The following is a 288,358-nucleotide window of genomic DNA, read 5'->3' as shown; positions in this document are numbered from 1 at the left end:
AGGCTGCAAAGAGCTATAAGCACACCACTGCACTCCAGCTTGAGCAACAAAGCAAGACTCTGTCTCTAAACAAATAAATACATAAACAAACACTATTAGCTTCACTGCTTCCTTATATGGTTGTAACAAGAAAATGTAATAATAAATTAAAAGACAAAGCATTTAGTACAGTGCCTGGTGCACAGAAATTTCTCACAAAAATCAACAAAAGAAAAAACAAAGTTTGAAACCTGATTTTTTTAATGGCACCAAATATTTCTTTTCGGTCTGTTTATCTTTGTTTCTCTAATTTCTTCTTTTCTTGGACTCTCTTCCATTAAAATGTTTGTTAGGGCCCTTCCATCACTCTGACTTGTTGATATATTATCTTTTCCTTGTCCCTCATCCCCAGTTGCCTTCTCCAACTTCTCCCATTGCTTCCTTTCAAATCTCATTTTTCTCAATTTCACAACCATTGACAGATCAGCATGAGAAACATCAGAGATAGTTTATTTTCATGACATTTGCTTCAGAATCTCACTAGAATAAATGTTTTTGTGGTATTTATGACAAAGCACCCCAACCTACCTGCACAAACACAATCAGAGTTTATCAGATCTCTCAATATGTAAATGGAGGCTCTCCAGGGATCAAAAGGGACCAACAAAAAAGACCTCCTCCATGCTGTTCTGTGTCTTTGTGGCAGTGTGTGTGCTGGCTACAGTCTGAGGTACAGGGCAAAAACATCAAGTTAATTAGATAAACCCTTTCTTTGATTCATTGGCAAGATCTTCTCTTTCTTTTTAATCAATAGTCTAAATGCTAACTCATTCGCCTTAACCTTTCCTCCCAAATGATAACCACTGATCATAATTTGCATATGCAAAGTAGTCACAAGGAGACCTTCAATTAAGGTGCCTGACAACTACTCTGATTACTACGTTTTTCACAACTGCCAAGAAATGTCTAACTGCAGACTGGAATTCTTTCCCAGTGTAGAAGAATATTGCTTATAGAAATGTGAATGATTCTGGTGATTACTAGTAAACGTCAGCAGATGGCACAGAGATGGTTCCACAATGGATGCACTTTGTCTCCTTAGGCAACCTTGAATTATCCTAAATTACAGAAAAGTTACATCAATGCTGACTTTACACTTTTTGGAACTAAACAGAGTATGAATTAATTTAATTTACTTTAAGTTAGGTATTTTCCAATGAAGAAACATTCCCAGGTGTGGTAAGTAAACCTGCAATTTAATATCTTCCATTGAACAATCTTCTCAAGGTGGCCACATTTCCAGAATTTGCAGTAGTTCTATTTTTGTAGCAAGCAGCTGTTTGCTATGATTTGTGGACAGTGGTTAATTAATAAAAAATTAATCTACACATCAAGAGACTTTAATGTACCCATCTTACACTGAAATATAACCCCAAATTAAGAGTTTATACCTTATTTGCTCCTTCAGACATAACTTGTTTCAAGTTTCAAATAAGTAACTTTTTTGTTGTTGTTGCTGCTGTTTGTTTGTTTGTTTGTTTGTCTTTGTTTTCCAAGTTAAGCACCCTATCTCCTTTATTAGGAATTTCTGGTTCATGAAGACTTGCTTGAGGCCTCCTACTCTAGAGCCCTCAGAATCCTCCATTAACAGAGAATCCTAGTTTCCCCCCAGCCCTTTTGTTCAGAACCACCAGAGAAATGTTAGCTAGTGGGCACAGCTGTCAGCTGCCTTTAATAGAGCAAGCATGTGTGGGATGCCATTTGTGGGAACAGGTACAGGGGAAGAGGATTTTCCTAGGAAGGGAAGTGAGAGTGAGGAAAGTCAGGGGACAGAGAAGCCCCTGAGAATAAGTCTACAGGAAGGACAACCATGTAAACCACAAAATAGAGGAAGTAGAATGTATTTCCTTTCATCGTAAAGCAGTGCTCCCAAACTTTCCATAGCATGGCACACCCCAAGGGTGGAGAACTAACATCCAAGCACACCTGGATGGTGGATGGGACCCACTTCTGGGTAACCTGATGAGGAAACTATAGTGTAGAAATTCAGGATGCGGTCTTCAGAGCAGAGTGGGCCTGGTTCAAGTCCCTGTTCTGCCACTTACTAACTGCATGACCTTGTGCAAGCTACTTAATTTCTCGGCTCCTTCTCTGTGACATGGGTACAATGTGGTCAGGAATAAAGGGACTAATGCATATGCAGTGCTCAGCACAAAGCCTGACACACAGCAGGCTCTCACCAGGTGCTATCCTCAGCATGACTGCTTGGTTGAGCTACTGTGGCAGTGGCAGGTTGTGCCCCAAGGGGGTGGGCTCAGGAGCCCGTGCAGCAAGGGGCAGTGACCAAGGAGGCAGGGAGTAGTAGCCTTATCTTTTCAGCCTCTCTGCCTTGGACTTTGCTTCTATTGGGTCCCAAGTTAGGAAAACTAAGGACGAAGCCAGTGACTGACAGCCTCCATTTGAAATGGAATCCTCTGCATCTCCGAGTGGCCCTATACCTGACAATATCATTGTTAGTGAAAGCCCAGTGACAAATGCACTCCCCCACCCCAAGTTCTTCCACATCTCCCATGGAGGACAGCACAGCCAATAGGACAGAGTGTATTTATGGGCAGGGCTGGCTAAACAGGCTGGGTACGAGTCCGGAACAGGGTCAGGAGGATCTGGCTTCCCATTGGCCGACACGACAGAATCCTTCTTGCTTTGCTGTCTGATGTACTGGTCCAATAGGGTGGTCAACTTCAGGGGCTGGTGCTGGAGCAGGGAGTGGGTCTGGGCCATGAGTGGGGTGAGGCCTCCCACAAGCTCCCCCTGTGCCAGGGGCAGGCTAGGAAGGCTGGAGTAGTTGATAAAGCCCTGCCTGCTGAGGATGCCATCTACGTCATTGATGCAGCCACCTAGCAGCAGCAGGAATGGCACAGTCCTTAAGATCCTTACCATCTCCTTGACCTTGGGCTCTTCACTGACCAGCAGCATATTGTGCCCCACAAAAAGGGGCAGCAGATTTTGGTACTTGGAGTCCTCCAGGAAGGGCTTCAGGACCTGGTTGTGGAAGACCTTCATCAGGATCTTGTGTTTCCGCAGCTGGTGTCGCATAAGAAGCTTATCTTCTACGCTCAGAGCCACGCTCTGGCAGATAGCTATCATTCGGTTGTCCTGGAAAACTGCTGCTATCTCCCGGCAGAGAAGCCTGATGAGGACCGTCTCCTGAAATTGGAAAGCAATAACCAAGGGTACATCAGCCGTCACTGCTCCTGGCAACCTTGCTCCCTCTGGGTAAGTTCTAGGGCTTCCAGTGATGCCTCCTGTGGGGGGCCAGGAGGAGATGGCAGGCATGTTGGGTTGACGGCTGGTGTCGGGGGGATATATTCAGTCACAGCCATCAGCTTCTGTCGCTGAAAGTGCATCACACGATGGTGGTGGGTAACAGCCTTGGAGCCATAGCGGACAGTCTGGAGGGCTGGCAGCCGGCCTGCCTGGGGCAGGAGACCCCCTCGCAGCAGCCCCGCCACAGCCGCAGCCATCTCCACCTCAAGAATGGACAGAACAGTAACTTTTTAAAAAGCAAATATTTAAGGGCCAGTAGAATCCACATATCTTCTATACGGATTTATCTAATGTCAATAATCTACATTTCTTTGCATCTTAGGAAGTAGTATTCTCACGCTGAATCGCAATAAGCCTCCGTGGTAATCACATCAGTTATCAATAATTTCAATTCTGTGGGGATTTTTTTTAGCTTAGTTAACTCAAATGTAAATCCCCATATTAAATATTCTCAAACACTATGTTCTCTGGCTTTATCACTTGAAGAAGTTGTACCATGCTTTAAAATATAATGACATACAATTTTTTAAGAGTGGCATTTTTAGCACCACTTTTATAGAGCACTTGGTGCAGGAATCAAAATTATTAGCAGTGCCTTTTTTGCTTGTTTTAAGAGACTTCTCACTTTTGGCTGATGGCTGCATCTCTAAATAGATTTTACACTCCCTGCTCAGAGATGGAAAAGCACATACAGCTCTCTTCACATTCAAATAACAATCTCTTCACTCATCACCACCGAAGTCCAATACCCATCCCAGAAACTATCAAATTAATTACCAAAGCTTTCCTGCTCTCAGGTTCTCACAGATAAAGCATGCCTGTGAGGGCATTTTACACGTTTTATCCCACTATTCCACAGGATAGTCTTACATTCCAGAATGTACCTAAATGGACTTAAAAGTTCCTCTCCTGTGATCCTGTGAATTAATCATAATGACTGCCCTGGGGAAAAAAGAGAGTCCTCGATAGGAGAGATCCAAAAAGAACTGCTGCTTGGTAAAAGCTCCAGGTTAGGGATATGTCTTCATTTAGCCATGGGGAGTTTAATTTACTAGAGTTCAAAACAAGAAAGGGGTTATCCGCAAAACCCCATTCAAGATAGCAACAATTTAAGAGGAAAGTCAGATCAAGGGACACACTGGCACCAAAGTTAAGCAGACTCTTAGAAAGTAGCCAATATCTGAGGTCAGTAACCAGGTCGTAAAGCAAGGGTATAAACAATGGGCACAGTGGAAAATCAGCTCAGCGAACACCTGCTTGCCAGGTGTGATTCATTCCCACAGGTTCTTAGAGACCTACCGTGGCCACAGTGTCTGGCAGGGAATATTCAGAGACTATTAACAAAGTAGGCAGAAAATACAATTTTATTGTTTCTGAAGAATATAAGTATTTACATATATGAGTTAATGGCACATATTAAAGAGAATAGCAAAAGAAAGCTGAGGAAAATTTAAAAGTAAGGACAAACCCATGAGCAAATTCACGAATAATAATCGGAGTTGAGAAAACCGTCTGCACCAAAGCTGAGGTAAAGGAAAACAATACTTAAAACATGTTCTTTATTGTTTAGTAGGCAAAAAGTAGACTCGTTTCAGAAGAGGTAGAGAAGAAAAAAAAAGTGTATTATTGGGAAGATGTGAAGGCACCGAATGAAAATGTAAAATACTATTTTTGTTGCTAAAACTAGTTGAAAGCAATTCATATGACTACTCAGAATATTAAAACCTAACACACTGTAAAAGCCTTGATTTTTAAAATTTGTTAAGTATGTAAGATTTGTTAGGTATGTAAAGGTAAATATATATATAAAATAGAAGTCACTGAGCATTGAAAGAATATATAGTATATGTAAGATTTGTTAGGTATGTGAGATTTGTTAGGCATGTAAAGGTAAACATACATATAAAATAGAAGCCATTGAGCACTGAAAGAATATATAGTCATTGCACCTAGTTATAAAATCCTAAAGTGAAAAACTGATTTTCACATATACATATCTAAATGTACTTGTTTTTAAACCTGAACTTGCTTTTAAATTATACAAGTGAACACTTTGCTACAAAAAGTCACTTGAAAGTACACAAAATACAGCCCTTTTGTCAGGATTTTTACAACTCATAGCATCGTTACAGGATGAATGTGGATGGATACCATGAAAATAATTTCTATCTTCAATTATTATACCCAGCTATGATTTTTATAAAAATGACAGGAATTTGTGCAATAGCTGATTAACTCTACTAAATTAGATAACTTGCTTAATTTGCAATAATTTTAAGTCTCTGTGCATGTCATAATTTGAATAGTTAACACCAAATCCCAAGATAATAGTCCATTTTCTGTAAATAATTACACTAAATAAAATTACAAATTTTAGTAATGGTACTTCTTCTTAATCCTAAACTATCTCCCTCATTTCCAGTTAATTCTATATTTCATTTAGTTATAAAACATATTAAAGGACTTTAAAAGACAGTCTGTTGTGAAGTGCAATGATTATAGAATGTTTCAATAATGCAAAAAATAGAGGCTGAAACAAGTTTTAAACAACACTAAAATAAGGAAGAAACTGTTTGACACAATTTTGTAAAAGTGCTAAAGATACCTGGCTAGCTTCCATATAAATCTGTACTGGATAAGTCTTGAAGCATTCTACAGCTTATCCACAATACCTCTCCCTTTTATCTTTGTGAAAAAATTAGCCCTGCCAACTTGGCTATAAAAGACTAACTGGACTTTAAAGATGCGTTAGAACTCAAATATATTTCTAGTTCTTATAATACGTAGTCTTAAAATAAATTCCACTTTCTTACACTTGTATAAGAGAATCTCTGGTCTTTTGTTTCAGAAGGCCTTTGAGCTAGCTAGAAGAAATCCTTTATCTGGGGGAAAAAAGGATGATAATTACCATAAGGAAAACAAGTGAAGGTATAAAACTCACTGCTATAGCAGATACACAAATGAGAAAAAGAAAAGAATCAAACTTTATCAATACAGAAACACACCAAACCACAAAAATAAATAATAAAAAAGGAATAAAGGAACAAAGAATATTCACAACAACCAGAAAAAAAAAAAAAAAACTAAAGAAATACTGCCTGCAAAAACATACACCTGGAACGTCACACATAGGCTTAAAGTAAAGGGATGGGAAAAGATATTCTATGCAAATGTATACCAAAACCAAAGAGAAGCAGCTATATTTATATGAGATACAATAGAGTTTAAGTCAGAAACTGTAAAAAAGAGACAAAGAAGATCATTATATAATGATAAAAGGATGAATTCATCAAGACACTATGATAATTATAAATATATATGCCCCCAACAATGAAGCACCCAGACACATGAAGCAAATATTGATAGATCTAAATGGGGAGATAGGCCCTAATATAATAATACTAAGGAACTTCAACATTGCACTTTTCAGTATTAGGAAGACCATCTAGACAGAAAATCAACAAAGAAACCCTAGATTTGAACTCCTCTATAAAACAAATGGACCTAATAGACATTTATAGAATATTTCATTCACTTTGGGCAGAATACACACTCTTCTCATCAGCATAAAACATTCTCCAGGATAGACTATATGCTAGGCCAAAAGTCACAACAAGTTTACAAAAATATAAATCATGTTAAGTATTTTTTCTGGCCTTAATGGAATAAAACCAAAAATCAATAACAAGAAGACCTTTAGAAACTACAAATACACGGAAATTAAACAACATGCTCCTGAATAGCCAATGTGCCATTTAAACTTTTTGAAACAAATAAAAATATAAATACAACATAGTAAAACATATGGGATATAGGAAAAGCAGATAAGAGGAAAGTTTATAACACTAAATTCCTGCATCAAAAAAGTAGAAAACTTTTAAAGAAACACCTTAATAATGTATCTCAAGGAATTAGAAAAGCAAGAACAAAACAAACCCAAAACTACCAGAATGATACAAATAATAAAGATAAGAGGAGAAATAAATGAAATTGAAATTAAATATATAATACAAAAGATCAACAAAATTAAAATTAGTTTTTTGAAAAGATAAAAAATAGAGACTAAAAGATACTAAATAAGAAATGCAAAGTTAGTTTTGTTTTTAAAATCATTATTAACAATTTTTTGTGTATCCCTCCATAAAGTATGCATATACAAGCATACATAAGCAATATTTCCTTTCTTGTCTTCATTTTTTTGTAAACAAATGATATTATACTGAACATGTTATTCTATAACTTCCTTTCTTCACTCAATGATATATCCTGAATGTTGCAACATAGCATCACAAAAATATATACCTAATTATCTTGAATACCTGCATGGTACTACATTACATGGACATTTTGAAATTGATTTTTACCAGAGTAAAGTTAATTTTTTGAAAAATTAAGCAATATTGACAAATCATTATCTAGACTAAAAAACAAGAGAAGAACAAAATAAATAAAATTAGAAACAAAAAAGACATTACAACTGATAACACAATAATACAAAGGATTGTCAGAGACTATTATGAACAACTATACACCAAAAAATTGGAAAATCTAGAGAAAATGGATAAATTCCTGGACACACGCAATACATCAAAATTAAATCAGAAAGAAAGAGATTTCTGAACAGATCAATAACAAGTAATGAGATTAAAGCAGTATTAAAAAGTCTTCCAACAAAGAAAGACCACGACTGGATGGTTTCGCTGTTGCTGAATTGTAGCAAATATTTTTTAAAGAACTAACGCTAATTCTCAAACTATTCCAAAAAATTGGAAGGAAGAGAATTCTTTCAAACTCATTTTAAAATGTCAGTTTTACCCTGATACCAAGGCCAGACAAGGAACTTCAAGGAAATAAAATTACAGGACTATATCTTTGATGAACATAGATGCAAAAATCCTCAAAAAAATCCTCAGGGATCTAGAACTATAAATACTATTTGACCCAGCCATCCCATTACTGGGTATATACCCAAAGGATTGTAAATCATGCTGCTATAAAGACACATGCCCACGTGTGTTTATTGCAGCACTATTCACAATAGCAAAGACTTGGAATCAACCCAAATGTCCAACAATGATAGACTGGATTAAGAAAATGTGGCACATATACACCACGGAATACTATGCAGCCATAAAAAATGATGAGTTCATGTCCTTTGTAGGGACATGGATGAAGCTGGAAACCATCATTCTGAGCAAACTATCGCAAGGACACAAAACCAAACACCACATGTTCTCACTCATAGATGGGAATTGAACAATGAGAACACTTGGACACAGGGTGGGGAACATCACACACCGGGGCCTGTTGTGGGGTGGGGGCAGGGGGGAGGGATAGCGTTAGGAGATATACCTAATGTAAATGACGAGTTAATAGGTGCAGCACACCAAAATGGCACATGTATACATATGTAACAAACTTGCACGTTGTGAACATGTACCCTAGAAATTAAAGTATAATAAAAATATATAAATATATAAAGAAAAATCCCATTTACTATGGCACCCAAAAGCATAAAATACATAAGAATAAATTTAACTAAGAAGGTGTAAAACAGACACCAAAAACTACAAAATATTGCTTAAAGAAAATACACACAAATAGGCATCTCATGCTCATGGATTGGAAGGCTTAATATTGTTAAAATGTCCATATTACCCAAAGTGATCTACAAATTTAATGCAATTCCTATCAAAATTGCCATAGCATATTTTACAGATGTATTACAGAAAAAAAATTCTAAAATTCATATGGAATCTCAAGGAAACCCAAATAACCAAAACAATCCTGAAAAAGAAAACAAGATTGGAGGCCTCACACTTCCTGATTTCAAAATTTATTACAAAGCGACAGTAAGCAAAACAGTATGTTATGGCCATAAGACAGACATATAGACCAATGAAACAGAGGAGAGTCCAGAATAAACCCACATGTATATGATCAAGTCGTCTTTGACAAGGGTGCCAAGAATATACAATGGAAAAAGGATAATCTCTGCAACAAATGGTATTGAAACAATAGGATAGCCACATGCAAATGAATGAAGTTGGACACTTACCTTACAGCATATATAAAAATTAACTCAAAATGAATTAAAGACCTAAACACAAGACTTAACACTGTAAAACGCCTAAAAGATATCATAGGGGAAATGCTACAGGATATTGAATTTGGCAATGATTTCTTAGATATGACATCAAAGCACAGACCAAAAAGCAAAACAGACAAATAGGACTATGTCACAATTTAAAACAATTTCTCATCAAAAGAATAATCAACAGATAGAAAAGGAAAGTTAGGGAACAGGAGAAAATATTCACAAATTGTTTTCTGAAAAGGGGTTAATAACCAGAATATATAAAGAACTTCTACAACTCAACAACAACAAAAAACAAATAACCTGATTTAAAAATTGATAAATAACTTGAATAGATAATTCTCCAAAGAAAATATACAAATGGCCAACTAGCGCATGAAAAGATCAATAATCACAAGAGAAATGCACATTAAAACCACAGTGAAATACCCTCACCCCCTGTTAAGATGGCTATTATCAAAATAATGAAAAAAAAAAGTCTTGGTGAGGATGTGGAGAAATGCAACACCTTTGCAATTTGGCTGGGATTGTAAAACAATGCAGCCACTGTGGCAAGAAGTGTAAAGGTTCCTTAAAAAATTAAAAATAATTACCATATGATACAGCAATCCCACTTTTGGGTATATATCTAAAAGAATTCAAGGCAGGATCTCAAAGAGATCTCTGCACACTTATGTTCATAGCAGCATTTTTTACAATAGCTAAGAGGTGGAAGCAATCCAAATGTCCATTAAAAGATGAATGGATGGGCCGGACGCAGTGGCTCCCGCCTGTAATCCCAGCACTTTGAGAGGCTGAGGTGGGCAGATCACAGGGTCAGGAGATCTAGACCATCCTGGCTAACATGGTGAAACCCCGTCTCTACTAAAAATACAAAAAAATTAGCCGGGCATGGTGGTGGGCGCCTGTAGTCCCAGCTACTCAGGGGGCTGAGGCAGGAGAATGGCGTGAACCCGGGAGGCGGAGATTGCAGTGAGTCAAGATCACGCCACTGTACTCCAGCCTGGGTGACAGAGCGAGACTCCGTCTCAAAAAAAAAGAAAGAAAAAAGATGAATGGATAAAGATAAAGTGGTATATACAATGGACTATTATGCCATTTTTAATAATTTCAGCTTTTAGGTTCAGGAGGTATATGTGCAGGTTTGTTACATGAGTATGTTGGGCGATGCTGAGATTTGCGGTATGAATAATTCCAACACCCAGGTAGTAAGCATAGTACAAAATCATTTTTCAACTCTTATCCCCTCCCTCCTCTAACAGTTCCCAGTGTCTATTGTGGCCATCTTTATGTCCGTGAGTACCCAATGTTTTGCTCCACTTATAAGTGAGAAAACCAAATGTAGTATTTGGTTTTGTGTTCCTGAGTTAATTCACTTAGGATGATGGTCTCCAGTTGCATCCATGTTGCTGCAAAGACATGATTGCATTCTTTTTTATGGCTTCATAGTAGTCAATGGTGTATTTGTACCAATTTTTCTTTAAACAATCCGCCACTGATACGCACCTGAGCTGATTTTGTGTCTTTGCTACTGTGAGTAGTGCTTCAGGAACACACAAGTGCATGTGTCTTTTTGGTAGAATAATTTATATTCCTTTGGTATATACCCAGTAATGGGATTTCTGGGTTCAATGGTTATTCTGTTTTAAGTGCTTTGAAAAATCTCCAAACTGCTTTCCACAGTGGTTGAACTAATTTACCTTCCCACCAACAGTATATAAGCATTCCCTTTTCTCTACAACCTCACTGGCATCTGTTATTTTATGACTTTTTAATAATAGCCATACTGACTGGTGTGAGATGGTATCTCATTGTGGCTTTGATTTGCATTTCTCTGATGATTAGTGATGTTGAGCATTTTACATATTTCTTGGCCACATGTACATCTTCTTTTGAGAAGTGTCCATTCATATCTTTTTCTCCATTTTTTAATGGGGTTATTTGTTTTTTTGCTTGCTCAATTGCTTAAGTTCTTTATATATTATCTGAAATGCCTTTGAAGCCTCTTCCCCATTGTCTTAACTACTTGACTCCTTTTTACTTATGCAAACTTTTACATAAGTAATACTTGCTTGAATTCCTTCCATGAAAATGGGCTTTTCTACCACAAGGTCAGGCTGCACATTTTTTACACTTTTACATCCTGTGCCCCTTTTAAGTATCAGTTCAACTTTAGGTCATTTCTTTACTAACACATATAAGAACAGGATTTTAGAAGCAACCAGGCCACTTCTGGAATGCTTTGTTGCTTACAAATTTCTGCTACCAGATATCCTAAATCACCACTATCAAGTTCAGAGTTCCAGATCCCTAGGACGGGGGCAAAATGCAGCCAAGTTTTTGCTAAGACATAACAAAAGTAACCTTATTCTAGTTCCCAATAAGTTCCTCATTTCTATCTGAGACCTCATCAGCCTGGACTTCATTGTACATATCACTATCAGCATTTTGATTATGACCATTCAGTTAGTCCCTAGGAAGTGTCAAACTTTCCCTCATCTGTCCTCTTCTGAGCCCCACACATTCTTCCAACCGCTGCCCAATACCCAGTTCCAAAGTCACTTTCACATTTTCAGGTATATCTACAGCAATGCCCCACTTCTCAGTACCAATTTTCTGTATTAGTCTGATCTCAAGTGGCTATAAAAATTGCTATAAAATTTTTCTGTATTAGTCTGTGTTCACATTGTTTCCTGAGACTGGGTAATTTATAAAGAAAATAGGTTTAATTGGCTCACAATTATGCAGCCTGTACATGAAGCATGATGCTGGCATTTGCTTGCCCTCTAGGAAGGCCTCAAGAAACTTACAATCATGGTGCAAGATAAAATGGAGCAGACCCTTCACATGGCTGGAGCAGAAGGAAGAGAGACTGGGGAGGGAGTTGCTGCACAGTTTTATAGAACCAGATCTCATGAGAACTCACTATCATGGGAACAGCATCAAGGGGATGGTGCTAAACTATTCATGAGAAATCCACCCCCATGATCGAACCACCTCCCACCAGACCCCACCCCCAACATTGGAGCCTACAATTCAACATGAGATTTGGTGGGGACACACATCCAAACCATCAGGAACATCCACTTGAAATTTGCTTTTTTTGTTGGGTCTTTGCCAGATTTTTCTTTTTTTTGTTGTATCTTTGCCAGATTTTGATATCAGAATGATACTGGTTTTATAGAATGAGTTAGAGAGGAGTCCTTCCTGCTTGATTTTTGGGAATAGTAAGTAGGATTCATATGAGCTCATCTTTGTATGTTTGGTAGAATTGGTCTATGAATACATCTTGTCCAGGGCTTTATTTGGTTGGTAGAATTTTTATTACTGATTTAATTTCTTTACTCATTGTTGACCTATTCAGGATTTCTGTTTCTTCATGGTATAGTCTTAGGAAGTTGTGTGTTTCCAGGAATTTTCTATTTCTGTGGGATCAGTTGTAATATCACCTTTGCCATTTCTGATCATGCCTATTTGGATCTTCTCTTTTTTTCTTTGTTAATGTAGCTAGCAGTCTATCAATCTTGTTTATCCTCTCAAAAACCAACTTTTGGTTTATTGATTGTTTGTATAGATTTTGGGGTCTCAATTTCATTCAGTTCTCTAATTTTAGTTGTTTTTCTCCTGCTAGCTTTGTGGTTAGTTTGTTCCTTTTTTCTATTTCATTAGGTGTGGTGTTAGATTCTTAATTTGAGATCTTTCCAAGTTTTTGGGGTAGGCATTTAGTGCAAAAAACTTTTCTCTTAACACTTCCTTTGCAGCATCCAAGAGATTTTAGTATGTTGGGTCTTTATTTTCATTTATCTCAAAGACTTTTTTAAATTTCTGTCTTAATTACATTGTTTACCCAAAATTAATTCAGGAGCAAGTTGTTTAATTTCCATGCGATTGTGTGGTTTTGAGGGATCTTCTTGGTATTTATTTCTATTTTTATTCCATTGTGATTGGAGACTACAGTTGGAATTATTTCATTTTTATAAATTTATTGAGACTTGCTTTTGGCCAGCATGTTGTAATCTTGGAGTATTTACCACATACAGATGAGAAGAATGTATATTCTGTGGTTGATGAGTGGAGTATTCTATTAGGTCTTTTAAGTCCAATTGGTCAAACATCAAATTTAAGTCTAGAATTTATTTGTTAGTTTTCTGCCTTGATGATCTGTTCAGTACTGTCAGTAGGGTGTTGAAGTCTCCTATTATTATTGAGTGGCAGTGTAAGTCTTTTTTAGGTCTAGAAGTACTTGTTTTATTAATCTGGGTGCTCCAATGTTGGTTGCATACATATTTAAGATAGTTGTTTTCTTGTTGAATTAAACCCTGCATCATTATGTAATGTCCTTCTTTGTCTTTTTTACTGTTGTTGGTTTAAAGTATGATTTATCCGATACAAGAATAGCAACCTCGTCTCTTTTTTTGTTTTGTGTTTGAACGATAGATCTTTCTCCAGCTTTACTTTGAGCCTATGAATGTTGTCAGTGAGATGGGTCTCTTGAAGATAGCAGACAGATGGGTCCTGGTTTTTAATCTAAATTGCCACTTTGAGCCTTTTAAGTAGAGCATTTAGACGATTTACATTCAAGGTTTATATTGATATGTGAGGTTTGATCCTATTGCAAACTTGTTAGGTGGTTGCTTTATATTTTCTATTGGGTGGTTGCTTTATAGGATCTATGGACTATTTACTTAAGCACATTTCTGCAGTAACAGGTATTATACTTTTGATTCCATGTTTAGAACTCCCTTAAAGATCTCTTGTAATGCTGGTGTACTGGTAACAAATTCCCTTAACACGTGCTTGTCTGGAAAAGATTTTATTTCTCCTTCACTGATGAAGCTTAGTTTGGCAAGATATAAAATTATTGGTTGAAATCTTTTCTTTAATATTGTTGAAAGTAGGCCTCCACTTTTGACAAAATTCAACAACCCTTCATGCTAAAAACTCTCAATAAATTAGGTATTGATGGGACGTATCTCAAAATAATAAGAGCTATCTATGACAAACCCACGGCCAATATCATACTGAATGGGAAAAAACTGGAAGCTTTCCCTTTGAAAACTGGCACAAGACAGGGATGCCCTCTCTCACCACTCCTATTCAACATAGTGTTGGAAGTTCTGGCCAGGGCAATGAGGCAGGAGAAGGAAATAAAGGGTATTCAATTAGGAAAAGAGGAAGTCAAATTGTCCCTGTTTGCAGATGACATGATTGTATATCTAGAAAACCCCATTGTCTCAGCCCAAAATCTCCTTAAGCTGATAAGCAACTTCAGCAAAGTCTCAGGATACAAAATCAATGTACAAAAATCACAAGCATTCTTATACACCCATAACAGACAAACAGAGAGCCAAATCATGAGTGAACTCCCATTCACAATTGCTTCAAAGAGAATAAAATACTTAGGAATCCAACTTACAAGGGACGTGAAGGACCTCTTCAAGGAGAACTACAAACCACTGCTCAATGAAATAAGAGGATACAAAGAAATGGAAGAACATTCAAAGCTCATGGGTAGGAAGAATCAATATCATGAAAATGGCCACACTGCCCAACTTAGTTTATAGATTCAATGCCATCCCCATCAAGCTACCAATGACTTTCTTCACAGAATTGGAAAAAACTACTTTAAAGTTCACATGGAACCAAAAAAGAGCCCGCATCACGAAATCAATCCTAAGCCAAAAGAACAAAGCTGGAGGCATCATGCTACCTGACTTCAAACTATACTACAAGGCTACAGTAACCAAAACAGCATGGTACTGGTACCAAAACAGATATATAGATCAATGGAACAGAACAGAGCCCTCAGAAATAACGCTGCATATCTACAACTATCTGATCTTTGACAAACCTGACAAAAACAAGCAATGGGGAAAGGATTCCCTATTTAATAAATGGTGCTGGGAAAACTGGCTAGCCCTATGTAGAAAGCTGAAACTGGATCCCTTCCTTACACCTTATACAAAAATCAATTCAAGATGGATTAAAGACTTAAACGTTAGACCTAAAACCATAAAAACCCTAGAAGAAAACCTAGGCATTACCATTTAGGACATAGGCATGGGCAAGGACTTCATGTCTAAAACACCAAAAGCAATGGCAACAAAAGCCAAAATTGACAAATGGGATCTAATTAAAGTAAAGAGCTTCTGCGCAGCAAAAGAAACTACCATCAGAGTGAACAGGCAACCTACAGAATGGGAGAAAATTTTCACAACCTACTCATCTGACAAAGGGCTAATATCCAGAATCTGCAATGAACTCAAACAAATTTACAAGAAAAAAACAACAAACATCAAAAACAAAACATCAAAAACAAAACATCAAAAAGTGGGCAAAGGATATGAACAGACATTTCTCAAAAGAAGACATTTATGCAGCCAAAAGACACATGAAAAAATGCTCATCATCACTGGCCATCAGAGAAATGCAAATCAAAACCACAATGAGATATCATCTCACACCACTTAGAATGGCAATCATTAAAAAGTCAGGAAACAACAGGTGCTGGAGAGGATGTGGAGAAACAGGAACACTTTTACACTGTTGGTGGGACTGTAAACTAGTTCAACCATTGTGGAAGTCAGTGTGGCGATTCCTCAGGGATCTAGAACTAGAAATACCATTTGACCCAGCCATCCCATTACTGGATATATACCCAAAGGACTATAAATCATGCTGCTATAAAGACACATGCACACGTATGTTTATTGCGGCACTATTCACAATAGCAAAGACTTGGAACAAACCCAAATGTCCAACAATGGTAGACCAGATTAAGAAAATGTGGCACATATACACCACGGAATACTATGCAGCCATAAAAAATGATGAGTTCATATCCTTTGTAGGGACATGGATGAAATTGGAAATCATCATTCTCAGTAAACTATCTCAAGGACAAAAAACCAAACACCGCATGTTCTCACTCATAGATGGGAATTGAACAATGAGAACACATGGACACAGGAAGGGGAACATCACACTCTGGGGACTGTTGTGGGGTGAGGGGAGAGGGGAGGGATAGCATTAGGAGATATACCTAATGCTAAATGAGGAGTTAATGGGTGCAGCACACCAGCATGGCACATGTATACATATGTAACTAACCTGCACATTGTGCACATGTACCCTAAAACTTAAAGTATAATAATAATAATAAAAATTAAAAATAATTAAAAAAAAAAAAAGAAATAAAGTAGGCCTCCAATCTCCCCTGGCTTGTAAGGCTTCTGCTGAGAAATCTGCTGTTAGTCTGATGGGGTTCCTATTGTATGTGATCTGACCTATTTATCTAGCTGCTTTTAAGATTTTTTTCTTTAGCATTGACCTTGGATAGTCTGGTGACTGTATACTTTGATGATGTTCATACTGCAAATATTACACCATTTTTAAAAAGAAGGAAATTTGATCACATGCTATAACATGGATGAATCTCAAGGGTATTATGTTAAGCACAAAAAGTTTATGGCAGATGATAGAAGAACCTGACAGTGATAACTTAAGCCTATTCTGAGAATGCCCAAGTATGACAGATGTATAGGTGGGCATTGTGAGTTCAGACTTTTGAGCATCACCAACCTGGAGATTCATTCCTTATCTATAAGAAACATCTGAGGCCCTTGCCCATCCCATGGAACACAGGCCATACAGGCAATCAAGGCCCTCTGTTTTGGATTAACAAAGATGGTCAGGTGGAGGTAGTTGAGGGAAGGATGATAAGTGAAATTGCTATATAATCTGTATGATTTCTGCAAGCTGTGGCAGTTCTGTCCGGCCCCCTCCCACTGGACCAACCCTGTAGGTTTCAAAAAGCCCTATGTCTAATTTCTGATTTTTTTAATGCTGTTGACTAATTTTTTAAATGCTATGTATACCAACACATCATTTGCAGCTTCTGGGCTAGGTGATCTCTGAGTTCCCTTCCAGTTTACAATTTCTATAATCAAAACTAAGAGTTCTGTGTCTTAGTAACTGGTCTCTTTGCCAGGTGACCCTCCTCTGAGTTTTGAATCTTCCCTGTGTGAGCTATTCACCTGGGTTAGTACCCACATTGGGGTGTCATAGAGCTGTATCATGGTTACAAGTCCTCAGCTCTATATGGATTGACGTTTTGGCCTGTGAACTAGATTGGAGGTCTTTGAACAGCTATTTCACATGGAGAATCCGGTTGTTTAAGTTGAACGTTACATGGACTTCTAAACCCGTTTAACATATGAAAGCAGAATTGCTTTGATGTAAGTAGGGCTGGGAAAGAAGGAGTGAATGACTGTGTTCCATTTCCTACCTTATCAGCGGGTCTTTCTCTTCTGAGTAGACTCCATAAAGCCTCTATCGAAGTTCAGAAGAAAAGCTTCAGGAACTGGAGGAGGGAAAGCAGGAGTCTGAACTTCTTTATCCCTTGCCCCAAACAGAGCAGCTGCTGCTCTTATCAGCTGTACTGAGTTTTCACTTAAGCTTCTGTTAGAAAAAGTGGGTTTAGCTGCTTTAAAATATATATATTTAAAAAAAAAAAACCTGGCCTTACAGCCCCTATGCTCAGGCCCACTCCCACACTGTGGAGTGTACTCTCATTTTCAATAAATCCTTTCATTCCTTCCTTGCTTTGTTTGTGCGTTTTGTCTAATTCTTTGTTCAAGATGCCAAGAACCTGGACACCCTCCACCGTTAACATATTTTGGCGAGCCAGCCCAGAGAAAGAGTCTTACAGTGGCTGTTTCCTATTCTTATAAACCTCATAATATGCTTTGGAGGGGAAACCTGCATGTGGCACCCAGCTAAGGTCAGAGATGTCTGGAACTCTAAGATTGAACCCCACAGGAGGATGCTCCGTGGGTTCTGTGGACCTCAAACTCTCAAAAGGAGATGCTCTTGGGAGAGGTTCTGAGGCCTAGTATTAAACCCTCCTTAGAATTTTCTCTTGCAGTTGCAATACTGCTTGGCCCCAAATTTGTTTAAAATCTGAAGTTTCCTGTCTAATGGGAAAGTGGGATGGCATTGCATGTGCTTTTGTGCTCCTGTTGTAAGCAGGAAGCCTGGTTAATGTGTGATGCCCTCCTTTTGTACAGTTTGGCCCTCGTGTTCCTGGAGTCTGGGGAGGTTTTAGCCTTTAAAAATCAAACGGCCATGGAGACTGCTTTACCCAAAATTTTGGTTCACAGCCTTCTTTGGATTATCTATTAGGGCAAAGTAAAACCAGCAAGCTTATATTGCTATCTCATGGCTAAGGTGTCAAGCTATTGGATCTTTGTGTGTATACATGTCTAGATGTGTTTATTTGTATGTACACTTATTGTTATATGTTATGTCTACCAAATTGGCTTATAAGTAAAAGAACACTTATAAATTAAGTAAGTCTAAGCAACTTTCAAGTTAACGTGACTTAAAGTAAAACTTTACTAAACAAGCTAGCCTTAAAATTATTGATGGAATAAAAATAGAAATGCCTTCAGAATTTTCAGCATACATTTTGTCTGAATTTTATGTTTGTCTTTGCTAAATATTTTAAAATATCAGTATTAATGCAAGTTAGGAGCTGCTTAGGGTAAGTCTGCCTCCCATTCTATTCAAAGTCTCACTGAGATAAATTCATGTCTGATTGCTTCCTTTGGAAAGGCTAATTGGAAACTCAAAAGAATGCAACCATTTGTCTCCAACCTGTGATCTGAAAGCCCCCAAGACTCCTCACCTCAAGTTGTCCCACCTTTCCAGACCAAACCAATGATTATTTTACATACGTTAGTTGATGTCTCATGTCTTGTTTGTTAAAAGTAATAAGTACAGTGAATGGGATAAATGTCTTCGGTAAACTTTTTGCATAAATTAAAATCTTAAAGTTATTTTTAATGCTCATTTAATATCTGGGTCATTTCCAATTAAGAAGAGTTGTAATATGGGGAAAATATGTTTCTAAAATTGTGAATTGTTCTTACCTATAAATGCCCACTATTATTCAGGATTTCTTCCTTTTTAGGGTTCCACTAAAGTTTTAGGTTACTAAGGATAAAAATTTTAGTTAACACGTAATTCTGTGCACAAAGTGTGCCAGAAAGGGTTATAAGTGAGAAAAAAAAAGAATAATTTTTTCTAATTCAGAAGTTATCTAAGAGTTAGTTCAAATTACAGATTTGAAAAGCTTATTTATGAAACAACGTGGTAAGAAATCATTAAGTAGGGGAGAAAGATGTGGAAAAAGTTTAAATAATAAAATATTCAAAAAAAAACCAAACCTGACCTAGATGACAGTATCAGGTATGATCATTAATTTTTCAGATGGCACAAATAGGGATTAAACAAACTGCACAAATTGAAATTATAAGCACCAGGGAACGGTGAATAAATAGATATAAAAGATGGTGGAATCCTGAGGCTATCAAGCCAACCAAATAAAGTGTTGCCGTTTAGAATAGAACTCCAATTTTGAAGAGAACATAAATAGAAGTCAACTTGGCCTGTAAGGTCCCTTGGCCCCATTGCCTGCTTGCTGGCACTCCATAAGGAGCTACAATTCAGGCTGGACGTCAAAATCTACAGGAATGAAAAGCATCTCAGGCAGCGAGGTTAATTAAAGGTCTGTAACATAAAGCTTAAGAAAACAGCAAAGTAACCAAAATTTTTCCATCAGGATAAAAACACTATGAAGACAGTCAACATTCATAAAAAATGATGAGTTCATGTCTTTTGTAGGGACATGGATGAAATTGGAAATCATCATTCTCAGTAAACTATCGCACGGACAAAAAACCAAACACCGCATGTTCTCATTCATAGACGGGAATCGAACAATGAGAACACATGGACACAGGAAGGGGAACATCACACTCTGGGAACTGTTGTGGGGTGGGGGGACGGGGGAGGGATAGCATTAGGAGATATACCTAATGCTAAATGACAAGTTAATGGGTGCAGCACACCAACATGGCACATGTATACATATGTAACTAACCTGCACATTGTGCACATGTACCCTAAAACTTGAAGTATAATAATAATAATAATAATAATAAAGGCTGCAAAGGCAAAAAAGGGAAATAGATAAATTGGATTACATCAAAATCTAAAACTGTTATGTACCAAGGACACTATCAATAGAGTGAGAAGGTAACCCATGGAAAGGAAAAAAATATATATCTGAGGCTAGGATGGTGTGTCATGCCTGTAATCTCGGCACTTTGGGAGGCCAGAGTGGGAAGATTGCTTGAGGTCAGGAGTTGAAGTTTGCAGGGAGCTGTGATCACACAACTGGACTCGAAGCTTGGAGAACAGGGCAAGATCCTGTCTCAAAAATAAAATAAATATATATATATGTACATAATATTATATATATATGATAAGGGGTTTTATATATATATATGAGAAGGGGTTAATATTCAGATAATACAAAGAACTCACTCCTACAACTCAACTCAACAACAAGAAAAACAAATTAAAAATGGGCACAGGAGTTGAATAGACATTTTTCTAAAGAAGACATGCAAATGGCCAATAAGCACATGAAAAAGTGCTCAACATCACTAATCATTAAAGAAATACAAATTAAAAACCACAATGAAATAACATTTCACATCCGTTCAAATGGCTATTATCAAAAAAAGAAACAGAAATAAATGTTAGCATGGATGTAGAGAAACTGGAACACTTGTGCACTTTTGGTGGGAACGTAAAATAGTGAAGGCACTGTGAAAAACAGCACAGCAGTTCCTCAAAAGCTAAAAATAGAATCACCATATAATCCAGCAATTCCAATTCTGGGTATATAACTAAAGGGATTGGAAACAAGAACTTGAGCAGATATTTGTATACCCATGTTCATAGCAGAATTATTCACAATAGCCAAAAGGTAGAAGCAAGTAAAGTGTCCATCAACAGATGATGAATTAACAAAATGTAGTACATACATAAAATAGAATATTATTTAGCCTTAAAAAGGAAGGAAATTCTGATACGTGTTACAACGTGAGCGAATCTTGAAGACATTATGCCATGTAAAATAACCTGGTCACAAAATGACAAAAGCCACATGATTCCACTTATATGAGGTATATCGAGCAGTCAAATTCATAAAGATAGTAAAATAGTGGTTTCCAGGGGTTAGGGGAAGGGAGGGATGTGGAGTTCTTATATAATGGGTACACAGTTTCAGTTTTGCAAGATAAGAAATGCTTTGGAGATGGTTGGTGGTGATGGATGCAGAACAATGTGAATGTTCTAAATGTGAATGTCGCTAAACTGTATAGTTTTAAAAAATAGATAAAATGGTAACTTTTATGTTATGTATTAGTTTTTCCACAACTTAAAACTGTTTTTTCTAAAGACAAAGACTATGAGAATCTTAAAAGCATATTGGCCAATATGCCAAGAGAGTCTCATGAGATGCCAGCCAGAAGAACTTGATACATTCTCTTTTCACAGTATATTCCCACTGTGTCTGGTAGACATGGGAATCTATGATCCATCAGGGTGAATGAACTTTGAGTGTACCTGCTTTGGCAGTACTGGTTATAGGGACTCCGACTTGGAGGGAAATCCGTGGAAACAAGTAAGGAAGCTTAGACAGGCTAAGTTGAGCACAATGAGGTGAGTAGGATCAATGAATACATTCCAGGCCAAAAAGATTTTAGTGGACCTGATAATTCCAGAACATTATTTGCAAGGCTACTTATAACAGGCACCAAACTACTTATTATAACAGCATAAACAAAAATCCTTATTATAACAGCATAAACAAAAGTCAGCCTGTATAATCTGTGAGAATAAAGTCCTTAAACTCCTAACAGGATGAATGTACAGGCACGGGGGATTATTTATCAGACACTGTATGTAATACAGAGAAACTAAATGATGTCCTTCTGAAACAAACAAAACTGCACTATAGATGCTTAAACAGTCTTGTGGTTTTAAACAGCAATTATTTTACACATTCTAGAATACTGGAAGGTCTGGTCCCACTTCCTCTAGAAAAGTGAAGATTCTTATTTTTTTCCATCTTCCCTGTTTTGGATGGCTCTAAGAACTTCAAAATTGTTTGTAATGGCCACTACCACCATGAAACATGCTTAAAGAAGTTTAAATATCCATAGATACTGAGTTACATAAAATTAATGACAAATAAAGGGCACATCAATTTTGGCACTTGTGTGAATGGAGAATTAATAGAAAATTCATAAAACAATAATAGAAAATGCCAACAAAATAAGCTGGTTAAACCTTTAAAAAAATTAGTTGTCAAATGTTAAGAATAAGTTTTAAGAAAATGTTGTGCCCATTTAGCTTCTGGCAAGGTTTAAGTGTACAAATATTAAATGCTTGACACAATCAGCTTCAAGGACAGATGCCATGCTCCCAGGTTCACGGTGGTGCCAGGGGATAAAGCACCTGCTGTGCCTGAGGTGAGCAGTAGAAGATGATGAAGGCATGACACCTCCTGGAGGGTAAGAACAGTAAGAAGATGCACAAGGAGCTGCCAGTGAGCTCCATCAGCAAGCAGTCCCCCTAATCCACTGGCAGCATCGCAGTAACGAAACACCTGCCCACAATGGCTAAAGTACATGACAGAAGGATGCACTGTGTCCAAAGACATGCCGAGCTTCAGAGGCAAACACCTGTCCAGATGAGCAAAATGTAATTGACCTATGTGCTTTTCCTCTTTTTATTGAAACTCCTCTTGACCTCAAGTTGCTGAACATTCCCATCATAAAAGCCATGTTGCATGTGGTAAGACAACCATTTCAGTGTTTGGGATCTTAAACAAATCCCTGCCTGCCTAACAAAGATCTATTTCACAACAACCATCCATAGGGCCATCATTTCTCAGCATTCAACCTTCCTAAGCCCTCCAAGACAACTACCACATTTGATCCCAAAGACATCTGTCAATCCACAGGAACAGTGCTTCTTGGGTGAGCAATTGCTGGCACTGCCTGTGACTCTCCAGCCACATTTCTCTGGAGTAGACGTCACTGCTGCTGAATGCACTTTCTGTCTAGAATACTGAGAAGAATAAAATTACATTCTGTAATTAGATCTATATTTGCCCTTAATACATAGCAATGGTGAAGAATCAAACATTCACTGACTGTCAAGTCTCAAAAGATGTCTTTACATTCTTCAGCTTCAGGGCTTAGGGGTCTTTTTTTATTGAGTCATCATCAATTCATATTTGATGAAATAGGCACAATGCTATGGGAATAGTAACTATTCCAATCCCTGAGAATGCCTTCCCTTCTTCATATTGTTTCTTATTTCATTAACTTAAAGGTATTTTGAGATTCAGATTTATGGAATTCCTTTTTAACTCAAGTCAAAGACTTGGTCTCTTTTTCTCTAAATTTTTTTAAAGAAAACATTGATTTAAAGTTGATGCGTATCAATCAGGTGAGAGTAAAAGGCTTTTGCAGTGAGACATGGATTTGAACCTCAGCTGTATCACTTACTAGTTACAGAAACTTGCATGAGTTTCTTCACTCTCTTAGCCTCAGTTTCCTTTCTGTAAAATGGTGCCAATAATGCTTACCTCTGTTGTGTGTTGGGGGCATTAAGTGAGGTGATTAAGACTATATGCTTAGCAGAGGGCCAGGCACATGGTAAATATTAAAGATAAAAGGAGTTTAGAAAATTTCTGCCTTCTTCTGTATGTTCTAAGGAGAAGGAGGAGAATGGGGAGAGAATAAAAGGAGAGAAGTATCACAGCACAGTGCACTGTAATATTGTAAATCCCCTTTGACATGTAACTACTATCTTAATGTTCTTTCTAATACAGTAACTCAGGCTAGATAAAAAGACCCAATGTATGTAGCCATCTTATAAAGTAAGTATAGGACTCCCACCGTATAATCAAGAGTCCAACAAGTTCCATGTGTTTAACATTCAGACTCAAGGATAAAATCATTTCTTAAGAAACTTAAAGGAATTTTTAATATGTCACTTTACTCCCAGCTTCTAGTGTAAGGGCTAACCAAGTTTCATATTTTTGTCGCTTTTCTACTCACTCTAGACATGCCCTGCTCCAGAATAGGATGTATTTATCCTATTTGTGTCACTTTCATCTGTGTTTGGGTGAAAATAATAATCCATTCATATGATAATCTAGTCTTTTGGGCCATTTTTAATGTTTTTTTCATATAGCACCACAGAATGGTAACTTCAGGCAAGTCTTTAAGACTAAGCTAGAGCTGACTAGCAGATGACCAGTGATTAAAGTCAGCAGTCACTATTGAGACCAGAGTTTATTACTTGGACGTTAGAAATGTTTGTCATTAAAATGAAAAGCAGGGTTAGTCAGTTAATGAATCTGGCACAACAGCATCTGGAATGCAGGAAGGACAAAATACTGAATAAGTTCAGAAATCAAGGAGACATTATGAGCCAACAAGATCATTGCCTACATGTTCCCTTTTCTCTCTATAAGATTTGAACTTCCTATAAATCCTATCATTTAAGATGGCAGCCTGTTCCAGCTCTGGAAAGCTTGAATGCCTGTGAAATGCCAACATAAATGAAAATTTAATAGCTTTCCAACTGCAGCACCTGTGCAGATAAATTGTACCAGGCTCCAAACAAGTTGAAGAGCCTCAATATGTTATATATGGAGCAGCTGGTTCAGTCAATGTTCATTTGCTGAATGGTTTCTGTAATCCCAGCTTGAGCTGGAAAGGAATCTCTATAAAAGCAGTTAACTCAGAGCGTCCATGCAAGAAGCACCTGTCATCTAAACAACTTTGTGGGAGATGCCTGCCTTCTCAGCTGTGGCGAATGATGAGAAAGACTGCCATTAGAAAGAGCAACAATGTTCGTCAACACATGCTTTCCAAAGTGACACAGCAAGTCTCTTTTGCCACTAGGTCAGGTTGTTAACACCTGGCCCTAAATCAGAGTCATTTACCCAACATCCTCCCTGGAATAAAATGAACATTTGGTTATTCATGATACTTTTTGGCCCTATCCAATCAAAAGGTACTTTAATAACCTGTTTATCTACTAAGAATATATATTCTGTCATTGTTTCTACTCTGCCAAGTCTGTAAGTATTCTGGTCAAAAAGAAGAATGAAGAAAGAAAGTCATGTTTGGGAGCAGAACATTTGAACCTCTGCAACAACCCAACAAACTGCATTACACTGCCTTACTCCCAGAATTATCCCACTGGGTACAAATACATATTATAGGGATAGTATATTTTTGATATAAAATGTTTCCTTTGGAATATAAATCATTCTATTGTAAAGATACATGCACGCCTATGTTCATTGCAGCACTATTCACAATAGCAGAGACATGGAACCAGCCCAAATGCCCATCAATGATATAATAGATAAAGAAAATGTGGTACATATATACCATGGAATACTATGCAGCCATAAAAAGGAACAAGATCATGTCCTTTGCAGGGGCATGGATGGAGCTGGAAGCCATTATCCTCAGCAAACTAACACAGGTACAGAAAACCAAACACCACATGTTCTCATTTACAAGTGGGAGCTGAACAGCGAGAACACATGGACACAGGGAGGGGCACAACACACACTGGGGCCTGTTGGGAGGGTGGGGGAAGGGAGAGCATCAAGATAAAGAGATAATGCATGCAGGGCATAATACCTAGGCAATGGGTTAATAGGTGCAGCAAACCACCATGGCACACATTTACTTATGTAACAAACCTGCACATCCTGCACATGTATTCTGGAACTTAAAATTTTTTAAAATGTATCCTCTGTTTGTATGCAATGGCCTAAACATGCCCTATCTTCTCATGTGATTATTAGTTATTAATGTTCTTTAACTGAACTGGTTTATAAGATCTGTTCCTTTGTTGATTTATACCCACTAACTATCACTGACCCTAATCCCTACATTATATCAAGGACTCTCAGTAAAAGGAAAAGAATGATTGCACATACATAAACATATGTTTATACCTACCTTCCAAAACTAATAAAATCACATGCTTGAAAATCAATAAAGGTACGAGACCCTTTTATGCTCCGTGTCCACCTGCTTTCACATTGTCTCAATTCTACTATTGGCTTTGTTTTCCATTTCTAGATCCTTTTTCATCCTTTCAACTTATCTTTTGAGTGAGCAAACTAAATGGCTTTAATGAATACTCACCCCATGCCTTCCTCCACTACTGAAACCTTGTCATGCATTTCCAAGGTGAGCACCTTGCCTGAGCCACCCCTTAAATCCCCATGATAGGGAGAGGGGGTGGCTCAAAACTTCCCATGAGAATGAGATTAGATGCAAATAACCACCCAAACCTTCAGTCTACAGTAGACTGTTCTAAATTTTACTTTGAGGAAAAGGATTTCTTTAAATGCTGGTCATGTAAAATGATCATCTATTGGGAATGTACTTTAGCATTTGTTAAGGAAAAGCAAATGACACTTGGTTTTTTACAAACCCTTTATAATCTATCTGATGGCTCAAAAACTATTAAGAAGATTATTATGGATGATTTTATAGCCAAAGACAGTGGCTTACAATTTCTACCAGTACTGGTTCTGTCTTCATAGCCTAATGATTATTTCTACACATAGCTTTACATTTCAATTGTTTATCATTCCCAAGCCATCAGACATGGATTAGGAAAAAAGTCAAAGTAATAGGAAATTATATCTTAGTATTATTTTTAAACAATTAATAGTTCCCAGTTGAGTGAAATGAATTTTGTTTTACACCAAATTACAATAATGCAGCTCTAATCTGTAACTTCTGTGCTAGGCTCTACTTACTGGAAGTTTAGTTCATTTGATTCCTGGACTTCAGCACAGAAGACCTCAGTTCCACTTTTCATTTCTGCCACTGAGTTCCTGAGTAATCATGCCTGTGTCAACTGAAATTCCTTTGACTTTTTTTTTTTAGGGGGAGATGTTTGTTTTTTCTTTCTTCATTTGTAAAATGGCAATAATCCAAATTCAATCTGCAAACAGCCACCCAAAGTCAGGGACCTCATTTTAGGATATATTTTCAAGCTATGTTTCTAGAAGCTCTAAAATTCTGCATAGTTCAACATGTTTCATACAAATAATTTCACTCAAATTTTTTATTTTAATATATTTTAACACTTTGGGAATATACCAGAAATTACTAACTCACATGTATTATAGACATTTTAACACATTTTGGGGAACATCCTTTCAAGGTATTGCCTTGTTAACCCATTCTTGTGTGCAAATCTCAGTATACTAAGCTTCTATAGGCCAGGCATGGTGGCTCACACCTGAAATCCCAACACTTTGGGAGGCTGAGGAGGGCAGATTGCTTGATTTGAGCTTAGGAGTTCAAGACCAGCCTGACCAACATGGTGAAACCCATCTCTACTAAAAATACAAAAATTAGCCAGGCATGGTAGTGGGCGCCTGTAGTCCCAGCTACTCAGGAGGCTGGTGCACAAGAATCGTTTGAACCCAAGAGGTGGAGGTAGTAGTGAGCCTAGATCATGCCACTGTACTCTAGCCTGGAGGACAGGATGAGACTCCATCTCAAAAAAAAAAAAAAAAGCTTCTGTAAAAATCTGTATGTATAGATGACCTTCTGTTAAGTATTTCTTAGTAAAAATATAGATTAGCCCTGGTCTTTTTCTTTTTTCAAAGTCAGTGCCTGATTTACTCTCATTCTTCAGATGTACAAGCAAGTGCCCACATATGTGAATGGCTTTACTGAGGCCTATATGCTAGGCCAGCCCATAGTGGGCATGCACAACACCTGGCCATTATTACATAATCTGTGGCAGTGTAGCAAGATGATGCTAGTGGTGAAGTAAAAAAAAACAATGTGACTAAGTTACTACAAGGGTTGGTTAATGGGATTTTGCAATCATGTTAGGAAATCATGCTGGAGTTTCAGGGTGACAAATTTGAATTATAAAGGGTTAGAAGAGGCCCTATTCTGGGTTTTTGGCAATCAGATAGAATTTTGTACAGGGAGAACCAAGGAGAATAGAGAATCCATGATTCTTGAATATCCCCCAGCCTGATCTGATATCTGTTGGTATGATTTGCTAAGTGCACATCCTTTGAGCTTATCACAGTAAACTGTATTTCTATAAGATTTATATGATAACTCATTTTTCCCATATCAGTAACCCAGTCATGCAATAACATGACCCTCCCATGTTTACACCAAATGAGATTCAGACTCATCTGCTTGGAACATAGTCTTATCATGTAATAGTCGATTTTTCAATAAGAATTTAATTTCTAGCAGGTCATGTCTCAATTTTGTTGAATTATAAATTTTAGTACGTATTACAAGTTTTATGTGCTACCTGTCTGACTTTGATGTTTATAATAAGAAATACAAGCAGCAGTTAGATATTGTTGGTGATTAAATTTTGAAATGAAAATTTCTTACCATCTCTTTCATGTTTCTGGATAAATAATGAATGCAGTGAGAGTATATAGCAGGCTGTTACCATTTTCAGCTACCTATCTGTTGAATCAGTGTTTTCATATATAATTATGTTTTGGAGTTCTACAGAATATTATATCTGAAAAAATTATTCAATTGCTGGGAAAATAAGAGTTTGAAAACTGCTATTTTGAAGGTACAACCACTGATATCATTTGCAAACCATCCTGATAGGCAAACACAAAACACTGAATGTATGGTCCCAGGTGTATTTGGAAGGCAGAACCATCCTGTGTGTAGGCAACACTAGTGAGAGACTTTTTACCTCTTGCCAACCTGACACACAGATGGAACAGCTCCCCAGAATCAAATGTGCAGTCAATGCATGAAACTAGAAAAGTAAACCTGGGAAGACATGAAACCTCAGAAAGAATGAAAAATAGGTGCCATGATGATAATATGTTATCAACATGTACTATAAATGTGGGATGCTTCTGGCCTCGCTTTTATATTTACGATAAGGAAGCAGTTGTAAGATAATGATCTGTGATTATATATGGTTTCCAGCTGAGCCCTTAACCTTCCTGTCCCCTTCAGTCCCTTCCTATTGGTCTCTATTCATTTGCCTCCTAGAGATGGGCTCCAAATTCAAAATCAAGCTACTCCAATAAGTTATGCAGGTATAACCTTCTAATTAAAGTTGTATTGAGAATATAATCTGCTTTTTACTAAGAAAGAACTTATACTTTGCTTCCATTTTCACTCCTTTTATTCCTCAAATAAGAGAACAAAGTGAGAAATGTAGAGTCGCACTTTTTACTTTGCTTTTTAAATAATAAAGTAGTAAAAGAATATGAACTGACAGCCAATTCCCCTCCCATATCCATTCTTCTAAACTTTGTTAATAGCTATCAATTTAATCTAGTGTTCCTATGTTACCGATCACTACTGTGTGCAGACAATTGAATTCAGCAAGACTCCATGACTGTAGATGATATTGGAATTAAATGACATTGGACCTGTTTATCTTAGATTATTTACCCCTTAGCATTTCACATAAGTGATGCCTACTGTATTAGTCCATTTTTACACTGCTGGAAAGAACTACCCAAGGCTGGTAATTTATAAAGGAAGGAGGTTTAATTGACCCTCAGTTCCACGTGGCTGGGGACGCCTCAGGAAACTTACACAATCATGGTGGGGAAAGGGGAAGCAAAGGCACATCTCCCCACGGTGGTAGGAGAGAGAGGGAGCAGGGGAAATGGCCACTTTTAAAACCATCAGATCTCATAAGAACTCACTCACTATCATAGGACAGCATGGGGGAAACTATCCCTGGGATCCCATCACTTCCTACCAGGGCTCTCCCTTGACATGTGAAGATTATAATTTTGAGATGAGATTTGAGTGGGGACACAGAGCCAAACCATATCACCTACTCTTATATGCTTAAAGTGAATGCATTTAATTATAAATTTAATAGAGCCATTATGCTTTTTATATCGCCTTTACGCTGTATAATTATTTAAACAATACTGTAAGTTAATAACGTGTATAGGGAAATGTAAGTTAACCATAAAGGTAACTTTAGCAAGATCACCAGTGCTTGCTTTGAGCCAGCCATCCAGGTAATGAAATGTGACCCTCACCATGGTAAATACATGGCTTGCTGTCTGTCGTACCATGGTGACATGGTTCCCAAAGATGTCAATGCTGCCATTGCCACCATCAAGACCAAGTGTACTATCCAGTTTGTGGATTAGTGCCCCATTGACTTCAGGGTTGGTATTAACTACCAGCCTCCCACTGTGGTGCCTAGTGGAGACCTAGCCAAAGTACAGAAAGTTGTGTGCATGTTGAACAACACCACAGCTGTCGCTGAGGCCTGGGCTCACCTGGACCAAAACTTTGACCTGATGTATGCAAAGCATGCCTTTGTTCACTGGTACGTGGGTGAGGGGATGGAGGAAGAAGAGTTTTATGAAGCCCGTGAGGACATGGCTGCCCTTGAAAAGGATGATGAGGAGGTTGGAGCAGATAGTGCTGAGGGAAAGGATGAGGGTGAAGAGTATTAACCTGTGTGCTATACTTTTATACTCCATTGTCTTGGGACTGTCTCATTTTTGTTCTGTGAAAATGTCCATTATATCCCTAAATTGTCAATAAAAGTAATAATTCCATTTTAAGTGTCAAAAAAAACCTCACTAAGCATGTTACTCTTAGTGAAATCAATGCATGGTCTAGCCTCTCATATAAGAAACAGAAAAACAAAAAACATTCTATTAAAAGATTATTTAACAGATATTAATAGATTAATAGAAAGCAACTTGACAACTTTGTTTCCTCAAGAAAATGTCTCCATATGGTTTTTCCCAGATTCAAACCCAGTAATTAGCATCCTAGTTCAAGTAGTTAAATGTGAGAAATGGGGTAGGGGGAATCCAACATGGGAGTAAGATGGTGAGAAAGAGAAGAGAAAAAAAAATCATTAAAGGGTCTGTTATTCACTGGGTAATATTATAGGCAACTGGAGCTAATCCGCAGAGAAACTCTGGGAATCAGAAAACTCCACATGAAGGAGAAGGGTGCTAGGGCACTTGTGTATCCCTCCCATCAATCCCTGGCTGAGGGCTGTTCCTGGAGGGTTCTTAGCTCCCATCCCTTCCTCCCTGCCATCTACACAGACAGAGCAGACGTCAATAGCTTATGGAAGCTCTTGGGCTGGAAGATGGCAGACACCATCTGCCAGTTGGAAGTCTGCCAGAGTGCACCAAAGAGGTAAGATCTAAGAGATACTGGAGGGACACTGAAAGAATTGCCAATAAAAGACAAATGCCAAGTGTAAATTCAGAGGGGTTCACAAGTCATCTAAGCAATTGAGCAAAGATAATAAGTCTCTTTTGACAAAAGCCTAAGATGAATTACTCTCTATGATTTTAATAATAATTGCTGGTTACCATTTATTAAGCAGCTCCTATGTGCCAGGTATTGCTCTGAGCAACCAATATCCATGATCTCATTTAAAATTCATAGCAACCCTATTATAATCATCACCAATTTACAAATGAGGAAGTTAGGATTAGAGGGATCAAGAAATTTCCTGAAGTAACAAACCAGAGTAAGTTCTCTTTCTGCCTCCCATTGCTTTCTTAGGTCCTCAGATTGAGAGAGAAATATTTTCCTTAGAATGAGTATACACTAAGCTCTAGAAATTGTATCTAAAGAATATGACCATCCACAACCTTCAGAGAAAGACCTGTGTCTTCACATCTTTGAAATGCCAGCCTGTGTACCAAAAATGAAGAAATTTCCCACCCTGGTGGCCCTGCCAGAATGGTAGACTTTTATGAGAAGTCTCTCATTTCACGCTCTGTACCTGCTTCTTTCAAGTTAGCACTTTTTCTTTTTCCTGTTTTTTTTTTTTTTTGAGACAGAGTCTGACTGTCTCACCCAGGCTGGAGTGCACTGGTGCGATCTCAGCTCTCTGCAACATCCACCTCTCGAGTTCAAGCGATTCTCCTGCCTCAGCCTCCCAAGTAGCTGGGATAACAGGCGTGTGCCACTACGCCCAGCTAATTTTTATTGTATTGTTAGTAGAGATGGGGTTTCACCATCTTGGCCAGGCTGGTCTTGAACTCCTGACCTCAAGTGATCTGCCCACCTCAGCCTCCCAAAGTGCTGGGATTACAGGCATGAGCCACCACGCCCAGCCAAGTTTAACATTTTTAAAGAGCTGCAAGCTCCATTAATTACAAGACCATCTCTGCATCTGTTTCCTTTCCCATCTGACTTCCATTCACACTGCCTGGTCATTGATGGGGAAGTTTATTTTTTGTAGCATCTTCCAATCTGACTTTTCTTTTACCTCTTCACATTCTGGCAATTTTATTCTAAAATCTCCAGTTAGAACTTTAAAATAGATTTTTAAAGAACACCTGGATGTTAGAACTTCAAAGACCTAACGTGTAACCATCTTCTGTAATAAACCTAAATTCAAATCCATTTTAAGTAGCATTTTGGGCAAAATAATATTTCATACTCACGTGCATTTGTTCTCTTTTACTCCTGATTCTCCAAATCTTTCTTAAAACTTTCAAACTTTAAGTCCTTTTATGCTATCATACCCAATTTTCAATTATTTGTATCAAAGGAAAAGGATATCATAGGAGAAAACCCTTCTATATTATTTTACCAGTCTAATTTCTAGACAAAAGCTTTGAAGTGGTAACAGAAGAAATGTACGTCCAAATAAGCCATAAGCTAGGAAGACAGACCAACAATTAACAATGAAGGTCAAATCCGAGTACAACAAAAGCCATGGAGAATACTGATATCCTTTGTTGGAGTGACATTTCACAGACATTTGTACCTTGTTAAAGATTACATTTCCAAGATCAAAATGGACAACGATGAAACACGCTCAGGAATAGAAAGCAAGAGGGTTTTACTAACAGTAGCCCTCTAGAATTTATAAATGGTACTGAATGACTGACAGGAAGATAAGTAGCATATTACCATTCAGGGAATTTTGTTACTTTCAAACCACGTGCGGTAGCAGGGAGGCAGTGGGGGTGTCTGCCACGATTAGTCTTCCTTCTTACAGCTTGGTTGTGAAACACAATTCAGTGTTAATCTAAATATAGACATAGGTGTGTGTGCATAGGTGTGTGTGCACGTACACACACACACACACACATACGCATACATATGGAGAAAGGGAAACCTTTCACACAGTCTGTGCTTGACAGAACTGAAGGTCTTTTATCAATGTGACTGGAGGCTTCCTTTCCACCCTGGAATTCATTCCACAGGAATATTTAACCTTCCTCAAAAGTGAAGCTAAACAGTCTTCCAGGAGTGGCTTCCTCCCCTGAGGTAGGCCTAAGTTTTCTTCTCTTAAAATAAAAACAAGGTAAATATTTTAGAAAGCCAAGAGACTTAGACCAGTCTATACACTAAAATGTATTGAAATTCATTCATATACAGAATTCATTTCTTATTTAACATTACTTCTGAACTGTTTGAGTAGATCTGGATCTCACACACACACACACACACACACACACACACACACACACAGCCTTTGGTGGAGAAGAGAGGTATTAAATAAGTGATGTATTCAGCAACTAGTTTTAAGAGGAGAGATGTTTTCTGGCTTTTTGATAACTTCTTCTGAAGCAAAAAATGGTTACCTGTGGTGAGGTCCAATCAAAACTCCATTGCCTCCTTTGAGGTGAGCCCACAAGGCCTGTCCCGCTCTGTTCTAGGGGAGCAGCACTGCATGCTGAGCTGGTGCAGATTTGGACCAGAGAGACTTCTTTGAAGAAATTTACAACTACTCCACATTCGCCACTGCTTACAACGTGTGGCATACATTGCCTCAGGCGGTGCAACTCATTTTATCATCACGATCATTAATTTAATCTTTTTCTCATAACAAAGAAAGAAGCTATTGAATGTGTAGGAAGGGCCCATAAAAAGGAATATGATCAAAGGTCACTAAAATACCCTTTCATCCTCACAAGCTTGTGGGGATAGAAAGAAAAGAAGGTAAAGAGGACCAGGAGTCATAAAGCTAGAAATTCTGCAAGTGTCTTGGCCCTTACTGTTATATACTTCTAGGTCCCTGCCCCAGAATTCCTTAAATTTCATTTTTTTTCCATCAGTTGTTATTTTCACTTGGCTACTGTTGGGAAAAAGCCGAGTGTTGGGAAAAAAGCTGAGGCAGGACTTGTGGGTCTGACATAATGCCCAGGACTTGGGGCATAAAACCCCTCATGGGCCCTGGAACGAGTCCAGACTTGCAGGCTCCTTGCTTCTAGCTTAAACTAGAAGAACATGCTCCCCATCATCTCAAGTAGCAGAATATGTTCCACATGCTTCAAAGGAAATGCTAAACCATCACAACTGTAGATCATGTGCTTGCCCTTTCGACCCCCACATTCTCATCACCTGTTTCTTTATCACCAATAAATAGTCTGGGCTTCCAGAGCTCGGGGCCTTCACAGCCTCCATTCTCGCTTTGGCCACCTGGACCCACTTGCTCTCTCAAACTGTCTTTCCTCATTCCTTTGACTTTGCCAGACTTTGTCACCCCCACGACCTGGTGTTGGGACCTGATCACCCTAACAGGCTACTACATGTACCAGACCCTTTTTCATTTTTCTTTTTTTTTTTTTTTTTTTTGAGATAGAGTCTCACTCTGTCACCCAGGCTGGAGTGCAATGATGCAATCTCAGCTCACTGCAACCTCTGTCTCCCAGGTTCAAGCAATTCTCCTGCCTCAGCCTCCCAAGTAGCTGGAATTACAGGTGCCCACCACCATGCCTGGCTAACTTTTGTATTTTTAGTAGAGACAGGGTTTCACCATGTTGGCCAGGCTGGTCTCAAACTCCTGACCTCCTGATCCACCTGCCTCAGCCTCCCAAAGTGATGGAATTACAGGCATGAGCCACTGCACCCAGCCACCAGACCCTTTTTCTACAGTGATGGCCCTTTTGGATCCTAAGGTAATTTAGAATAATACAAAGAAAGATCTGCCTTGCAGAATCAGGAAATTTACTGGCATGTTACTCTTAGTGGAATCAATGTGGTGGTGTAGCCTCCTGTAAGAAACCGAAAAACAAAAAACAAAACTCACTGCCCCCTACCCTCCACCTTAGCTCCAGCGACCTACCTAGTCCCATATGGGACACTGGTCCACACACAGAAGAATTTGAGCTTACTCCATGTTGGCTGATGCTCAGTTAAATCCACTCCATACCCAGGTACCTTAGTGACTTCTCTAAAACACACATCTGATGATGTCCCTTTTCCGCTTATTAGCCCACAGAACAAGTCCAAGCTTGTTAACACAGTCAACAGAGCTCTGTCTTCCTTCCCAGCCACTCTCTCCCTTGGATTTTATGCCCAGCCATACTGAAGAATGTGCACATTGTCTTCATCTTAGAGATTCTGTACAGACTTTCCCTCTGTCCAAAACTTTTCCATTTCTCCATCTTTGCCTGAGAAAGTCCTTGAAAATTCTTAGTCACCCTGCAGAACTCCAATGTCACTTCCGCTGAGAGCCTTTCCTGGGTCCCCCATTCCCTACCCTAACAACTAGACTTAATTAGCTGACGCTCCTGTTTGCCTCCACAGTTTACACTTACCTCTTCTATCTCCTATATTGTCATTGCCTATTTATCAGTCTCTCTGACTGAACTATAAGCTCCTTAAAGCCTAATAATTCGTTTTCTTCACTGTTGTATCTCAAAACCCAGAATACTACCTAACACATGACAGTTACTCAGTAAATACCTAGGAACAGATGAATGAATGACAAGCTGGCCAATCCCTAATGCTATTCCTCACTCCCTGGCCTACAACCCAAATCACAGCCCACTACCATCCCTCTTCATGTGCCATTTGTGAATTTCCAGCAACATTCTTCCCATTCCACACATCCCTATTTCACATTGTTCCCAGAACTCCTCAAGCAACTTGTGACTATTCAAAAACCAGTTTTTACCTTCCCTTAGCTGCCTCTACTATGGTCCAAATTATCCCTAATAATTTGCTCTCCTTGGCTCCTGTAATACCAGTGTTACATAAATATCGGCTATTTGTGCCATGAAAGGGAACAAAACAGATGAAAATTCTTTTGCACTGTGCAGGGAGCAGCACCACATCTTCAGGGTCTGGGCAGTGCCATTGTCAGCCCAGAAAATTCATGTCTTTTCTATAGCCTCAGCCCTTCTTTTTCTCAGAAAGTGAGAGAGTCCAAAGAGTATATCAGAGAATTTCCTGGAACTCCAGAGTTGTAAACAAACTCCGTCTTTGAAATACCATCTAGACAGAACCAAATATAAGAGCCTACATGTGATGAAGCCAAGATCTGCTCTGTGATTTCCCTTCTGGAAACTGTGTAGTTCATTGTTGTTTCCACAGGCCATAAAAGGTGATCTTCAAACTCAAGTCTGTACCTGGTCCCATCTTGAAACTTGGGTCTGTACCTGATCCTTATAAACATCTAAGTTTGCATCTGTCTGTGCACTCTGACCCACTAGAGTCTGATCATGCATCTAGATGTATAACAGGACTTTTTCTGTCTATCTGGGAACCTGGAATCTTTCACATCAATCCCATTAAATCTCCCAAGACAGAAAAACCACATAGGCATCAAAGCTGTGTTCATCCAGTTTCACAAGCCTCATCATCTCTTGTTGGCCACATGCAGCTATTTTTAGGAAGATTCCATTTTGAACTGGAAACAAAGTCATGAGGGTGACAGTCACTTTGAGGGTCCCCCTTAGATATGGGCTTCCAGACTTACTAGAAAGCTCGCAAGAGGAAGGTCAGGAAAGGTCACCTTAACTCAGGGAAGCACAAGGAAGTACTTGCAGTCAAGATTTCACATTGTTCCCCGAACTCCTCAAGCAACTTGTGACTATTTGTACCTTCCCTTAGCTGCCTCTGCTGTGGTCCATCAGTAGGTTGCCAGATTTGGCCAATAAAAATATGATACCCAGTTAAATTTGAATTTCAGATAAACAACAGATAATTATTTTAATATAAGTATATCCTATGTAATACTTAGGCATACTTAGACTAAAAATGGACTCACTATTTTTTTGACCCTCAAATTTAACTAAACAGCCTGTATTTTATGTGTCAACCCTACTCATTGGAAATGGTGGAGGCTCACCAGGATCAGTAATAAGGACCCCAAAGATGCCCCAAATAATCCTTGACTTTTATTTATAGACTCTGAATTAGTAAGCATGAGCTTTTCATTCCAATTAACAGGCTGTAATGAATATCTTCAGTTTTAGGGCTTTATATACTTATCATAATCTTTCTTATTTTAAAGAGATGGTTATTTTTTCCAACCTTAATATCTCATCAAAAAGTATTCAAAAGTTCACTAGACAAATGAAAAACATGTATCTGAAAAATGAAGGCAAAACCCCTGGTGTTTAGCAAAAAAACAAAAACTACCAGGAAGACGGAAGAAAACTAACTTAATAAGCAAATCTCTCCAGGGATATTTCCATAGTTTGATGTTCTCCCACACTCTGAAAATATTATTGCATCAAGAATGTAGAACTGCTAACCAAATTTAAGGCGTCCTTACGATTCTATCAAATTGAGGATACTACTGTATCAACAAATGGGCCGAGTAGCTGACCCAGGGACCATGGCAGTTGGTGGAGCATATCCAAAGGCCTGAAATGGAACCAGGCAAGCTTCTTCTGTGCGTTTCCACCTGGGCCCCAATAATACTAAGCTCCTAGTACTTGCCAACTTTAAGTACTTTTCTATGTATCTCCATTTTTCCCTGATTATTTGGACTACATCCTAGACTTGACATTACGTGAACTGCATACAAGAAGCTATTTTCTATAAAAAGGGAGTAGGGGTAGTGGGAACCCTGAATCTGTAGCTGTTTTCCTTCATCCAGCTACATGGAGTTTTATAAAATAAAGGGTCAGTTTAGTTAACCTCTTCCATATAACAGTACCATGCTTGTCTTAAGAGATGTAAAAATCTAACATGATTTTTAACAGTTTTTGTGGCAAAACCATCGTCTCCCAGATGGTGGCAATAGAGCAAAGTAATTAAAGGCATGGATTTTGACTTGCTCTTATGTCTTGGAGGAGTCACTTGACATCTGTGTATTGTCTGTACTTATCTGCACTTATCTGTCACATGGGGTCAATAATTATACCTATTTTATAAGGATGTTGTGAAAATTACATGTGATAATATGTAATATTATCAAATATAAAGTATATATAATATATATAGTATATATAAAGTAGCTAGAGGAGTGCCTGACACACAGTAAGCACTCGGCAGATATTAACTATTAGCTATTGGAATTATTTCTCCATGAAAAGGACTATATTATCAGTGGATGACTCAGAGAGAGAGAGTGAATCACAGAATCACAGCATTTTGGAGGTGACCTAGTTCATACTCTATGTGAAAAAAGAAAATTATATGTGTGCATAGGAAAATGTCTGAAAGTTAGAATAGTAAATGGTTAATGAGGTCAACTTTGAGGACTAAAATAAATTGGGGAAGGAGTATGGAAAAAAATTAAATTTTACTCAATTTTTAAATCGTTTGAGTTTTTACAGTGAGACTTTCAATATATTGGTTGTGTGATTTTTTTTAAATGTGGCAGGATAAATGTTTTGAAGTTTTCCTGGTATGTCTGTGTTTTTTTTTTTTCTTTTTTTTTGGAATGGCTGGTATTTCTTTCATCTTTGGATAGAAAGAAATACCCCACTGAGTTAGCAGGCTGCAGGAAAGAGATGACAGAACAAAAATGAATGGAGAGAAAGGAGTCTAGGAAATGGGAAAAACTCACAATGACAGTATTTTGGAGAAAGGATATGATGAGGGAAAATGAGGCAAATGTCCTACCTTTATGAAGATAGGGACTCCCTGGGCTGAGGATGGAGGAAGGTCACAGGTGGCTGAACAAGGGAGCCGGGCAGAAAAGGACACACAAATAAGTGCAGAGCAATCATCCTGAGACACTCTGCTTGCCCCCATGCAAGGATGCATTTCCAGCAGCCAGCACTTCACCCGTGACTCCCCAGCAAGAATGACACTCAGGGGTGTCCCACCCAACTTATTCTGCATCCACTATGTCAGGACACTTATAAGCCCAGAGTTGTGGATGGCTCCAACACCTATAGGGGTGATAATGGTATGAAGGGGGATCGCCTGAACCCAAACTTCATGGGAAGAAACAGAACAACCTCAGAACTCCCCCAGGCCAGAGGTTTTCTGCACATGATTTCTGTCTGAAATCATGTGCCTTATCTGGAACAGGTGCACCTCACTGATCTTAGAATTTTTTCTTAGTAGCTGATGTGACTACAGTGTACAGTAACCTCATGACTACAGTGTACAGTAACCTCATGACTACAGTGTACAGTAACCTCAGGCATGAACAAACTCTTCCTCCACCTTTTGTATGCTTCAGACTAGTGTGGTCTGGTCTCAGATGAATTCAAGTCTGCAGAAAAAGAACAAAGTTCCCAGATGGTTCCAGGAGTTGTGCCCACATTTCCTTAGACCACTAAGGTGCTCATCCTAAGATGAAAATAGCATCTGCCTCCTAGAGTCATTCTTCAGACTGATTGCATGAGTCAAACAAAGCTTAGAAGAGTGCTTGGCTCATGATCAGTTCTCAGTAATATCTAGCTAAATTTATTATTATATGTCCCTCCTTATCAGAGAGGTTTGAAGATCAAACTCCCATGACCTCTAAAAAAAGATAAACTAGTTTACCTATTGACAGTGATTTTAGCCCTAGGTTTAATGAGCCATCAAAACTACTGTTGAAAAATAGGGGACTTTACAGTTTTGAAGAAGAAGTAGAATGCCTTGGAGAGGAAGAGCTTGGCCAAGAGACTTGGACAAATATTCCCCAGGAATGAGAAGAGAAGGGTCTGGGGACCCAGAAGCATGATCATCAAATTATAAATTCCCTGCAGTGGCATTTTAGGGGAACACTGGAAAGGGACAATAAATGCTCATAAGACTAGAATAACAAGTAGAAAGTGGTTTCAGGAGAAGATCACTTTTGTAGAGTGTGTATCAAAAGCAGAGAAGCTGGCAAAAGGACAAGTATGAGCAAGGAATGAAATAAAGGGGGTACCTGGTTCCTTCATTGAGTGAACCCAGCCCCATGGCCAGCAGGCCTCCAGGAAACACTTGCAGCCCTGGAGCTATCGATCATTCATCAACTTTTGAGAAAATACACCCAGCTCTGAGATCATCTCTTCAACACCATCTTTCCTTCTTGAGTTTAGTTTGACCTCCTCCCTCACCTTCAAGCTATGGACTAATGCTGCCTAGCAAGAAGAGTCATTCGTGTCCCTGGTCCTCTAGCTATCATGATTCACATTAGTGAAGTACAAAAGGCAGTGACCAAATAATGAGAAACAAGAGTGTATGAATAAGAAGAGATACGCATAAAGCAGCAGATTTTTGTGACAATATGGTCCATGTCAGCTGTATGTGTCTGGCACCACCTTAATTACTAGCATTCCTGGGAAAGAAGTTCTCAGAAGGCAGAGCCAGGCCATCTGGTTGCACAGTGCCCTCACACTCCACTCAGAGATCTCAATAACAGCTTCAGCCCCCAAGATCACTCCCTTTGTCTACTCACGGTTTTTGGATTCTCCTTTTCTCCACATTTGTTTTGAGGAGAGGCAGAAGGATGGAGGCCCAGGCCAGCCCAGATTCTCCCGAGGGCCCAACAGGATGCCTAAAATTAACCTGTTACCTTCTGGGCAGTGGCTTAGATCTCCCCATGTGGGTGAATTTTCCTTTCATCTGTGCTTCAAATTCCTGACAAACGTCATCCATGCTTCAAGTGTCTGACTGGAGGAAGCCTGTGGAAGGGGGCTAAAGGCAAGCAGCAATCCTTCAAACAGCCTGACACTTTCTGAGTCTCAGGAGAAGTCTACACAGTGTTCTATTAAATCCTGTTTGTTCCAGAGAAGTAATGGAAACAATTCAATTGTTCGATAATATTTTAATGGAAAATAAATTAGTCTACATGCATATGATGGAACAGTATCAAATTGTTAAATGGATCTTGATCCATGATTGACATAGATAAATCTTGAAAACATGTTGATTGAAGTAAAATATGTTTCATAATGTTATAACAATCATGTAAATAGTCACATGAATTCTAAATATTGCTATGGATATATACATGCAAGAAAATAATTAAAACATGGACTGGATATATGCAGATCTTTTATATTAGTTACCTCTGTGTGGGGGTGGGGGGGTAGTCCTAAAAATGTATGAAAAACAGTTATCATGAGTTTTAAAAGTATATAAGATGCATTATAATGAACTAAATTTCTTCATGGAATACATTATTTACATTTGATATCATCATTTATCTAGGAAATCCAAAATAATCCACAGGTAAAATAGTAAAAACTAATAATATAGTTCACCAAGGCACATGGTTACAAGATCAAAAATTTAAAAATCAATCAAGTCCCTCTACAATAGAAATAGCAAATTAGAAAATGTAAGAGAAAATACAATGCTATTTAAAATAGTACCAAGGGCTATATAAAGTATTTAGAGCTAAAAATATATGTAACATAACGTATAACTAAAAAGCTGTGTATGATTAAATTCTGCCCAATTCAAGGTTAAACACAACAATAAATGTTAACTATTATGATGCTCATGCTTCATGAGAAAACACTCTCTTCTCAAATAGCAGACAATTAAATGAGGGGGATTCAAAGACACACAGCATTCTAAATGTGAGCTAGCTCAAACCTTTTGATAACACATAAAGCCGAGGCCAGAGAAGTTAAGTTCCTTGATCCAAGGGCCCAATGTCCTGACTGCAAGACTAGCATTTTTCAGTAATTCACAAGACATAGTCAAAATTAGTACCCTGGAGGGAGAAAGTAATTATATGAATCATGTAATTACTCAAACTTAAGTGAAGAAATAGCTAACAAAATTCTAGATATTGAGAGAGAATTGAAGTGCAGAGTTTAAAATTTTACTAATCCGTAGGGAAACTGCAGACCATTTAAAGTATTTTATTAGACAATGGTGATAACCATTGAATACTTAGGAGAAATGCAATCTGGTTAACAAAGTCGAGAGACAACGGCAGGAGAAAGGAACACCTTTCTCAAAATGGCCATCAATTAGGGGATAGTTAATTATATTATGATTTCTCACTGGAAGTAAATAAATTACACTTGCTTAAAAAAATGGGATGAATCTATATTAAAGATCCATGTTAAATATCTATATTAAAGGCATTAAAAGATCTTCAACAAAAATGTTGATTTAGATTACACATAGTATGATACAATTTATGAATCAAAAATCTCTATAAAGCTACATATATCATATAAAACAGCTATGTATGTAAATACATGGACCTAAGATCTTGAAACCAAACAACTAACAATCAAAATCTCTGCAAAAGGAAGTAGGCTTGGGAGGAGAGTAGGGATAATTTGAAGGGGACTTTAATTTTATTTTTATACATTGATTACTTTAATATCATTTGCATTTTTATGATGACAATATTTCTATATTGCTCCTAAAATTTAAAAATATGTAGCTGGATGCTACTTTGAAAAATTAACTGAAATATTTTTTATCACTTCTCTTTGCTGCTGGATTTTTCCCCATCCAGTCAGCTAAGCACTTCAAGTTCATTGCATTAGGAAGATAAAGACCCAGCAGAAACAAAGGAGAAAAAAAGGAAAATTCTTGGCTATGGAATGTCAAAAGCAGAAACCACAGGAGAACAGAAAAGACTTCTGTGAACAAACAATAAATCTCACCTCAATTGTAGAAAGATTTCCCTGTACTAGAAGGTCAGAGACAGGGAGAAAAGTGTTGAGGGAGAAAGGTTAGCATGGCCAGGGACAAGGAAAACTACTTTAAAGACTATACATACGAGAAGAGAATCAGTATCTACAGACTAGCCAGCCTGCACTTGACCTGTACTCCAGCCACCACTCGCAATCACAGACACTTGGAGAAACTTAGAGAACTCTGCCTGCAGCTCGTTTGGAACCCATTCCATTAAGCATTTTATGCCTGCAGAACAAGCAAGAACTATATTAGACCCTTCTGTTGAACTCTCCATCTTTTAGAAACCTAAATCCTCCACATACTTCAGCAAAAAGGAGAAGAGAGAAGACTTAGATCATGTGGAAGATTTGGGGGGTCGGGGGGGCATGCCTGGAAGTGTGGCATTTATCTCTTCTACCATATTCTATCAGAAAGTTCTGCCACATGGCCCCACCTAACTGTAACAGAGGATAGGAAATATACTTTATGTAAATGCTCAGGAGGAAAAGAAATACAGATTTTATGAGCATATAGCAGTGTGACAGCCACAGATGGCATATCAGTATGGTGTGCCCAACTAAAAGCATCTTCAACAGTAATGACATTACTGTTTCATAAAGTTCAGATTTGAGAGGTAGGTGACTCAATGACTATGGGTCCCAGAGTTGGATTTTCTGTAATTCTTTTGGCTATCCCCTCATGTTTAAAAGACAGTTGTCATACCTGTAGGCATTACACCTTCCAAATCCACCTTCAAAAACAAGAAGGAGGGGGTCAGGGTTTTTCACCGTGAGCCACTCCCTTTTTATCAAAGAGGAAAATCTCTGCCAGAAGTTCCCCAGCAAACTTCCCCTTACTACTTATTTGGTAAAAATCACTCACTAAAAAAGTGGAATGAAGCAATATGACCAGCTTCAGTAAATCAAGATTCATCTCCTGAGGCTGTGCCCAGTAAAGCTCAAAACCTGAACAAAATCAGAGTTCAGCTAGCAGGAAGCAGAGAGTGATATTAGGACATGATCTACCAAAGATGGTAAGTGAAAAACACAGATGGGGATGTAGAAATCATTCCAAACCTCTCAGTCTTTGAAATAAGTATAATCAGCTAAACTCACCTACTAAAAAGCAGATTGAATATTGTAAATACAGCAAAACAGTTCTTAGACAAAAAGCATATTAAAGCAGACTAAATGGAATTTAAAGCAAGAAAGGAATTAATAGAGAAAAAGTGGGGGGAAATATTTGACAATAAGAAAACCCACCAAAAAAAGTACAAAACATAAATTTTCACATGACTTGTAATATAATTTCAAAATATATTAGCTAAATCTGTACAAATATAAGGAGAAATTGACAAGTTCACAATCATTGTAAAATACTTCAGGCTATACCAGAAACTGGAAGATCAGACTTAAAAATAGAAAGGATAAAAAATATTTGAATAAAATAAAGGAGACTGATTAACAGATATGCATATGAACTTGAATCCAATAGAGAATACACATTCTTTTCAAGTACATATGAAACACTTTTTAAATTGATTACGCACCAGGTTACAATAAAACTTTGGCAACTTTAAAATGTATTCCTATGTGATCACAGATTAAAAAGAATATCAGAATAGAAATTATAAAACATTTAGAAATAAATAACAATGAAAGTATAACACAAAACTTGTGGAATACTACTAAAATGGCATTTCAGAAAATTTGCATAGCTTCATATGCATTTATTTAAAAATAAGAATGATTAAAAATCAATAAGTTAATTGTTCAATAGATGCTGGAAAAAGAAAACATTGAGTAAACCTATAAAAGAAGGAAAGAAATAATAAAGGTATGATTAGAAAATCAAAAAAAGGAAATAATACAAAATATCAACACTACTAAAAGATTTCATTTTCAATTATTAAAATAACAAATCTCTGGCAACACTAATCAGTTGAACTAGGTGAGTAAATGTGCAAATAAAAAATTAGAAAAAAATGCAAACATAAGTACAATAGAAGATTTTTAAATCACAGACTACCATGATAAAACTATGAACTACTTTGTGTTATTAAATGTAATTTGTAAAAAATATAAATTTGTTTCCGGAAAAACTGAAAACTTTAAACAACAAATTGAAATAATAAGAAAAATTATTCTCAACCCTCTCTCTACCCAAGAAAAGAAAAATCCTACGTAAGGCTTTTAAAGAAAAACTTTACCTAAACTTCAAGCATTAAATGGGAGGGGAGGGGCCAAGATGGCCAACTACAAACAGCTGCAAGTCGGTGGCTCCCACCAAAAAGAATCAACACAGCGTGTGAATCCTGCACTGACTGGATAAAGAAAATGTGGTACATACACACCATAGAATACTATGCAGCCATAAAGAGGAACAAGATCATGTCATTTTCAGGGACATGGATGGAGCTGGAAGCCATTATTCCCAGCAAACTAACACAGGAACAGAAAACCAAACACTGTATGTTCTCAATTGTATGTGGGAGCTGAGCAATGAGAACACATGGACACAGGGATGGGAAAAACACACACTGGGGCCTGTTAGGAGGGAAGAAGGGAGAGCATCAGGATAAATAGCTAATGCATGCAGGGCTTAACACCTAGGTGATAGGTTGACAGGTGCAGCAAACCACCATGGCACATGTTTAGCTATGTAACAAACCTGCACAGCCTGCACATGTATCCTGGAACTTAAAATAAAATTAAATTAAAAAAAAAAAGGACTAAGTGAACTCCCATTCCACAGAAGCTCTTTCAGGGATGAGAGGAAAAAAATCATGGCATAGGAGATAGCTAATTTTGGTTTAAAAAAAAAATGGACAAGGGTAATGTAAGAAAAAAAATTATACTCTGATTTTATTTGTGAATAGTCATAGAAATCCTAAATTTCTTAATAGCAAAGTGAATTCAAAAGCTTAGTAAAAGAAAACAATAATGGTAAAATGAGGTTTATTTCAGGGAGGCCAGGATGGTTCATTATCCAAAAACCTATGATGCATTACACAAAATTAACAACTAAAGGAATTAAATCATCTGAATAGATGCATCAAACCCACATAAAATTCAACAATCATTCTCACCTTTTTTTAAAAATTAGGTTATTTTTATGGTCACTATTATTTTATATTGTACCAGAGGTCCTAGCCTGTTCAGTAACAGAAGAAAAATAAAAGTGCCATCTAGAAATAAAAAGGAAAAAACTAATTCTTTTTATTTGTATTAATATGATTGAATATAGAAAAATACAGAATACTATATAGAAATACTTACACCTGAAAAATTTCCAAAAGGTTGCTAGATGTGAAATGAAAATTTAAAATATGCATCAGTAATAACCAATTCTAAGATATAATAGAAAAAACATACCATTTACAAGGAGAATGAAAAGAAAAGATATCGTGGACTGCATCGAATAAAAATTGTATATAACATTTGTGCAGAAAAGCATTAATCATTATTGAAGAAAAAAGAAAGAAAAAAAATGCTTGAACAAAGAAAGAAATACACCACGGCAGTAACTACTAAACTGAAATATCTATATAATTCAGCACAGCAATGGATGTCTGGGTATACATTCTAGAGAGAGACTCACATTCTGTGGTAATAGAGGAAATTTGGATGCAACTAAAATTTCATCAAAAAGACAATAAATAAAAAGTTGGCATATTCATAGAATGAACTATAATACAGTAGTAAAAATTAGTTAACTACAGATATGTGTATGACAATGGATAATCTTAAAAACCTGTTTTTTAATAAAAACATGTTGAAAACTAATAATGAAGTACAATAGTATGTGAAACTTTCAAGATATTCAAAACATTTTATATATTTATATAATAGTATTAAACATGCACAGAAGTATTAAAAATACTCAAAATCCATATGTAAGGCAATGGAACAGGGGACTATGGCTGTATTGGTAATCATTTTTACTTCAAAGCCATCTGAAGCAAACGTAGAAAAATGCTAAGCTTAATAAAGCGGGATGATGGAAACATAGGTATGTAGTGGAGTTTGTCATGGTCTCATATGAAATGTGGTATCCAGCCTTGAAAAAATTGTCACACGGAAGTCTACTCAAACCCAGGAGCTTGGCTATTGCTGCCTCTGGAAAAGGCTGGTAGATATCTTTAGTGCTGATGTAAAACTTCGTTCACAAACCACTGGAGAGATAGATGAAAATAATGAAAAGGGCTGGGCGCCGTGGCTCACGCCTGCAAACCCAGCACTTTGGGAGGCCCAGGCGGGTAGATCACTTGAGCCCAGGAGTTCGAGACCAGCCTGACCAACATGGTGAAACCTCATCTCTACTAAAAAAAATACAAAATTAGCTGTGTGTGCTGGCACATGCCTGTAATCCCAGCTACTTGGGAGGCTGAGGCAGGAGAATCACTTTAATTCAGGAGGCAGAGGTTGCAGTGAGCCGAGATCATGCCATCGCACTCCAGCCTGGGCAACAAAAATGAAACTCCATCTCAAAAAAAAAAAGAAGAAGAAGAAGAAAAAGGAAAAGGAAAAAAAAAGAAAATGATGAATAGATAGGTAGATTAATTTGTTAATTAAATAATATATCCAGGGAAGGTTTGAAACACAACCTTTATTACGTATGATGTTTACATGTTAGACTGAGTGCTGGTCCCTCATCTGCTTCATACCTTGGGCAGTCTGTCTGCTACTATCTCCATGGCTCTTTCTTCTCCCTGGAAGTGAAGAAAACAATTGAGGCAGAAGAGGAAGAGGCAAGAAACAATACAAGCATTGCTAGTCAGTTACCCTTCACCTTTGTTTTGAAGCTCAGAGTCATGCAACCCACAGTGAGTTCATTTCCAGATCAAATGCAGCAAAATGAAGGTTCTGAAACATTTCCAGTTCTCTTGGTGTCTCATCAGGATGATGTTGTTACCTCTCCAAATTCCCCTTTTCCCCAAGGGCTATATCCATGGGCTCAGGTGGGATCCCAGCTCAGGCCAAAGGCTCTCAGACTCCACACCTCTGATCTTGCTGGCATCCTGTCCTTTCAGGCCAATCCTGGCCCTTGAGGTTACACTGAGCTTCCGCTGCCTAGAAGAGCTGCAGCACTTCCTCTTAGAATTGAGGACAATGATGGAGACATTGAGAAAGTTCCCAGTCAATGCTCTTCACCTTGTCATCTAAGCAAATGGAGGACAATTCCCCCAGAAGCACCAGGTGCACAATAAGTTGATGTGGCTGCAGAGCCACCAGGTGACCCAGTGCATCCCTGCAGCTCCTTCCCTTGGATTCCTCTGGGCCCTCACAACACAGCCTCAGAAAACTGCAAGTCTCACTCCTTACCTCTTGCAAGAGAAGGCCACACCATCTTCCAGTATCTTCTGGCCCATAAGTCTCAGCTGCTGTGTGAAAATCAAACCAAAGAAAGACACTTCTTAGTTAATGCGACTTTTGAAATTCTCAGAATTTCCTGCAGGAGCTGGAAAGGTCAAGACAAATCCTGACTTACAATCGAGACTTTATTAGATGCCTAGGCAAGAAGCAGGGATCCCAGTTATGTCCCCCTCCATTGTTCCCTCAGCCAATAAAGCCCCCAAATCTTCCTTAGAGAGACCTAAGCCTGAACTGGGGAGACAGTACTGGCTCGGGGAAGCCATTGCTCCCTCAGCAGACCCACAACCCAGGCTTTGCTCACTTCCTGTCCTTTGGAGAATGAAACACACAGCCTGGACATTGGCTCCAGGATCTCCTCAGGCCAAGGTCTTCTTCTGTGGGCTGCCCCTCCTCCTCCTTTGCTTCTGGTTTCTCTTCCTCCTCCTTCTCATTTCCATTTTCCTCCTCCTGCTCGTCTTGGGTGCTCTCTGATTCCATGTTGCCTGTCAGCTGAGCCATGGTGAGATGAAAGACGTGGCAGCTGAAGCCCTCTCTGATCCCAAACTGCACATGCTCCTGGAGGGCTTCCATGGTGGTGAACACCCGGCAGCAGGCCATGCACCTGAAGCCGTTCTCCATGGTCACCAGCCAGTCAGGAGTCTTGGCCCTGGGTGTGTCCTCAACGGTGGGTGAGCCTGGCAGGCTGTCTGATTCTGTCCTTTCCTCATGCTCTTTCTCCTCCCCACTGGGCTCACTGTCAGACAGGAGGTTTCTGGTGGACACATCAGAGGGGGGAGTACCTACCCTCACAACCTCAGAAAGGGTGACTTCTTCCATCCTTGGCTGCTTTTCTAAGGACTCCGAAGTTTCCTCTGTCTCCCAGGAGACAGCCACACCTTTGTTCATTTGTACCTGCATGTAGTATATTTTCATGCCCCTTTCCTCTTTGTTTACACACAGAGAGGACACACAAGTCTTATAGGATGAATGGAACGACAAGGAGACATGTTGTGAGCGGGGAGGAGTCTCTCCTCGTTCCTGAACCTGGGCCAGGGGTGATTGAGGCTGGGGGCTGTCTCGATGTATTCTCTGGATTCCTGGGAAAGGAAATTAGAAACATGAGCAGATGCATGGGCCATGCTAGGAGCTGAGGGAATGTAAGTTAAATATGTGTGGTGCAGGAGACAGGGACTGTGGTGAGATGCAGCTGTGTGGTGAGCTTGGTATTTGTTGTTCATATTGTGGGGTAGTGATTCTAGTGTCATTTGCGTGTAGGGATGTTGGTGGGGTGTCCATATATAGGGGTGTGGAGTATGGTGGTGAGGACCGCAGCATATGTGGAATGTCGGCAGCATGTGTGTGCTATGAGGATGTGAGTTGGTGCAATCATTGATGTGTTATTTGTGGAATGTGGGAGGTAGTGTGGGAGAATGGCACTGCAGGTCATGCATTTGGGTGGTGTGTGTGCAGAAAGTGTACCTGTGGAGCGTGTGGCTGTATGTGTGAGGTGTGTGGGCCTGAGCTACAGTCCTGCTGCAGTGCTGGAGGCCTGGGCTGAGGAACTCTGTCTTTCTCTGGAAGGCAAAGGCAGAGCCCAAATAGTTCCGATGAAAGTGCTTAATCTGGTCCTGTGGCCCTACACCCCAACAGCAGACTTTTCCGTCCTCTGCTCCCTGATTGCCTGACTGCACACCAGGGCTCATGCTCTCCTACACTGAGCTTATATCCATGCTCTTCTAACAGCTCTGTCATCTTGCCCAGACACCTCTGCAGAGCTCTGATCATATCCAACTGCCCTGGGTTTCTTCTTAGCCTCATCCTTGGATCTATGGGCCTCCTGCCCCCTACCCAAGAAGCCCTGCACCCAATCCCATGCCTAAGGAGTCCAGCACCCAAAAAGTCTCATACCCATAGCACCCTGCATCCAGAGTCTCATGCTCAAGGAACCTCACACCCAGAGAATCTCACATCCAAGGAGCCCCACACCCAAAGAGTGTCACACCGAAGGAGCCCCAAACACAAAAAGCCCCACTCCCAAAGAGTCTTACACCCAAGCAGCACTGCAACCAAAGAGTCTCATGCCCACAGAGCCCCACACTCAAATATTTTCATGCCCAATGAACCCCACAGCCAAGGAGCCACGTGCCCAAGGAACCCTGCACCCTTACCACTGTGGATGAGCTTGCGTGAAGAAGAAACGCAGGAGAAGTATTCGGAGGTAGAAGTAACTTCTCCCACCCCTTGGCTCCAGCCTTTGGCCACTCTAGTGGATCCAGGCTGCAGGGCATCCTCTTGGGACTTTGACATTCCTGAGAAAGGTATGAAGGGGCACAGAGATATGATGGATGGGGAATGTTTGTGCATCATTTACCATCCAACAAATACTTACTGAGTGGCTGACATATGTCAGGTGTAGTGAACACACATGGTTTGTGAGACAGGCTTCTGGTGGATACTCCAGTATTTAATTACAGTCAACAGGTATTTTGATAGTGTATCAATAGGAACATAGGCCTGTGTGGTGACTATGAATACGTCTGAAGTGTAAGTGTGATACATACCAGATAGCCTTTGATATGTGTAGATTTGTGTGGGTATATTGTAGAAATATGTGTCTGTGTCTGTGGAGTTTGTGTGCATAGTTTTGTGTTTACAACCCTGAAATTATGCAATATGTAACTTTTCCTGATTATTTGGTGTGGCTTGTATTTATAATGTACATTAATTCATTCATCTGGCAATATTTTCATGAACAGCTACCATGAATCAGACACCAGTCCACTCTTCTAGGCTCTAGAAATACTGAACAAAACAGTCCTTCTTCTAAGTGGACTTTCCATTCTAGACAAGGAAGACAGACATTAAGCAGAAATATATAAGTATATCATAGGTCAGCTCATTATGAATATATAAGGGTCATCAGATTTAGCAAACAAAAATAGCTGATGCCAAGTTAAATTTGAATTTTAGATAAATTACAAATAATTTTTTTAGTGTAAGTATGTCCCATGCAATATTTGTCATACTTATTTTTAGTGTCAGTATGTTCCATACCATATTTGGGACACACTTATACTAAAAAATCATTGGTGGTTTATCTGATATTCAAGTTTAACTGAACATCCTGTATTATATCCGGCAACCCTAATAAGGGGATGGTGGTGAATCTTTGTTTCATTGTGGTCTATGCAAAGCAGGCCTGGCTCTGCTACACAATGTGTTGCAGATACGGCATGTATGATGTGTGACTGGCTCTTAAAGAGGTATTTAGAGATAGTTTAACATAGCTGTGTTTGTGTGAGAGTTGAGGGGACACACACACACACTCCCCACACACAAGAAATCTCTGCAGGAAGAAAAGACTGTCACACACATGGGTTGTGTGAGTATGTAATAGAGGAATGGCATGTGTATATAACTATATCCACTGTGTGTGGAGGTGTGTGACTCTTTTTCTGTATCAGAGTATATATGGGCATATGAGTGACTGTCTCCTGGAATACCCTTAACAAAAATTCGGTATACACTGTTATGTGTATTGAGTGTTGCCCAGGCCCAGGCATGGTGATAGGAAGTTCACCCCGCAGACGCCACCACTGTGCTCCCATTATCTCCAGTCCTCCCCCTCCCAACACACACACACACGTGCACACACAGACACACACACACACACAGGCAGACAAAACATTCTGAAATGTAAGGGTAGATGAAGGAGAGGAAAACCATTGCCTTCCCCTTCCTGTCCCAGCCCCCTGCTCTCCATGCCTACTCTCCAGGCCTCCATTCCCAGGGCTCAACCTACAGGTCTTTACGACCTTCGGCCTCATAGGCGCTGCTGAGCTCTAATCGGGGCAGAAGCCTCCAGGGCCATCTCTGGGGCAGGCTCCTTTCTGCCCTGTCTCCTGCATGTGAGCATCCCCCTTTCAGGATAAGTGGCTTGTTTACATTTAATACATGCCATTATCATGCAGCCTGGGAAGTAAATTGACAGCGATCTGAGGCCCTTACCCTGTGCTTCATTTCCTCTGGGAAGTCCCACACCGTGGATTCACAAACTCTATTGGATTAATTGGTTAATTCTTCCCGCTGAAGCAATCAAACCTCCGTGGTTTCACTATGACGCCATCCCTAAACAAGTGTTTAATCTACTTTCTAACAAGCATTTCACTTCTCAAGATATTTTTCAACAAGGCCTTTAACTCATTTGGCTACTCTCGTTTCTGCTAAAAGGTGTAGTGCAAATCATAGATTTCTACCAGCACCCTTCACACCTTCCACCTCAGTCACCCCAGAGAAAGAGCAAATAAAGAGAACACGAGAGAAAGACGAGACTCAGGCTGCATCACTGGGTCTTTGTAAGTGGGTCTCCCGCCTGCCTGAGACTGGCATAGTTCCAGGTACCAGCAGCCCCAGAACAAAAGTTCTCAGCCCAGCAGGGTTGGCTTTCTGTGTGCCAGTGGCATATGAACTTCCTGTCCGTCTCACATCTGGGTACCCTCAAGATGGATGTGCGGGCATCAGCCAACAGCCAGGTCTTCCCCTCCCTACTGCATAGGTGGTATATTCTCCTCAGTTTCTCCTCCCTAAAGAAGGCTCAGGCTGGCCGGGAGCGATGGCTCACGCCTGTAATCCCAGCACTTTGGGAGGCCGAGGCAGGTGGATCATGAGGTCAGGAAATCGAAACCATCCTGGCTAACACGGTGAAACCCTGTCTCTACTAAAAATACAAAAAAAAAAAAAAAAAATTAGCCGGGCGTGGTGGTGGGCGCCTGTAGTCCCAGCTACTCGGGAGGCTGAGGCAGGCGAATGGCGTGAACCTGGGAGGCGGAGCTTGCAGTGAGCCGAGCTCACACCACTGCACTCCAGCCTGGGCAACAGAGCAAGACTCTGTCTCAGAAACGAAAAAAAAAAAAAAAAAGGAGGCCGAGGCAGGTGGATCAGGAGGTCAGGAGATCGAGACCATCCTGGCTAACACGGTGAAACCCCGTCTCTACTAAAAATACAAAAAATTAGCCGGGCGTGGTGGTGGGCACCTGTAGTCCCAGCTACTCGGGAGGCTGAGGCAGGAGAATGGCGTGAACCCGGAGGCGGAGCTTTCAGTGAGCCAAGATCGCGCCACTGCACTCCAGCCTGGGCGACAGAGCGAGACTCCGTCTCAAAAAAGAAAAAGAAGAAGGCTCAGGCTGGCCAGTGACGCTTGTGCCCCAGAAAGTTTGCCCCGCACATACCTCCTCCCTTCTCAGCGGTTTCCTGGGACTCTTCATTTTCCAAATGTTTCCTCTTTTGTCGTCGTTTCATGATATCAGCTAGAAGAGTTTCTAGAAGATGCTTAATGTCCACCTCCCACTTTTTCCTGTAGATTGGCCCTTCTTGGCTCTCAGGAAATTCATTAAAAAGATTCAGTACGAATAAACGTAGTTGAATCTCCGAGATAGCTAAAGAACTCAGACCTCTTAGTGAAGGAGCAGCACTGCCCAGTGCCCACTACACTGCAGGACTGTTAAGGTTCAAAGGTCACCAGGCCCACCGCAGATTCTCTGACCTCAATGATGACATCACGGCGTTCTACGGACCTAGGTCCAACACAGTCTGTGCAACTGCAGAGACGTCGTTTTCAAAAACAATTCCTTTTTTCCAATAGAAGTCCTCTAATGAATTCAACTCTCCCGTATTTCAAATGTGGCAGAATATTTTGAGATGTTAACATGTTCTGTTTAATTTTTTTCTTTTCTCCTTTTTTTTCACCCTTTCCCTTCTGGACTCAAGCAGGTAGCAGGCTTTGTGTTCATTGCTCAGAGGAGGGGTGTGGCAGGGCTGAAAGCAGCAATAGCATGTTAATCATCTTGACTTTTCTTTCTTTTTTTTTTTTTTGTTGTTGTTTTTATTTTGTTTTGTTTGTTCAGAGACAGGGTCTCTCTCTGTTGCCCAGGCTGGATTGCAGTGGTGTGATCATAGGGTCACTTCAGCCCCTAGGCTCAAGTGATCATCACACTTCAGCCTCCCGAGTAGCTGGGACAACAGGCACCAGACACGAGGCACCACACCCGGCTAATTTTTTTTTTTTTTTTTTTTTTTTGAGAAACAGGGTCTCAGTATGTTGCCCAGGTTGGTCTTGAACTTCTAGCCTCAAGCTATCCTCCTGCCTCAGGCTCCCAAAGTGCTAGGATTGTAGGCATGAGCCACCACACCCCACCTGACTTTTATTTCTAAAATCTCAAACTCTGTAGGAAAGAGGAAAGTTAGCAGAAACATAACGGAAGCAGGATTTTTTTTAATTAGGCATGCCCGCTTCTTGCTCTACTATAGTGTTGAGAGGTACTGATTAGGTCAGAGAGAGAGAGGGATCTTCAAACTATGGAGGAGAGGAGCCCTCTAAAATGTGGCTGAAGAGGTACATGTGGCAAAAACTTCAAGAAGGGCTGCCTGTATTATGCGTACAGGCAGAATCATGGCGACCTATCTCACACATGGCATAGGAGCCACACCACCTAAAGACTCCCTGGCAGCTGAGCTGATGGGCATCTAAACTTCAGCTGTATGCTCCAATAACCAGAGACTATGCTCTCACCCCACCCTCAAAACCTCAGCCCTGTATGAATTCCAAATAGGGAGGGGTGGAAATCCAAACAGGACATCAACAGAACCAAGGCTTAAATTACAAATTAAATGGAGTTACATAAGAAAATTGCATACTATTTCCTGCACATCTCTGCTCATGGGCTGAAATGTGTACCAGTTATAAGTGGCAACCCATCTGGAACTTCCTGATACCAATCTAAAATTAGAGACACCTTATTTGGGGCAGTGGCCCCAGTCCAGTGGGACTATTAGTTGACAAGTATGAGGGGGACTCCCAGAAATCACTGCATTAAAAAAGCAGTAGAAATACCCAGAGGACCAAGATGGGCCCAAATTTGAAAGGGCACTGCAGACTGTCCCCAGGCAGAAGGAGAATGAAGATAGGGCAAATGTAGCCTTGTAAAAAATTGCCGATGAGATTAAATCTCCAGTTTCTTAAAGAATCCCTAAAAAAGAGGGGCCAAAGAGCATTTTTTTGGGTGGTAGAAATTTTCAAACTAAAGTAGAGAGAATTGTGTAATAGGAATGCAGCTTCATGTACACATAATCCAGTTTCAACAGTTATCAGTATTCTGCCATTCTTGTTCCAACCACCATACACGCAGACTTTTAGTCTTTTGTTCATTTCTTTTTATTCAGGTGTTTGAGATAGAGGAGTGGGGGACTTGCTGTATTTTAAAGCAAATTCCAGACATTATGTCATTTCTCCTTGAATGCAGCAGTATGTACCTACAAAGATATGAACTTTTAAAAAGCATAACAGAAATATCATTATCTCACCAAATGAACTTAATCATAATTCTTTTATATAATTTCATAACCAAGCCATACTCAATTTCCTCCAAATATGCTAAAATATCTTTGTATAACTGTATTGTTGAGATCAAGATCCAAACAAAGTCCACACATTGTGATTGGTTGATACATCTTTTAGTCTATAACAGTTCTCCCTCCCTTTTTAAGGCATTCACCTGTTGGAAAAAACTAAGTAATTTATCTTCTAGAATTTTCCACAGTTTGGAAATGGTTAATTGTATTCTTGTGATGTTATCTAGATGTTCCCCTATGAGCTGAATTGCCTTATAAACAGGTAGTTAGGTCTAGATAATTGATTAGTTTTAGATTCAGTGACATGGGAAGCTTGCAGAGTTTTGCAGGAGAAATTACATTTGAAAAGATCACTCTGGTAACTATGTTGAGAATAGACTTTTAGAAGGCAAAGGCTGAATCAGAGAGAACAGTGGGCCTATTGCAATAATCCAGGAGAGAGATGAGACTGGTTTGGATCACAATGTTAGATGTGAAAATAATGGATAGTGGTCATCTTCTGGATGTATTTTGTAGGAAGAGACAACAGAATTTGCTGAAAGATCAGATATTTTCCAGAAGCTAGGCTTGTGGACTCCTTCATCTGGTACCCCACCAAAAGAGGCCATTCTACATCTGCCCCTGAAGTCATAACCTTCATGTGGGGAACATGTGGGGACACTAGATCAAAGGAGCCTCCTCTTGTAGCCGACAAAGATGGCTGTTTGCTCCTCCCTCTGACCTCCCACTCTGGCTTTCCTCTGTTCCTCTTTGACTTCCCCCACCACCAGTTTCATCATCAAAACTCCTTCTGATCCTTGAAGAGTCAGGGAAAAAATGTCCACCAGGTGACCAAATATTACTTAGGGGTAGGAGTCACAGTCCTGGAAGACATACCCCAAACTGTTCACTTTCCTTACCTCTGAGTCAAGAAGGAGGATGAGAGGAACAGGTGCAGAAGATAATGAAAGAGAACTCTACTCCTTATATTTCATACTCTGGATGGTTAGAATTCTATAACAAAAATGTACCAACATATAACTTGTGTAACTAAAAATATACACATATTAAGAACAAACCAGCGAGCCTGCCACTCCTAGAAAATTGACAATATTAAGAATAAAGCAGAAGATATAATTACAGACCCTGCAGACATCAAAAAAATAGCAAGGAAACCCCACAAACAAAGCTATGGACATGAATTTGACAACTTAGATGAAATGGACAAATTTCTCAAAAAACACAAACTGCTACAACTCGCTCAATATGAAATAAGTAAATTTCATGCCCTATAACTATAAAGGAAATTGAATTTGTAATTGTTAAACTCCCAAAAAAGAAATCTCCATGACTACATGGTTTCACTGGGAAATTCTGTCAAACGTTTAAAGAAGAATTAACATTAATTCTACACAATCTCTTCCAGAAAAAGAGGAAGAGAGATGATTTCTCAATTCATTTTATGAAGTTAGTAATACCCTGATACCAAATCAGACAAAGATAGCAACAAAAAAGAAAACTAATACCAATATTCCTAATAAATATAGATGCAAAAATTCTTAATAAAATATTAGAAAACAGAATTCAGCAATATGTATAAAGAATTACATACCATGACCAAGTGGGGTCTATTCCAAGGATGCAAGACTGATCTATTCCAAGGATGCAAGACTGATTAACCTTCAAAATTCAATCCATATAATCCACTGTATTTATAGGCTAAAAAAGAAAAATCGCATAGGCTGAAGAAGAAAAGAAAATCAACTGATGCAAAACTTTTTAAAGCATTTTAAAATATTCATTCTAGCTGGGTTGGTTTGGTACTCCTATAGTCCAAGCTACTGGGGGGCTGAGGTGAGAAGATCACTTGAGCCCAGGAGTTTGAGGCCATCCTGACAACACAGCAAGACCACATATCTTTTTTTTTTTAAAGTTGTTCTTATAAAAATAGGAATAGAGAGGAAATTTCACAACTCAGTAAAGAGAATCTACATAAAGCCTACCACTAACATTGATGGTAAAACTGAATGTTTTTCTCCTAAGAACAGGAACATGGCAAAGCTGTCTACTCTCAATGTTCTTAATAATAATGCTCTTAGCATAAAACTGGATGTTCAAGCCAGTGCAAAGGGCAAAAAAAGGAAAACAAAAGTGACACAAGAGAGAATGAAAGAAATAAAACTTCCTATTTCCAGGTGACATGATTGTGTAGAAAATCCCAGAAAATCTACAGAAAGAAGAGGAGAAGGAGGGGGAGGAGAAGGAGGAGGAGGAGGAGGAAGAGGAGGAACAAAGGTAGAGAAGGAAGAAAAAAGAAAAAAGAAAGAGAGAGAGAGAACTTCTATAAATGAATGCAGCAAAGTTACAGGGCAGAAGATAAAATTACATCAATTGTATTTCTATATATTAGCAACAGACACGTGAACACCAAAATTAAAACAATACCACTGGCCATGCAGAGTGGCTCATGCCTGTAATTACAGCATTTTGAGAGGTGGAGGCGAGAGAATCCCTTGAGCCCAGGAGTTCCAGACCAACCTGGACAACACAGCAAGAACCCTTCTCTACAAAAGAAATTTTTAAAAATTAGCTGGGGGTGGTAGCACATGGCTCTGGTCCTAGGTACTCGGGAGGCTAAGCACATGAAATGATATTCAATATCATTATCCATTGGGAAAATGCAAAGTAAAACCACAGTGTATCACTACACAACTATTGGAATGACTACAATAAAAAAGTGACAACATCAAATATTGATGAGGATGTTGCATCATTCATACATTGCTGCTAGAAATGTAAAATGTTATAGCCAAAAGTATGGCAGCTGAAACATATAACTACCTTATTACCCAGCAATTACATTATTGGGCATTTATCCCAAAGAAATGAAAAACCTGCATACAAAAACCTACATAACAGCTTGTTCATAATAGCCAAAAACTAGAAACAACTCAGATGCCCTTCAAGGGGTGAATTATTAAACAAACTGTGGTACTTTCTTACTTTGAATACTACTTAGCAATAAAATGGATCAAACTTGGATGAATCTTCAGAGAATTACGCAGAGAGGGGGGAAAAAAAGTCAATGACAAAATGTTATATACTGTGTAATTCCACTTATAAAACATTCCTGGAATAAGGAAAGTATAAAAATGAAAAATCAATTAATGGTTGCCAGTGGTGAAAGAGGGGGTGAGAGTGAGAGAAAAGCAAATGTGGCTATAAAAGAGCAACATGCAATATGGCTATGAAAGAGCATCCCACTGCCACTCACACCATGGGGTGTGGCTCCTCTTCCTTTGGAAAGGGGAGAGAAGAGTGGGAAAGACTGCATCTTGTGGTTTGAGTGCCAGCTCAGCTGCACAACAATAGGACACCAGGTAAACTTCTAAGGTTTTTGACTCTAGTCCCTGACTTCTGGACAGCATCTCTGAAAATGCATAGGGCCTCAGGGAACTCGCCACCCTGAAGGGAAGGACACAAGCCTCTCTGGCTTTACCACCTGCTGACAGTAGAGTCCCAGGGCCTTAAGTGAACATAAGTGGTAGCCAGGGAGTGGTTACAGTATGCCTTCAGTGAGACCCAGTGCTGTGCTGCCTTCAGGTCTGACCCAGTACAATCATAGTGGTGGTGGCCTCATGGGAGTTTGTGTCACTTCATCCCCAGCTCTAGGTGGCTCAGAATAGACAGACTGTGTTTGTTTGGGAGAAAGTAAGGGAAGAGAACAAAAGTATCTGCCTGATAATACAGAGAATTTTTCCAGATCTTGTCCAAGACCATCAAGGTGGTACCTCTAGGAGTCTGCAAGGACCACAGCGTTACTGGGCTGGGGTGCCCCCTAAAGCAGATACAGCTTAGATCACAACACCAAAGTCCTTTCAAAAAAAGTATTCTCAAGAAGGACAAGTACTAAGTCCAGACTGAGAAGACAACAGTAAATACCTATCTCTTCAATGCCCACACAGACGAACATCTACAAGTATCAAGACCATCCGAGAAAACATAACCTCATCAAATGAACTAAATAAGGCATCAGGAATCAATCCTGGAGAAACAGAAATATGTGATCTTTCAGAAAAGGAATTCAAAGTAACTGTTTTGAGGAAATTCAAATAAATTCAAGACAGCATGCAGAAGGAACTCAGAATTCTATACGTCAAATTTAACAAAGAGATTGAAATAATTAAAAATAATTAAGCAGAAATTGAAGACAAGAAAAACACAACTGGCATACTGAAGAATACACCAGAGTCCTTTAATAGAAGAATTGATCAAGAAGAAGAAAGAATTCATTGAGCTTAAAGACAGGCTATTTGAAAATATACAGTCAGAGGAGACAAAAGAAAAAAGATTTTAAAGAAACAATGAAGCACACTTGCAGGATCTAGAAAATAGTCTCAAAAGGGCAAAACTAAAAGTTGTTGGCCTTAAAGAGGAGGGAGAGAATGAGATAGGAGTTAAAAGTTTATTCAAATGAATAATAACAGAAAGCTTTCCAAACCTAGAGAAAGATATCAATATCCAAGTATAAGAAGGTTATAGAACACCAAGCAGATTTAACCCAAAGAAGACAAGCTCAAGGCATTTAATCATCAAACACCCAAAGGTCAAGAATAAAAAAAGGATCTTAAAAGCAGCAAGCAAAAAAGAAAAAAACAAATAACATACAATGGAGGTCCAATACATCTGGCACCAGACTTTTCAGTGGAAACCTTACAAACCAGGAGAGAGTGGCATGACATATTTAAAGTCCTGAAGGAAAAAAGTTTACCCTAGAATAATATATCCATGAAAATATCCTTCAAACATGAAGGAAAAATAAAGACTTTTTCAGACAAACAAAAGTTGAGGGATTTAATCAACACCACACCTGTTCTACAAGAAATGCTAAAGGGAGTGCTTCAGTCAGAAAGAAAGGATGTTAATGAGCAATAAGAAATCATCTGAAGGTAAAAAAAAAAAAAACTCACTGGTAATAGTAAGTACACAGAATATTAAAAAACTGTGGCTGCAGAGTATAAACTATCTTAAGTAGAAAGACTAAATGATGGACAAATCAAACGTAATTACTACAACAACTTTTCAAGACATAGAAAGTACAATAAGATATAAATAGAAATAACAAAAAGTTAAAAATCAGGAGACAAAATTAAGGCATAACATCTTTATTAACTTTCCTTTGGCTTGCTTGTTTATGCAAACAGTTGTTATCAACTTAAAATAATGGGTTATAAGATACTATTTGCAAGCCACATAGTAACCTCAAGCCAAAAAACATACAATGAATACAGAAAAAATGAAAAGCAAGAAACTAAATCATATCACCAAAGAAAAGTACCTTCACTAAAAGGAAAACAGAAAGAGAAGAAAGAAGGGAGAGAAGACCAGAAAACAAATAAAAAAATTGTAGGAGTAAGTCCTTACTTATCAATATTAGCAATGAATAGAAATGGACTAAATTAGTCTATCAAAAGACATGGAATGGCTGTGTGGATTTTAAAAAAAAACAGGACCTAGTGATCTGCTGCATACAGGAAATACAATTCACCTATGGAGACACACATAGAAATAAAAGAAAGGGGAGAAATAAGATAATCCATGCCAATGGAAACTGAAAAGGAGCAGGAGTAGCTATACTTACATCAGACAAAATAGATTTTAAGACAAAAACTATGCAAGGAGATGAAAAAGGCCACCATACAATAATAAAGGGGTCAATTCAGCAAGATTTAACAATCTTAAATATATATGCACGCAACACTGGAGCACATAGATATATAAAGGAAATATTATTAGATCTGAAGAGAGAGATAGACATCAATATAATAATAGCTGATGACTTCAACACCCCACATTCAGCATTGGAAAGATCTTGCAGACGAATAAACAAAGAAACATCAAACTTAGTCTGCACTACAGACCAAATTGACCTAATAGATATTTACAGATCATTTCATCCAGTAGCTACAGAACACAAATTTTTTTCCTCAGCACATGGATTATTCCCAAGGACAGATCATATGTTAAGTCACCAAGGACGTCTAAAAACATTCAAAAGGATGAAATCATATCAAGCATCTTCTCTGATCACAATGAAATAAAACCAGAAATCAATAACAAGAGGAATTTTGGAAGCTATACAAATACGTGGAAATTAAATATATGCTCCTGAATGACCAGTGGGTCAATGAAGACATTAAGAAGGAAATTGAAAAAATTTTTGAAGCAAATGATAATGGAAACACAACATACCAAAACCTATGAGGCACAGCAAAAGCAGCTCTAAGAGAGAAGTTTATACCTACAAGTGCCTACAACATCAAAAAGGAAGAAAAACTTCAAACAAGCTAACAATGCACCTTAAAGAACTAGAAAAGCAAGAGCATGCCAAATGCAAAATTAACCAAATAAACAATAAAAATCAGAGCAGAAATAAGTGAAAGTGAATGAAAACAATACAAAATATCAATGAAACAAAAAGTTGGGTTTTTGAAAAGTTAAACAAAATTGACAAACCTTTGGCCAGAGTAAGAAAATAAGAGAAAAGATCCAAATAAATCAGAGATGAAAAAGGAGACATTACAACTTATACTGCAGAAAGTCAGACGATCATTAGTGGCTAGTATGAACAGCTATATGCCAATAAATTGGAAAACCTAGAAGAAATAGACAAATTCCGAGATACATACAACCTACAAGATTGAACCATGAAGAAATCCAAAACCTGAACAGACCAATAACAAGAAACAAGATGAAACCATAATAAAATTTCTCCCAGTAAAGAAAAGGCCAGGACTCAATGACTTTACTGCGGAATTCTACCAAACATTTAAAGAAAAACTAATATCAATCCTACTTAAACTATTCCAAAAAATAGAGAAGGGACTACCTACAAACTCATTCTATGAGGCCAGTGTTACCCCGTTACCAAAACTGACAAAGACACATCAAAAAAGAAAACTGCAGGCCAATATCTCTGATGAATATTGATGCAAAAATCCTCAACAAAATACTAGCAAACCAAATTCGATATGTTAAAAAGATCATTCACCATGACCAAGTGGGATTTATCCCAGGGATGCAAGCATGGTTCAACATATGCAAATAAATCAATGTGATACATCATAGCAACAGAATGAAGGACAAAAACTATATGATCCTTTTAATTGACATCGGAAAAGCATTTGATAAAATTCAACATCCCTTCATGATAAAACCCCTAGAAAAACTAGGTATAGAAGGAACATACCTCAATATAATAAAAGCCATATGCAACAGACCCACAGGTAATATCATACTGAATGGGGAAAAACTGAAAGCCTTTCCTCTAAGATTTGGAATATGAGGATGCCCACTTTCAACCTTGTTATTCAACATAGTACAGGAAGTACTAGCTAGAGCAATGAGACAAGACAAAAAATAATGGGCATCCAAATCAGAGAGAAAGAAGTCAAATTATCCTTATTTGCAGATGATATGCTCTTATATTTGGAAAAACCTAAAAACTCTACCGAAAAACTATTACAACTGATAAACAAATTCAGTAAAGTTGCAGGATACAAAATCAACATACAAAAATCAGCAGCATTTTTATATACCAATAGTGAACAATCTGAAAAAAAATTTAAGTAATCTCATTTACAACAGCCACAAATGAAATTAAATACCTAGGAATTAACCAAAGAAGTGAAATAGCTCTATAATGAAAACTATAAAACATTGATTAAAGAATTTGAAGAGGATACAAAAAAATGGAAAGTTATTCCATGTTAACGGATTGTAAAATCAGTATTATTAAAATGTCAATACTACCCAAAGCAATCTATTGATTCAGTGCTATTCCTATATAAATACTAATGACATTCTTCACAGAAATAGAAAAAACAATCTTAAAATTTATATGAAACCATAAAAGACACAGAATAGCCAAAGCTTCCCTGAGCAAAAAGAACAAAACTAGAGGAATCACATTACCTGATTTCAAATTATACTATTGAGATACAGTAACAAAAACAGCATGGTACTAGCATAAAACAGACACATTGACCAATGGAACAGAATAAAGAACCCAGAAACAAATCTACACAACCACAGTGAACTCATTTTTGACAACAGTGCTAAAAACATACACTGGGGAAAAGACAATCTCCTCAGTAAGTAGTGCTGGGGAAACTGGATATCCAAATTCAGAAGAATGAAACTAGACTCCTATCTCTCACCATATACAAAAATCAAATTGAAATTGATTAAAGAGTTAAATCTAAGACCTCAAACTATAAGACTACTAGAAGAAAACATAGGGGAAACTCTCGAGGCCATTGGTCTGGACAAAAATTTCTTGAGGCAAACACAGTCAATCAAAGCAAAAATGGACAAATGGGATTACATCAAGTTAAAAAGCTTCTGTACAGCAAAGGAAACAGTCAACAAAGTAAAGAGACAACCACAGAATGTGAGAAAATATTTGCAAACTACCGATCTGACAAGGGATTAATAACCAGAATATATAGGGAGCTCAAAAACTCTAAGGGAAAAATCTAATAATCTGATTTTACAGTGGGCCAAATATTTGAATAGACATTTATGAAAAGAAAACATACAAATGACAAACAGGCATAGGAAAAGGTGGTCAACATCACATCGTTGATCATCAGAGAAATACAAATCAGAACTATAATGAGATATTATCTCTCCCTAGTTAAAATGGCTTAAATCCGAAAGACAGGCAATAAAAAATGCTAGTGAGGATGTAAAGCAAAGGGGACCTTTGTACACTGTTGGTAGGAAGGTAAATTAGTACAACCACTATGGAGAACGGTGTGATCATTCCTCAAAAAATTAAAAATAGAGCTACCATATGATCCAGCAGTCCCATTACCGAGTATATACCCAAAAGAAAGGAAATCAGTATATTGAAGAGATAGCTGCACTCCTATGTTTGTTGCAGCACTGCTCACAATAGCCATAATTTGGAGGCAACCTAAGTGTCCATCAACAGATGAATAGATAAAGAAAATGTGGCACATATACACAATGGAGTACTATTCAGCCATAAAAAAAAAGAATGATCCTGTTATTTGCAACAACATGATGGAACTGGAGGTCATTATGCTAATTGGAATAAGCCAGGCAGGGAAAGACAAATATCGCATATTCTCACTTATTTGGGGGATTTTAAAATCAAAACAATTGAACTCACACAGATAGAGAGTAGGAGGATAATTACCAGAGGCTGGGAGGGGTCGTGGGAGGTTGAGGGGATGGTGGAGATAGTTAATGTGTACAAAAAAAAAAATAGCTAGGAAGAACAAATAAGACCTAGTACTTGATAGCACAACAGGTTGACTATAGTCAATAATAATTTATTTGCACATTTTTAAATAACTAATAGAATGTAATTGGATTGTTTGTAACACAGGGATAATGCTTGAGGGGATGGATATTTCATTTTCCATGATGTGATTATTCCACATTGTATGCCTACAGCAAAACATCTCATGTACCCCATAAATATATATACCTACTATATACTCACAAAAATTTTTAAAAAATTTTTTTAAAAGGTTGAGGTTCGTCACTATGGGATTCAGGTAAAGAATTATCTTGCTTCTCCTACAAAATACATTTTTCTTAACACCTCTGCAAGTCTCTATGGAAGGCACAGTAGATAAAATTTCTTGCTATTCACAGGAGAGCAAATAAGTTAACACTGGAGAAAGCAATTTATAAACTATACCTGCTGCAAAAATGTGCAAGAGTTACCCTCAGGAATTGCAAATCTAAATACCTTTAAACTAGAATGAACTTTGAAATTCTCTAACCACCATTTATTCTTCAATTTCTATAGCAACCTCCATCAAGAGGTTGCCCAGTCCATATTTCAATATTCCCACTGATAGGAAGCTTGCTTCCCCTAAAAGTAGTTTTAACATCTATCTATAGAAAGGTCTGTACAATTTTAATTTAAGAAAAAAGAAGATCTTCTGTAAGTATGAAACTTTCCCTCATTCATCACCATTACACTCTTTAGAGACTATGTCAATCAAGAATAAGCTTGCTTATTCTATTGTTAACAAATAACCCATAAAAATCTCAGTGGCTTAAAACAACCAAGGTTTCCTGCTCCTAGTGCATGCTCTCTGTGGGTCAGCTGGGAGCTTGCTCCTCATTGTCCTCACCCTTGCACCCAGGCTTATAAAACCACCACTTTCTGGAAAATTTCCAGGCATTACAGAAGGAAAGAGAATTCTGGAAAGTCTCACTTGGGCATTAAATGTTCTGACCTAGAAGTCATACAGATCACTTCCACTCAAAATCATTGACCAGGAAATATAATCTTATCATGTGCCACTCCATATTCTAGAGTCCTGAGTCAAAAATACTTGTGACCAGGCACAGAAGCTCATGCCTAGAATCCCAGCACTTTGGAGGCAGAGGTGGGAAAGTCACTTGAAACCAGGAGTTCAAGATCAGCCTGGGCAACATAGCAAGCCCCTGTCTCTACAAAACATAAAATAAAAAATTAGCCAGATGTGGTGGTGCACACCTGTAGAATCCATTACTTGAAAGGAAGCAGGAGGATCACTTGAGCCCAGGAGTTCAAGGCTGCAGTGAGCTAAACTATGATTGCACCACTGCACGGAAGCCTGGGCAACAGAGCAAGACCCTGTCTCTATTTTTTTAAATGCTTGTGAACAGTACTGCTGAATAGCACAGACACCGGATAAAAAAATCCTAATTCCTTATCATTAAATACAAAATTTGACAAACCCATCAAGCTATATTTTCACAAAACTAGGGCTGGAACTCAGATCTCTGAGATCACAATTTGGAACTTTTTCCATCATGCTGTGTTAGGATGTTTACATGAGGACAATGTAGCTGGGATTATATGGCATTTACTTAGTTTTTTGTTTTGTTTTTCTTATTCATAAATAGGAGGAAGATTGGAAGTTCCTAAAGCACATGCCTTAAACTGAAAAGCGACTGCAAAATAATTTTACTCCCTTTTGAAATGTTTGACCTAGTAAAGATTGGATTTCTGAGAGGCTTTTATATTCTGAATATAGGGAATACAAAGGAAACAATCTTTCTAAGACTTCAAGAAACAACGGAAAAACTCTTGACTCTCACTTTGCTATTTCGATTATTTTTTTGACACATTGGGTCTTTGAGTAATTGTGGCAGCAGCAGCCACAGAGTTTTACCCAAGATAAAAGTGTATATAATAGCATGGCAGCCTCTGCAGAACCACACAATATGGTAAATGCCTTAGCTCAATCCTATTTGCTCATAGTTCTGTGCAAAATAACAAATGGTTCTGAAACAATTATTCCAAATATGTTTTGCTCTTATTACTTTAAAGACTTGGCTGCCAAATATTTGCTCCAAGATAAAAAAGGAACACATATATGGGACGAAGATTATGCATTAAGATATGCTGCTTATTTTGCTTCTGTAGATACAATGCACATCTTATGAATTAGAGGCAGTCTTCCACCGTTCCCCAAATGGTGGACAAATGAGCATATCATTCCATCACTTTAATCCATCCTGGCTGGAGACACTTTTTTAAAGAATATTACTTTCCTGCTCAAATCTTAAATGCCTTCCTAATATGAGGAGAATAAAGTCTAAAATATTCAACCAAACATTCAAAGCCCTGCAGGGGTGGAATCCTTACTGAATTTTCTAGCCTACAGCACAACACTCCCCTTTAGCTTCTATTCAAGCAAGCCAAGTTTCCCTCTTGAAATAGAGTGCAGGTCCTTGCTCAAGTTGTTTCTTTCAATAGCACAAATGTTCAAAGTACAATTTGTTTTAAAGTTCCACTTTCTATAAGAAGCCTTTTCAGATATCCCATTGGGAATGGACTACACATTTTTGGTTTTTTGGTTTGTTTTGGTTTTTGTTTTGTTTTGATTTGTTATGTTTTGTTTGAGACAGAGTCTTACTCTGTTGCCCAGGCTAGAGTGCAGTGGCGCAATCTCAGCTCACTGCAACCTCCACCTTCCGGATTCAAGCAATTCTCCTGCCTCAGCCTCCCAAGTAGCTGGGATTACAGGCACCAGCCACCACACCCAGCTAAGTTTTGTATTTTTAGTAGAGACAAGGTTTCACCATGTTGGCCAGGCTGGTCTTGAACTCCTGACCACAGGCCTGCCTTGGCCTCCCGAAGTGCTGTGATTACAGGCATGAGCCCCCACGCCCAGCCTGGACTACACATATTTATAGCATGTTAGTTGTTCTTCTATGATAGCCCTTTTCATATTCTGCCTTCAGGTCAGTCTATTAATGAACGTATCTGATTTCCCCACAACACAGGATATAAATCCTTGGAAAGTAGAGGCTATAATTTCTCATCTCTGGATTCTCCACAGCTCCTTGAACTTAGTTTAAGCTCCCCTACTCGCCACCTCCCCCTCAAAATAAAAACGAAAGCCTAAATAAATTGCTAAAGTACTGGATCTTGTTTCTCCCTGGCCCAAACAATGTCCCAACTGGTTTCTCTTTTACTTTTCTTCACACAAGCACAGAAGTGTAATCTCTGCATTTATCTGTAAAAGGAGGGATTTGTCAGGCCTGTCACCATACCCACGTATCTGAAGCAAAGTGAGAATGCTGCTTGTCTTGCGTAATAAACCCAACTCCCTTTATCTTTACCAAAAACTATTTTTTCCACTGCCTAAAATTTAACCATGGAGAGTCAGCACTTTGAATATTTAACTTTCAAATTTTCTTATTAAAATACAAGTACTTTTGTGAGAAGTGATACCTTAATTTAAACCATTATCAACCAATGTTTTAGCAATGATTAGAGGAAAACAAGTCAGGAATTAAACCATTTCTTAATGGAATAAAGGACATGGAAACAGGGAAGAGAGGGAATAGTATCTGGTTAGCAGGTAGATGACGGTGGTGGTGAGAAAACAACAAAAATATTCAACTTCTGCATAAATTTGCAACAGACTAGATCTTCCTGAGATAGTGTGCCTGTATGAAGCAATGTATTAAGAACATAAGGAACATATTTTATATATATACCCATAGCCAAATTAATAATGTTAGCAGACATTATTACTGTTCAGTAGAACAGAGATTCACAGAAGTTCAAATAACTACACAGCAATCAAAATTTAATTATAGAAGAGCCCAGAGATTTGGATAAAATGCACAATTCTAAAGGAAACCTTCCCATCAGACACTTTGTTGCTGTGTATAAATGAGAAGCAAGAGAAGCAACCCTTACAAAGCAGGCTCAGATGATTGCTGGTGCCTAGGAAAACTCCTGGCCCAAAAGGATAACTCTGAACTGAGCCACATCTTCCACTGAACCTGTTTTGTAGAGTTTGAAAATCTCCATGGACCTGATACCCTTGACATCAATCCATGAAAGTAAATGGGATTAACAGGCTTTGGCCAAGGTTTCAGTGTCCCTTCCAAGAGATGGGCAGTGTATCCACAGTGAGAGGGGGGAATATGAATTGCTGGCAAATCCCATGCTTACAATGCCTCTTGGTCTATAAATCATGCCTTCCTGCTGTTTATAGTTCTATAAATGATTAGAGAGAAACTTTTTCCTAGATGCAATAATTGAGGTCACTGAAGATTACATGCTGCATGAGCTCACAATATCTGCCCTGAGAAAAACAATAAAGTGGTCAACCTCCTACTCCTTTTGCTGGAATACTTACTGTTTGTCACTAAAGGAGTTTAGCTGTAACCTATGAGCAAAAACCTTCTGTCATTCACATTCAGTTCTTTAGTGGGTAGAAAGGGGTCAGAGAAGCTTAAGAGTATCTGAACAGTTGAAGATTCCAACCTGACAGAGAGCTGGAAGCAGTGCATCTACCATGTGGGTAATTTTTAAGACTGCTTGGATATGTGGAACCTTTTTATTGGTTCTCTGTCTTTCAGGTGTCCCAAAATTTCTATCTCATTGCAATTTTGGAAATGACTCAAGTTCTGTCTTCCTCCAGAGAAAGGAAGCAGCCACAAGTTTTATAAACCTAAAATTGGAGTAGCCAAGTTAGACTGTCATACCATTGAAGCCTGAAAATATTTAATACCTGATAACATCATTGTCAAATAACATTTCTAAGAACCCAATTGCATGACATATTGAAGTTCTAAGTTGAAGATCACAAATTAGATTGTTGTAGTCTCTGGGCCTCCTAGTTCCCACAGTCTAAAGCAGGTGTGTGCAGTGTATAGAAAAGTCAAAATAAAAAATGGCAGACCAGAATTATAATGGACAAAGCAACTGCTCTATCACTGTGGATTCTTTCCATCTCCTACCATCCATCATTCTTCCCCCAAAACTATATCCCAACCCTGGTGACCAGTCCCACCTCCTTGATGTGGAGGCAAAGCCTGGAAAGATAATCCAGCAGTTGCTGAGATGCTCAGGATTGGGAAGGACTCTGGTGTTTGTGAAATCCAGTCCCCATGCTACCCTTGAATTTCCTCTACAATGGCTCCACCAAGTAGTCACCTGGCAAAGTTTCAGGGGCTGGTAACTCACCACTTTCTAAAGAAAACTATATCTCTGGGCAAGTATGATAGAAAACTTTTCTTCGTAAGGCCAAATCTACTTCCCAGAGTCTGTTGTTTCTAGTTGCTTCCTTTGGGGCCACAGAGAACAAGTCTGCATTCCTCTTCCATAAGACAGCCCTCCTAAAATCTCAAGACTATTATCTCAGCCCTTTAAGTCTTTTCATAAGCTACACAGTCCTATCCTCCAAGCATTCAGATTTTATTAGCCTGTTGCCATCCAAGTTTCCCCTAATGTGTCCTAGTTGCTTTATATTTGTCTTAATGTACATTTCCCACAACTGCACACGATATTCCAACTAAGCCCTGACCAAAACAAAATAAGAGTTGTGTTCTTACTTTCTCCATCGTAAATACTTCATCTAAGACTAGTTCTTTGGTATACACATCACATTAACTCTTGCTGACCTGATCCAGGCATTCTGAAGTAGCCAAGTCAAAATTCAAAACCATTATTTATTCCCAAGTAATCTAGCCAAATGATAACTAGGACTCTTCTATCCCCAACCTGAAGACCATCCATAAGCCTTAGCCCAGAAACATAAAGGCACAATAAATGGGTGAAAGGTTTTGTTGTGTACTTTCCTTTTATTTTTTATAGGTAGAAAAGTCTTTTAAAAATCAGCAAAATAAAACATTCATTTATTCAACATTTATTGAGGACCCACTATGTACAGCTCTCAAAATTACTGGGGCCACAAAGATAAATATTTGCAATCAGTGCTGTAGAAACTCTTACCACCTGGTTTCATGGTTATTTCTTTACCCTACTCTTGAGTAGGTGATAGAGTATACTCTTGTGTTTAATGTAATTGTTCCATGCACTGAACAGATTCTAATGTTTTATGCCAGCCTAATCTTAATGCAACATTGACAACAATAATAATACCTAATATTTGTTAAATGTTTATTACATATTTGCTTTGATTTCTAGATTTGATTTGCTCAAGATTCTTCCAAATCTCCTCAGGTCAAAAATAATTGTCTCAAAATGTCATGCAACTTGGTGAGCTACCTACATAAACCTTTAACTCCTGTGAAGGCATGCCTAATAAGTTAAACCATTAATTGCCAAATGATATTCTGTTTGGTTGATAGCAAAATGTAGGAGAAAGAGCACAAGTCTGGCATTAGAACCACCTGGGTTTGAATTTCAGCTGCACTAATAAACAAGCCATCAGCCCAGTACAAGTTTCCCTCCTCCCTGGAAATGGGGATAATACCCTTTACCTTGCCATGTTCCTGTATAAAGCACTTGACACAATACTTGTAAATAGGCAGTAAATGGCATGCTTCCCTCACAGCACAGATTATTACAGCTTACATCTCATTTCCCTTAAAAAGATTACTCGCTCATAAAGAAGGGACTGAGACTTGCTTTTCTTCATATCCCTCATATTCCCGACACCTAGCATAAGTAGACACCCACATTCTTCTTGAATATAAATGTGAGCATCTGGCTTCAAGTTCAGTTGCATATCATCTAGAAATAATCACATTTCTGTTCTGGTCTCTCATTTTCACAAGGGATGTTTGAAGATTTTCAGGGATTATCTAAGATCAACTATTATTTAAAAAAAAAAAAAAAAATGCCCTCCTCAAGTCCCAGGCAGTCGTGTTGAAGCTCTAGTTCCAATCTATTTGACAAACAGGTTGGCATTGACATTTATTATATTTTTAATGTTGAGCCTACTTTAAGCTCAACTTCTCTCCTAAATTAATGGTGTTCCAAGACATGGCTAAAGCAAGAGGAACAAGAAGTGGTTGATGGGGAAAGCCAACACCTGATATGTCCCATTTCTGACCTGTACCTCAGCAAGCTAAAGGAAAATGTTGTTGGTCTCCAGTGTCTACCCTGAGCAATAAAATTAAGAGGTTCACTCCCACACTGCCTTAACCAGGCTGAGGTAATTGTTATTGTTATGGCTTTAGCAGGTTGAGTGGGAGAAGATGAGAATTCTGAAACAGACTTATTTACTGCAAAGCATCCCAAATATCTCATTAATCTGCTTTTCATTTGGCAAACTTTTATTTCATCAAAAGTGACATGCTGTGTGGTTTAAAACAAAGCAAAAATGCCTCTGGGAAGACAAAGCAGCAAAGTGGAAAGAGCTTGGGATCTGAAATGATTTTGATATGAGTTTGATTTCCAGGTGCGCTACTTACTTGCTCTGTGACCACAGGCAGTTTTCCATAGTTAGTTAGAACCCCAATTTCCTCATCTATAAACATAGGACAACTGTTATGTTGTTTGTGAATACTGAGGCCAGCTCTAGGACCTTGGGCTCTCTTTTGTTTATCTGTTTATTTCTTCATTTGCAAAATGAAGATCATAATCGTACCAACTCCATAGAGTTTGTGATGAGGATTTAGACAGGTGAATATATGTAAACTGATTAGAACAGTGTCTAGCACAGAATATGGGCAGTGTGTTTGTCATCATCATCATCATCATCATCGCCATCACTACTAAGTGACACATGTAAAGTGTGCCTTGCACAATACCTGATACCTAGGAGGTGCTCTATAAATGTAAGAGAAAACATCTCCCCTCACAACTAGAAACTTTCCATTGGGGTCTGAAGAAACTCACTGGGTAGGAAGGCCTATTCCACAATTGTAGACTCTGCATTTTGGAGAAGGTGGGATCATGTAGATGAAGCCTATTTACAAAAGAAAAGACCAAGGGAGGTAGAGAAGGGAGTTAACCCTGAAAAGGTGTCATAGTTAATAAAAAAGAGAAATTCCAGGCCTCCTGCACCCAGATTACTGCATTGTTCTGCCTTCTAAAAGTGTTATTTGGTTGAGTGATCCTCTTGTAGCTCATGAGCATGATGACTGGGTGTTCAAGCACGTGTGAGAGATGTGCCACCCTTGAACCTTGTTATGACATTGGCACATTACCTGTCTGACCTGAAAACAAAATAAAAATAAAAATAAAAGTATTACTTGGTTGAGAAACACCTTCCAACAAATAATTTGCAAACTGTCAGATGGCATCTGATCCTCTGCGATTTTCGTGAGCTTGAGGTAGCTTGAAGAGATGCCAGGAATATAAAGGGAGAGGGCGGCTCCTCAGCAATTTTCTTAGCAGTTCCAATTCAGAAAGGGGACATTCACCTCTCTCCAGACAGTAAAACAAGAACAGGGCCTCTAGATACTTGCCACCCACAAATGCAAATTCAGCAAGCTCTGCCTTCCTGGGTTAATTTTAAACACTGCTTTTTAATCCAAGTTTAGATTTGTTTTGTTGTATATGTACAACATCACTGAGTTTCAGAGTTCTTACTTCTTATCCCTAGGTAATGATATCCTTTTTTAGCTGATTTGATGTCACTCACCACTAGAAGGAAATAGAATGTCCCTCTTCTAATTGGAAATACATAACTGCTTCAGTGGGTTTTCCTTCATTCCTTCCCTTTTGTCAGTGAGATAGACCTGACCTAAGGAGTTTTGGCTTTCAAAGCAGCTTTCACAAACCAAGGATAAAAGAAATTCAATTAACCAAAGAATCAGAAGTCAAGAATACAAGAAAGAGAACAGAAAATAGAAGGGGAAAAAAGTCAGCCCTGGGTTGAGCACAAAATACTGACATTTTTGGATGCCCAAGCTTGAGTCTAGGTTCTATTTAGTGCTGGGATTCTGAGCCACTCTGGCAAACTAATGGATCAAGTAAAGCTAAAGTCTGTTTTCATGAGGAGCCAAACGGAGGACCAGGTGATGGTCTTAACACAGCATTTAAGCTTTTTTCCAGCTTTGTCCATACCATACCTGCCCTCATGGCCTCAGATCTCAGTACTAAAAAGAGAGAAGGCTGTACATCTAAAAATAAATATATATATATACTAAAAACCTTGCTTTGAGATCCGCGTGTATCCCCAAAGGGAGAAGAAGGCATTATCCCACTTCCACCCAGCTTACATCAAGAACTCCAAGAAAGAAATCAGAGGCATAGGCAAAAATGGTACCAGGAGAGGGCACTGACTGAGAGCAAAGGCTATCCCCCCCTCCGAAGGCAGCCCACCTATCAACATGAGGCCAGAAGCAGGGCGGGGGGAAAATAACATCAGAAATTCCTGGGTGGTTGATAGAACTAGCCAGCACAGACAGACCACCCCTGGGGACTCCACTGTGGGTGGGTAGAAAGGACATAGAGGTTTGTAATAGCCGGAAGGATCAAAAGCCAAAAAATATGGGTTATTACCATTTATATGACCCCTTTTAAAACTCCAAGTTCATGCAGCCTGAGAAAATGAGCTTATATTCGTAATATCACCTCCTTTCCTTTTCCTACAATTTAAACTGCATACAGTGTTATAATGAGGATCCCTACTGAGCTGTGCTCATACAAACTAACTCTTCTGCTGCAGGTGTTCTCTGTCAAAGATATACAATTTTTGATGCTTAGAATTTAATTAGGTGCTGCTCTTTATATATTAAAGTAATTCAAACTATTGTACCGCCGGGTTATATGATTTCTGTTACTTTTCTTGTAAGTATGATGGGCTGGTACTGAATTATCCATTTTCTCATTCGGGTTCCCTTGAAACTAATCACATGTGTTTGAAAAAGAGTAGGTCAGGGTTAGGGACCATCTATGACCGTGAGAGCATTTCTCTATAAAGAAGCAATATAATATGGAAAATTAAGCAGCATTCCTTCAGAGGATAACAAAAAACTCATTGTTATTGTTATCTAGAGCCTCAGTCTGGGCTTCAGTTTCTTCATTAGTGTAAACACATTTTTTGCAGATAATATCTCCTATGCTTCCCCCTAGGAGTTCTTGAGAGTCAGAGGAGATCATCTGAAAGCTTTATTAACCTATAAGGGATCATGAAAAATAAAGAGCTGCTTAGTCCATTGGAGAAATAGAAACTTGTTTTCAGGTGAGTTAAGATACCTGCTTCCCTAACTATTGGTATTAAAATTTAGTAATTTATAAAATTTAGCACTCCAGCTCACAATTCTCATGTAATTACATGAAATTCAGAGGGAAAGAAAATAAAGACCAATCCCCTCCCATCACAGTTTCTGGGCAATTTTCGCTCATATTAGGCATCTTTAAGCAATGCTGCATTCTAACATCCAACGCTAGGAATTCTTTTGGAGAACAAAGAAAATATGTACCAATACAAAGCTGCTTTTGCCATTGTTATCCTAAATGCACATGGATGTCTTCTTAAGGCACTTTGCAAATCAATATGCCACCAACTTAGTGAAATCTGGCACCATACGGTAAACGTATGACTAAAGAGAAGCATCTTTTCCATGAAAAAACTAGTGGCTTTTAGTGGCCAGAATAAAAACAAAATTAAATTGGAGTCTGGGGATGGTGATAGCAGGAGAAATAGGTCATCCTTATAAACCCCACTCCTTTCAAAAGTTTGTGTTAATAGAAGCCCAATCTCCAAAATATGAGTTTCTATATTACCTAGGGGAAAATGACGTCAAAGTAATTTGAATATTTTTCAAATAACTTTCCTTAATACTTTATGCAAATGTGAAATCCCACAGGCCTGTAAATCTTAGCAAAGCCACTGTTTCCAGCTCAAAACCCTGCCTTTGGGTCTGCCTTTCTCTCTTCTTTTCTGGATGAGTAACATTTTCAATCAAGTCATTTTTCTTGTTACTCTGGGAAACAGGCTCTTTCTGAATAAACATAATCCCCCATTTCAGGCTCACTGGTATTACCTTCTTCTCTTTCTCATATCAGCTAGAACATGAGGATTTACATCCTAGCAACTGTGTGGGTAGAGAAGAGATGCTGTAGGGTGGGACAATTCACTTCAGCAATCTTAAGAGTAGGGTCACCTCAGAAAAAAAATGCTTTACTTCTCTGAGTTGGATCCCTCAACTGCCAACTGCAGACAACAGTAACATTAGTAAGAATCAAATAGGACTTCACTCTATATGTTTCTAATAAGAACAGCCCCCACTGCCTGCCTTGTGACCCCACTGTGGTGTATACAGACTTCAATCACAACATTTTAGTCCACTTACTTGTTTATATTTCTGTCTCCCCTCACTCAACTGAAAGCCTTTGGAGAACAAGACCTTTCCCTTATTTATTTTAGGAATCGCCAAATCAAGCTTGTTGATATTCATTATGTAATGGTTTTAAAGGAATTTCGGTTAAAAGATTAATTTGCTAATTGACTAGTTGATTGGTTGAATGAATTCTGCAGATGAACGCACTTTGTAAACATCTGAGCACTAGACAAATGTAAAGCATTATTACATGGAATTCCGTAATTAGCTTTGAACTTAAGGTAATTAGATAGTTGCTCAAAGTCAAAATGTAATGAGCCTTATAAGTGGTCTTATTTCATAGCATTCTTAGTTTTTGTTTGTTTAATCCAGACAGTTGCCAAAAATTTACACACCCCAAAATAATACACTAAAAAAGCAGTTCATGCAATCAAAATAGTGGAAAGTATTTTGCTAGTTAAATTAGCATTGCCTCATAAAAACACAATGATGGAATGACATATTTTAAATTTTTCCTTGGGTATAAAGTGGTGTCCTGCAGAGACCATTAATGCTAACACCAACATAACACAAAACACTCAGGGGACTGTCCTCAGATGCCCATTTTGTTTTTACAAATTGTCTTCTATATGAGAGTATTTAAATAAACCAATTAGGTTTGGGATTTTTCCCCCTATTTGATTCAATACCACAAATATTAGATGCCAACTTCATGTTGGCTAAGTACAACAGGACAAATAAGGATTTTAGGATGGGACGTAGGTTGCAAGAGGGAGTCTTGACAAGAACACAAATACCATAACCAAGGCAGAATGTAAATGCCATAAGACAAATACATAACTCTCTAGTGCTATGAATCTAGAGACAGAGAAGTAACAGGCAGCTGGGGAAGATCAGAAAAGGCATCATGGCAGAGGAGGTATCTGTAATAAAAGTTAAGCTTTGAGCAATATTGCAAGCCACACAGATAGGGAGGACAGTATGGTAGGGCTAGAGGAGTAGGTATTCCAGAAAGGCGGAAGACCAACTCCTCCAGCTATCTTTAGTCTGCATTTCCAGAAGTATCTACTTCATCGGTTCCTGGAATATCAGCTTGACTTTGCTAATAACTAGTCTAAGAGTACTCACATTTGATGAAAAATAACACTGATGTGATTACTGCCAACATTACTCCCTTTTAACAACAGCAGCAAATATTATTTTTCAAAAATGGAACAACTGCATTTTTCTAATACCCCTGAGAAAGAATTAAAAATGTGAAATACATTCTAGGTGATTTTTTTATATTATACTTTAAGTTTTAGGGTACATGAGCACAACGTGTAGGTTTGTTACATATGTATACATGTGCCGTGTTGGTGTGCTGCACCCATTAACTCATCATTTAACATTAGGTATATCTCCTAATGCTATCCCTCCCCCCTGCCCCCACCCCACAACAGGCCCCGGTGTGTGATGTTCCCCTTCCTGTGTCCATGTGTTCTAATTATTCAATTCCCATCTATGAGTGAGAACATGCGGTGTTTGGTTTTTTGTCCTTGTGATAATTTACTGAGAATGATGGTTTCCAGCTTCATCCATGTCCCTACAAAGGACATGAACTCATCATTTTTTATGGCTGCATAGTATTCCATGGTGTATATGTGCCACATTTTCTTAATCCAGTCTATCATTGTTGGACATTTAGGTTGGCTCCAAATCTTTGCTATTGTGAATAGTGCCACAATAAATATACATGTGCATGTGTCTTTATAGCAGCATGATTTATAATCCTTTGAGTATATACCCAGTAATGGGATGGCTGGGTCAAATGGTATTTCCAGTTCTAGATCCCTGAGGAATCGCCACACTGACTTCCACAATGGTTGAACTAGTTTACAGTCCCACCAACAGTGTAAAAGTGTTCCTATTTCTCCACATCCTCTCCAGCACCTGTTGTTTCCTGACTTTTTAATGATAGCCATTCTAACTGGTGTGAGATGGTATCTCATTGTGGTTTTGATTTGCATTTCTCTGATGGCCAGTGATGATGAGCATTTTTTCATGTGTCTTTTGGCTGCATAAATGTCTTCTTTTGAGAAGTGTCTGTTCATATCCTTTGCCCACTTTTTGATGGGGTTGTTTGTTTTTTTCCCATAAATTTGGTTGAGTTCATTGTACATTCTGGATATTAGCTGTTTGTCAGATGAGTAGATTGCAAAAATTTTCTCCCATTTTGTAGGTTGCCTGTTCACTCTGATGGTAGTTTCTTTTGCTGTGCAGAAGCTCTTTAGTTTAATTAGATCCCATTTGTCAATTTTGTCTTTTGTTGCCATTGCTTTTGGTGTTTTAGACATGAAGTCCTTCCCATGCCTATGTCCTGAATGGTATTGCCTAGGTTTTCTTCTAGGATTTTATGGTTTTAGGTCTAACATTTAAGTCTTTAATCCATCTTGAATTAATTTTTGTATAAGGTGTAAGGAAGGGATCCAGTTTCAGCTTTCTACATAGGGCTAGCCAGTTTTCCCAGCACCATTTATTAAATAGGGAATCCTTTCCCCATTTCTTGTGTTTGTCAGGTTTGTCAAAGTTCAGATAGTTGTAGATATGCAGCATTATTTCTGAGGGCTCTGTTCTGTTCCATTGGTCTATATCTCTGTTTTGGTACCAGTATCATGCTGTTTTGGTTACTGTAGCCTTCTAGTATAGTTTGAAGTCAGGTAGCATGATGCCTCCAGCTTTGTTCTTTTGGCTTAGGATTGACTTGGCGATGCGGACTCTTTTTTGGTTCCATATGAACTTTAAAGTAGTTTTTTCCAATTCTGTGAAGAAAGTCATTTGTAGCTTGATGGGGATGGCATTGAATCTATAAACTACCTTGGGCAGTATGGCCATTTTCACGATATTGATTCTTCCTACCCATGAGCATGGAACATTCTTCCATTTGTTTGTATCCTCTTTTATTTCATTGAGCAATGGTTTGTAGTTCTCCTTGAAGAGGTCCTTCACGTCCCTTGTAAGTTGGATTCTTAGGTATTTTATTCTCTTTGAAGCAATTGTGAATGGGAGTTCACTCATGATTTGGCTCTCTGTTTGTCTGTTATTGGTGTATAAGAATGCTTGTCATTTTTGCACATTGATTTTGTATCCTGAGACTTTGCTGAAGTTGCCTATCAGCTTAAGGAGATTTTGGGCTGAGATGATGTGGTTTTCTAGATATACAATCATGTCATCTGCAAACAGGGACAATTTGACTTCCTCTTTTCCTGATTGAATACCATTTATTTCCTTCTCCTGCCTGATGGCCCTGGCCAGAACTTCCAACCCTATCTTGAATAGGAGTGGTGAGAGAGGGCATCCCTGTCTTGTGCCAGTTTTCAAAGGGAATACTTCCAGTTTTTGCCCATTCAGTATGATACTGGCTGTGGGTTTGTCATAGACAGCTCTTATTTTTTTGAGATATGTCCCACCAATACCTAATTTCTTGAGAGTTTTTAGCATGAAGTGTTGTTGAATTTTGTCAAAGGCCTTTTCTGAAACTATTGAGATAATCATGTGTTTTTTGTCATTGGTTCTGTTTATATGCTGGATTACGTTTATTGATTTGCATACATTGAACCAGCCTTGCATCCCAGGGATGAAGCCCACTTGATCACGGTGGATAAGCTTTTTGATGTGCTGCTGGATTCAGTTTGCCAGTATTTTATTGAGGATTTTTGCATCAATGTTCATCAGGGATATTGGTCTAAAATTATCTTTTTTTGTTGTGTCTCTGCCCAGCTTTGGTATCAGGATGTTGCTGGCCTCATAAAATGAGTTAGGGAGGATTCCCTCTTTTTCTATTGCTTGGAATAGTTTCAGAAGGAATGGTACCATCTGCTCCTTGTACCTATGGTAGAATTCGGCTGTTAATCCATCTGGTCCTGGACTTTTTTTGGTGGGTAAGCTATTAATTATTGCCTCAATTTCAGAGCCTGTTATTGGTCTGTACAGAGATTCAAATTCTTCCTGGTTTAGTCTTGGGAGGGTGTATGTGTCAAGGAATTTATCCATTTCCTCTAGATTTTCTAGTTTATTTGTGGAGAGGCATTTATAGTATTCTCTGATGGTAGTTTATATTTCTGTGGGATCAGTGGTGATATCTCCTTTATCATTTTTTATTGCATCTATTTGATTCTTCTCTCTTTTCTTCTTTATTCGTCTTGCTAGCAGTCTATCAATTTTGTTGATCTTTTCAAAAAACCAGCTCCTGGATTCATTGATTTTTTGAAGGGTTTTTTGTTCCTCTATTTCCATCAGTTCTGCTCTGATCTTACTTATTTCTTGCCTTCTGCTAGCTTTTGAATGTGTTTGCTCTTGCTTTTCAAGTTCTTTTAATTGTGACGTCAGGGTGTCAATTTTGGATCTTACCTGCTTTCTCTTGTGGGCATTTAGTGCTATAAATTTCCCTCTACACACTGCTTTGAATGTGTCCCAGGGATTCTGGTATGTTGTGTCTCTGCTCTCATTGGTTTCAAAGAACATCTTTATTTCTGCCTTCATTTTGTTATGTACCCAGTAGTCATTCAGGAGCAGGTTGTTCAGTTTCCATGTAGTTGAGCGGTTTTGAGTGAGTTTCTTAATCCTGAGTTCTAGTTTGATTGCACTGTGGTCTGAGAGACAGTTTGTTATAATTTCTGTTCTTTTACATTTGCTGAGGAGAGCTTTACTTCCAACTATGTGGTCAATTTTGGAATAGGTGTGGTGCTGAAAAGAATGTCTATTCTGTTGATTTGGGATGGAGAGTTCCGTAGATGTCTATTAGGTCCGCCTGGTGCAGAGCTAAATTCAATTCCTGGATATCCTTGTTAATTTTCTGTTTCGTTGATCTGTCTAATGTTGACAGTGGGGTGTTAAAGTCTCCCACTATTATTGTGTGGGAGTCTAAGTCTCTTTGTAGGTCTCTAAGGACTTGCTTTATGAATCTGGGTGCTTCTGTATTGGGTGCATATATATTTAGGATAGTTAGCTCTTCTTGTTGAATTGATCCCTTTACCATTGTGTAATGGCCTTCTTTGTCTCTTTTGATCTTTGTTGGTTTAAAGGCTGTTTTATCAGAGACTAGGATTGTAACTCGTGCCTTTTTTTGTTTTCCATTGGCTTGGTAGATCTTCCTCCATCCCTTTATTTTGAGCCTATGTGTGTCTCTGCACGTGAGATGGGTTTCCTGAATACAGCACACTGATGGGTCTTGACTCTTTATCCAATTTGCCAGTCTGTGTCTTTTAATTGGAGCATTTAGCCCATTTACATTTAAGGTTAATATTGTTATGTGTGAATTTGATCCTGTCATTATGATGTTAGCTGGTTATTTTGCTCATTAGTTGATGCAGTTTCTTCCTAGCCTGGATGGTCTTTACAATTTGGCATGTTTTTGCATTGGCTGCTACTGGTTGTTCCTTTCCATGTTTAGTGCTTCCTTCAGGAGCTCTTTTAGGGCAGTCCTGGTGGTGACAAATCTCAGCATTTGCTTGTCTGTAAAGGATTTTATTTCTCCTTCACTTATGAAGCTTAGTTTGGCTGGATATGAAATTCTGGGTTGAAAATTCTTTTCTTTAAGAATGTTGAATATTGTCCCCAGCTGTCTTCTGGCTTGTAGAGTTTCTGCCAAGAGATCAGCTGTTAGTCTGATGGGCTTCCCTTTGTGGGTAACCCGACCTTTCTCTCTGGCTGCCCTTAACATTTTTTCCTTCATTTCAACTTTGGTGAATCTGACAATTATGTGTCTTGGAGTTGCTCTTCTCGAGGAGTATCTTTGTGGTGTTCTCTGTATTTCCTGAATCTGAATGTTGGCCTGCCTTTCTAGATTGGGGAAGTTCTCCTGGATAATATCCCAAAAAGTGTTTTCCAACTTGGTTCCATTCTCCCCGTCACTTTCAGGTACACCAATCAGACGTAGATTTGGTCTTTTCACATAGTCCCATATTTCTTGGAGGCTTTGTTCGTTTCTTTTTATTCTTTTTTCTCTAAACTTCTCTTCTTGCTTTATTTCATTCATTTGATCTTCCATCACTGATACCCTTTCTTCCAGTTGATTGAATCGGCTACTGAGGCTTGTGCATTCGTCACGTAGTTCTCGTGCCATGGTTTTCAGCTGCATCAGGTCCTTTGAGGACTTCTCTGCATTGGTTATTCTAGTTAGCCATTCGTCTAATTTTTTCTCAAGGTTTTTAACTTCTTTGCCATGGGTTGAAACTTCCTCCTTTAGCTCAGAATAGTTTGATCGTCTGAAGCCTTCTTCTCTCAACTCGTCAAAGTCATTCTCCATCCAGCTTTGTTCCATTGCTGGGGAGGAGCTGCAATCCTTTGGAGGAGGAGAGGCACTCTGATTTTTAGAGTTTCCTGTTTTTCTGCTCTGTTTTTTCCCCATCTTTGGGTTTTACCTACCTTTGGTCTTTGACGATGGTGATGTACAGATGGGATTTTGGTGTCGATGTCCTTTCTGTTTGTTAGTTTTCTTTCTAATAGTCAGGACCCTCAGCTGCAGGTCTGTTGGAGTTTGCTGGAGGTCCACTCCAGACCCTGTTTGCCTGGGTATCAGCAGTGGAGGCTGCAGAACAGCGGATATTGGTGAACAGCAAATGTTGCTGCCTGATCGTTCCTCTGGAAGTTTTGTCTCAGAGGAGTACCCGGCTGTGTGAGGTGTCAGTCTGCCCCTACTGGGGGGTATCTCCCAGTTAGGCTACTCAGGGGTCTGGGACCCACTTGAGGAGGCAATCTGTCCATTTTCAGATCTCCAGCTGCATGCTGGGAGAACCACTACTCTCTTCAAAGCTGTCAGACAGGGACATTTAAGTCTGCAGAGGTTTCTGCTGCCTTTTGTTTGACTATGCCCTGCCCCCAGAGGTGGAGTCTACAGAGGCAGGCAGGCCTCCTTGAGCTGCAGTGGGCTCCACCCAGTTCGAGCTTCCCGGCTTCTTTGTTTACCTACTCAAGCCTCGGCAATGGTGGGCACCCCTCCCCCAGCCTCGCTGCCACCTTGCAGTTTGATCTCAGACTGCTGTGCTAGCAATCAGCAAGACTCCGTGGGCATAGGACCCTCCGAGCCATGCGCAGGATATAATCTCCTGGTGTGCCATTTGCTAAGACCAGTGGAAAAGTGCAGTATTAGCGTGGGAGTGACCCGATTTTCCAGGTGCCATCTGTCACTCCTTTCTTTGACTAAGAAAGGGAATTCCCTGACCCCTTGCACTTCCTGAGTGAGGCGATGCTTCGCCCTGCTTCAGCTCATGCTCGGTGCACTGCACCCACTGTCCTGCACCCACTTTCCAACACTCCCCAGTGAGATGAACCTGGTACCTCAGTTGGAAATGCAGAAATCACTCATCTTCTGCGTCCCTCACGCTGGGAGCTGTAGACTGGAGCTGTTCCTATTCAGCCATCTTGGCTCCCGGTGATTTTTAATAATTGTATTTTCTTCCATTTTTATTAGAATTCAGAACATATACTTCTTGGTCTTTTCCAAAAATGATCTGTGCCTAACGTTAAAGGACAGCAGAGTCTGCCTCCCCAAAATATACCACTTTGATGTAGGGATTATTTTGAGTGGAAAGCAATTGAGAAGAAACAGATACAAAAACAAAATATCTGCCCTCTTCCTAATTGCCTAAAAGCAAGGCATTAAGGAAACAAAGGTGTCCCTTCCTCCCCATTTCTACCAGGTATAACAAAGTTTGATCACCAGAGATGATCTTTATCAGCCTAGAGATGGCACCAAAGGAATCCATGTTAAAAAATTTACTGACAAGGGGCTAGGCACGGTGGCTCATGCCTGTAATCCCAGCACTTTGGGAGGCCAAAGTGAGTGGATCACCTGGGGTTGGCAGTTCGAGACCAGCCTGACCAACATGGAGAAACCCCATCTCTTTTAAAAATACAAAATTAGTCTGGTGTGGTGGTGGGTGCCTGTAATCCCAGCTACTTGGGAGGCTGAGGCAGGAGAATCCCTTGAACCGGGGAGGTGGAAGTTGCAGTGTGCCAAGATTGCGCCATTGCACTCTAACCTGGGCAGCAAGACCAAAACTCCATCTCAAAAACAAACAAAAAAAATTACTGACTAGCCTCTATCTACCATCAGTTTCCCACATATTTGCCACCTCACAATTTTCTGCCCCTAGAGAGTCAAGGTCCTTCTGCTTTATGTTGCCAGTTCTCTAAAAATGTTTTGTTCTTTGTTGAAGACAATGCATAAGCCACCATTCTAAGCTACCTCTTTAAGAGTTAGTCTTTCCCTGAGTTTTCTCTCAGGTGTATACGAAATATACATGTTAGTAAACCTCTGTTTGTTTTTCTCTTGTATTAAAAGAAAAACTTTAGACAAATTAAATTTAACAGAGTTTAAGTGAGCAAGAAAAAATACAAAAATGACTTGTGAATCAGGTGGTCACTGGGGCTGCCACATGGTGGGATAAGATTTATGAAGAGAAAAAGGAAAGTGACATACAGAAAACAGAAGTGAGGTTCAGAAACAGCTGGATTGGTTGCAGCTTGGTGTTTGCCTTATTTGAACACCATTTAAATCACTGACTGACTGTGAGTGGCAGAAGTATGACTGCCATGATTGGCTGAAAGTCAGCTACTATTACAGACACATTCTCCTAAGTGAGGTTTTCAGTTTGTATATGTGCTAGGTTAGGTTGTGATTCATACATAAGAACTCAAGTATGCAAATATGGAGGCTTTCTCAAGCCAGACTTTGGTTTGATTTAACAATTTCCCTCCTTTTGGTCAGCCTCTCAACTTTAGATATTAACCAAAACCTCAGACAGTGGTGCCACTCTCTGTCACCATCATAAATAACTTATTTGGTCTCAGTATGAAATTCACACATCTTCTTTGGTCTCATTGTGGAATTCACACGTCACAGTGTCACACCAGTTGAATAATTCTTTATGTTCTTGCTGATCTAGTCAAAGTAAAATCATAAGACCATTCAATACTCAATGGATGGCTAAATACAAAACATTTAAGACTTGAGAGGATACAGTGTTACCAGGGGGACTATTAAAATTACTATCAAGAGTGTAATATCAAAAAACCAAAGTGTACTTCTTAAACAGATTTCTTATGAAATTAACCAAGTCAAATCAAACAAGTCAAAGTTCAGCAATATAGGCAGTTCAACAGTATTTGAGTCTAATTGGTCATAGTCTTTGTTCAGGGTGTCATGGTAATTAAGGACCATCATTCACTGTAAAATGTTCTGATTTAAAGAGGTACCCATTTTTGTTGTTATCCTGCTCACACAAGTTATAATAACCTGGAGACCTAACAGAAGAAATATAAAGATAAGAAAGCTTTGGAAAACACCAGCTTGCTATCCACCATTTAGGATATCTGCAAACCAACTGTTAGTTTTTCCCGTGAACACATTCTATGTTCTTTTCTCTTGAAAGATTTCCTTAATTTATTTGGTGGCAGTGTCTAAGGAAAGAACAGTATCTACCATATTTTTAATTAAGCCTTCTGTAGTAATAAAATTAGGGGAAAGATAGTTCCAACATTCAGTTTTGTTCAATAGCAAACATAAGGCCCCACTTGAGCTAAAAGGAAATATAAAGCTGCATGATGTGTTTTTGTTGAACACTTATGGTACCATTTACCTTTCAGAGAGTGGCTCCTACCCACCTCAAACCGTGGGAAGTCTGATTGGCTATAAACTTCAAGATTTCTCTCAATTTATGAATTAGCTTTAAATTCCATACAACTACTACCCCACTACCACCAAGAGTGAGTCCCCAGGAACCACGATGGAAAGTCTCCTCAGTAGAATCTAATTTATCTTTCATCTATTTCAAGATTGGTGCTAATTTCAGTTATTGACTGCTTTGGTTTCTGATCATAGGAGCTATCACAGGAACTCTCACGAGAAGCTATTTAAAAGGCAGGAGTGAGCCAGACCAAATAGCAAGATCCAAACCAGCAAGGAGGTAGAATGAAATTCTGTGCAGACCAAATATAGTCCCTAAGGGATTGGAAAAGAGGGCCATCTAGTTGTATTTGAGCAAGGGTTAGTTAAATTTTTCACCCTTGTTCTGCCTAGCTCCTGAACAAAGTCCAGTGGAAAATTTACTTTTTTTGGCCCTTTCATAAAATGTTGTAAGGACGTATAACCATATTTAGTTAAAAAAAAAAAACAGGGGGATGGGGCAGGGGGACCTACTGGATCTAATCTAGTGACTTTCTATGAGCGATTACTTGTACCCACATGGATAATTCCCAGGCCTTGAGTGTGTGATGCCAGGAAGCACGAAATACATTTTGCAGACATTACTTGGATAGGTTTCCTATATTTGGTAATGATCAGGTTATTAAATATAAAAGATGGAATGTTGTTTCTAGTGAGTACTGGAAAGCAAGTAGCAGTGATATTTAGAACACCAAAGATAGCTTTCCACTCTTCTTCTGGCATCTCATAGTGATTGTCATTGAGAATGCAGAGAGGCATTGGCATCAGTGGGACTGTTTCCTGATTTTTTGGCATTAGCCCACAAACCCAACAATTGTTCTAGTTTTATGCTAGAATACAAGCTTGAACTACAGCCATCCACTGATTATGGCCTCATGAATCTTCCTGTAGGAAAAAAGCATTAGGGCAGCAGAAAATGAGGGAAAAAGACAAAAGTATAACGTTTTCATGATGGTACAGAAGTCTTGATCTGTGAATTTGAGAAAGCTGTTAACATTTAAGATGCCATTTACTTCTAGGGAGAAATTTCCATGGTCAGTTTTACCTTAAAGTCCCAACAGGAGTACTGTTCCAAGAATCTGAAAGGGCTCTTTTGAATTGCAACGTGGACCTAGGATTTAAGGCCTTCATTGCAGTGTGAGTGGTGAGAAAAACTTGATATGGTCCCTTCCAATAGGGGTCAGGGGCAGTCTTACTCTGATGTTATTTCCAAAACACCCGATCTCCAAGTTCTAGACCACGAAGTATTTGATTGACCTCAGATGGTGGATCATGTAAAGCTTTTTTTACCTGGTGAAAATACACTTTGGCATAATGCTTAAAGCCTTGCATCATTTAATCATATCAGAGTTTAAGAGAGCAAGGAATGTGTGAGCTTTTATTATTAGGGACATAGGTTTTCCAGTGACTGTTTCCTAAGAGCTCAACTTACGATTTCTAGTCAGAGTGAATCTGATTACCATTAAAGCCAACAGCGGTGTCTTAGGCCAAGAAAATGCAATTGACTTAGTTAGCATTGCCAATTTCAGTTCTAATATGCCATTTGTTCTTTCAACCTTTCCAGAAGACTGAGGATGATAGAAACAATGATAATGCCATTATGTTCACAAAACATTCTTTAATTGCTTTATAAATTGCCCAGTAAAATGAGTTCCCCTACTGCTAGAGATTTCTCTAGGAATGCCCCTTAAGGAAACACATTTTCCAATAATTTCTTAGCTGCTGTTACAGCACCAGCTTTCCTACATAGGAAAGCCTCTACCAACCAGGAAACACACAGATTATTACAAGAACATACTAATACCCCACTGAGAGTGGCAACTGAATAAAATCCATCTTTAAGTGTTCAAATAGCCCATCTTATGGTAGGAATATGCTACCTGAAGTTTTGATTGTTTTCCCAGGATTATAAGTTTGACAAACCAAAATATTGGTTATGAACCATTTTAGAAATGTTAGCACAGTAACCCCAACAATATTTTTTCATAACTTGTATCACTTTGTCTTTTCCATGTTGAGTTGTGAAGTGCATAGCTTTTAACAATAGAAGCTTCAAAGACTCCGGAAGGACCAGGTGGCCATCTGGGCCCTCTGTGAGTCCTTGCTTAACAATGAATTTGGATCCTTTTTTAACAATGAATTTGTGTCCTTTCAGAGATCACTTTTGTTTTTCCAAATCAAGTGCATTATACTGTTTTCTAAATAGGTCATCATAAGGAAGTTGACTTGGATCGATCTTAGGAGGTTGATTCAGAAAGCATACCCTAACCGTTCCAGCACTAAATGATTGAGCATAAAAACCTACTAGAGAATTCTGTTTTATGTTCAGGTTCAGTTTTATATGCATGAGAGTCAATCTTAATAATGACAATCTGTGATGGTAACAGGATAGTAGAAAGGAGTTCATCCGCGTGGAGTCTATTTTTGATGGAGGTCCCACTAGAAATGAGAAACCTTTGGTGTTTCTATAACATACCAAAATTGTGTGCTAAGCCAAAGGTATATCAGCCATCTGCATAAATATTTACTGACTTGCCCTCAGCTATATGACAAGCTCAGGTGGGAGCAAAAAGCTCCATGTCCTGAGCTGACTTAAATTGAGGAAGAGCTCCCTTCTCTCTCAACTTATTTTGGGTGGCAATGGCATACCCTGCCCAATATTTTCCTTCTGAGTTTTTGGCACAGGGCTCATTGACAAAAACTTATGATTATCCAATGGTGTCTCTCATAAATCAACACAAGAGGCAACTATTTCTGATATTATCCTTACAAAATTGTAGTCTTCACCATCATCAGACAGGAGTAATGGAATAGCAGAGTTAAGTATGTTGCAGAATTTTAAATGGAGATTAGAAGGAGATTAATTTAACAAGATGTTGGTCTACTTTCTGAAAAATACTGAGTTTGGTTGGCATGTAAAGGACTTCCCACAGTATGTGGGACTTGCAAATTAAGTTTATTCCCTAAAATCAGCTCAGATGAAGCTTCTATCAACTTGGCTGCAACTGCTTTTAAACAATTAGCATGTACATTCACTACTAGGTCTAATTGAGGGCTATAATATGCAATGGGCCTATGTTTTCCTCTACGTTCTTGGATAAGAGCTCCTAATTCCTGATTGTTACATTCATGGACAAACAAGGTAAAAGGTTTAGTGTAATTTGGAAGTCCCAAAGCTGGAGGCTGTTGTAAGGCAAAATTCATTTGGTTAAAAGCCTGCTCATGGCTGTCTTCCCAAGGTAAAGGCTCTGGTACTGTGTTTCTAGCAAGCTCTTACAATGGTGAGGCCATTCAGAAAAAATGCAAGACACAGAATTGGCAATATCCTGCAAGTCCAAGAAAACTTCTTAATTGTCTTCTGGTTACAAGCTGAGGAAAACTTTAAATAGTTTTATTCTTTCAGGCAAGAGGGAAATCCCTTTAGCAGTCAAGTCATAATGGACTTGCTCTTTTGAAAACTGAAGTTTTTTCATCGAAGCCTTGTGACCCTTATGTGTGAGTTGCTGTAAAAGGTAAATTTAGTCCATTTCATAGCACTCTTAATGGGAGAGCCTAAGAACAGATCATCTATATACTAAGTAACAGCAGAATTTTGAAGAAACTATAGGGGTATTAAGTCCTGATGCAATATTGGGGAAAAATACAAAGGGCCTTCAGTAAACCCTTGTGACATTACAGTCAAGGTGTACTGCTGGTTTTTCTAAGTAAAAGCAAACAAGTATTGACTCTATTTATGGATTGAAGTGCTAAGGAAGGCTGAGCAGAGGTCTCTGACCTTCCTGTACCTGATGTTCCGCTAGGCCTTAAAAGGTTTCTATTATCATTTTTTTGAATAAGCTTTCTACTTCTTCCTTTTTCACAACTTTCTTGAATTCCAGTGACTCTTAGATTTGTTTTCATTTTGTTTTGTTTGAGGTTATTATCTATATCTTGTAGGTATTCTTAATTCCTTTCATTATTTTTCTTTTTTCTCCTCTGTGTATTTTCAAACAGCATGTCTTTGAGGTTACTGATTCTTCATTCTGCTTGATTCATTCTGTTTTTGAGAATCTCTAATGTATTTTACAGTTCAGCAAATGTATTTCTTGTTTCCAGGATTTCTGTTTGATTTTTTATTATTATTTTGATCTCTTTCTTAAATTTCTTTGATAAATTTCTGAATTGCTTTTCTGTGTTATCTTGGAGTTCCCTGAGTTTCCTTAGAATTGCTATTTTGAATTATTGATCTGAGAGCTCACACATCACCATCTCATTAGGAACAGTCACTGGCTCCTTGTTTTGTCTCTTTGGGAAGTCATTGTTCCTTGTTTGCTGTTGTTTCTTGTGGACATACAGCTATAGCGTCATATTGCAGGATTAGTTATTTTTTTCCAGTTTTCACTGTACAGTTTGTTTTGCTCTTAGAGGGTATATTTACTTAGGGTATGTTTATCAGAGTATGTTTACTTAGAGGTTCTTTGCAGTTTCCTATTGAGTCTCCTTAATCCTAGACCACTGCTTCCTTTATGGGACTACATGGCACCTTAAGCTTAGGTTTGCCTCAGCTCTCCCAAATGTTCAGAGCACTGCCTGTCCCATATGGGAAGGGGGTCCCAAATGGGATACACCTGTTCTATGTAAGAAGGTTGGCTGGAGGTTTGTGCCCAGAAGACCTATGGAGGGTGCCTCCTACAGCATGGTGCTGCAGAACAGCTACTCTGATTGGAAATCTCCTGTGGCTGAGATAAAGAGCAGAATTCACAGGCTGAGATTGCTAGACTCACCTCCCTATTTTGTCTCTAACTGCTCTTTGGGATTTTTCTCCCTACAGGCACTTGCAATGCTTCCTATGGGTTGAGGCAGGAACAGTTTTCTTGTAAGCGTACCCAAGATGGTGCAGAAGCTGGCTGTCTGCCTCAATCTCACTTTTTCCAGAGTAGAAACCATAAGTCTGAGATGAATTTTCCATGTATAATCCCTGGCAGATTGGGAGAGGGGTGTCACGGATAGAGACATCACTTTCTCTTACTCTCTGCTTGGAGTTTTGCACTTCTTTGTGGCCCTGGGGATCATCTCAGCCTCATATTTGAGTTCTGGGATATTGCTGGTGATAATCTGGATGCTGGATATTTAGTTTTTTGATGGGAAGAGTGGAGCCAGAATGCTTCTACTCCATTACTTTTGTGACATTACTCCTCCTGAGTAGAGGTCTACTACAGTGAACCACTTCAAATAAGCAGGAACATTAGACAATAAAGTATTGGGATTTGCAATTACAGGAAACCTTGGTATTATAATTGTATTAATTAACTGTAAATCTTGAATAAATCTCCAGCCTCATTCATTTGGCTTTTTTTTTTTTTTTAATGGAGTTTCACTCATGTTGCCCAGGCTGGAGTGGAATAGCATGATCTCAGCTCACTGCAACCTCCGCCTCCCAGGTTCAAGCAATTCTCCTGCCTCAGCCTCCCAAGTAGCTGGGATTACAGGCACGCACCACCATGCCTGGCTATCTTTTTGTATTTTTAGTAGAGACGGGGTTTCACTGTGGCCAGGCTGGTCTTGAACTCCTGACCTCAGGTGATCCACCTGCCTCGGCCTCCCAGAGTGCTGGGATTATAGGCATAAGCCACCGCACCCGGCCTCATTTGGCTTTTTAACTGGTAAAATTGGAGCATTACAAGAACTGGTACACAGAATTATGTCTTTTTAAAAGTAAATCTTTTACAGTTGGTGATGGCCCCTGAATTGCTTCAAGTTTTAGTGGATATTACAGTAATTTAGGCAAAGGTTTAGAATGATCTACTTGAATTTGTATAGGTTCCGTACTTTTAATCCTTCCTATATCAGTTGAGGAAGGGGCCCATAACATTCAGGTGTTTTAGAAAGCTTAGGTATATAACAGACCTGAGTTTCAATCTTATCCATTTCTGCCTGTAGAGAGCATAACTCTCCTGGTTCAGGAGAATCTGGAAACTCTGTCTCCCTCTGAGTAGAATCATATATGTTCTTTTAGTTTTGAAAGTGAAGCTCGCCCTAGCAAGTTTATTGGACTAGTATCATATGGTGAAAAGGTATAATTTTCTGAAAATGGCCCAAAAGTAAGTTGAATGAGTTGATATATGAAAATCTCATGAATTTGATTTGAAACCCCCACCAGAGAAATGACTTTTTTGCGTCAAGGGATCTGATGGCTTAATAAAGTGGAGTTTATGGTACATAAGGTGGCTACAGTATCCACCAGGATGTACAAGATTCCTTATTTATTTTAACTTGTTTCTCCATGTTTATGTAACGGTATTATGTCAGGGGCAATTTAACAGAGAATCCTTGGAGCCTAATAAATGTTGATTATCATCATTAATGTTAAAATCTCTTGGGCTCATTCTAGGGGTAAAATGATCTAGCCTAAAGAAAGGAGGCTTATTGCAGACTAATATAAAACCAAGAAACCTCTTTCCACATGTCCTTGTTGTTTGCAATGAAGGCAAACATCTCAGGATAAAGAATTTCTTGTTCTAGGACCTGTTTGTTGTGATTTAAAATAAAAATGAGAAGATCCCTTTAGCCTCAGCCCCTGTAACTGTTGTAATTGAAGAGTCATAATTGTTTGCATTTTGGATATATATATATATTTTTTTTTGCTCCAGAGTCCTCTCAAAACGTTCAGCTGAGGCCACCAGTTCATACCTGTAACTCTCCATCCAGGTTTGTGTTTCTTAATTAAACAGGTAAGTTCAGGATGAAGTCCATTTACAAATAGAGGAGTTAATATCATTTCAGTCCCTGCAGGAAATACTTCTTGCTGTATTTTGAGTCCAGAATATTTTACAAACAGCATTTCTAAGTAAGTTCTGTAATCAGAAAATGATTCATCCTTTTTTTTGTCTGCAAGACTGTATGATGAACCAATCAACCTTTGGTGGGAAAATCTTAGGAATTAAATATAAATGGTTTTCAGCAACTTTTCTAGCTCCTTTTGGCCTTTCTCATGAGGAAGTTTTGGAGAAGTCTAATACACGCCTCAGATTTGTCTCATCGCACTCCTGCCATCCATTTTTAAGCTTCACCAAACGTCAATATTGTATGAATATATTAGTAAAGGTCAGGGAGTCATGGATTATAGACTCCTATGAGGATTCTAAATTCTTCAGTAAATGATTGAGGATTTTTCCCTTGGGTTAGGGAAGTCCTTTACAATGTCTCTAAGATGAGTTTTAGACCATGAAGTAAAAATGGTTACAGCAGGAAAAACCTGGCTGATCAGAAGGTTTTACTAACTCCTCTTTTTTCATCACCTTCAGGATGAAAGGATAATGTTGCAAAAAGGTTAGCAGATTCAGAGTATTGAGGTAGAGATGGATAAAGAGAAGGAACAGCTGAAGTTAGTTCAGTAAGACAACAGTCCTCTTTTATCATGTCCTTAAGCTGTTGCTTAAGCTTTTCATTGGCTTTTGCAAAGAATCTTTGAAGGAAGCAATTTTGATTTGTTTAGCCTGTTAGATGCTTCTGTATCCCATTGTTTTGTGTGAGTTTTTGATCTCCTTCTTTCTAATATGCCTCACAATAAACAATTTTATCCAACTTGAAATGTTACTGGTGTCATCACAATTCTAAGTTGTCTCTTGTAAAATTAACTCATTTTTCTGAAAATGCACACATTCAGGGCCCATAAGTTTTATAGAAAACATTAGCTGCAGTACCAGAAGGTAGAGTCTTAGTCTCCCTGGATTGAGATAAACCCATTATCCAAAAGGTATCTACCCAAACCCTTAGGCCTCTCACTGAATCCAATCTTGTTAAATATTTAATTCAATTAAATCCTGCACCCAGTCCAGTCTAAATATTGTTCAAATAAATTCAGAGAGTTCAAATCACAAATTAGTGGAGCTCAGAATTCAAAAGAAAATTCACTCATGATCTCCAGTTACAAACAAGAGAATAGTGAACACAGCTGGCTTCATGGGTAGTTTGCCTGGTTGCCTAGTGTTCCTAGGGGTCACTGGTGTTTTACTTCACATCCTCACTTCTGACATCAAATCTGTTAAAAGAAGGGCTTTAAACAAATTAAATTTAACAGAGTTTAATTGAGCAAGAAAAAAGACAAAATGATTTGCAAACTGGGTAGCCCTCAGAATCAGAAGAGATTCAAAGAGACTCGGGCTGCAACATGGTGTGATAAGATTTATGGACAGAAAAAGAAAAGTGACATACTTAAAACAAGAGTGAGGTACAAAAACAGCTGGATTGGTTACAGTTTGGTGGTTGCCTTATTTGAAACAGTTTGAACAGTTGGCCACCTTTGAGTAGTCAAGGTATGGCTGCTGTGATTGGCTGAGACTCAACTGTTGTTACAGAAGCATTCTCTTAAGATAGATTTTCAGCAGAATTCATATAAGAGTACGGAGGCTTTCTAAGGCCAGATTTTAATTTGATTTAACACTGGTTAATGTGTCTTCTTGTTATAGGGGTCCCAGTCAAGAATTAAGAAGGATGGAAAGGAAAATTATTTTTTCCACTTCTATATTGAAAAAACTCATTTAATATTTATAGCATTACATCTTGCCAACTTCTTTGTTATTCCATCCTTGCCAAATTCTGATGTCTAGTGTTAGAATTAACTTCCTCAGAATATTTTTAAGAGCTGGAAAATGAAAATGTTTAACTGTATTATATTTCTTAACTTCCTCAAACTCTAGAGCAATCTCTTCAATCTGTGATTGAAATAAAGAATTGGTTTAATAGAACGTCTCCCAAACTGGCATTTGCAGGATATTAATAGGTGTTTCATTAGGAAATGGGAAATGTAAATTGACCAAAGCTAATAAGCAAGTTTTCATTTTATCTATAAGACTTCTCAGTCTCTTTAATATTTTCTCATAAGTTGTGACTCACCAGAGAAAGGACATATGTCTCCATATTTATTTTACAATGAAACATTTCTTAGCTACACCTATTAATTCCCAGAATGTTGTTTCAGGAAATACCATTCTGAGAAACACTTAGCTAATGAATTACTCCAGCTTAAAGATAGTTCCACAAGTCAGCTTTAGGAGTTTAGTTGAGCCCACGGAAATTTTTCCTTCATCCAACAAAGAGCATACTTAGCCAAAAAACAAATAGCAATTTAAAAAAAGAATTATATGTATCATGTAGCAAACATCACTATAGGTAATTCTTTCAAGATGCCAAAAAAGAATATTTAATCACTACTTTCGAAGAAAGACAGCCACTTTATACGGGTTTCTTCACTTGTTGAATACTTACCATTGGAATATCTACTCTAACAACTTAAAAAAGTGTTCACTCAAAATTTACTATCCAAGTGAAAAATTACTTCAATGAATCTGCATATGCATGCCAGAAAAAACATTTTAGTGTCTCGAAAAAGTCTTAGTGAAAAGTGAAAAGCCTTAGTCTCAACTGTTCTCCAGACAGGTTTGCGACTTACGCATTTTTTGATTAAAAGTTTTGTGCATTATCACTTTCAACTCCCCTACATCATTAAAAGAAAAAGTTTATTGAAATAATAGAAAAGTGTAAATGTCTTTGAATAAAGCAGGTAAGTCTAAGAGATGTGGGAAAGCCCATATATTAGAAGAAAGAGGTGAATAATGAGGCACGTGAAGAATAAACATGTAAAAGACATATGCTTGGCATGCATTTGTTTTCATCTGCCAAATCTATGATTTTTTGTAAGCATGAAAAATTTTAAAAGACATTTGCAATTGTGGTTGGTCCCAGAAAGCTTTACTGTTTTTCACATGTACAAAGAATGATTTTGTCATTGTTTGTGTGTTTTGGGGTGAGCTAGAAATACTTTATAATTTCCCCCATTTAAAATAATGAGATATAGGCTACCACTATACAAAAATTGTATATCCAAAATATTTGCTTAGATTTGGATAAAGATGACTGAATATGTATTTCAACTATTCATGGAATAAGCAGATCAATATATGCCAAAAGAAAGGGTTATACATTTTCCAAGTAGATGCCTGGGGAATCTGTGACCTTAGTCTAACAATCCTGACATTACTCAAAATATTTTGAACACCTTTTAAAAAATGACCTTTAGTTTCTGACATAGACTTTTAAATCTTCTAAGTGGTGAGAAATTTTCATCATCAATAGTTTGATTTTATTTGGAAAATAGACAAAGACATTCAGAGCCAGATCTGGCAAATAAGGTAAATGATCTTTCCAAGAAATGGTATTTTGATCAACTGTAGTTTCCCTATAAAGTAAAGTCACCAAATTTCATGTAAGTCTTATAAACTGCTTTGAAATCAGTAGGACAGAAGGAATTCCAAAGTGTTTTAATTAATGGCAGCATCATAAGAAAAGATACATCTTTTTCCAAAATGAATGTGAACAATAAAACTTTTTTTTGTTATGAACATTTAAATTTGGATGTTCAAAACTGTTCTCATTACTTTTTTTTTGCATTTTGTTCAAAAATAACTTGTCAATGTCAGTAATTTGTCAATGGCAACTTAAGGCATACTTCTAAACAACTGGCTACCTACCTATTTTCATCCAAATGGATTATTTTCTATTCCAGTATTATTTGGGAGGAGAGATGAGGACTTACTCTGTCTGCTCTGGCTCTCTTCTATTTAAACAGCAAAGAAAAACCCTATACACCATAGAATATTATGCAGCCATAAAAAAGAATGAGTTCACGTCCTTTGCAGGGACACGGATGAAGCTAGAAGCCATCGTTCTCAGCAAACTAACACAGGAACAGAAAAGCAAAAACCATATGTTCTCACTCATAAGTGGGAGTTGAACAATGAGAACACATGTACACAGGGAGGGGAACATCACACACCATGGCCTGTCGGAGGGGTGGCGGGGAAGGGGAGGGAGAGCATTAAGACAAATATCTAATGCAAGCAGGGCTTAAAACCTACAAGACAGTTGACAGGTGCAGCAAACCACCATGGCACATGTATACCTATGTAAGAAACCTGCACATTCTGAACTTGTATCCCAGAACTAAAAGTAAAATTTTAAAAAAAGAAAGAAAAACCCAAGAATTGTTGAAGAGAAGACAGGGTTGGGGGAAAGGGAGGTGGCCAGCAGGTATTATTGAACTGTCATTTGATGTAGAGTTTGGTCAGATTCTTAAGACAAAGATTGTTCCAGAATCTCCCAATACCTCCCAAAGGAGACAAAACACTAATGTCTTTCAATCATAATATTTACCTCATTTGAATTCCAAGCAACCTTAAAGTTACAGTCCTTTTGACCCCAACAATATAGCAATGGCATTTAAGACACCTGGCTTCCAGTTTCAATCCTGCCCCTGTGGGTGAGGCCTTAAGCCCCTTGGGGTGGAAATTTTTAACTGTTTTGTTTACTATTAATCCCAAGCATTTAGAATGTGTACTTTGTAGGCATACTTGTAAAAGAATGCTTAATCTCCCTTATCTGTTATTTGATAATAGTTTCCTTATCTGTTAAATGCAAATACTAGCTTAGACTAGAGATTCCAACCATACGGATGTGCTTAATGATAAGCCTCATCTTTTTTTTCTCTCCTCCCCTTTCCAGAGGCAGAAATCCCTCCCCAAATTATACCAAAAGGCAGATGGTCAGCTGTCTCTTCATGCCTGGTTACCATCTGTATTATCAACAAGCACATAAACTCAAGATTTTCCATAAATGAAAATAAAGTGGGTAGAAACTACCAATTGCCCACTGACTATTCTTTTCTTCTCTCTTAGTAACAGAATTCCATTTCATAGGGACCACAATATGTTCAGCTGAAACAACCCAACAAAAAATATTTTCCAGTCCCACTTGTGGATGCTGGAGTTATGCAACGCAGCTCTGACTAAGAAATGAAAGCAGGAAGAATCCCTACAAGAAGAGCAGAATTAGCTGATAGTACCACTGTTTGCTGGAAACATGGGTACAGTGCTGAGATGCTGGAGGTGGGACAGCCATTTGCAACCTCAAGTAGACCAGTAAGAAAGGGCCAAGAGAAGAACTGCCAGTGGGAACCCCCAGGAAGCAAACACTGAGTCAGAAGTAAGACTGGGAGAGCTTTATTGTGAGTGTAGAGGCAAAAAGCAAGGTGGGAGTAGGGATGTGGAATAGGATTGGGTGAGAAAAGTCTTTAGATTACAACGCTGATTTGACGCTTTGACATGCTGGACCCCTATGACTTCAGCAGAAACCGCACCATGTTTAAGAGGCCCAAGAAGAGACCTAGAGCCAGTGAAGAATACATAGGGTTTGTTGAGGAAACTTACATGCAGGGGTGGTCCAGTGGCTGTGGGCTGGAGAGGAGAACTGCAACCACTTATTAAAAGCATGCAATTTAGACAGCATTTTCACTTAGCAACCTCCACTTGGAAATCTTCATTTAATCTAAAACAATGGGCCTTGGTCCCCTGTATCACCTGCATTCCACAGGATGGGCTAAAGGCTCAGATGTCCCTCACAGACAAGGAATGAATCTCCAGGTTGGCCACACCCAGATTCTGTAGCTCCCAACTCTGAACGTGCATTCTTCTTAGACCATATGGTCATTCTCAGGGTATGCTTAACTTATTGCTGTCAGGTTCATCTGCCATACAGTGTCATTCTTGGGATACACTTAAGTTATTGCTGTCAGGTTCATCTGCCATACAGTGTCATTCTTGGGATACACTTAAGTTATTGCTGTCAGGTTCATCTGCCATACACCTTTATGAAAAGAAAAGCGGAAGGAGACAATATTGAGCAGGAGGAGCCTTGAACAATGATGCACATCTAACAAAATTTCAGCAAGCCCAATAGGAACCTCCAGAGCAAAGGTTGCCCATTAGAGGAGGTCTGCATTGGGCAGAAATGGCCATGGCCATGCCCAAGTGTCCCCTGCATGCTCTGTCATTGCTTGGGAGCTAACTGAAAAAAAGTGTAGCCTTGGATCAAAAGCTGAGGCAGATTCTGAAGGCACTGAATTTGGGGGCTCTCAAGATGGCAAATTCTTCCTTGAAGGAAGATCCAAACAGCACACCTCCATAGCCAGGGCTACCACCACCATGAAGGTCTCAGCCCTGAGCTGATTTCCATCCTTGAGCTGAAATTACTGCCAGCAACCCCCATCTCTGGCTTCCTATTGTGCAAGAAAAAATAAACCCCTAATTTGTTTAGTTCTAGGTATTGGGGTTTCAGTTCTCTGTGCTTCTACGAATTATTGACCCAGATTCTTTCCACTGAGTCTCTAGTTAATAGTAAATTAGGTGTCTGGGGAGATGCATCCATCATTCCGGGCTATGAAGGCTGTATGCAGTGAATAATAGCATGTGAGTAATGCTGCAACTAGGCAAATATGAACACCAGTTTCCCAGGAGAACTTAGTTGTGACAGCAACTTAAATAATTTCTTGCAAAAACAGAAATAACAGGCTGAATGAAGGTCGGCTTACAGGGGTTGATGAATTAGTATTAGTGCAAGAATTTTTGCTAGCTACTCCCATTAAAGATATTACAGTTTTCTTACTCCTGGGTGTTTAAATGTGTTGTCAGTGATTGAAATTGCTAGAAATCTGACTTCCAGATAGCTTTAGGAGGCATACTTTAATTGCTCTGATCTTCATATTTTTTCTTTATAAAATGAGGAGGTTGGATTATGTACCACTGAAAGTATTTATAACAGGGAATTTAATGCACAGAATGAGTTACACAGGTTACAGAAAAGCTGAGAGCCAAATGGGATGATGCAGCAACTCAGACATTACCTACAAAAGGAAGCCACTACAACCACTAGGCTGGAGAACAAAGAGGGAAGGTGGTATTGCTGGAGTTCAGGAGATTCAATCATCCAACAAAGGCTCGACCCATGCTGGGCCTGTACAATGGGAGTTGGAGCCATGGGATTAATGTGCCTGCTGCCAGAGAATCAGCCCAAGGCAGAAAGGAAGAAGGAGAAATACCCTGGCTTCTCTCTTCTGCTGTATCCCAGCCTCCCTCCAATCTCTAACCAGTGCCTACTACTGGCTACACTAAGTGAGAAGCCAGCTAACACAGGAATTTGATAAACAACAGCCTTCATGGCTCAGCCCCTTTGTGAAAAAACACAGCAGGGAGAAAACAAGAAAAGTATCTGAGGACAAGCAGGTCCTAGACAACCATAGTCTAGATCAGAGGCACTGACAATTTTGTAAGTAGCAGGTCTTATGAAAATAAAAACACAAGTAGGAGGGCTGCTTGAACTGATGATAATCATAGTTAGAGAAGATCAGTGATTGGCATATAAATATGGAATTTTACTCAAATATAAGACAAATGCATACCAAAGCTTATTCATATTCACAATCTATTCATCAAATGGGTCTGGTATAATTTTAGCTGAATTAAATAGTTCAAAATTATGTAATTAACAAAACTCATTTCCATCCCATCTGTAACATGAATCCTGGCAGCAGCCAGCTATACAACAGGAGCTAGTTTATATGCATGCTCTTATTTGGTCATTTTTTAATTGAACCAAAATTTTCAGGCAGCCAGGACCCAAAGATCAGGTGGCTGTGCTGGTCTGAGAGCCTCTTACTGGCCAAGACACCAAGATTCCTTCTAGTTGCAATGGTCTCCATTCCTCCAGGCTAAGTAATGGTGCCTGGACCATACACTGAGGGAAGGCTTCCAGGAGATTGAAGGGAGGTGGTCACACCTGGTCATGTCAACATTGTCAACCTCCACCAGGCCACAGAGCACTGACTCTTGGTTGGGAAATTCTTTAAGCCCGGTTCCTACAATCATGCAAACAATTCAAAAGGGTCCCGGAAGAGTTAGAAGAACTTCCTGGAGCAGTGAGCACTTACCTATCCCTAGCCCTTTTGGGGGTCAGACTTCTAAAGTGAAATCTTTGGGTGTCAAGAAGAGCTAAGCCAAAACTAAAATTCCTCACCGATTCTGTTCATTGTTGTGTTTTTTTTTCTCGAGAAGCCTGCTTGACACTACACATCAGCCAACGTTCTGAAAGCATGCAGTTGAGGCATGGTACTTCTTTTTGTTTTATATATGCATCATTTTTTATGTTCCCAAAAAAGCATATGAATTAAAAATTATCTGCATAAACATGAACTTACGATTTTTTCTATATGTCCAAGGAGAGCATATAATTTTATGAATAAATGAATGCCCCGTCCCCATCCTTCAGGTTCTACCCCAAAAAACTCCTCCTCTTCATCCAGAATTCCAGCCTTGAGATGACACAGCAACTGTGGCTCCAATGTGGGCAATAAGCACCCATTAGTGAGATCACAGGCAAACAAATTTTCTTTGTGCCTTAAAAAATATACCCTCATGCATCCCAGTGCGCTGAACACAAGAATTTAGAAACAGTATTTAGGAGTAAATGCTGTTTGGCCAATTGTCAGGTTAAGGAGAGAAATCTATGAATCTGGGAAAATTAATTTGAGAAAGAGTTGTTTTTGTTTTTGTTTTTTAAGGAAGGCATTTATTTAAGGCAACATAACAGTCTGTTTACATTTAACATTTTAATAGTTGGAAGGTTAAGATTTTGAATCAAGTATTATTGCTATTCAACCAGAAGCAACAGATTCTGTTTTAGTGAACTTTACCCTTTCACAGGTATTTAAGGAGCCTGTTATAATGTCAAGCAATGAACATTTTCCTGAAAGGAAGCAAAAGACATAAGAATTAACTCTAAAAAATGGCACTGTGTCACAGGAGAGCAGCCTGCCCATCTACCCTCGGGGGAGTTAAAAAGGCAGAAAGAGCAGATAGTGAGTCTGAAAGGACAAAGAGGCACCTGAGGACTCAAATTTCATGAAAAGTTCACTCTGCAGAAAAGCAAGAAGCCAATGCTGATGAGAGGACTTCAGGTTGGAGTTCTGCAGCTGATTTCTCTCTGTTCTTTTTTCCCTGTTCTTTGTTCCCTTTTCCTCCCAACTTCATTCTCTTCCCTGCAGGATGCAGATAATTAACAAGTGCCTATAGATGGAAGGTCTTGTAATCATCCCTTAATGGCTTTTCCAATTGTCAAAGTTAACAAGAATCTGGAGTTTTCTAAACCAGTTCAACATATAGAACCAAAAAAAAAAAACCCACCTTATTCTTAAGACTACTGAGGATGACCTTTTCACAGTTAAATGTGTTGTCTTCAATCTTGTGCTGCTATTTAAATAGCTTCTTCTACAGAAAATTGTCCCTTTGGAGAAAGTGCTGCGATTTCCCGTTTGAGGGGTTAACAGAGCACTTTAAGGCAATTGATCTCAAAGCGAGAACAGTATTTCAGCACCCAAAAGTAAAAGCACGCACTACCTTTGACAAAGACAGCTCCGGTGTGGACACAGGGGAGAAAGCTTGGTTTGAAGAAAACACAAGGAGGAAAGGTCAGCATAAAAAGGCACTAAGCACCCATCTTTCTACCAGACAGGAAGTTAAAATACATAATCTCATAAGGCAAAAGGAAAAACTTTAGGTTGTCAGACCCAACTTTCCCAACCTAGGCGTCAACGGTACTTTTTACAACAGATGTTCTCAGCAATGGGGCCATATTGTATTCACCTGGGAGCTTTAAAAAAGAAATCTGATGTCTGGTTCCATGCCAGATCAATGAAATAAAAATATCTTAGGCTAAGGGGCAAGCCTTGGGAAGTTTTTTAAAAACTAGCAATATAGGGGAGGGAGGGATAAGATCCACTGGACTCCAATGCCTGCCTTAATCCAGCAGCTACATCATGGGCACTTCTGGTGACAAGGAATTGACTACCTTCCTAAAAATTAATTCCTTTTAAAGACCATTCTAAAATCATTCTCATTACTAAAGGTTTTACTTATGTTGTGGCTAAACCTGCTTTTCTGTAACTTTCGCCAATTTTTTCCTAGCTCGGCCCAAGAAATCTACATGATACATTTATCAAATTTGGAAATGATACAAACCTGGAGGAAATTTTTTGATAACACAATGAACAGTCTGAGGGCAAATCTGAGGTCAAATTTAATAAAAATCTAACAGATATCTACATCCTATATTTTACTTAGGGCTAAGAAACAACTCACCAAGAGAGGATAGGAGAGAAAGGGCTTTAGCAGCAGAGTTACACGATAGATTTCCAGGGTAGGGATGGAGGCTGGGTGGGTGGTGATGTGGCTGCTGAAACCACCCATGTTTTCCCAGCCTGCATTCACAGATGTGCCATATCCAGAAGAGGGATGCATCAGAAACATACTTTCAGTAGGGTACTAAGGTGACCATACTTCAAAAGAGAAAGAAAAAAACAGAGGAGAATGAACACATTGGTGAAGGGTTTTGAAAGATTTCAAATAAAGAACTACTAGGTGAAAGGCAGATGCAAAAGAAAATATTAAAATGAGGAAGAGGAAACCAGTATTTGAGTATATACTCAGTGACAGATGTCTTTTATACATTAATTCAGGTAATCATCAGAACAGCCTCTGGGGTTACCTAATTATCTAACAAGGAGATGTTTAAATGGCCTAAAGAGATAAAACTAGGAAGAGGTGGGTGGGCCTGAAGCTTAAAAGAGACATATACAGCTTCATCTCTTCTTTTGTTTTTGTGTCTCCACTGGAGAAGGGTAAGGCAATTATACTCCTCAATTAGTGGGACTCAGTTCTTTGGTTCATGCAGAACCCCTTTCTTATTTATTCATTACTTCCTTTGTTTTTTCACATGCGTATTTGTTAAATCTCTATGCCCCACTAGCATATTCTTTCCTTTTCATAGGTAACAATGTATATTATTTGTATTAGTCTGTGTTGCTATAGAGGAATACATGAGGCTGGATAATTTATTTTTTAAAAAGAAGTTTATTTGGCTCACAGTTCTGCAGGCTACACAAGAAGCAGGTGCCAGCTTCTGCTTCTGGTGAGGGCTTCAGGCTGCTTCCACTAGTGGTGGAAAAGGAGAGTTGGTGCATGCAGAAATCACATGGTGAACAAGGAGAGGTGCCATGCTCTTTTTAACTACCAGCTCTCAGGAGAACAGTGAGAACTCAGTCACCCTGCCCCCTGGAGGTCATTAATCTATTTATAAAGCATCTGCCCTCATAACCCAGACACCTCCCACTAGGCCCCACCTCCAACACTGGATAACAAATTTCAACATGAGATTTAGAGGGGTCAAACAAACCAAACCCTAGCATTCTTTTATTTGCATACGTTCTTGTAGAAATTTTGTACGTAGTATGTAAATTTTCTTTTCATATACTTTGCCATTTTCCACTAGGATTTCTACCTTTTTCTTGTTATTTTAGTTATCTGTGTGTTCTAGGTATTAGTCCTTTGTTGGCATTAGAAACTTTACTTACAGACTACTGACATTCTAATCTTTGTAATAACATTGCCCAGATATAATCAAAATCAACTTTTCTTTCTTATGGATTTTACATTTGAATTATTATTTACTAAATCTTTCCCCATCTTAAAGTCACAAAGATATTATCCTACATTTTTCTTTAATTAACTGTATGGTTTTAAGTTTTACATTTAGATCTTTAATTCATCTAGAATCCACTTTTATAATGTGGTGTTATGATAAGATCAATCTTTTTTACTCCATTTAATGAACCTGTTTTTCTATTAGCATTTACTACAAAATCCTTCCTCTCACTGTTGACTTATGGTGCCACCTTCCTATTATATAAATTTCCAATCAATATGAATTCATTGTTGAGCTCTCTATTCAGTTTCAGTGACCTATTTGACTGTCCTTGCACCAATATCACACTGTTTTTATTGTGTACCATGGCTGCTTTGTAGTATGTCTTAATATCTTCAAGGGAAAGTTACCCCATATACTCTTCTTTTTTCAAAACTGGCTTACTACGAAAAAACTCTAGAGATCTGCTGTACAACATTGTGCTTAGGTTAGCAACATTGTACTGGACACTTACAATTTTGATAAGAAGGTAGATCTCTTGTTCACCACAATAGAAAAAAAGATTGGTTTGCTATTTTTTGACTTTCATTATTCTGTAAAATTTTATAATAAATGCCATCAAGATCATCAAAAAAGTCCAACTGGAATTTTTATTGGGGTTAAACTAAAGATTATAGAAGAATAACCCTTACTGCATAAGTCATCTTATCCAAGAGCATGAAATGTCTATTTATTCAGATTATCTACTATGTCCTTTATTTATATTTTAAACTTTTCTTCACAGAGAGTATGTATATTCTTGGATAAATTAATTGCTAGATTAAATCTGTCTTGGAGGACTTCCCATACATGGGCTGATATAGAAATGACATCAGTATAACAGCCTCTGGTTTGTGTGGATATTTTTCCCAGCACATTAATATCATGTGCTACCCAGCAACAGCCACTGTATGTGAAAAAGCTAGCCCAGCTGCCCTTTGACCCCTCCAGTCAAGACCCCTTACTGTCTTGGTCGTCCTCCATCTGCTTCAAGTACCTGTTGTGTAGCAGCCAGCACCTTCTTGGCACTTGGTGGGTAACCTATGCCCTCAAATTCTGAAGTCCCTGTTTCTTCCCAGCCAGTTGATGTTCGCCTTCCCATAGTAGCTCAATCTGTTCATGTTCTCAGGGAACACCCCCAGGGAAGTAGATTTCAACTCAGTCAAAGAAGGACTTTCTGACCCAGCTATCTTGGGAGGGAGCAGCTCCCAAGTAGTAGTGACCTCACCCCAGGGAAGAGGACATTCACTCAGCCTGGTCAGAGAGAAGCAACACCTGCAGTGGCCCAGAAACCGACATGGTGATCTCTGCAGTCACTTCCAACTCAGACATTTGGTAAATAATCAGGCTCCAGGTGTCTCTTTTCATCTCCAAGCCTCACATGCAAAGATGCACTCTTCTTCTATGTGCCTCAGTTTCTTCTAATCAGGAGGTTCCTGTTTGATATTCAGTCCCCACCCACCACACTCAACCACACTCAGATACCTGTATGATATAGATGCAATCTCAGAAGCCTAAATCTCCAATTCTGAACACATAGAGCTCTCATCTGCTGGGCAATGGCGAGTGACAGGGGAGAAGGGAAGGACCTGGCACCTTGTGACACATCTCTGGTCACAGTGAGCATCAGCATCATGAAGGCTCCAAGGACCAGCTGGTGCTGAGGGAGCCACACATCTTGGCAGAGGGGCACACCCACACACATTGAGAATCATATTTATTACTCTAGATCCCTAAAATGAGCTAGGCAGTTTTTATTATCTTCCATTTTTTGGCATATCTGAGTTAGAAATGAACTGTTCCTTGAATGTCTGTTAGAACTTACCTGTAGAAAAATCTGATGCTGGGGTTCCACGGAGGGGAATCCCATGGGGGTTCAATTTGTTTAAATAAATTGAAATACCATTTTAATGTATTACTGTTTATGGTTTTATTAGTTCTCTATATTTGTTCTAGAAAATCAGTCATGTGTAATTGTGAAACGTTTAGAATTAGCCTCATAGACCATAAAACTCACTATTTTCAACTGTGCAATTCAGTGGGTTTTAGTATATTCATAAGATTGTTTAACTATTACCACTGTCTAATTCCAGAATATTTTCATCGTCCCAAAAAAGAGATCCTATATGCATTGGTCATCAATTCCCATTCCCTTCTTTCCACCAGCCCCTGGCAACCACTAATCTACTTTCTGGCCCTGTGGATTTTCCTGTTCTGGATAGTTCACATAAATTGAGTCATACAATAAGTGGCCTTTTATATCTGGCTTCTTTCACTGACATAATGCTTTCAAGGTTTGTCCATATTGTAGCCTATTTCAGTGCTTCTTCCTTTTTATGGTAGGAAACAATTTCATTGCATGGATATACCATATTTTGTTTACCTATTTATTGTCAATGGACATTTGGGTTGTTTCCCCTTTGTGGCTGTTATGAATAGTATTCTATGATCATGCATCTTTGAGATTTTATGGGGACATATGTTCTTAATTCTCTTAAATATATACCTAGGAGTCAAATGGCTGAATCATATGGTAAATCTATATTTTTTAACTATCAGTCTTTTCCACAGTGGCTGCATCATTTTACATTTCCACCAGTAAGATGAATAAGGGTTCCAATTTTTCCACATTCTAGTGGGTATGAAGTGGCATCTCATTATGGCTTTGATTTGCATTTATCTAATAACTAAAGATGTTGAGCAGCTTTGCACATGCTTATTGGCATTTGTATATCTTCTCTGGAGAAATGTCTATTCCAACTTGTGTCCGTTTGTGTTTTTATTGTTGAGTTATAAGAGTTATTTATGTATTCTGAACACCAGACTTCTATCAAATATGGGATTTGCAAATATTTTCTCCCATTTTCTCAGTTTTTTACTTTCTTAATAGTTTCTTTTGAAGCACAATTTTTTTAAAAAAATTATGAAGTCCAATTTATCTATTTTTTATTTTGCTGCCTGTGCTTTAGATATCGTATCTAAGAAATCATTGCCTAATCGTAGGTTATATTGATTTATGCCTATGTTTTCTTTTTCTTTTTTTTTTTTTTTTTTTGAGACAAAATCTGGAGTGCAGCGCCGGGATCTTGGCTCACTGCAACCTCCGCCTCCCAGGTTCAAGCGATTCTCCTGCCTCAGCCTCCCAAGTAGCTGGGACTACAGGTGCCCACCACCACGCCCGGCTAATTTTTTGTATTTTTAGTAAAGGCTGGGTTTCACCATGTTAACCAGGATGGTCTCGATCTCCTGACCTTGTTATCTGCCTGCCTCGGTCTCCCAAAGTGCTGGGATTACAGGTGTGAGCCACCGCGCCCAGCGCCTATGTTTTCTTTTAAGTGATTTATAGTTTCAGCTCTTACATTTAGGTCTTTAATCCATCTTGTTTTTAATTTTTGTGTATGGTGTGAAGTAGGGGTCCTACTTCATTCTTTCGCACATGGATAAACAGTTGTCCCAGCATCACCTGTGAAAGAGACTATTCTTTTCCCATTGATTGTACTTAGTACCCTTGCCAAAAATCAACTGGTTTCCACAAAAACTAAAAATAAAAACTGCTTATGAAAAATCAGTTATAAATGTATGGGTTTATTTCTGGACTCTCAATTCTATTCCATTGATCTATATGTATATCCTTATGCTAGTGTCACACAGTTTTGAATTCTGTAGTTTTGTAGTAAATTGTGAAATCAGGAAGTGTGAGTCCTACAACTTTATTCTTTTTTTTTGTTTTGGTTATTCTGGCTGTCTTACATTTCCATATGAATTTAAGGATCACTTCTCCATTTCTGCAAAAACAGTAGCTGAGATTTTGATAGGAGTTGCATTGAATCTGTAGACCAGTTTGAGAAATATTGTCATCTTAATAATATTATCCTTCAGTCTATGAACATAGGATGACTTTTCATTTACTTAGGTCCACTTTAATTTATTTGAATGAGGTTTACTAGTTTGCACTGTACAAGGCTAGAAATTGTTTAGTTAAATTTACTTCTAAGTATTTTATTCTTTTGTCGGCAGATTTTAAATGAATTTTTATTGATTTTTTAATTGATATAAAATAGTTGGACATATTTTGAGGACACATACATTTTGATACCTGTACATAATATGAAATGGTCAATGAAATTGTTTTCTTAATTTCATTTTTGGTTTGCTCATTCCTACTGTATAGATACAATTAACTTCTGTATACTGATCTTCTATCCTGTAACCCTGCTAAACTCATTTATTAGTACAAATAGTTGAAATGAAATGAAAGAACCTGTTGCAGAGAGGTGTGTTAAAATCTACAGCTACAAGACCTGACTCATGATTTCTGCCTGAAATTCTGTCAATTTTTGCTTTTATAGCTATGTTATTGAGAGTATATGTTTGTGGTCATTACAGCTTCTTTTCTCATCATTGGTTTACCAGAATATAACAACCCCCTCTGCCTTTAGTTTTTATTTTGTCAAATATGAACATTGTGACTCTCTTTCATTGTACGTCTTTTTCCATTCTTTTATTTTCAAGCTTTGTATTTTTTAAGTGACAGGGTTTTGGTTTTATTTAAATCAAATTTGAATCTACTGTCTTGTAGATGGTTAGCTTCAACCATTTACATTTACTCTAATTACTTATACATTATGATGTTTCTTTCATCTAATCTAATAGTTACTCTTTATCATACCTTCCTTTATTTCTCTTTTCCAGCTGTCTTTTAAGCATTAAGTTTTTTCTGCTGATAAAAAATTAAATATCTACCTTTGGTTTTCTGTTTTTGTTTTTGTTTAAGCCGGAGTCTCACTTTGTTGCCCAGGCTGGAGTGCAGTGGTGCGATCTCAGCTCACTGCAACCTCCGCCTCCCGGGTTCAAGCAATTCTCCCGGCCTCAGCCTCCTGAGTAACTGGGATTACAGGTGTCCACCATCATGCCTGGCTAATTTTTGTACTTTTAGTAGAGATAGGGTTTTGCCATGTTGGCCAGGCTGGTCTCAAACTCTTGACCTCAGGCAATCCACCCGCCTTGGCCTCCCAAAGTGCAGGGATTACAGGCTACAGGTGTGAGCCACCACACCCAGCCCTACCATTGTTCTTATAGTGAATGCACTTAACCTAAGATTCATCATTCACACATTATTTAAACCTACCAATTTATTAAAGTTATCAAAAGCTACACCATCCCCTTCACAAGACAAGTACTTGTCTCCTTTTGTTTTCTAATGCCCACCATTTATTACATTGTTATTGCCTAGAATTTTAATCTGGATTGTTACAAATATGCTTTTTCTCTTTCTCCCATATCTTTTTTAAGACATATACATTTTACCAAGCTGTTTTATTACTTTCTTCTTGATCTCTTGCACCATATTCTGAATGTGTTTTTCTTCTCACTTGAATATTTCCTCCCCAAATGTTTGCAATATACATGTTCACAATGGCAAACCATCTGAGGACTTGTGTGCCTGAAAATATCTTTATCCCACTTTTGCATTTGGATAACAATGAATTTAAAGAGAGGTAATTTGATGAGGTCCAGAGAAGAATCCCAGGCCTCATAGAAACACAACTGAGCAACTCCTCCAGAAAAGATTGTAATGTGAAAACTCTTAGGGAAGCACAGCACATCAGGAGGAGGCAGTCTCCTGAGATCATATTCATCAGCCCTGTGAGTCTGGAGGGTCAGAAATCTGAGCGATACATGACCAAAGGCACAGGTCAGCACTGAATTACTTTTATCAACTATTCACCCCATTAGTGCTCTGGCATTCCCTGGATTTTGCTGTCCCAATGCTGCCAAAGACGTGCCTTTGCTACAGATTTCTTCAATAAATCCCTATTTTTAGTCCATGATCTTGAGGCTATTCTTGATCCCTCTGTACTTCATCTATAAAATGGAGATATTATCCCTAAAGCATTGCCTTGAAGATCATATAATATATAGAAACACTTGGCTTATTGTTGAAATATTAGACCCTCCTCCCTTCAATTTTTATCCCACTTCCTGCCTTCCAATGTCTAAATCTTTTATATTCTCATTGCTTAAATATAATGAAGGTTTTGATCCCATACTGTAAAGCACAAATATTTTGGCCTGCTATGGGAAAAGGTAAAGGTATCTTTACCTAGTTGGATAACTATATATGTGTGTGTGCATGTGTGTGTGTCTGTGTGTGTGTATAACTATATATGTATGTGTGCATATATATATAACTATATATGTATGTGTGTGTATTATATATAGAGAGAGAGGGATATGGATATGGATAGATAGATATAGATATAACCATACATGGCAAATATATATGTGTGTGTTTATGTTCTACAAGGTTAAAAACCAGCTCTCAGTTAAGAGCTAGCCTTGTTTTTTGACTACATTTCTAATTATGGTTTGTTGCTTGTCATTTATTTCCTATTGGTGTTGCTGAATGGACTTTTACCCTGAAGCTTCATTTGTTAAAAAGAACATTAACATAAAAGAATCTTTACTAGAGCTCCAAGGAAGAAACATTACTCCATTTTTTTTCTAGACATCTAGTAGCAGAAAGCATGTATTTTATTTAAAAAGATTCAAAAGACTATTGTTTATAAAAATGACATGAAAATCTGATTTATGTTTCATTTCTAAAGCACATGATGAGAAGAGTAAGTCACAAAGTGGACATATGAAGAATTGAGGAAGCCTTTCTTAGTCCGTGTCTGATATTATATCCAGCCTTCTAAAAAACAATTTGTGTGTTCACTATTTCAGAGCAGTCATGATAGGGAATCAATTCAGCCTAAAAGGATGCTCCAGAAGGAATAATTAGTTCAGCATTTAATATACATAGAAAGAAAAAAGTCATTTTAGAAAATTAAGTGCCCCATATCCCAAAGGCAAAGCATCTACAAAGTGATATTTTTAGTTTTAGATATGGTTTCTCTTTTATACAAAAAGGCTCTCATTTTCAAAAGCTTAGAGTTTGGCTTGAAGTCAGGTTTTCTTGTTTATTTGCCTTTACTTTTGTATCCTTTTTATTCTGATGTTAACCTGTAGTCAAATAGCTTACTATTGTTCACATGAATTTTTCCTTGGAGAAAGGGAGAGAACATTCTTACCCATTACCCACATTACAGCCACTTAATAAGTGCTGGTTTCACTGATGAAGAAAAACATTCATAAAAGTCCATATTCCAGTTGGAATTCCTTACATTACCAAATGAATCAACCTGAATGTGAAGAACAATATTACGTGTATAATGATATGCAAGAGGAGTTTCATATTTAATCCTTATGCCATCAGATTCCCAACCATGGACCTGTAATATAACTGATTCAAGGGTGAATGACTAAAAACCCCATTACTCTTTTCTACCATTAATGTTGTCTTTGAGCTGGTACGGCGATAAAAATGTGATTTCTACTAATGGAAACTGCCTCTACTGAAATTCAACAATTTGATGGTAATCATCCATCCGTATTTAATTTTATATGCTTCATTTTGATACAAAATTTTATTTACTCTCATCGAATAAATTCCCTTTTCATGTTATCAACTTGATTACCATTAGTCAGGTCTGTGTCTTGGTGTTTCCCAGAATCACTCTTTTCCCCTTTCTTTCTTAAGCCAGTACTTTCTTTCTTAGGTTCAGAAGTATATTATTATTATTATTATTATTATTATTATTATTGTAAAATTTCTGACTCAGATGAAAGCCTAATGAGGAAAAATATAATCATGCTTTCTAAAGGCAGATAAAACTGCTCACCAGGTCATGATTCCTCTGTAGCGCAAGCTTTTTAAGAGTTCAACACTAATTAGCAATTCAGTAAGTCCCTGCACATCTTAAAACATCTCCAAAATCATAGGGAGGTGAAGTATCTGATATTAGCTTTCACCACTGCAAATACTTTAATAGCTTGTGAACAATTCAGAGAGGCTACAACGTGTCCTCAATGAGCTCATGCCTGAAATGGGGACTGCAGAACGACAGGAGTAAGGATAAGGCTAAGACTGAGAGAAGATAAGGCTGAGACTCATGTCCCCTTTATAGCCAACTTAATTTATCCCTTCTCATTTCAAGCCACTTACAAGTACACTTAAAATATAACTTAGGCTCTGTTACAGTCCTTGGCACAAAGGACATTTTGTATGAGGCACTGTTATTTTGGTCATGAATCAAAATTATGTATTGATTACCTTGTGTCTGTCTAATCCTGTATGTAAGATAGCTCAGGTAGTAGTCATGGGTACTCTTTATTTAAAAAAAAAAATCCTTTCTGGAACTAAAAGTAGATCTGCCATTCACCCCAGCAATCCCACTACTGGGGGTATCTACCCAAAGGAAAAGAAGTCATTATGTTAAAAAGACACATGTACACTCATGTTTATAGCAGCACAATTTGCAATGGCAAAGATATGAAAACAACTTAAGTGCCCAGCAGCCAAGGTATGGATAAAGAAAATGTGGTATATAACACCACAGAATACTATTCAGCCATGAAAAGGAATGAATTAATGTCTTTTGCAGCAACTTGGATGGAGTTGGAGGCCATTATTCTAAGTGAAGTAACACAGGAATGGAAAACCAAGTACCTTATCTTCTCACTTCTAAGTGCGAGCTAAGCTATAAGGAAGCAAAGACATACAGAGTAATATAACGGACTTTGGGGACTCAGCATGGGGATGTTGGGAGGGTGCTGAGGGATAAAAGACTACGTATTGGGTACAGCATACATTGCTTGGGTGCTGGGTGCACTAAAATCTCAGAATTCACCACTATAGAACTCATCCATGTAACCAAAAACCACTTGTATCCCCAAAGATATAGAAATTTTAAAAATTCTTTCTGAATTATCTTCTCACAACAAACACAGCTTAAGACAGTATCAAAGCACATTAACAATTAGAGTTAATTTATAGCAAAGAGCAAGGATTTAAAAACACCAGCACCCATATTAGGAATCATAGCTCGGCTGTTTTATGTATGCAACCCCAGTCTCTATATAACACAACCAGAGATAAAAACTCAATTGTTACAATATCCAAATGAGGTGACCATCCTAGCACCTAAGTACAAAGAGAACATGTGCCGGCCTTCCTAATTTACACTCGCCTTCTCCGAAGCTCTGAGACCCCCTCCCCAGTCGCATTTGGAGAAAGGAAAACTTCATACTCCAAAGCCATAACATTTATTTCCATAGGCCAAATACAGCAAGGATCCTCTGTGCTTCAAAAGCACACCTCGGGCTTCCCCTCAGGTTTTCCTTGCCTTAGGCAAAAAGGGCCAGAGAAGTGAGAACCGTCTTTGTGAGTCCACAGAGGAGAGTCAGAGCAGCCTCTTCTGCTTTCTAGAAGAAAATCCATGCACCATCCCCACCACCTTCTTTCCCTATCATTAGGAGAAGCTCTGATATCGCCACTAAATACTTGAGGACTGATTAGCCTTCGGGGCAAAGGAATTCCAGTGCTTCGTTTCAACCACTGTTTGCTTTTATATATTTCATCAATGATTGCTGATTAAAATGTATTCTCTCCTTACAGGCATTTTGCCCATCAGCAAGTAGATGAAGGGAAAATGTGTAGGGAGCACTTAATGATTTTCTGGAGATGGAGGGGGAAATGGTGGGTGGAAGGCATGAGCCAGGGGCAAGTGGCATGCCATAAACACAGCTTGAGGGACTGGAACCCTTCCTTCCCCAGCATGAGGAGCCCAGCTTTCACGCAGTCTCAGTCTGAGTGCAGAGACTGCTCCTTCTTTCCCATCCTCTCAGCCCTACCCACCGTAGAACTAGCTACCCACATGCCAGGGGCCTGGGCCAATTTGGACATCTGGGGGTCGTTCTGGTTGTCACAAAAACTGGGAAGTAGCGCTGGCATTTCTCAGGCTTCCCTAGGTCACTCTGTCAACGGCCTTTGCTAGGTGACACAAATGCCAAGTGATTTCCCTAAATGAGGGGCTCTGGTAAATAGAATTGGAAAACATAGCTTAGGTCTAAGGCCACAGTAGGGCCTTTTACCTGAATCTGCTATGTCCTGGAATTCAGGGTGTTATGGAAGAGAATTTAGTGTTAAATTGTAGATATCTAGAGCCTGGGTGATGGGAACCTAAGAATTATGCTGAGTAAAAGAAAAAAGCAAAAAAAGAGCCTGAGCAGAACAGTCCTAAGAAGGCGCTATGGGAGAACCAGCAATGACTGCCATCTTGAATACAGGGCCCATGACTGCAACCTCATATATGCATGGATTAGATCCATGCTTTGCATTATAGCATGCACATATATGAGGGGGCTAACTTTTTATTATGAAAATGTTCAAATATGCACAAAAGTAGAGAGAGTAGTATAAACAACTATCATATCACTTCAATGCTATAAAATTCAGTGTGCTTTTATATAACATGAGGATTTTTTTACATAATTAGAACACCAAAATAAAATAGAATTTTTATTACTATACTTAATAAAATTCCTTGATATCATCTAATACCTAGTCCATATTCAATCCTGAATTGGAGAGAAATGTTTTTATTTTGTATGAATAAAATAAAAATTGATAATATTGAAAAATCGATTATAGTAATGCTGATTATAGATAATGAACAACTATCAAAGAGAAATAAAACTTACACATTTGATTTGCTTAGCTGTGTAGAAATACCACCAATTAAAACAGTTTATTCAACTCCTTGCCATTTTTCCCCAGTGACCACAATTCACAATAACAATTATGCATGTCATTAAATGTGTGCCACATTATAGTTGGAATTAAAGTGTACAAAAGTAGTACAGAAATCTGCTTGCAACTTTAAAAGAAAATTGTTTACCTGCAAATAAATTGCATTGACCTAGATAATCTATATTCAGACGCAGGGAAATGTAGTTGATATCAAGAATACAAAAATATTTGAACTTCAGCAAACTCATGACAACCTTCTCTCATTACCTTTACAATGATATATTATGCTCTTAGGTAGGTGACAGAAATGCTGAGATGAAACTTCAGCACAATTACAGAAAATACAGTTGTTCTGGGATCTCTGAGGAGGAACTGTTTTCATATGAAAATGTTGGATCCTGAAAAAAGTTTTGCACCCTCTAGCTTGTTAATAACTCCTCATCCTCCTCCTCCTACTCCCTAAGCCCACCTCAATTTGCAGAACTGCACATAGATGGGGGTTCAGAAAACTGAGATTCTATTCTGTGTGACCTTGAGCAAATTACTTTTTGTGACTCAATTTGTCATTGGGAAACACTGATCAGAGGCTTTCTGCAATGTTATTGTACTAACTTCACAAGAAATTAGCACTAACTCCTTTCTAAATCTAAAAATAAAAAGGATGTACTTGGATCAAAGGAAAAAGGATTAAACAGAAGGTGAGGGGGAGCTCCGTGCATATAAGTCCCCATCCACTCTGACAGCGGTGGTTGCTGTTAAGGTAGCGCCAGACATTTGTTCTCATCCCTGCCAGACTTATGGCCCCTTGGCTCTTTGGACAGATAACCTACTGAACTCAAGGACCCCTGCCTGCCTCATACACCTGCCCCGCTGGTCAACCAGACTGGCTTAGAATACCTCTGGGAAAACTAACCTCTGAAGTGTTGACCTCAGTTCATTACTGAGGTTGTAAGCTTTTGCTAGATTCATATTAGCCTCAGCCTTCTGCAAAAGGGAAAGGAAGAAAGGGGGGAGAAAAGAAGGAAGGGAGGGAGGAAAGGAGGAAGAAAGAAGGGAAGGAGGAGGAAGGGAGGGGAAGAAGAAGGGAAGGAGAGAGGGGAGAGAGGGAGGGAAATCAAAGCTTTGCTTGGAAATGGATTCTGAAACCAAAGCACTGGTGAACTCATTAAAGATTTGAAGTCTGACAGCTCAGCTTTCCCAAACCATGGCAGCTATAAAGGGAATATAATTACATTTAACAGAAGCCACCTGCATTTTGAAGTTGCCTAAATTTAAAGCTTCTGGGAGACTTAATTAAATTTAATGAAAACCATAGCAGCTAAACAAAGATGTATTGTAGCTCCCATTTTGTTATTCCTGAGGAAATTAAGTAGAACACATTAAGCCCCACCTTAGCTTTCACATTTAAACCTCTGGATATTAATGCTGAAAGTCTATATATAAGGTAATGTTCTCTTTTTTTCATTGGCTAATAACATTGTCAGACTACTCATCTGTTCCTGTGAGAAGAAAGAAAAACACAACTAGAAGGAAAACGAAGAGGAGAAAAGAAGAAAGTACAGGAAAGTTATCTTACGTGTGAAATAGGCTATTACCCTAACTGACTTCCCGCCCTTTGTGCCCCCTCACCCCAAGTCCAACATCTTCAGTGGCATTTCTTTCATTTTTGAAGGAACTGTATGTTATTTGTCATTGCAATATAAGTGCCTAGTTAATTCAGATCAGGATGGACATCTGTAAATTAGAGCATCAAAATATGTGGGTCAACATGGCCCTGCGGTACTCTTAACCTAGACTATTTACTTTTCTTTTTATGATTCTTTTTTGTTGTTGTTAACCTAGACTATTTATATATAGATACAGTGGTGATCCTTCTGATGGATTTTAACAACAGGCTGGTAGAAATGCAGTGCAAGCCGACATCAAGCAGAAACCCTTCTCTGTGACTAGGACGGGAGAAGGAGGAGGTGATGTGGCCTAAATTGCCTGCACAGAGGGCAACCAGACAGTCCAAGACAGCGCTCTCAAACCTTAATCAGCGTAGGAATCCCCTGAGGGGCTTGTTAAAATACAGACTTCTGGACTCTATCCCCAGAGTTTCTGATTCAGTAGATCTGGACCGGGACCCCAAAACTTGCCTTTCTAACAAGTTCCCAGTGGATGTTGATACTACTGATTCAGGGACTATATATTTTGAGGACCAGAGGTCTAAGACATAGAATCTCAGAAGTTTAAAAACCTGAAGCATTGTTTAGAAAATGGTTTGATATTAGGTGAATCCCATCCAAAAGCAGAACATAGTGTTAAGAAAACTAAGCCACCAATGACAGGAGGTAGGCAGATAATGGTTGAGTCTCCGAAATCTGCTCCATAGGTCAGGCCCTTCATCCTCACGTGGGGATTAAAGTCTCACTGTGGAAAAGGTGGACAAAACTAGGCAGGGTCCTATAGTCACAATCCACCTGCTGGAATCAATCAGGTCCACAACCCTCAAGGGAATCAGGCTAAGGAACACAGAGCCTCGCCTGGGAGCATCACCCATGAGAAGGATCTGACCCATCTGCAGGTAGATTGGAACATGTGTTCCCTCTTCTGGTGTCAGACCTTTGACAACCAGAACCCACCCCCATCCCCACACAGACAAACTTATGCCCACAGTGTCTGTGTCTTGACAATTCTTGTGTAATTAAAGTTTCTGAATTACTGAACTCTAGACTTATCTGCTTACATTTAGAGCATTGTTTGCACCAATTTTATAAACCATAAAGGACAGCTATCAGCTGCTGTTATTAAGACACTTTCATATTTATTCTCATTTGACTCTTAAAGTAACCCCATGAGATGGGCAAAGAGAACAGCCAAGAGAACAGATCCTCAGGTATTGTACAACTGGCCCTGAGACCCAAGTCTAACATCATTTCTATTGGACCACATTCCCTCCCTTTTAAAAAGGATTTAGGAACCAGGTATGGTGTCTCAGCCTGTAATCCCAGCAACTCAGGAGGCTGAGGCAGAAGGATCACTTGGGACCAGGAATTCAAGATTGCAGTGAGCTATGATTGTGTCCCTGCACTCCAGCCTGGACAACAGAGCAAGACCACATTTCAAAAAAAGAAGGATTTAAACCAACACTACAGAGCGGGATAAATTTATTCTCCCATTTCATTAAGCAAAATCCAAAATGAACAGAATATATCAGGAAACACGTTTTATCACTGCACTGAATTTTCTAATACTCACGACAGCCTACTTGCCTAAGACAAAACAGAGTTCTCCATCCACAGCGGGGACCAAGCAGAGGCTGCACAAACACATGTCAGGTACTTCAAAAAAAGGGACTCAAGCATTCATTGGGATGGCCCCGATGCATTAGAGTCAATTGGTTCTAAATTCTTTTCATTTCTCTGGTGGGCTACTCATTAAGAACAGACTCAAATTGCCTGTCAGCCTTTTCTGTAATTTTTACGGGTAAAATATTTCTGTGGGCATTCTAATTTCAAAAGACAGCAAAAACACCGTATTTTAGTTGCAACATTTAAAATAACGACAATGTATGTTTTCATACTTGCCAGTTAATTTTCATCAAGTTAAAGCACACAGTAAGATGTTTCCTACTAGAATCCATGGGTTTAAAATCCTGAAATTAGCATACTAGTTAGTACCTCACAATCCCAACTGTGTGTATTTCTTGCCCAGTTGTATCTTTACTATCTAAAAGTGTTTTCTTTCATCTTCTTTGAAGCATTCCTTCTCCTTTTCTTTCTATTGTTTACACTGTAAACGTAATGTTCTTTTTTTTTTTTTTTTTTTTTTTTTTTGAGACGGAGTCTTGCTCTGTCGCCCAGGCTGGAGTGCAGTGACGCGATCTCGGCTCACTGCAAGCTCCGCCTCCTGGGTTCACGCCATTCTCCTGCCTCAGCCTCCCAAGTAGCTGGGACCACAGGCGCCCGCCACCACGCCCGGCTAATTTTTTCTTTTTTTTTCTTTTTTTTTTTTTTGTATTTTTAGTAGAGACGGGGTTTCACCGTGTTAGCCAGGATGGCCTCGATTTCCTGACCTCGTGATCCGCTCGCCTCGGCCTCCCAAACTGCTGGGATTACAGGCGTGAGCCACCGCGCCTGGGAACTTAATGTTCTTTTAAGCAGCAAATCTGTGATGTTTATTACAAAACCTTGCAAAATTTTTAATAAAATTATTATAAATTCTGCTTGTTAAACTCAAGTAAATGTATAGGTACATTAATATTTTCAGTGGAAAGCCTATCATGCCACATAGACTTTGGAGTTGAGTGAGCTGGGTTTGATTCCTGGTGCCATTACATCCTAACTTTGTGACTTTGGAAAAGTTTACTTTTCAGAAAATAATGATGAAAATTGCACATAGCTCATGGGAATAAAATGCAATAATGTACGTACCACACCAGCATAATAGACAAAGCAGCATTTTACAGTGATTAAGCAAAAAGACTGCCTATATTCAGATCTCAAGTCTGCCACTTAATAGCATTATGGTCTTGAGCAACTTAACCTCCCCAAACCTGTGTACTCATCTTTATAATGGGGGGCAATTACATAATCTACCTCATAGGTAGATTATATTGTTGAGATGATTGACTGGGATAATATTTGTAAGACCCTCAACACAGGATGCTGCCAGTGGTGGGCAACTCAGGGATAGTATTTCCCTTTCTTGGCCTCCTTCTTTCCAAGCCACCTCCATGTTTCCTGCTCACTCTTTCCTACCTTGCCATCCCACTTTGCCTAGAAAGAAGAAAACAAGTAACCTAGAGGCAGAATTCCTCATATGGAGAGAAACATCTTTGTTTAGTTATCTACATGTTAACACCATCATCAGCTGTGAAAAGAAACACTCTGATGGCCTGGTTGAGAAACAGAGCTAAACACTTATGCATAATAAAGTGGAAGAAGTTGGGAGCTTCTGGAGGTATGGGATATGAGGAGGGCAGATGTGAGAGGGGTCTCTGGTTCGTGACTCTTCAGCAGTGGGATTGGCCAAGCACTTCAAAGAATTAGAGTGCAAAGAGCCTGCTAAGCTTAGCTGTATGTTGAGCCTAACACTTCAGTAAGTCTAGTACATATGGTGTGGTTTGGTGGAAAATATCAATGAAAAAGAATGCTATTCCACATTTGGATTCAATGCAATGTTGAAAGAAGGGAATAGCTGAATGAGGTGAGATGAGAGACTAATAACTTCATGAAATCAGAAGTCGGGGTTTTAATTTCTCATGTAAGCAGAATAAGGACTCAAGCAAGCTCTTTTGATTTAAATATTAAATGAGAGGTGACCAGGAGGGCTAAAAAACTTGGGTTTCCACCACCTTTGCCCCACCAATACTGTTAACATGTTAATCATACCATTTTCTCCTTTTCATCACTTGCTTTTCATTATGTATACATATACAGTGTAACTCTTACTTGATAAAGTAAAATACTTGATTTCAAAGCAAGGCTGAAACTCTAATGCTTATGGACTCCTAAAATCTTGAAACCAGAAGACGTTCTAGCCATGGCTTAGTGCACGCTCTTAAATTAACAGCTAGGAAGCAAGCCTGGAGAGTGACTTTCCCAGTTCTCATGGCAAGTTGCCAGCAGCAAATGGACTTGAGCTTTCAGCCAAGGGAGACCATTCCCTTCTTTAAGTAAGAAAGGGAATATATATAAGCCTGAGCAGGTAAGGTAGCTCACAAAACTAGGGAGCTATTCCTAGCTGTCTGCATATTTTCTTGAGTTGAGACATTCATTAATCCATTTTAGCAATGGACAATCTCTTTATATTAACTCTACCAATTAATTATGTCAATACATTATTATATCAGATACCTTTATAATGATAAATTAATGCTCTCCTTGGAGTGAAATATCATGATGAAACCCATTCTTTGACATATAAAAGTGAAATTAAGCATGAAAACAGGTCCCATTGATCATCAGAACTTCTAATACATTCATTTGCTTTCCTGTGTTTTGAGCTGATTTTCAGTTGAGTTGAGTTGAAGTGAACTTAGAAAATTCAATGCCTTTACAAAGAATATGAATCTCTGAATAATTCATTTCTGTTGTAGTTTAATTATTGAATAAATGATTAGACTAATTATCATTGAATTTATAAAATAAAAAGCAACTAAACATTTTAATTAATTTAATTAGGAGATTTGAAAACTGATTATTTTAAATGGCTGAATGATAAAATCATAATTCTACAGCAATTCAGTGTGTTTATAATGGTAATTATTTTACTTTTAAGATCCACAAAGAAAATATAGATAAGCTATTGTATAGAAATCGGAGTAAATAGCCCATGTCTCAGACTTGTAGCTATTATTCTTTAAAATAGTTATAAACTGAATTTAATTCAAGAGACAATTTATCTTTGCCAACTGTGATGCTTAATATTGAGTGTCAACTTGATTGGATTGAAGGATGCAAAGTATTGTTCCTGGGTGTGTGTGTGAGGATATTGCCAAAGGAGATTAACATTCGAGTCGGTGGACTGGGAGAGGCAGACCCACCCTCAGTCTGGGTGGGCACCATCTATCTAATCAGCTGCCAGCTCTGCTAGGATAAAAGCAGGCAGAAGAATGTGGAAGGACTTGACTTCCTGAGTCTTCCGGACTTCATCTTTCTGCCATGCTGGATGCTTCCTGCCCTTGAACATCAGAGTCCAAGTTCTTCAACTTTTGGACTCTTGGACTTACACCAAAGATTTCCAGGGGTTCTCAGGCCTTTGGCCACAGACTGAAGGCTGCACTATGGGCTTCCCTACTTAAGAGGTTTCAGGACTCAGACTGGCTTCCTTGCTCCTCAGCTTGGAGACAGCCTATTGTGGGACTTCACCTCGTGATCGTGTGAGTCAACTCTCCTTAATAAACTCCTCTTTATATATACATCTCTCCTGTTAGTTCTGTCCCTCTAGAGAACCCTGACAAATACCAACTATAATATTTTATCAGTAAAAATGCAAAATATATTGGTTTGCATATGGAGTGTAAAAGAGGGGGGCGGAGGTCTAGAAGAGATGAGTCCCTGAGGTGTTGTAAAAAGACACTTAAGGAATGAAACCTTAATACATAAAGAAAGGCACTAACAAGGTATAAGCTAGGGGCACATTTTCAACTCTGTAAGGAAAGTCAGAAGTTTAAAATGTCAAAGATAAAGGGACTTCTTTGGTCCAAGAATACCACAAATACCAAGAAATACAATCCCCAGCCCTTCAGTTAGATAATGTTCTATAATTCCAAAATTATGGAGTGAAAGTACAGCTAGCTTTTAGAGCCAGCCCTCTTCACAGCACATTCACCTTAAGGAGAGATTTTAAGACAAAGCATATTATCCTTTAAAATGAGGCTGAAAAGATATGTTTAGAGGTATCGCTTAGAATGCTTAGTAGAATCAACACAAACTAAGAGGCAGGTGACCTTGCTTCTTGATCTAACTTTGATACCTCTACCTCTCCCACTGTGACCTGGAACAACTCATTTAACTTCTCAGAGTTTCATTGCCATTTGCCAGATGGGACTTTTTAAAATTATCAACAGTAAGAATAGAAACTGATAATTCACATGTGGAGAAATGCATATTTCTTAAACAACTGTTGGAAAAGAATTTATTCTCTAAATAATTTAAAAATGCAACTTAAACCTGAGAAACCACCAAATGTCTGCTAAAGAGTAAGAATGTCTTTAAATGATCATAATCTTTAAGATATAACAATAAAGTTGGATTCACTCATTCAATGCAATCAGCTGCTTAAAAGCAGATATTCTCTCTTCCTTATTTATATATAAATCGCCAGGGCCTGTAAACATTAGTTCAGTAAATATTTGTTCAATCAGTACTAGCCATTGGTGGTGTTGAAAACTGCTATTTGAGAATCAGTATAGCCACATGGAGCACATATTTCTGGTAGAGCCAACAAATTAAGCTTCAAGGTAAAGCATGAGAGAAAATGGTTTGTTTCAGTCTGTCCTGACCTGCCCTCATGTGCCAAACTGTGTATTCTTAACCAGGCATAGGAAAAAGAAGAGAAGACTATTTTATAGTGTGCAGGGAGCCAGAAAGTAGCAGTACCAATCACCTCTAATATGCCAATCTGGGCTCCAAGGTGAAATCCTCTCACTGTTCTGGTGTCCTCCCTTGGGACATGAGGGTGACCTGGGCTGAGGTTTGGTTGTCAGTGAGCCCCAACTTCAATTGATTGTTCAAAAGGGCCAAAGATTCAAGTCATTTTAGCACACAGAACTACCCATCTCCTTATAATATATTCTGTGAGCAGGACAGAATATTCTGATAGTGTCCATTCCCAATCAGAAGCAGGAGTCTCCTCCTGGTCCATCATCTGCACACAGAATTAGTGTGCTTCCTTCTTGTCTCAGTAGTTACTCCCACAGCCACCACATTTGAATCAGAGGTCTAAGTCTTACTGCCTTTTCCTACTTGGACACAAAATTTAATAAACCTGGGAAATAAAGAATGCTTAATCAACAGGCTTTGACTTGTATAGGGTGTTACTTTTATTTTATGACAGAACTCACCATTCATAAACATAAAAACACGTGGTCTCCAACAATTCCATTCCTAAATGTTTTAATCTAAGAAAACAATTCAGAAGTGAAACATCTACAGCAGTATTTCCTATAATAGAATGTAGTGATTCATAAATGTTGATCGGGATGAAAACGGAAGATCCAAGACATTATGTGAGCAGCCAGTTGGAAAACCGAGTGGATGCTGGGGCTGGGGCCACTCACTGATCTAGGGAATGCATAAGGGTGGGCAGGTAGGAGCAGGGCCACATCAGGTGCTGTGCCATTTTAACTGCACTACTGTGGGAGTGGGATAACCTTTTCTAATTTTCACAAGGCCCTACTTACCTGCAGCGGTGAGCATGTATTTTTAACACAAAAGAGTGCCCTGTGGCCTACAGGCAGCTCTGGATGAGAGGGAAAAAGTGTGCTTTCAGTTGTGAGTGTGTTCCGTTTTTGAAACACCTGAGGTATCTAGGGGAATTGCAGGATAGGAAGCAGTGATCAGGACCGAGGTTTAGCTGGAGTTACATAAACGTGGAGCCATCAGTGTGCAGGAGAAGCAGTAACTACCCCATTGTACAGGGCTATATCTTCTATCATGGCTCATTGCACGTAAGAATCATCAATTGTAAGATACAAACTAATTTCAGAGATGTGAGAATGTGAAAAAACGAGCATGTTAGAATTTATATATATGATTAAGGGAAAGAACTGCTATTGTCCCTGGATGCTGTCTGTTTTTTTCAAGAGTATCAAAATTAAAATGAAAACAGAGACAAATCTCTAAATGTAATATTTTATTTGGGAATCACAGAATTGCAATTCAGGGCATACACAGACCAGGCAGTCTTCAGCATGTCCAAAGAACAAAGAGAAGATTGGGAGTTTTATTAGAAAGATCAATGTTATGTACTGTTTTGAAAGAAATCTCATCAGCACTAGAGAAGTTTTTGAAAGCTGTCAAGCTCTGACTGGTAAGTGACGGTGGTAGGTACAATTAGTCTTAGAGTCACACCCAGTCATTTCAGCAGCTACAAGGTAAAACTGCTCTTTGGGTTACAGCAAGCCGTTTCAGCAGCCAGGCTTGTGGAAAATTCAGTTCTTGGAGCAGGTGCTCTGTGCCTCAAGTGATTTTCCTGCCTGCCCTCTTGACTCAGATTTAGTTGGCTATGACAAGAATGACACAATTCATATTATCAACTTTCACAAGAGCCAAATAGAAAAGATATGGGAAGACTATTTGGAGGAACAGATGAACAGCTGGAACAGAAAGGAAGAAGAAGCCTTCAACTGTCCTTGGAGTATGTAGCTCCTTCCTAATTCAACTCACCTTTTCTGTGTTCTCCCTGCTGGCCATTTTTTAAAATTAATTGTTACTTTTATTTCAATAGTTTTTGGAGTATAGGTGGTTTTTTGTTACATAGATAACCAGGTAACCCTGTGGGTGAGTCTTTTATCCCTCACCCACCTCCCAATCTTCCCCTCCAAGTCTCCAAAGTCCATTATATTATTCTTATGCCTTTGCATCCTCATAGTTTAGTTCCCACTTATAAGTGAGAACATATGATATTGATTTTCCATTCCTGAGTTACTTCACTTGGAATAATGGCCTCCAGCTCCACCCAAGTTGCTGCAAAAGACATTATTTCATTCCTTTTTATGGCTCAATAGTATTCAACAGTGTATATATACCATATTTTATTTATCTACCCATGGGTTGATGGGGACTTAGGTTGGTTCCATATGTTTGCAATTATAAATTGTGCTGCTATGAACATGCATGTGCATGTATCTTTTTAATATAATGACTTATTTTTCTCTGAGTAGATATTCACTAGTGGGATTGCTGGATCAAATGGTATTTCTATTTTTTGTTCTTCAAGGACTCTCCATACTGTTTTCCATAGTGGTTGTACTAATATACATTCCCCCCAGCTGAGTAAAATTGTTTTTCACCACATCCACACCAACATCTATTGTTTTTAGACTTTTTAATTACGGACATTCTTGCAGAAGTAAGGTGGTATCTCACTGTGGTTTTAATTTGCATTTCTCTAATAATTTGTGATGCTGAGCATTTTTTTCATTTGTTTGTTGTCCATTTGTATATCTTCTTTTATTAATTGTCTATTTATGTCCTTAGCCCACTTTTTGATGGGATTATTTGTTTTTTTCTTGCTGATTAGTTTGAGTTCCATGTAGATTCTGGATATTAGTCCACTGTCAGATGCATAGTTTGTGAAGATTTTCTCCCACTCTATGGGTTGTCTTTTACTCTGCTAATTCTTTCTTTTGTTGTACAGAAGATTTTTAGTTTAATTATGTACCATTTATTTATTTTTATTTTTGTTGCATTTGCTTTTGGGGTCTTAGTCATGAATTAATTTCCTAAGCCAATATCTACAAGAGTTTTCCCAATGTTATCTTCTAGAATTTTTATGGTTTCAGGTCTTGGATTTAAGTCTTTGATCCATCTTGAGTCGATTTTTGTATAAGGTGAGAGATGAGGATCCAGTTTCATTCTTCTACATGTGGTTTGCCAGTTTTCCCAGCACCATTGATTGAATAGGGTGCCCTTTCCCTAACTTATATTTTTGTATCCTTTGTCAAAGATCAGTTGGCTGTACGTTTTTGGCTTTATTTCTGTGTTCTCTATTCTATTCCATTGGTGTACGTGCCTATTTTTATACCAGTACCTTGCTGTTTTGGTAACTATAGCCTTGTAGTATAATTTGAAGTCAGGTAATGTGATGTCTCCAGATTTGTTCTTTTTGCTTAGTATTGCTTTGGGTATGTGGGCTCTTTTTTGGTTCCATACGAATTTTAGGATTGTTTTTTCTAGTTCTGTAAAGAATGATGATGGTATTTTGATGGGAATTGCATTGAATCTGTAGATTTCTTTGGGCAATATGGTCATTTTCACAGTATTGATTCTTCCCATTCATGAGCATAGGGTGTTTTTCCATTTGTTTGTGTTATCTATGATTTCTTTCAGCAGTGTTTTGTCATTTTCCTTGTAGAGATCCTTCACCTCCTTCGTTAAGTATATTCCTAAGAACTTTTTTTGTAGCTGTTGTAAAAGAGATTGAGTTCTTGATTTGATTCTCAGCTTTGTCATTGTTGATGTACAGCAGTGCTACTGATTTGTGTACATTGAGTTTGTATCCTGAGACTTCACTGAATTCATTTATCAGATCTAGGAGCTTTCCAGAGGAGTCTTTAAGGGTTTCTAGGTATAGGATCATATCATCAGCAAACAGTAACAATTTGACTTCCTCTTTTCCGATTTGGATGCCCTTTATTTCTTTCTCTTGTCTGATTGCTCAGGCCAGGACTTCCAGTACCATGTTGAATAGAAGTGGTGAGAGTGGGCATCCTTGTCTCATTCCAGTTCTCAGGGATAATGCTTTCAACTTTTGCCCATTCAGTACAATGTTGGCTATAATTTTGTCATAGATGGTTTTTATCACTTTGAAGTAAGTCCCTTCTATGCCTATTTCATTGAGAGTTTTTATCATAAAAGGATGCTGGATTTTATCTAATGCTTTTTCCACAACTATAGAGATGATCGTATGTTTTTGTTTTTAGTTCTGTTTATGGGATGTATCACATTTATTGACTTGCATATGTTAAACCACCCCTGCATCCCTGGTATGAAACCTACTTCATCATAATGTCTTATATTTTTGATATGCAGCTGAATTTTGTTAGCTAGAATTTTGTTGAGAATTTTTGCATCTATGTTCATCAGGGATATAGGTCTGTAGTTTTCTTTCTTTGTTATGTCTTTTCTTGGTTTTGATATTAGTGAGATACTGGCTTCATAGAACAACTTAGAGAGGATTCTCTAATTCTCATCTTCTGAAATAGTTTCAGTAGGATAGGTACCAATTCTTCTTTAAATGTCTAATAGAATTCAGCTGTTAATCCATCTGGTCCTGGAATTTTTTTTTTTAGCAATTTTTTTTATTACTATTTCAATCTCACTACTTGTTATTGGTCTTTTAGAGTTTCTATTTCTTCCTGGTTTAGTCTAGGAGGGTTGTATATTTCCAGAGGTTTATCCATCTCCTTTAGGTTTTCTAGTTTGTCCACATAAAGCTGTTTACAATAGCCTTGAATGATCTTTTGTATTTCTGTGATATTGGTTGCAGTATCCCAAGTTTTGTTTCTAATTGAGCTTTTTTGGATCTTCTCTCTTTTTTTCTTGGTGAATATTGCTAATGGTCCATCAATTTTGTTTATCTTTTCAAAGAAACGGTTTTTTGTTTCATTTATCTTTTGTATTTTGTTTATTTCGATTTCATTTAGTTCTACTCTGATCTTTGTTATTTCTTTTCTTCTGCTGGGTTTGGGTTTAGTTAGTTCTTGTTTCTCTAGTTTCTTGAGGTGTGACATTATGTTGTCAATTTGTGTTCTTTCATACTTTTTGATGTAGGAATTTAATGCTATGAACTTTCGTCTTGGCACTGCTTCTGCTGTGTCCCAGAGGTTTTGATAAATTGTGTCACTGTCATAATTGATTTCAAAGAATTTTTAAATTTCCATCTTGATTTCATTGTTAACCCAAAAATCAATCAAGAGCAGACTATTTAATTTCCATTTATTTGTACAGTTTTGAGGGTTCTTTTTGTAGTTGATTTCCAGTTTTATTCCACTGTAGTCTGAGAGGGTGCTTGGTATAATTTCAATTTTCTTAAATTTATTGAGACTTTTGTGGCCTATCTTATAGTCCCTCTTGGAGAATGTTCCATGTGCTAATGAGAAGAATGTATATTCTGCAGTTGTTGGGTAGAATGTTCTGTAAATATCTGTTAAGTCCATTTGTTCTAGGATATAGTTTAAGTCCACTGTTTCTTTGTTGACTTTCTGTCTTCATGATCTGTCTAGTGCTGTCAGTAGAATATTGGTCCCCACTATTATTGTCTTGTTTTCTATCTCATTTTCTAGGTCTAGTAGTAATTGTTTTATAAATCTGGGAACTCTTGTGTTAGGATATAAATTTAGGATTGTAATATCTTCCTGTTGGACTAATCCTTTTATCATTATATAATATTTTTCTTTGTCTTTTTTTACTGTTATTGCTTTAAAGTCTGTTTTGTCTGATATAACAATAGCTACGCCTGCTCACTTTTGGTTTTCATTTGCATGAGATATCTTTTTCCACCCATTTACCTTATGTTTATGTGAGTTCTTATGTGTTAGATGAGTCTGTTGGAGACATCAGATATTTGGTTGGTGATTTTTTATCCATTCTGCCCTTTTGTATCCTTTAAGTGGAGGATTTAGGCCATTTACATTCAATGTTAATATTGAGATGTGAGGTGCTATTCTATTCATCATATTACTTGTTACCTAGATACTTTGTTTTTTTCCTTGTGTCTTTGATTATTAAGCTACTCAAGGAGGTACCAGAAAAAGGTGACAACCAACATAAATAAATTAAAAAAATCCAGGATAAGAATGAAAAAGTTTCCAGATAACTAGATATCATAAAGAAAAACAATCAGAACTTCTGGAAATGAAAGACACTCTTAGGAATATACAAAATGCAGTAGAAAGTTTCAAAAATAGACTAGAACAAGTAGAAGAAAGAATGTCAGAGCTTGAAGACAAGGCGTTTGAATTAACCCAATCATAACCCCAAAATAATACAATGAAAAAAACAAAGTATCTAGGTAACAAGTAACATGATGAATAGAATAGCACCTCACATCTCAATATTAACATTGAATGTAAATTTATAGGCCCTATAACATTTATGCTTTCAGGAGGTTCTATTTTGGTGTATCTCAAACTTTTGTTTCAAGATTTAGAACTTCTTTTAGCATTTCTTGTAGTGCGGGTTTGACATCATTTGTTTGTCTGAAAAAGACTTTATCTCTGCTCATTTATGAAGCTTAGTTTTGCTGGATACAAAATTCTTGATGAAAATTATTTTGTTTAATGAGGCTAAAGATAAGACCCCAATCCCTTCTGGCTTATAAGGTTTCTGCTGAGGAATCTGTTGTTATTCTGACAGGTTTTCCAGTATAGATTATCTGATGCTTTTGTCTCACAATTATTAAAATTTTTTCCTTTGTCCTAACTTTAGATAAACTGATGACTATGTACCATGGTGATATTTTTCCAATGAATTTCCTAGGTGTTCTTTGAGCTTTTTGTATTTGCATGTCCAGATCTCTAGCAAAGTCAGGGAAGTTTTCCTCAATTATTCCCTCAAATAAGTTTTCCAAACTTTTAGACTTCTCTTCTCCCTCAGAAATACCAATTATTCTGAGAATGGCATGAACCCGGGAGGCAGAGCTTTCAGTGAGCCGAGATCACACCACTGCACTCCAGCCTGGGCAACAGAGTGAGACTCCATCTCAAAAAAAAAAAAAAAGAAATACCAATTATTCTTAGGTTTGGCCATTTTACATAATCCCATATTTCTTGGAGACTTTGTTCAGTTTTTAAAATTCTTTTTTCTTTGTCTGATTGGGTTAATTCAAATGCCTTGTCTTCAAGCTCTGACATTCCTTTTTCTACTTGTTCTAGTCTATTTTTGAAACTTTCTACTGCCTTTTATATATTCCTAAGAGTGTCTTTCATTTCCAGAAGTTCTGATTGTTTTTATGATATCTAGTTCTCTGGAAACTTTTTCATTCATATCCTGGACTTTTTAAATTTATTTATGTTGGTTTTCACCTTTTTCTGGTACCTCGTTGAGTAGCTTAATAATCAACCTTCTGAAGTCTTTATCTGGCATTTCAGAGATTTGTTCCTGATTTGGATCCATTGCTGGAGAGCTAGTGTGATATTTTGGGGGGTGTTATAGAACTCTGTTTTGTCATATTAGCCAGATTTACTTTTCTGCTTCCTTCTCACTTGGGTAGACTATTTCTTCAAATTGTTCTTGAATTTATTTTTAATTGGATTGTGTTTTTTTTAAGCATATGACTTTAATGCTTATAGTTTATTTTAGCCTAATTTGATTCTTGGTGCTTTTAAGAGTGAACACTCTGTATGAATTCCTTAGTTACAGAGAGTCTTGTGCACTGGCTTTCCCAGATGCTGGTTGTAGTAGTTATATACTTGGTGCATGGGCAAGTTCACTGTCTCCTATAGGGTTGGAATGGCAGGGATCTCTTGAAGCTTATCTCATTCTCTCAAGGTATACAGTTTCTTTATTTATCTACTTTTTCCCCAGTATTTTATTTACTGAGTTGATGATTCAGGCTTTAGACCAATTAGGGGAGGTGTCCTTGGGTAAGCACTGGTAGTAGCTAAGGCAGATGTGTAGATGTAATACCCAATGGTTGGCAGAGGTCCCAGGCTTGATGAAGGTGTCCGGGGGAGCTCCCAGTGAGATGTGCTGAGGTTTTATCAGGGTGAAGGGTGGGAGCTACCTCAGCTCCTCTGCCAGGCCCCTGTTGACCATTATTAAAGTGATAGATAATGAAGTAAAAATAATCAAATTATTATGATACAGAGGGTTTCTATCTATATGATACAGAGGGACAAAGATTCCAAATGAAACATGAATAAAGGAAATGTAAGAAATAAAATCAAAGCAAAAAGTTAAATTAATGAATACAGTTTAGATGAAGAAAATGAAACCTTACAGATACACTGCAATCATCTTTGATAACTTCTGCACGCTCATTCAACAGAAGCAACCACTCTCATGAAGCAGGTGTGGATCCTCTCCAGTCCATGCTTTATCCCTTTATTACATGTAAATATAGCCATAGAAAGTATAATGTTTTTAAATTTTTACATGAATTGCATCATTCTACACATTTCTGGAGCGATTTTTTTTATTTTGGCCAACAATTGTGTTTTAGTTGGTTATATATTTGGGACCACAAACATGTCTACTATGAAACTGGAATATTTGCCTTCTAATTAAACAAGAAATAACTATATAATAACTATCAGGATCAAAGTGTCCACACAGAACAGTAGCAGATGCAGGTGACTGCTGGACCTCTTCCCAGCCTCTAGCTCCCTAAGGTGGGCACCATATCCAGGGACAGAGTCCACACAGGAAGGATCCTGAAGCATCTGAGAACACAGCCACACTCTTGTCATGCCATTGCCCTTCTATTCTTTCCTTATAACATCATGTAAGAGGGCACAGCGTGTTTCCCATGCTGAACCCTGCTCTGCTCACTCCACACACCTTCCGACACCCACCATGGACACAGTTCAGCAGCTGGAAGAAAGAGGGCACCTGATGGACAGCAAAGGCTTTGATGAATAATAAATACATGAAGGAACTAGGAGTGGGACTAGCCCTCTGCGAAAAAAAGGGTGCTATGGCCAAAAAAGATTGTATTAGCTTTTTTGATGGCAAAAACCTCACCATAAAAATGGAGAGTACTTTAAAATCGTACAGCTTTCTCACACTCAGGGGAGGGAAATTCAAAGAAACTACAGGTGACAGTGGAAAAACTCAGACTGCACCTTTACATATGGCACATTGTTTCGACATCAGAAGTGGAATGGAAAGGAAGGCAAAATAAGAAAATTGAAAGACAGGAAATTAGTGGTGGACTGCATCATAAACAATGTCACCTGTACTCAGATCTATGAAAAAGTAGAATAAAAACTCCATCATCACCTTGGACAAGAATTAGTTCTCAGAATGAACAAGCTCAGTTCAATGGACAAATCCCCTTACTACTGCTTTTTTTGTCATTACTGTATTCAATTACCTTTATCAAAAACATTTTACATGCAACTATTTCAAAGTGTTGGTTTAATTAGAACCCTCTCCAGTCCATGCTTTATCCCTTTATTACATGTAAATATAGCCATAGAAATATGGCTTTGATTAATAAATAATTGTATTTGTATAAAAGAAAGAGAGAATAAGAAAGAAAGAGAAAGAAAGAAAGAAAAAAGAAAAGAAAGAGAAATCATGTAATAGAATGTTAGAATATTAACAAATATATCAGTTAGAACACAACCTCATGTGTCAGTACCCTAGGGTCCCTGAACACCATCCCTGACTCAGGCTTTCCAGCATGCTTGTATCACTCAGTGCAATCCCTGACTCTGATTTTAGTACATGTCTATTTATATATCTGTTTCCTTTCCCTTTTCCACTTGTACTCACGAGTGCCACGAGGACAATGTTAAATAGTAGTAGTGACAGTGGACTTATCTTCCTGTCTATAATGAAATGTCCTTTGTATTTTACCATTAAAGGACAAGGGAGAGATAGAACAATCACTCAACTTAGGTTAAAGAAGTATCCCTTTATACCTATCACATTAAATGTCTTTATCAGCAACAAAAAAAGAAAACTTCAGGCCACAATCCCTGATGAACATTGATGCAAAAAATACTGACAAATCGAATCTGGCAGCACATCCAGAAGCTTATCCACCACGATCAAGTTGGCTTCATCCCTGGGATGCAAGGTTGGTTCAACAGGCAAATCAATAAACGTAATTAATCACATAAACAGAACTAAAGACAAAAACCACAAGATTATCTCAATAGACACAGAAAAGGCCTAATTCAACATCCCTTCATGTTAAAAACTCTCAATAAACTAAGTATTGATGGAACGTATCTCAAAATAATGAGAGACATTTATGACAAGCCCACAGCCAATATCATACTGAATAGGCAAAAACTGGACGCATTCCCTTTGAAAACCAACACAAGACAAGAATGCCCTCTCTCACCACTCCTATTTAACATAGTATTGGAAGTTCTGGCCAGGGCAATCAGGCAAGAGAAAGAAATAAATGGTATTCAGGATGGGCATGGTAGTTCATGTCTGTAATCTCAGCAGTTTGGGAGGCCATGGTGGGCAGATCACGTGAGCCCAGGAGTTCAAGACCAGCCTGAGCAACATGGCAAAACCCTGTCTCTCCCAAAAATGCAAAAATTAGCTGGGCGTGGTGGCACATGCCTGTAGTCCCAGCTACTCAGAAGGCTGAGGCAGGAGGATCACTTGAACCCAGAAGGCAGAGGTTGCAGTGAGCCAATATCATGCCACTGGACTCCAGCCTGGATGACAGAGCGAGACACTAAGAAAGAAAGAGAGAAAGAGAGAGAGAGAAAAGAAAGAAAGAAAGAGAGAGAGAAAGAAAGAAAAAGAAAGAAAGAAAGAGAAAAAAGGAAGGAAGGAAGGAAGGAAAGAAGGAAGGAAGGAAGGATTTGAATAGGAAGAGAGAAAGTCAAACTCTCTCTGTTTGCAGATGACATGATCATATATCAGAAAATCCCATTGTCTCTGCCCAAAAGCTCCTTAGGCTGATAAGCAACTTCAGCGAAGTCTCAGGATACAAAATCAACATGCAAAAATCACAAGCATTCCTATACACCAACAAAAGACAAGCAGAGAGCCAAATCATGACTTAACTCTCATTCACAATTGTTACAAAGAGAATAAAATACCTAGGAATACAGCTAACAAGGGATATGAAGGAACTCTTCAAGAAGAATTACAAAGCACTGCTCAAGGAAATAAGAGGGGACACAAACAAATTGAAAAACATCCTATGCCCATGGATACAAAGAATGAATATTGTGAAAATGGTCATACCGAACAAAGTAATTTATAGATTTAATGCTACTCCCATTCAACTACCATTGACATTCATCACAGGATTAGGAAAAACTACTCTAAAATTCATATAGAACCAGAAAAGAGACCGTATAGCCAAGACAATCCTAAGCAAAGAGATGCTGGAGGCATCATGTTACCTGATTTCAAACTACACTACAAGGCAAACATGAACCTGATCACAACAGCATGGTACTGGTACCAAAACAGATACATAGACCAATGGAAGAGAATAGAGACCTCAGTAATAAGACCACACGTCTATAACCATTTGATCTTCGACAAACCTGAGAAAAACAAGCAATGGGGAAAAGATTCCCTATTTAACAAATGGTGCTGGGGGTGCTGGCTAGCCATATGTAGAAAATGGAAACTGGACCCCTTTCTTACACCTTATACAAAAATCAACTCAAGATGGATTAAAGACTTAAATATCAAAACCCAAACTATAAAAACCCTAAAGAAAATCTAGGCAATACCATTCAGAACAGAGGCACAGGCAAGGATTTCATGATGAAAACACCAAAAGCAATTGCAACAAAAGTAAAAATTGATGAATGGAATCCAATTAAACTAATGAGCTTCTGCACAGCAAAAGAAACTATCATCAGAGTGAACAGACAACCTACAGAATGGGAGAAAATTTTTGCAATCGCTCCATTTGACAAAGGTCTAATATCCAGAATCTATAAGGAACTTAAGCAAATTTACAAGAAAAAAACAACTCCATCAGAAAGTGGGCAAAGGATATGAACAGACACTTTTCAAAAGAAGACATACATGGGGCCAACAAACATGCAAAAAAGCTCAGCATCACTGATCATTAGAGAAATGCAAATCAAAACCACAATGAGATACCATCTCACAACAGTCAGAATTGTGATTATTAAAAAGTCAAGAAACAACAGATGCTGGGGAGGCTGTGGAGAAATAGGAAGGCTTTTACACTGTTGGTGGGAGTGTAAATTAGTTCAACCATAGCGGAAGATAGTGTGGTGATTTCTTAAAGACCTAAAACCATAAACACCATTTGACCCAGCAATCCCATTACTGGGTATATACCCCAAGGAATATAAATCATTCTATTTTCTGTGCACATTTATGTTCATTGCGGCGCTATTCACAATAGCAAAGACATGAAATCAACCAAAATGCCCATCAATGATAGACTGGATAAAGAAAATATGGCATATATACACCATGGAATACTATGCAGCCATAAAAAGGAATGAGATCATGTCCTTCGCAAGGACATGGATGGAGTTGAAAGCCATTATCCTCAGCAAACTAACACAGGAAAATAAAACCAAACACCGCATGTTCTCACCTGTAAGTGGGAGCTGAACAATGAGAACATATGAACACAGGGAAGGGAACAACACAAACTGAGGCTTGTCAGGGGAGGCAGGTAGAGGGAGAGCATCAGGAAAAATAGCTAATGCATGCTGGGCTTCATACCTAGGTGATGGGTTGATAGGTGCAGCAAACCACCATGGCACATGTTTACCTATGTAACGAACCTGCACGTTCTGCATATGTATTCCAGAACTTAAAATAAAATTAAATTAAAAGCAAATGATGCTGAATTTTAAGTGCTTTTTCCAAATCTATGAAGATAATATAAATTTTTCTCCTTGTCCCCAGTAGCTCACCATGATCAAATAGCGGTTAGTACTCTGCATCGCAATCTATTAATGTGATTAATCCTATTAATGGAGTTTCCAATATTGAACCATAAGGGGTATGCTTTTAATTTGCTATTAGACACTTTTTTTAAAGGCCATTAGTCCATACTTTCTTTTGATTCTGTCACCTTTGAAGTTTTAGTATTGTTATTATATCAACTTAATGAACAAACATGGTAGCTCTCATTCTGTGCCCTCTGGAACAACAGAAGTAAGATTGGCATTATCTGTTCATTAAGGTTTTGGCTGAATTCACATGTGAATCTGAGGCTTAGGAACTCAGGGAGAATAGTCGTTTCTCAAACTTTCTCAAATTCTATTCTTCTTCTTGAGACAGGGTCTCACTCTATCATGGGTTGGGGTGCAATGGCATGATTACACCTCACTGCAGCCTCCACCTCCCGGGCCCAATTGATCCACCTGCCTCAGCTTCCCCAGTAGCTAGGACTACAGGCATGTGCCAGGCTGGCAAATTTTTTCATTTTTTGGAGAAAAGAGTTTCACTATGTTGCCTAGGCTGGTCTTGAATTCCTGGATTCAAATGATCCTCCCACCTCAGCCTCCCAAAGTGCTGGGATTACAGGTGCGAGCCACAATGGCCAGCCTCAAATTCTTTTATGTCAAGCCATCTGTTTAGATTTTCTATTTTGTGTCAATGATGTAAAAAAATCATTACATTTATACAGCATTTGAAGTTCATTGGCATACAGTTAAGCAAAATACTCTCTTTTTTAAAAATTAATTAGGTAAGATTGTGAGTTAGCTATTTATTAGACTTTGTAAAGATCAGCCTGTTGATTTGTTTGTTCATTTAATTATTTATTTATGCTAGATTTTTTATTTTCAACTCTCTTCTTTTTCTGCTTTTATTATAAATAATTCCTTTCCTCCACTTTCCTTGGGTTTGTTGTTCTTCTAACTTACTAAGTTGAATGCTTAATTCATTTATTTATATTCCTATAATTAGTATAAGAATTTTAAACTATGAAATTTTCCTTTGATTACTGCTTTAACTGTATCCTGCAGTGTTATACCATTTCCATATATTCCCGTATGCAGACATAATTTTATAAAATAAATGTAATAATATGCAAGCTTTGTTAATATACCTTTTTCCGTCTCCTTTTGCTTGGTCTCCCTTTCTCCCTCCACTCCTCTCCCCTCCACTATAATCACCATACCCTAACTGCCACGGTAATCTTTGCTAACGACATAATGTGTCGGGATACATGTTTCCTATAGTGAAAAATCTTTCTCTGTCATTCTGCTTTAGGTGTGTATTATTTTATAGCATATAGTTGAATTTTCTTTTTTTATGTCACTATTGTATTTTCCCAATATTTAAATTGCAAAAATGTTTGAAAATACAGTAAACCTGAAAGAATTTTACACTAAGCACCTCTATAACCACCTCCTGAATAATTAACATTGTACTATTGTTACCAGTGGAGGGTGTCCAGGTACTTGGCGTTTTGAACAAAGAATTGGACAAAATGCACAAACAAAGGAAGGAAAAAATGAAGCAACAAAAGCAGAGATTTATTGAAAACAAAAGTACACTCCACAGGCTGGGAGTGGGCTTGAAGACAGGGGCTCAAAAGCCCTTTTACAGAATTTTCTGGGGCTTAAATACCCTCTAGAGGTTTCCCATTGGTTACTTGGTGTGCGCCCTATGGAAATGAAGATGGCACACAACTACTTCAGAGGCTGAAGTGAAGTTACAAAGGTTACACCCTACGCAAGCATGTGATTGGTTGCGGAAAGCAACCAAACAGAGGCTAAAGTGAAGTTACAAGGTTATACTTCTAAGCAAACGAAGACTGGGCCTGCAGTCAGTCTGATTGGTTGTGGAAAGTCAGAGGCTGAAGTGAAGTTACAAAGTTACACAAACTTACAAAATTACACTCCCATGCAAATGTCCGATTGGTTGCAGAAAGCAACCAATCACAGATATTTTCAATTTTCCATCTGCCACGCAGAAAAAGGCGGGGAGGAGGGGTTGCAAAGGGAGTAGTCTCCAATTTTTTTGTTACTTATGTGTGGAAAGTTGGGGTTTTCCTTTTGATTCAGTTCTAGGAAGTCAGCGTGAATTGGCCTTAGGTTCCTTGCCTCCAGACTCCATTTTCCTGCCTCATTACGCTTGTGGCGTCACATCTGTCCATCTGTCTATCTCTCTATACATCCCTCTTATTTTTTTATGCATTTCAAAGTAAATTGCAGATATCAGTGCACTTTATCCTTTAGTGCTTTGGCATGCATATCATGGATGAGAGTTTAATATTTGTTTATAGTTTTTTCTCTTAAGAAAAATTTATATATACAATCAAAGGTATAAATCTTCAGTGTAAAACTCAATGTGTTTTGACAAATGTATTTACCTGTGTAATTCAAATTCCTATTCAAGATGTAGGATATAACTACCAGAGTTCTCTCATGGTCCTTCCCAAGCAATCCAATCTTTCCTCCTCAGCGCAACCACTTTCTGAACTTTTCCACCATATTTTAATTTTCTTGTTCTAGAATGCCATATACTTTTTTTCCTTGTTTTTGAGATGGAGTCTCGCTCTGTCTCCCAGGCTGGAGTGCAGTGGCACGATCTTGGCTCACTGCAAGCTCCGCCTCCTGGGTTCATGCCATTCTACTGCCCCAGCCTCCCGAATAGCTGGGACTACAGGCGCCCGCCACCACGCCTGGCTGATTTTTTGTATTTTTAGTAGAGACGGGATTTCACTGTGTTAGCCAGAATGGTCTTGATCTCCTGACCTCGTGATCTGCCTACCTTGGCCTCCCAAAGTGCTGGAATTACAGGCGTGAGCCACCGCGCCTGGCCATTCAGTATATTTTTGAGACTTATTCATGCTGCTTAACATAAAACTATTTATTTTAGAGATGTAGGGGCAGTGGCTCTTCACAGGCATGAGCATTGCACACTGCAGCCTCGAGCTCCTGGGCTTAAGCGATCTTCCTGCCTCAACCTCCTAAGTAGCTGTGACTACATGTGCACACCACTGAACCTGGCTAGTTAACTTTTTAAATGGTTGAGTAGAATCCCACTGTATCATATACCATCATCTGTTTATCCATTCCCTAGTGGATGGATTTTAGCTACTAAAAACAAAACTGTTGTAAAAATTCTTATATAAGCCTTTTTGTAATATGTTTTCATTTCTCTTGAGAAAATAGCCAGAAATTGAATTGACTCACAGGAAAAGTGTATACTAGTTATAAAAAAAATGCTAAAACTTTTTCTAGACTGGTCATACCATTTTACACTGCTACCAGTGTATAAGACTTTCAGTTGATCCACATGCTTACCAAGATTTGGTATTGTCAGTCTTTTTAACTTTAATCATCTCAGTTAGTATGTAATGGTAGCTTACTATGGTTTTCATTTTCATTTCCCTGACTTCTCATGGTGTTGAGTACTTCTAATGTGACACGTGGCATGTCCTAATCATTTGCCCATTTTTAAAAATTGGGTTATTAATGAGCCTTACTATTTTTAATATTTAAAAAACAGTGGGAGGAATGGGATAAATTGTATGCATGGTAGTTCCAACATCTCAACAAGAATCGCAAGTTGTATGCCAATCATTTTGTTTCATTAATATACTTTATTTGGTTTAAAGATTATGAGATAGAAAGAGCCTTAAAGGAACAGGAAGCATATGAAAAGACAAGTTAAATGATGAGCAAAGTGACTTAAAATAGCTATTCTCTAATGGTGAAAATTCTACGTGAACATATTTAAATAAGAATGGCAAAAACAAAGCTCCATTAGTAAGCAAAATATAAATAAGCAACCTTTTTAAGTATTTGTTTCTTGACCCTAGTTCTGTCCCTTGACATTCATAATTGAAAAAATTTTCCTGAAAGGCATTCATACTTTCATAAATTGTTTAAGGCAAATAAATATGACAGTTCTTTTGGCTGGAACCACCATCTTCCAGTAATTCACCAAAATGATGAAGACAAAGGCAAAGAGGAGAGGCACCCGATATATGGTCTCTAAGCGTTTTAGAAAACAAGAGTTTTTCCTTTGGCCACGTATATGCAAATCTATAAGAAAGGTGATATTGTAGACATCAAGGGAATGGGTACTGTTCAAAAAGGAATGCCCCACAAGTGTTATCATGGCAAAACTGGAAGAGTCTACAGTGTTACCTGGCATGCTGTTGGCCTTATTGTAAACAAACAAGTTAAAGGCAAGATTCTTGCCAAGCGAATTAATGTGCGTATTGAACACATTAAGCACTCTAAGAGCCAAGATAGTTTCCTGAAACGCGTGAAGGAAAATAATCAGAAAAAGAAGCCAAAGACAAAGGTACCTGGATTCAACTGAAGCGCCAGTCTGCTCCACTCAGCGAAGTACACTGTGAGAACTGATGGGAAGGAGCCTGAGCTGCTGGAACTTATTCCCTATGAATTCATGGCATAGTAGGTGTTAAAAAAATAAAAGACCTCTGGACTGTAAAAATGTTTCTACTCATTGAGTAGAAGTGTGGTGTCCTCTTCCCGAAAGAAATATTTAAAGCAAATTTTAATTGTCCTTATCCATTATGTAATGTCTTTACTATTCCAATTTAATGTATTTCTTGCTCAAAGAGGTGAGGTGGCTTACTGTGGAACATATTACTCAATTGGTTAGAAAACAGCCAGATATTATTTATGAAATATTTGTACTGGTTTGAAGATAGTCCCACTAAATCATCATGGAAGAAATAAAATAATTTACAAAAAGTTTTTAAAAATTAAATTTTTAAAAAAAATAAAGATGACAGTTGAAAATTTTGTTTTCTAAACCAATGGCTCTCAGCACCTATATCCAGGTTCCACCCTGCAAGCTAAATCCAGTTCCTAGCCTGTTTTTTGTCCAGCTAGCAAACTAAGAATGGCTTTTTCAATTTTAAGTTTTTGTGTTTTTTTTTTTTTTAAGAAATACGGTACAGAGACCAAATGTGGCCCACAACGCCAAAAGTCTTTACTGTGTGGCCCTTTACAGAAAATGTATGCTGACCCCTGATTTAACCCATCATTGTTCTTTACTGACAGTTCTGTAACTTCAAGAGATTAAGGTGTATAGAGCTGTTCAACCTCACTTCAAATGACACTTCTTAGTCTGTTTTCTGGGTTAATTTTATGACTTCTCCCATGCTGCCTACAAAAACTACCCCCAGCCAGTGCTCCCTGCAACAACACATGGTTCTTTCTACTTGACTGTTTTTCCATTCTTGTGAGCTGTAGGCTTAAAAGTTACGTAACCAAGCTTCTTAAAAGATGGATTTTGAATGAAGCTACAAACAGATCTTACATGGTTAAATTTTGAATTTTAGTGCCTCAACACTCGGCAATCTCAGGTATCTTTTTTTTTAAGCTATGTTAACCCTGATGTCTAGAAATCACTTAATTGGGCAACTTCAACCAAGATACCATGTATACATGTAATATAAATCTAGACTCATTTTTAGCTAAGGCTTGCAATTTCTGTATTTTGCCTATTTATGCATTGTAAAATAGGTTATTTTCTCTCCTCTCCCCTCATAAAAATAGCTTAGTCCACATTGACCTAAAATGTTCTTCTCTTCAGAAAATCACTTTCCATAACTGTCAGCTTTTGAAGTTTCTGAACTTCAGAATTTCTCAGTGGAACTGGATCATCTTTCAGTTTTTCTGCTTTATTTGTTGACCTAACAGGCAAAGTTAAAATGTTGGGGTAATACTATTCAAATCTATTTATTTCCAATGAAAAAAGAATCAGCTTTCTTATTGTTTGCTTTAAAATATATACAAAGTTCTGTGAGAAGTCAAGAGATTATTCTGTTAGGCTCGATTGAGAACAGTCTCACACAGGTGACACTTGGAAGGCTTAGGGATATATAGTTTACCTGATGTTAAGGTAAAGAAGCAAATTAAGAGAGCTAAAGAACCTGTGGGGTGGATATTTGAGATTTGGCTTTCCAGTCCTCCAAATTTCCTGATATCACACCTGATTTGCTCTTAGGCCATGTGGCTTGGTTGGGGCTGATCCTATCAGTGTAGAAAAAGAGCTAACAAAGCAGACCTTGAGCCTGCTGCCCTTAGAATGCTTCTGAGGTTGATGCCTGGCTGGTATCTGGGAACTTAAATTTTGGGAAGCTTCCCACCATTCCCTCACTGAGTGGCTCTCTGTGCCATGTTTGTACAAACAATGTGGTTTATGCTAAACACCTGCTTTCCTCCTGAGTCTGGAATTGGGGGATGTGTTCAGGTAGAGGAGCCCATGTGAATAAGACCCCAGTAAAAACCTGGGGAACTGACTCTCTAAATGAACTTCACTGGTAGTCAAAGGAAATCACAAAAGAGACAAGTAGAAGTCAGATTAACAGGTTCATTAAGAAGTTAATATATTTCTTATTGAAAGGTAAGAAGAATTAAGGAAGATGGGGCATTTGATAATACTAAATATTACAGAAGGGTTAAGGAGCATGACTGGTAAGTTGCCAAATTTGGATATGAGTAGTTCTCTGACCATAAATATTGACAGAGATGTGTAAGAAAATTAAAACATAACTTCCTTAAGTTTTAAGTATCTAGGGTATATAATCAACACTTTCATTAACATACAGTGGCATTTATTTTAATATGCTATTTCTATTGGACACGAAAGCTTTCCCAAGCTCAATATAAATAACTATTTAGTACAATAATAGACCAACATTAAAAATACTGCCATTGACTATTCACAATAGCAAAGACTTGGAACCAACCCAAATGTCCAACAATTAACTCAATTAATTCAATTGGCATAACAACAGAGCACTCTGAATTAAATTTAAAAATACAGTTCATGAGACAAAGGCATAATTGCCAAAAATATAATTTCTTCCTATGCCTTCTACTTATTCTGTTCACTCATTAAAATAAGTAACATATTGAGGTCTTCTACTGTTCCATCACTGTTCTAAGTATCACAGTTCCAAATTTCTGAAACCTTCTCCCCTGATCCCTGAATTTGCATTCTTGTTTCCTCAAATAAAGTGTGCTGAGTTCTACAAAGCCCCATTCAGGATTGAAAGACATATTCCTCAGCATGATAGTGGTACAAAACAGACATACTGAGCAACGTAACTAAATAGGGAACTCAGAAATAAGACTGCACACCTACAACCATCTGATCTTTATCAAACTTGACAAAAACAAGCAATGGAAAAAAGATTCTCTAATAGGTTTAATAAATGATGCTGTGAGTGCTGGTTAGCCACATGCAGAAAATTGAAACTGGACCCCTTTCTTACACCTTATACAAAAACTAACTCAAGATAGGTTACAGACTTAAATGTAAAAACTCAAAACTATAAACCCTAGAAAAAAATCTAGGCAATAACATTCAGGGCATAGGCATGGGCAAAGATTTCATGACAAAAACGCCAAAAGCAATTGCAATAAAAGCAAAAACTGGCTAATGAGATCTAATTAAACTAAAGAGCATCTGCACAGCAAAAGAAACTATCATCAGAGTGAACAGACAACCTACAGAATGGGAGAAAATTTTTGCAATCTATCCATCTGACAAAGGTCTAATACCCATAGTGTACAAGGAACCTAAACAAATGTACAGGAAAAAAACAACCCAACTAAAAAGTGGGCAAAGGACATGAACACATACTTCTCAAAAGAAGACACACATGTGGCCAACAAACATGAAAAAAAGTTCAACATCACTGATCATTAGAGAAATCAAATCAAAACCACAATGAGATACCATCTCATGCCAGTCAGAATGGCGATTACTAAAAAATCAAGAAACAACAGATGCTGGTGAGGCTGTGAATAAATAAGAACACTTTTACACTGTTGGAGGGAGTATAAATTAATTCAACCATAGTGGAAGACAGTGTGACAATTCCTCAAAGACTTAGAGGCAGAAATACCATTTGACCCAGCAATCCCATTACTGGGTATTTACCCAAAGGAATATAAATCATTCTATTATAAAGGTACATGCATACAAATGTTCACTGCAGCACTATTCACAATAGCAAAGACATGGAATCAACCCAAATGCCCATCAATGATAGACTGGATAAAGAAAATGCGGTAGCTATATACAATGGAATACTCTGCAGCCATAAAAAACAGTGAGATCATATCCTTTGCAGGGACATGGATGGAGCTGGAGGCCATTATCCTTAGCAAACTAACGCAGGAACAGAAAACCAAACACCGCATGTTTTCACTTATAAGAGGGAACTGAATGATGAAAACACATGGACACATGGTGGGGAACAACTCACACTGGGGCCTGTTGCAGGGGTGAAGGTGGGAGGAGGGAGAGCATCAGCAAGAATAGCTAATGGATGCTGGGCTTAATATCTAGATGATGGTATGAGCTGTGCAGCAAACCACCACGGCACACGTTTACCTATGTAACAAACCAGTACATCCTGCACATGTACCCCTGAACTTAAAAGTTTTAAGGAAAAAAAAAAAAAGACATATTCCCCCAACTGCTGTGCAAGCCAACTCCAGGAATTGCTCTGCCGCTTTGACCAAGGTCATGGCCCCATTGCAGGGCAGGTCATAACCAATGACTACTTGCCTCAGGACAATTCTGAATGGCCATCCCAGCTTCAGAGCTCCCCAAACGATCAGTCCAGGCCTTATGGTAACTGCAACCACAGCCTAATGTCTCCATCTGCCCAGCTCTGCTTCCTTTGCTTCTCCTGGCAGGTGCTGCTCATAAAAGCACCTCCCAAATCAACTTCCTGCACATGAATCTCCATCTCAAAGTCAGCTTCCTGGGAAACTCAGCCCATACTAGCCACCCACACATATTCTCCTCAGCTGTGTTACCTGATTGAAATTTACTCCATCTCTGAGCTTAGCATACCACCTGCTGCTGGTCACCTCTGCAGCCAACTCATCCAAAGAGCATTTCCCAGTGCACTTCATCAGAGCTAAATGCTAAGGAAAACAGTGATGTGGCAGTACTTGCTAGTGACCATCTCTCTGATTTGAGACTTCTGATTCTTCAAGAAAGCTACACTTGGTAGATTTATAAACATTATATGTAGTAAAGAATTTCCAGCAAAGGGGAGGGGAGAAGAAAGAAAACTATTTGGGAGCACAAAGACTTTTCTCTTGCTTTAAAACAGAATACTATCAGAACAAAGTATGAAAAATGAGTGCATACATGGAAATTCACATAAAAACTGGGGTATCAATAAATAAAAAAACAGAAAATCACAAAAAAACAAAGGTATCAAAGGCCTTTATTGATTTAATTTTCCTTTCAACTTATCAATGCTATCACAAATTCTAAGGAAACAGGACTTGGGCAAAATTTTTTTATTATGAAGATACACATCTAAGAACAGAAAGATAATTATGTGCTAGCTTATATATAGTTCCTTGTAAAAATAATGATACATGAAAAATTAGTAGAAAATGAAAATCTGCAGTTATCTGGTATCTGAAAATGTTAAGCAATTTCCCCTGCATCTTAGTTCTAATCACTTTTGCAGAATAATCAAGCATATTTGGGTGAAGAGAGTATTTAATGATTCCATTTTTATTAATAGTGTAGTGTGCCCTTCAGAGCTTGGCATAGTCTTTAAGAATCATCTGAAGTTTCTGGCTCAGCATGATGTTCCCTCTGGCCTTCAGCCTGCCACTAAAGAATGCCTGCAAGGAGAGGAGGGAAAAAGAGTGCCAACTGTTACCATGTTATAGTTTATTTCTTTTTTTTTTTTTTTAAGATTATTCAGACTGAATACAATTGAGCTAATAATTCTGGACAACAAAGGCAACCTTTATTTAGCAATGACAATTTAATAACTATAGATAGCACATTTTTTTAGACATCTAAAAAAAGAAAAATCACTCCTGTGTATTTTAGAAAACTATACAATAATTTATCTGAACTCATGGATCTGGGAGTTCTGTTTCAACCTACGTTTCTGGCTTTACTTTATGTTCTTACAATTTGAGACCATATTAATAAAAGGCTACACTGTATTCCTAATAAAAATATTCAATTCAGAACTTCTAAAAGCAGATTTAAAATATTTACTACAGTTTCATGAACTAGAAAGCCACGAAATGACAAATTAGAGAATATAACACAATGTTGAATAGATCACAGCTGTAGCATCAGAATGCCTGAGTTAAAATCCAGGCTCTGCCCCTTAATAGCAAGGTGAGCTTGAGAAAATGCTTAGATACGTGGCCTCTGTGAGCTTCAATCTCATCTATAAAAGGCATAACAACAGTCCCTAAATAACACAACTCTATTGTGCGTGTTAAATAAAATAATGTGTACAGTGCTTAGCTTAGTAGTTTGACATGTGATGAGAGTATTAATTCATCATTATTACCAAGCAAAAGCTGGTGTGTTAAAAATGAAGGGTTCCTGTAGCAGTTTTGTATCTAACCTGATACAGAAACTGGTGCAAGTTCCTTAAGTTCTCCTTCAGTGTAAATTCCCTATCAGTAAAATAAAAATAATCAATCATAGTTTTGATAGCTTACATAAAATATGAAGTGAAAAAGCCTCTAGATTTCTAGCTAAATGGAAAAAATAGTGATACCTATATACACTGAGCATTACAAAGCAGCTCCACAAATATAATCTCATTTAAGAATTATAGCTGTCAATTTGAAGTGGGCACATCAGCAGTTCTTACCCCAGTTGACAGATGAGAAACTGAATTTCAGAGAGCTTATTAAATAACCTGCTCAAGTCTACAGAGCCAGCAAGAAGTAGGGCCAGGGCTTAAACTCAGGTGTTCTTTGCTCAGCAATGCTTGTTAACAATACTTGTTAACTAGCAGCACTTAGTCTCAGAAGCAAACCCTCGTGAACTGGAGAAAAGGCAACAACTTTTTATTCCAGAAATAGTCAGAGAGAGCTCATTCAGTCACAATCAAATGCATTCAAACAGGAGACCAGAATTTCAAAACTAAGATTTCTTTCACTATGCAGTTACAAAAAACAAACAAACAAAACGATGGTCTGCAACTCATGCAGGGAAGGAGTCAGTACTTAGGCCAGCCTGCTATGTACTAAACTCTGAAAGAGATTTACAACCTAAAACAAGAACACCTGATTACTAGAAGTAAAAATATCAATTTTGGACATTTTTGAGCAGAAGAATTTTGTACATAAATCTTTCCTCCTATCTATTTTCTTATTTCTTAAAGCCCTTAACCATATGTCCATATTGCCAGTTTCCAAACTCTGCACTGCCATGCACCAGACATCACAGCAAACTCTCTCAGGGACACTTTCCCAATACTGTTAATTTGGGAGGGAAATACAGTCATACTGGTTGAACACAAAAAACTAACTGTTTCGAACTACTTCATAAATGAAACTGTTAGGTATATGGTTTGGCCTAGGAGTGCCATGCAAAAAGTAGTAAGACTATAAACTGCCATAAAGGAGGAAGGTCTGGAAGCACTGTGCTTTCCAGAAAGGCTATACCACCTACTGATTGATTGACACAGGGTCTTGCTCTGTCACCCAGGCTACAGCTGCATGATCACACTCACTGCAGCCTAAGCCTCCTGGGCTCAAGTGATCCTCCCAACTCAGCCTCTCAAGTAGCTGGGACTACAGGTGTGTGCCACCACACCAGGCTAATTTTTTTTTTTTTTGGTAGAGACAGGGTCTCACTGTCTTGCCCAGGCTCAAACTCCTGGACTCAAGCAATCCTCCAGCCTTGGCCTCCCAAAGTGCTGGAACTACAGGCACGAGACATTGTCCCTGGCCTATACCAATTTTATATTCCCTCCAGTTGTGTGTAAATTATCTTATCCCAACCTTAAAAATACTATTTTCTTACACTTTGAAAATATGAGGCAAAAATAACATGCTTTAATTTGTATTTCTGGATACTGGAAAAATTTTTTTCTTTTGTATGTTAGTCATTTCTATTTATTTCATTAATTATTGTTCCATACCTTTTGTCCACTTCTTCTTTTTTATTATTATTATTATACTTTAAGTTCTAGGGTACCTGTGCACAATGTGCAGGTTTGTTACATATGTATACATGTGTCATGCTGGTGTGCTGCACCCGTTAACTCGTCGTTTAGCATTAGGTATATCTCCTAATGCTATCCCTCCCCTCTCCCCCAACCCCATGACAGGTCCCCGTGTGTGATGTTCCCCACCCTGTGTCCAGGTGTTCTCATTGTTCAATTCCCACATGTGAGAACATGCAGTGTTTGGTTTTTTGTCCTTGCAATAGTTTGCTGAGAATGATGGTTTCCAGCTTCATCCATGTCCCTACAAAGGACATGAACTCATCCATTTCTATGGCTGCATAGTATTCTATGGTGTGTATGTGCCACATTTTCTTAATGCAGTCTATCATTGATGGACTTTTGTCCACTTTTTCTATTGAGGTTGTAGTGCTTTCCAGAATTTTTGGAATGATACTCTGTATCATCATTTTATTTTTTTCCCTTGATTTATGGAAATATACTATAGAGTCTGACATGCAGAAGTTTCTAATTTCTATACAGCCTAAACTTCTGATATTGAACTTTCATTCCTTCTATATTTGCTTTAATCTACCTGAGTATGAATGTCTACAGTATACTAGGCAATATTCTAGGCTAGGCTAAATATCTGCCCCTGTTCTCATAGAGCTAACATTAAACTAGGGGAGTCAAAAAGTAAAATGTAAACAAATAATTAAAGCCTGTTATAAATGCAATGAAGGAGAAAACAGGATGTTATCAGAATATAACAGGAAGAAACTACTTTGGATGAAATGAAGCCAGCCATGCAAACAGCTAGGAGGAGAAATTCCAGAAAAGGCAAATGCATAGAGATTGAAGGAGTAAAAGCTGATGGGAAAGAACTGAAAGGAAGGACAAAATAACAACAAAATAACTAGAATTAGCATTACACGTGATGGGGCAAGTGGCATGGGATGAAGCCTGAAAAAGGAGCAAGGGAAAGAAACATCATACACGACATGGTAACAGCTAACTTGGATTTTATACACGTGCAAAAGGAAATCCTGGAGATTTTTTATCAAATGGGATGATAAATATGAACCAGTAATTAATGAAAGTAGTAGAAATGACTAACATACATAAATAATCTAATCTGATTTACATTTTTAAAGGATTAGTCTGGCTCCTGGGTGGAGAACAACAGACTGAATGGGAGAGACAAGACTGGAAGAAGTAAGACAGGTGAGAGATGACAGAGGCTAGGATCACAGTGATATCCCTAGAGAGGAAGAGAAGATGAATTCAAGATATATTTTGGAGAAAGATCAGACAGAAGTAAGGAAGAAAAGGATACAGAAGGGCAGAAGGAATCTAAGATAATTTTTTCATTTCTGGGCTTATTAATTTGGGTAAATAGATGATGGTGCCACTAATTAAGAAGGAAGAGACTGGGGGAGAAAAATAAATCACAAGTTCTATTTTGGTCACAGTAAGTTTGACATGCCAGAAAGTTTCCCATCAGAGTGGTCAAGTAGAGGGATGGTTCTTTCACTATGGAGCTCAGAGAAGACTAAGTGGAGCCAAGTTCCTCGCGCTGCAGGCCTTTGTATTAGTTGTTTCCTTAGTCTGATGACTCATTCTGATACTCTGTTCAAATCTCTATCAGGCATTTCAGGTACCTTAGAAAACCCCCAGAAGGTATTTTAAACAACCTATTTAAAATAGTTCGTTCCCCTGTCCTGTCACATTCTAACTCAAGGGTTGGCAAACAACAGCTGGAGAACCAGATCTAGTGGCTGTTTCTGTAAATAAAGTTTTATTGGAACACAGTCACACTCCATTGTTTACATATTATCTATGGCTACTTTAAGGCTACAATGGCAAAGCTGAAGAGCTGCAACAGAGACCATCTTGCCCACAAAGCCTAAAATATTTACTGTGTAACCCTTTACAGAAAAAGTTTGCCAGTCATTGCTCTAACACTATACTCAGGCTTACTCTTCTCTAACTTAAGATTTTATTTCTTTTGCATTAGTATACTAAAAGAAGCTCCATACAGTAGGGTTTTGTCTTAATTCAGCCAATACCTAGAACCTGAATAGGTACTAAATAAATTCCTGGAAAGAAATTAACAGAGGGTTCACTGCATTGCCAAGCACTGTACTAAGCTCTTCATACATATTATTGGGTTTAGTTCTTATAACAAGCCTCGTAAACATTAAAATTATTAAACTCATTTTACAAATGAGAAAATTAAGGTTTTTGGATGAAGTGACAGGGGCAAGATTCAAATTTAGATTTTATCTGATGCCAAAGACTACTTTTTACCTACTATACTACTTTACAATTCCTTTTAGTCTTTCTATACAGGAAAATCATATATTTCCTCATTTATTCAAATTACTCCTATGTGAAAGCTATTTTTAAATAACTGCACTCAGCCATTTGTTTGAACTCCTTCATTCTAAGAATCAATAAGTTAGTTTCCTTGGAATTTCTAGCTACATAATCACAAATTGAAAATAACAAATTTTTCTCCTCCATTCTAATTGCCACATCAATTACTTTAATTTTGTATATTTGTGGATTGGTCAAAAGTTTCATAATAATATTAACTAAATAATCATCACAGAAGGCACTCTTCTGTTAATCATGATTTTCCACTGAAATGCCTCTAAGATTCACCCTAAGTAAGACATGGGCTATTATGTTAAAATATCCTTCTAGTTCCAATATTCAATGATTTCTTAATCTTATTTATTGGGAATGTCTAATTTTATGTAGTACCTACTAATGTCATATGGTTTTTCACCTTTGAACACATAACAGAATATATTAAAAAATCTAGATGCGGGTTCAGTCTTAAAAAGTGTCAGGTGAAACTCCATTAAAAAAGAAATATATGACCTGTCAACCAGAATATCAGTAGCAACTGTGTCATCTTCAGAGTTGTAAGAAACCTGGCTTATAAATCAGAATTTGGGCATCAGCTTAAAAACTGCAATTGTCAAAAGAGGAAACAATAAAACAATGAATAAATGAACATTTGAGAACATTACCTTCTGAGGGTCAAGCTTGCCCAGGACCACCTCCATGAAATCTTCATCTGAAAGTATGATTGTTGTATCAGCAGCACCTTTTGCAGGGCCTTGGTACACTTTTCCAGAACCACTTTTCAGGTCAATAGCTGGGAAAAATAGGAAGAAACCAATGTGTATCTTTTTCTCTCCAACAAAATGAGGGTAAAATAAACCAAGTAAAATGCAGACATTTCTATAGTTTCCATGTTAATGTGGCACTTATTCTACACATATTCTATCAATTATACATTATCTGTCATTTAGAAAAAAAGCAAAATATAGAAATACAAGAATACAGAAATTTGAGGTAAAGAAGTGGAACTTCCAGTTCTGTAGTGGCTCAGGTCATGGTCTGCAACCACCACCATCACCTTGAGTTTATAGACACCTATAAGATCACAGCTAATCTTATTGCAGAAGTGAAGAAAGAGATTGTATTCATTTTCTCTTAGTGGCAGAATTCATTATACGCATTTTACTGTTGATTTTTAGCTCTGTATTTATTAATAACTAAGCTTCTGAAAGAGTCCATAACAATTTCAGTCATACTTTACAGCATTTAATGAGGGAGGGGTGAGGTAACAGATGAGAATATGGCATTTGAAAACTTGGAGACCCCTGAGGATCTTATTAGGATATATACTTTACAAATCACAAAGGGTCACTCCAGGAGAAAGAAGGAACTGTTTTTGTTTATGCTACCTTCCCTTAATATTAGGTCTTTGCTGGCACAAACATGTTTCGTCTTTGTATCCCCTATACTTCCTTGAAGAGAAAATACTTAGGAATTATTTGATAAATGGAAAAGCACATGAAAGAAGGATGTCTACCCCCCAAAAATATATATATATATAATATATATTAGTAATAACAAACACAAAGAAAAAAACCCAGGTTAAAAATTAAGTTTTTAAAAATCACACCAAGAGCATATTACTTTTGTGTTATTCCTGCCAAAAGTTCATAAACTAAAACTAAACATGAAAAAAGCATCAACTAAAAACAAACCAAGAAACAGGCTATAAAATAATTGGTCTCCAGTCTTCAAATATCTCAAAATTGGGAAAAGCAAAGACTGAGGAACTCATCCAGATTAAAGCAGACTAGAGACCTAAGAACAAAATGTAATGTATAATCCCAGATGGGACCCTGATCAATTCTTTTTCTTTCTTCATTTTAGTAATGAATAATAATTATTATTGTTTTGCTATAAAGGACATTATTGGGACAATTGAAATATTAACAAGATCTGTAGATTAGCTAACATACTGCATCAATGTTAATCTCCTGATATTGATCTTTGTTGTGTGAATAGATAAGAGAATGTCTTTGTTCTTAGAAAATGCTAGTAGCATAGTCTCTTAGGCATAAAGGGACATCATGTCTGCAAGTTACTCTTAAATGCCTCAGAAGAAAAAAACACATATGATGGAAAAAAATAGTAAAGAAGATGAGATACAAATTTTAACAATTTGAGGAAACTGGATGAAAGACAAAAGTTCTCTAGTATTTTTGCAACTTTTCTATAATTCTCAAATTGTTTCAAACAAAAAAAGTACAAAATGATGTTATTAAGATGAATAACACACAGAAGATGGAAAGTCAGAAATTGTTTTAAATGATTTCGTGCACTTGTGTATACTTTTGAAGATAAATGTACATGAGCATGCAGTCAGGAGCTGCTGTTAGTAAGAGAAGAAACAGTCACTATTGCTTTGGGAATAGAGAGTAACCCTGAGGCAGATACACCTCCAACAAACAGGCCCCCATTCCTAACTGGAGAGCATATTCCTTTTCAAGGAAAATCTTTCAAGACTTTTCTATAAATGCATGAGATACTCATTTCAATCCAAATCCAACGTTTGGAACCAACACCCTTGAGATTTAGTTTATATCCAAGTTGAGAATCCTAAGCGGCAATCTGGTTTGACTGCTAGAAGATGAGCACCAACCCAGGAGCTCAGAGGTTTTAATGATCACATGGTATCCTCAAGAATTAATTATTCTGGTATCAAAAGAATGCCAGTTCCCAAACCTCTGTACATTCTTACATACTGTGGCAAATGTCTAAGATTCAAAATAGATAACCTCTAACAGTCAAAGAACATCCTCATCCAGTCACATCATCATACAGTATATATATAGTACATAATGGATGGAGGCTTGGATTTAGTCCAGATATGCAGACTTAACTCTACACAACTAATTATAGTACGTGCCTTTTAAAACTCGGCTCATTTTATTATTTATTCAAACAAAAACATATTCAAACAAAAATCCATAGTATCTTGCTAACTGAATGTAAATTCCACTTATGTTCCTATAATGGAAATGATTACAAACATGTGAAAGGAAACCAAATTTAAATTCAGGAGGAAAACAACCAAACTGCTCAATGCCAACCAGCTTAAACCTATCATCCTAAAGAAAACAAAACAGACTTTGCTCAGCAACATTGTATTCAACACATGGAAATAAATCTTTGTAAAAAGTTACACTATTATTATTTTACAGGTATTGGATACATACAAACAATAGATTTCTATTTGAAAGTATAGGATTGTCTTTGCCTAAAATACTGATAAATTGCATATTTAAAACCTGTGGGCCAAATTCTATGATATTCATTTTGTTTACAGACAAATGGAAATTTTAGAACCATTATTCCATAAAGTGAACAGGAACAGCAGGACCAACAAAGATTTTCCTTCCATTTTCTTCCTGCATGTCATGAAGCAAGGTGGTGAATGAAGCCAACGTTCTTGGTTCCAACTACTAATTCCTCAAATATGCTTTCCAACTCTCTGCCTCCAGCTATGAAGTTACTCTTAAATTCCAGGCCCACAGTCCCCACAATCTAGTCCAGATCTTGGTTGGCTACAGTGTTGGTACCACAACTTATCTTCTTCTCTCCCAAACCTCCCTCCTCTACCTGTTTCATACTTCTAGTAATGCAGTCAACATCCTCAAGCACACAAGCTCAAAACCACAGTATTAGTTTTGACTCTTTCTCATTCCTCTTAATTTTTAGACATAATCAGTAGCTAAGTTAGCCAATTCAATCTTAGCAATAGTTCCACATAGGCCCTCTCCTCTCCATTATTACCATTTCCTTAATTGAGGTCTTCCTTTCACTCTGCAATGCAACAACCTTTGTTTCCTCAACCCCAGTATTTCACCTTTCCTGACACACAGCCTGTAAATAATTATCCCTATGGATTAAAAAAAAAAAAAAAGGGCATCCTGTCAATTCATATTTGTAGTCTCCACCTAGCAGAGAACTTGGCATATAAATACTCAAATGTTCATTGAATGAACCAATCCTCCCATTCTCTGAAAGCAGAGAGCACTTTTTTCCATGTCTCTTATCACTTGTGTTCTACAAGAATTATTTATATACATGTACAGGTCCACAAGTCCTTATCTGAATGAACTGCTTCAGGCTGATGTGTTTTGGAATTTGGAATCAGATTTTAGGAAGGAAATATAATACATAAAACATGTATTCCATATTACAAAAGGCCCCCAACGGTGCAACAATCTATAAACGTGCATATTACTTCTATACTTGTCTAACTCACACTAGCTGAGTTAAAGACAATCAACAGCATCATATAAGTTCAAGTCAGACTTCACCACCAGTGAATCATGAGAAAAAAAACTATTCATTTTTAGAGCTTTTTGGTTTCTGGAGTTTCAGATAAGAGTACCTATGTTTTAATTTTCAAGAGCAGACTATTCTGTAGGCCACATAAATCCTCTGATTCTTTATCTCCCTTATGCCTTTATGTCATCTTTCATTTCCTCCGATTTTTTACCATTGCTTAGAACAATAAAATAGGATTCAAAGGGTTTACTACAATAACTTCTGGCTGGGTTTAGAAATTAATAGTAATAAATACTATAAAATATGTTAGTTATTTATGAAATATCTCAGTATCATAGTATACTTACATATTTCACTCATACTAAATAAAAAATAAACATCACTATCCATACAATAAACATTATTTTAATAGAAGGTAAAGCATCAATTTCAGAACCTTTTTTTTAAAAGGCAGCCATACTATTTTCTAAAACTATGCTTTCTACATGGCTTTTAGCACTCATTCCAACATATACAGAGTCAGGCTAGTTATTATGTGTTATTGACTATACTAGAAGCTAGAAATAGACAAACTGCAGCCATTTCTCAGGATTAAGCCCAAAGTCAAATGAGAGAAAACATACAATTATAAATGACCATAATACAGTAAGATAACTGTGACAAGCAACAGACTCTGTTGAAAGGGAATTCAGGGACTTACTGCTCTACCTCCTATCCATTTTCATCTTTTCAACCTAATTGAAGAATCTCTAGGAAAATAAAGGTGAGGTTAGAATATTCCATAATTAAAGTGTGTGCCATGATTAAGGATGTGAGTTACACAGCAGACGCAAAAGATCTGACAGAATATTTTTTCTTTATTCTTTTTATCCTCTAATTTCTCTTTCTTCACAAAATGGTACCAGGGTCTCTTTGGACCTCCACATCAGTGAAAAGAAATATGACTGCTTTCTTTCTGCGGCAAGATGTTTTATATTGGGTGCATGGCACTCTAATAGATAATTTCCCTAGATTAGATAAACAAACACCTTTGACTATAATCTGTATATATCTAGAAAATAGTGATTTTATATTGATAATTAAGATAATCCAAATTATTGTTTTGGTATGAATAAAATAATTTTGTAACTGTCAAATATCATGACTTAAAAATACTTCATTTTGACTTGATGAATTTGCCTTATGTTTAAGAAGCTGAAGATTAGATAAAGATGCATATAGCCAAGACAACTGTTTAAACTAGTTTCAAGGATTACAATGAAATCTTAAAACAGGTTATTTTCATTTCAATTGATTCCCTACATCTCTTACACTTACACACACACACACACACACACACACACACACCCCTTTGGACATTCCCAAACCTATTCATTCCCACGGGAAAAGAAAAAAAAACTTACCTAAAAAGGTAAGATTTACCTACCTTCAAAGGTCTTTAATTGTTAAAAAGATACTTTATTTACTAAGAATTACCTTAGAATATTATAAAATCAGGGCTATAACTTACTCCACTTAGCCCCAATATTTCCGCCTTTGGTTATATGCCACTCAAATACAGCATTTACTTTCTTCACCACCTCAGGCCCAATATCCTTTAGGCGGCGTCCTATTTCCTCAAATACAAGGGTACTCTGAAGCTTCTCGCCCTAACAACAACAACAAAATAAACTGTAAAAGTTCTGTAAAAATAACTCATGGAGAAAAGTGATTATAAAACATGTGCAAAAAAAAGATTTTTTAAAACTCTGTACATAAATAAGTCAGTTTTCTTCATACAATGTGTCTTTCATACTTTCTTTATATTTGTATACATCACTCAGAACCTCAGTCCTCTTAATAACAGGATTTTACTTTTATTAGAATTCAGAAATAATATTTTAAAAGAAAAATAGGAACTGGACAACCTATGTTTTAGCTAACTTTAGAAATATCCTGATCAAATTAATCAACTTCTATGGTCTCATTTTTTTTATTTATAAAATAAGACTAAATTACATGAAGTCTGAATTTCTTTACAGCTCTAAAACTTAAGTTTTGGGTTTTTTGTTTTTGTTTTTTTTTTTTTTTGAGACAGACTTGTCGCCCAGGCTAGAATGCAGTAGTGCAATCTTGGCTCACTGCAACCTCCACCTCCCGGGTTCACGTGATTCTCCTGCCTCAGCTTCTTGAGTAGCTAGGATTACAGGAGCCTGCCACCAAGGCTGGCTAATTTTTGTATTTTTAGTAGAGACGGAGTCTCACCATGTTGGCCAGGCTGGTCTTGAACTCCTGACCTCAAGTGACCTAACCACTTCAGCCTCCCAAAGGGCTGAGATTACAGGCGTGAGGCACCGAGCCCGCTCTATGTTTTTTTTTTTCTTAGACTATTCTTAAGGGATTTTAATTTTCAGTCAGTTATGTGGTTTATGACAGACAATTAAAGATCATGGGTATCGAAACCTCAACATTACAAAGTTAATATTTCAGAGATAGAATATAAACATTTTTATCAAAAGTCTCAGCATGCTAATAAAGAATACAATGTTTTAATAAATTATACACGCTACTGGTTTATATATTTGCACACAAAACTTTATATAAACCTTTAAATCAAGAAAAAGGTAAAGGATATTCAACTTTTTAATCTATTTTTCTCCAAAACGCTGTTTGCTTAAGATTCTGATTAAACAACTGATTTATTTATTCTAAAACTAGAAAATTGTGTTCTCTTGAAAGATATCCTAGTATCCTGCAAAATGAGTTTTTTAAAGTTCATAAATTGCCAGAATATTCCTTCTATTCCAAGCTGTTTTGAATTAATGTTTTTCACTTCAAGAATTAAGAATAGTTTCATGGTTGTTAATTTTCTAACGTAGCCTAACCACTCTTAAAGTCACCTTAACTGAAATTCCTAAATGAAGAAGTGGCTTGGATACTAATTTTTATAACCTACCTCAGAGGGTGTCTTAGCTGAAGTATCAGATGTTGGTGCAAGATCCACATATGCATTTGAAATGACAATGTCTCCAGTTTCTTGGACCTTAGGAGGAGAAGAAAAAAAAAAGATTTATTCTGATTACAATGGAAGTGTAATTTCACTGTGAAACAGTACAAAGTTTAAAATTTATTATTTTTGCCTCATATGAAAAAGAATATAATAATCCAGATAAAATAAAAGGCTGCTAAAGTAAATGTCAAGATGAACAAACATAAAGGCTTTCTGATTTAATACAACTGTTACTAAACCTGGCTTTATAATCAGCTGGAGCCCTTTAAAACAAACAAACAAAGAAACCCTATGAGGTCCCATCCCCCAAAATTCTAATGTAAATACACTGATAGAGACTGGGCCTTGGTATTTTGGGCATCTTTTTGGGGGGAAGTGGGGATCAGGGGATGAACTCTTATAAATAGAATTCAGTCCATGCTGAATCCTTATAAATAGTAAAAGGCATAGCACAATAGCCACATGAGGTAGTGGTACTCAAAGTACATTTGTTCTGCTAATATAGAATAAAATTGGCTAGGAACAAATCATAATAGTGTTTTTTAAGTAGTAATTCCAGGTCTTATTTCAAGAGGAAGTGTACACAGCATGAACTAAATGTGTAAATAGGCTTTTATCAAAATAGTCATTAAAGGAATTCAAATTCTAATTCCCAGTCCTTCATTTCAAATTATTCCAATGGCTATTCTTTCATAAAAATTATGTTATTGCTACAAATGTATAGGATAAGTTTCTAAAGTTTAATGTAGCGTTTATTAAAACTTTGATTTTTAACAATCAAGAAGATCATTCTCTTGACTACATCTCATCATATTTTGGAGGAAAAAAGATCTTTCAAGTAATTTGTTCACTTTACTTCAAATTACGTACATTGAAAAGCATGGAAAGAGATAATTAATGAACAAAATGCAGTTCAGTAAATTATTTTATTGTTACCAAATCAAGCAAATCATTTTAAAACACTGGTTTAAAATGTTTCTTATATCTTAAGAATAGAAAGGAAAGGAGGAAGGGAGGGAGAAAGTGAGAAAAGGAGGCAGAGAGAGAAGGAGTCCTAAAACTAATAGAAAAAGAATATCTATAATCACTGAAGAAAAATATAGCAAATATGCTGAAAAGATAAGACAGCATGCTTAGAATTTAACAAAATGGCAAGAATACATTATATTTAGACATTTAATCATTTCTCAGCCCTTCAAGTTTGTATCCATAGAAATTATTTACATACTATTCATCACCAGAATTGCAGGAAAATAAAAACCTGTAATATAGTCATGGTCCTTAACACTTTTAGAGTTCATAATCTTAATCAAAAAGCAAAACTTACTCATACAAAACAAATTAGAAAATGTGAGGGCTCCAAAATATGTGGCACAGATATTAGCTGCAAAGGCTTTCAGAGAACACCAATTTGAGTGTATCTATGGGTAGGAAAGTGGGGAATAGTAAGAGACTGTCTCTAAGAGCAAAGTGGAGCTTGAACTTAAGCCTGAAGGACAGGAGGAATTTGAAAAGTAAAATAAACAATATGTACAGATTAAGCAGGAAAATGATATTGCAACCAGCAGAAAGGAATTAGGAGTAAAGCAACCATGTAAGAAGAATTTTGCAGAGTTATCTATTTGTGAAAGAAAACATGATACAGAAAAGACATTTGGGGCCTGTAATCAAAGCTTTGAAGCCATGCTGATCGGGTTTCTATCCCAGCTCAACCACTTGCTGTGTGACCATGAGCAAGTTATTTAGGACACCTAGATTAGATTTTCTTAGGAACCTAGATTTTCTTATATTTACATACAGATTTATTATGCATATTAAAGAAAATACTATTGCCAGTTTATAGGTTCTCAATAAATGAAAGCTGTTACTATTATCATTGGAGTTGTTTAATATGCTCTATATAGCATGAAATGATCAAGCCAAAAAGTATTAGCCTGGTCAACTGTGTTAACAAAAACTGTCTTTAATAACTTGCAAATAAAACAATGATTGCATGTCCTTTTAGTATTTTACTGGAGCATTGCTAACAGCCTCACCCCAAAATACCCTCATTTACTATTTGTTAGGCCCAGACTCTGTGATGTAACTTGTTAATTTGTGGATTTTTGTGTAATCAAGATGCATATGATTTCTGTCCAGAGAAAACTCATAAAGGATAAGACTTTATTGTTCTATAGGATATTAACTAATTTTGTCTCTAACTCTGCAAAATTATTTTAGAATGACTTTCCTATTGGACCATATAAACTGTTGTTCTAATTTTTTTTTGAACATGTTTTATCATATTGCAAGATCCTTCATTAATGAGTCAGATAGATTTCTGTCATGTTTTCACTGTATATCTGTCTGAGTCATGCCTTTAAATTTTTTAAGATGATATTTTGACAATGACTTGATTGACTAGTTGAGCCAAAAAGACATGGTTGGCTGGGTTTTCAGAATAGCTGGGCCACTGCTGCATAGATAGCTACCAATTTAGTTGAAAATAAAAGAGAAAATAAAACACAGGGTGCAAAACACTTCTATTTTATTAAGTGTTGCCTGATAAATAAAAATTTTGAAAACGCCAGACAAGCTGTATCTTATTTTTAATTAAAATTTACCATTACTTAAAAAGAACTTTCTATCCATAGTACTAACCAAAAAAAAATGATAAGATGGAACACAATGATAAAGCATGTGAGAAGGGTGAAAAAGCAAAATTGATACCTTGGTTTGAAAATGAATTCTGTTTCCTTCCTTCCACATCTCAGTTTGTAGAGTTTGTCCTGGATATACTGGTTTTGCAAAACGAGCCTTTAAAAAAGAATTGTGGGGTTAAAAATGTTTTAAAAGGAAACTCTTTTACTTGTAGGAGGAAAAAATTGGAAAGGAAACTAGAGAGCACAAAAGAAAAAAAAAATCAAGGTTTAAAGATATTTAAATTCATAAAAGACCTAAGTATAATATGATAAAATTAGTAAAATAAAGATGTAACTAATATAAGTAAGCCAATTCTTTGTCTTTCAAAGTATGGAATCAAAAAATAGTGTTTTTTATCTTGACAAATCAAGAAATAAAACCATAATCATATTAGGTAGAGTGATATAGGTACATCAGAACAACTTAAAGAAACAGTTAAAAGTGGTACAAATTAAGTCTAAGGAATGAGGCCTGGGGTGAGTATGCAGGGCAAAATAATTCCACTTTTTATTTCATAATTTTTTGTATTATTTTCTCTGTGTATATATTACTGGATAATAAAAAATAGTTGTAACAAAACGAAAAGCATGAGAGTAATTAGTGCTATCAAAGGCAACGCATCAGAAAATATATTTTCACTGCTGCATGGAGGATAAATTAAAAGCTTTTGGAGCTATTTGACAACGCCTTAAACTTTTAAGTGTACATCTTTTGGCTTAAACGTACACAAAAATAATATGGGCACGGATATTTTTCCTTGTTATTTAAAATGGATAAAAATTTGAAATCAACTAAAAAGTACAGAGTTAAAACAATATGCAGTCATTATATTGCTGTAGATGTATGTTTATTGGACTTAATCAGCCATTTAACATTTTTAATTAAATTAAGGAAAATGATAAAACAGTTAAAAAAAGCAAATCTTGAGTTTTCAAGGCATATGTACTGATATATATATATATATATACACATAATATATGCACCTAATTAATTTATAAAGCAACCCAGTTAATCTGTCAAAATTGCAATGTGCATCCTTCCTGGTGCATGTGCAACAGAGCTATTTATAGCTACAAAAAGAAAGTGTGCTGATTGCCAGGTCAATGAAATAATAAAAATGTACATTGCTGTAGTACAATATCTATTTTCAATTAAATCACTAAAACCCCTTTTCTTCTCTAAAGATAGAAAAAGGAAGTAATATTCAAATTACGTAGTAATACACATTTACCTTAATTGCCTTGAATCTTGACACATCATTATCTGCAAACTGCTGTAAAACACGCCTGGCAGAAAATCCAAATGTACATAATCCATGTAATATGGGCTTGTCAAAACCTAGGAAAAGAGAGAACACTGAGTTAGATACAGGTACCTTTAAAGTTTAAAAATCAAGTGTAGTTAATTCAGGACTTTAAAAATGTCCTTAGACTGCATTAGCAGGAATTATACCATCTATTTTAAGAAACACAGTAGATATTTTTTAAAGAGTATTTCCCGGGAGGAAATTATGAAATAAAGAAAGAAAGAAAAAAAAAAAAAAAAAAAAAAACAGGAAAAGAATGTGAGAGATCTGGAAACACAATTGTTTTGTTTAGTTTTGGTTGTAACCATGAAATCATCCAGGGTACTCTCAACATCCACACAGGTAGATGATCCTTCCCTAACCTTTCAGTTCCTTGCTCTCTCTCCAATGACCTTGTCCTTTGTGATAACTCAGACACCCACCCTTGTGGTCCTATCCTAGACCTCGCACTAGCAGGAACTTCCCTCCACCATAATCTGAATTTCAAGTGCACTATTTTCTGAACACATTTCCTACCTTTCCATATCCTTTGCATAAAAGTAATAAATAAAATAACATTTTTTTAAATGTTACTCAAACTACCAGTCATAAGTAGTCGTGTCTTTACATTATTTAATTAAATATCAAATAGCTAATATTTTTCATTGATACATATTAAAGACAACTCACCTGCTAGACTAGCAAAGTTAGGATCAATGTGTAAGGGATTCCAGTCTCCACTGAGGCGGTACAAAGCAGCCTGTGGAGAAAGCATAAACATAACTAGAACTCAGTGTTTTGTTAGAATACATTAAATGAAAAATAGGAAACATGACTGGTTATTGGTATAAGCATTGTATCATAATGTACCTGAGGCTCTGATTTTAAAAATAATTATTTTTAACAATAAAGATTACCTATAATGAAATGTTTTTTTAACACTTGCCACTAAAATCAGTGGGAGGGAAAAACATGTAGAAAGGGAAGCCAAGAATTATATTTAGGTAAAACACTGTTACTACTACCTAAGGAGAAATTCACAAAAAGAAGTCAATCAATCTACTCCCATTTATACGCAGATAAGGTAAATGTTTATAGTCTGCTCTAAGCAAGCAAAATTTATGCCAACTTTCTTACTGGGGTGTTTTAAATTGAAGCTTCTAAGACAATATCAGACATAGAAACATCAAAGACTTCTCACTAACTTTCATTCTGCTGGTACACTAAACCCTGAACATTAGCTCACCCTGCAAGAAAACTGACTGAACTGATAGCTTGCTATTATGATAAAAGTTCTGCTGAGTCCAGATTTCCACATCACTAGTTTACTTAGATAAAGTAGGATTAGCAGCGTGGCCTGGATAACAATAGGGAAAAAGTCACCATACTTTCTGGCGTTTAAATGGTACATTCTTCCAAGTTAGAAAGCACTTACCAGCATTGAAAGGAAGAAATTCACCAATTAAGTAACTTACCAAATAATTTACCAATTAAGTAAATTACCAAGTAAGTGTATTTAATGTATCTGTAAACTTGACCCTTTTAGGTCAGCCTCAAGACTTCTTCCCTTTCTCATTAATTGCTGTGCTGTTTTCCAAAGACTACTGAAATGTTGTGTAAAGACTAGCCATATCTTTTTAAAATTACTGATCTTTTATTACTTTTAAACTATTGACTATTTTTAACAAGTTTTATTTATAGAAAATATTCTATAATTCATAAGAAAGCATCACTCTTTTTAATATGCTTCGTATAATTCCAATAAGCTCTTTTCCTTCTCCATTACTCCATACAATGGTTCTATAGATTATTTACTTTCCCAATGACTCAATATTCTTTCCTTTACATGTCTTCTTAATATAATGAAATCAAATAAACAATTATTGAATACTGGTGACTTGCAAGGTCCCATATGAGATGCTAAGAGAAGTAAATGATAATTTTTTAAAAGCACTTTATATAATAAAATGTTAGCAAATATATATCATGATGTATACAAATGAAAGAAAAACACATTTCAGGGCCTGAAATTGTGACAGGAAATTATCAAACACATGCTAGATCATGGGATTTGGTACTAGTCAGATCTAGATTCAAAGCCAGCTCTACCATTAATGGGCAAGTTTCTTCACCATTCGAAGCCTCAATTGCTCATTTAGAAACATTTAGAGGCTAACAGAACTTACTCTCACAGAGTAGTTGGAAAAAGGTGGGATAAAGCTTACAAGGTATTATCTTTGATAAATAATACCTCAATAAATGTTAGTTATTTTTTAAAGATTATAGCAACAATACAAACAACCAAGTTTCTAAGATTAGTACTAGTATTCTTATCCCACATATATCATTCCTATAAATGAATACAGTGTTCTAAAGAAATCATATTAATATGAAATATCTCACATTATTTCAATGATAGCATTGCTTTCTATAGATAACAGAGTTAAACGAAGACAAAAAAGGCTCATTATGAGAAATGACAAAAGCCAACTGACTAGATGTTTGACCCATTCAATCATAACACAAAATAAGCATTGTTCAATTAATAATGACCACTGCCAAAGCTTATCTTCTACGTATTTTGAAGAAATGGCATATTTCAGAAGGAAAGCTAAAAGTTTCTTGTGTCGTTTCATTTCTGCCTAGAAATAAGTCATTATAAATAACAACCACCAAAAAAATAAGAAAAAGAAAAATAGCTATATATTATTTTGCATACTAAAAGTAGGTGGGAGGATAATCTGCATACAGGTAAACTATTTCTTAATTTGATTTTTTAAAATTGTACCATTAAGTTAAACTAAATGCTAAATAAATAGGCTCAGGAAACTGTGCTTTTTAAGTCCTCATATCCTCGAAAAAAAAAAATACAAACAATGAGAACAAATAAAACTACACAAATCTCAAGCCTACAGTGTAACTAGAAGACAGAGAACACTGCAGAGTTCAAATTCCAGTAAGTCTCAAAATAAACACCACTTTTCTATCAGTGCTAACTTTTGAGCACCCTCTGAAAGCTACGGCAGAGTGGCAGGGCTTGAGGGGTGCAAAAGCAGTGCATGGAAGAGGGAAAAGGAAAATCACTCCCAGATAAATCCATCTTAAGGGCAAAAATACTGAAATGAATCCTGGAAGATTACAGCACTGACTACAATGAAAATAATTAATAGTACACTGGTCTTCCAGTGGCAATCCCAGAAAGATATCACTTTCGGGGAGAAGAGAATAAAACAAAGATATCACCTTTGGAGACTGGATGAAGAAAAAAAGAAGCAAGAGAGGAAATTAATGATCCTGAAAGATAATTTTTTTTATTTTTAAAAATAAAACACCTCCCCACAGTGCCCCTTCTTTAAAGCCACCCACTAAAGAAATTGCATTTTGCTACACAGAGAGAAAGGGCAATTTTGAACTAAGAATCTTGGAAACCATCCCAAACCACAAAACGCACAGAGGCAAATATTCTTCATCTGTACAACACTAACATAAAACTAAAATTGCAATTCCTCAGGGATCTAGAACTAGAAATACCATTTGACCCAGCCATCCCATTACTGGGTATATACCCAAAGGATTATAATCATGCTGCTATAAAGACACATGCACACGTATGTTTATTGCAGCACTACTCACAATAGCAAAGACTTGGAACCAACCCAGAGCAGCTAGATACAGAGTGTCCACTGGTGCATTCACAAACCCTGAGCTAGACACAGGGTGCTGACTGGTGTGTTTACAAACCTTGAGCTAGATACAGAGTGCCCATTGGTGTATTTACAATCCCTGACATAAAGGTTCTCCATGTCCCCACCAGACTCAGGAGCCCAGCTGGCTTCACCCAGCGGATCCCGCACCGGGGCTGCAGGTGGAGCTGCCTGCCAGTCCCGCGGGGTGCGCTCGCACTCCTCAGCCCTTGGGTGGTCGATGGGACTGGGCTCCGTGGAGCAGGGGGTGGCACTCCTCAGGGAGGCTCGAGCCGCACAGGAGCCCATGGAGGGGGTGGGAGGCTCAGGCATGGCGGGCTGCAGGTCCTGAGCCCTGCCCTGCGGGAAGGCAGCTAAGGCCCGGCGAGAAATCGAGCACAGCACCGGTGGGCTGGCACTGCTGCGGGACCCAGTACACCCTCCGCAGCCGCTGGCCTGGGTGCTAAGCCCCTCATTGCCCGGGGCCGGCAGCAGCGGCTCCGAGTGCCGGGCCCGCCAAGCCCACGCCCACCCGGAACTCCAGCTGGCCTGCAAGCGCCATGCGCAGCCCCGGTTCCCGCTAGCGCCTCTCCCTCCACACCACCCTGCAAGCTGAGGGAGGCGGCTCCGGCCTTGGCCAGCCCAGAAAGGGGCTCCCACAGTGCAGCGGTGGGCTGATGGGCTCCTCAAGTGCCGCCAAAGTGGGAGCCCAGGCAGAGGAGGCGCCGAGAGCGAGCGAGGGCTGTGAGGACTGCCAGCACGCTGTCACCTCTCAGTTCTACATGTCATTCCCTAATAAGTATCCCTTCTCTGAATGTCTGTTACACTTATACTACAAATCAAAGCCTTGTATTTAAACATTCATTGCTTGGAATAGGTGCCCTAGTTATCTCAGACATCTATATCTTGAGTATCCAAGTGTTCCTTCCCTTCCTTGACAATAGATGGCATTTCTTCTAATTGACTTGTATTTCTTATAGCATGGATCCAATTTCAAATGTCCCACAAATTCCCTGAAATTTACGCAAAGTTTTATGCAAAATGTTTTTTAGGGAACTGGCATATAGCTTCCATTATATTCTCTAATTATCATACAATACAAAATGGCCAAGAACCTCTGCCAAATGATGAGTGCCCATTATTCACACAAAAATATTGTTGATTTTAAAACTGTCTTTTGTCACGCAGCAAAATATTAAAACCTACCTTAAAACTAACAAAAAGTTTTAGTCATCTGAAAAAAAAACAAAAGAAAGAAAACCCCACTACTTACTGTGCGTAGAAATTCAAACCTTGGAAACTATTCAGCTTTTATTTGTAGCAGATATATTTTTTATTTCAGTATAATAAAGAGGCATTTCTTGGGTTTTCTGAACCATGAAACCACGAGCCTTTTCTGTTTTTTAGTACTCTAACAGAATTAGTTTCTCAATTAAGCCTTATGTAAACATAAATATGAGCACATTCTTAAGAAATTCATAAGAAACAGTAATGGATGGAAAAAATATTTAAAAGCAAGAATAAAACAATGTTCCCTCCATCACCTGATTATATGGTACAGAAAAAAAAATACATATGTACCAACTTTAATTCTCTCTGGCTTATGAGATTACAATTCTATTTGCTAGGAAACATAAGTCCTGCAGAAGTTTTCATATCGAACATACCAAAAAAAATTTTTTAACTTTTAAGTCCAGGAGTACATGTGCAGGATTGTTACATAGGTAATTGTGTGTCATGGGGGTTTGTTGTGCATATTATTTAATCACCCAGGTATTAAACCTACTACCCATTAGTTATTTTTCCTGATCCTCTCCCTTCTCCTATCCTCTACCCTCCAGTAGGCCCCACTGTGTTGTTCTCCTCTAAAACACAACCAAAAATTTTTTAAAGTGACCTTTCTGAACAATTTGCTGTTATTACATGCACACACACTGCATTACTCCAGAGGTTTAAGGATTTTATGCTATATCTGCATGGTTAGTCTACTGGCCATCTTAGAGAAGAATCTTAAGGTCTCTCAAAAATAAACTTGCTTTTCTCACTTTTATGGTTGCCTTTTGCTTCTTAAACAAATTTTTCTATGGTCACAGAATTTGTGAACTGACAGGACATTTTATCTCCTTCACCAGAAAACAAATTTTTTATGTCAAACAAAAAAGATTAAATCACCTACTGCTTCTAAGATGCTTTATTTGCCTATCCTTTACAGTTGGTATAAAATAATCTGTTTCCAAGCAGTGTGGCATTGCTTTCTTTCCCAAAGAGGAAAGGATGACTAATACTTGCCTTTTAACTAATTTTTATCCTGCACTTACTCTGAGGCTTTCATGAAATTCTTCACTCTTAAAGTGGGCGGCCTCTCCAAAGAAAGCACTCCATTACCAACAACATGCAATGCTTTTTAAATTGACTAATAAAAAACCATTTTATATTTTATTTTGGTATCTAGTGGGAAAACATTAATAACTAAAAATTAAAAAAAATAACGTGCAATCACAGGAAACATGTCTGTATGTTTATTATGTTGAATAATAACATATTATTCATTATGCATTAGATGCATAATGTTATAAGGTATCAGAGCTATAAATTAAAAAGTGTCATCAACCAGGTGGATTTATCATTTTTTAAAAATACAATCTTACCTGATTAAGAGAGGTGGTATCTGTAAGTACAGCATCAGGAGGTCTATTAGGTATGGCTACAGCTACCTAAAATTAAGACATTACATGTTTAATCTTAAATACAAATTATCATTATTCTCTTTAACCAAACTCACATTTGATACACGATCATGTTTCAATACAATAAACTCTGCAAATTGGATAAAAGGGTTTAAAAAAAAAATCATGCTCAGGAAATAATGATATTTAAAATTTCATAACTCCTAGCTTCATCTACTCTATGATTTGCCTGAAATGACCTGTTTAAATGTAAAGAATTATGTAATCAGATAAATCCTCCAGGCCACAATGGAGAAAAAGTTAAGGACAGTTACTCCCTATGTAAAAGATGAAAACAACTACAAGAATTAGACATATAATTCACATCTAAATTGATTCAGTCTTTAAAACTGGTCTTTTAAATCCTTGCATATTTTAATTTGCCATCTTAACAAAATAATACATTTTAAAGTTGGTTACCAAAAATATTTGAATTATTATGATCCCTTAATGCCAACACTTAAAATTCCTTTTTGATGAAAAGTTTGCAACATCTACAAAGTAAGTATCTGAGTGCCAGTTTAGGGTTGATTTAAACCAAAGTAAACATAAAAAATTCAAGTAGCTAATATCTACTTCTCAATCATTTATAATAGAGGCAAAATTTTATTATAGAATAATTTAAGTAAATTTTCCACAACAAAGTAAGCTTTTATCCTTTCAGAGAGTTAAGAAATTAGTGATTTTTCATTACTAAAATGCCACACTTAGATATATTCCCAAACTTCTCCTCACAAACCCCGCCACACCCAAAACATAAAAAAAGATCATGAGGGAAGTTGCTGCTTCTAAAAGCAAACAAAAGTCAGGCTGCCGTTTTTCAAAAATCATTGCATGAATTACACTCCTTTGTTTCAGTTGCATCCAGTGTATTTTGCAGGTTTTATTTACAAATTCATTTTCAATGCATTCTACTAGGTTTTGGAGGACCTGACTTCAATCTATAGGTCCCGAGCAGTCTTTTAAAATTTCTGAGTACCAAGAGTTCTCTGAACCTGTCTTGATTCTGAGGGCTGCCTGATTAAAAATAAACAAATAAAAATTAAAAATTAAAAAATTCTGAGTACCTTTTATTCCACAAAATCCATTGTATGCCATGTATACAAAGGGCATTTAAGATGGACAGTGCTGCGATGGTAGTTTTACTGTTAACAGACTAGAAACTCGTTTATGGCACAGGGCTTCACCATGACTTGACATCATCTCTGATTTTTTTCTCAAAGCAACAAGTGATACTTGTGATAAGTGCTTAGAGAATGGTATCTAGTTTAGATTACTTTCTGGTCTACAGTAATTCATTATTGCCCAATATTAAAAAGAACATACAGGGAGCACGAGGTGGATGGGACACCTGAGGTCAGGATTTCGAGACCAGCCTGGCCAACATGGTGAAACCCCGTCTCTACTAAAAATACAAAAATTAGCCAGGTGTGGTGGCGGGCGCCTGTAATCCCAGCTACTTGGGAGGCTGAGGCAGGAGGATCACCTGAGCCTGGGAGGCAGAGGCTACAGTGAGCTGAGATTGCACCACTGCACTCCAGGCTGGGCGATACAGTGAGATTCCATCTCAAAAAAAAAAAAAAAGAATAAAGAAAAAGAACATACAGTTAAAAAGGAAAAACAAATAGCATGTTATATTTACTTCATCTAATATAGCCTCAGACTTGTATTTTACCCTTTCTAAAATAATATCTTCACTAAAAGCTTGGAAGTTTTAAGAGTGAATATAACATTTCCAAGCTTTTCATTCAGAGAATGCCACTGCATGTTTCTGCATTGCACAACTTGCCTTAGGGTTCTTAATAACTCATAATTTGCTACCTGTGAATAGATACAACCTCACGTAAATAATACCCATTTAATATCTGTCAAGGTAATTTTTTCACATCCAAGCAATAAGTGAGGACAACTTTTTTTTAAATGCGGGCCCAGGACATTGTTTTCATATAGTATTGATCAATACTAATTTTTCAAACAGCTTTACTGACACAATACACATATAATTCACCCCTTTAAAATGTAAAATCCAGTCATTTTTAGTATATTCATAGAGTTGTCCAACCATCACCAGAATCAACTTAGGCACATTTTCATGTCCCCAAAAGAAAACCCTATACCCATCAGCAGTCACTCTCCCTTGTCTCCTTTCTCCTCCAGCCCTTGGCAACATCTAACCTACTTTCTGACTCTACAGATTTGCCTAACCTGGGTATTTCATATAAACACAGTATGTGGTCACTTGCTATCAATCTGAAGAACTTTATTTAGGATTTCTTATAAGGCAAGAATGCTAACAACAAATTCTCTCAGTTTTTGTTGTCCAGGAATGTCTTTATTTTACATTTATTTTAGAAAGCTCATTTTGCTGGTTATAAAATTCTTAGTTGACCTTGTGGTATTTTTTTTTTCCTTTCAGCACTCTGAATACATTAGCCCACTATCTTCTGACTTCCATTGTTTCTGATGAGAAGTCAGAGGTCAGCTCTTAATCTTATTAGGGTTCCTCTGTAAGTAATGAGTCATTTTTTCTCTGATTATTTTCAACCTTTTCGTTTCTGGCTTTCAACACTTTTACTACAATGAAGAGAATATGGATTTCTTTAGATATATAATCTATTTGGAGTTGACTGAGCTTCTTGGATGTATAATGTTTTTCATCAAAAGCCATTATTTCCTCAAAATTTTTTTCTGTTCCTTTCTCTGTCTCTGATACACCCATTATATGAATGTTAGTGTGCTTAGTGATACTCCATCTTTCTCTAAGGCTCTTCATTCTTTTTCCTTTTCTTCACTGTAGTTCTCTCTGTTCTTTAGTTTGTATAATCACTATCAATCTATCTTTAAGCTTTTTTGATTCTTTCTTTTGTCAAATCTACATTTGGCCCTTCAACAGTAAATTTTTCATCTCAGTTATTATACTTTCAGCTCCAAATTTCCTATTTGAGTCTTTGTAATAATTTATATATATTTAGTAACATTTAAGCATGGTTTCCTCTAGTTCTTTGAACATAAATAACAGCTGCTTTGAAGTCTGTCTACTAAGTTCTCTCAAAGGCAGTTTCTGTTGCCTGTTTGTTTCTTCCGTCTATGCATCACACTCTCCTGTTTCTTCCATGTCTTATAATTTTTTGTTGCTAACTGGGCATTTCAGATAATAGATTATAACAACTCTAGACACTAATCCCCCACCCCTTCCAGGGCTTGTTGTTATTGTTTATTTATTTAGTAACTTAGCTAGACTCTTACATTTGAGTCTATTCTCCCAATAGTGTACAGCCTCTGATATTGCTCCTCAGAGAGTGTACCTTGAATAGGTGCAGTCACCCTACGATGACACTGGTTTTAGCAGGCTCTCTTTGACTGTCTCTCGTTGGTCTCTCTGTTAAACTGTCTGCCTCTTTTGGTATCATACCCAGTTGTAAGGTTCCACTAATTGCTAGATGACTGTTCTATTTTTTTCAACAGTGTCCTGGGGTATAAATTGTTCAACAATCTGATCCAATTAAATTCAAGCCTCTTTGCAAGGGTAGTCATTGAGGCCAGTCTTTGACGTTTGTTACAATCCCAGGAGGGCTTTTCTTAGCTATCTCTTTCCCTGGTTCTTTCTAGTAAATGTCTAGCTGGGCTACACTTTAGCTCCCTGCTGTTATGGAACTACCAGCCTTCTCTTAATTGCTTATCACTACAGTCACACCTTGTTTTTGAGGGCATCCCTATGCTTGAACTTCCAAATACTTAGTTACAAAAAGACTCTGTTTCCTTGAGAAGAGGGTCAGAACTTTGTGTTATTACAGCCTTCCTCTCCCTCTAGGCAGAACTTCTGCAGGAATAGTGACATACTTCTTTCCAAATGATACACTTGCTTTACAAGAAGGAAGCAGGGCAGGTGTAGTAGCTTCTGTTCTTCTCTGCTGGCTCTCCAACCATGGAACCTCCACGCTACGGGAAAGCTAGGGCAAGTGCAATCAGGGCCCCAGTATTCTCAGCCTGCCACAGGTAGGGTAAAGTCTCCACTCTGTAAGTGGGGGCTGGATGGAGAAATAGAGGCTCACAAGTCAGTCACTTTTACCTGGAATAGAGCATCCGCAATTCAGAGCTAGTGGGAAGGATAAGAAATGTTAATAGCCTGCCCATCCTGGGAAGACAGCACGGCAGAGGGCTCCTACGTTCTTGGCTGCAAACGCCTGGGGTACAGTTTCTGTCATGCTCAGCCAGGAGAGGAAGAACAAAGAGAGGGGTTGTGACTCAAATGCCACACAGTCTCACTGTTCTTACCAAAATATAATAGATTTTCTTGAATAAATGTTTCTTCATTTGCTCTATACCCTTAGGACAATTTCCAGAGACATTAAATAGCTGTGTTTTAAAATAATTTTTTACAAGTCATGGTTGTTTCACTGACAAGAAAGTCCAAGGGGCTTCTTACGTCACCATTCCAGAAGTCTTTTCCCAATACTGCTTTAAATAATACTTTATTTACTACAGAAGAATATTGACTACAGTATAATCTTATTACCACAAGTAACTTAAAGGTAAAGCCAGATTAACGTGAAATCCAAATTAAATATTTTTAGGAAAAATATGTTTCTAGAATTTGAGAACAAAAGAATAACCAGAATTATCTTGCATAAGAGAAATACTTAGGTCCTTTAATAAATGAAGATTTTAATCTATACAAGGATCACTTGTGTTCAATTTTTCTAAAAACTTTTGGGGTCTGCAAAGATTGTACAAGAAAATAACAAATATTCCCATAATTATCTCAGATACATTATACTTAACTCAGCAAGGCTTTTCTATATATAAAATATGTTGTACAGAGAATATATAAACATAAACAGCACTTCAAATTCAAGGAACACACACTATTTCAAAGTACGTATTACCAAGTCTCTATGCTATAAGATTACATATATGGTAATATAAGATCAATATACAGTTGACCCTTAAACAATGTGCAGCTTGGGAGCACTGACTATGCAGTCAAAAATTCATGTATAACTTTTGACTCCCTAAAATCTTAACAACTGATAGCCTACTGTTAACCAAAACCCTTACCAATAACATAAACCATCAATTGACACATATTTTGTGTTATTATATTCTGCATTATTACAATAAAATGAGCTAGGAAACGTTTTCTACACTGGCTGCCACCTCATCTGAAATCAGCACATTCCATGGAGGAAGGAGTCCTGCTTTGCTGCATCGTCTATCCAAGGGTTTAATGTTGGTAAATGAGCAAATCTAGCATTTGTACAAGGCTCCCTAAGACTCCTGCAGCAGTTGACCAAGCCTGGGGACATAATGGAATCTGGAGTTTCCTGGGGCCTTGTTTTGAAAAAGACTTGACATACACATAGGAAGAAAGGCACAAAAATAAACATTCACTTGTCTCTGAGAAAAAGAAGAAGAAGAGGAAGAAGAAACTAGGAAAAAGAAAATGTCATGAAAAACATAAAAAATGAAAGAATATTTACTATTCAGTAAGTGGAAGTAGATCATCATAAAGGTCTTCATCCTCATCATCTTCACATTGGGTAGGCTGAGGAGGAGGAGGAGGAGGAGGAAGAAGAGGGATTGGTCTTGGTGTCCCAGGGGTGGCAGATGTATAAGAAAATTTGCCTATAAGTGGGCTCATGCAGTTCAAACTCATGCTGTTCAAGTCTCAATTGTATAGGTAAGAATCCTTAACTACACATATATTTTGCTTACAAAGTCATGGCTTACCTTGACTTTGTCTGATGTCCGTTTTCCACCAAAGCCTCCAGAGCCAACAAGAAAGAGAGAGAACTGATTGTGGCATATAAGTTCCTTCTCAGAATAAGAATAGACTGAAAAGTAAATAAAAGAAAAAATAAAAGAAGTTACCACCAAAAGGCATAACTAGTTAACCAAGATAGGTTCAACAATTCCTGTCAAGGTTTCAAAAACAAAATCCAATTACTGAAAGAGTTCTAACATGTAAAGGTGTCCAAGTTTGGATTACAAAGCATTCATTTTAATCCATTCATACCAGAATCTGAAAGGCAGAGAGAAGAGGAGCTTCAAAAATCCTTTCTTAACTATGAAATAGCAGTTCTTTCACTTTTCTTAAGGCTCTCCAACTGCTATTCAGATCCCAGTTATTTCCACCTTAAACATTTCAAATAATCGCACTAGAAAGTACAGGTAACCACACTCGAACTTTCAAACATTCTGCCAAAGCAGTCAAGAAGAGCATGGAGAGGAAATAAGTGGGAATGAAGGTATAAGCCACATGAGGGCAGGATCATGGCTGTTCTGCTCACTCTTATTTTCCCATCAACTAGAATAGTTCCTGTACAGAAAAAAGGCACCTAATAAGTGTTTATTAATTAATAAATCAGTGAATAAATGATATGAGTGAGCAAGTTAGCAAATAAGTGAGCAAGTAATGAATAAGACAGCTGTCCCTCTATTTACTAACTTACTAGGGACAGATTATTATCTGTTTCATATCTAGCTCTGCAAAACTAGAAATATGATTTTAAATTGCATACTAAAGAAAAATCTAATTATAAACAAAAATAAGGAAAGGCATGTCAATGTAGTTCAAATAAGATTTTTATTTTTATCACATAGGCAACTGAATAACCAATTTCACTTTGTCTACAAATTCTAATATACTAAGGACCATTACCAAGTTGTATTTCAATAAATGGAGCAGATCAAGAGAGAACAGTAAAAATCAAAGAAAGGTTTCGGCAGGACTTTTTTTTTTTTGGTATGTTACATTTGGTTCAATGGTGAGAAGACTAAAAGAGAACTGGGAGAATAGTAGCCAAGTGTTGGCCAACATCTGGAATGACAAGTATGAAAACCTAAAAAGAGAAGAGAAAGGAAGAGGAAAAGGAGGAGAAGGAAGATAAAGAACATACATAATATTTAAGAGCATCAAAAATGTTCTCAATTGATTATTAAGCAAAAATAAAGCAAGTTCCAAAACAGCATATATAGTATAACCTCCTATGTATTTACAACAAAAATGATAAACTTATATTCCAAATATTAAATAATGTCAAACTTTATACTGTTCTTGGGTTCCAAAATCACTGACAACAAATATCTACTTTTTTGTTCTTAAACTTTAAAACTTACAAATTTTAAACTTAAATTTAAATTTAATTTTTAAAATTTAATTTATAAAATGTACAAATTTTTTTTTTTTTTTTTTGATACAGAGTCTTGCTCAGTCACCCAGGCTGGAGTGCAGTGGCACAATCTCAGCTCACTGCATGCTCTGCCTCCAGGGTTCACGCCATTCTCCTGCCTCAGCCTCCCAAGTAGCCGGGACTACAGGCGCCCGCCACCATGCCCGGCTTTTTTTTTGTATTTTAAGTAGAGACGGGGTTTCACCGTGTTAGCCAGGATGATCTCGATCTCCTGACCTCATGATCTGCCCGCCTCGGCCTCCCAAAGTGCTAGGATTACAGGCGTGAGCCACCGCGCCCAGCGTAAAATTTACAAATTTTAAGCATCATATCTTCACCTTATGTTTAATTACTAGTATTTCAACATTTATTAAACTACTACAATCTTTTTTCCTACTGCAAATAAAATGTGGCTGTGGTGTTTAAACCACATCATAAGGTCAAGTCTAGAAACTTATAAAAGCACAAGTCTAGGAGCCTAACTACCATTTATAAGAATAATTTAGTGTTCAAATATGTTCCAAGTTCCAAATAGCTAACACATTAAAGAATACCTAAAACACAGCCTAATTGTCAAGTGAGGACTATCTAATATTCCTTCCTGCCAAAAACATACTCCAGCAAGCTTAATTCTCCTCTACATTATCAATACAAGCCACATTTATCACCTTTGTGCTTTGGTTATGTTGTCTTAAATCCAATGAAATGCCTCACCCTTCCCAGCCTAAGCCCAGAAATAAATGCTTCTCCCCCTCCTTCTTTATTTTTCTTAAAGAGTTTAAAAATGCTTATCTTGTTTTCTAACAAATTGGAAGACAAATACTAACTTATTAATCAACTTCTATGGTGAAGTATTATGTCATACACAAAGCCTATCAATCTAACAATATTATTATAAGAATTGTAAATAAATTACCATCCATAATAATCACTACACCGGATCCTTTATCTAGGACATCAGCAACAACTGCTTCACATTTTAATTTTCCTAGAAAGAAAAGTAAAAGAAATACAGTGTCTTAAAAACCAAAGATTACTATAATAAGATGTGAAAGAATTTAATAGCATTTCCACTGTAAGCTCAGCAAAACTAAAAAACTATGGTTTGAAATAATGTTCCTGAACAACAGATGCTGCAGAGGATGTGGAGAAATAAGAACGCTTTTACACTGTTGGTGGGAGTGCAAATTAGTTCAACCACTGTGGAAGACAGTGTGGCGATTTCTCAAGGATCTAGAACTAGAAATACCATTTGACCCAGCAATCCCATTACTGGGTATATACCCAAAGGATTATAAATCATTCTACTACAAAGACACATGCACTCATATATTTATTGTGGCACTATTCACAATAGCAAAGACTTGGAACCAACCCAAATGTCCATCAATAATAGACTGGATAAAGAAAATGTGGCACATATACACCATGGAATACTATGCAGCCATAAAGAAGGATGAGTTCATGTCCTTTGCAGGGACATGGATGAAGCTGGAAACCATCATTCTCAGCAAATTATCACAAGATCAGAAAATCAAACACCGCACGTTCTCACTCATAAGTGGGAGTTGAACAATGAGAACACATGGACACAGGGAGGGGAACATCACACACCAGGGCCTGTCAAGGTGTGCGGGACAAGGGGAGGGATAACATTAGGAGAAATACCTAATATAGGTGATGGGTTGATGTGTGCAGCAAACCACCATGGCACGTGTATACCTATGTAACAAAACTGCACATTGTGCACACGTACCCCAGAACTTAAAGTATAATAAAAAATAATAATAATGTTCCTGAACTCACTAGAAAAAATAATTCAACAGTAAAAGCAGTCAGAATACCCGAATCGCTAAATTTCAAACATCAATATTTGATACATTAGATTTTTTTAAATAACCATTGGCAATGTCAAGGACTCCTCTTGGTCTCTTTTGACCCTGTTATTCAACAAACATTTGTTGAGCATACAACCAATACTGTTTACCCCATTCTTTCTTAAATTTCTACTCCTATTCAACACAATACTGCAACTCCTACCCAGAGCAATCTGGCAATAAAAAAAAAAAAAATTTTTAAGACATCCAAATAGGAAAAGAAGTCAAATTATCTCTCTTCACCAATGATATCATTCTATACCTAGAGAACACTAAAGACTCCATCTACCAAAAGGCTCCTAGAACTGATAATGAGTCAAGTAAAAGTTTCAGGATACAAAATCAATGAACAAAAAAGAGTAGCATTTCCATACACCAACAATATTCAAGCTGAGAGCCAAATCAAGAATGCAATCTCATTTACAATAGCCACAAAAAAATAAAATATCTAGGAATACATCTAATCAAGGTGGTGTAAGGTCTCTACAAGGAGAACTATAAAACACTGCTGAAAGAAATCACAGGTAACACAAACAAATGGAAAAAACATTCCATACTCATGGGTTGGAAGAATCAATATTGTTAAAATGGTCATACTACTCAAAGCAATCTGCAGATTCAATGCTGTTCCTATGAAACCACCAATGTCATTTTTTACAGAATTAGAAAAAACTATTCTAAAACTCATATGGTACCAGAAAGAGCCAGAATAGTCAAAGCAATCCTAAGTAAAAAAAAAAAAAACAAAGCTGGAAGTATCATATTAACTGACTTGAAACTATACTATAAAACTACAGTAACCAAAACAGCATGGCACTGGTACAAGAAAAGACCAATGGAAAAGAACAGAGAACCCAGAAGTAAACCCACACACCTACAACCATCTGATCTTTGACAAAGTTGACAAATATAGGGAATGGGGAAAGGACTCCCTATTCAATAAACGGTGCTGAGATAACTGGCTAGCCATATGCAGAAAAATGAAACTAGACTCCCACCTTTCATCATATACAAAAATTAACTCAAGATGGATTAAATATTTAGATGTAAGACCTCAAAGTATTAAAATTCTAGAATAAAACATAGGAAATACCATCCTGGACATCAGCCTTAGGAAATAATTTATGGCTAAGTCCTCAAAAGCAATTACGATCAAAACAAAGATTAACAAGTAGGACCTAATTAAACTATGAACAGAGTAAACAGACAACCTAAAGAATGGGAGAAAATATTCTCACACTATGTATCCAATAGAGGTCTAATGTCTAGAATCTATGAGGAACGTAGTTCAACAAGCAAAAAACAAATAATCCCATTAAGAAATGGGCAAAGGACATAACAGACACTTCTCAAAAGAAGGCACACAAGTGGCCAACAAACATAAAAAAAATGCTTCATAACACTAATCATCAGAGAAATGCAAATCAAAACCACAATGAGATACCATGTCACATCAGTCAGAATGGCTATTACTAAAAAGTCAAAAAAATAACAGATGCTGGTGAGGCTGCAGATAAAACAGAACATTTATACACTGTTGGAGGGAATGTAAATTAGTACAGCTACCATGAAAAGCAGTCTGGAGATTTCTCAAAGAACTTAAAACAGAACTACCATTTGACCCAGCAATCTCATTACTGGATATATACCCAAAGGAAAAGAAATCATTCCACCAAAAAGACATATGCACTCATATGCTCACTGCAGCACTATTCACAATAGCAAAGACATGGAATCAATCTAGGTGCCCATCAATGGTGAAATGGATAAAGAAAATGTGGTACATATATACCATGGAATACTACACAGCCATGAAAAAGAACAAAATCATGTGCTCCGCAGCAACACGGATACAGTTGGACGTCATTATCCTAAGTGAATTAATGCAGGAACAAAAAACCAAATACTGTGTGTTTTCACTTATAAGTGGGAGCTGAACTCTGGGTACACGTGGACATAAAGATGGGAACAACAGACAATGGGGACTACTAGAGTAGGGAGAGCAAGAACTGAAAAACTACCTATTGGGTACTATGCTCACTACCTGAGTGATGGGATCATTCATATCCCAAAGTTTAGCATCACACAATACACCCACATAATAAATCTGCACAGGTACCTCCTGAATCTAAAATAAAAGTTAAAATTCTTTTTTAAAATAATAAAGTTTATATAAAACCAAAAAAAAAAAAACAGACAGAAAAGAAAGTACTGCTGCGAGGTTTCCTTCACTCCTTCTAGTGGTTATTTTTAACATGATGAGGGTAAGTCAGCCTATGACACTACCACTATAGCCAACAAATGAGCCATTAAGAGATGTTGTTATCAGTCTCCTGATGCTTGACACTTTGTGTCTCATCAATTGGTGTGTTTTATAAACAGTAGTAGATTATAAACAGTAGTAGTGACCTTGGTTTTCTGCAGTTTAAAAGGTTCCCAACCACAAATATCTCATATTTTGAACATTCACATTTACTACACAGTAAATTTTAAAACTGCTCAAAGAAAATGCACAGGCTGTACTGAGAAAAAATAATTCATGAGAAATATAACTTGAGGCTAAGGAAGTAAAAAAAAATGAAAAAGTTATTCTCTACACCTTCCTATTCACATCACTGTTCAGTTATCATCACTCTGGAGTATATATCTAACCTCTCTTTTCGTATTTTAAAATCCCTAACGGCAGAAACCTATCTTGCACATTTCTACTTCCCTTATAACAATGGTTTCCAAGTGGACCCATAGGGCTGGGTACATATGAAACATGTAAGGAGCTTCCTAGCCACTGTCACCAACACCACCACCCCACCACATACATACATGCACACATACACACACACACACACACACACACACACACACACACAATTTCCAAGGTTGGGATTGAGAATCTACATTTTACTTAAATTAACAGATAATATAATGTAATAACTCGGGTGATTTTGATATACAGACAGGTTAGAAAATTACCTACTACCTAATACTGTGCCTTGCAAATACTGGGTATCCAGCAGATATATGATCAATGCACAATCACCACAAAGTGTACTGTTTCACATAAAAAGAGCTGTTTTGAAAACATATGCTATAATACTTACACTGAAATAAAGCTATTCAGCTTCAAGCAATAAAAATCTCATACATTTTTTAGACAAATAAAAAGGTTTAAGAAAAATATTCAAGTAGGATTCTAGCTACTTGCCGACCTCTACATTGTATAACATGAAATGACAAATATTAACAAAACATTCCTTTTTGTATTCTACCACCTTATGTGACCAGTATATAATTAGACAACATTCAAACATCAAAGTAGAGAAATAAATATATCCAATTATAGTGAAAAAAATTAAAAGAGATTTACTAAACAAGTAAGATATTTTTGAGAAAAGTAAAAATGATTATTAAAGCAGACTTGTTTTTATTTTCTCCAAAAAAAAAGAAAAAAATGAATTACAAGAAATTCTGTATCTTTTAACATTGTTTGCTTTATGAAAATCAGTATAAAGATAAATACCTGAGAAAAGAACAATAATCATAAGAACCATAACAGATTATATGCAATCACTAAGTTTAGAGCACACACACGAACGTTCCTTTCAGTTGTTAATAACACATACATCAACAGAGATAAATTATGAAATAAATTTTTAAGACTATTAAAGGACAAAGCTTAAGGTGACCAAAACAGATACTAGTTAACATCAGTCTACTCTAATGGCTCACATGTGCATAACAATTTGTGATATGTTTCATTAGGTCACTCTACACCAGTTTAACACACTGATGTTGTTTAAAAGGTTAATCCGGAAATAAAAGTATGGTATTATGGAATTAGTATATCAATAACTCACCTGCTCTGGGAAGTGGTTTATATAACTCTAAGTACTGCTCTCCATGAAGAACCTATGTTAGGGTAAACAAAATTTTATTAGCAAACTTTCTTGCTCCACAGGTTCTGCCTATGGATACTGTTACTCGCAAGTGACATTTTACCATCCACAGGCTCACATTTCTCCCCAAGTTATCTATCTCTGTTTGGCTCCTTCTTAATCATGTGATTGAAAAATAATCAATCCCCCAATCTCAAGACAGTCAGCTCTTCTGGAGCAGAGAAGATATATTTGTGTTCTTTCTTGGCGTTCATAAAGCCTTGTTGACTGTTAATTACATATTATTTGCCAAGAGACAATAAACTAGGCTGTATTCCCAGAACTTATAACAGTGCCCGGAACATACTGGGCATCCAATAAATATTCATTGAATAAGAATGAACAAATGGGCCAGTGCTAGTAATTTCAGGTCACATATACCAAATACAAATGACACAACTAAAACACAAAGAAAAACCTTACAACCATGTTCAAAATGAAAGCACTGTCAATGTGAATATCCCTTTCTTATAATACTTTGTAAATTATCTACAAAGAGTAAATACTAAGGACACTGTGTAACTTAATAGCCACTTAATCTCAATGTATCAAACAAAGAATGCACCAAGGTATATAGGAAAACAACGGGACAGGAAAACCAAAACCTGAAGCATACACTCAAATGATCCCACTTTCACTGCAGAGGGCCAGTTTACCAGTCTTCCTCAGAACCCAAAAGGATTTAAAAAAAAAAAAAGGAAGAAGAAGAAGGGGAGGTGGTTGATGAGAAGACAAATGAAGGTCAGCTTTACTGTGTCATACGGCTTGAAAAAGTCAAGGTTAAGAAGACTAGGATTCAAGTTCCAAGATGCATGAACACCATTTACGATTTCCAATAGTTCGGGGGAATTTTGAAACATTTGTTTTAATTTTTTGCATTTACATTGTTCAAAGTATATAGTAACTAACCATGGGAGTGTGAATGAAACAGCAAACTGCCCAGCACATATTTCTTGTCTTCCTCCCAACTTCATGAAACACTCTAATAAAATAAGTGGCCATCAACTCAGAGCAGCAATGGGCTAACTGATCCACCAGTAAATAAGTTCTCCAATCAGTCAAAGTTACAGATACCAGCTCATAGCCCCATGATTCAAAAATTATTACCAGGCTCATAACCTGAATCTTACTCCAAGAAATAAAATATACCCTGTCTCAAAGAACTGTTCACTCCTCCTTCTTGACACACTTCATTCATTTGGGTTCTCAAATACCCTATTCTCATGATACTCCTCATACCTCACCAACCATTCCTGTGCAGTCTCTTTTTGCTAGTTCCTCTGTATCTCTTTACCCTCTCAACATTTCAGGGCCTCTAAACTCAGGCCTCTTCTCTACTTACTCTCACACATTAGGTGACTTCATCTAATCTCCAGTATTTAAACATCACGTAAATGCTAAGGACCCAGTTAGACCCCTCCCTGAACTCTAGACTCATATATTCAACTGTCCATCTTATATTTCCACTTAAATGTGTAACAGACACCTCAAACATATTTAAAACCAACTCCTGATCAGCCCCACCTTAAAATAAATGTGTATGTATAAATTATACATAATGCCATATGTAACTACTATACATATTAAATACACTATACATAATTATACATTACATATAGATATGTGTAATGTATAACTATATACAATGTATAACTATATACAATGTATATATATGCACCCATCTCTCTCTCTCTATATATATATATATATCCCAATTATCCAGAACAAACATCTTCATCCTTGACTCCTCTTTTCTAACCCTCATATGCAGCACTTTTACTTGGATTACTATAATAGACTCTTAAGTGGTTTCTCTGCTTTCATGCTTGACTCCCTTATAACCTATTCTCCAAAAGCAACAAGCTTGTACCAGTCTGTGAACATAGCCAGATCATGTCACTACTCAGCTCAGATCAACAAATGGCTTCACATGTTCATCAAAGTATACGCTGAAATCTTTACAATTACTCCATGACCTTCTACCATTGCCCCCTTGCTCACTCTGTTCCAAAAACAAGCCAAGTATGTGCCATTTGCTTTAAATACTCCTCCCTGGCTTGCTTCTTCACCAATGTCATGAGGTGAGGATTATCATATCCATTTTATAGATAAGGAAACTGAAGCCTAGAGATGTTATTTACCCTTGGTCAAGAATCAAGTAAATGGCAGAGAGAGAATAACATTATGCCAGGGTTATGAGACTACACATACTTGTTATTTTCTTCTTTTTGCTGGCATTTTGAACTAACTCTCCCCTCTTTTATTCTTAAAAAGAAAAATCAAAAGATATGCTAAACTAACCACTATAAATAATTATATAAATATATATACACACACTACACACACATATATATAAGATATGACATTAATGAATAATATTTACAGAAACAGAAAAGCAAAATAAAGGTTTCTTATTAGGCATACCTTTGCAAAGTTGATTGAAAGTCCAGGAATTTCTGCTAATCCTCCACCCATCATAGATTTCTGACCTATGATAACTCCGAAGGTGGGCAAACAGGAGAAATCAGAACTTCCTTCATAAATAAATTTCAAATCTTTTGGATCCTTGATTGATGCTCCCACTCCAAGGGCATACATAATAGCTTCCAGTTCCGTATAAGCATAAGAAAATGGAGGGAGTTTCTGGCCAATAGCTCCAGTCTAAGAACAGTTTTAAAAAGTAATTTATTTCATTGATAACTTTTCAAAACTATTAACTTCTTACATACCTAGTTTTGTTTTTGAATAGATGTGACTAGAATGTTAGTGAATTTGATGGAGCATAATTATTGCAATTATATTTTATTTTTTAATAGAAACTAATTAGGTAATGTGTAGAAAAGGACTTCATTTACAGTTAAGAAGTTTTTTATTGCTTGCTTCTTGCTAACAGACAGTATGCCTCATACTCAACTTTCCTGTCTCTAATTCAGCAACTATTAGCTACCCAAAAATCCAAAAAATAATGAATTTGTTATTAAGGATAGTAAATTGCTTGTACGATCTAATGTATAAAGTTCACTGTAAACAGATGAGTAAAACGCTGCTTAATGGATGTAAATTTGATTGCCTCATAATGGTTTCTGCGTGTTTTGAGATGGAGTCTCGCTCTCTCGCCCAAGCTGGAGTGCAGTGGCATGATCTTGGCTCACTGCAACCTCTGCCTCTCAGGTTCATGCAATTCTCCTGCCTCAGCTTCCCAAGTAGCTGGGACTACAGGCCCGTGCCACCACGCCTGGCTAAATTTTTTTAATATTTTCAGTAGAGACAGGGTTTCACCATGTTGGCCAGGATGGTCTGGAACTCCTGACCTCGTGATCCACCCACCTCGGCCTCCCAAAGTGCTGGGATTACAGGCATGAGCCACTGCGCCCAGTCCCTCATAATGTTAAGTAAAATAAAATTTAACTTGAATTTCCTTCCCAGGAATATCCTTTGTCTAACTGGATGTTGTCTTTTTCTACTTAGTGATAATATGCATAGCTAATAAGTGAAGTACATATAAAAGAATAATGTCCAATTTTTCAATCATTTTTATTCTAAAGTAGAACTTGGCAAACAAGGACTAAGAGCTAAAATGGTTTATACAGGTTGATTAAAATTAAGAAAAAGAGAAAGAATATGTACTAGAATAGAAGCACTATGTAGCCCACAAAGCCTAAAATATTTACTATATGGCCCTTCATCAAAAAGGTTTGCCAACCCTTATTTTGAGGAAAAATCACATTTCTATACTGACCACATTCTCAGGCTTAAAATTAGAATTTTAATTTTCTTTATCACAATGCCTACCATAGGTTACAAAACAACAGAATCTAATATGGCATATGATTTACTTCTTCCTATTTATCCAGTACAGTTTTTTTAAGAAAGAATACAAACAGGAACAGTAAATAGGCAAATTTCACATGAGCTATCACAATTTTTCTCGAATTTCTGACTCAATGGGAAGCATTTTACTTGCAGCCATGTTGAAATAGTTCTAAAATACAATATCGATGCTTCCCTTAAAAGAAACGGACCCAAAAGAGCACTAAACTAGATATCCTTTTCTAAAGAGTCAGAAAATGTTACTAAAGTAGGATTATTGATGGTCAAGAAAAAAAATGATACTTGTCATACAGTTAGATACAGAAATCTAACGGTACTGAAAAAGAAAAAGCAAAAGTTTAATATCTGAGCTTATGTTCAAATTCTATCAATATTTAGTACATATTTTATACAGTTTTATCATCACTCATTTAGCAATAAATAGCTTAGAAAATAATTTTTTTGTATGTGAAAAAAGTTTCAAAATTATTTACATTTCAAACAAAATTTTGCTGATTATAGGCACTTCACTTTCAACATATAGGTTTAAAGCCTTGTGGGCATTAGGTAAAGGGGTAAAAAACACAACAAAGAACCTGGGAGCATACAACCTCCAGAAGTCATGGTGTCACAGTCTCCCCTCCCAAATACAAATTCCCACACAACTCAAATCTACTTAAAGTCAATTTCAAGCTATCCTTAAAGAGATAAAGAACTATGAACGGGTAGAATGAGAACTGTATATGGAAGACAGACAGTCCAGGCAGGCATAGATATCTGGACTAGATACCAGTTTAGCCACAATTCATTTTATCAACAGTTGAGGTACTACTCCCTTTTTTCCTCTTCCATTCAGTACCCCCCTGAGTCAATTTCCAAACAGCATTGCAGGGGGTAAAAATGAGGTTGGCTGAAGCACCACTCAGGCAGCTAACCTGATTCATCACACCCACCAGTGGAGCCTACCAAAAATTATATGCAAGTAAGGTGTATCCCTCTAAAAAGTTCATGATAAGCTTTCAGCAGCTCTGTTTCCAACCAGGAGAAGAAGCTGAGTGGGTTACCTCCATTTTCCAAGCCCCACTAGGCTACTAGGCAAAACCTTGGAAACTGATACCCAATCGCTCTGATCTCCTTTCCCATTAGGGAAAAGAAATGCAGGGTACAGTCCAGAGAAATCTAAGAGAGGGAAAAGGAGAAACTAAAACGACAAATAAAGTACTCTGGACAGTGTTAGAATTCATCCTGAGCCATCTCTTCATGTGGCTCAACTGTCCTGAATACTCTGTATGTTGAAATCAGGCTGTATGTTATAAAGTCAATCATAAACGATTCCTGAATAAATCCTCTATTTTAAATTATCTCTGCCACTGCTTCTCTCCATTATTAGAGACTGAAAGAAAGTAACTGCATCCAAAAGAAAAGAGAAAGAAGTAGGGGAGGAAGAAAGCAGGGAGGGAAGAAGGGAGGGAAAGTCTCCAGAGAAGGCAAACGCTTTAGGCTTTTTTCCCACTTACAAATCCTGATGTTGCTGTAGACGTTGCACGACTAGTATGATTTGCTGAAACTCCTCCTTCTGAATCTATTTTACTCAGAACTTCAATTATACTGCCAGTTGATTCTAAAATGAAAAATGAAAAACAAAAAAAATAAAGCTTTGTTAAAGATGTAACTAAGAAAAGCTACAATATGCTACATAATTATTCCTATAACGTTCAGCAAACCTGCTACAGAGCCTCCATTGCCACTCATGAACTGAATGTATGTCAGGCTATTGAAGGAAAAAATTGTGAAAGACTGAAATAGGCCAAAAATAAATGGACATCTTCAATGAAATACAAGACATTGTCTAGCATATCCTTCCCTGGTTATCTGATTCTAAGGCGGCACTGGGCTTTCCAATGTCTTTAAGCTATTTTACAACCTTTAAAGGGAAATACTTGTCTATAGACATGCAACTTGTCTGATGGAGACATCACTGATTCCTCCTCTCAACTGATTTCCATTCTTCCCAGGATGAAAGAATGCCAAGATTACCTCCTCACCCCTACTCCCAGTTCTTTGTACAAGTAATAGCTCTGAAGATAGTACCAAAAATTCTTCCAGAGAAAATCATCATCATAACCAATGACTCCAGACAGGGATCAAAAGCTGCTCTTCTGCGGGTCTAAAAGGTTAATAAAGGAGGCTCATGGGGCATCCACATATCCATAAGATATTCTGAAGGCCCTGGGACCTTTCTCACAAACCTTAGAGACATGGGCTTCCTTCTGAACTCAGACAAAACCATAACCAAAAATTTTTAATTTTTGTAAAAATACAAAAATTAGCCAGGCGTGGGGGCACACACCTGTAATCCCAGCTACTTGGGAGGCTGAGGTGGGAGAATCGCTTGAACCCAAGGGGCAGAGGTTGTAGTGAGCTGAGATCATGCCACCGTACTCCAGTCTGGGAGACAGAACAAGACTCTGTCTTAAAAAAAAATAAATAAATAACCAAATTACAGAGTCTGAGAAGACCAGAGATATCTGCCATTCCTGATGACACCAGCAGAGAGGTTTCTTGCCTATTAATCTTCTCCCTACCATCCCATTCATACTGCTATCTAGAGGGAAGGCTATTTAGTTGAAAGCCACCTCTTTCCAGAAATAGACAACTTGAATTACTTCTTGGCCCAAACACTGGCTAGTTTAGGAACCTAAACAGGTTCCATCATCTGTAAAATAAAAACAGTAGAATAGATGCTCTGGAAAGTCAATTCTTATCGAAAAGATCATTTTTTAAAAATTGTGCTTCAAATAGAGGTATCTTTTCACTTATAATTAGTTATAATAATTCAATTAGATAGCTTTTTAATAAGTTTAACACTTTTGAGGCAGAAATACTTTTTGAGATAAATATCAGAGGAAAGCTTTTCCTATACTTTTCTTTCATTTGTTTTCATGGATAAGTGACTGTTATTCATAGAATAAATTTCTCAAATGTCTAAATATAAAATACAAAAATGTTAACCATTTATTACATAACAATCATGTTATCATCTGATTGAGAATAAGCATAATGAAAATTTCAGTGAGTATTCCAGTAGATAGGAAAGTATCATTAAGGAGAAAAAAAAAAACCGAATAGTCATTTTTCAAATATATTCTTCTATCAAACTTTACATATTACATTACTATGAGAAAAAAAAAAGTTTTTCTACAAAATGACCCTGACTCATGATCTTTTCAGAAAAATACTTCAAATTTCATATATTACATGTATATGTGAGTTATACTAGAAAAAAATAATCTGACTTTTATTTGGTTATCTATTTCTGTGGTATGTAACAGGAGATTAAATAATTCAAGTTAATAAGCAATTATTAAGTCCCTTCTATGAGTTCAGCACTATGCTAACACCAAATATATACAAGAAGTACAAACAAGATACAGTCTCTGCCTCAAAGGAACTTACCAGCCAATTAAGAAACCATACATTCATGAAACAAAAGAAGTGGAGAACAGTTAAAATTAGATGCTCAAGTGGTAGGAGCTCAGCTAACAGAAAGATCAATATACCCTAGAATATCTGGGCAGGTTTTGTTGAACATCTGGGGCTTGAGTTTTTCTAAAGAAGCATTAAGATTAGCAGAGGAGATCAAAGGTAGAAGAACTATGTTAGAAAAGCAAAGAAACAGTAGCAAAGACAAAGTGCTAAAACAAAGCCACATTTATGCACTAAACAGAAAAGAGCTAAGCCTAAATAATAAAAAGGCTTAAATAATCTTTTTGAGAAAGAAAGAAAGAAGAAAGAAAGAAAGAAAGAAAGAAAGAAAGGAAGAAAGAAAGAAAGAAAGAAAGGGAAAAATATGGTAAGATTGGGAGCATATAGGTAGGTAATGGAAGACTTTGAAACCAACCATCAGTGAGGATGTAAGTGCATTCAGCACAAATGAGTAAACATCTTATGCCATCCATCCCCCAATCACACATAAACCCAAAAAACAGGATTATAATAAAGCTGAAAAACTGACAGTGAGAATAACATAAATATCTTAAATGTAAAGAATTCTAATACCTACTAGAGCAGAAAATATGCTATAGACGATTCAAGTGTCTTAACACTACAGTTAACATAGAAGATAACTCCATAAGAGAAGAAAATGCTTGCTGCCTCTGATTCCCCAACCAGGGCTAAGTGACGGGGACTCTCTTTACCTTGGATACTCTGAGGCTTGCTGGCATTCTCAAAGTCACAGATCTTCTTCCAGTTAGCCTTGACTGCCTCAGGAGTCATTGGGTGATTCTTTTGTCTTACAATAGCTCCAAGAGTCCGCTCCCAGCGTACTGGTTATAGAAACAAAACTAACATACTGAGCACATAGTTGAGAGACAGAAAGTAAGATGCATAAGAACCCTTTCATTTTTAAAGAGAAAGGAAATTCAGAAAAAAAGGGATTCTAACTCCTAAAGAGTTTTACCATAAGCCTTAAAATGAATTTTTCCCAACAAACCCACTAGGATAAGGTCAATTTAGAGAAACATTTGAAGCTGAAGGGAAAAATTTCTCCTCTGACTATGCCAGACAGTACTAAAGGTAGAATGTTATGCTGTATGTGAAAAAGTTTAATTATATAATAATCACATCAAAAGACTGACTTCATGACCACAGATCCCCAAAGTAATATACTTCATTCTTCTTGTTTATAAAATGAAGATAACTGAATAGAGCTTCGCTGAGTTAGCAAATTGAAGACTAATAGTAAATAATAGGTCAAAGACTTCAGTTAACAAAAATTTAGTGTAACAGGTGGCCCCAAATAATTCTCCCTTACCTTCTCTTTGCTCTACCTCTATTTCCACAAGAAGTCAGTTAGAATGCACAGATTCATAAAAACCATTACTGCTGCATAACGAGAATTTTTAACATTGTTTTCTTTTTAAAAACCAGAGGTATAAATAACTACTAATAACCTTATTTAAACATAATAGTCAGACATTGATGATTGTTAAACTGAAGATTTGTCTTTGGGAATGACAGAAATGCCTGTGTCTAGAGCTTTCCTATTGATAAAGTGCCAGATATAGCTTTTACTGCAAAACCTTATGTTCCTTTTTTAAATGAATGCAATAAGACACTCAAAAATGCTTCAAGAATATAAGCCACTTTAACAATTAGAGAAAATGACCATTAATTCTAAAAATATTATACTACGACAGCAATGCCCTCCAGAGATAGCAACCTTTTAACTGATTCAGTTAATTGGATTAATTTTGATACCCATAGCCAACTAAATATAAGCTGAGACACAGAAATTTTCACAATTTTTTTAATGCCATAAAGCAATTCTCAAATTTGGAGTTCACAAGGTTTGAGAGATGGGGTAGGAGAGGGTTGAAGCCAAGTAAATTTACTATTTAAGTATTTAAAATATTTAATTTAAATAGTTATTTAAAATAACTATTTAAAATATTTAATTTAAATAGTTATTTAAAATAACTTTAAAATATTTAATTTAAATAGTTATTTAAAATAACTATTTAAAATAATTTTACTATTTAAAATAACTATTAGGCTAAAGTGGAATAATTCCCATAGATCAGCTGCAATTTCTGTCCCAGTAAGTTGTCCAATGTGATTCCTCACTCCCCTTGACGTCTCCTGCTTCATGGAAGAAAATAATTACATGGGAAAATTGGAGAACTTGCCTGCTGCTCTAGAATAGGCTCAACCCATCTTTTTCCAAAACAGCTCTCCCTCCCACTCACTTCTCTGCTGAAACAGCAAGAACGAGCATGTGGGAAGTCAAAGACATGGGAGGATGATTATCAATATATGCTGTCTGAAGGAATAGCCAGTTCTGAATAAAACAGGACAAGTCCTGAATAAGGACTACCTACAGGAAGAATAGATAGGGTCTTGAAAGGGCCACAGACCTATAGGATAATCACAATGTTTAAAAATACCTGTTGCTATAGCAATGTTTAAGTTTGAATATGCAAGCACTATATCCAATGGTTAGGCATTTGACAAAAATCTTACCCATCTCAACTGGATATGTAGGTTTAAAGATAAGGAAATAATCTATACAAACCAAAAACTGAGAGAGACTTACATTTTCCAATCCATCCTGCTCCAACCTACCAAAAAGAGGGGGAAAACATTATACCATCTAATGTGAAATCACTAATACAATTGTTTTAATTAGAAAAAAGTCAGCTCCTTTACTAGCAGTATTAGAATTCAAGGCAACAGGAGATGAAAACAATACAGCTCCGTAAGAGTCCACTGGCCCCCATGACTTTGCACTGTTCATGTTATCGGAGCACAAACATAAAACAGTACAATGAAGTAGAAATGCATGTAATAGAAAAGAATGAATCTGATGTCAGAGACCAAGGCTTGACACAAATTTGTCTACTGACTACCCTGGCCAAATACTGTGATCTGCCTAAATCCAAGTTTCCTCAAATGTAAAATAAAAATGACAGTACATATTTCATGTGGTTACCATGAAGCAAACAATATAAATAGTACACTGCCTAGCATATCATGAGATCCAAATAAATGTCCCTCTTGAAGGACCTACTGAATTACAAAGAAAACCAAAGCCAAATAAAAAGAGTATTTGACTTAGTGAACTACATATACTCATTTTAATGAAACATCTTTATGCAGAGATAAGACAAATGACCAAATAATAACTGCTACCCAGAAAGATAAATTTTTCACTTCTATAATTTTTTCTAGAGGTCATTCAAGAAAAATCGTAAAAAAAAAAAAAAAAAAAAGTCTGATGAGTCTGATGTAAAGAAAATCTGTTTGTCACTTCAAACACCACAACTACAGTGTACCCAAACTTACCACAAAAATTTCATATGCATATGATAGAAGAAATGTATCAGCAGACATCTTAGTGGCTCTAAGTTCAAGGGTGTGGCTTTTCATCATCCTTTGCCTCTATATTAATATGGCTACACCTTTTATGATACAACCAGTCAGCCTTGATAAAGTTACACTAGACAAATCAGCAGTGGTTTTGATAACAGGCAAAATAACTACCACTTTTTACTGTATTTTGGAAGCGAAGTAATAAGCTACAAGTTCCTCTCAGGTGCTAAAAACAATTGCTCCAGCTGAGCCAAAAAATATTTGTATCTGCCACTCTAGATATCTATCAGAACTTCAAAAAGTGGCAATTTACTTTCAAGGTTTAAGTCAGGATATTATGCACAGCTCATAGTATAGTTTATCAATCATGCATGCTAAATGTTCCTCACTAAAAATGTTCACAATATAGTAAAAGAAAACAGCAACATAACAAAACTTCATCTGCAGCATTATCCTAATTGTCTGTGTGTTTGGGTGTATAAAACACCTATCTAGGCCAGGTGCGGTAGCTCACGCCTGTAATCCCAGGACTTTGGGAGGCCAAGGCGGGCAGATTATTTGAGGTCAGGAGTTCCAGACCAGCCTGACCAACATGGTGAAACCCCGTCTCTACTAAAAATACAAAAATTAGCTGGGTTTGGTGGTGGGTGCCTGTAATCCCAGATACTGAGGAGGCTAAGGCAGGACAATCACTTGAGTCCGGGAGGCGGAGGTTGCAGTGAATGAACCAAGATCACGCCACTGCACTTCAGCCTGGACAACAGAGAAAGACTCTGCCTCAAAAAAAATAACAATAAAAAATAAAACACATATCTAATAAAAGACTGGAAGGAAAGACATAAAAATATTCATACTAGTTCTCTCTGGATAGTGATAATGTAGGCAATTTTTATTTTATTTTTTATATGGTCTTATATATTCGAAATTTTCACAAACAGCACATATTATTTTTATTCACAAAGTTAGTAATAAACATAACTGTAAAAGATAAATAGTTTTTAAAAATTCCTTAATGAGGTAAAAGTAGAGCAGGCAAAATTCTGAATTACAGATGGCTTGAGATTATTAAATTTTCCTCTTCTATAAAACAGAGTTGTAAAGTTCTTTCTACCTCCACTATGCCACAATTCACATCCAATGGCTGTGATTAGGAAAGTGGAGGTGCATATATCTGCTCAGAGATATGCAAACTGTTTTTTTGTCTTAATTTACCCATCAGCTTTTCATTCAAATGAAATAAGCTAATATATCCCTCACTTTAAATTGAGCCAGGTTTACAACAGGTTCTGTATACAACAGGTTCATTATTACCACAGATAATTTTAAATGGGGGGGGTCTAATATACAACAGTTTACGCTAGAAAAAAGAGATCAAACTCAAATGAGTAATCAAAAATATATAAATTGGCCTTAAAAGATCTAAAAGAACTTTCATCAAACAGTGAACAATGGATCTCACTGCATGATGGGATTATGTGTGGATAATTTTTTTATAATAAACATTTAAAGCTCTGCAATAAAGAAAAACAGAAAAGTTCATTTTTTATGTAAAAATAAATAATGTTATATTTATTGACCTATCACACAAGATTAAATTCCTGCTATACTGATAATTAAAATTGGTGGGTGAGTGCTATGTATTAGGCCTTATGCCAAGGGTTTAAAATATGACTTGAGTTGTCACAAGAAAGCCCCAGAAAACTAAAGCTCACGAAGGTCAAATCAGCAATTCCCAGAATAAGAATTCAAAATCTGGCCTGGTTGACTCTAAACTCCAAGCTTCATCTTTCCACCTTATCATTCAGCTTCTTAAATAATGAAATTTCCCACATTTTGACCGAACAGATCAAACCAGCCACATTTTCATTTGGTAGGAATGTTACAAATGTAGAACTAAGTAAAAACAGAACTTATAAAGTTACTATTACTTTCCAAAAAATGGATATTAGTCAACACTTTTAATTATAACATAGACACAATATTTAAAAATATACAAGTGATGTCCACTGGTACAGATTTTTACAAATGTAAGCAACTGGAGAAAACTAATAAGAGAAAACAGGAAGGTGCAAATACCTCAAACAAGCCACCATTCTCCTCACAACTGTCGTGACAAAGCCAAAGGACAAGGGGTGCCACATACTCTGGCTTCAGGGCTTCCACAAGATCTGAAATAAAGAATATACACATATCTTATCAATCATTTTACTTTCTAAGAATTTCTTACTTATAAAATTATAGGTAATTCGGAGACCTTTAAAATAGGAACAAAATTAGTATGTACATAACAAGTCTAACATTTAAGTCTTTGCAAAGAACTTTTTGTAATCTCAACTGAGCCATTTCTAAAGGGCTCTCAAGCTTCTAAAATTGTAAGTATCAGACACACCTTTCCAAGATGAGTAACATATTAATACTGTTCAGAAGAAGAAAAGTTAGAACTGCCTAGACAAAGATTGGTGAGCAAAACTGTATTTAACATGAGAAATCTGGGTACCATTCATTCCCAAAATTATTCTACTCTCCCAGCTATTAACAACAATCTAGAAAATCACAAAACAGCCTAGACCATTATAGTGGCAAATAATGATTGAGAGTGCTGAATCCTAACCACTAGACCACCAGGGTAGGCAGATAATGATTGAAATAGACCTTGAAGACATCACTGGTGAGTGCACAAAGTATAAGAACTAATTTCCCACTGCATATGTTACCTTTTTGACTTTTTAAAAATAAATATATAATAGTTGTACATATTTTGAAGGTGCATGTGATATTTTGATACCTTATACAATGTGTAATGACCAAATCAGGGTAACTGGTATATCCATCAACTCAAACATTTATCTTGTCTTTGTGTTGAGAACATTATAAATCTTCTCTTCTAGCGATTTTGAAATACACAATAAATTATAGTTAACTATAATTTCTCTATTGTACTACCAAATACTAGAATTTATTCCTTCTATCTAAGCTTACTTTCATAGCCCTTAGCCAACTTCTCTTTACCATTGCACCCTTTCTGTGAGTACCTTGGTGAAGCAGAAAGGTACTACATGAAGAACATGAAGACTTTGATTTTGGTACTGAACCTGCTATGCAAGCAACTTAGGAACCTGAGCCCATCATTCAACTTCCCTGGGCCTGTATCTTCATCAGTAAGCTAGTAATTTAAATGCTTCTGCTTCCTATTCCACCAAGTTGTTCCAAGGCTCAAATGAGATACAATTTGTGTCTTACAAATCACAGAATTTTATCTAAAAGATCAAATAAATGCAAAAATTGTGAAATGACAAAATACAATTTTGTATTAATGTGTTAAAGTAAAAAAGATGGTGTATATAGTCCTGTAAATTAAAAAGTAGTTGCAAAAACTCTTCACTTTATAGCCTCTAAAAGCTCTCAAAAGTACACAAGCATTCCAATGGCACCCTGTCTTCCATTTTTCATTATATGCATGAGGAAAAAACAAAAGGAAGGCTCCAACCATCTCAAATTGTACATTAAAACAAATTATTAACTTAAATATCCATTCATCTCAATACATAAATTCCTCTAATTTCCCATATATCAATTGGCAAAACTAAATGTTAAAGGATATTTATGTACAGGGATTTGGATATTTGAGTTGGCTAACTTCAAACTGAATGCGAAATAAACATATCTATAAAATGCAACAGAGTATCTATTACCTTAGGTGAGTAAAAAGAAAAGAACATAAGCCACATACAAAAAAATACGTCTGCCTTGCAGTTTATTTTATATATTATCACTAATAATATAAGCAAATATTCTTGCTTTCCAGTTCATTCTCAAACTCCTAGGTTAGCCAGCATCTATTAAACTCAATGTTACAAATAAAAAACCAACCTTAAGAGAGTAAATAAAAGATCAGAGAAGTCCCATAGCTATTAAGATATAAAGTTATATGAAATCAAAAACAGAAAGGTTTACTTACTCAACCCAGTGTTTCTTCCACAATAGTAGATGTCAGGATATCTAGCATTACAGTGAGCCAAGTACTCTGAGGAATACTTCTGCTTCCAGAAATGAGATTCTTTTAAAGCATTACTGAGATAAAGAAGGTATCCTCCAACCGGAAAAAAAAAAAAAGAAAAAAGAAAAGAGTCCCTAGTGCTACATGCTACAGGAAGGCAGGGTTGCCCTGAGAATGATACAAATAACAATACTGATACCTAGGTACTCAGAGATAGGCCAGCATCAAGATGGGGTCCTAAACCTAAACTGTTCTACGCTGAACTTCAACTTTTAAGGAAGACTGAAGCAGAACAAAATTGGCTATGCTTCCTGGTAACCAGCAGTAGCAAAGACAGATCCTCTCTGAAGAAAACATTGCCAATTTAGAACACAGAACAAATACAGAAAAAGATCAGGTAAAGAGCTGGTAATTAGAAATCACCAAGCACACAATGAAGGGAAGCCACTATGAGTAAAAGTTAAAAGAAACAGCAGATTTGAACTACAATGGAATAGAAATGTTGGACTTTAAAATATATTATAAAGAAAAGTTAACTATTGATTAGCATTTGTACCCTTCCTGACTCAACAATTTTACTTTGAAGTACATATCCTAGAAAAATTCTTGTTCTTGTAATCCAGAACACATGTACAAGAATAAAAGCAGATTAATTAAAAAGCAACCGATATGTTCATTAATAATCATTAAGTAAATTCACATAACAGTCTTGCGGCAATATAATCGAATGAGCTACAGCTTTATATAAATCTTAGAGCCCTAAAATTGCATGGAAAGACAAAGTACAATTCCCCCAAATTTTTTTAAATGACAAATGTCATAAAGATCAAAAACAAGAAAACCAAACAATAAAGTGTTTATTCATGCAATTTTTATTTAAAAAAAATTAAAGGTAAGGGAATGAATATTCTCTTTAAGTGATTACCTCTTCGGGGAAGAAATGGGGTGAGGTAAAAAGGTAACAAAAATAGACACAAGTTATGGAAATGCTCCAGTTTGGGGGCTGCATGACAGCAAGTCATCAAGATGACCTCCAATGACCCCCATGTCCTTTTATTTATCCCTTTTTGTAGTCCTTTTTCACAGTGTACCAAGGCTAGTCTGTGTGATCAACAGGATAGGACAAACGTGATGGTACATCTCTTCTGAAATAAGTTATAAAAGACACTGCAGCTTCTGTCTTGGTGACCCTCTCTTTCAAATCGTTAGCTCTGGGGAAAGCCAGCTGCCATGTCAAGAGCAGTCCTATGGAAAAGCCACATGGTGAGAAACTGAGGCCTCCTGACAACAGGTAGGAAGGAACGGAGGCCTCTTGGCAACTGCCATGTGCACAAATGAGCTTGGAAGTAAATCCTCCAAGGCAAGCTTTCAAATGACTTCAGTGCCAGCAAACATCTTAATTAAAACATCATTAAAGACCTAGAAGCAGAACCTCCTAGTCAGGCTAAATTCCTGACCCCAGAAATTGAGTGAGATAATAAATGTTTGCTGTTTTAATCCACTAAGTTTTAGAGTAGTTTACTGCAGAGCAGTAAATAACTAATACAGCTTGGAAAGTTAGTTCCTGGATACTCATTATAGGGTTTTATTTTATTTCATGTAAGAAACATGTAAGTTATACACATTATTTTTCAAGTATCAAGTGTATTTCAAAGGGGAAATGAAATAGCAAAAATGTCTCCACACATTACTCATAATATCTGGTTCTTTAACAAATAATTCTTTTAATTGCCCATAAGGAAATATTTTAGAGGAGGAGAAGAAAAGCTTCAGATCAAAATAAATTTTCAGATATTCTAAACTATAAAAGAGTAAGAAAAAAGCAGAATAAAAATAATGGAATTTTAGGACTAGAAATAATAGTCCCAAAATTAAAGGAAATTTAAAAATGATCTATAACTTTCTTACTTTGTGGAAGAGAAAACAGATCCAGAAAGATTAAGTCATTTGTCTAAAGTAGACTTTATTTTCTAAACTTCTTTTACTAGAGCATGGTAGGCATAAAGGATTAAACATTTACCTAATGCCTTTAGTGGTCCAGATCTGTTCAAATAAATGATACCATATTCCCAAAGAAAAACAAATTTAAAATCTGAAGTTTTAAGTACTTTCTTGAAAACGTACTGCTTCCCAAAAAGTCTAGAACCGATGGCAAAAAGTGACTAAAGGTAAAAATCTAACAAAGGGATGATCAGCACAAATTCTAACTAGTGGTTTGTCTCTTGGTATGAAGCAGGGGGGTAGAAAGAAGGTACAAAGTTAGATGCAAGTTATTGGCAATGTTCCAATTCTTGGGTTGAGAAGTGAGTTCATGAATATTCATTACATTTTCATGCTTTATTTCTTATCTATAACCTATACTGTTTTGTGTCTATATAGTATCATACTTGAAACAAATAAATTATATATCTTTCACATAATACGATTCTTCAACAAGAATTCCTTTGACACGACTATGAGAACATAAAGAGTTTTTAAAGAATAAGAGGCTTTAAAAATGGCTCTGCTGTCAAGGAAACAGGAGAAAAAATTAGATCTCAGGTCCAAATAGGTATTCTACACTAAAGAAAATTGGTTAGACACAGCTCTTGGCAAAGACTGCAAAGTACTGCTGTAGTATTACAAATTCCAAGTTCTAAAATGAATGTTAGTTCAAATGTGGAAAATATATGGTACCATAAGTATTTGTGTTCCATGGAGTAGCTAATTTTAAAATAATTTCATCAATTATTTTGTACCTTTTCACAGAAGCTACTTTTAAAGTATTATGTAGATTTTCTTTTCAGAAATATATACAAACCAAGAGTACCAAAAGCCACAGTTCTCCATAGTCAACTATTATATATATATTGCATAAGTAAATAAAGGTAGGCTCTCAATTATCCATTTAAATGTTTAAAGAAAGTGGAAAGACACTATCTCATTCCAAGACTTAATATAAAACTAGAGTAATCAAAACATCATAATATTGCTGAAAGGACAGGCACACAGATCAATGGAATAGAACAGAGAAGCCAGAAATAGACCCAGGTGTAAGTAGTCGACTGATTTTCCACAAAGGTGAAAAGGCAACCCAAATCAAGAATGAGGAATAGTCTATAGAACAAAAGAACTAGATTCTTGAATAAACGAACAGCTTTTTTTCTTTTTAAGGGAGGGTCTCAGTCCATTACCCAGGCTGGAGTGCAGAGGTGCAACCGTAGCTCACTGTAGCCTCGAATTGCTGGGCTCAAGCAATCCTTTCACCTCAGCCTTCCAAGTAGCTGTGACCACAGGCACAAACCACCCTGTCCAGCTTGACTTTTTTTTAAAAAAGAGAAGATGAACTATTATGTTTTAAAGCAAACTTAAGAGCTATAACAACAAAAATGTCTGTGGACCTTGTTTGGATCCTTAGTGGAATAAACCAACTCGAAAAATATCTCTTTCTAGAAAACTAGAAAATTTTAATATGAATTTGGTAGGTAATATTAGCAAGTTATTTTGTTTGGTTGTGATAATGGCATTATGGTTACAATGTCCATATCTGTTAGATATTCATTTCCAAGTGTTCATTAGATAAAACATAATGTCTAGGATTTACTTTGAAATAATGCAGAAGAAAAGGGAGGTGATAAAAAAATGAAACAAAATTGGCTGTTGACCATTTGCTGAAGCTGAACGATGGGTACAAACAGTTCTTAACTTTCTTTACTCTTATGTATATTGGAAAGCTACACAAAAAAGTCTTTTCTTTTACACAAAGAAACTATGACCATAAAAAGCATTTTTTAAAATTATGGAACATGAATAAGGTAAAATACAATGCAACCATTAAAGGATACCCTGCACTATTTTATTAAATGGGAAAATGTTCATGATATGGGAACAGATAATAATAATTAGACTTCCAGTTTGCACTCCAACATAAAAAGAGCTTGGAAGTTGTTACTTCCATCCTCAAACCAAGATAAAAGCTTAACAAGCTAAAAATCAACAACTCTGCTTATCAGCACCAGACAATTCAGGTCACAGGGCAAACCACCATCAGGAAAACTGGAGACACAGGCAAATTCAGAAAACCCAGCTTACTGAGATAGAAGCCCCCAGAGCCCAAGCAGTTAGAACACTTAAACAGTAACCAACAAATTGCTAGAGGCTGAATGTGGACTTGTTTCATCTTAGGAGGGCCCAATCTTAGGAGGAGACTCCAACACTTTTATAAGTTTTACCTCCAGAATTTCCTACCACACAGGGAAGATCAGAGAAAAATCCCCTCATGCTTTGGACAAGACAAGGGGGAAGAAACCATTTTGAAATATGCCCAGAGTATTCTGTTCTACTTAAGGCCTGCTCTGAAGAGAAACTACTTTACCAGAGCCTTGTCTGACCTAGGGGAAGAGTGATTAGACAGTTGGAACTTCTCTAGCTTTCCCATCTCAAATAAGGGAAGGAAAAGAAAAAAAGAAAAAAAAAAGGCTAAAAAACTCTTCTGAAGGTCCCAACCCAGGACTCTGACCCACTAAAAAAATGGAGATTTAATAATAAGGGTACAGAACACTTCCCCTCCCCAATACCTTACCACTCCATCAACAGGGCTCCAGTATAATAACAATTACAGGTGAGAGCTGCAAGATACAAACTCTATTTAACAAAGAGTTTCTAAGGAAACTCAAACACAACAGAGTATAAAAAAACAAGAACAGAGAGGAAACAGAAGCCTGTGATACCCATAGCTATAGTAAATAATAAACACGGCCTAACTCCTAACGAGATAAACATAAAACCTCACACTAAAAGCCTATTAATCTCACTTGCTATTATTACTCAATAGTATTATTTTTTACTTTCAACAAAAAAATTGCAACCCATGTTAAAAGGCAAGAAAAAGCACAGGCTAAAGAGACAAACATTAGAACCAGATTCATATATGGCAGAGATTTGGAGAGTACCAGACAAGGAATTTAAAATAACTATGATTACTGTGCTTAGGGCTCTAATGGAAAAAGTGGATAATACACAAGAACAGATGGTTACTTTAAGCAGAGAGATAAAACTCTAAAAAAGAATCAAAAGAAAATGCTAGAAATCAAAACCATCGTAAAAGAAACGAAGAAAAAATCAGTGACCTTGAAGATATGTCAATACAAACTTCCTGCACGGAAACACAAAAAAAGAATGAGAAAAATGGAACAGAGTATCTAAGAACTGTGGGACAATTACAAAAGATATAACATGCATACAATGAGAACCCGAGAAGAAGAAAAAGAGAATAAGCAGAAGTATTTGAAGGAGTGATGGCTGAGAATGTTCTAAAATTAATGACAGACACCAAGCCACAGGAATCTCAGAGGACACCAGGCAGCATAAATATCAAAAATCTCCACCTAAATACATCATACGCAAACTGCAGAAAACCAAAGATAAGGAGAAAATCTTGGAAGAAGACAGAGGGGAAAAAAAAAATGCCTTACCTATAGAGGAATAAGGATAAGAATTATGTCACACTTCCTTTCTGAAACCATGTAACCAAGAGGAAAGTGATGTGAAATACAGGCATATCTCATTTTATTATATTCCACTTTATCATGCTATGCAAATATTGCGTTTTTCACAAATTGAAGGTTTGTGGCAACTCTACATCAGGCAAGTCTATCAGTGTCATTTTTCCAACAGCATGTGCTCACTTCATTTATCCATACTGGCATTTTTTAACAATGAAGTGGTTTTTAATTAAGGCATGTATATGGTTTAGATCTACACATAATGCTATTGCACATTTAATAAACTACAGCATAGTGTAAATATAACTTTTACATGCACTGAGAAACCAAAAAATTTATATGACTTGCTTTATTGCAATCTTAGCTTTATTGTGGTAATCTACAATCAAACCTGCAACATCTCCAAGATATGCCTGTATTTAAAGTGTTGAAAGAAAAAAGCCACCAACAGAGAATTCTGTATCCAATGAACTTATCCTTCAAAAGTAAAGGAGATTAAGAGAATAGAAAGACAAGCTGTTGAGGGAAGTCAGGGACCCCAAACAGAGAGACCGGCTGAAACCATGGCAGAAGAACGTGAATTGTGAAGATTTTATGGACATTTATTAGTTCCCCAAATTAATACTTTTGTAATTTCTTATGCCTGTCTTTACTGCAATCTCTAAACATAAATTGTAAAGATTTCATGGACACTTATCACTTCCCCAGTCAATACCCTTGTGATTTCCTATGCCTGTCTTTACTTTAATCTCTTAATCCTGTCAGCCGAGGAGGACGTATGTCGCCTCAGGACTATGTGATAATTGCATTAACTGCACCAATTGTACAGCATGTGTGTTTGTGCAATATGAAATCTGAGCACCTTGAAAAAAGAACAGGATAACAGCAATTGTTCGGGGAATAAGAGAGATAACCTTAAACTCTGACCGCTGGTGAGCCGGGCAGAACAGAGCCATTATTTCTCTTCTTTCAAAAGCAAATGGGAGAAATATTGCTGAATTCTTTTTCTCAGCATGGAACGTCCCTGAGAAAGAGAATGCGCACCTAGGGGTAGGTCTCTGAACTGGCCCCCCCGGGGCGTACCTGTCTCTTACGGTTGAGACTGCAGGGGTGAAATAAACTCCAGTCTCCCATAGCGCTCCCAGGCTTATTAGGAAGAGGAAATTCCCACCTAATACATTTTGGTCAGACCCGTTGATCTCAAAACCCTGTCTCCTGATAAGATATTATCAATGACAATGGTGCCCAAAACTTCATTAGCAATTTTAATTTCGCCTCGGTCCTGTGGTCCTGTGATCTCGCCCTGCCTCCACTTGCCTTGTGATATTCTATTACCCTGTTAAGTACTTGATGTCTGTCACCCACACCTCTTCACACACTCCCTCCCCTTTTGAAAATCCCTAATAAAAACTTGCTGGTTTTTGTGGCTTGTGGGGCATCACAGATCCTACCAATGTGTGATGTCTCCCCTGGACACCCAGCTTTAAAATTTCTCTCTTTTGTACTCTGTCCCTTTATTTCTCAAGCCAGCCGATGCTTAGGAAAATAGAAAAGAACCTACGTGATTATCGGGGCAGGTCCCCCGATAACAAGCCACAGACCGAAAAAAAAATTTCTAAAACATATATCTGATAAAGGACTTGTTTCTAAAATACACAAAGAACCCTTAAAATTCAAGAAAACAAACAATCCAATTTAAAAATGGGTGAAAGATGTGAATAGACATCTCAACAAAAAAGACAAATAAATGCCAAATAAGCATAGGAAAAAAATGCTCAATAACATATGCCACTAGGTAAGTGCAAATTAAAACAATAAGATATCACTACATATCTATTAGAAAACCTAAAATCCAAAATACTGACAATAAAAAATGCTGGCGAGGATGTGGAGCAACAAGAACTCTCATTAATTGCTGGTGGGAATGTAAAATGATACAATCATTTTGGAAGATAGTTTGGCAACTTCTTACAAAGCTAAACCTAGTCTTATCATAGCATCCATCCAGCAATCACACTCCATGGTATTTACACGACTTAAAAACTTATGTCCACACAAAAACCTGCACATGAATGCTTATGGCAGCTTTATTAATAAGTGCCAAAAACTGGAAGCAACCAAGATCTCCCCCAATAGGTGTATGAATAAACAAATTGTAGTACATTCATACCATGGAATATTACTGAAAAATAAAAAGAAATGAGCTTCAATCCCTGAGAATTCAGGAAGAAAAGGGGAGAGACAAACAGGTGAAGCACAGGGGATTTTTAGGGCAGTAAAACCATTCTGCATGACATTATAACAGTGGATACATAACTTTATGCATTTGTGAAAACCCATACATTTGTACAACACAAAGGGTGAATCCCAGTGTAAACGATGAACTTTAGCTTATCATAACGGCTCCATACTGGTTCATCAATTGTAATAAATATACCACTCTGACCAAAGATGTTAATAACAGGGGAAACTGTGGGAGGTAAAGTATAGAAGAATTCTCTGTACAATTTTTCTGTAAATCTAGAACTGCTCTAAAAAATAATCTATTTTTACAATAATTATTATGAAACAGGAAGAATATTAGCCCATTGTGTAAAACAAAAAAAAAAATTATGAATATGCAGAGAAAAAGAATGAAAGCTTTTATCGATGTGGTAGAATTATGGGTCATTTTTTATTTTTTCCTTTGTGCTTTTCTAAATTTTCCACAATGAACACAATTTACAGATAATGCTTTCGAAATTGAAAAAAATAATAATTTTTAAGTATTCAGAAAATTAAATACTTTTGCAAAGCTCATTCCACATAGGTTTGTAAGTAACAGCACTGAAAAATATAAGCTTGCTTACTTACCTTCAGGCATAACTGTCTGAGTCATCCGTGATCCCGCATTAGGAGCAATGGTGTTACAATGAATGTTGCTTTTCCTGCCTTCAATTGCAAGAGAATTTGCAAGGCCCAGAAGACCCAACTTTGCAGCACTATAATTGGCCTGGCCAAAGTTGCCATATATTCCTGAAGCTGATGAAGTCATAATAATCCTAAAAAGAAAATCAATCTCTCAATATCATCTTTTCCATAATTTGATAACATTGCAACTCTAACTCTGTTTTGGTACTACTGCACCTATCAAAAGCAACTATGTGTACTGTCATTAGCTTCTTACGATCATGATTTATGTAACTAAAATAATATTAATATATAAGTAATCTCTCAAAATTCAACTACAAGATTTAACTGTTTTAAAAAGATTCTCTGGCCAGAACCAAATGATCTTAGACTTATGCTTTATAACCATAAAATAACCTGGTAACATGTAAGTTAAAATTTTAGCAAGAAATATTAAATCGAACAGTTCTAATTTTTCAGTCCTCATCACTTTGCCTCTCTCCCTTTCTGAATAATATTAAATGCCTCATTAAAACAATGCCATCTCAAAATCTGACCCAACCTCACTCACTCTACTTAGGCTAAGTAAAATAAATCATATTATTTATTTTCAGAAACTGTCAGGACCAGGATAAACTAGAAATCTCCAACAAAAACAGGCATCACAAGCAATTTGCTTCTATTAGGTATGTATGAATCCTAAATTAACAGGAATGACCTCAGCACTAGAGTGCAACAGAGGACATGGACTAAAGCATACTAGCACTGCCACAATGAGTTACTTATCTAGGAGCAATCATGAGGGGTCCTACAGTTCCTAAACAGTTTATAAAGACTAACTCACGTCTGACTAGCAACAGCCAGCAGGGACTAGCCATTCATCTCTCCCCAGCTGGTAAGACATGAAATAATATTCGGGTTACAGAATAAGGTATAGCCGAATCCTCAATGTGTATACTATCTTCTAAAATGCCAGAAACTAAGGCAGGAAGATTACTTGGGCCCAAGAGTTTGAGACCAGCCTGGGCAACAAAACGAGATACTGTCTCTACCAAAAAATTAAAAAATTTGCCAGGCATGGTGGCACATACCTGCAGTCCCAGCTACTTGGGAGGCTGAGGTGGGAGGACTGCTTGAGCCCAGGAGGTAAGGCTGCAGTGAGCCATGTTCATGCCACTGTACTCCAGCCTGGACAAGAATGAAACTATGTCTCAAAATAAAATAAAAATTGCCAGAGAGCAGCAAGAAAATCTTTAATAACAAAAAGAGGTAAAAAATAAATATAAAGCTTTCCAGCTCAGCCAATCTGTGACTAAATTATACCAATTTAATGAGGGTATGTGCCAAAACCATATGTTAAAAGCCTGTACATATTCCTCAATGTCATAAATCATTTCACAACACTTCACATAATCTTTCCCTGTACACAAGAACCCCCAGACACAACATCTTCAATCCCCCTTGACAACCACATGCAACTCTACCTTCCATACTTCTGTTTCTTCATGTGTTCCCATGCTGCCCGTGTCACTTGGAATGAACCCCGCAAATGAACTCTGTGGATTATATCTAAAACAATAAATTATTTTTATTAAATATTTTGTAAAAACTTAGGCATGTCTAAGAATCAACATAAGCAATGTTGTATTTATACAAAGATGTTCATTTTATACCTAATGTATAAAATTGCCTACTGTCACACCCCAATGAGTATTTTGCCTTTATTCCAGTTATGCTACTAATCAATACTTCACACCTAGAACTACAACAGCTTTCCTCATAATTTGTAAAATTAATGTAATGCCTATACACATCTAAATATAATGCTACGCCCTTATTTTATGCCTACTTTATAAAAAATTTTGCTAATATAAAATCCAAGATTTTTATAAATATAACTGGCACCCAACACTAACATCAGTTAAAGCATAATCATAAACCACATAGCTCATTAAGAAATATTTACAAAATACTCACTAGATCCCTATTGTTACCATTTGCAAATGAGTTAGTGAGAGGCCTGTTTTCACAGATTTCGATCTAACGAACAGACCACTTATGAAACATTCAGACAGATATTTCTAGATTTTAATTGTCAAGTTTTTTAAGCATTCTTACTTATTTTTGGTAAAACAAATGTTTTCATGTGTATATTAGAAGAAGAATGTAAGAGTGAAAAAAGGAACTAAAAAAAAGAAAGAGAGGGAGAAGGGTAGTCAGGAGTAGTGGCTTAGTAGGATGGAATCAGAGAAGGAAATACCTCAGTCCCATTGCAGCACCAAGAAAAGCACCAACATAGGCCGCCTTTGACAGCAAATCCTATCTTTCTCAGCTTCTTTTTTACCCCAGTTGTTACAAGGGAAGCAGAAACTAAAAGCTCTTCTTAGCTTAATTCTAAATCAAAGATACTAACTCTTCTTCCAAAAGACAGTCAGGCACTATTCCCCCAAAACACACTCTATAAACAATGATACAATTGTTTCACCTCAGTTGCCATGCCTCCCTCTGTGTCAGCCACCACTGTTCATTTTAGTTCTGATGGCCAATGAAAGTAAGCACAAAAAGGAGCAAAAGAAAAAAAAAATTCTTAACTGTGATTTGTTCACTATCTAAACTCAATCTTTCCAATTCAGAAAGAATGGAAAACTTTCCTATTTACTAGAAGCATCAAAATTATATCCAGGTTTTGTCCTAACCTGTTCTAAGATCTCCATCATTTTTAGTGCACTAGACTCCCTTACATATCCTGCTCCTGTTCTTGAAAAAGATTCACACAGCTGGATAAGCACGTTAAAGGCTGTTAAGAGTTAATACCGCTAGAAAATGCTGACAACCTCTTAGGGAGAAAAAAAGGGGAGAGGGAAACCTGAAGAAATAAAATCCTTTTAGATAACTTCTAAACAAATGAGTTAACATTTTTTTAAAGTATTAAATGTTTCCTAAAACAGGCTACTTCTAACTATTCATTGTTTTCAGTATACAGTTTACTCATCATTTATATTAGCAGCAAAAGTAGATAGAAGCAGGTTTTTCCTTAAATGTATAAATTTATCAAATACTAAAAAGGCTAAATGGATAAGTATGTTCCCCAGAGAAATACTAAAAACAACTTACCCCAGTCTTCATCACTTATCCTAGCAAAGGAACGATCCCTCAGAATTCTAAAAAATCAATGTTGTATAGGGTAAAAGGAGGAAAGTATATACTTTTTAAAAAAATTATACACACATCACTAAAAATGAAAAAGAAATACTCACCCAGCATTGTTGACCACAACATCTACAATATAAAAAGATACAAGTCACATCTAAAAGCAAGCATATTAGTTTGCATTTGCTTACAACTCACATTTCTCTCAAAACTGGCGTTTTTTAACCATGAAAAAGTAAATATAATAGGTAAAGAGTGCTTTCAAAACAAAAGTCTATACCTACATCAAAAAAAGTTGACTCACAAAAGCCTAAGTATCACATTAGATCAAGCACCTTCCTCTCAAACTAACATCTATAAATTTTCCCACCTCTCTATCAAAATTCTATCCACTTATTTATAGAATGAGCCATTTTACAACTCTTAGGTTCTAAGGAATCAGAACCATAAGCCATTCTACACTTAACCTCAAAATTCACTTAGCAAGTTAAAGTTACATTTTTCCCTTGCCACTCAAAAGTAAAAAGTCCAAAAAGAAAACCATTAGAGTTACAAACTGATGCCTTATCTTGATACATAATTATTTTCTCACTATGAAAGAAAATAATTATTTTTTAAGGTTCAACCCTCTTGTGGCTATTTTCACCCTATGATTTCACATTTTTGTGGTTTCTATCCCTGTCAGATGATATGTGAACATGGTTCTTATGAGTTCAATCAAACATAATTAGAAAAATAAGTGTAATAGACCAAACAAAAAAGGGAGAGCACATTCAATTAAGAATAAGTAATGTTTTTCAGATTGTAAACATGTTGGGCTTATCTTCCGTGATGTCTCCATCTAGTAGTTAAATAATCTTTTATTAAGAGTGTGTGGGACTAAACTGGGAAGATTAGCTACAGAAATAACAAACTCAACAATTTATTTGAAATACTTCTTAAAATTAAGATTTTTATTATAGAGAAATCATCTTAAGTAATTTGCAAGATATTGGATTATTTTAATCCAAATTATTATAATTATCCAAAAGAATCCACTGGGTCCTCTATTGCCAAAATATTGGTTTATTTTTTAATCTTATAAACATCTTTGAGGTTTAACTGAATTATTTTAAAAAGGGCACTGAGTAAACGCTCATAAGTTTTTTAAAGCACTTAAGGTGCAAAAAAACAAACTCAACACTATATCCATAAAATTGCCACCTCAATTAAACCCTTTATGAAATAAGTACAATAATTAACTTATAAATCAAATTTTAAAATGTGATTATGAGGAAAGAGGTATCTGTTTAGTAAATGAAAGTCAACTTAAAAATATTTCATTAGGAAGGTAGAAGTTGCTCCACAAGAGCCATAACACAAAGAAACATCACCTATTCTTCCAAAAGCATCCAGGGCTGTCTTCACAACCTTCTCTCCTTCTTCCACTGAATCTGAGGGAAAGGAAAATTTGTATGAAATTTTGGCAACCTCCCTTCCAAAGGACTTCTAAATTCTGTGGGTCAGAGTACACGACAGATACTATTCACCCAACAGAACTTAGAAGAACATATCCATATCTACAATAATTTACTAATTATATCATGTGCTCACTAATAAAAATAGTAAACAATAGAACAAAGCTTAGAATCATGAAACAGTCTACATCAAAAGTTTTAAAAATTCTCACATATATAAAATATGTAGTCAGAAAACTTTGGCAGACTTAGAAAATCATAATTATACTGGAATACTGAGATATTTGCTCAAAGATTATTAATGTGACAAATAGAATTAGTTGAAGGAAAATAAATAGTATAGTTCTCTCAAATACCATACCATAGTTGGCCACTGCTTTTCCACCTCTCCTTCTTATTTCTTCAACAACCTTATCAGCAGCTAAGGAGCCTTTACCAACTCCTTTGAAGTCCCCTCCCAAATCATTCACTGTAATGCAAAAACAAGCAAACAACAATTAATTATTCTAGATTTTCAAAATGTGTGTGTGTGTGTGTGTGTGTGTGTGTGTGTGTGTGTGTGGAAAATGAAATTCTAATTACTAGCACATCTCTTCAGTCACCTGCCCAGTTCCTTCCTACCCTATCCCATCTTACTAAACACAACACAGCCATTTTCAAAACATTCCTCTTCATTTTTGAATACAGACATAAAGAAACAGCAAAAATATTTAAATACAGGTTGTTCTCATGAAATTTTTAACTGTGCAGTGTTTTTCCTCTTTCAAAAAGTAAAGAAGACTGGGCATGGTGGCTTATACCCGTAATTCCACCACTTTGAGAGGCTTAAGGTGGGAGGACTACCTGAGCTCAGGAGTCTAAGACCACCAGCCTGGGCAACATAGCAAGATTTCATCTCTACTAAAAACCAAAATAATTAGCTGGGCATTATGGCATGTATCTGTAGTCCCAGCTACTTGGGAGGCTGAGGTGGGAGGATTGCTTGAACCTGGGAAATCAAGGCTGCAGTGAGCTATGATCATGCCACTGCACTCCAGCCTGGGCAACAGAGCAAGACCCTTTCCAGGAAAAAAAAAAAAAAAAAAGGAGCAGGGAAGAAAAGTAAAAAAAAAAAAAAAAAAAAAAAAAAAAGATTCACCCACTTTTCAGCAAAAGAAAAGAAAAAATGTGAAAATCGCTTTAAGATTAAATACACAGGAAAACAAAACTACTATAAGATCGATCAATCCTACTTCCACATCTTTATCCAAAAGAACTGAAATCAGAAGAAAAACTGACTTGAAATTCTCTTCAAATAACAAAGGATATTAGCACTCCAATGTTCACTGCAACACAATTCACAATAGCTAAGATGTGGAAACAATCTAAATGTCCATGGATAGGTGAATGAATAAAGAAAATGGGGTATATACATGCAATGAAACATAATTCTGCATTTAAAAAGAATAAAATACTGCAATATGTGATAATATGAATAAACTCTGAAGACACTATGTTAAACGAAATAAGTGAGTCACAAAAGGACAAATACTGGCATGATTCCACTTATGTGCGGTATCTAAAATATCAAAACTCATAGAATCAGAAAATAGAATGATGGTTGCCAGGAACTAGTGAGATCCTGGAAATGGAGAGTTGATAACCAATGGGTATAAAGTACCAATTACATTGGGCCGGGCGCGGTGGCTCATGCGTGTAATCCCAACACTTTGGGAGGTCGAGGCGGGTGGATCACCTGAGGTCAGGAATTCAAGACCAGCCTGGCCAACATGGTGAAACCCCGTCTCTACTAAAAATCCAAAAATTAGCTGGGCGTGATGATGCACACCTGTAATCCCAGCTACTCGGGAGGCTGAGGCAGGAGAATCGCTTGAACCCAGAAGGCAAAGGTTGCAGTGAGCTGAGATCGTGCCACTGCACTCCAGCCTGGGCAGCAGAGTGGAAACTCTGTCTCAAAAAAAAAAAAAAAGTTTCAATTATGCAAGATAAATAAGTTCTAGAGATCGGCTATACAACATACCTATAACAATACTATATTGTACACTTAAAACCTTGTGAAGAGGATACATGTCATAAGTATTCTTACCACAATAAAAAAGTTTTTAAAGATTAAGCATACAATGTTGAAATATCTTCTCCATAAGAAAGTCTTTATGTATAAGAATGGTGATTTTAAAAGAAACACACATGAGCTTAAAATATTAGAAAATCATATTTTAAGTTTTTACAACACACAGTGTCTAAAATGAAAGAAATAAAAACTATTTCTCAAAAGAGGTCAAAAATTACATACAGAACCAATATATGTTTAGTCACTAATTTATACCATAACTCCATGTTCATATGTTTAACTGATGACACTTACCATAAAACATCTCCCTATATCCAATTATATATTTACAAACATTAATTGATAATTTACTATTTGCAAGAAAATCTACAGAGGGACACACAAATGTATAAGAATGGTGTTTGCCCTCAAAGAGTTTATAATCTATTGAAAGTTAAGTATGCGATGGCCACAGTAATACACAGATTTTAGCATAAAGTGTATATCCAAGCCAACATAATCAAATAAGAACAAATATCAAAGTTAATTTACACAATAATTCATGAAAAAATTTACAAAATAACATGCAAAAAAAAAGATACATAGATAAATGCCAAATAACTTGGAAAAACAGAACTTAAGAGAATTACTTGAAACAAAGAATCTGCATTGTGAAATGATCTTCTCCATAGGGTTATTGCATAGATTTTGAAAGCTGTAACAATAAAAAAGTTACTAATTAATAAATAGCATAATGGTATACATGAAAATGTAATAGTTATGATTAACACAATTTTTTTTAAACAAGATTTTTTTTCTTCTGAAAAACTGCTCTTTTTAAAACTGGGGTGAGAGTTGAAAGTGGAATTGGATAAATAAGTAATGGGATAATATGGAGAAAAAGCCAACGCCTAAAATTAGCTAAGGCATATATATTTTCACTTAACTTTTTAAAAACAGGAAGTGAGTTTTTCAAAATGTGGACTGAGATTTTTTTTTGACAGTATAATATGATAAGTCTTAGTGAAAATAAAAATGTTACAAGACACAAAATAATAGAAAGAGGCTTGTATTATCCCTCAAGAGATGGAAAAAGTGTTAGGATTCTCAAAAGACTGAATTCTTATTAATTGTTCATTTCAATGCAATTATTCAAATGACAGGAAACAACCAGTTAAAAAAATCAAGATTTTAAGACAGCTAACAGTCTTTTATGACCCTTTTTAAGCACAAGAAAGTTCAAAAGCAAATTAGAAAACGTGATACTTAAGTGAAGAAAGCATTGTTTGATTGTGCAATGAAACACTACCCCCAAGTGGAAATTTTACAAAGCGCAACCAGGCAGTCAAGCATTGAAAGGTGGATAAATAATTTATTGAGATCAATCATGGGCAGTTAAATAATATTGGGGTAAATTTATCTCAAACAAATCTCTACATTAGAGACCACTAAATTGACACTGACCCACTCAGCAATCCCATTATCACCAGAGCGAAATCACAGAAATTAAAATCTTAACTAGAAAATACTGGTTAGATGTCATCAAGATGGCCAACTAGAGGTGCCCAATCCTTGTCTCCTCCGCAGAGAAGAATCAAAACAACAAATAACAGCACTTCAGGTAGAATGTCTAAGAGAGAACATGAAAATTCAGCAAGGAAGTGACAAAAACCCTCTGAGGCACAGAAACTCTGCATGGCAGCTTAGAGGGGGAAGTGAAGCATCCAGATGGAATCAGCTTAGAGCTGACAGGGACTTCCCATTGTGGGCAAAAGGTTAAGTGGGGGATACCCAAGAGTCGCCATTACCATCACAAATACCTGTAATCACAGACCCTGAGCTCAGTATAGGAACCTGCCTGGAGTATACACAGCTGAATTGCTCCTGAAAAGGAACACAAGCTGAGTCCTCCCTATCCCATGAGACCCAAGCTGTTACAGTATGACACCATTTTGGTAATGGAACCACTGCTGGTGTGCATTCTGACCTGGAGGCCAATAGCCCAGACACCTCCACATCCTAGGGGTGCCATCTGCCATCATCCCACCATGCCCACACAGAAGGCTGCAGGATCATGACACCAGCTAGTTTCAGTGGTACCACTATGACCTCAGCACCTGAGTCCATGCAGCACCCTACACTCCAAAAAAAAAAACAGACATTCAAGTACAATGGGGACGCTGCCACCAGGAAGAGAAAGGCTGACATACGCATTCCCCAGAGACTGAGAATTAGCCTGGCCAGCATCTATCACCTCAAGCAACCATGACCTATCTAGCAGTAGAGCAACCATGTGCCACATGTGCCCCATATGGACCAAGACAACTGACACCACCAGCAACCCTTCCCCCTCCCATGGAGGATCTACCATGCACCATGCTCACCCACCAGGGACAGACAAGTAACCCATCTGGCAATCCCTGTTCCCAGCAAAACCATGCCACTGTCTCCACAAACACCAAAGTCAAGGCCACTGAGGCACATACAGACACTGTTGATGTTGATTACAGCCAAAGAAATCACAAGGCAATTACACATCTGTGCCCAACCAGAAGCTAAACCAAACACCTAACCTAACTGATACATAGAGAAAAAAGTCTTTCCCTACAAAAGTTAATTCATAAAAGTGGAAGATACGACTGTTCTACTAGACACACAAATATCAATGTAGGAACAAAAGAAACATGGAAAAACAGGCCAGGTGCAGTGGCTCACGCCTGCAATCCCAGCACTTTGGGAGGCCCAGGCAGGTGGATCACTTGAGGTCAGGAGTTCGAGACCAATATGGCCAACATGACGAAACTACATTTCTACTAAAAATAACAAAAATTAGCCAGGCGTGGTGGTGGACACCTGTAGTCCCAACTACTAAGGAGGCTGAGGCAGGAGAATTGCTTGAACCAGGAGGCAGAGGTTGCAATGAGCCGAGATCGCGCCACTGTACTCCAGCCCGGGCAACAGAGTGAGACCCCGTCTCTAGGTGGATAAATAAAGAAATAAAAATAGATACCTTTCTTTAAACACTTTTTTTAAGTTAAAAAAAAAAAAGAAACATGGAAAAACAAGGAAACACAACACCTCCAAAGAAACACAACTCTCCAGTAACAAACCTAAATAGAAGAAAATCTACGAAATTCCTGAAAGGGAATTCGAAATGATGATCTTAAGGAAATCCAGTGAGATACAAGAAAAATATAGATAGATAATACAAGAAAATCAGAAAAACAATTCATTATCTAAATGAGAAATTCAACAAAAAGATGTATATATCATTAAAAAAAAAACAGAGCTTAAGAACACAATGAATAAAGTGTGATGACTGAATGTTCACACTCATGTGTAAGATGTGCCTCCCTCAAACTTTGTCATGAAATAAGCACATTGCCCAACTGATAGGAAAAAGAAAAAAAGAAAACAAGAATTCAATCAATGAAATTTAAAAATACAATTGAAAGCTTCAACAACAGACTACATCAAGCAAAAGAAAGAATATTTAAACTCAAAGACAGGTCTTTTGAAATAACCCAGTCAGACAAAAAAAAAAGGAAAGAGAAAAACATAAAAAAGAATGAAGAAAGCCTATGGTAGTAATGGGACACCATTAAGTAAACAAATTTTTACATATTGAGAGTTACAGAAGGAGCGAAGTTGGGCATAGAAAACATTTTAGCTGAAAACTCCCAAGTCCTGAAAGAAAGATGGACATCCATATCCAGGACACTCAAAGGTCTTCAAATGGATTCAACCCAAAAATGTCCTCTCCAAAGCACATTCTCGTAAAACTGTCAGAAGTCAAAGACAAAAAGAGAATATTAAAAACAGCAAGAAAAAAGCATCAAGTCACATATAAGACTTATTAGACTAACAGCAGATTTATCTGCAGAAACATTACAAGCCAGGAGAGAATGGAATAACATTCAAAATGCTGAAAGAAAAAAAAAAAACAAAAAACCTGCCAGCCAAGAACACTACTCCAGCAAGCTATCCTTCAGAAATAAAGGAGAAACAAAGTCTTTCCCAGACAAGAAAAAACTGAGAGAATTTATCACCACTAGACCCGTCTTAAAAGAAATGCTGGCCGGGCGCGGTGGCTCACGCCTGTAATCCCAGCACTTTGGGAGGCCGAGGCGGGCGGATCACGAGGTCAGGAGATCGAGACCATCCCGGCTAACACAGTGAAACCCCGTCTCTACTAAAAATACAAAAAATTAGCCGGGCGTGGTAGCGGGCGCCTGTAGTCCCAGCTACTCGGGAGGCTGAGGCAGGAGAATGGCGTGAACCCGGGAGGCGGAGCTTGCAGTGAGCCGAGATCGCGCCACTGCACTCCAGCCTGGGCGACAGAGCGAGACTCCGTCTCAAAAAAAAAGAAATGCTTATGGGAGTCCTACATCTGGAAGTGAAAGGATGAACTACCATCATGAAAACATATGAAAGCTTAAAACTCACTGGCAGAGCACATACACAAATGAGAAAGAGAAAAGAATCCAATTTCGTCACTACAAAAAAACCACCAAACTGAAGAGATAGACAATAAAAGACAAAGAAAGGAACAAAGAACATACAAAAAAAAACAGAAAACAATTAACAAAATGACAGAAGTTCTTGCCTATTTATCTTGAATATAAATGAATTAAATTTCCCAATTAAAAGATAAAGAGATTGGCTGGATAGATTTTTTTAAATACTCAACTATATGCTACCTACAAGAAACTCACTTTACTTGTAAAGACACACACGGACTGAAAATGAAAGGATAGAAGAAGATATTCTATACAAATAGAAACCAAAAATAGGCAGAATAACTACATTCATAACTCAGTATATACAAGGCATTTGTTCCAGGACACTCCACGTGCATCAAAATCTATGCCTACTCAAGTCCTGAAGTTGGCCCTGTGAAACACATGTATACAAAAAGTATGCCCTCCATATACGCAAATTTCACATCCTATGAATATTGTATTTTCTATTGATGTTTGGTTTTTAAAATATAAATGTATAAGTGAACCTGCACAATTCAAACCTATGTTGTTTAAGAGTCAACTATATACTTACATCAGATATAATAGACTTTAAGTCAAAAACAGTGCAAAGAGAAAAACAAGGTCATTATATAAAGATAAAGGTATCATTTCAGCAAGAGGACATAACAGTTGTAAATATATATGCACCCAACACTGGAACACCCAGATATATAAAGCAAATGCTACCAGATCTAATGAGAAAGATAGACTTCAACACAATAATAGTTGGGGACTTCAATACCTCACTCATGGCATTGGGCAGATCATCAAGAAAGAAAATCAACAAAGAAACTTTGGACTTAAACTGCTCTATAAACAAAATGGACCAAAAAGACCACTGCTCTAGAAATGAAATGGTCCTAACAGAAGTTAACAGAACATTTGATCAAACAGCTGCAGATACACATCAGCACAGGGAACATTCTCCGCGACAGACCATAAGTTAGGCCACAAAATAAGCCTCAATAAATTTTTTATTTGATATGATTTTGGTTTTCTAACCACAATGAAGAAAAACTAGAAATCAATAACAAGAACTTTGGACACAGTACAAATACATGCAAACTAAACAACATATTCCTGAATAACCAATGGGTAGCAAAGAAATTAAGAAGAAAATTTAAACATTTCTTGAAACAAATGAAAATAAAAACACAATATACCAAAGCCTATGAAATACAGCAAAAGCAGTACTAAGAGGAAAGCCTATAGCAATAAATGCCTACATTGGAAAAGTAGAAAGAATTCAAATAAACAATCTAAAAATGCATCTCAAAGAACTAGAAAAGCAAGAACCAAATCCAAAATCAGTAGATAGAATTAATAAAGATCAGAGAAGAAATAAACAAAATTGAGACTAAAAAATTACAGAAGGTCACTGAAACAAAAAGTTGGTTTTTTGAAAAGATAAACAAAACTGACAATTCATTAGCTAGACTAAGAAAAAAAGAGAAGACACAAATAAAATCAGAAATGAAAAAAAGGCATTTACAACTGATACCACAGAAATAAAAAAGATCATTAAAGACTACTATGAACAACTCTACGCCAACAAACTAGAGGAAAACTGGACATAGACATATGACCTACTACCAAGATTCAACTCAGAAAAAATAGAAAATCTGAACAGGTCAATAACAAAGAACAAGATTGAAGCAGGTATAAAAAGTCTCCCAAGAAAGAAAAGAGCAGTAACAGACAGCTTCACTGCTGAATTTTACCAAACATTTAAAGAACTAATACAAATTCCTCTCAAACTATTTCAAAAAATTGAAGGGGGAGGGAACAGATTTCTTCCAAACTCATTCTATGAGGTGGGCATTATACTGATACCCAAACCAGACAAGGACAAAACAACAAAAAAAAGAAAACTGAAGTCCAATATCCCTGATGAACACAGTCACAAAAATCCTAAACAAAATACTAGCAAACTGAATCCAATTAGAAGATTATATATCATAATCAAGTGAGATTTAGCCAGAGATGTAACGATGGTTATGTGTATCAATAAATGTGATATCACATCAACAAAACAAAGGAGAAAAAAACCATCTGATCATCTCGAGAGACACAGAAAAAGCATGTGGTAACATTCAATATTCCTCCAAGATAAAAACTCTCAACAAATTAGGTACAGAAGGAATGTACCTCAATACAACAAAGGTCATATATTACAAACCTGCAGCTAACATCACACTCGACAGAGAACAGCTGAAAGCTTCTCCTCTAAAAACTGGAACAAAATAAAAATGCCCACTTTCACCGCTCTTATTCAACATAGTGCTGAAAGTACTAGCCAGGACAATTAGGCAAGAGAAAGAAACAAAGGGCATCCAAATTAAAAAGAAGGACATCAAACTGTTCCTGTTTACAGATGACACAATCCTACATATAGAAAAACCTAAAGACTCCATCAAAAAACTCTTAGAACTGATAAATGAATACAGTAAAGTTGCAGAATAGAAAATCAACATACAAAAATCAGTAGCATTTCTATACACCAATGTGTCAGGCTACTTCTGCATTGTTATAGGAAATACCTGAGGCTGGGTAATTTATAAAGAAAAGAGGTTTAATTGGAACATAGCTCTGTGGGCTGTAAAGGCAGAGCTCCAGCATCTACTCCTCGTAAGGCCCTCAAGAAGCCTCCAATCATGGCAAAAGGCAAAGGGGGAGCAAGTGCATCACAATGGCAAGAGTGGCAGCAAGAGAGAGAAGGAGGTCCCAGACTGTTTTAAACAACCAGATCTCACATGAACTGAGTAAGAACTCACTTATCACCAATGGGTTGGTGTTAAGCCAATCACATTTCAACATGATTTGGAGGAGAAAAACATCCATACCATATAAACCAATACCAAACTAGCTGAAAAAGAAACCAGAAAGCAATCCCATTTACAATCACCAAAAAAATAAAATAAAGTACCTAGAAATAAATTAACCCATTCATGGATTGGAAGAATTAGTACTGTTAAGATGGCCATACCACCCAAAGTGATCTACAGGTTCAATGCAATCTCTATCAAAATGCCAGTGGCATTCTTTTTTTGCTGTTGTTCCTAGCCACTAGACAACCAGGGAACCAGTGACATTCTTCAAAGAAATAGAAAAAAAAAAAAAATCCTAAAATTCACATGAAACCACAAAAGATCCCAAATAACCAAAGCAATACTGAGCAAAAAGAACAAAGCTGAAAGTATCACACTACTTGACTTCAAAATATACTATAAAGCTAGAGCTACCAAAGGCCGGGCACGGTGGCTCACGTCTATAATCCCAGCACTTCAGGAGGCCAAGGCAGGCAGATCATGAAGTCAAAAGATCGAGACCATCCTGGCCAACATGGTGAAACCCCATCTCTATTAAAAAATATATAAAAATTAGCTGGGCATGGTGGCAGGTGCCTGTAGTCCCAGCTACTCGGGAGGCTGAGGCAGGAGAATCACTTGAACCCAGGAGGCGGAGGTTGCAGTGAGCCGAGATCACACCATTGCACTCCAACCTGGGCGACAGAGCGAGGCGCTGTCTCAAAAGAAGAAAAAAAAAAAGCTATAGCTACTCAAACAGCAATGGTAGTGACATAAAAATAGATACATAGACCAATGGAACAGAATAGATAACACAGAAATAAATCCACGCATTTAAAACCAGTTGATTTTCTACAAAGGTGCCAAGAACATATGTGGGGGAAACGACAGTCTCTTCAATAAATGGTGCTGGGAAAACTGGATATCCATATGCAAAAGAATGAAAATAGACCCCTATCTCTCATCATATACAAAAATCAACACAAAATTTATTAAAAACCTAAACATAAGACCTGAAACTATGAAACTACTAGAAGAAAACATAGGGGAAACACTTCAGGACATTGGTTTGGGCAAAGATTTTATAAATGAGACCTCGGAAGCATAGGCAACAAAAGCAAAAATAAACAAATGGGACTAGATCAAACTAAAAAGCTTCTGCACAGCAAAAAAACAATCAACAGTGAAGAGACAACTTGCAGAATGGGAGAAAATATTTGCAAACTATTCATCCAACAAGAGATTAATATCCAAAATACATAAAAAACTCAACACCAAAAATAAAAAATAAATAATGCTAATAAATAAATAATAAACAGTATATTTTTAAAATGGCAAATGAACTGAATAGGCATTTCTCAATGGCCAGGTGTGGTGGCTCACGCCTGTAATCCCCGCACTTTGGGAGGCCAAGGCAGGCTGATCATTTGAGATGAGGAGTTTGAGACCAGCCTGGCCAACATGGTGAAACCCCATCTCTACTAAAACTACAAAAAAAATAGCTGGGTGTGGTGGCAGGTGCCTGTAGTCCCAGTTACTCAGGAGGCTGAAGCAGGAGAATCGCTTGAACCCGGGATGTGGTGGTTGCACAGAGCCAAGATCACACCACTGCACTCTAGCCTGGGCAACGGAGTGAGACTCTTTCTTAAAAAAAAAAAAAAAAAAAAAAAAAAGACATATAAATGGCCAAGAAATATATGAAAAAATGTTCAACATCACTAATCATGAGGAAAATGCAAATCAAAATCACAATGAGATCATTTCAAGTTAGAATGGCTACTATCAAAAAGGCAAAAAAAAAAATAACAAAGGATGACAAAAATGTGAAGAAAATGAAACTCTCATATATTATTGGTGGAAATGTAAATTAGTACAGCCATTATGGAAAATAGTATGGAGGTTATTCAAAAAAACTAAAAACAGAACTACCATATGAATTAATCCCATTGCTGGGTATATATAACCCAAAGGAAAGGAAATCAGTATGTCAAAGAGGTATCTGCATTACCATGTTTACTGCAGCACTATTCACAACAGTCAAGATATGGAACTGGCCTAAGCGTTCATCAACAGATGAATGGATAAAGAAAATGTGGCACACAATACATAATGGAATACTATTTGGCCATTAAAAAAATGAAATCCTGTCATTTTCAGCAACATGGATGAGCCTGGAGGAAATTATGTTAAGTAAAATAAGCCAGGCACAGAAAGATAAATACAGCATGTTTTCACTCATATGTGGAAGCTAAATAAGTTGATCTCACAGAAGTACAGAGTATAATACTGGTTACTAGAGGCTGGGAAGGGTAGCAGGGAAGAGGGGAATAGGAAGAGATTGATTAACCAATACAAAATTACAACTAAATAGAAGGAATAAGTTCTAGTGGTGTATAGTACTCTAGGGTGATTATGGCCAACAGTAATTTATACTATATTTTCAAATAGCTAGAAGAGAGGATTTTGAATGTTCCCAATGCAAAGAAAGGATAAATGTTTGAGGTGATGGATATGCTAATTACTGATTTGATCATTACACACTGTATAAAGGTATGAAAATATCACACTGTACCCCATAAATATGTATATTATGTGTCAATTAAAAATAATAAGAAAAGAAAATCATTGGTCCATGCTGAAAAGCTTAGATATAGAAAGAACATTAAAAATACTTTTTGCAATTATATACAAAGAGAATTGTATCCGTAACATGTGACACTGTTACCATTTAAACGTATAGCTAAAATTCTAGTAGTAATAATAATAACTTATACTGATATGTGTGTACTTCACATTTCAATAAAACTGCTATGTACACTGATGCATTTAATCTCCAGATAGCTTTTTAAGAGAGTGGCAGTAACAATTGTTCCTACTTTCACAGATAAGAAAACAGTTTGGAAAAGATTACCCTACCACGGGTCCCTAAATCTATAAGAAACGGCAAAATTTACACTAGAAATTGGACCTACTACAGTACCACTCTGCTCCTCAAATGTGTTAAGCAAGTTTCTTTTACCCTAAAAAGATCATTAGTTCCACTAAGCAAAAAAAAAAAAAAAAAAAAATCACATTTGTTGGGGGAGGATATGAAGGAAAAAATAAATCAACCACCCAACTCAAATAGCTTTCAAATAGGTAGCAAAAAAATGGTAAGAGTATGATAGTCAAGGGTCAAGTCTTTTCAGCTGAAACCATCAAAATGTTCCAAAGTGTGATACATTTGTACATTTTCCATATAAAATCTAGTTCATAACCCTGGAGGGTTTTTTTTTAACATAAATCTTTTCCTTGTTACTGTCATTTTAAATAAATCAGTGACTCGGACAGTCTATTAACTACAGAAGATTTTTCCTAAAAAGCATTCCCAAAATTTTGTCAAATACGTGCTATATTGGGAATGTACGAATATTGGGAAATCCTTTTCGTTTTTTCTTGAGACAGGGTATCACTGTCACCCAGGCTGAGTGCAGTGACACAATGATAGCTCACTGAAGTCTCAAACTCCCAGGCTCAAACCATCCTCCTGCCTCAGCCTCCTGAGTAGCTAAGACTACAGGCATGCACCACCACACCTGGCCTTTTTTTTTTTTTTTTTTTTGGCAAAGACAGCGGGCCTTGCTATGTTGCCCAGGCTGGTCTTGAACTCATGGCCTCAAGCAATCCTCCTGCCTCAGCCTCCCAAAGTGTTGGGTTTACAGGCGTGAGCCACTGCACCCAGCCAGGATCCAAGGAATTCTAAAACACACTTAGATCCGATAAAAAGTATTCTATAAGTAGGTAAATAGATAACTAAGTACAAGGTACCAAATTATCAGGCATCAATAGCCTGAAAATAGAACCACGTGTTTGTGAGAATGCCTGTTACCCCACATTCTCACAACATTGGTTATTATCATTGCCTTCAGTCTGACAATTACATGATTATAATTTGTAGCTCATTATTTTAGTCTACATTTTTTTGAGCACTAGTAAAGTAATATTTTATTTTCATGGCTTATATTTATATTTATTATTGTTTTGCCTATTTAGTTCACATTTCATTTGGGATACTTGCTTACAGATTTGTAAATGTCCTTTATTTATAAAAGATCTTAATTCTTTGTTACATAAGATATGAATCATAAATTCCTTTACTGAAATGTTGAGAGAGAAATAAAGTTCATATCTGAGCATCAATATTACTTGATGAGTATTATGTACATTGCTTTTTACCCCATCTCAGGGTAAAAGTCAGTCCTTACTCTGAACTAAAGGTCCTATGTGATCTGGCCTTCTAGGACCCCTCTGCCCTCATCTCTCACTTTTGTCTCCCTTATGACCTTGCTCGCTATATAACCACACTGGCTCCCTTCCTAACCCTAAAACATACCATGCCTGCTGCAGCCTCAGTAACCTGGCTTCAGCTGCTTCCTCTGCCAGGGATGCTGCGACAGCAGATCTCCTCAAGGCGCACTCCTTCACTTCCTGCAGTCTCTCCTTAAAAGTCTTCTTTCAGCATTTTCTGTTCCATTCACTCATTTTTTTCTCCACAGCACCTACATCTATTATATTTTTACATATGTATTTCTTGATTATCTGTCCCTCCACTGCTCCCCACTAGAATATATGCACCATGAAAGTAGGGACCCTGTTTTATTCCCACTATATTCCTCTGGCATCTAGAACAGTGTTTGCTACATAATAGATGCTTAATAAATACATGTTAGATGAATAAATGAATCTATTTGATGTTAAGTCTATTAACCTTATTACTTTTTTTAAAACTGGCAAATGACAAAATAACGAATTGCTAAGAACTACTCTAGCTCTTAAAATGACAAATAGCTAAGAGCTACTCTAAATTTATTCAAAGGTTTTCCCCCATAATCCAGATTGGTGATAGTCATGGAGGTATCCAAGGGAGATGTGGGTATTTCATGTACGGCTCATTTATTATAAGCTGGAATTCACATGTGCCTTCTTATGATCTTTCTCCCTGTATTATATCAGTTTCACTTATTCAATCAGTATATATTCTTGATTACTAAGTACTATACTTACCGTTGCGGAGAGTATATCAGTGCCTAAAGCAGCCTGGGATGGTTTAAATATTTAGCCCCTCCAAAACTCACACTGAAATTTAATCCCTGATGTGACAGTATAGAGATGTGGGGCCTTGGCCGGGCACGGTGGCTCACACCTGTAATCCCTGCACTTTGGGAGGCCGAGGCGGGCGGATCACGAGGTCAGGAGATTGAGACCATCCTGGCTAACACGGTGAAACTCCATCTCTACTAAAAATACAAAAAAAAAAAATTAGCTGGGCACGGTGGCAGGCACCTGTAGTCCCAGCTACTTGGGAGGCTGAGGCAGGAGAATGGCGTGAACCCGGGAGGCGGAGCTTGCAGTGAGCCGAGTTAGCGCCACTGCAGTCCGGCCTGGGCAAAAGAGGGAGACTCCCTCTCAAAAAAAAAAAAAAAAGAGATGTGGGGCCTTTAAAAAGTGATTGAATTGTGAGGGCTCTGCCCTTATAAATGCATTAATCTATTCATGGACTAATAGATTAATCGGGTAATGAATTAACAGGTTATCATGGGAGTGAGACTAGTGGCTTTATAAGAAGAGGAAAAGAGACAAGAGCCAGCACACTCAGCCTCTTGCCCTGTGATGCCCTGTGCCATCTCGGGACTCTACAGAGTCCCCACCAGAAAGGAGGCCCTCCTCACCAGATGTAGCCCCTCAGCACTGGACTACTCAGCCTACATAACTATAAAAAATAAATTCCTTTTTTAAAATACATTACCCGGTTTTAAGTGTTCTGTTATAAGCAACAGAAAACAGACTAAGACACAGAGCTTTTCCTGTAAGCATCTAGGAGAAACATGTATAAGGGGGCTAGGATGTGCCTTGAGTCAACAAGACCTCAGTCAACAAGACCTTCACTTTGATATATCCAGTTCTTGAGCAGAGTGAGTCATATATGGTAAGCAGGGACTGATATTGGTTCCTTTCTCTTCCCTTTCCGAAAGTCTTTAATTTTTTGTCATTTACCCTGACCATAATCCTGGAAGTTAGCTAAGACAGCTATAAACAGAGAGGTCATATAATTAGGCAGCAGAGCCAGGATTTAAAACTTGGCCTGACTTCAAAGGCAATGCACCTTGCCCACTACAGTTCACCTTCCAGCTGTCAAGATCCCATAGGGGTTAAAAACAATGGCTCTAGCATCAGGCCACAGGAAGTTAAGACTCAGCTTTACCATTATTATGTAACTGTAGCACGGAAAAGTCATGTCAATCTTACTTAAAAAGATTGTAATTCAATTTACCCAAAGGTGTTACTTCAGTTCAAGAGTAGAACTCCCTTTCTTTTACTAAGGAGTTCTTTTTGCTCCTTTTTGTCAGTGCTTCTTGTGTTTATGTCCTCAAAATAAAACTTACTATTCAGAGAACTAGATATAGCTCACCTACTGAGGAAACCTCAAAACTACTGAATTCCCAATAACCTACTTAAGATATGCACAAGCATTTCCTGAAAGATGTAATTTACACAAAAGCAAATGTCCCTTTTTACAGTATCAGCCTAAGGCTTAGCAGTTCTTATACCAAATTTAAATATCCCATAAGCTTTATATTATGGAATATAAAACAGCAATCATATTAACACAAAATTGGAGACTATCTTAAATGATGCCCCTAACTTTTGGCTTAACCAAATGGTTTCCTTTGGCCAATGAAATGTCGGTAGAAGTGACATGCCACTTCTAAAAAGAGGTCAGGAGTTCAAGACCAGCCTGGCCAAGATGGTGAAACCGCATCTCTACTTAAAAAAAAAAAAAAAAAATTAGCCAGGCTTGGTGGCAGGCGCCTGTAATCCCAGCTACTTGGGAGGCTAAGGCAGAGAACTGCTTGAACCCAGAGGCAGACGTTGCAGTGAGCCAAGATCACGCCACTGCACTCCAGCCTGGGCAACAGAGCAAGACTCCATCTCAAAAAAAAAAAAAAAATTAGTGTGTGTGATGCAACTTGGAAACACAGTGTCTATGGTGTACATGTAAAAAGGCTAACAGGTAAGACACAGACTTTAAAAAGGAATAGAAAACAACAGTCAAAATTTCTGCACTTCCACATGGATTGAATTCTCCTCCTTAATACTAAACTAAATCTGGCTCTTCATTCAAGTTTATGAAATATTTTTCTTCTATATTCTTGGACTTTTATCAGGACTTGACACAATTATCATCTCTACTATAATAATGCAATGACAAAATAGATAGACACAGCATCTCTGTTTAATTTTTTCTTAGAATTCAAACACTCCTAATCTGAATTTAAGAAATTGAGAGGGAACAGGGAAATAAAGGAAAATTGATGCACAGGAACACACTGTTATAAAATTTTTTATAAAACAGGTTTATAAACTAAGTTTATATCTTAGTCAAGAACAAAAAAAAGAAATGTATTCAACCAATCTCAAACACACCCTTCCCCCAAAAAAGTATATCAACAATAAAATAACCAATGAACAAAGTACCTTCTTTGCACAAAGAAATATTCTAGGTCCTTTAGTAGATACAAAAGATAAAATAAGATCCTTGCCGTTATGGAATTGAGCAGAAAAGATGTAAATAAATAAAAACATATAAGGTAAAAATATTAAGAACTAAATAGTAACATAAAAAGAGAAGGAAAATTAAAAATAGTAACAGCATGTGTCTTTAGGCCTCAACATGAGCTATTCTTGGGAAAATCTGACAAAGTGGGCCTGAAATATATACTCGCTGTCCAAATAATACAATGTCAAAATTCATCCCTGCCAGAAGAAGCAGATTGGATTAGCAGACAGTGGCTATGATCTTAAACAAGGAACATCCAAAGCGTCAGTGTTCCTTCCATAAAGATAAGCTACACATCCACAATGAAGGAGAAAAGTGCTCTGCTTAGGGCTTGTTTAGAAAACCTGGTTGCTTGCTTACTCTTTTGTTATATGTGTCTCCCTGAACAAACTGATGAAAATTCATCTCTCTGTATTGCCTCGTTAAGATGTCAGAAAGCTGAAATTAGAAGATCATTGTGGGCCCACAATTTTATCCCAGGAAATATGCTAATAAGTACTGGGTCCTACATATCCCCCTGCACTTAGCACCCATTTCGTTATTCCCCAGAAAGGCTCAGTTGTGGACAAATTCGTTTCTGTGTCCACACCAACTGTCAAGCACATTAGATCAGTCCAAACCATGCAGATTACTAAAACCTCCCACCTTTAGGATTCTTCAATACAGTATCTTCCATCTGACCCCTCCATAAACAAAAACTCACGTAACTGCCCCCTCAATTAAATTTTTTTAAAACGCTTCCAGTTGAAAAGTTCTGATGAAAGAGTCAAGAAACCCATACTTTAGATTCCTTGACTCCAAACTTCCAGTTCTCAAAATTCAGTTATTTCTTACTTTTATCAATACACTTACAGGGGCTCTCTTTTGATCTCGCACCAGTAGACAAACCTCCTGTCTCAAAAAATTATAGCCTACAATTTACTGAAGTCAAGAATTTCCTTTTATACAATAAATGCTTGTCCCCACCCTTTTCTGTGAGAAACAGGGTTTTGCGCCATCACCCAGATTGGAGTGCAGTGGTATAATCATAGTTCTCTGCAGGCTCGAACTCCTGGTCTCAAGCGATCCTCCCACCTCAGCCTCCTGAGTCACTGGAGTTATAGCCACAAGCCAGCATGCCTACCCTCTAGCCCTTCGTTATCAATTCTGTTAAGCTGGGAATTCTGTGAAACTGGTTCACTTTTAAAAGTAATTTAGAAAGACAGCCTTAGTCGGGGTAAAAACCTTCTGGCAAAAGTAAAAATTAATAATAAAATTCAACCTTGACAAATTATTTGATAGAAAGACAAAGATAGCTTGTGAAGATTGTATTTCAGTTATCAGCTACAGATTAAAAAGAAAAACACACCAACTTACCAACAACTAACGCTCCTCTTTCTGCAAAAGCCAGGGCATAGGCTCGGCCCAATCCTAATCAAAAACAAAATAATCAGAAAGTTGAAGAAATGTCAGCATAATTTTTTTGGTCCGCTCAACTCAATCCCCATTTAAAGAAATTGGTGAACAATTAATTAAATGTTAATGATACTCTCAACCTATCCTATCACTGACATTCTCAACCTATCCACTCTCTTCTGCTTGCAGAGGTTGGAAAGCTTAAAACTGTATTTTTCCACCTATTCTACTACCGTTTCCTACATTCTACTTAGCTGCTAGGATGCTGTGAATTGGGTTCCACCATCTGATGCATCTGCATAAAATTTAGAAGGTGTAAGTGAGACAGAGACCACCTTACTGGGAGTTCTGGCTGTTGTTGTTAAGAAGCTAGTTTTCTTGAAAGTTCCTAGGTATTCAGAAACTGACTATAGCAGCGACTTCTTCATTCAGCTCCCTAATCCCTGGATGGCAGCTTCCATACTTCAGGTCCCTAGTGCCAGTGCTACTTGGGCTGTGGCACAGCTCCAATGACAGCCTCAGAGGTATTGCCTCCTCTAATGGATCAATTTCCTATTGTTTCAGAAGTTATTCTAAGAAGACCTGCCTAAAACCTAATTGCCTGTATTGAATCCTTTGCTGCTTAAAATATCTAGTGGTTTCTGTATCCCACAGTGAACCTTGACTACACAGTCATCAAATACAGAAAATATTTAATTCTGACTCAAAACTATAAGGTGTAAATTTATATATCCAAAAAGAAATTTTATATATATATATATATACACACACAGAGAGAGAGAGAAAGTTTTGCTTTTTTTCTTTTCTTTTGAGATGCAGTCTCACTCTGTCGCTCAGGCTGGAGTGCAGTGGCGTGATCTCGGCTCACTGCAACCTCCACCTCCCAGGTTCAGGTGATTGTCCTGCCTCAGCCTCACGAGTAGCTGGGACTACAGGCGCCCGCCACCACGCCCAGCTAATTTTTGTATTTTTAGTAGAGATGGGGTTTCACCATGTTGGCCAGGATGGTCTCGATCTCTTGACCTCGTGATCAGCCCACCTCGGCCTCCCAAAGTGCTGGGATTACAGGCGTGAGCCACCACCATCCCCAGCCAAGAGAGAAGTTTTATAGGCATAGAGTATCTCGGGAAAAACACATTAGAAACTGGCAATTAGTGGTTACCTCTGGAGAACAGAACTATGTGGCTAGCAACAAGGGGTGGAAGGCTTACTTCTGGATTGTTTTTCTGTATTGTTTACATTTTTTAATATGTGTATATTTTTTACATTTTAAGTTAATTGATAAATTTCATTGACAAATGAATAAATTTAATTAACAATTTATATTTAGTATAAATTAATCAATAAGTATACAAATAACAAACTGAGATACATAAATTATTAGCCCCTTCCAAAAACAACCCAAGGCCAGGAGTAGTGACACACATCTGTAATCCCAACACTTTATGAGACAGAGGTGGGCGGATCATTTGAGGTCTGGAGTTCAAGACCAGCCTGGCCAACAGGGTGAAACCCCGTCTCTATTAAAACCACAAAAATCAGCCGGGTGTGGTGGTGTGCACCTGTACCCCCAGCTACTTGGGAGGCTGAGGTAGGAGAATTGTTTGAACCTGGAAGGCAGAGGTTGCAGTCAGCCGAGATCATGTCACTGCACTCCAGCCTCGGCAACAGAGCAAGACTCCCTCTCAAACAAAAACAAAAAGAACCAAAAATATACAGTTTTCCAAAACTAGGAAATTTCACCAAATAACTTATTTTAGAATTTAATCCAAGCAGAAGGATCACTTGAGGCCAGGAGTTTGAGACCAGCCTGGGCAACAAAGCGAGACTCCATCTCTTGAAAACATTTAAAAATTAGCTGGGCGTGGTGGCACACGCCTATAGTCCTAGCTAGTCTGGAAGCTGACGCAAAAGAATCACTTGAGCCCAGGAGTTCAAGGTTACAGTGAGCCATGATCGGGTCACTGCACTCCAGCCTGGGTACAGAGTAAAACCTTTAGCTCTGAAAAAAAAAAAAAATTTAATCAACTCTGAATGGGTAAGAGAGAATTTAACCAGTTTATGAACAGCAAGTGCTAAGTTCATAACTGTCTAGTCACAACTCATTGTTTCACAAAATCAATTTTGTGGGTTACAATTACAATTTATAAATAAAACAGAATAGAAAATAAATTTCAGGATGCACTGCCTGTACTACACACTGTATCATGAACTGGTTTTAAATACAGATGTGTGTGCATGTGTAAGTGTACTGAGTACTGGTGTAAAATGTACTGCATACCATGTGTAAGTATGCTAATGGTGTCAAAAGAAGTAGTCCTATCCTTGAATGATTTTCAGATATAGCCCCTGAAAAGGAAAGTCTCCTTAGCGATGGCAAAAACGTCTTAGAATGTAATCCCTGGACCTCCTGCATGAAAATTATCCAAGAGCTGTCAAAAAAGATTTAAAACACCAAGCGTTGTAAAATACATTATTTACAATAAAAGCAAAGTGTAAACAAAATGTTTTCCTAAAAACATTTAGAAGGTACGGCTACACCCAAATACATGCCCATGCAGAGATAACCAGACAGCTATGGGTATAAAATACTTGGCTATTCATCAATACTGAAAGCATTTTCTGAAAGGCAGCATAAGAAGCCACTTTATCAATACAGATATGAAAGTACATAGGAATTAATTGACAGAATTCCAGTTTGTAACGTTTAACATATAACTCAAATAATTCATGCATTAGGGCCTTTCCAGGTATAAGGTACTACCAGTGGAGAATCAAAGGTGCATAATGTCAAGATCCCTGCACTTGGAGGTTACAGAGGTTACCCACTGGTTAGAAACTAATGTAAAATCTCACTGCACAGCATCTATGTTGGTATGAATGGTTTGTTTTAATTTTTTATACTTTAAAAAATGGGGTTATTTCACATAACAATTTTCCATTTTGCCGCTCCTGAAATACAGGCAACTTTCCCACTGGCCGGTCCACTTTGGAATTCTCTGCTCTCCAGTTCCTCAGATGTGCCCATCCTACTCCCATTTTCTTTCTCCATCATACGCCTGACCCCTGTGCGCATTTGAGCTTACAACCTCTGCCAAGACTCCAGTGGATTTCGAGAACAGTTTGTGACTTGCTAAGCATACAAACTCCAACGGGGAAGGGCTCTTATCAGACGCCCTCTTTAAAGAAGGTCCTCTCACGAACTTAAAATCTTACGACAGAGGGAAACAAACACTGAACGACTGAATGACTTTTCAGGAGCTGACATCTCTGCGCTTCAGGGGGCGAATTCCAGCCCCCGCCCCTCGCGGCTTTTCAGTCCTTTAAAAGACTAGGCAAAGATCTAAGAGAGTTAACTGCAGGAAGAGTAACAATCGATGCCCACAGATAAGGGTCAGGGAGAACTTTCACCCAGTTTTGCAATCAGCAGCCCAGCCTGGCCTCTCCTCTCAGGCAGGACCTTGGGAAGCCCACACCGGGGTGCTGGGGAGAAGCGGGCTGTACCTGCTTGAGAGACCAGGTGTTTCCGGCTCTTTCCTCCTCAAGAGATGCGGTGCCTCAAGAATAACCATTCCCCTCCCCACCACCTCAGCGGGGTGACCTCAGCTGCGGCTGCGCGCGTATCCCGGCCCGAAAAGAGCAGCCAGCTGCGCCTCAGCAAGGGGCGCGGCCTCCAACCTTCGCATGCTCACCTGCCCCCGCGCCGGTGACCAGTACCACCCGCCCGTCGAACCTCAGCGGTGAGTCCATGAATAAGGCCTGCAACGACACACACACGAACAAGCAGAGCCGCTGGACGCCGACTGCGGGACAGGAGGAGGCGGGGAATGGCGGGGGCGGGACGAGGGTCAGTGACTTGCCAATTTCTGGTAGGAAGATGAGCGCAGAGCGCGCGGCTCCCTTGGAATCCTGGGAAATGTAGTTAAGAGTGACTCCACTCGCTGGAAGGACTTGCCTTCCAAGGGCCATTTCTGCGGCTGGAAGCAATGAGAGCTGCTAGGACCTGTGTAGAAGAGTAGTTGACTCAACACCTTGCGTTCACCTATTCACCTGTCGTTTCATCATTCACTCAATAAACGTTTTCTGGGTTTAGTTGCTGACCTAGAGAAACAGCATGCGGCCCCTATCCTTGAGGGGCTTCCAGAGATAGCCTCTGGGAAGGAAAGTCCCCCTTAGGGATGGTAAAGATTTTTCAGTGTAATAATCCCTGCACTTCTACATGCAAACATCAGGGAACTGTCAAAATGCAGAGTCCTGGACCCCCCCACTGCTTACCTCCCAAAATAGAATCTCAAGGGGCAAAAACATTTTGACAAGTGTTCCTAAATGATCTTGCGTTTGTATGTTGAGAACAGTCATAGTTCAATCAACATTTATTGAGCATCTCCTGAGTTTTGATAGGATCCTCAAGCTACTCAGAGTCAGATGGTAAACTTTCAATAACGGTGCAGCCTAGACTTGTGACCAATGTGTGTCAAATAGCACCAGTGTGCTAATGGTGTCAAAATAAACAGACCCTATCCCCGCTGGGGAGAAAGAGGAAAAACTTTCTGAAGGAGGAAGCAGGACCTAAAGTGGCGACCCCTGCAAAGAAAGAAGGGCATTACAGGCAGCACAAACACTAGCTAGGTTTGCGGAGAAAGAGGGTAAAGCCACAAAAGCAAAGCCAGCAAGATCATGTTTAGATGTTTGAATTTTGTGCTGAAAACGGTTTTAAGTAGGATTACTCCAGAGAGTGATGGGAACACATTTACACTATGGAAAGATCACTTTGCCCATTATGGAGGATTGATTGGATGTTGCGGGAAGTCACGGACCCCAAACAGAGGGACCTGCTGGAGCCGCAGCAGAGGAACATAAATTGTGAAGATTTCACGGACATTTATCAGTTCCCAAATAATACTTTTATAATTTCTTATGCCTGTCTTTACTTTAATCTCTTAATCCTGTTATCTTCGTAAGCTGAAGATGTACGTCACCTCAGGACCACTGTGATACTTGTGTTAACTGTACAAATTGATTGTAAAACGTGTGTTTGAACAATATGAAATCAGTGCACCTTGAAAAAGAACAGAATAACAGCAATTTTTAGGGAACAAGGGAAGTCAGCCATATGGTCTGACTGCCTGCGGGGTTGGGCAAAAAGAGCCATATTTTTCTTCTTGCAGAGAGCCTATAAACGGACGTGCAAGTAGGGAAGATATCACTAAATTCTTTTCCTAGCAAGGAATATTAATATTAATACCCTGGGAAAGGAATGCATTCCTGGGGGAGGTCTATAAACGGCTACTCTGTCTTATGTGGTTGAGATAAGGACTGAGATATGCACTGGTCTCCTGCAGTACCCTCAGGCTTACTAGGGTGGGGAAAAACCCGGCCCTGGTAAATCTGTGGTCAGACCAGTTGTCTGCTCTTGAACCCTGTTTCTGTTGTTTAAGATGTTTATCAAGATAATATGTGCACCGCTGAATATAGACCCTTATCAGTAGCTCTGCTTTTGCCCTTTGTCTTGTGATCTTTGTTGGACCCTTATTAGTAGTTCTGCTTTTGCCCTTTGTCCTGTTCCCTCAGAAGCATATGATCTTTGTTCTGCTTTTTGCCCTTTGAAGCATGTGATCTTTGTACCTACTCTCTGTTCTTACACCCCCTTCCCTTTTGCAACCCTTAATAAAAAACTTGCTGGTTTGAGGCTCAGGTGGGCATCATGGTCCTACTGATATGTGATGTCACCCCCGGCAGCCCAGCTGTAAAATTCCTCCCTTTGTACTCTTTCTCTTTATTTCTCAGCTGACTGACACTTATGGAAAATAGAAAGAACCTATGTTGAAATATTGGGGTCAGGTTCCCCCGATAATTAGAGGTGGGCAAGGAGAACATAGAAAAGATTTGGGGGAAATTATGGAAACCAGAAGTAAGGCAGAGGAAATGTTGAAGAAGAAATGTTGAGATAAACTGTATTTGCAAATGGAACTGACAGGGATAGAAGGCAGGGAAATTCTGGGCAGAAGAGGGCAGGTCCCCAGCGACGGCTCCACCCTCAAGCCTGAAAACACGGCCCAAAGTGAGAACATGCATCCCTGTTTTCCCTCTTGAATGTTGCCTTTTCCAAAACCACCTGTGGTCCCCCTGCCCCCCATCCTGTGCCCATAAAAACCCCAGGCAGAGAGGAGAGGAGAGAAGAAACAGCTCGACTTCAGAGGTATGGCTTGATGGCGTTGCTCCTGGGGAAGATCACCTTCTCACTCCATCCCCTTTTCAGCTCCCCTTCCCACTGACAGCCACTCTCATCGGCAATAAAATCCTCTGCATTCACCATTCTTCAATTTGTTCCTGTGACCTAATTTTTCCTGGATGCCAAACAAGAGCTCAGGTGCCACAGGTGTGACACTAAAGGCTGTCACACTGACCCTCTGCCCTCACTGGCAGAGAGCAACTGCCTCACACCAAAAAACAGAGGGCCCACTGAGCTGTTTAACATTTAAGCCATCAGTGGATGGCAAAGTTAAAAGAGCACTGTAACACACACCCTCTGGGGCTTCAGGGGCCTCAGGTACCCCTCTAGACACTGCCAAGGGCCACACAGAGTTTTGCTCCTGCATGCACTGGCCCCAGCTCCTGCACCTACTCACCTGTGCTCCCCTTCCTGTGAGGGGTGGAATGCAGTGGGACCCAGTGAGTGGAGTCCACCCCTGCCAGAACCAAAGCGGCCAGCTAGTTCTAGATCCTATGTGCTCCAGTTCCTGCCCCCACCCATGAAGGGGTCAGGAAAATTTCCTGCTTCAGAACTAGTCTTTTTGATTAATTAGATGTAGATATGAGGAAAGAGCAACTGAAATAATCCTATATTTTGATTTGAAAATCTAGATTACGATGGGCCATTCATCAAAATAAATAGTGGAGAAAGAGTGGCTTTGGAGGGGTTATGGCTCCAATTTTAGACAAACTGCATCTGGGAAGGGGAAGCGAAACTATGGCTAGAGACACCTAGGAGACAGCTGTGGTTCTAGAGCTCTGACAGCTTGGTTTCTGTTATAAATAAAGTTTCGGTGCCACAGAAGAAATAGCACTCAAATATAAAATTTTTTTTTTCTTCTCAGCAAGGCAGTTTACTTCTATAGAAGGTTGCACTCTCACAGATGGAGCAATGGTGAGCGCACACCCGGACAAGGGAGGGGAAGGGGTCCTTATTCCTGATGCATGTAGCCCCTGCTGCTGTGTCATTCCCCTATTGGCTAGGGTTAGTCCACACAGGTTAAACTAATTCCAGTTGGCTAATTTAAAGAGAGTGACAGGGTGAGCGGTTTGGCAGGAAAAATGGTTATGGCAGAGAGGACATCGGAATGAGTCAGGGTAGAGAATGAGCAGGTAATCAGAATGAGATAGGGTGGAGCAGGTAATCAGAAAAGGTTGCTTTATGAGGAAGTTAAGTTTCAAAGTAGAAGGCAAAGAATTGAATACACTGACATACTGATTCTTTTAAAAGAAATTTAGAACTCATATCTAACAACTCCTCCTCTTGCATTTCCTTACAGCTCTTTCTCTTCAAACTTCTTTAACATGTCTTGGCTTAGTTGTTCTGCTTGATTTTCCAAAAGAAGAAGCTTCTCTGGATAAGGTGGAGGATAGTTAAGGGAGGATTTAGTAAGTGCCGTTTCTATGAGCCTCTGCACCAACCCACAGATGTATGGTATGATACAGCACCCAACAAGAATAAGTACACCCATTACGGCTGCAAGGGAAGTGAGAATTGAGGCTATTATTCCTTTCCATTTACCGAACCACTTTTCTAGGCATCCTGTAAAGGGGCCATTTACCCCTAGTTGCTGGCTAACTCTTTGGACAGAGCAGTCAGATCTTGCAATGCCTTTGTTATACTTCCATTAGGGGCGGTATTGTTTGGGATGAAGGTACAACATTGAGTTTTAATCATGACGCAAACTCCTCCTCTTTCGGCTAATATCATGTCTCAGGCTATCCTATTTTCCCAAGCCATCTGGCTAGTAGCCCCTAATTGCTCAGCTATTCTTTTAACAGCATCTCTAGGGTAGTTAATAAATCGCTGTTGGTTGCAATAAATGTAGTTTATCCAACCTACATTTTTATTAATTGTCACTTACCAAAATACTGGCTGAAATCCTGCAGCTATTTGATTTTGGGCTTTAAATTGATCTGGTATTCCCGGTGGGACTCCAATTGCGTCTAAATAGACATGAGAGTTGAAAGACCCATAAGGGGCCTCTCTCACTTTACGATGTCTTATTTTTCCTTCCTCCAGTTGATGAAATGCCAGAGTAAAAGAGATAACCAATTGAATTAGACCATAAGTACTGCTCTAATTATTTGGCAGAGTGTCCAGTAAAGGTCCTCCGTAATACCACCATACAACCAGTCAGGGATGAATAAGAGCAGACTGTTGGGTCAGCTCTTGGAAGTGCCTGACTTCCCTGCATCCTGTTAAGTCTCCAGGGAATGCCAAATTTTTCCCCTTGTCATTGGAGACATGAGGTAAAATTGGCTTTGGAAGATGGAGGCTGGATGGCCCTCGGGGGCTGACCCACAGGGTGTTGAACTTTAGGAAATAGCAGAGAAAGAGCTTGGCACAATTTGTTATTCCAGGCGGTAGAATCTTGAAAAAGAGCTACCATGCACTCCATGTCCAGTTGATTTGAGGACTATCCCAGTGGAAAGGGAACAACCTGGGCCTCTGGCCTACTGTGCACACAACCGTAACAGTCGCTTTTGTTTAAAGTGCGAACGGAATATTTAATCCATTTTAACCAGGCATTTACATCTTTTTACCCTGTTTCAATGGCTATGGTTTGCCTTAGGTCTTCTATTTCTACTACTGAGACCTTGCTTTTGTCATTTGGCATGAGGCGAGGCATAGTTTGATTTCATAGGTTTGGGAAAGGGGCAGTTGTAGGAGGTGGAGGAGGGAGAACAAACCACATCTTAAAGAAACCTATAGGATCCTTTCCAGTGACCTCTGCTCCTAAACCATAAAAATGCTCAAAAGTGGGGTTAGAGTTGCTAGTGGTAGGAATAGTAATGGATATAGGCACTGGATTCAGAAAGGAAAGGAAAAGATATATAGACTACGCTTTTCTTACCTTTAATTTGGTAGGGCTTGATCCAGGAACAATGGCCCAGGATTCTGATGATAATGGCGCTTACTTGACTCGGGTGTGATGTGTCCAACCCCCTTCCGCGGTACGAACAACAGTCTCAGTGGTTAGCAGCACTAGGTAGGGTCCTTCCCAGGCTGGCACAAATTTTCCTTCTTTCCACCCTTTGACAAGAATGTGATCCCCAGGCTGGTGCTGATTTACTGGAAATTCTAGGGGTGGTACCTGTGCTAAAAGACATTTAGTTTTGAGAGAAAGGAAAGTGGAAGATAAACCAAGTGTATAATTTCTGAGAAACTGATCTTTTGTTTTAAATTTGGGAACACCAGCAGTGGACTTTATAGTCCTTAGTGCCTCCCTGCTGAGAAATTTCCTTTGGCACCTATTTTTATTAGTTGTTAGACCAAAGAAACCCAAACACCCTTTTACATTTGACAATGCTTTCTGTATGATTTTATACCAGATAAGCTAAATTTTACCTTTATATTAGTGTGTTATTAATGTTAAACTTGATTTTAATAAAACCCTATAGACATAATTATCAAATTTTAATGTCTGACCATAAGGTAAGATTTCAATAGACTCTATTTAACCTTTTATAATTTTGTTAAAGAGCGGTTAGTGTTTTAAGAAAAACCCACTGTGCTTTTATTTTAACGTCCAGTTCACGGAAAAACTGCATGATACCCCTTTAACTTTAGCTACCATGTTTACACATAGAATTTCCTTTACAATTAACGTTTTAAAACTTGCTTAAACCTTTAAAACAAAATATTTTTAACCTTTTAATGTAGGTAAAAATCCACATTCTTATGCCACCTTATAATTTTTTACCAAAAGTATATTTTACTTTTCTTACACACCTTGCACATAAAGTGTTTCTTCAATAGTTTTACACTCAGGAAGCCTAATTACTATTAAATTATGCAACATTTCTTGCATAAATTCTCTGTTATAACTTTTTTTTCACGACTTTCACAGACAATTCCTCAACATGCCTCAACTTTCTGACTTGTTGCAAACATCCCTTTCTTTAAACAACCAGTTAATTTATTTTAGGACAAGAATTTACCATATAACTTTTTTTTAATTTTGAACATTTTTTATTGCTTTCTTACCTTTATAATGTTGCTATGGAAATGTCTGATAATAATCTGATAGTTATTCATATTTACTGAGCAATTTTATCTCTGGAACATTTTATAATTGTCTCTTTGAAATGTTTATTATAATGTATTTAATGTGGGGTATTTAATTATCCATTCTTTCTTTTTTCTTTTTCTTCTTTTTGGGTGAAAAAGGGGGAGAAGAGTCAGGAGGCGGTTGGTAAGCCCGGCAACAAAAGTGGGAAAGAGGCAGGGAGTGGGAAGCCAAAAGCCTACATCACCCAGCATTCCCGGGCGGAATCCCATCCAAGCACTAACCAGGCCTACCCTGCTTAGCTTCCGAGATCAGATGAGATTGGGTGCTTTCAGGTTGGTATGGCTGCCCACAGGCGGTCCCAGGCTCCTGCGGGGGCGCAGGCGGGTGGAAAAGGGGCAGAAGAGTCAAGGGGCAGTTGGGAAGCCTCGCAACAAAACGGGGAAAGAAGGAGGGAGCGGGAAGGCAAAAGCTTAATTATCCATTCTATTTGGAACTCTCTGAACACATTCAATCTGATGTCTTACATATTTGTTTAACTCAGGTAAATCCTTGGTATTATTTTTTCAAGTAGTTCTTCTACTCCATTTACTGCTTTTTTCTCCTTTGGGGACTTCTTTGAGGCGATATTAACATTTCTATTTCTATCCACCATACCTCTTAATGTTTCTCTTACACTTTGTATCACTTTATTCCTTCCTAATGCCTTTAGGGAGTGCTTCTTGACTCTTTCCCTTACCTACTCATTCTTCTGCTAGTCATTGCGTTCAGAGTTTTATTTCAACAATTATCATTTTCTTAATCAATATTTCTAATTTTTTCTTCTTCATTACTGCTTAACCTTTTTTAATGTATATTCTAGATAGCCTGATTTTTTTTATTATACTCTAAGTTCTAGGATACATGTGTACAACGTGCAGGTTTCTTACATAGGTATAGATGTGCCACGTTGGTTGCTGCACCCATCAGCTCGTCATTTACATTAGGTATTTCTCCTAATGCTATCCCTCCCCTAGCCCCCCATCCCACGACAGGCCCCAGTGTGTAATGTTACCTGCCCTGTCTACAAGTAATCTCATTGTTTAATTCCCACCTATGAATAAGAATATGCGGTGTTTGGTTTTCTGTCCTTGTGATAGTTTGCTGAGAATGATGGTTTCCAGCTTCATCCATGTCCCTGCAAAGGACATGAACTCATCCTTTTTTATGGCTGCATAGTATTCCGTGGTGTATATGTGCCACATTTTCTTAATCCAGTCTATCACTGATGGACATTTGGGTTGCTTCCAAGTCTTTGTTATTGTGAATAGTGCTTGCTGCAATAAACATATGTGTGCATGTGTCTTTATAGTAACATGATTTACAATCCTTTCGGTATATACCCAGTAATGGGATTGCTGGATCAAATGGTATTTCTAGTTCTAGATCCTTAAGGGATCACCACACTGTCTTCCACAATGGTTGAACTAATTTGCACTCCCACCAACAGTGTAAAAGCATTCCTATTTCTCCACATCCTCTCCCGCATCTCTTGTTTCCTGACTTTTTAATGATTGCCATTCTAACTGTCATGAGATGGTACCTCATTGCAGTTTTGATTTGCATTTCTCTGATGACCAGTGATGATGAGCATTTTTTCATGTGTCCGTTGGCTGCATAGATGTGTTCTTTAGAGAAGTGTCTGTTCATATTCTTTGACCACTTTTTGATGGGGCTGTTTGTCTTTTTCTTGCAAATTTGTTTGAGTTCTTTATAGATTCTGGATATTAGCCCTTTGTCAGATGGGTAGATTGCATAAATTTTCTCCCATTCTGTAGGTTGCCTGTTCACTCTGATGGTAGTTTCTTTTGCTGTGCAGAAGCTCTTTAGTTTAATTAGATCTCATTTGTCTATCTTGGCTTTTGTTGCCATAGCTTTTGTTGTTTTAGTCATGAAGTCCTTGCCCATGCCTATATCCTGGATGGTATTGCATAGGTTTTCTTCTAGGATTTTTATGGTTTTAGATCTAACATTTAAGTCTTTAATCCATCGTGAATTAATTTTTGTATAAGGTGTAAGGAAGGAATCCAGTTTCAGCTTTCTACATATGGCTAGCCAGTTTTCCCAGCACCATTTATTAAATAGGGAATCCTTTCCCCATTGCTTGTTTTTGTCAGGTTTGTCAAAGATCAGATGGTTGTAGATGTGTGGTGTTATTTCTGAGGGCTCTGTTCTGTTCCATTGATCTATATCTCTGTTTTGGTACCAGTACCATGCTGTTTTGGTTACTGTAGCCTTGTAGTATAGTTTGAAGTCAGGTAGCATGATTCCTCCAGCTTTGTTCTCTTGGATTAGGATTGTTTTGGCAATGCGGGCTCTTTTTTGGTTCCATATGAACTTTAAAGTAGTTTTTTCCAATTCTGTGAAGAAAGTCTTTGATAGCTTGATGGGGATGGCATTGAATCTATAAATTACATTGGGCAGTATGGCCATTTTCACAATATTGATTCTTCCTATCCATGAGCATGGAATGTCCTTCCATTTGTTTGTGTCCTCTTTTATTTTGTTGAGCAGTGGTTTTGTAGTTCTCCTTGAAGAGGTCCTTCACATCCCTTGTAAGTTGGATTCTTAGGTATTTTATTCTCTTTGTAGCAATTGTGAATGGGAGTTCACTCATGATTTGGCTCTCTGTTTGTCTGTTATTGGTATATAGGAATGCTTGTGATTTTTGCACATTGATTTTGTATCCTGAGACTTTGCTGAAATTGCTTATCAGCTTAAGGAGATTTTGGGCTGAGACGATGGGGTTTTCTAGATATACAATCATGTCATCTGAAAACAGGGACAATTTGACTGCCTCTTTTCCTAATTGAATACCCTTTATGTCTTTCTGCTGCCTGATTGCCCTGGCCAGAACTTCCAACACTATGTTGAATAGGAGTGGTGAGAGAGGGCATCCTTGTTTTGTGCCGGTTTTCAAAGGGAATGCTTCCAGTTTTTGCCCATTTAGTATGATATTGGTTGTGGGTTTGTCATAAATAGCTCTTATTATTTTGAGATACATTCCATCAATACCTAGTTTACTGAGAATTTTTAGCATGAAGGGCTGTTGAATTTTGTCAAAGGCCTTGTCTGCATCTACTGAGATAATCGTGTGGTTTTTATTATTGGTTCTGTTTATCTGATGGATTATGTTTATTGATTTGTGTATGTTGAACCAGCCTTGCATCCCAGGGATGAAGCTGACCTGATCATGGTGGATGAGCTTTTTGATGTGCTGCTGGATTCAGTTTCCAGTATTTTATTGAGGATTTTCACATCGATGTTCATCAGGGATATTGGTCTAAAATTCTCTTTTTTTGTTTTGTCTCTGCCAGCCTTTGGTATCAGGATGATGTTGGCCTCATAAAATGAGTTAGGGAGGATTCCCTCTTTTTCTATTGATTGGAATAGTTTCAGAAGGAATGGTACCAACTCCTCTTTGTACCTCTGGTAGAATTTGGCTGTGAATCCATCTGGTCCTGGACATTTCTTTTTTTTTTGGTTGGTAGGCTATTAATTATTGCCTCAATTTCAGAGCCTGTTATTTGTCTATCCAGAGATTCAACTTCTTCCTGGTTTAGTCTTGGGAGGGTGTATGTGTCCAGGAATTTACCCATTTCCTCTAGATTTTCTACTTTATTTGTGTAGAGGTGATTATAGTATTCTTTGATGGTAATTAGTATTTCTGTGCGATTGGTGGTGATATCCCCCTTATCATTTTTTATTGTGTCAATTTGATTCTTCTCTCTTTTCTTCTTTATTAGTCTTGCTAGCAGTCTATCAATTTTGTTGATCTTTTCAAAAAACCAGCTCCTGGATCCATTGATTTTTTGAAGAGTTTTTTGTGTCTCTGTATCTTTCAGTTCTGCTCTGATTTTAGTTATTTCTTGCCTTCTGCTAGCTTTTGAATTTGTTTGCTCTTGCTTCTCTAGTTCTTTTCATCGTGATGTTAGGGTGTAAATTTTAGATCTTTCCTGCTTTCTCTTGTGGGCATTTAGTGCTATAAATTTCCTTCTACACACTGCTTTAAATGTGTCCCAGAGATTCTGGTACATTGTGTCTTTTTTCTCATTGCTTTCAAAGAACATCTTTATTTCTGCCTTCATTTCATTATTTACCCAGTAGTCATTCAGGAACAAGTTGTTCAGTTTCCATGTAGTTGTGCGGTTTTGAGTGAGTTTCTTCATCCTGAGTTCTAATTTCATTGCACTGCAGTCTGAGAGACTGTTGTAATTTCTGTTCTTTTGCACTTGCTGAGGAGTGCTTTACTTCCAACTATGTGGTCAATTTTAGAATAAGTGCAATGTGATGCTGAGAAAAATGTATATTCTGTTGATTTGGGGTGGAGAGTTCTGTAGATGTCTATTAGGTCTGCTTGGTGCAGAGCTGAGTTCAAGCCCTGGGTATCGTTGTTAACCTTCTGTCTCATTGATCTGTCTAATATTGACAGTGGGGTGTTAAAGTCTCCCATTATTATTGTGTGGGAGTCTAAGTGTCTTTGTAGGTCTCTAAGGACTAGCTTTATGAATCTGGGTGCTCCTGTATTGGGTGCATATTTAGAATAATTAGCTCTTCATGTTGAATTGATCCCTTTACCATTATATAATGGCCTTCTTTGTCTCTTTTGATCTTTGTTGGTTTAAAGTCTGTTTTATCAGAGACTAGGATTGCAACCCCTGCTTTTCTTTGCTTTCCATTTGCTTGGTAGATCTTCCTCCATCCCTTTATTTTGAGCCTATGTGTATCTTTGCATGTGAGATGGGTCTCCTGAATACAGCACACTGATGGGTCTTGACCCTTTATCCAATTTTCCAGTCCGTGTCTTTTAATTGGGGCAGTTAGCCCATTTACATTTAAGGTTAATATTGTTATGTGTGAATTTGATCCTGTCATTATGATGTTAGCTGGTTATTTTGCTCATTAGTTGATGCAGTTTCTTCCTAGCATTGATGGTCTTTACAATTTGGCATGTTTTTGCAGTGGCTGGTACCAGTTGTTCCTTTCCATGTTTAGTGCTTCCTCCAGGAGCTCTTTCTTGTAAGGCAGGCCCGGTGGTGACAAAATCTCTCAGCATTTGCTTGTCTGTAAAGAATTTTATTTCTCCTTCAGTTATGAAGCTTAGTTTGGCTGGATACGAAATTCTGGGTTGAAAATTCTTTTCTTTAAGGATGTTGAACATTGGCCCCCACTCTCTTCCGGCTTGTAGGGTTTCTGCCGAGAGTTCTGCTATTAGTCTGATGGGCTTCCCTTTGTGGGAACCCGACCTTTCTCTCTGGCTGCCTTAATGTTTTCCGTCATTTCAACTTTGGTTAATTTGACAATTATGTGTCTTGGGGTTGCTCTTCTCGAGGAGTATCTTTGTGGTGTTCTCTGTATTTCCTGAATTTGAATGTTGGCCTGTCTTGCTAGGTTGGGGAAATTCTCCTGGATAATATCCTGCAGAGTGTTTTCCAACTTGGTTCCATTCTCCCCATCACTTTCAGGTACACCTATCAAACGTAGATTTGGTCTTTTCACATAGTCCCATATTTCTTGGAGGCTTTGCTCATTTCTTTTTACTCTTTTTTCTCTAACCTTGTCTTCTCACTTTATTTCATTAATTTGATCTTCAATCACTGATACCCTTTCTTCCACTTGATCGAATCAGCTATTGAAGCTTCTGCGTGTGTCACAAAGTTCTCATGCCATGGTTTTCGGCTCCATCAGGTCATTTAAGGTCTTCTCTACACTGTTTATTCTAGTTAGCCATTTGTCTAACCTTTTTTCAAGGTTTTTAGCTTCCTTGCGATAGGTTCGAACGTGCTCCTTTAGCTCAGAGAAGTTTGTTATTACCAACCTTCTGAAGCCTACTTCTGTCAGCTTGTCAAAGTCATTCTTTGTCCAGCTTTGTTCTATTGCTGGTGAGGACCTGTGATCCTTTGGAGGAAAAGAGACACTTCATTTTTAGAATTTTCAGCTTTTCTGCTCTGGTTTCTTCCCATTTTTGTGGTTTTATCTACCTTTGGTCTTTGATGTTGGTGACCTGCAGATAGGGTTTTGGTGTAGATGTCCTTTTTGTTTATGTTGTGCTATTGCTTTCTGTTTGTTAGTTTTCCTTTTCACGGTCAGGTCCCTCAGCTGCAGATCTGTTGAAGTTTGTTGGAGGTCTCCTCCAAACCCTGTTTACCTGTTTGCCTGGGTATCACCAGCAGAGGCTGCAGAACAGCAAATATTGCAGAACAGCTTCATCCCAGAGTGGCACCCACCTATATGAGGCGTCTGTCAGCCCCTACTGGGAGATGTATCTGAGTTAGACTACACGGGGGTCAGGGACCCACTTGAGGAGGCAGTCTGTCCATTCTCAGAGCTCAAATGCCATGTTGGGAGAACCACTGCTCTCTTCAGAGCTGTCAGACAGGGACATTTAAGTCTGCAGAAGTTGTCTGCTGCCTTTTATTCAGCTAAGCCCTGCCCACAGAGGTGGAGTCTAGAGGCAGTAGGCTTTGCTGAGCTGCAGTGGGCTCCACCCAGTTCGAAATTCCCAGCCACTTTGTTTACCTACTCGAGCCTCAGCAATAGCACTTGTCTGCCAGTTGCTAAGACCTTGGGAAAAGTGCAGTATTTGGGTGGGAGTGTCCTGTTTATCCAGGTACAGTTTGTCCCAGCTTCCCTTGGCTAAGAAAGGGAAATCCCCCTACCCATCGCACTTTCCGGTTGAGGCAATGCCCTGCCCTGCTTCAGCTCACCCTCTGTGGGCTGCACCAACTGTCCAGCCAGTCCCAATGAGATTAACCAGGTACCTCAATTGGAAATGCAGAAATCACCCAACTTCTGCATCAGTCACGCTGGGCACTGCAGACCGAAGCTGTTCCAATTCAGCCATCTTGGAACAGATCTCTCTACCACGTAACTTTCTTTTTACATAAATTCTCCCCCCCGTTTTTTTTCCCAAAGATGATAACCATTCTTTTCCAAAGCAAACTTCCTTCATGTCTGTGGACTAGACTGCCTAAGGCCACAAGATTAAAAGTTAGGAGAATACAGGTTACACTGCTAACTTTTAGCAAACTTTACCTTTATTGAAAACCTTGTAAGTTTGGGACTTCAATTATCCTTTGCTACTAATAAGACTTTGTTTAGTTTAAATTAACTTAGAATTGGTATAGATGACCCCTTCCTGATTCTGTAAGTACTTTAAGGCTTATCTGAGTGCAAACAGCTTACCAACTATTAGGCAATTTTCCCAACCCTACTTCTACAAGAGTTTCCCTATCACTTACTGAATACCCACTGTGGTTTTTTCCCTCAGTCACCCGGGAGGAACCATCTATCATCCTGTCCTGAAGGGAGTTCCTTCTAGGTCTGGTCTGATCTTTGTAAGGTAATTAATTATGATTTAGATCCCCTGTTAGGAAACCTGCTGGGTTATGGGAATTATCAGTGGTTAATGTTAAATCATCTTTTTCTAACAGAATAGCCCCATACCTTAAGATTTTTGAGTTAGTAAGCCACCTTTTTGCTTTTTTGACTTAGGATAGTTCTGAACTGGTGAGGTGTGCTCACAATGAGGTTTCCTCTAAAAGTTATTTTTCTACTTTCTTCCTTTAGCAAAGCAGTTGCTGCTACAGAGTGAATGCATTTGGGCCATCCACAGGTTACTGAGTTAAGGGTTTTTGATAGGAAGGCTATGGGTTGTTAGTGGCCTCAGTGCTTTCAGGCTATGCCCTTGTTTACACTGACAACAAGCTGGTATTGGAGTGTTATAGGGTCATGGAGAAGACCTTTAATTATCAATTATAAGTCTTAAATTTACCCTAGCTTTTAAAGGACAAGGGTACACTGTTTTCTCTTTACTACTTCTATCTCTCTCTTTCTCTCTTTGACTCTCTGTCTCTTTCTCTCTCTTTGTCTCTGTCTCTTTCTCTCTCTGCCTCTCTCTTTCTCTCTCTCTCTCTTTGATGCTCTGTCTTTTTCTCTCTCTCTCTCTGACTCCCTCTTTGACTCTCTGTATATTTCTCTCTCTCTGCCTCTCTCTTTCTCTCTCTTCTTTGACTCTCTGTCTCTTTCACTCTTTCTCTCTCTCTCTCTGACTCCCTCTTTGACCTCTGTATCTTTCTCTCTCTCTCTCTTTGACTCTCTGTCTCTTTCTCTCTGACTTCCTCTCCCAATTTCTCTTTCTTCTCTGCTGGTCTTTCCCTGCCTCTGCCAGCTGCTTATGCTGCTGTTCTCCCGTCTCCTTCCCCTTTCCCTGGGGGGGACTGGCAGGAGTGGAGCTACTCTTTCTTCCCCTGAGAAGAAAGGAAAGGGGAGTTCTGAATATTTTTCTTACTACTGAAGGTTTGTGTGAGGTTCAACCCCCTGAAATTTGTGGAAGGCTCAACCCCTCAAACCAGGGATATCTTGCCTTGCCTGTCATGGAATGCTCAACCCCTCAAACCAGGGGGTGTCTTGCCTTTCCTGCCCCAGAAGTCTCAACCCCTCAAACCAGGGATGTCTTGCCTTGCCTGTCCCGGAAGGCTCAACCCCTCAAACCAGGGAGTGTCTTGCCTTGCCTGTCCCAGAAGGCTCAACCCCTCAAGCCAGGGGGTGTCTTTCTTTGCCTGCCCTGGGACATGGCCCTGTTTCCTCCCTTTCCCCCTCTGAAGGTCCCTTGCACACTTCCCACTCATGATATTGGGAGAAATTCAGCCAGATATGGGGCAAAATTCTCTCCCAATATTTCATGTAGGTTCTTTTCTATTTTCCCTAAGTGTCAGCTGGTCTGAGAAATAAAGGGACAGAGTACAAAAGAGAGAAATTTTAAACCTGGGTGTCCGGGGGAGACATCACATATCAACAGGTTCCGTGATGCCCCCTGAGCCTTAAAACCAGCAAGTTTTTATTAGTGATTTTCAAAAGAGGAGGGAGTGTACGAATAGGGTGTGGGTCACAGAGATCATGTGCTTCATGAGGTAATAGAATATCCCAAGGGAAATGGAGGCAGGGCGAGATCACAGGACCACCGGACCGGGACAAAATTAAAATTGCTAATGAAGTTTCGGGTACGCATTGTCATTGATAACATCTTATCAGGAGACAGGGTTTGAAAGCAGAAAACTGGTCTGACCAAAACTTATTAGGGGGGAATTTCCTAGTCCTAATAAGCCTAGGAGCACTATGGGATACTGGGGCTTTTTTCATCCCTACAGCTTCAACCATAAAAGACAGCTGAAGCGGCCATTTTAGATGCCTACCCTCAGGGACACATTCTCTTTCTCAGGGATGTTCTTTGCTGAGAAAAGGAATTCAGCAATATTTCTCCCATTTGCTTTTGAAAGAAGAGAAATATGGCTCTGTTCCACCTGGCTCACCAGTAGTCAGAGTTTAAGGTTATCTCTCTTGTTCCCTGAACGTTGCTGTTATCCTGTTCTTTTTTCAAGGTGTCCAGATTTCATATTGTTCAAACACATGTGCTCTAAAAACAATTTGTGCAGTTAATGCAATCATCACAGGGTCCTGAGGCAACATACATTCTCCTCAGCTTACAAAGATGATGGGATTAAGAGATTAAAGTAAAGACAGGCATAGGAAATCACAAGGGTATTGATTGGGGAAGTGATAAGTGTCCATGAAATCTTCACAGTTTATGTTCAGAGATTGCAGTAAAGACAGGCGTAAGAAGTTATAAAAGTATTAATCTGGGGAACTAATAAATGTCCATGAAATCTTCACAATTTATGTTCTTCTGCCATGGCTTCAGCCAGTCCCTCTGTTTGGGGTCCCTGACTTCCCACAACACCAGGGATGCCTTGCCTTGCCTGTCCCAGAAGGTTCAACCCCTCAAACCAGGGGGTGTCTTGCCTTGCCTGCCCTGGAAGGTGGACCTGTCTCCTCCCTTTCCCCCTCTGAAGGTCCCTTGCACACTTCCCACTCGTGTTGTTCTCTCTGGTCACTCCCCCAAGGGAGAATTAGGCCCCTCTTAGAGTTGGCATGCCAGTATAAATCCCACAGCATGATCTGCCCTAAGCCATATGAGGTAGCTACGGAACCGCAGAGAGGACCCCCTTACTCCAGCAGTAGGACTTGTCACCATCCACACAAACAACACCGCAAGCAGGGTTGTTTGTGCTCATTCATGCACACACACATTCAGCCCTCCAGAATTTGACCACCAAGGAAGTATTTTACTGGCTGTCATGGCTTCTCCTTCCTTGGTCTGTGCACAGAGTCGTCACCGCAGTATGTGAGGATCCTTTACCCCAGGTTGCCGGCTGGTTTCTTTCCACATTGCTGAGAGTGCAGGTTACTTCTCCAACTGGGTAGGTCCTGATTTCTCACTCCTGAGGCCGCCACAAGGGGCGGGGCATGCCTCCTCACAAGAGAAAACCAGAGACCACTCAGGTGTCTGTAGCAAGAAAAATCTCTCTGTAACACAAGCCTAAAATTTCAAAAAGCACGTCCTTCCATTGACAGTTCATCCCTAAACTAGCACCTTGCTCTCTTAGCCATTTGTCCACATCTACCTTAGGTTTGACCCCTGAATTCTGATGCTCACTAAAACTCATAGAGACAAGCTCTGAGAGCACAGGAGCCAAAGATAAGAAAGCTCTTGAGATAAGAGGTGCAGTCTACCAAGGGCACGTCCTTGGGCCAGGACCTCAACCAACTCAGTGCAGCCTCCTACTATGGGATGAAATGCCTAGAGGTGAGGCCCAATTCTCAGTCCCAAGCCACCCTGCCAGCACCTGACACACCTCTCTGCCCTTGGCGCATCTACTCCTGCTACTGTCCCTGGTTTAAACAAAGGACAAGCTTCTTTGCTTACTGGTCACAAGAAAGCCCCTGGGCATTTTGAATGCAAGCATAGACCAAAGTGTAAAAGTAAGTCTCCAGTACGGCCACTTGGTAATCCACAATTCAAGGGTAAACCTGTACTGCAACTCCTTAAACTTTGGTCTTCACACTCCTATACCCTGCAGGAGAAGCTGATGCAGCTACAGAAACAGAGAATAACCAAACTTCTTCAAACAGATCCACTGAGGAAGCCTATTGAGCTGTGCATTCACTCCTTCACTAGCTCCGCCTTGGAGCAAGTTCCCAGATCACCATGGCTGGATATCTGTTTCAATATTCCATTGTAATCTCTCTTGTTTAGCCCAATAACCTTGCTCTTCTGTTTATTTTTTTAAGCCTAAAAAAATAAAAATACAGAGGCAGAGCACATTACTCTTGTTTCTAGTGAAAGGTGTCCAGGTCCTTTGTGTCTTGAACAAAGCATTGGACAAAACACACAAAGCAAGGAAAGAATGAAGCAACAAAAGCAGAGATTTACTGAAAATGAAAGTATACTTCACAGGGTGGGAGCAAACCCCGAGCATAGAGCCTTCAAGAGCTCCATTACAGAATTGTCTGGGGTTCAAATACCCTCTAGAGGTTTCCATTGGTTACCTGGTATACGTGCTATGTAAATGAAGAAGATGAAGTAAAGTTACAAGAACATTTACTTGGTTTGCTTCCTATGTAAACAGAGAGGATCTTTCCTGTCATAGCTGAAGTGTTTCCATTTGATTTAGTTCTAGGAAATCAGCATGAATTCCCTGCCTCCAGACCCTATTCTCCTGTCTCACTCTTACTTTCAGAAATGTAAGTGCAAAATTAACTCACTTGGCCAGGTGCAGTGGCTCATTCCTGTAATCCCAGCACTTTGGGAGGTCGATGTGGGTGGATCACAAGGTCAGGAGTTCAAGACCAGCCTGGCCAATAAGGTGAAACCCCGTCTCTACTAAAAATTCAAAAAAATTAGCCAGGCGTGGTGGCACATGCCTGTAATCCCGGCTACTCAGGAGGCTGAGGCAGGAGAATTGCTTGAATCTGGGAGGTGGAGGTTGCAGTGAGCTGAGATCACGCCACTGCACTCCAGCGTGGGTGACAGAGTGAGACTCTATCTCAAAAAAAAGAAAAATAATTAACTCACTTATAACCTAAAAGGAAGTGCATTCACCCACAGGCCCACAATATGTGAGAGAATTAAGCCTCTCTCAGCCATTGCTGGGAAGGCAATAGTCCACTTCCTAGACTCAAAACTGGATATTGGCTAGTCCTAGACCAGAGTCAATGGGGATAGGTAAATGCTAATGCCTACTACAGTAAGTACCCAAATAAATGACTCGAATGTGAATCAGAGGCAATACAGATTAGAAATTACAGTCATCAAAGTACAATGACATATGAAATTTAGCACACTACAAAAGAATGTTGCTATAGAAGTGTAGATTATTTTCTCTAATGGTCTTACCTTGCTCTCAAATCCTCTTTCTTGTGGAAGCAGAGGCAGAAATAGAGTCTTAAAGTTGCCAGTTAAAAGTGACTCTGTTTAGAGTAAATGTTGTCTTTCTGGATTTCTTTCTTCTCTCTCGTCTAAATGTCACTGGAGCAAGTGATTTTTTGTCTGTTTGTTTGTTTGTTTGTTTTGTTTTGTTTTTGAGACAGAGTCTCACTCTGTTGCCCAGGCTGGAGTGCAGTGGTGCAATCTTGGCTCACTGCAACTTCCACCTCCTGGGTTGAAACAATTCTCCTGCCTCAGCCTCCTGAGTAACCGGGATTACAGGCACATGCCACCATGCCCAGCTAATTTTTGTATTTTTTTAGTAGAGATAGGTTTCACCATGTTGGCCAGGCTGGTCTCAAACTCCTGACCTTGTAATCCACCCACCTCAGCCTCCCAAAGTACTGGGATTGAGAGGTGAAGCCAGCTGGGCTTCTGGGTTGGGTGGGGACTTGGAGAACTTTTGTGTCTAGCTAAAGGATTGTAAATGCACCAATCAGCACTCTGTGTCTAGCTAAAGGATTGTAAATGCATCAATCAGCACTCTGTAAAAATGCACCAATCAGCACTCTGTAAAACAGACCAATCCGCACTCTGTAAAATGGACCAATCAGAGCTCTGTGTCTAGCTAAAGGATTCTAAATGCACCAATCAGCACTCTGCAAAAACGCACCAATCAGCACTGTGTCTAGCTAAAGGATTGTAAATGCACCAATCAGCACCCTGTAAAAATGCACCAATCAGTGCTCTGTGTCTAGCTAAAGGATTGTAAATGCACCAATCAGCACTCTGTAAAAATGCCCCAATCAGTGCTCTGGGTCTAGCTAAAGGATTGTAAGTGCACCAATCAGCACTCTATAAAATGGACCAATCAGAGCTCTGTAAAATGGACCAATCAGCAGGATGTGGGGGGGACAAATAAGGGAATAAAAGCTGGCCACTCCAGCCAGCAGTGGCAACCTGCTCGGGTCCCCTTCCATGCTTTGGAAGCTTTGTTCTTTCGCTCTTCACAATAAATCTTGGTGCTGCTCATTCTTTGGGTCCGCACTACCTTTATGAGCTGTAACACTCACCGCAAGGGTCTGTGGTTTCATTCCTGAAGTCAGCAAGACCACGAACCCACTGGGAGGAACAAACAACTCCATATGCACCACCTTTAAGAGCTGTAACACTCACTGCAAGGGTCCATGGCTTCATTCTTGAAGTCAGCAAGACCAAGAACCCACCAGAAAGAATAAATTCCGGACACGTTTTGGTGACCCAGATGGGACTATCACCAAGCGATGAGTAACATCGGACCCCTTTCACTTGCTATTCTGTCCTATTTTTCCTTAGAATTCAGGGGCTAAATACCGGGCATCTGTCAGCCAGTTAAAAGCAACTAGCGTGGCTGCCAGACTAAAGACACAGGTGTCAGGCTTTCTGGGAAAGAGCTCTCTAACAACCCGTGACTCTTCGGAGTTGGGAGCGTTGGTTTGCCTGGAACCAGCTTCCAGTTTTCCTGTACTTCCGGGCTGAGCTGAGGGTCAACAGAGAGAAAAGTTATTCAGCTCTGGGGGTCCCGACAACAAGTTGGTTGACCCTGCAGCCATGAGCAGAACTCTCAAAGTCATGTCGCCAAAGTGAGACTCGCCCATCTATCCTATCTATCTTGACCCTTGCCTCCTGGGTCCCAACGCCTTTCAGACAAACTTCCTCTTGCCTCTCTTCCCTGAGGCTAGTCCCACTTCTAAAAACCACTCCCTGTCTCTGGTGCTTTTCTAGTTTCTTCTATAAGAAAGATTTCTAGTATAAATTCCAGGACTCTATTCCCTTCCTTAGGCACTTGGGCTCACCAATCAGAAAGACGCAATTTTTGTCCAAAGCCCCATCAAGGGGGGGACGATCTGGAATTTTAGGATCCCTCCTCAGACTAGCAGGCCTAACAAAACCTATTCCTGAAGCTAGGATATGGGAAGCTTCAGAAATGATATCCTTCCTATTCAAGTGAAGACAAAAGGCGTCACTCTTCCAACCCTGGAGATCCCTTCCCTCCCTCAGGGTATGGACGTTCACTTCATTTTGTTGGCATAACATCTTTATAGGACAGGGGTAAAGTCCCAATACTAATAGAAGAATGCTTAGGACTCTAACAGGTTTTCGAGAATGCATCGGTAAGGGCCACTAAATCGGATTTTTCTCGGTCCTCTTGGTGGTCTCAGAAGACAGGCAAGGGTGCAGGTTTTCGAGAATGCGTCGGTAAGGGCCACTAAATCCGACCTTCCTTGGTCCTCCTTGTGGTCTAGGAGGAAAACTAGTGTTTCTACTGCTGTGTCAGTGAGTGCAACTATTCCGATCAGCAGGGTCCAGGGACCATTGTGAGTTCTTGGGCAAGAGGTGTTTCTGCTGCTGTGTCAGTGAGCACAACTGTTCTGATCAGCAGGGTCCAGGGACCATTGCAGGTTCTTGGGCAGGGGGAAAAACAAACCAACCAAAACCACAGGCAGTTTTGTCTTTCAGATGGGAAACACTCGGGCACCAAGAGGCTCACCCTTGAAATGCATCCTAAGCTATTGGGACCAATTTGACCCACAGACCCTGAAAAAGAGATGGCTCATTTTTTTCTGCACTATGGCCTGGCCCCAGTATTCTCTCTCTGGTGGGGAAAAATGGCCAAAATGGCCACCTGAGGGACATATAATTTACAAAACTATCCTGCAGCTTGACCTTTTCTGTAAGAGGGAAGGCAAATGGAGTGAAGTACCTTAGTACAAGCTTTCTTTTCATTGAAGGTGAATCCTCAACTATGCAAAGCTTGCAATTTACATCCCAGAGGAGGACCTCTCAGTTTACCTCCATATCCTAGTCTCCCTATAGCTCCCCTTCCTATTAATGATAAGCCTCCTCTAATCTCCCGTGCCCAGAAGGAAATAAGCAAAGAAGTCTCCAAAGGACCACAAAAGCCCCTGGGCTATCGGTTATGTCCCCTTCAAGCTGTAGGGGGAGGGGAATTTGGCCCAACCCAGGTACATGTCCCCTTTTCCCTCTCTGATTTAAAGCAGATCAAGGCAGACCTGGAGAAGCTTTCAGATGATCCTGATAGGTATATAGATGTCCTACAGGGTCTAGGGCAAACCTTTGACCTCACTTGGAGAGAGGTCATGCTATTAGATCAAACCCTGGCCTTTAATGAAAAGAATGCGGCTTTAGCTGCGTCCCAAGAGTTTGTATATACGTGGTATCTTAGTCAAGTAAATGATAGAATGACAGCCAAAGAAAAGGACAAATTCCCTACCAGTCAGCAAGCTGTCCCCAGTATGGATCCCCACAGGGACCTTGACTCAGATCATGGGGACTGGAGTCACAAACATCTGTTGACCTGTGTTCTAGAAGGACTAAGGAGAATTAGGAAAAAGCCCATGAATTATTTAATGATGTCCACCATAACTCAGGGAAAGGAAGAAAATCCTTCTGCCTTCCTTGAGCGGCTACGGGAGGCCTTAAGGAAATATACTCCCCTGTGACTCCCTCAACAGTCAACTGATCCTAAAAGATAAGTTTATTACCCAATCAGCCACAGATATCAGGAGAAAGCTTCAAAAGTGAGCCCTGGGCCCTGAACAAAATCTGGAGGCATTATTAAACCTGGCAACCTTGGTGTTCTGTAATAGGGACCAAGAGGGACAGGAAAAGTGAGATCAGAGAAAGGCCACAGCCTTAGTCATGGCCCTCAGACAAACAAACCTTGGTGGTTCAAAGAGGACAGAAAATGGAGTAGACCAATCACCTGGTGGGGCTTGTTATCAGTGTGGTTTGCAAGGACACTTTTAAAAAGATTGTCCAGTGAGAAACAAGCTGCCCCCTCATCCATGTCCACTATGCCGAGGCAATCACTAGAAGATGCACTGCCCCAGAGGACAAAGGTTCTCTGGGCCAGAAGCCCCCAACCAGATGATCCAACAACAGAATTGGGGGTGCCTGGGGCAAGTGCCAGCTCATGTCATCACCCTCACTGAGCCCCAGGTACGTTTAACCACTGGGGGTCAGGAAATTGACTTCCTCCTGGACACTGGTGCAGCCTTCTCAGTGTTAATCTCCTGTCCCAGACAGCTGTCCCCAAGGTCCGTTACCATCGGAGGAATCCTGGGACAGCCTGTAACCAGGCATTTCTCCCACCTCCTCAGTTGTAATTGGGAGACTGCTCTTTTCACATGCCTTTCTTGTTATGCCTGAAAGTCCCATACCCTTATTAGGGAGGGATATATTAGCCAAAGCTGGAGCTATTATCTACATGAATATGAGGAACAAGTTACCCATTTATTGTCCCCTGCTTGAGGAGGGAATCAACCCTGAAGTCTGGGCATTGGAAGAAACAAACTCTAGCTCTAGCCTTAAGCCTTCCCACAGGATGAAACTTTTCTTTATACATCACAGAGAGAGCAGGAATAGCTCTTAGTGTCCTTACTCAGACTAGTGGGACAACCCCACAACCAGTGGCATACCTAAGTAAGGAACTTGATATGGTAGCAAAAGGCTGGCCTCACTGTTTACAGGTAGTTGTGGTGGTGGCCATCTTAGTGTCAGAGGCTATCAAAATAATACAAGGAAAGGATCTCACTGTCTGGACTACTCATGATGTAAATGGCATACTGGGTGCCAAAGGAAGTTTATGGCTATCAGACAACTGCCTGCTTAGATACCAGGTGCTACTCCTTGAGGGACCAGTGCTTCAAATATGCATGTGTGTGACCCTCAACCCTGCCACTTTTATCCCAGAGGATGGGGAACCAATCGAGCATGACTGCCAACAAATTATAGTCCAGACTTGTGCCACTCAAGAAGTCCCCTTAGTTAATCCTGACCTTAACCTATACAGCAATGAAAGTTCATTTGTGGAGAATGGGATACGAAGGACAGGTTATGCCATAGTAACAGTACTTGAAAGTAAGCCTTTTCCCCCAGGGACCAGAGCCCAGTTAGCAGAACTAGTGGCACTTACCCAAGCCTTAGAACTGGGAAAGGGAAGAAGAATAAATGTGTATACAGATAGCAAGTATGCTTATCTAATCCTACATGCCCATGCTGCAATATGGAAAGAAAGGGAGTTCCTAACCTCTAGGGGAACCCCCATTAAATATCACAAGGAAACCATGGAGTTATTGCACGCAGTGCATAAACCCAAGGAGGTGGCAGTCTTACACCACCAAAGCCATCAGAAGGGAAAGGAGAGGAGAGAACAGCAGCATAAGTAGCTGGCAGAGGCAGCAGAAAGGAAAGAGAGAAAGAGACAGAGAAAGAGAGACAGAGAGGAAGAAACAGAGAGACAAAGAGAAGGAGACAGAGAGAGGAAGAGACAGAGACAAAGAAGGAGTCAAAGAGAGAGAGGAAGAGACAGAGAGACAGACAGTCAAAGAAGGAAAGAGAGGAAGAGACAAAGAGGGAGTCAGAGAGAAAGAGAGAGACAGACAAAGAAGTCAAAGAGAGAAAGAGAGAGATAGAAGTAGTAAAGAAAAAACAGTGTACCCTATTCCTTTAAAAGCCAGGGTAAATTTAAAATCTATAATTGATAACTGAAGGTATTGTCTCTAACCATGTAACACTCCAATACCACCTTGTTGTCAGTGTAAACAAGGGCATAGCCCGAAAGCACTGAGGCCACTGAAAAACCATAGCCTTCCTATCAAAAATCCTTAACCCAGCAGGTTTCCTAACAGGGGATCTAAATCTTAATTAATTACCATACAAAGGTCCGACCAGATCTAGGAGGAAACTCCCTTCAGGACAGCATGATAGATGGTTCCTCCCAAGCGATTAAAGGAAAAAGACACAATGGGTATTCAGTAAGTGATAAGGAAACTCTTGTAGAAGCAGAGTTAGGAAAATTGCCTAATAACTGGTCTGCTCAAATGTGTGAGTTGTTTGCACTCAGCCAAATCTTAAAGTACTTACAGAAACAGGAAGGAGTGATCTCTACCAATTCTAAGTTAATATGAACTGAACGAGGTTTTATAATAGCAAAGAAGAATTAAAATCCCAAACTTACAAGATTTTCAACTAAAGTTTGCCAATAGTTAACAGTGTAACATGTACTATCCTAATACCACACACTCTCAAAGGATTTCTCAGACACTTTGCAAGAAATAACAAAATCTATCCTTACTCTACAATTCCAAATAGACTCTTTGGCAGCAGTGACTCTCCAAAATCGCTGAGGCCTAGACCTCCTCACTGCTGAGAAAAGAGGACTCTGCACCTTCTTAGGGGAAGAGTGTTGTTTTTACACTAACCAGTCAAGGATAGTATGAGATGCTGCCTGGCATTTACGGGAAAAGGCTTCTGAAATCATTCATATTCCTGCAAAGGACATGACCTCATTCTTTTTTATGACTGCATAGTGTGTATGTAAACAGGTGACATGTTTGACAGGAAAGGTTTGGCAGGGTTAGTGGTGTTCTTTAAGGCCATGCTGGCCTCTGCTTCTCCCTCAGCTACTCCCCAGCTACTGAGAAAGTATGTGGCAGATGAAACTTGTGCTTTATTCACATATTTGAGGGGTCCCAGGAGTCCTCAACCCACCTGCATTTGACTCCAACTCAAATCTATCTAGCCTCTGAATTATATTTTCATCAGTGTGTGGGCTTAGGTAGTCCTAGAATATGCTGTGCTTTCTCTCTTTCTATACGATTTTTAACAACTTCTATGTGAGTCTAAAATTATTCCAAATAAAAAATTATAAAAATAAAAATTTTAAATGAACAAAAATATATCTCTTCCATTCCATCCAGGAAGCAAAGGAGATAAGAATAGGATCTTCAGCTCACTTACGGCATAAATCAACAATAAGGCCATTGTCATTCTGCTACAGTCAACCTATGATGCTTTAAGATCACCTGCAAGGCAATGTCTTCTCAAAGTCAAAATGTATCTAGTGTTTCTATCCTCTTCACTGCCCTATCTCTTCAGGTAGAGCCAGGAAAAAGAAAAACATGTTGATTCCCTGAAGAACCCAGGCAGACCACACCCCTATTATCCACCCTCCTAATCATCTTCATCCTTTTCCCAGTAAGAATTCTACTCATCTTTGCTGGTTGTTAGAACTCCTCCCATGTTTGTTCTCCTTGCTCCCAACTTATGGATAGCTCTATTCTGAAGATTCACTCTTCTAAGGGAGACACTAGGCTTTTTGGCTTAGTCTGAACAGTGTATGGAAAGCTGGGAGAGCATGAAGAGATATTACGATGAAACCACATTCTTTTTCTTTTTTGCTGCCTAGTCTCTAAATTACCTACCCATTGTTGGATAATACCTTACTTGTTTCCTACTTCAGAGTCTGAAAATACTGGGTACTCTTCTTCCCAGCCTCCACTGCAGCCAGGCATAGCACATGACCTAAGTTCTGCAAATCATGTACTTCCTCCCAAGGCACTGAATTGAGAACTAATGATTGATGGGGTGAATGACAAACTATACAGAATGCATTCTGGTGATGGATAGTTGGAGGAGAAATGGCATCAGTTCTAGTAGGAGTGAGCAGGATTCAGTGGTGGTAGTCTCAGGGGTGCAAGTGGCATCATCTAATATCCAGCTGTGAGGATAACAGTATCTTAATCATACCAACTCTGTGGCATGATTTAGACATAGTTACTGACTGCAGAGCCTCGGAATCTAGCTTTCTTCCCCCAACCTAGAGATTCTGGTGGCTACTTTGTTTCCTTTTAATAATCTTTCCGTACTTAAATCAGCCAGAGTCAGTTTTTCTTGCTTATGAATAGGAACCCTAAGCAAGACAGTTATTTCCAAAGTATTATTCTTGTTACATAGGTCGTGGCTGAAGCCATAGTTCTTGTAATGATTTTAAACAGATTCTGTGCCTATCACTTCCCCCATCCCTTGCAGGGTCTCAGCGGCCTACCAATAGCAAGATTACATTGTTCTATTAACAGGTTTCCTCTGGGTATGAAGAAACCTTAGGTTGATTATTTTTACCAAAAATATTCCTAAATCAGTCACAATTTCCAACATCAGAGATTACATTTGGACATGTAGGAAAAAAAAAAACATTGTATATACTAAGTACATACAATGGGATTCACAAGGCAGGGTGAATCCCATTGAGAGCCAATTCTCCATAGACCTTTCATGTTTCTGCTCATCTTATGACAATAGGTACTAACTACCCTTTTGTCCCAGACTATCTTTTTAAGGATGTTTGTATAATGAATAAGACAATGAAATGGAAAATAGAGATAGCATTTGCTTATGGAACAAAGGACAGGTTTGTTTACTGTCCAGTGTCATAAATATAACATCTCCCTCTTGAGCAAAGTTCGGGAAGGTTTGCTTGCAGCCATTATAAAAGATCCAGGTTTCCTAGCCTCAGAGTTCTTCAGCTGTGGCACAAAACTGCTGCATGCTCAGCACCAACCTAGGCCCCTCTGCCTCTCACTCATGGATCATGGCAAGTACAAGGAAACCAATGAAAACTTGAAACTCATAGAACTTGTGCTGTCAGCAATAAAAGCGTTTGTCTCTGACCCTGGAGTCTCATATCTTGTCTCAGCATCCACTGAACTAGTTAGGCTAACTAGTTAGCTTGCCAGTAAGTTATAATCTCAGACCCTTCACAGTTCTTGACAAATCCATACTAAGAAAGAAAAATAAGCAACATATAGTGCAAAGAAAAGAGCTCATAATTCTAACCAAGGTGGCATGAAAGACTTCAAGAAGAAGGAGGCATTTGATTTAAGCTTGAAGGATTTAGGTAGGCATGCCATTAATTGGAATAGGAAACATCAGAAGAGGAGTGAGTTTATGGAGGGCAATGAGTAGAAAAATTGGGGGAACAGAGATGGAGTCAATAGATTTTGTTTAACATGTGGATTTTAAGATGCAAATGAGGACTTTTTGTAGACAACTCAGAAAGCATCTGGAAAATTAGTTTTAGAAATTAAGAGGGAATCAAGAGTTTAAGATATAAAAGAGAACAACATGAAAATAGAGTTGGTGTTTTGGAAGTGGACGAAATTATCCAGCCAGAATATGCAGAGCAAGAGGAAGACAGAGAAATAGAGAGATACACACAAAGAGAGAGACAGAGAGAGGAGATCCCCACATTTAAGACCCAGTTAGAGGAAAGGCAACAATAACAACTGAGGAAAAGTGAGTGAGAGCTGTGACAGTGACCAGAAAAATATAGCATTCACCAAAGGGAGAGTAGAAACTGAAGAGGTCAATAGTGTCAGATGCTGCAGATAATATAATTAGAAAAAGTGTCATCTTAATGGACTTATCTTACTTGGGGAGAAGGAGAAATTTTCTGCATCTTAGGCCATGATTCAACCTTGGCTCAGTGAGGACAGACATAGCTAGCCCCTCTTTTGTATGGCCCCACTTAATATCTCTCCCCAGAGGAAGGAAGAAAGACCAATCTGACTGAAGAGAGCCAGAGATATTCGCTGAACCACATTTACTAAGGTGAGGATACCATGCTCTAAAGGCAGTAACAAGCCCCACCGTTTCTCTTTCACTTCCTACACCTATATGGTGGGCTTCCTTCTGCTTCCTTTATTCTGTCGCATGGATTATCAGCAAGCTGATCAAGACTATTACTCAGCTAGTAAGAGGCTAAGCCATCTCCTTTCTGTTCTTTATCTTCCAGTATGGCAGTTTCGTCCAGACTATCACTTGAAACTATGGAGTGGCCAGCCTAGACCTGCCTGGCATTGGGCACTGGAACAAGCATACTCCTTTTTGTAATCTTATTTGTTTTCATTTGGTTCCTATGGGCATAGCTTTCCTATCTCTGCAGTTACAGAACTTGAGGTATGAAATAGGGAGAGGCCCACACTGAATCCTGAACATTTTGTGCTCAATGTGGCAACAAATGAGAGCTACCATCTGAAACCAAAATATGGCAAGGAGAGATTAAAACTTTTGTATTTACCATGGCTGATTTGAGCTGTCACTGAGCTGCAGCTGTCTTTAGATGGCAGCTATACAGGCCAAAAGTATGCTTTAGCATTTTTAAACCACAGTATCTGAGTTTAATAAGAAAATGGATCCATTTGGGGATCAACATAGGCTTTCCAGGAACTCATATTGCATAAGTCAGGATCAAGTCTTGAATGGAGATAGAAATTCCTTTCCTGAGGTCACAAGAAGCTTACTAAGGGGCTCTATACTGCAAAGGCAGCTGGATTTTGCATGAACTGTAGAACCATTGCTAGAGCCAGGAACAGAGCTTAGACTTGCTCTTTTTCTCAAGCTCAGCTTACTAGGTGGAAATCTCATAGATTTTTTTTTTCTAATTTTTTTCTCCTTTATCTTATTCCTTAGCCTTGGATAGATGATCCAGGTTGAACCTGCTGCAGCAAGAAAATGTTAGCAAGAAGGAAATTTTTAAGCATCCTTTGGAGTAGCAAAGTCAGTGTTACTAATCGATGCCTAGCAAATGTCATTGCACCCTAACTGGGCCTCTGAAACCTTGTTATGTTGGCAACAAAAGGTACAACACAGTGGGCCGGGCGCGGTGGCTCACACCTGTAATGCCAACACACTGGGAGGCCGAGGTGGGATCACGAGGTCAGGAGATCGAGACCATCCTGGCTAACACAGTGAAACCCCGTCTCTACTTAAAAAGTCCAAAAAATTAGCCGGGCATGGTGGCAGGCACCTGCGGTCCCAGCTACTTGGGATGCTAAGGTAGAAGAATGGGGTGAACCCAGGGGGTGGAGCTTGCAGTGAGCCGAGATCATGCCACTGCATTCCAGCCTGGGTGACAGAGCAAGACTCTGTCAAAAAAAAAAAAAAAAAAAAAAAGAATACATAGAAACACAACTAGTCTTATTACAGAAGAAATTTCCCAATTGAGTTTAGGCTCACAGATCCTGGCCAACTGGCACAGTATGACTGGTAACCTGGCAAGCAACCTGACAAGCTCAAACAAGCTTTTCTCTTTTCTCCATTCTGCAAATTATCCTAAATCGCTTGGCTGGCAACTGCAATATAGATCTAAATTGTGCTGGGATCTGGGAAATATCATGTTTGCTTGTGATAACTGCTGCTCATGTTTCCTAAGTATTGTGGGTGTATAGCTGCTGCTACACTGGTCTTATGCATCCTGTGCTCTTTGGAAAAGTAAGACAAGTGAGAGAATTGCAGTTGAGTTCATCCCACTTTGGAGGTGCAAGAGGAGCTAGCATTCATTCTAGTATAACAGCACAAGATACGGTGATAGCATCCAGTGGTGACTAGTGTATAAAAGTGATGCTTTCACTGCATATTCTCACTCACAAGTAGAAGCTGAACAATGAGAAAACATGGACACAGAGAGGGAAACATCATACACTGGAGCCTGTTGGGGCATGGGGGGCAAGGGGAGGGAGAGCATTAGGACAAATACCTAATGCATATGGGGCTTAAAACCTAGATGACGGGTTGACGGGTGCAGCAAAACACCATGGCACACATATACCTGTGTAACAAACCTGCACATCCTGCACATGTATCCCAGAACTTAAAGTAAAATAAAACTAAAAAAATAAACATTTCCACATTTTAAAAAAGTGGTGTTTTTAATAAAAGCAGTACCATGTTTTCCATTTTAAACTTATCTCTTGGGCACACAGATCCCTATGCAGGAGGTAAGATTTCATCATGCATACATTCAGCCTTTATTTATTAAGGGCTTGTGTTAGTCTGTTCTCATGCTGCTAATAAAGACATACCCAAGACTGGGTAATTACAAAGGAAAGAGGTTTAATTGACTCATGATTCCACATGTCTGGGAAGGCCTTACAATCATGGTGGAAAGCAAATGAGGAGCAAAGCCACATCTTATATGTCGGCAGGCAAGAGAGAGCTTGTGCAAGGGAACTCCCATTTATAAAACCATCAGATTTTGTGAGACTTATTCACTACCACGAGAACAGTATGGGGGAAACCACCCTCATGATTCAATTATTTCCCACCAGGTCCCTCCCATGACACATGGGAGTTATGGAAGCTAGAGTTCAACATGAGATTTGAGTGGGGACACAGCCAAACCATATCATTTCACCCGTGGCCCCTTCGAAATCTCATGTCCTTACATTTCAAAACCAATCACACCGGCCAGGTGTGGTGGCTCACATCTGTAATCCCTGCTCTTTAGGAGACTGAGGCAGGTGGATCACCTGAGGATAGGAGTTTTAGACCAGCCTGGCCAAGACGGTGAAACCCTGCCTCTATTAAAAATACAAAAATTGGCCGGGCGCGGTGGCTCACGCCTGTAATCCCAGCACTTTGGGAGGCCGAGGCGGGCGGATCACGAGGTCAGGAGATCGAGACCATCCTGGCTAACACGGTGAAACCCCGTCTCTACTAAAAATACAAAAAATTAGCCGGGCGTGGTAGCGGGCGCCTGTAGTCCCAGCTACTCAGGAGGCTGAGGCAGGAGAATGGCGTGAACCCGGGAGGCGGAGCTTGCAGTGAGCCGAGATCGCGCCACTGCACTCCAGCCTGGGCGACAGAGCGAGACTCCGTCTCATAAAAAAAAAAAAAAAAAAAAAAAAATACAAAAATTAGCCAGGAATGGTGGTGCAATGCCTGTAGTCCTAGCTACTCAGGAGGCTGAGGCAGGAGAATTGCTTGAACCTGGGAGGAGGAGATTGCAGTGAGCTGAAATAGTGTCACTGCACTCTAGTCTGGGTGAAAGAGTGAGACTCCATCTTAAAAAAACAAAAAACAATCATGCCTTCCCAACAGTCTCCCAAAGTCTTAACTCATTTCAGCATTAACTCAAAAGTCCACAGTCCAAAATCTCAACTGAGACAAGCAAGTCCCTTTTGCCTGTGAGCCTGTAAAATCAAAAGCAAGTTAGTTACTTCCCAGATACAATTGGGGTACTGGGATTGGGAAAATATACCTGTTCCAAATTGGAGAAATTGGCTAAAACAAAGGAGCCACAGAACCCATGCAAGTCCAAAATCCAGAGGGTCAGTCAAATCTGAAATCTCCAAAATGATCTCCTTTGACTCCATGTCTCACATCCAGGTCATGTTGATGCAAGAGGTGGGTTCCTATGGTCTTGGGCAGCTCTGCCCCAGCTTTGCAGGGTACAGCCCCACTCCAGGCTGCTTTCACGGGCTGGCATTGAGTGTCTGTGGCTTTTTCAGGCACACGGTGCAAGGTGTCAGTGGACTTACCATTCTGAGGTCTGGAAGACGGTGGCCTCTTCTCACAGCTCCACTAGGCAGTGCCCCAGTGGGGGCTCTTTTTTGGGCCTCAACCCCACATTTTCTCTTCTGTACTGCTCTAGCAGAGGTTCTCTATGAGGGCCCCACCCCTGCAGCAAACATCTGTCTGGACATTCAGAGTTTCCATACATCTTCTGAAATCTAGGCAGACATTCCTAAACCTCAATTCTTGACTTCTGTGCACGCCCAGGCTCAATACCATGTATAAGCTGCCAAGGCTTGGGGCTTACACCTTCTGAAGCCATGGCCTAAGCTATACTTTGGCCCCTTTTAGCCATGGCTAGAGCGACTGTGTGGTAGGGTATGAAGTCCCTAGACTGCCTACAGCAGAGCGACCCAGGGCCCAGTCCACAAAACCAGTTTTTCCTCCTAGGCCACCAGGCCTGTGGTGAGAGATGCTGCTGTGAAGACCTCTGACATGCCCTGGAGACATTTTCCTCATTCTCTTGGTGATTAACATTTGGTTCCTCATTTCTTACACAAATTCTGCAGCCAGCTTGAATTTCTTCTCAGAAAATGGGTTTTTCTTTTCTATCTCATTGTCAGGCTGCAAATTTTCCAAACTTATATGCTCTGCTTCCCTTTTAAACATAAGTTCCAATTTCAGATCATCTCTCTTAAGTTCAAAGTTTCACAGATTTCTAGGGCAGAAGCAAAATGCCACCAGTCTCTTTGCTAAAGCATAACAAGAGTGACCTTTGCTGTAGTTCCCAACAAGTTTCTCATCTTCTTCTGAGACCACCTCAGCCTGGATTTCATTGTTTATATCATTATCATCATTTTGGTCAAAACCATTCAACAAGTCTCCAAGAAGTTCCAAACTTTCCTACATTTTTCTGTCTTCCTCTGAGCCCTCCAAACTGTTTCAACCTCTGCCTGTTATCCAGTTCCAAAGCCGCTTTCACATCTTCGCGTATCTTTACAGCAGTGCCCCACTCTACTGGTACCAATTTACTCTATTAGTCTGTTCTCATGCTGCTAATAAAGACATACCCAAGACTGGGTAATTATAAAGGAAAGAGGTTTAATTGACTCACAGTTCCACGTGGCTGGAGAGGCCTCACAATCATGGCAGAAGGTGAATGAAAAGCAAAATCACATCTTGCAAATCAGCAGGCAAGAGAGAGTTTGTTCATGGGAAATCCCACTTATAAAACCATCAGATCTCATGAGACTTATTCACTACCAGGAGAACAGTATGGGGGAAACTGCTCCTGTGATTCAATTATCTCCCACCAAGTCCCTTCCACGACATGTGGAAATTATGGGAGCTACAATTCAAGATGAGATTTGTGTGGGGACACAGTCAAACCATATCAGGGCTGCTATGGGTCAGGCACTGTTCTTGGTGCTGCAAACAAAATAGACAAGGTCCCTGCATTTACAGATCTTACATTCTAGAGAGAAAACAGTTGATAAACTACAAATAAATAATTCCAGATAACTTTAAGTGCTAAGGGAAGATATTTATTAATTTAACAGATGTCATTATTTTCTAGGCACTTTCTTAGTATTTTACATATATTAACTTATCTGATTTCATAATGACCTAAAAAGTAGATGCTATAATTATCCTCATTTTCAGATGAGAAACCCTTCCACAAAAAGGTTAAATAACTGCTAGCATAGAATGAAGTGAGAATTCAAACCCCAGTGATTTTTGCCTAAAACTGGATAATTCGATTCAAAAGAGACTGGAAGCAGAGACAGGGAGGGGAGGTACAAATCTACAGAAGGTATCCTGGAAAGGCTTACAGGGAGGTGAATTTTGAGCTGAGACCTGAATGTCAACAAGGAACCAGTCAAGCAAGGATTAGGACAGACCCTTCTGGGCAGAATGAAAAGCACATGCAAAAGCTCTGTGGGGAAAACCCCTTGACTTCCTGGTACATGAGGAGGTCAAAGAAGTGGGCAAGCACCAGATTGTGTGGAGCCTTGTAGGCAATAGTTACGAGTATGAATTTTCTTCTAATTATAATAGAAAGCCCTTGAAAAGCCAGGGAGTAAAATAATCTGATATGTAAAACCACAAATTTCATTACATATACTTATAAGAATGTATGTGCCTAGAGAAAAGACCAGGGAGGGGCATACCAACTGATAACGGTGGTTAGTTCTGGAGATATGTTCGGGATCATGACAGTGATCAAAGAGACTTTCACTTTATCTTTTTTTGTTCACATGAAAATGTACTTGTGTAATTATACAAATGAATAATTTTAAAAAAACAATTTAAGCTCCTTAAAATACCATGTATTGCATAGCGTAAAACCTACTCAATTACAAGCAGATGCACCATGCTAAAGAAAACACAATATTGGGCAGCTTGTGTAGCCTGAGTTGTATGATGTGTATCTCCCTTAGAGAAACCACAAGCAGCCATGTGTATTGCATAATAAGCTAATCAGCTTAGGAAGCAGAGAATTTGGGAGTACTGAGGAGAAGCATGCTAAATAAAGCTGCATGCTGAGGCTGAGAAAATGCAATTCAGCAATAAGAACTTAGCTGGTTTCTCTAACTGGAAAGCCGTGGATGATCTGTGCGTTGTATAAACTATGAAAACCACTTTCAGTGTAAAGTTGAGCTACTGCCAGCATTTGTCTCTCTTTACAGAATGTACCCAGTGAAATGTTAATTAGGAGTAAAACTGGCTTACCTCATTCACCTATTCCTTTGACACTTAAGCCACTTGGGATTTACCACCCACTTTCACATTTTGTTACGTTCAGTCTTCCAACCTCCTGTTCACAACCCCTCTTTTATCACTTAGTTTATTTCCTGCTGTCTTGCGCTCCACCTCAACTGCTTTTATTCTGCTTGGGGACTTCAGAATCAATGTGCATTGGACCCACTGAATTGGACCCATCCAATACTTTGTATCCTAGTTAACGCTCTCATTTCCAGTGACTTTTTAAATTTAACAACTGCTAGCACTCTCACCCATACTCACACCCTGAATGTGTTCATTACCAAGAACCTTACCACTTCTGAAATCTCATGTCCGAATGTCCTGCCTTTCTAGCACAAGTGCTCCCACGGCAGAAGTCTCCAGCACCATGACCTCCAGTGCATCCTTGGCGCTCCTAATACCCAGACCCTTTTCTGTCTTACTTTCTTGTCTTGCTTAGACTCTATGACCCACCATTACAATCTACAGCCTTGCTTCTCTTTTCCTTCTATCATGCTTTCCTAGAAAACTTTGCAGTTTTCCAGTTTAAAATGTTTTCTAACTTCTAACATTTCTTTCTTGATGCATGAGTTATTTACAAGTTATCTTCTTAAAATCAAACAAGGAAATTTCCTAGTCATCTTTTTGTCAATGATTTTGAGCTTAATGCATTATTATCAAAAAACATTCCCTGATTTCAAGCCTTTTAAATATAGGGAAGCCGGCTTTATGATCCACCATACTGTCAATTTTAACAGGGATTCCATGTATACTTGAAAAGAACGTGTATTTGCAGTTTGGGGCTCAGGGTTCCATATGTGGTCATTAGGTCAAGTTTGTAGATCATATTGTTCAAGTCTTCTGTATCTTTATGGACATTTTATCTGCTTGTACTATCAGTTACTGACAGAAATATGTTTAAAATACCCCACTATGATTCAGGGTTTTTCTAAATCTCTTGTTATTCTTTCCATTTTTTTGCTTTATACGTATTTGAAGGTTTGCTATTGTCCTGTGATCCATTCTATACTATAGAAGACCAGACCCCAGGAAACTATCTACAACTTCCCGAGGATCATGAGGACCTTAGCAGGTTTACTTTTTTAAATTCTAGAGAAATTGTCTGTTTAGTGTCTCGCTGGAATACAATCACTATGGCCAAGGAGTGTCTTGGCAAGCCAATGCTGAGTCATAAGCTAATTCTTTCTTTTTTTTTTTTTTTTTGAGACGGAGTCTCACTCTGTCACCCAGGCTGGAGTGCAGTGGTGCAATCTCAGCTCACTGCAAGCTCCGCTTCCCAGGTTCACATCATTCTCCTGCCTCAGCCTCCTGAGTAGTTGGGACTACAGGCACCCACCACCACACCTGGCTAATTTTTTGTATTTTTAGTAGAGATGGGGTTTCACTGTGTTAGCCAGGATGGTCTTGATCTCCTGACCTCATGATCCACCCGCCTCAGCCTCCCAAAGTTCTGGGAATACAGGCATGAGCCACCGCATCTGGCCGTCATAAGCTAATTCTTTAGGGCAAGATCTAAGACTGTCAGCTCCTACAAAAACGTGGAGAAATTCCTCAAAAAAAAAGTGGACTACTGTTTTGCACAGACAATACATTTGCACTGCAACTAGCTTTTTACAATTGTAAATAGACAGCATGACAACTCTTTGGAGTTAGCATTAGCAACTCAGATTCAAAGCAGTAGCCCATCCACTGTAGACCATGGGAGGGGCCTAAGTATTTAACATAGATGAGCAAAGAATATAGAATTAGAAAATGCAAGAAAATTTCTGGAAAGAGTGATACAAGTTACTTTTACTTAAAAGTCACACCTCAGTTTGAATTTCAACACCTTCCCTATCTATATAAACGTGTATAAATTATTTACCTACTCTAATCCCCTTCTGAAAGATACAATTTAAGTGCCTAGTAAATACTAACTGCTCAATAAAGGTTAATTTCCTACGTAAGGAGGGAGAGTTTACTCTAGAACACCACAGTGATTATAACTGTATATTCATAGATGATTGGATATATTTATGCTTAATTATGCATAGAGTTCATAGTATTAACTATCGGTTTAGTCTTTCTCATCTAATTCTCAGTTTTAAAGAATCTCTTCAACATTTGGATATGAGAGGTGGCTTCAAAGGTATATTAGTTATTATTGCTGTTTAACAAAACACTCCAAAACCTAGACACTTACATCACAAACATTTCTTTATTATCTCTGTTTATGTGGGTTGGAAATTTGGGCATAGCTTAGCCAGATACCTAAAGCTTGCAGTCTCTCAAAATGTGTCTCACAAGGCAATCAAGGTGTCCACTTCAACTGCAATCATTTCAAGACTCATCTTGGGGAGGACCCACTCTGAGTTCACTTCTGTGGCAATAGGCAGACCCCGGGTCTTTTCTGGCTGTTGGCTGGAGACATCAGTTCCTTGCCACCTGGACCACTCCATAAGGCCACTCACAGCCTGCAACTGGCAACTCAAGGTGAGCAAATGAGAGAGCAAGAGAAGACTCCCCCCAAAATAAGCCACCATCTTAAAAAAAAAAGACTTTATGTTTTAGAGCAGTTTTAGGTTCATAGCAAAATTGAGCAGAAAGTATAGAGTTCCCATATACACTCTGTTCCCCCAACACACACATAAACTCCCCCACTATCAACACCCTATCAGAGGGGTACATTTGTTACAATCAGTGAACCTACACTGGCACATCATTATCACTCAAAGTCCGTGGTTTACATAACCCCTAATGTAAACCCATAAACCCAGAAACCTATCAGTGTATATTCTATGGGTTTTGACAAATGTGTAATGACATATATCCATCATTATAGTATCACACAAAGTTTTTCATTGCCCTAAAATTCTTCTTTGCCTATTCATTCCTCCCTCTCCCCAAGCCCCTGACAACCATTGATCTTTTTATTTTATCCATAGATTTTCCTTTCCAGAATGTCATATAGTTAAAATCATACAGTATGTTGCCTTTTTCAGATGGGCTTTCTTCACTTAGTAATATGAATTTCAGTTTCTTCCATGCCTTTTCATGGAAGTGCATTGACTCCATTGGCTCTCCTAATACCAGACTCTTTTCTGTCTTACTTTCTCCTCTTGCTTAGACTCTATGATCCACCATTACAACCCACAACTTTGCTTCTCCTTTCCTTCTATCATTCCCTCCTGGTTTCCAAAGAAAACTTTGAAGTTTTCCAGTTTAAAATGTTCTCTAACTTCTTTTTTTTCCCCCTTTGGCAGTTTTTTTTTTAGAAAATTATTATTATACTTTAAGTTCTAGGGTACATGTGCACAACATGCAGGTTTGATACATAGGTACACATGTGCCATGTTGGTTTGCTGCACCCATTAACTCATCGTTTATGTTAGGTATTTCTTCTGATGCTATCCCTTCCCCAGTTCCGCACCCCACAACAGGCCCCGGTGTGTGATGTTCCCCACCATGTGTCCAAGTGATCTCATTGTTCAATTCCCACCTATGAGTGAGAACACATGGTGTTCGGTTTTCTGTCCTTGTGATAGTTTGCTGAGTATCGGGGGAATCTGCCCCCAATATTTCAATGTAGTTTCTTTCTATTTTCCATAAGTGTCAGCTGGCTGAGAAATAAAGAGAAAGAGTACAAAGAGAGGAATTTTACAGCTGGGTCCCTGGGGGTGACGTCACATATCGGTAGGACCGTGATGCCCAACTGAGCCTCAAACCAGCAAGTTTTTTATTAAGCGTTTTGAAAGGGGAGGGGGTGTAAGAACAGGGAGTAGATCACATGCTCCAAAGGGCAAAAAGCAGAACAAAGATCACAAGGCAAAAGGCAAAAGCAGAACTACTGATAAGGGTCTATGTTCAGCAGTGCACGTATTGTTTTAATAAACATCTTAAACAACAGAAAAGAGGGTTCGAGAGCAGAGAACTGGTCTGACCACAAATTTACCAGGGCAGGGTTTTTCCCCACCCTAGTAAGCCTGAGGGTACTGAAGGAGACCAGGGCATATCTCAGTCCTTATCTCAACCACATAAGACAGACATTCCCAGAGCAGCCGTTTATAAACCTCCCCCCAGGAATGCATTCCTTTCCCAGGGTATTAATAATATTAATATTCCTTGCTAGGAAAAGAATTTAGTGATATCTTCCCTACTTGCATGTCCATTTATAGGCTCTCTGCAAGAAGAAAAATATGGCTCTTTTTGCCCGACCCTGCAGGCAGTCAGAACTTATGGTTGTCTTCCTTTGTTCCCTAAAAATCACTGTTATTCTGTTCTTTTTCAAAGTGTGCTGATTTCATATTGTTCAAAGACACGTTTTACAATCGATTTGTACAGTTAACACAATTATCACAGTGGTCCTGAGGTGACGTACATCCTCAGCTTACAAAGATAACAAGATTAAGAGATTAAAGTAAGACAAGCATAAGAAATTATAAAAGTATTATTTAGGAACTGATAAATGTCCATGAAATCTTCACAACTTATGTTCCTCTGCCGCAACTCCAGCCAGTCCCTCCATTCGGGGTCCCTGACTTCCCGCAGCAGCTGAGAATGATGGTTTCCAGCTTCTAACATTTCTTTCTTGATGTGTGAGCTATTTACAAGTTTGCTTCCTAATATCAAACAAGGAAATTTCCTAGTAATCTTTTTATTAATGATTTTGAGTGTAATGCATTATCATCAAAGAACATTCTCTGATTTCAAGCCTTTTAAATATAGGGAAACTGGCTTTATGATCCACAATACTGTCAATTTTAACAGCGAAGATGAAGCTCTTTTTTTTTAAGTGTTGAATAATGATCCATTCTGTGGATGTGCCACATCAGTAGAAGGACATCTTGGTTGCTTCCATTTTTGGCAAGCCATAGTCTTTTTGTAACCTAAGGAAATGATATCCCATAACTTTTGCAATATTCTCTTCATTTGAAGCAAGTCAATAAGTCCACCCCATGCTCAAAGGGGAGAGATTGTACAAGGGCATGGATACCAAGAGGGAAAGATTGTGGGGACAATTGTAGAGGCTGCCCACCCTACCAGGAAAGACAAATGTTTACAGTACCTTGACCATGCCCAAGCAGCCAGGCCAGTTAAAGAATGCCCTGTACAGAGTCCATACCTGTGAAAAAAGTATAGTATTTTTGTTTTAATGTCGCATAATTTACCAAAGTACTGAAAACTTTAAGCCACACTGCAGATGTACTTGGCCCTATTGAGAATAATCCTAAAGCAATGCACAGCACTTTAAAAATTGCTGCCAGCTCATTTTCCTTGAAAAACAGAATCTATTTCTAGTACATTTTCTTGGAGAGCTGCCCATCCTATTCAAGTTTTCAAAAAAGGGACCTTTCAATTAAATTGTCATTTGTTCCACTCCTGCCTGTGCTGCAGAGGAGAGCATGTTACAGAGAATACAATATGCAATAAGTAAAATAATTCCAAAAATATTACAAACATACATTACATCGCTGAGATGTATGTATTAATTCAGATCCTACGTTTTAATTCTTGTAGGGAAATTTTATATTATTTACCCTCAGCTGAAGTAAAAGAGTAAAATTCTTTTGCTTTCTTTCCTTCCCAAGTCGTATAATCCCTGTACTAGTCCAATATTTGGTGAAAAAGGTGTTTGTGAAGCTATATATTGGCAGGAACAATGGATCTACGTGCTAATTTACGACTTTTTACAACTGAATTCTTTAACTCTCTGAGAAGTGTGTCCAGATGCACATAGACCCTCTTTGCTTTGTGTCCTTAGATTATTACATCCAAACTAATTATATTCTCACGTTAAACAACAGAGTGATTGATGCAAACATGGTCTGTGATAGAAAACACTGGCACCATATGGCCACAAGAGGGAGTAAAGAGCCACAGAAACATTAGCGTCTTCAAGGCTAGGCTCTACCATTCCCGAGGAAATAGAGAACTTTTGTTGTTTCTATTTCCCCCACTCTCTTTTTCCTTCTAATAATTCAGAGACTTTCTTCTGACCAAAGGCAGAGCTAGTATCTACAGATCTCGCTGTTACGATGAGGCAAAGTTAGCCCGGAGCAGCTTCTTCTCCCGCTGCTGTCCTGGCTGACTTCCCCAAGGAACACTTTCCAATACCAAACTACCAGCAGTGGGCTCCTGTCTCCGTGCTGAGGGCACCCTCCGGTGCCTGTCTCTGCTCTCCGATTTGCCACCAGAGCCCAAATAGCTGGTTTATGGGAAGACGTGTTATGTTGAACGCTTCAATCGCTTCTTAAATTGATTTATCATGGCACTGAAGCAATTAGATGATATACAGACCAATGAATCCCTTGTAAAGGCTACAGTAAGCACTCAGTAAGAGGAGAAAAGTCAGATTGAGAGCCTGGGGAAACATACTTTCCTAGGAATGACATAAATGGAAATCCCTCAATTACACTCCCCATCATTCCTGAGTCCTTGGCACCGGGCGGGGGGTAGGGGGTGGGGGGACGTTCTAAAACTCAGCCCCATAAATGGTGGCGTGTTATATACCAAATTACCATACGGTTGTTTGGGGTTTTGTTTTTTGTTGTTGCTATTAGTTCAGCTTGAACAAAGGAGTGATGAATAGAGCTGAGTAAGATATTTAGTCCCTCAGCAGAATTACTCAGAAGCTGCAGGCAGTATGTCAGGCAAAAAATACAGGGAGGAGCCAACACAATGGGAGATAAGTTATGACTGAGACAATAGAAATACAATTCCTTGAATCCTGGCTGTCGCTTATTCACGCACATGGATTCATCAGAACAGGTTGCCAAACTACAAGGGAAAAAAACTGAAAATAAATTGCCAAATGTTTGCCACAGAGTTTATTTTCCTATTACATTTCTTTGATAAACTCTTCTCCAAAGGATTCAAAAAGTTGTGCTGAATGGAAATTTCTTTTAAACACTGCCAGAGATGAAGTGAAGTCTCACCTTGATGGTGGGAGAAAAGATGGGAGAAGGAAAAAACAATAACCAAGATGCCTTAAAGTAGAGAGGACTGGAGAAAGAGCAATGGCTAAATTCTTCAGTGTGCAAACATGCAGCTGGCTACAGGACGGAGGGTGCAGCCAAGGCTCTTCACTACAGAGATCTTGAAAGCTTGGAGGAGCATATTGCAATTTTGGAGACTCATCACATTCCGCATCTTGGAATCCTCCAGCAGAGTTCAGATCCAGACTCCTCAAACCCGCCAGATGCCCCTCCCTAACACCCTTCTGCTCTTAACACTGGTCCCTCCTACACAATGCTTATTTATTATGGAGAAATCTGTGCCTCCAGCTCACCATAAACTTGTATTCCTGCCATGGTATATGTTCCTTCCCAGCTTGAGACCTGCTTGAATCAATATCATTTTACACCTGGGCCCCAAAGCTCAGGGACTTCTGAGAAGCAGGCCAGCCTTGTACTCTGGCTGAGAAGTCTCTGTGTCAAGAAGACTCATCTCAGAAGTCTCAACAAAAGAGGAGGAAGTCCCGGTGGCTTGTCATTATCCATCTCTGATCCAATCACTGCAGTCAAGGGAATGTGAAGCTTTGATGGTCAAACATGGTCACATGCCACCCTTAGAGCTGGAAATCAGCTCCACTGGAACCCCCAGCCTTGAGAGTAGAAGCGTAGATTCCCTGAGAAGGTTGGAGGCTATTTTAAGTAGAGTAAGTGGATGCTGGGCTGTCAAGAAGCAAGAGAAATCCACCTCAATCACTTTTCAGCCCTTCCCTCTCTGTAGTCTAGCACAGCCCAGGTGACTATGGAACCTTGTGTATTTGAATAGAGAGCAAATGGAGCTCTTGGTGTTGTGAAGTGTGGTGGCCCTGACTCTCAGCAATCATGTGCTGGTTGACCTGTGATAAGGATCATTAGTATTCATTTGCTCAGTACTGTTTCAGTCTCTGCCCATATCTTTCATTAATTTCTATAGTCACCAAGTCACATACACACAAATCTCAAGGAGACAAGCCAAGACAATGACAATATTTGATGACAACAACACAGATCTCAGATAATAACTGTTAAGGTGATAAGGGAAACTTCAGGAATCCCTGGGGTGATAGAAGATGTTTATTAGCACTGTCTTTAATTCATTGTAGTACAAGGCATGTTATCAATACAAAATTTACATGAAGTAAGTCATTTGTTTCAGGTGTTTACCTGAAACATATTGTGTTCCCTCGTTGAGCATTGCAATAAAGTAGAGTAATTACCTTTTGCTCCCATCTGGTTCTTATATTAACTACATGTAATCAAATCAATTATTAAGTGGTTCATCAGAAAGAAGCAATTGTCCTTCCTAATGAGACATCATCCCCAAATTTGCAGAGCAACAAGCAGAAATAATGAAAATATAACAATTCTTCCCAGGAACAACATCCCTTTTCCTCAAAGTGATGCAGTTCTGTCCTGTCCTCTGCAGCTTGCCCCTGGAAAATCCCACTGTCAGCCTTGTGAGTGATTCTGGGAGTACTGACTCCTGGGAACTAGATCTCCTGATGAGCTCAGACTTTCAGTGGACTACTGTGAGCACAGGGGCCACAAGCAGGGGCTTTGGACTCAAATCCTGCTAGACTTGAGTGTGCACAGGGAAGGGAACGTCAGTGTGCACAGTGGCTACAAGAACAGGCACTGGATTCAAACCAGCTGCCACCATTTACCAGCAGGTGTCCTTCAACAAGTCCTTTCTTTCTGACCCAAGTTTTCTCTTCTGTAAAATGATGGTAAGAGTTCTCACCTTCTGGAGTTATGACAGAGACAAGACAGTGCACAAGAGTGTTTAGCATACTGCCAGGCACATGGTACTAAATGAGGGTTAGTCTGGATTAGGCTTTTTGATTTGTGTTTTGTTGGGTTTTTTTTTCATTTGTGACCAAGAGGCAAAACTTGGCCTGACTCCTTCCTTCCATCAGGAGAAGGTCTGTCACTGACAACTTAACTGAGCAAGGGAAACACCATTGGATAACCTGGCCCCTCACTGAGACTAAGAAACAACCAGTATTTAGGTTTCCCTTTGCCTACCAACTTAGAAGAGCTAGAAAACAAATCTGTGAATCTAAGGAATGTTTCAAAAATCCAGAATCCTCTTTCTAGCGAGTTGGTGCTCCCAGTTTACATTTGACTCTAATTCTGACTCAAAGATGTGATATGATCCATCATCACTCAATCCAAAAAGGAAAAATTTAGAGCATTATTAATAGCGATAGCTTCTATTTATTGAGGATGTACTTGACATCTTATTCTGAATGTTTTATATCAATTATCTCCTTTAATAATCCTTTGAGATAGGTCATTTTACAGATGAAGAAACAGAGGCTCAAATAAATGAGTAACTTTGCCAAGCTCCAGCTATTAATACAAGGCTTGTTTTCTTAACCTGAGGACACTTTGCAGACTTACAAAATATTTTAAATTAATGATCACAAATGCTTAAAAATAACAAATCTTGATTTGAATCCATACATTCTCATGATACTTCTGGATAGACTTTAATTCTGAGTTCTGGCTGGTCCGTCTCCAATGCCCATGCCAGGTGCTCTCTAGTCTGTTTCTAGGCAAAGTGTTCATGGACTAGAGGTTTCTTAGGTTCCCTCTCTCTTCTCTAAAACAGCAAGAACTGACTGGGTGCAGTGGCTCACGCCTGTAATCCCAGCACTTTGGGAAGCCAAGGCGGGCAGACCACGAGGTCAGGAGATCGAGACCATCCTGGATAAAATGGGGAAACCCTGTCTCTACTAAAAATACAAAAAATTAGCTGGTCATGGTGGCACATGCCTATAGTCCCAGCTACTCGGTAGGCTGAGGCAGGAGAATCACTTGAACTCAGGAGGCGGAGGTTGCAGTGAGCCGAGATCGCGCCACTGCACTCCAGCCTGGGCGACAGAGCGAGACTCTGTCTCAAAAAAAAAAAAAAAAAGCAAGAACTTTCCACAGGGAATGCAAAATCAACCTAGCAATATCCTGTGTCAATAAGGAGACTTTACTCAAATAGGCTTAAGTGAAACAAAAGAACCAAAATGTATTGTCTCTTGAACCTGAAGCAGCCCAGGGGAAGGCTGGCTGCAGGTGTGGCTGAAAGCACAGCTCAGAGGACAGCATCAGGACTCCCTTTCTGTCCCTCTCTTGGCTCTGCCTTCCAGATTCACTTTTTTCTCAGGCTGGCTGTTTTTTCATGGGAGCACATTGACTGCAAGATTCTCCAGGTTCCTAACCTCATAGTTTCAAGTCCAGTGGGAAGAGAGAGTGTTTTCTTATATGTATCTCAAGCAGAAGTCCTAGGTGCTCTACAGTCTATCCATTATGTATTCACCCCTGCATCAATCCCTGTGGTGAAAGGAATGAAATGCTGTGATTGGCCAGATCCAGCTCATGTGCCCAACTGTTATCAGAGGTGACATCAGCACATGGATAGAGAGTTGGGAAAGGGTGATAGCTCTAAAGAAAAACCGGAATGGGTTTGTTTTGTTTTGTTTTTTGAGTCGGAGTCTTACTCTGTCACCCAGGCTGGAGTGCAGTGGCGAGATCTTGGCTCACTGCAACCTCCGCCTCCCGGGTTCAAGCGATTCTCGTGTCTCAGCCTCCCAAGTAACTGGGACTACAAACATGAGCCACCATGCCCGGCTAATTTTTTGTATTTTTAGCAGAGGCAGGGTTTCGCTATGTTGGCTAGGCTGGTCTCGAACTCCTGACCTCAGGTGATCTGCCCCCTTGGCCTCCCAAAGTGCTGGGATTACAGTTGTGAGCCACCATGCCCACCCCAGGATGTTTTGAACAGTAGAACAAGGAATGGATACTGAATAGTAAATGTAAACAACCACAAACATACATGACTATAGATCCAAATGCCCTATAAGTCTAGGGATTCAACCATATATATTTTTAACTAAACTCCAGGCATGCAGAAGAACAATAATATATAACATTAGAAATCAGGACAGTCCCTAAAATGCAGGCCAGATAACCAATGCCAACATATGGGCAGAGGCCCTACGTTCTGGCAAAGTACGGATTTAATCAGTTAACATAAAGCACCTTTCACTCAGCAATTATTATGCCAGAATTAACATGTGAATCCAGAGTAATGTAACAAGTGCCAATCATCCCTCTCCCCTCCCACCCTGCTACCTCCACACACTTGGTCAAGACCTTGGAAATTCCAAGATTTAAACAGAGGAGCCATAATAGAGACCAAAGGGGGCAGAGGTAAGCAGATAAGTTTCAGCTCGTCCTAAAGAGCTAACAGAAAAGAAAGACTCTTGTCAGATGGTGCCCATATGGCTGGTTTACATATTGCGTACATGGAATTTATGTCAAAGCTACAGCCAGAGACAAGGGTGACGCAGAAGAAACAGACCAATCACCTTTCTTGGAGCTGGAATCCACCAAGAACATGATCTCAGCCAGACATCAGGGAATGAGAAGGGTCATTGTTGAAGGGAGCCAGCAGAATGTTAAGACGGAATTTGGTTTTGGTCGGATGAAACTGTTAGCACAGCCCTGGTCCCCTTGGTTAAGTGTGTTATTATATTCCAAAGTAAAGAGAAAGACATGAAAAATGATAATTGGTGAATATTTTCAAAATGAAGATGAACATTTCACTCCAAATCTAAATCTTCTTCACATAAAAGCTGCTCATTTAAAATGGTGCAAGGATTAAGCAAGTCTCCTAAATAAATTCCCTCTGCATCAGATTTCTTCTTTAAAACAGTATGGATGATTGCTAAAGTGCATTTCAAGTCTAAAGTTCAACCACTAGAATATCCTTAGGAAAGGCAGCTGCCAACTACAGAGGTATCTCAGCCCAGAGACCTGGCTTCAGCCCACACTCAGCACCACTCCGTTACCTCCACATCCCCATCCACATCCTCCGGGCAATGACAACGATGGTGGTGGTGGTAACAGTAATTGAGCACTTGCTATATGTGAGGCACTCTTCTTTACACAGGTGCTTCATGTGGATTATATATAAATACTACAATGATCTCTCCTTAACAGGTGAAAATAACGAGGGGCAGAGAAAATAAGAAACCTGAACAAGATCACAGCCAGTAAGTGGCTCCCCCTTCATATGTTTAACAATCATCTGATCTGTGGATATGATAGTAAGGATCTCCATTTTCTGACTTTCAGCAACAAGCTAGTTGTTACATCTAATAAATATCAGCATTCTAACTTGGATCTTTGCATAAGCAAGCCACACATAGGTAAAGACAAGACTAAGGTGAGTTAGATAATTTTTTGAAGACAGCTTTCTTTGACCCACCATAGAACATACTGCAATTGAACATCTGGAACCAGAAGAGAATACTGAAGATTCACCTCAGCCACCCACCCTTCTGGGAGTGCTAGGGTGCTGTGCACAGAGCAGGGGTCTGTGTCAGTCCTGGGTTCAAGCCCTTGCTCTGCCCCCTGACCAGCTGTGTTGCTGAGAAAATGTGTAATCTTCTCAGTGTCAGTTTCTTTTCTGTAAAAGGGAATGACACCATATATCTCATGGTAAGAGGGTGCTGTATACAACATCTAGCAGCCTTATGTTAGCACACAGCAAATGGTTCGTGATCATGGCATCGTACTCAGGGTGGGGATGTCTGAATCCTGACATCACTATGAGAAGATAACTGCAGAAGGAACGGAATTGACTGCAGACAGGAAAGGATTAAAGTTAGAGATACTAATTTTATCTCTGCAAAAACTAATCTTGACTACCTCAGATGTGCCACTTTGTCTTTTCTGGAACAAAGAATAATTTTATCATCTGTGAGAACTCACGTCAAAGTGTCCCTTGATACACTCTCACTTGTAAACAAAAGTTTTCAGACTGGAACTTGCAGCAGCCCTGCTACTAGTGAGAAAAAGCAGAGGGTGGAACAGGCAGGACAATTGGCCTCTATTGTCATGCAAATGATTTCAGAAATGTCACTTCTTGAGATACTGAAAAGCTGATGGTGATGGTTCATCGTACCTTAGGGAAACAGCATTTAAGCATCCCTGTTCAAGCTCATTAGTCTTCTTGATCATGTCTGCTTCCCCTTCACCAAAGTGATCCCTAAAAATAGTTGTTCCTCCCTTCAAAAGATGAACCAAGGGTGGGCGTGGTGGCTCACGTCTGTAATCCCAGCACTTTGGGAGGCCAAGGCAGGCTGATCACCTGAGGTCAGCAGTTTGAGACAAGCCTGGCCAACATGGCAAAACCCCATGTCTACTAAAAATACAAAAATTAGCTGGGCGTGCTGGCATGTGTCTGTAATCCCAGCTACTCAGGAGGCCAAGGCAGGAGAATCGCTTGCACCCAGGAGGTAGAGATTGAAGTGAGCCAAGATTGCGCCACTACACTCCATCCTGGGTGACAAAGCAAAACTCCTTCTCAAAAAAAAAAAAAAAAAAGATGAACCAAGGAGAAACTATACAAAGTAGGGGATTGGTTCAGTTGTTTGTATTTCAGCATATACTTATAAGCACCATGATCATCATCATCCCACACAGTATTTGGCGTTTGCCGTTTATCAGGCCTCAGAACTATTGTTGGCTTGATTGCTGGCATTAGGCTCAAGTGAGCAAGGAGCTGAGAGTGGTATTACACTCTTATATTTGACTTTACAACATACCTGGGAGAGCATCCTCATGGTGTTTGCTGCCTAAAATTGGTAGTCAGTCAGTCTTAGAGGTTATTTAAAAATATTTGATGAATCTTATAAGTAAAAGAAACCAGACACAAAAGAGTATATATATACTGAATGATTCCATTTACATGAAGTTCAAAAATAGGCAAAACAAATCTCTAGAAGTCAAAATAGTAGTTACCTTGGGTGGGGGACTTCTGGGTGATAGAAATGTTCTGCTTTTTAATGTGGTTGCTAGTTAATAGTTATGTTTACTCTGTGAGAAATTTCTCGAACTGTACGCTTACGATTTTCTGTATATTGAACTTCAGTAAGTTTACTGAGAGGAAGAGGAAGAACAAGATGAGGAAGAGAAAGAAGAAAAGGGAAGAAGAGAAAGAGGGGCAAGGAGGAAGAGGAGAGAAATAAATGAAAGAATGAACTAAAGGAAATGCATGGAATTTAAAACAAAACAGCACACAAAAAAATAAGCACCTGAAAAGACATTCAATATCATAATTAAAATCACAATGCAATATCATTACCCACTTATTAGAACAGCTAAAGTAAACAATAATGGTAATGTCAAATAATGGCAAGGATGTAGAGAAACAGAGTCTCTCATACATTGCTAGTGTGAATGTAAAATGGCACAGCCACTCTGGAAAATAGTTTTTGCAGTCTTTACCATACAATTCAGCAATCACACCGTTGGCTATTTATTCCAGAGAAATGAAAAATTATGTTCACACAAAAACCTATGGATGAATATTCATAGCAGTTTTATTCATGCTAGAAAAATACTGGAAACAACCCAGATATCCTTCAATGGGTGAGTGGTTGAATAAACTCTAGTGCATCCATGCAATAGGATACTGCTCAGCAATAAAAAGGAATCAATTACTGATACATGCAACAACCTGGCTACGTCTCAAGGGTATTATGCTTAGTAAAAAAAAAAGCCAATCTGAAAAGATTACAACTGTATGGTTCCATTTATACAACAGTGAAAACTAAGTAAGTCTGTAGTCTAGCACCAACATACCAGTGTCAATTCCTGGTTTTGATATTGTGCTACATTACAGGTCACCATTTGACAAAGCTGGATGAAGGGACACAGGACTCTTCGTACTATTTTTACAACTTCTTATGAGTCTATAATAATTTTTTTAAGTTTAAAGGAAAAAGAAGAATCTTTGACCCTGTCCAATTTGAATTAGCCACACACGTTTATGAATGCCGCTCCCCTCGGGCAGGGCTGGAACTCCCCAACTCCTGTAGTTTAGTGTGAAGCACGGTCAGTGGAAAACACAAGTCCTACTTGGAAGTACATTTACAGAAAATACTCACAAAAGATAAGGGAAAGGAGCAACCAAACCATGCTTCTTAGACACTCTGGTTGATCTCTTGCTCCTTGGGCTTGCGATGATTTATGTGACGAGAACCACATCAACATAGAACTTAAGGCTCTTTTTCTAAAATAGGAATCTTTATATACGAATGGAAGATTTATGAGAACTAAACAGAGGAATTAAAGATGAGCTATTAGGGAAAACAGATGTATTGAAATTACCATTGGAAAAAGACTGAAAATCTTAGTTTGTCTTGAATTCCGAACTCAATTCTTGCTAACAGTAACCAGGAAGTCAGAGTCTCTTACCAAGACAGTAGCTTTCCCTTTCCTTAAGCTGAAAGGAGTGGGGAGCCAACGTCCTGTTGGTGGGGTTGTTTCTTTTAGAGTCTGGGGGAGGGGAGTGTGGCAAAGGCTACTTGAAGGCAGAATAGAGTAGAGTAGACATCTTTCTCGACCTGCTAATAAAAGCCAAATTGATTCTGAACATAGGGTAGGTTTTTAAGCAATCAGCCATGTTTATATTATTGTTCTTGGTTGAAATTACACAGTTTAGTCAAGAGATTACAATTTTTAAAACTAAAACTGGAACTACAAAAGCCCATATTTTTGTAAAATTCTTTCATGAATTAGCAAGTGTTAGAAAGTCTTGTAATTCATTCAAAAAAGGACCTTGCACTCCAACTCTCTGAATGTAAGGGAGTGAAAAGAAAAAGATCCTTGTCTTGTCTGGAGCCCCAGGGAAAGCCACAGCCTCAACCCCACACTGCGCTTTGTCCTCAGGGCTGTGTTCCTGGGCTTGATTGCCAGTCATTTGCCAGCAAGAGGATGGATTGTTTTGTTAATGTTTCTTCTTCAAGACTCAGGGAGCTCAGGGTAGTCATAGGGACAAGCCAACAGACAGAACCAAATGGTGAGCAGTACCCACTGAGATCTGGGCCTATGGCATGGCTAGTCACAAACTGAACCTCTTCAACCATCTACTTCTGTGTCCTGGCCTGAGGGGTCAAGGGACACACATATGCTTCACTGGGCACAAGGATATGAAGTCAGAGTTTATGCAGCTTCACAAATCAGGCTGCAATCTAATTTCTAGATAAACGATTTTAAAATGTTAAAAGCATCTCCCATGTTGCTATTACTCAGATAGTCCCAAGAATCAGAATGTTAAATAAGATGTTACTTAAATGTTGATTAAAAATTAATTGGGTGTGGTGGCAACTGCCTAACGTCCTAGGAGGCTGAGGCAGGAGGATCGTTTGAGCCCAGGAGGCCGAGGCTGCAGTGAGCTATGATCACACCACTGCACTCTAGCCTGGGCAACAGAGCAAAACTCTGTTTTTTAACAAAATGAACCAAAAAAAGTGTTTAAAATATTATTTTACATTCTTCCATTCAGTAGAATTTATAATCTACATTTTGCCAGGGGCTTTTTATAACCATTGTTATTTTGAAAAAAAAAATAACTTGTAAGCTTTTTTTTTTTTTTTTTTCCAGACAGGTGTTGCGCTCTGTGGCCCAGCCTAGAGTACAGTGGCAAGATCTTGGCTAACAGCAACCTCCGCCTCCCAGGCTCAAGCCATCCAAACTATCCTCCCACTTCCGCCTCCAGAGTAGCTGGGACTACAGGTGCATGTCACCATGCCCCGCTAATTTTTGTATTTTTAGTAGAGACAGGGTTTTGCCATGTTGCCCAGGCTGGTCTTAAACTCCTGGGCTCAAGTGACCTGCCCACTTCCCAAAGTGCTGGGATTACAGGTGTGAGCCACTGGGCCCAGGAACTAAAGGAAATGCATGGAACATGCATTTATAAAGGAAAATAAAGGAAAAATGGCCCATTTTATCTTCTACTTATACTGTCTCACATATACCACCTCCCCCACCCGCCCCCAGCACACATACTTGCCACTGATTTTGAAAAAGAAATCGGCCGCTACTTTGAGTTTATTGCTTTTAAAATATCAGTTTAAAGCTCAAAACACTGTTTGAAAATTGTTACATCAGAAAGCCTATGCTGGGCTAAAAACGCCTTTCTTAGGTTCATCTGCATCGTGGGAAGCCCCGTTCGGTATTAAGTTACCTGTGCATTGTAAGTGTCCCCACCAGTCAGTAAAGAACTAGGTGTTACTGCATAGTTCCAGGGTACAGCCTGGCGTTAGGCACATAGTAGCTGTTTAATCATCATTTCTTGAATTACGTAGATTAACTTGTCAGGACTCACATGTTCACATGGACAGGAATGTAGTTATTAACTACATTCAGGTTAGTCCATCCTTATTTTATATATTTGTTTCCAATTAAAAACAAACTATTATGTGAAGAACTCCAGACTCCCCAAGAATTATGTTTTTGCTGGAGCCAAGAGGGTGGGAAACAATCATATGGCATCTAGTCTCCGAAGATGGCCTCAAAGAGCCATGCATCCCAGAATTCATGCCCTTGTGTAGTTCCTCCTGTACTAAACCCAGGTTGAGCCAGTGTGCAGTAAAGGATTAACTCAGCAAGACTGGGAAGTTCGAACCCTGCAAATTCCAAAGAAAGGACTGGCCCTTGACTAGATCTTGGGAGACACTCTCCAAGCCCTTGGAATATAGTGCTTGATAAGAGTGCCTTTGTATGCCTAGGGCTTGAGCCATGACACATTGTTTATGCTAACAATGTGATTTATGATATTCACCTGGAGCTCTGGGCCGTCCTGTTTCAGTTTGACTTCTGGAGGGGCTGGACCCTGAGTAACTAAGGTTAGTCATGTGAGTGCTCCATGCCTCATTAACAACCCTGGACTCCCAAGGCTGGGGTGAGCTTCCGTGGTTGGCAATATTTTGTACATGTTGTCACACATCATTGCTAGGAAAATTTTGTGCTGTCTATAAAATTCTACTGGTCGAGGACAGCTGGAAGCTTGCACCTTGGTCTCTCCTGGCCTCTGCCCTATGTGCCTTCTTCCTTTGCTGATTTTAATCTGTATCCTTTTGCTATAATAAACCATAACTATGAGTACAATAGCTTTTCTGAGATTTCTGAGTCCTTCTAGAGAATCATCAAACCTGAGGGTGTCTTGGGGACCCCAGTACAGCCTGTGATTTGATTTGACCAGTAGAATGAGGCAGAAATGATACTGTGCCTGTTCTGGGCATCAGCCTTAAGAATGCCTGGAAACTTCTGCTCTTGCAATTTGGGGTGCTCTTAGTAAATAGTAAGTAGAGACCATGGGGAGAGGAGAGGCTCAGTCATCCAGGTGTCCCAGCCAAATCTTTGTAAGACTCCAGTCCCAGCCATGATCTGACCACAACCACATGAGAGACCCCAAATCAGAGAACTGCCCAGGTGAGCACATTCAACCCACAGAATTGTGAGCGGGAACAAAATGGTTGTTGTTTTAAACCACTAAATTTTGGGGTGGCTTATAATACAGCAGTGGATAACTAAAACCAGCATGAATAATCAAATGATTTAAGAGATTCAGAATTTAATTGGTTAAGAGATTATACATAAGTAGCTGCTAGAAATCATTTCTTTCAACAATGCAACCCAAAACAATTTTCCTAAATTGAAAGCAAAAACCGATTTTTTTTTAAGGAGACTGGAATTGAACAAAATTCTCTCAGGCTGCTGAAGTCTGTTGCTTCATTTATTTTAGACTCAGTCTTCTTTTCGTCGCTGATTTGGAAATAGTGAAAGGCCACCCGTAAACAATACCTCACATAGGAATAGCCTTCAGGAGGCCTCAGAGCCTTCCATGTCTTTAAAATTTTTATTTTTAAAATTAGAATATGAGGTAATTGCTTTTATGCAAATTTCAGAGACAACATGAGCGAGCTCCCTGGCAGGCAGAAGCTGGACGTCCTGGTTTCCTAACTGCTCCCACAAATGCCCTCTGTACCCTGCTGGGTTCCATCTGGCCACACTCCAGTGCCTCTCCCAGAGGAAGGCATGCCAAATTCCTGACACGTGGCGTTTGAAAATACCATGGAACGTTTCCACTCGTGGATTTCACCATGTTCTCCAGTGAGTATTTTAGCAAGCTAAAAATGTGACTCCTCGGTCATGAGAACACCAAGTCCATATGATTCGAAAAGAGCAATAATGCTGGAACTTTGATCCAATTATCAGCAAGTCCTCTTCCAGGAGATTAAATGTCTTATAGTATTTTATAATTTGCTTAGCAGGTATTTATCCTTTAGTGAAAACCAGTGGTCTTAGAAGAGAGCAGCAAAAGATGCTGACAAATCATTTAAATGGCTAAGTGGTCATTCTTGCTGGCCTAATAAAAGTCCATTTCTAGGAAGATGAAACCTGAGCTTCTTATAAATCATCAATTATCCCAGATAATGGTAACAATATATTTATACTCTGAGTTTTTATTTCCGCATCTTGTGTTTCAACTTCACATCAGGTTGGTTTTTAAAAATTTATTTATTTACTTTGAGACAGAGTTTCTTTTTTTTTTTTTTTTGAGACGGAGTCTCACTCTTGTTGCCCAGGCTGGAGTGCAGTGGTGTGATCTTGGCTCACTGCAACCTCCGCCTCCTGGGTTCAAGTGGTTCTCCTGCCTCAGCCTCCCAAGTAGCTGGGATTACAGGCATGTGGCACTGCACCCGGCTAATTTTGTATTTTTAGTAGAGATGGGGTTTCACCATGTTGGTCAGGCTGGTCTTGAACTCTGGACCTCAGGTGATCCGCCCACCTCAGTCTCCCAAAGTGTTGGGATTACAGGCATAAGCCACCGCACTCAGCCTGGCAGTTTTAAACGAATGAATTCATCTGTAAGCTTTTGAATGGAAAAACCAAAGTAGAAAGAAACATATTGTCTTACATTATTCTACAAATTAAAACTTTAAAAAATCAAATTGTCTTTCTTGTATTAAGAACAAACCGCAAGTGCCTGATCATCTACTTTATTTCCACGAGGCAGAAATACAGTTATGCAGCTGATGTCAGGGAAGGTGGAGAATTTCCTCAGCCATCCATGAAGAAAGATAAGGGGCCTTATCCACTGGCTGTCTAATCTTATAAAGATCTCATGGAAATTTGGTGGACATAGAGCACAATTCTCTATCCTTGAAGAACATTTTCCAAAGCACAGATGTTTTTCTCTTAATTGTGAATGCTGACTGATTTGTCTATATCCTTTCTCAGTGCTCAGCAGACGGTACGATTTGGGACTCGCTTGTTCCCTATAACGTGGGGCTGATGTTCTTTGCTACGTGGAAAACACATCTTTGGTGAGACAGAAATGAATCAATATTACACAAAAATGTTTCCATTTCTGGAATTTCCCTGAGATAAAAATATCTTTCTGGCTTTGGGTATACATAAGTGACCGTGCAGACACTTAGTAAAAGAGAAAACAGATTTTCAATACTTCGTGGTGATGGTGATTATATGGGATTATAAGTAGTTAAAGGTTTTCCTGTTGTATCATTTTGGAAACAAAAAGCTGACTCATTTTCTGGTTAATGCTTCAATATTTTCATTAGGGAGTTTCTGTAAGGTTTTTATCTGAATCACAAAAAGTACAATTATTTCAGAGGTAGGATAAAATTTTATCTGTCATAAACAGCACTGTGTACTAAAACCTGCTATGAGTTTAACAAATCACCTAGAAGCCTAATGCTCAAGAATGCAATATATCAAGTAAAACACTGAAAAGTTCAACTAGTTTAGATAATGCAAGTATGGAAATGCAAGATTGACTAAAATTTTTAAATATTATCACTCCTATTAACATGCTAATTTAATTCATTTTACTGGAGTATTTTAATTTCCTGGCAATTGAATAGCACTTTTTACTACAAATATTTCATCATTTGGATAAACATATTCTTTTATTTACCATTTGTCAGGTTTTGTATGCTAAAGTGCAACTGCTTATATACACTCATCAAGTATCTCAAGGATAAATTAAAATTCTTAGTAAAAATCCAACTGACCGGTACAGACCACAAAAAGTACTATTTTAAGCCTTTGGGGGCTTAAAAATTGTGTGTGTGTGTGTGTGTGTGTGTGTGTGTGTGTATTCACATGGTGGGAGAAAAAGAACTTTCCAGATAATTGTGAATGGCATACTATTATATAAGAGTTTAAAAAGCAATATTTCTGTACGATCAAAGTTCTTAACTCATGCTTTTTTTTTTTTTTTTTTTTTTTTTTTTTTTTGAGACGGGGTTTCGTTCTTGCTGCCCAGGCTGCAGTGCAGTGGTACAATCTCAGCTCACTGCAACCTCTGCCTCCCAGGTTCCAGCGATTCTCCTGCCTTAGCCTCCCGAGTAGCTGGGATTACAGGTGCCTGCCACCACATCTGGCTAATCTTGTGTATTTTTAGTAGCAGTGGGGTTTCACCACGTTGGCCAGGCTGGTCTTGAACTCCTCACCTCAAGTGATCCTCCCACCTCCGCCTCCCAAAGTTCTGGGCTTACAAGCATAAGCCACCGCACCCACCCCATGCTTTACTCTTAAACTAATTTTGAGTTGTACATGAAAGGCCTAATAATCAGAAAAAGGCTATTTTTTAACTTACTTGCTCAAATATTTTGAGCCTCCAAATCTGGAAAATAATGTTGAAGTTTGAAACTGATGCCGTGCCTACTCTAGGGAGCACAGTACTGAACTGCTGCTTCCTTGCTTCTCTTGGTGAATGCACATTGAGTGCCTTGTCATCCTCTGAACCCACCACTGCTAGGGACAGCTGTGGGGGAGGAGCTCACTGCACCTCAGAAGTCAACGTTAAAAGTCATTGTGAGCACCTAGAAGTGAAGTTCCACGAGACAGAAAACTGAGCCACAAGATGCCCCCAAAGTAGGAGTCATGTTGAAAACTTTGAAAAATGTCTTTGTACAAAATCTACACAGATCTTTAGAGAACAGGCCAGACCTGTGCTGACTTAGGTACTGCCTAAAATGTCACTATATGAGGAACCATTTCAGCAGCATACTGCCCACGCTTCTCTGAGCCAAAGATGTTCCTAGCATTGCCTTTAGCCATATCATCTTTAAGTGAAAATAAGATTTTATACATATTCCGGCTGGGACACCTCGGGCACATGTGACCTCAGGAAATTCCTTAACTTCTATTCCCCTAGTTTCCTTATCTATAAGATGGTGAAGACTGTGGCAGAATTAAATGAGTTAATGTACCCGACACATAATACAAACTACTCTGTGTTAGTTGTCCATTAGTATTATCATCCACTTATCATATCCACTCATAATTTTTGCAGAGAAGCCACCAGCACAAAATAAAATCAATTACAACACAATTTTTTTCAAAACGTGAACAGATACTATTTTATAAAAAGGTTCATAGGACCCCCAAATTAGTATTAACTCGGCTCAGATTTATCTACCCTAAGCACGTGGGGATTCTTCCCAGCTCCCACGCTCCTTGCCACCCTAAATGCTCAAGGGGAGTCCTATTGTATTAGAAATGAACTTGCTAATCACGACTTTGGACCTGATCCAAGGCATGCTTTTCAGGCACAGCACTGGTTAGGAGATGGGTCCCCTCCAGAAAATGCTGAGAAATGGTAGCAAACAGGATTCCCTCCTTTGGTCTACTCCTCACTGCCTTCCCTCTGTGGGAGATGAAGCATTGCTCCCCCCATCCCATGCACATTTGATTGCTAGCCTGCTGGCACAACCCTAGGATCCAGTGTGTCCAGAGAGATCCAGATTTCTCCCTCCGTACATTTTCTCTCTCTGGTTGGTCCTGTCTATAGCTACAGATGAGCAAGAAGCATCCATGGACTGCCCAGGGCTTTCGTTTCCCATACCTCTGCTGTGTGAGATCTGGAGAACAGAACACATCCAGTCAGTAGCTCACACCCCCCATCACATTCTCAGCCTTCACATGTGAGGAAAACAGCTGGTCAAGGAAGGCTGCTGAATTCCATTTATAAGCTACTTAGCAAGTTATGAAGCTAGAAGGGTCATTTCTGTAGTCACTGTGTTATTGTTACAGCATATACTGATCACCTACTGGCTCTAGGAAGTGAGAATGATACTTTCAGTTCAAATCTTAGTGTCAGGATTTAA

General features: G+C 38.3%; 3 protein-coding genes, 2 non-coding genes and 4 pseudogenes across 11 annotated transcripts; 5 read left to right on the top strand and 4 right to left on the bottom strand.

Moving 5' to 3' along the window:
- Positions 1-2,225: 2,225 nt before the first annotated feature.
- On the bottom strand, positions 2,226-3,555 carry LOC100984507 (large ribosomal subunit protein uL10m-like). The gene is made up of 2 exons (XM_003826768.4): positions 3,282-3,555; positions 2,226-3,186 (listed from the first exon to the last, which is right to left on the bottom strand). The coding sequence occupies exons 1-2, from the start codon at positions 3,501-3,503 to the stop codon at positions 2,347-2,349; spliced, it is 1,062 nt and encodes a 353-aa protein (XP_003826816.2). The 5' UTR covers positions 3,504-3,555; the 3' UTR covers positions 2,226-2,346.
- A 24,202-nt stretch (positions 3,556-27,757) lies between these two features.
- LOC100984852 (tubulin alpha chain-like) lies at positions 27,758-31,436 on the top strand (annotated as a pseudogene).
- A 7,122-nt stretch (positions 31,437-38,558) lies between these two features.
- Positions 38,559-56,701, bottom strand: FAM170A (family with sequence similarity 170 member A). 3 transcript variants are annotated; one of them, XM_003826705.5, is made up of 7 exons: positions 53,696-56,701; positions 50,636-50,776; positions 48,790-49,564; positions 48,438-48,496; positions 47,780-47,824; positions 46,392-46,415; positions 38,559-44,921 (listed from the first exon to the last, which is right to left on the bottom strand). In XM_003826705.5, the coding sequence occupies exons 1-4, from the start codon at positions 53,763-53,765 to the stop codon at positions 48,490-48,492; spliced, it is 993 nt and encodes a 330-aa protein (XP_003826753.3). In that variant the 5' UTR covers positions 53,766-56,701; the 3' UTR covers positions 38,559-44,921; positions 46,392-46,415; positions 47,780-47,824; positions 48,438-48,489. The 3 variants fall into 3 exon arrangements, with proteins under 3 accessions (XP_003826753.3, XP_063460673.1, XP_054968541.1); XM_063604603.1 differs by lacking the exons at positions 38,559-44,921; positions 46,392-46,415 and having other exon boundaries at positions 47,704-47,824; positions 48,438-48,493; XM_055112566.2 differs by lacking the exons at positions 38,559-44,921; positions 46,392-46,415 and having other exon boundaries at positions 47,704-47,824; positions 49,272-49,564.
- A 16,515-nt stretch (positions 56,702-73,216) lies between these two features.
- LOC112439985 (small nucleolar RNA U13) lies at positions 73,217-73,320 on the top strand. Its single transcript, XR_003028199.1, has one exon. It is a non-coding gene; the product is annotated as a small nucleolar RNA U13 (small nucleolar RNA).
- Positions 73,321-124,006: 50,686 nt separating this feature from the next.
- LOC134730453 (fatty acid-binding protein 5-like) lies at positions 124,007-134,911 on the top strand (annotated as a pseudogene).
- Positions 134,912-139,524: 4,613 nt separating this feature from the next.
- Positions 139,525-145,027, top strand: LOC129397808 (large ribosomal subunit protein eL21-like; annotated as a pseudogene).
- Positions 145,028-145,154: 127 nt separating this feature from the next.
- Positions 145,155-232,619, bottom strand: HSD17B4 (hydroxysteroid 17-beta dehydrogenase 4). 5 transcript variants are annotated; one of them, XM_003826709.6, is made up of 25 exons: positions 230,625-230,816; positions 226,894-226,947; positions 211,261-211,325; positions 208,922-209,029; positions 208,477-208,536; positions 207,211-207,232; positions 207,068-207,114; positions 205,438-205,522; positions 203,918-204,105; positions 193,661-193,752; positions 190,809-190,833; positions 188,911-189,039; positions 186,229-186,332; positions 183,326-183,562; positions 180,824-180,875; positions 176,009-176,080; positions 173,651-173,754; positions 167,843-167,908; positions 162,202-162,271; positions 161,458-161,564; positions 160,254-160,340; positions 157,491-157,577; positions 156,066-156,204; positions 150,928-151,055; positions 145,155-145,583 (listed from the first exon to the last, which is right to left on the bottom strand). In XM_003826709.6, the coding sequence occupies exons 3-25, from the start codon at positions 211,298-211,300 to the stop codon at positions 145,494-145,496; spliced, it is 2,139 nt and encodes a 712-aa protein (XP_003826757.1). In that variant the 5' UTR covers positions 211,301-211,325; positions 226,894-226,947; positions 230,625-230,816; the 3' UTR covers positions 145,155-145,493. The 5 variants fall into 5 exon arrangements, with proteins under 5 accessions (XP_003826757.1, XP_003826756.1, XP_003826755.2 ...); XM_003826708.7 differs by having other exon boundaries at positions 230,437-230,761; XM_003826707.5 differs by lacking the exon at positions 211,261-211,325 and having other exon boundaries at positions 230,625-232,619.
- LOC112440002 (small nucleolar RNA U13) lies at positions 213,906-214,005 on the top strand. Its single transcript, XR_003028215.1, has one exon. It is a non-coding gene; the product is annotated as a small nucleolar RNA U13 (small nucleolar RNA).
- Positions 232,620-237,432: 4,813 nt separating the features above from the next.
- On the bottom strand, positions 237,433-237,550 carry LOC129397901 (5S ribosomal RNA; annotated as a pseudogene).
- Between the last annotated feature and the right edge of the window lie 50,808 nt (positions 237,551-288,358).

The sequence above is a fragment of the Pan paniscus genome, chromosome 4, assembly GCF_029289425.2.
Source record: "Pan paniscus chromosome 4, NHGRI_mPanPan1-v2.0_pri, whole genome shotgun sequence".
Taxonomy (NCBI): Eukaryota; Metazoa; Chordata; class Mammalia; order Primates; family Hominidae; genus Pan; species Pan paniscus.
The sequence above is the reverse complement of the archived record's forward strand: the minus strand, read 5'-3'. Positions and strand labels throughout refer to the sequence as shown.

Coding starts and splice junctions, on each gene's coding strand:
- LOC100984507 (XM_003826768.4), bottom strand. CDS start 3,503: ATGGCTGCGGCTGTGGCGGGGCTGCTGCGAGGGGGTCTCCTGCCCCAG. Junction 3,187..3,281: donor CTCCTGGCCCCCCACAGGAG/GCATCACTGGAA, acceptor TTCCAATTTCAG/GAGACGGTCCTCATCAGGCT.
- HSD17B4 (XM_003826707.5), bottom strand. CDS start 230,901: ATGGCCCTTGGAAGGCAAGTCCTTCCAGCGAGTGGAGTCACTCTTAAC. Junction 207,115..207,210: donor GTTGTGGTCAACAATGCTGG/GTGAGTATTTCT, acceptor TTGATTTTTTAG/AATTCTGAGGGATCGTTCCT. Junction 204,106..205,437: donor AAGAAACAGAAGTATGGAAG/GTAGAGTTGCAT, acceptor TTTTCTTTTTAG/GATTATTATGACTTCATCAG.
- FAM170A (XM_003826705.5), bottom strand. CDS start 53,765: ATGAAACGACGACAAAAGAGGAAACATTTGGAAAATGAAGAGTCCCAG. Junction 50,777..53,695: donor AACCGCTGAGAAGGGAGGAG/GTATGTGCGGGG, acceptor TACCTTTCTCAG/GAATGTCAAAGTCCCAAGAG. Junction 49,565..50,635: donor ACGCAAGCTCATCCACAGTG/GTAAGGGTGCAG, acceptor TTCCTTTCCCAG/GAATCCAGAGAATACATCGA.